General features: G+C 40.9%; 1 protein-coding gene across 1 annotated transcript; it reads left to right on the forward strand.

Annotated features, from left to right (window-relative positions):
- Positions 1–26,969: 26,969 nt before the first annotated feature.
- PID1 (phosphotyrosine interaction domain containing 1) lies at positions 26,970–241,343 on the forward strand. The gene is made up of 3 exons (XM_025890388.2): positions 26,970–27,266; positions 124,175–124,321; positions 240,681–241,343. The coding sequence occupies exons 1-3, from the start codon at positions 27,237–27,239 to the stop codon at positions 241,155–241,157; spliced, it is 654 nt and encodes a 217-aa protein (XP_025746173.1). The 5' UTR covers positions 26,970–27,236; the 3' UTR covers positions 241,158–241,343.
- Positions 241,344–288,358: the final 47,015 nt, after the last annotated feature.

The following is a 288,358-nucleotide window of genomic DNA, read 5'->3' on the forward strand; positions in this document are numbered from 1 at the left end:
TGGCAGACGGAGATGTTGCTGGGAATTTCTTGTAGTGCCTGGGTAACTTTCTGCTTCCATGGGATAGATGGGGGAGAGAATATAGAGCAGCTAGAAACAGGAGAAGATCACAGGGTGCCTCTAAAGAGACTATGAGCTTTTCTGCTGTAAGCAACACGGCTCTGTTTGATGGCATCAGCAAACCCAAACCATGGGAAGGGAGTGAAGTCCATGGATGGTAGCAGTGTATTAGGGAGGATCTGAGTGGCTAGGACAGATCAGAGCACAAAGTTCTGGGGAAGCTGGAAAAACTGGGTTCTGCTCCTGGAAACATTATCCAAAGCAAATTTCAGGGATAGAAGTCCAGGAAGGGAAACTCCCTATTGCCCAGCCCTTTCTCTGACCCCGGGAGCTTGGTTGACATTTAAGGACAGAGATTATCTGGTGAGATTTTTCAGTTCCAAGCAAATTTGGTGCTTATTAGTTTTGAGTCTGAAAGTGTGGGGGAAATCTTATTTTCTTAGAAGGGTGATATCAGACCTCCTTGCTTACAACAGATTTGCTTTTTGTAGGGTGAAAAATTTGATAAGGGAGAGAAGCCCTTCCACAACTACTCCCCACAAGAACAATAACGAAGGGGGCATGCTCCTGTAATAAAAAGGAGTCTAAGGGATCGCTAAGGGGCTGAGCCCCTAAACTGTAAAGCTGTTTTTCCTCCCTGAGTGGGAAGGGCTGGAGCTCAGAGCAATAGAGGGGATTTTGTCTGGGGTGATGGTGAAGGGGGTGGGTGAAGAAATGAAGTGGGGGCACTTAGAGAGGAAATATTCAGAGGTAGCCGGGAAGTGTCTCATGGAGATTTTATTACATCTTATTTCTAATTCTCTTCCCCATCACTCTGTGAAAATTTCAGGAGAATCTAAATGGCTTTGCCCCCCCCCCCCAAATACCATGTGGCTGGATGTGTTTGGAAGATGCGGTGGTGGGCTGTGGTGCTGTAGTGGTGTGCGTGGGGGTGGGCCTGGGGGGATGGGTGGAGAGGCCAAGGCCACCCACGAGAGACCTGCCACATCTGACTACACCATTTTAGCCAGCTGTCACTGTGCCTGGCTCCATGCTAAGCCTTTTTTTATATGTTACCTCATTTAATTTTCACAACAATCCATCAAGGCAGGCGCTAGCATGTTTTCTGTTAAATCTGTGTCCATAGCCTCCCTCCACCGGCAGGACTGTGTTTTATTATCTTTGTATGCCTATTGTCCATTACAGGGTATGAAGGTCCTCATGAGTATTTGCTCAATTAAACTGAACAGTGAGGGAGATAGGATCGAAGATAGAGATTGAAACTAGGTTATAGAGCCTTGACTGACACATCAAGTTTGGATTTCATCTAAATTGTTGGGTTAGTTGGGGAAGTGACAGGGTGACCCAACAGCATGGAAGGTTTTTGTTTTTTGTTTTTTAATTATGTTCAGTTAGCCACCATATAGTACATCATTAGTTTTTATGTAGTGTTCAAGGATTCATTAGTTGTGTATAACACCCAGTGCTTAACACAATACGTGCCCTCCTTAATACCCATCACCGGGCTAACCCATCCCCCCACCCCCCTCCCCTCTGAAACCTTCAGTTTGTTTCCCGGAGTCCATAATCTCTCATGGTTCGTCTTCCCCTCCGATTTCCCCCCCTTCATTTTTCCCTTCCTTCTCCTAATGTCCTCCATGTTATTCCTTATGTTCCACAAATAAGTGAAACCATACGATAATTGACTCTCTCTGCTTGACTTATTTCACTTAGCATAATCTCCTCCAGTCCCATCCATGTTGATGTAAAAGTTGGGTATTCATCCTTTCTGATGTCTGAGTCATATTCCATTGTATATATGGACCACATCTTCTTTATCCATTCATCTGTTGAAGGGCATCTTGGCTCCTTCCACAGTTTGGCTATTGTGGACATTGCTGCTATGAACATTGGGGTACACGTGCCCGTTCTTTTTACTACATCTGTGTCTTTGGGGTAGTGCAATGGCTGGGTCATAAGGTAGTTCTATTTTTAACTTTTTGAGGAAACTCCATACTGTTTTCCAAAGTAGCATGGAAGTTTTTGTTCAAAAAGTCCATTCCAGGGCTGCCTGGGTAGCTCAGTCTGTTAAGCATCTGACTCTTGATTTCAGCTCAGGTCATGATCTCAGGGTTGTGAGATAGAGCCCCACATCAGGCTCTGCACTGGGCCTGCTTGAGATATTCTTTTTTCCCTCTCCCTTTGCCCTGCCTGCACCCCTAAAAAAAAGTCTATTCTATTTATCTTGGTTTATAAGCCTCCAGCAGGTAAGAGTTGTATCTTAAAGCTCTAGCTGATGCAGCACTCTATCTTGTGTGAATACACTATTTTGACATGTTATTTTTGATGATTGGCTGTAATGCCAAGGGTGAGCCCAAGTGGTATCTAGAAGCTAGTTGCCCTTTGAGTTATCCTTTGGTTTATAAAAGAAAAAAAGGTACAACAAAGCCTATTAAAACAAAGCTTATTTTTAACGACAATCTTTCTACAAAACATAAATGTTTGGTTGGCAACAGATAATAAGGATTATTCTTCTGGCCATTAGAAGAAGGGCATGGTTTAACATAGTCCTTTACATCTCTTTCCACTGTGGTGTCTTCTTCAAATCTCCATTTGTTTATCTTGCTTAATTTGGCACGAATAGAAGAATCAGAGAACTACCGTAATCACCGCTGGAGCAGAAACATGATAATCAGCCGGCCCAATGTCTCCCAACTTCAGAGTCCACCTAGACAGTAATAAGAATACCTAAGCTTATTTCAGTTTTTCTAAAAACTTAATAGAAACCATATATTTTCCTATGATAAGACCATGCAGGCTAAGTGAAATTTACTTATTTACTTCTGGCAAGAATTTCATCAGCCTGATGTGCTCACCTTGCTCAACTCTTGCTGATTGGAGGCTCTGATTAGCAGTTGTATACATCTTTGAGTAAAGAAATGAGAAGAAAATGGAGTTATTATTTTATACGCAGCTCTTTGGTGGTAAAAATATTTTCATACAAATATTTCTTGAGGAACATGCAAATAAAAATGAACTTTGGAAAGGATTGCTGAAAAGCGATTTCGTCCACTCTGCTCACTTTTCTTGATGGGGGGGATTGAGATCTGAGGGTGAAGTTGGCCCCAAGGCCAGGAGGCCAGCACCTTTCTCACCCCAACACGTGTTTGATCCTCCACGCTGCCTCAGATCCTTTGTTGAGCTGGTGGAAAGTGCATCTCCCCAAATAGGTTTGTTCAATGAAAGGTGCAGGAAATGTCCAGCAATTCCTGTACCAATGGATGAAAGATGACTCCAAACTTTGCTTTGAAGGAGAGGAGAAGGCAAGGGAGTCAACGCTCAGAGACAAAGACCCTTTGTTCTTCTCTGCTCCCGCCTTTATTGGTCCTTCAGGATAATCACAAATCCTTATCACTGTTGCTCAAGCACGTGATGTGTGACAAGGGGTCTTACTGGAACTGAGAGGATCTGTTTACGAGAAAGATACGATATCCCAGTCTGCGTGTTCTATGAGTTCTGCTAAACACAGCCTAGGGAGACAATGCGTACATCTCTGAGATCGCAGGGCGGCTGTTTGGGCTAAGAAAGCTTCGGGGAAGGCAACTCCCCGGGGGCATTCCTACTGCAGAGTGGTCACGCAGGCCTCAGCATTCCAAAAGCCCACGCCCTTCTCCGAAACCTTCCCTTACCCCCAGCGGCCTCCCTGTTACATTTTAGCAAGCCAGGTATCATGGATGATTTCATGCTCTACATGAACCCCAACAGCGAGGAATCTATATTCTCCAAATTCTATCCCTGGGTCCAGCCTCTTCCAGTTTTCTGGCAAATCGAAGGCAATGCCAACTCCTGTTTTGGGTACTACAGGGCAAGTGATTAAAGACTACCCGATGACGTGGACCTTGATGATGTAGTTGAGGTGAAGACAGAAGGAAGCCCACAAGCATTTGCTTGGACACCAGGAAGGACGTCCTTTCAAGAATTGTCCTGGAGGCTTTGTTTGAACACCTCCTGCACCTGCTCCTGTCTCATTCCCTGGCATGTCTAGCACCGCCTTCTGCTGGGGCTGCCTGCGAGCCCGGGCCTGCTGCTTTCTTCCTGGTACTGGGGGCCTGAAACAGAGGAGCTCCCATCAGAGAGAGCAGAGCCTCTTTGTTAGTGCATTTGCCTGGGCAGAGTGGCATCAAACCACTTTTAAACATTCTTTTAACCAGTATTTTCTCCAGTGTAATGAAAGAAAATATTGAAAAAGAAAATATGTTTCTTACAGGAAACAAATTGCTGTGATTTGAATCAAAGGAAAGCACACAGCCAGCCTGAATTTCAGCAAGACAGATCACATGTAAATTGCTGCTAATTCTAGAAAATGGAATATAGTAGACACATGACTAGTGTCTGAAGTGGAAGAATGACACGTGTAAAATACTGACCTTTTGGAGGATGAAACAGAAGATGTGAAAAAAGCGAGAGTCTGTTCTTCAAGTTATTTGCCTCTAGTTTGATGGAAATAAATTCAAGGCCTGCCGTGTGAAACAGAGATTTAGGAAAAGCTACAGTAAGTGAAATAGGAGAGAAATGCGACAGGTCACTGTTGCATCCTTTTTCGCAAGAGAGAACACCCATAACGATGTCACCTCCCCAGCCCAGTGTCTGAAGTACAGAGAGTCCTCCTCCCCAGGTAGTTCATCATTCACATTCATGGTCACATATCCACCCAAGTATATGACATCCATCGAGGATTTGGCCAAGGAAGGGACTTATGTCTTCTTTTCTTACTTGGCTTTTTCACTTGGGAAAGGAAGTTCACTTCTCAAAATAATTGTTAAGTGCAATTTAGGAAAGTTGAGTTCAGCCAGATTCATCTGCTCATTGGGAAATAAATGGGGGGGGGAGGGGAGTTCTCCCCAGAGGCGCCGCAAAGCTACCTCACTCAACTATGATCAAAGGGGTAAGTGTCCTTCCTCGCTGGCACATGCCATTTGGAAGGTAGATCAGCAAGAATAAAAGCAGAGCACTGGTCTGCCCTTGTTCTGCCTTGTGAAGCCCCAGATAGTCATTGGCATCCACCAAATCAGAGCTTGCTGCTTTTTCCTTTATGCACAAATGCTTTATGCTTTTTCCATACCATTTTAAGTACAAATTTGAAAGCTGTGGTTAGACTCCTTTTTTTTTTTTTTTTTATGGAATGCAACCTGGAGGACTATTCAAAGGAACTCTTTCCCAATGTGATTACCAGCTCTCTAATTTGACTGTTTGAGAATTATTTTAAATTGATAAAATTAGAATAAATAGTAAAGAATTATGGCACTGAAACTCTATGCTCCAAATAATATAGCAACAAATTCATGACTTGTAAGTTTTTTATAGTATAAATATGTCCAAAGTGGGATATTTTAATTATAAAAGTCATTCTGGAAGATAAAATAAGGACACACAGAAGTTGAATAAGGGCAATGCAAGATTAAACATTGTACTCCCAAAAGCAAGAATATAATTCTTTTGAAATACATATGGAACATCTTTAAAATGGGCCTAATTATTTACACATAAATAGAACAACAATAAATAATATACAACATTATAATATTGTCTGTAACAAAATAAAAAAGAAACAAATAATATGAACTTTAAATTTCTCAACGACTTGGAGACCAAAAAAATAAATTTACATTCTTGTAGCATCATGAAGAGCATTCCTAAAAAGAATATATGGAATGTGTAAAAGAATTTGGAAAGGGAACAGCACATAATGGTTAAAGATTTAATATATACTGCATACACTAATAAATTTCAAAATGTATATAAAGCAGACAATTACATGAAAAAAATGAACAGATAACTTACAAAAGAGGAAATACAACTTCTTCAAAAACAGAGAATTGATCAACTTTACTTATAACTAAAGAAATGCAAACTAAAATCATAAAGAAAGTTTTTTTGTTTGTTTGGTTTTTTAAGTTGTTAAGAAAAAGAGTCTATTGAAAATACCCAATGTTAATGATGTGATATTCTCATACTTTGTTGCTGACTTTCACAATCCTTTTTGGAGAAAATTCGGCAACATGTACCAGGACTCGTAAAAGTACTCATATTTTCTGAATAGTTCTCAGTCGGGGAATATTTTCTAAGGTTAAAACAGGTTGGGAAACTAGGGGATGATTATTCTTACACTCTTTGCTGCATTTACGTCAAGGTTGTTTGGGGAATTTCTTAAGTGGAAAAGGGATGCTGGACAGTCACTCAGGAACTGGCTCAGAGGATAGTCTGTGGTCAATGCCAAACCACAGAAACAGGGTGAGATCAGACAATGATGAAAGGAAGGGTATTGCCAATATCTAGCCCTGGGACATGGTATGCAGAGTCACAGGAGTAGAGGGGCCTTTGGAACCACCACAATGGACCTATCTCTTTCCTGGGGACCTTCTAGGTGGTAGTCATGAGCATGTACTTTGGAGATGGACTAGGAAAGTTTGAATCCTGGACAACTAGTTGTGTATTCTGTGTAAACTCACTGTGCTCAATTTTCTCTTTTATAAAGTAGAGATAAAAATAGTGCCTGAAGTTGCTGACCGCAACTAAGGAGCGAGTACACATCAGGTGTATCCAGTACCTGGCACATTCTGATCATGAACTAAACCTCGGCTTTTACTAGTTGTGATAAAGCTGCTGGAGACTCAGGAGATCTGGTCCCAGTATATCACTCGCTGGCTGGATGAGTCTGGACACATTAGTTAATCTCTCAGAGGGTTGTGCTAGATTAGATATCTCTCAGGTCCCTCCAGCCTTAGAGATCTATTTATGAGACATTCCTGTATAGCCTTGTGTCAAAGAGCTTAAACTATTAAGTCAGATACACTGAAGTATGAACCCCAGCTATGTCCATTTCTAGCAATGTGATTTGGGGCAGAGGATTTAACCCAGTGATTCAGTTTCATCATTTGTAAAATGGGGCTAGCAAGAGTTCCTACCTCGTAAGATTGTTGCAAGGAGTCCAGGAGAGAGTGGATCCAAGGTACACAGCAGAATAGTTGGCAAAATAAGTGTTCAATAGAAAGTAGCCATTGTAAAGTAACCATCGATTCTAGCTTCCTAGCACGTTTTGATTTTGTCACAGTTTTTGGGCATCGGCGGAGACATTAGACATATACAAAGCATTCTGATTTCAAATATTCTACCCGTTGTCCATATTAAACTATAATTTCTGGAGGGAATTCAAATATTTTACAGTTAAATTTCTAGCTACCAGGTAGGTTCAGAATTCTGACTAATGCTGGTGTATTTTGATTTGGGGCTCAGAAAATGAAGTTAGTGTTCTTAGAGATCATTCACTGTACTGGAGGAGGGGTTAAGCATGTTGGCTATCAGTGAAGTTCAAGTGTAATAATGTCCTTTGGCAACTACTAGAGAATAAATGGAAATGGGTTCACTAATTAACATCAGGTGGAATCCGTTACAGTCGGATCACGTGTTTGGAATCAGCCAGTTCTACGGAGCTAGCTGGAAAGGATACCACCACCGCTGGTGATGCAGCACCAGGTTCTAGCAACTGAAGAAGCATCATTTTATGGGATGACTTTTCCTATTTCAAGACCTCATCTGCCTGACACTAACATTAGAATATAAAATAACTTCAAGCCCCACTCCTCCTATCCTCCCCACCCTGTCCCGCCCTTACCCACTACATTCAGTGTTAGGGATCCCCGAAGGGCCAATCACACAGCTATTCCCTGCTCTAAAAATAGATTTGAATGATGGTGAAAAACCTTGGAACAGGCATAGGTATTAAAGAATTCCATTAGTGTTATTGATGTGCTGCATTATATACTTTTAATGGAATCATTAGCCAAAGAAGAGAATAATAAAATTTTAAAGCTGGAACAAAACTTAGAGGTAAACTAATCCAAATAATTTATTTTACAGATGAGAGAAATGAGGAGTGAGGCGACTTTCTCAAAGTCATAAAGCGGCAGCGCTGGGATTGGTACCCAGTCCTGGGCTTGACACGCATGGGAATCCTTGGGGATCTCTCAAGACTATAAGTATTCCTACATTTCATGACGACATCCCAGTGTCTGGGTTATTGAAGGAGCAAGAGATGCTTATAAAATTTATGAACTCGTGTAAAATACATCCTAGGAGAAAAAGCAGGGGCTCTGTTGTTACTCTTTCTTACCATTATTAATGAGTCTTTTGGGGAAAAAATATCTCAAAATTGTCAAATGATGAATATCAGCCCTGAAGCTTAATATTGAAAAGCTCACTAACTCACCAGAGACTAAAACCACATAAACATTGCCACTGTATCTCTTAATTCCACACCATGTGTTCTCCCATCCGATTTTTAGCTGCATTGGAAGAGTAGATATCACGGAAGGAAAGATGAAAAAGTTGATTCACCACAGGTAGCCCGAGACAAGCAAGGGCGACCATCTGCTGACTGTGATAATCTCAGCGGGTACATAAATGGAGCGCTCAAAACTTATGCATTGTCAGTCGGAGAGAATGTGACCTTAAATAAAAATATTCAAAATTATGAAAAGTATGGATTGTTTGTATTTATTCGCATTTACTTGTGTTTATTTACAGAGGTAGTGGGAGTGTTTTTATGGTTTTAGTCACAGACGAGTTTCTGGAATCATGACTGAAGCCAGGTCTCTCTGACTCTGGTGTCTGAGTTCTCGCCTGCTAGAGAAGGTTGAGAACATTGCAGCACAACTGAAAGACAAAATTCAAAATCACCTGTAGAACCATCATCTAGAGAGAGCCATGATCAAGAATGGGGTAGATTTGCTCCTTTGGTTATTTTCCCCTTGCCTATTTTTTCTTTTCTTCTTCTATCTGAGCATCTATCTCTAGCCCCATTCTTTTTTTTTAATTTTTTATTGTTATGTTAATCACCATACATTACATCATTCGTTCTTGATGTAGTGTTCCATGATTCATTGTTTGTGCATAACACCCACTGCTCCACGCAGACTGTGCCCTCTTTAACACCCATCGCCAGGCTAACCCATCCCCCCACCCGCCTCCCCTCTAGAACCCTCAGTTTGTTTTTCAGAGTCCATCGTCTCTCATGGTTGGTCTCCCCCTCCGACTTACTCCCCTTCATTCTTCCCCTCCTGCTATCTTCTTCTTTTTCTTTTTTCTTAACATAGGTTGCATTATTTGTTTCAGAAGCACAGATCTGTGATTCAACAGCCTTGCACAATTTACAGCGCTCACCACAGCACATACCCTCCCCAATGTCTATCACCCAGCCACCCCAACCCTCCCACCCCCCACCACTCCAGCAACACTCAGTTTGTTTCCTGAGGTTAAGAATTCCTCATATCAGTGAGGTCATATGATACATGTCTTTCTCTGATTGACTTATTTCACTGAGCATGACACACTCCAGTTCCATCCACGTCGTTGCAAATGGCAAGATCTCATTCCTTTTGATGGCTGCATAATATTCCATTGTGTATATATCCCACTTCCTCTTTATCCATTCATCTGTCGATGGACATCTTGGCTCTTTCCACGGTTTGGCTATTGTGGACATTGCTGCTATAAACATTGGGGTGCACGTACCCCTTCGGATCCCTACATTTGTATCTTTATGGTAAATACCCAGTAGTGCAATTGCTCGATCGTAGGGTAGCTCTATTTTCAACTGTTTGAGGAACCTCCATACTGTTTTCCAGAATGGCTGCACCAGCTTGCATTCCCACCAACAGTGTAGGAGGGTTCCCCTTTCTCCGCATCCCCGCCAACATCTGTCGTTTCCTGACTTGGTAATTTTAGCCATTGTGACGGGTGTGAGGTGGTATCTCATTGAGGTTTTGATTTGGATTTCCCTGATGCCGAGCGATGTGGAGCACTTTTTCATGTGTCTGTTGGCCATTTGGATGTCTTCTCTGGAAAAATGTCTGTTCATGTCTCCTGCCCATTTCTTGATTGGATTATTTGTTCTTTGGGTGTTGAGTTTGATAAGTTCTTTATAGATTTTGGATACTAGCCCTTTATCTGATATGTCATTTGCAAATATTTTCTCCCATTCTGTCGGTTGTCTTTTGGTTTTGTGGACTGTTTCTTTTGCTGTGCAAAAGCTTTTTATCTTGATGAAATCCCAATAGTTCATTTTTGCCCTTGCTTCCCTTGCCTTTGGCGATGTTTCTAGGAAGAAGTTGCTGCAGCTGAGGTCGAAGAGGTTGCTACCTGTGTTCTCCTTTAGGATTCTCCTGGCTCACGTTTAGGTCTCTCAACCATTTGGAGTCTATTTTTGTGTGTGGTGTAAGGAAATGGTCCAGTTTCATTCTTCTGCATGTGGCTGTCCAATTTTCCCAACACCATTTGTTGAAGAGACTGTCTTTTTGCTATTGGACATTCTTCCCTGCTTTGTCAAAGATGAGTTGACCATAGAGTTGAGGGTCCATTTCTGGGCTCTCGATTCTGTTCCACTGGTCTATGTGTCTGTATTGGGCCAGTACCATACTGTCTTGATGATGACAGCTTTGTAATAGAGCTGGAGGTCCGGAATCGTGATGCCGCCAGCTTTGCTTTTCTTTTTCAACATTCCTCTGGCTATTCGGGGTCTCTTCTGGTTCCATACAAATTTTAGGATTATTTGTTCCATTTCCTTGAAAAAAGTGGATGGTATTTTGATGGGGAGCGCTTTGAATGTGTAGATTGCTCTAGGTAGCATTGACATCTTCCCAATGTTTGTTCTTCCAATCCATGAGCATGGAACGTTTTTCCATTTCTTTGTGTCTTCTTCAATTTCTTTCATGAGTATTTTATAGTTTTCTGAGTACAGATCCTTTGCCTCTTTGGTTAAATTTATTCCTAGGTATCTTATGGTTTTGGGTGCAATTGTAAATGGGATCGACTCCTTGATTTGTCTCTCTTCTGTCTTGTTGTTGGTGTATAGGAATGCCACTGATTTCTGTGCATTGATTTTATAGCCTGCTACTTGACTGAATTCCTGTATGAGTTCTAGCAGTTTTGGGGTGGAGTGTTTTGGGTTTTCCACATACAGTATCATATCATCCGCAAAGAGTGAGAGTTTGACTTCCTCTTTGCCGATTTGGATGGCTTTGATTTCTTTTTGTTGTCTGATTGCTGTGGCTAGGACTTCTAACACTATGTTGAACAGCAGTGGTGATAGAGGACATCCCTGCCGCATTCCTGACCTTAGGGGAAAAGCTCTGAGCTTTTCCCCATTGAGAATGATATTCGCTGTAGGTTTTTCATAGATGGCTTTTATGATATTGAGGTAGGTACCCTCTATGCCTATACTCTGAAGAGTTTTGATCAAGAAAGGATGCTGTAGTTTGTCAAATGCTTTTTCTGCATCTATTGAGAGGATCCTATGATTCTTGTTCTTTCTTTTGTTAATGTATTGTATCACATTAATTGATTGGCGGATGTTGAACCAGCCTTGCAGCCCAGGGAGAAATCCCACTTGGTCATGGTGAATAATCCTTCTAATGTACTCTTGGATCCTATTGGCTAGGATTTTGGTGAGAATTTTTGCATCCATGTTCATCAAGGATATGGGTCTGTAATTCTCCTTTTGGATGGGGTCTTTGTCTGGTTTTGGGGTCAAGGTAATGGTGGCCTCCTAAAATGAGTTTGGAAGTTTTCCTTCCATTTCTATTTTTTGGAACAGTTTCAGGAGAATAGGTATTAAGTCTTCTTTAAATGTCTGATAGAATTCCCCTGGGAAGCCATCTGGCCCTGGGCTTTTGTTTGTTGGGAGATTTTTGAGGACTGCTTCAATTTCCTTAGTGGTTATAGGTCTGTTCAGGTTTTCTATTTCTTCCTGGTTCAATTTTGGTAGTTGGTACATCTCTAGGAATGCACCCATTTCTTCCAGGTTATCTAATTTGCTGGCATAGAGTTGCTCTTAATATGTTCTTAGAATTGTTTGTATGTCTTTGGTGTTGGTTGTGATCTCTCCTCTTTCATTCATGATTTTGTTGATTTGGGTCATTTCTCTTTTCTTTTGGATAAGTCTGGCCAGGGGTTTATCAATCTTGTTAATTCTTTCAAAGAACCAGCTCCTAGTTTCGTTGATCTGTTCTACTGTTCTTTTGGTTTCTATTTCATTGATTTCTGCTCTGATCTTTATGATTTCTCTTCTCCTGCTGGGTTTAGGCTTTATTTGCTGTTCTTTCTCTAGCTCCTTTAGGTGTAGGGTTAGGTTGTGTATTTGAGACCTTTCTTGTTTCTTGAGAAAGGCTTGTATTGCTATATACTTTCCTCTCAGGACTGCCTTTGCTGTATCCCAAAGATTTTGAACAGTTGTGTTTTCATTTTCATTGGTTTCCATGAATTTTTTAAATTCTTCTTTAATTTCCTGGTTGACCCATTCATTCTTTAGTAGGATGCTCTTTAGCCTCCATGTATTTGAGTTCTTTCCGACTTTCCTCCTGTGATTGAGTTCTAGTTTCAAAGCACTGTGGTCTGAAAATATGCAGGGAATGATCCCAATCTTTTGGTACCAGTTGAGACCTGATTTGTGACCTAGGATGTGATCACTTCTGGAGAACGTTCCATGGGCACTAGAGAAGAATGTGTATTCCGTCGTTTTGGGATGGAATGTTCTGAATATGTCTGTGAAGTCCGTTTGGTCCAGTGTGTCATTTAAAGTCTTTATTTCCTTGTTGAGCTTTTGCTTAGATGATCTGTCCATTTCAGTGAGGGGGGTGTTAAAGTCCCCCACTATTATTGTATTGTTAATGTGTTTCTTCACTTTTGTTATTAATTGCCTTATATAATTGGCTGCTCCCATGTTCGGGGCGTAGATATTTACAATTGTTAGATCTTCTTGTTGGATAGACCCTTTAAGTAGGATATAGTGTCCTTCCTCATCTCTTATTACAGTCTTTGTTTTAAAATCTAATTTGTCTGATATAAGGATTGCCACCCCAGCTTTCTTTTGGTGTCCATTAGCATGGTAAATGGTTTTCCACCCCCTCACTTTCCATCTGGGGGTGTCTTTGGGTCTAAAATGAGTCTCTTGCAGACAGCATATCGATGGGTCTTGTTTTTTAGTCCAATCTGATAGCCTGTGTCTTTTGATTGGGGCATTGAGCCCATTTACATTCAGGGTAACTATTGAAAGGTATGAATTTAGTGCCACTGTATTGCCTGTAAGGTGACTGTTACTGTATATTGTCTCTGTTCCTTTCTGATCTATGCTGCTTTTAGGCTCTCTCTTTGCTTAGAGGACCCCTTTCAAGATTTCTTGGAGGGCTGGCTTCGTGTTTGCAAATTCCTTTAGTTTTTGTTTGTCCTGGAAGCTTGTTATCTCTCCTTCAATTTTCAATGACAGCCTAGCTGGATATAATATTCTTGGCTGCATGTTTTTCTCGTTTAGTGCTCTGAAGATATCATGCCAGTCCTTTCTGGCCTGCCAGGTCTCTGTGGATAGGTCTGTTGCCAATCTAATATTTCTACCATTGTAGGTTACATATCTCTTCTCCCGAGCTGCTTTCAGGATTTTTCTCTTTGTCCCTGAGACTCGTAAGTTTTACTATTAGATGTCGGGGTGTTGACCTATTTTTATTGATTTTGAGCGGGGTTCTCTGTGCCTCCTGGATTTTGATGCCTGTTTCCTTCCTCACATTAGGGAAGTTCTCTGCTATTATTTGCTCCAATATACCTTCTGCCCCTCTTTCTCTTTCTTCTTCTTCTGGGATCCCAATTATTCTAATGTTGTTTCGTCTTATCGTATCGCTTATCTCTCCAATTCTGCCCTCGTGATCCTGTAGTTCTTTCTCCGTGTTTTTCTCAGTCTCTTTATTTTCCATCACTTGGTCTTCTATATCGCTGATTCTCTCTTCTGCCTCATTAATCCTAGCAGTTAGTGTCCCCATTTTTGATTGCACCTCATTAATAGCCTTTTTGATTTTGACTTGGTTAGATTTTAGTTCTTTTATTTCTCCAGAAAGGGTTTCTCTAATAAGTTCCATGCTTTTTTCAAGCCCAGCTAGTATCTTTCAAGTCATGATTCTGAACTCTAGGTCCGACATCGTACTAATGTCCGTAATGAGTAGGTCCCTGGCTGACGGTACCATCTCTTGTTCTTTTTGCTGAGGTGATTTTTTTCGTCTTGTCATTTTTTCCAGAGGAGAATAGATGAATGAGAGAACAACATGCTAACAGGTTAACAACGTCCCCAGCAAATATACTCTATACAAATCAGAAAAGGCGTGAAACCAGGGGAAAAGAAAGGGAAAGAAAGAAAAAAGAAAGAGAAAAGAGAGAAAAAAAAAACAAAAAGAAAAAGATAAATACAAAAACAGAACAATACGAAAAAAAACGAATATGATCAAATATGATCAGGCTAGTTCATAGATCAGTGCCACACACTAGATTTTGGGCGTATTTTGGTCTGTTAGAAAAAAGTGCCTCCTAAAATTTTAAAGGAAGAGAGACTTATATGTGTACAAAATAAGGGTTAATACAATGAAGGGATGGAAGATTACTGTAAAGATGAAAATTATAAAAGATTTTATAAAAGGAATTGATACAATAAGAAGTTGTTTGAGAAAAGAAAGAAGACTTAAAAAAAAAGAAAGAAAAAGAAAAAAAAAGGGAGAGAATGTGATCAGGCAGGAGACTAGAACAAAGCCATACACTAGTGATTTAGGGTATATTTTGATCTGTTAGAGGAAACTGCATCTCAAAATTTTATAGAGAGAACAACTTACATATATGTGCCAAAAATAAGGGTAACTACTATGAAGGGATAAAATATGACTCTAAAAATGAAAAATAAAAAATGTTTTTTTAAAAAAGGGGATTGATAAGATGTTGGTTGAAAAAAGGGAAAAAGAAAAATTAAAAAAAGTTGAAACAATTAACTTTGAAAAACTAATGAATCATGGTAAAAAAAAGCCATGAATTTTATGTGCAGTATTCCCCTAGCGCTGGAGTTCTCCCGTTCTCCTTGATCGGTAAACTTGGTCTTGGTTTGCTGGCTGTTCGTGCTGATCTTCTGGGGGAGGGGCCTGTTGCCATGGTTCCCAAATGTCTTTCCCGGAGGCGGAATTGCCCCGCCCTTGTCAGTCCGGGCTAAGCAAGCTGCTCGGGTTTGCTCTCAGGAGCTTTTGTTCCCTGCAAGCTCTGGTACAGCTTTGGAGGACCAGGGTGAAAATGGTGGCCTCCCAATCTCCACCCAGAGGAGCTGAGAACTCGGGGCCCCGCTCCTCAGTGTGTCCCCAGAGAAAAGCAGTCACTCCCGTCTCCCCGGTCTCCGGCCGCACTCCGTGCTCACCCGGCCTGTGACCGAGCGTTGCTATCTCTGGCACCCGACCCTGTGTGGAGTCTCCAAACCCAGCAGATCCCTGCGATGCGCTCCCGCGCCGCTCCTCCCGGGGGAGGAAGGGGAGTCTCCCGGATCTGCCGCTTGTTGGGTCCCTGCTGGAGGAGCAGTGGCCCGACTGGGCCGCGGATCACAGTTTATGGCCACCCCGAGCTGAGAGCCCGCGCCTCGGCTCCGTCTCTGCAGCCGGCTTCCCCGCTCCGATCCCTGGGAGCTCTGCTGCACTCAGGCACCCCCGGTCTTTCTGTGACCTTGAGGGTCCTGAGACCACACTCTACCGCGAGGGTTCCACCCCCCGCTTAGCCACTGGAGCGACGTCCCTCAGCGGAGCCAACTTCTAAAAGGTCCGATTTTGTGCTCCGCGGCTCTAGCACTTGCCAGAAGTGGCCGACGGGGGCCCCCTCCCCCGCCGTCTATCCTCCCGAATATCGCCTCGGATTCACTTCTCCGCACGTCCTACCTTCCAGTAAGTGGTCGCTTCTCTGTTCAGAGAGTTGTTGCTATTCTCTTCTTCAGTCTCCTGTTGAGTTCGTAGGTGTTCAGAATGGTTTGATCCCTATTCAGCTGAGTTCCTGAGACCAGACGAAATCCAGGTCTCCTGCTCCTCCGCCATCTTGCCGAGCACCCTCTAGCCCCATTCTTATCCCTATTCCTGTGTAATTTTTGCAGACCAATGATAGGAAAAAAGCCGAGGGATACAGATAGGCCAACTGTGTGTATATCTGTGTGTGTGTGTGTTGTTTGTGAGGTGGAGTGTAGGAAGCACAGGACCTAGGAACGATGGGAATTTTTGACAGCCACTTTTTTTGGAAGTGATGTTTCCCCCCAAAAAAGATTTTATTTATTTATTTATTTGAGAGAGAGAGAGCGCATGCACACACGCACGAGGGGGGAGGGCCATAGGGACTCCCCGCTGAGTAGGGAGTCTGCTGGGCTGGATCCCAGGATCCCAGGACTCTGGGATCATGACCTGAGCTAAAGGCAGATGCTTAATGACTGAGACACCCAGGCACCCCTGGAAGTGATGCTTTTCAATGGTCATGCAGACTATGGGGGAAAGATGTTAGGGAATTCTTGGTGGCCCACAGTAGGAATACATTTTTTTAAGATTTTATTTATTCATTTGAGACACAGAGATACAGAGAGAGAGAGAGAGAGAAAGCATGAGCAGGGAGAGAGGCAGAGGGAGAGGCAGAGGGAGAGGGAGAAGCAGGCTCCCCACCAAGCCAGGAGCCCGATGTGGGGCTTGATCCCAGGACCCCGGGATCAGGACCCGAGCCGAAGGCAGACGCTCAACCCTCTGAGCCACCCAGGCGCCCCAGTAGGAATACATTTTGCATGGTGATGCTACTTGCACACACAGGCATGCATGTGCACGTGCACATTCACACACACAGAGCCGAAACGAATGTTTCAGGAAGCAACACTTGGCTTTATTATGTGTGGCACACTCCGATATTTTCTGTTCTTCTCTTTCTTATTTCATGTATTTATTTTTTTTTACAATGCTGAGCATGACTCACGAAGCTGATTTTGCAATCTATGGAAGGTGGGTTGAAAGCCCCGAGTTAGGAGTAGAAGAACTGGAGTGGTGAGGTGGAAAAAGCGTGGTGGAAGTCCATGCTGTCATTTCACGCGAGTCTTTTCTGACGAGCAAGGGCCGAGGGCAAAAAGATCCCCCCCGCACCAGAACCGCAACCAGAACCGGGCTGCAGTTCTAACCTTAATGGAGCGGCAGGGGTATGCTCGATTCTGGTGTTTACTTTTTTTTTCATGTCGAGTGTGAGTTTAGTTTCAGTTAGGAGAAATAAATACAGAAATATTTTGGAAAAGACGGGTGGAATAATATTAAGAAAATATCATTATAAGTTAAAATTCTGGCGCTGTGTTTGCCTATGGGTCAGTGTGTCCAGAAGTCAACTGTGGGGCCGAGAATGGGATTGTAATCTCACTGCTCCAGGGTGAGTTCTGTAAGCACAGAGCAGCCGTTCAATTTACCTGTGCACACTCACCCTCCGCGGTGCTTCAGCAGAAGAGGATTTATACACGCAGAGCGGAGAGCAGTCAGGGAAAAGGGCAGGGTCCAAAATTACATATGTATTAGAATCTAAAATATAAATATGCGAATCATTTTTCTATTTGTACTTTCCAACTTTTAAAAATTCCACAAGTATTACTTTGTATAATCAAAAGCAAAAAAATGAGGTTTTTGTTTCTTTTTTCCTCTAATGACTCTTTAGATGTTCATGCTTCAGTGCCCTTGCGCTTTCTAGGAAGAGGAAATCCTCACGGTTAATCTTAAAATTGTCTCTTAATTTTTCCGAAAGCCTGTATTGGTGACAGGTTGAGGGGTGGCAACTGCAGACCAGCCCTCCACATTCACAAAAGGGTCTCATGCCTTGAGGATGTTGCTGCCACGGGGCATCCACAAGGGCCCATCAGTTAGCTCTGGAAACAGCTGGATTTTGGTGATTTCTCCATGTGATTGGATAGCATTCTCACTATTTCTCTGCTTATCTTGGGAATGAGCACCAGAAAGATTCTCTTTTATTTTTATTTAAAAAAAATTTTTTTAAGTATATTTGAGAGAGAGAGAGAGCAAGAGAGTGAGAGCACAAGCAGGGGGAGGGGCAGAGGGAGAGGGAGAAGCAGACTCCCCGATGAGCAGGGAGCCAAAGTGGGGCTCCATCCCAGGACCCTGAGATCATGACCCGAGCCAGAGGCAGATGCTTAACCTACTGAGCCACCCAGGTGCCCCAAGATTCTCTTTTATAACTCGAATCTACACAATTACATGTGCATACAAATACAGTCCCATGACATAGTGACTATTCCCACAAAGCATGCACTAGCGATCGAACCCCTTGCTTTTGTTCCTTTTAGTGCTTCCATTAAAGACCTTGACCATCAATGCATTTCACTGTAATTAGATAATTCATGTTTCCTGTTGTAGGGGAAAAATGGTATAAATGTTTTTGAAAACAAAAAACACAATGTCAGAAGCACACCATTTTAAAATTTAAATTTCTGGAAGCTTCTAGAAATATCCTCTGTGAAATGTTGAATTGGGCCCTGGGTGCTGTCTGGTGTGTGGAGAATGGGCTGGGGGCAGAAATAATCGTTCTGTCTAGGAGAGGACTTGTTGATTCTACCCCAGCAGTAAGGGCTAATACTTAGTGTGCACGGAGTTAGTGTAAATTGACTTCACTAAATCCACATTTTATACCCTTTTGTAACTTCAAGGCTACCTGATCTCTCAGGTCAAGTTCTCTGCAAGACAGATGCTGAAGCAGATTTATGAGCAGGGGTTTATTGGGGAGTTCTGTAGGGAACCATACTCGGAAAGGGCAGAAGCAGGACTGGGCAGAGGAAGAAGCCAGACATTTTGAGGAGTTTTGACTCATCACCACCATAAGAAGAAGTAAAATATTTCCATCATGCTGGAAAGTTTTCTCATCCATTTGGTTCTAATTACTGACCCACTGCCCCGCCCCCAACACTAAGAAATCACTGATTTTCTTTCTGTCACCACATATCTATAGATAAGCTATGCCTTTTCGAGAATTTGATACAAATGGAATTATATAATATATGGTCTTTTGTGTCTGACTTCTGAATGTTGCTAAGACCCATCCATATTAGTGCTTGTTCTAGTAGTTTGCTCCCTGTTACTGTTGAGAAGTATCCTGCTAGAAGGATAAATCAGTGTGTTTAACTATTTACTTGTTGATTGATATTTGGGTTGTTATCAGTTTGGCTGATGATCAATAAAGCTGCTATAAACACTTGTGTACAAAACTTTGTGTGCACATATGCCCTCAGTTTTCTTGGGTATATATCTAGAAGTGCAATTGCTGGGTTGTATGATGAGTATGTTTGACTTTATAAGAAATTGCCAAACTGTCTTCTGAAATGGTTGTGCCACTTTATATCCCAAGCAGTGGGGCACCTGGGTGGCTCAGTCAGTTAAGCATCTGCCTTCGGCTCAGGTCATGATCCCAGAGTCCTGGGATCGAGCCCCGCATCTGGTTCCCTGCTCCGCGGGAAGCCTGCTTCTCCCTCTTCCACTCCCCCTGCTTGTGTTCCCTCTCTCGCTGTCTCTCTCTGTCAAAATAAATAAACAAAATCTTAAAAAAAAAAAAATATCCCAAGCAGCAAGGCTGAAGAGTCCCGGTTGCCCCAGAATTTTCCCCTAGATTCTTGAGGTAGAAACTTAGGTAGTTTTCTGAATATAAACATTTATTTTTATTTTTTCTAAAGATTATTTATTCCAGAGAGACAGAGAGCACACACACAGGAGCTGGGGGAGGCGGGGAAGGAGCAGAGAGAGAGAATCTTTAAGCAGACCCCCAGCTGAGCACAGAGTCCGACTTGGGGCTCAATCCCACAACTCAACTCATGAGATCATGACCTGAGCTGAAAGCAAGAATCAGACGCCTAACCAGCTGAGCCACTCAGGCACCCCTAAATATAAGCCTTTAAAACTATAAAGTCCTCTCTAAAGAGTGCTTTAGCAGCAGGTAACAATTTCGATAGACTGATGTTCACTGTTATTTAATTAAAATATTTTGAAATTTCCTTTGTGATTTCTTCTTTGATTCACAGGTTATTTGACAGTGTGTTGTTTACTTTCTAAATATTTGTGCATTTTTCCAGGCATTTCTCTGTTACTTCTTTCTGAGTTATTTCTGTTGAGGTCAGAGAACACACTGCCTATAATTTCAATTCTTTTAAAGTTACCAAGGCTTGGGTTATGGAGCAGCGTATAGTCTATATGGGTTAATACTCATGTGCACTTAAAAAGGATGTATATTCCGCTTTTCTTGCATGCAGTATTCTATAAAAAAATCAATTGCATTAAAATAGTTACTTTGCAAAGCAGAGCTCAATACATATCGAGCAAGGGGAGCAGCACTTCTCTTGGTTCAGAGGGGTCACGGAATCTGGGAATTCAAGATTTCCAAGGGCATCGATCTGTGTTGCCAGTCCCAAGCCTCAGGGTCTCGCTCCTTCCCAAACAGGGTGCCGACCTTGGCACCGAACTTTCTGGAGTGGAGAATTCAATCTTCTCTGGAGCTCCCCTCCCTGTGTAACCGATTCCTGGCCTGATACTCAGCTTTCTCCTCCATGTAGATGCAGGAGATGGGAGTCTCTTTCTATGCCGGGAAAGAGGCACCCTGGCTTTCACACCCTGCTGTAATCATCAGCTGCACATCTTCGTCTTTCTCTAATGGATCTACAGCACTCAGCACCAGTCATCTGATTCCATAATCCTTATAATTACTGTTTCCCCTAAACCTCTCTAATGCCCGAGACACTGCACCCATCAGCACATTCCTTTCCATTTGTATCCCATTTCAGTTCACCTCCAGCGAAAGTTGTAACAATCGCCCTGCTACAGCGCTTTAGAGATGATCAGTGTCCTATGCATTGCCATCTGGTAGGTGGTCTGTCTCCCATACCCCCATTTAGAGTCTGTAAGCAAATGAAGGGAGCAGGTTTGGACAAGAAGAGAAGGTGAACTGGGAGGCAGCTCTCACCAAGGCTTTGGCTGATCCAGTAGGAGGCTCTAGAGCTGGAATGACCCTCTGCAATCATGCAGTCATCCCCATCCTCATTTGCACCCCCGTGTCGGCCAGTCATTAGAAGTGGGCTGCCCGCACGGAGGGAGTGTGACCTTGGGCAAGGCAAGTCATCTTCCTTTGGCCGAAGGCGATGCCCAGGGAGGGACTCGCCCGTGGGCCAAAGGCTCACACTCCCAACACTGGCCAACACTCCTGGCGGCTGAGGCAGTGAGCACAGTGATCTTGAGGGGTGTATCTGGACAGCACATTACAACATCCATGATGTTGTTAGTCGTCAGTAATTCCTGAATGCTGACTGCACTTCAGAGAGGTCATTGATGATGCCCTGCTCCTTTTCTCCATCACTGAAATATGACCAGTAAAAACGGAGCACGGCACACAGGCATGGTCTCCGCGCTAATCCACTTACAACTCCAGGTAATTTGTTCAAGACGAAGATTCAGTTTTCTCCTCTTCCCTCCAATTCTCCGCCCATAAGGCCACCGACTTTATGCCTCTCCCTCATGGTTTTAGTGGAATGGTCCTGGGAATCTTTCAGGGAGGGTTGGACCGTCCAGCAGAGCAGGTCTTGCATCACACAACTTGTACCCACAGGCGCTGAGTCCAGCAGGGCCAGTGTAGATCGAGATGCTTTCTTACTATGGATGTTCTTTCCAGGACTACTTCCTTTCTACAAGTTATGTCCAACACATTTTCCATAGGTTTTAGGATAAGTAATTCTTGGCTTTGATGATGGAAGTGGGAAGAAACAGCGAAAAAAATAGAAATGAAGAAAAAACAAGAGCCTGGTGTTGTATGAAATCAGCTCAGATGGAGACGTGGTGAGGTGAGAAGAGAGCATAAGGTGTGGCTTCACACAAGCCCCGCTGGGAACGTGTTTGGGATCACGTGGCTCGTCAGTGAGTCAGGACTGTGGGAGAGGGCAACGGGGACCCTGAGAAGCCAGTCCACAAAGAACATGGTAGCACACACGTTCCCCTGTCTGCGCGAAATGTGGGAAAGGCGGATCTGAGCCCCAGCCTCCATTCTCGTCCACTCCCCCAGGTCCTGGCTGGCAGAGGAGCTGTGTTTACCTGTCCCAAAGGATGCACAGCACGTTGTCGACACGGGCGGGTATCTCAGAGAGGATGACAAGGGCTGTGGAAAAGCCAATGCATTCAAGTTTATAGCAAATTGCACTAGAAGAAACCTACCTTGGATCATCATATGCCTGGAGCACAGCCCACGTCCCATCTTCCTGTCAGAAGGACCTACTAGAAAAGCGAGCAGGCATGACTCAGCAGCATGGCCCGTGCAATCTGAGGCTAGGACGGAGGTGGGCATGAGGAAAGTGGGAGAACAAGAGTAGAACACAAAAAAGAAATAAGGCTTCATGTTGGGCAATGGGGTCTCATGTTGATGGAACTTTGATAAATCTGTTAGGAAATATTAGAAAGGAATCAAGGTTTAGTGGAAAGTTTAACACTTGTTTTCTGTATTAGTTATCTACCATTACCTAACAGGTCACCCCAAAACACAGGGCTTAAAGAAGCCCCCATGTTATTTGCTCACGATCCTGTGGGTCAGCCATCTGGGGTGGTCTCAGCTGAGTGGTTCTTCCGCTGGGCTCACCTGGGTCAGTGGAGTGGTGTGACTGAGCTAGCTGTTCTAAGCTGACCTCACTCATTTGTCGACTTGGCCCCCTTTCACATGGTCCTCATCTTAAGGAGGCTGGTTTGGGCTTCTGTTTGCCATGATCTCAGGTTCCTAGAGGGTGACAGTAGAAGCTGCAAGGTTTGTCGTGGCTCAGGCTTGGAAGGCCCACGATGTCACATCTGCAACCTTCTATCGATCAAAGCAAGTTGCTCGTCTGCTGGAGGAGGTGCACCGCGACTGCAGGCTGACCCTCGAGCTAGACGCCCCCTCCCCTGTCCTTGGAATATAGTCAGCCCACTTTGGGAGCTGTTTTCAAGGATGCAGCCTTGAGAAAGTAAGGTGTGGTTGAGACCATCTGGATGGTATATATGACTGAGCCCCGTTATTCTAGCCAGCTGGTGCGGAGCTCCATTTGTCTTGTGGCCACCCAAGACAAGCCTCGTAAGTTGCCTTGCTTATTAAAACTGCCACCTCCCAATCTGGAGTGGCCTGCCTTTCTTCGGTCTCTCTTTGCCCTCCCTATATGGGGGCCAGTCCATGAACCAGCAACACCCAGCACAGATTCAAAAGGTGCAGATAAATTCCATCTCATAATGAAAGAAACAAGGCAAGCCGTGGTGCAAAGGGCTTTAGGGGAGGGGCAGGAAGAGGGATGATTATAACCATTTTTGAAAATAATCTGCCACGTTTCTAGGCTGGGGATGACAGTATGAGGAAGTAAAGAATGACAACACACATCCTGGGTATTAACCAGTTCTGCCACTTGTCTTTTAACCAAGTTTGCAAAGATAAGCTATGAAGATTTACTTTTAAGGAAGGAAAAGGGATATCTTAACACCCCAATAAATACCTATCACTATATAGGGACAAGAGCCAGAGGCTCCATCACTGTAGGGAGGTTCAAAGGTTTAATGAATTTTCAGACTTTTCTATATTGCTCATCTACAGCTGTTTTGGTGATTTTGAAATAGTGAATGATACCATAAGAAAGACTTTCCAAGGCCTGCCCTGATAAACATACAGCCATAATAAAGTTTGCTGGCCATCTGACTGAATTAGAAATATAAATGAGCTTCAATATGGTTTATCACTTTTGAGAAACTAAATCAAATAAGCAAAATCTACAGATATTCCACATGGAAATGACTTAACCACAGGCAACATTGGATCATTTGAACACATGAACTTTGTGAGAATTTGATCCTTTCAATAATAAAAAGGGAGAGAAAAGTAACAAGATGAAAAACTGCTGTTTTCTGTACACCTATTACGTGCCAGGCATGTTGCACAAATTCATTCATTTGTGGCTCCTAATAACCTTAAATAATATTATCACCCTTTTTGCAGATGAAAAATCTGAGGTTCAGCAAGGCAAATGACCTGCCAAAAGTCATCATCTAGATAGTTTGAAGGCTGGGATTCAACCTGAATCTCCCCATTGTGATTGTTACATATTTTAAACATGTATTCAAATTATACACATTTTAGCCTACTTTTAAAAATCTGTAATTATACCATGAGTATTATTTTTCAGTTGCAACCCAGCTCCATAATTATCCTCTTTAATAGCAGCATAATATTTTAATATTTTTTTGATATTCTGGACCATAATTCAATTCACCACTCTCCTGACGTGGATATTTAGGTTGCTTACCTTAAGGCTCAGAATCATGAACTAGATTAAACATGGCTTACAAAGCCTTCTAGGGATGGTTGTAATTCTTTTTCTGGAGAAAAAGTTATGTTTATAACTCATCTGGGCCTTGTCAATCTTTTTTTTTTTCTGGTCATTTTTCTTGAAATGGTATTTATTAAGATCATTATAGAGGATTATGCATGAAATAAGGCACATGTTTATGTACCTAATATTTCTACTCATTGCACCAAAACACCTCTCGGTTATTGCAAGAATGATTCCCTGCTCAAAACAAATCTGTTTTACATGGTAAAGCAGCAAGTTCAAACACAACAGGAGGGTGAGGCCGCTGTGTCCCAGAACAGAACGGTGAGAGATCTGGATGCAGTCCCGGCTCTAGCCAGTAGATGTCTCTATTTCATTCACCCGCTGTTGGAGGTTCCTCCTGAATGGGAAGGCTTGGGAGCAAAACTGATGGGTGGGAGGTTGTCCCATCCCTTTTGCCACCTTCCACCAGCCTCCACCCTACACACCCTCCCACCCTTCGTTTAATGGTTAGTGGCATAAAGGTAACTGAAACGGGAGTGTCGGTTAAACACATTCTCTACCCAATCTGTTTGCAAAGAGAACTGGTAACTGAAAGCGATCTCTACAGAACCGAAGACTTTTCTCTTTAAACAGCACCATACGCTGAACTAAAAAGCTGTATTACTGAGTCATAACAATTAATTACACTCGGAGGTGAGAAGACAGGATTTAACGCTCTAATGCGATTTGAATTTAGGCTGGTATCTCATCCCGCTGCTATTTAAAACAAAATCACTTTTCCACGGAAGCATCTGCAACTGAGGATGGTTTCAAAGCTTGAGTCGGAAGACATCTCTGGCAACTGAATATTCCCGTTTTAGCTTCCTGAGAGGTTTAATATGCACATTTGGATTTTCTAGATTTTCGCAATGAAGTGCATCGCTTTCTGCTTTGGGACTTGACAAAAGGGAACTAACTAGGAGGCTGGGAAAGTCTGTCATTCTCATCAGGAGTTTTCTAGGTGTGGGAGGTGTGCAGGATGAGTTATGGGAAAACTAAAAATAGCATCTCAAAACAGACCACATGAGCAAGCATCAGAGATGTATATCCACAGAGGGCAAACCACCAATACCTCAGCATAGGGGATTTATTGCTAGATCCAGAGCAGGTGGCAGGGCCTAGAGAAGTGGCTCAGAAAGTGAGAACTTGTGGTTTTCAGGCAGAAGCTGGGGAGTCCTGTGTTCATCTGGGGAGACAGAGACCAGCCCCTAAGAAGCATCTCTGTGGCTCCAAGGGCACCAAGGGTCTTGGACCTGCCAGGGCAGGTTCTGCTGACCCATAACTTCGTGGTCTGGAAGAGGCTGCGTATAGAGCCCTGGTAAAGGACACCGTGGGAGGCAGGGGCCCTGGATCTGCAATCCTCACTGTGCGGCTCTCCTCTGGGTGATTCTATGAATCTTGTGTTCCCCAAGCCTTGGGAGATATGCTAGGAGGATCCGATAAGCTGAGGGCTGAATTCCAGAGTGCTCTGATATCTGGAAATCATGCTACGTATGCACGAGATAGCACAGATTCTTCTGGACATGGGGTGTTAATTTTGATAGTGCACAGGTGGCTCAGGACTCAGGCTGTGCACGTGTCCCAGTGCCGTATGTTATCAGAAGCCTTCCCCTGCCAGCCCCGCTACTCCCTGGACCCTGCCTCTCAGGAGCTTTGGGCCCCCACATATACTGTGCTCTTCTGTCCCTCAGCATTTCCCACCATGCTCTCTGCCCATACTCTATCAGCCCTCCAGGCTTAGCTTAGCTTCTCCATCCTGCCAAGTTCCCCATCGTACCCCCAGGCCCAGATGGCTGCCCCTTTTCCCAGGCGTTCCATGGTCAGAGGAGTTACATGCGCTAGTCAAGAACTCTCGCCTGGAGGTCATCTGAGTGTGCACACGCTAAGCCACTCACTGGCTGTGTCACCTGGACAGTGACGTAAACTCTGCAAGCCTCTTTTATCTAATCCATACGATGGGGATATTTTAATACTTATCTTGCCTGGTTGTCAAGAGGATGGCAAGAGCCATGTTTAGGAAAGTAGTTATATCATGGTGCGAACACTAGCTTGTGAGCCTCCAGGCCTGGGAGCCCCACAGCGGCCCCTAGCTTTGGGTTCTTCGAGCCTCCTGCAGCCCCTGGCAGATCTCGGAAGGCACGAGGGATGGGGGCCTTGTGCTTACCCTCCTTACCCAGGTACAGGCACCCTAGTCCTCTGCCCAGCATGCCATCCCTCACCACGTCCATTTTTGGACCTTAGTCCAGACATTTCCAGGGCCCCAATCTAAATTCTCTCTCCTCTCCCCTTCTTCCCTCATCAGTCCTGTTTTATTTTCTCCCTAACATTCATCACCACCTGACCCAGTACCCCTTCACGTATATTCTGGGTCAATGACCGGCGTCCCAACTCCAATGAAAGCTCAGGGGGGAGGGGGAACATTCTCCTGCCTTCTGTTCTGCGCCGCTGTATCCCTCAGCACCCGGTATAGGGCTGGAGCATAATAGCTGCTCAGTTAACTCGACCTGGAAGCATGAATGGAAAGTCTGTGGCGCAGCACAGCGCCTGGCAGGTCACAAGGAAAGCCCCCGAGCTCCAGGCCCGGCCCTCCCCAGCCAGCCTGACCCCTCTCCCGGACCCCATCCGGCCCGGGGCTCCCGCGGGGGGAGGGGTCGGCCAGGGCCGCCGCCGGGGGCTCGCGGGCCCGGGCGGAGCTGCGCAGTCCTCTCGCAGCTGCGCCAGGACAGCCGGCGCGCGGCCGTGCCCACAAGTTGCCGGCAGCCGAGCGCGGCGCCGCCTCCTCTGCTCGCGGCCCCCAGCGCCCACCCCGCGGCGGCGGCCGGTCCCGGACGCACCTCCAGCGGACACCGACCCCAGATGTAAAGCGGGACCGCAGCCCCTCGCCCTCCGGCGCGATCCAGAGTCTCGCCAGCGTCTCCTCTGCCAAACCCTGGGCTGGAAGATGTGGCAGCCGGCCACCGAGCGCCTGCAGGTAAGGGGCACCCGCACGGCCCGGGGGCCAGCCTGGAGGAGGAGGTGCCCCGGCCGGAGGAGCGGAGGGGGGGCGCCTCTGCCCACTTGGCGGCGATTTACCCAGAGCGGTCGTGTGAGACGCCTGGGTAAGAACAAGATGCTGTCAACTTACCCCAGCGCCGGGCACCCGACGGGGGCGAGAGGGGTGATAAATTGACAAATGCACCGCTTTGGGCGTTACAACTTTTGGCTTCGGGTGTTTGTGTGCGTGTTGATAGATAAAAGGTCGCACTTTCTGACCAGCAATTTTAGATTGCTTTCCACTGACACAATTTACTGGTCTGGGGTTGGGGTTTTTGCATCCAGATTTTTTTTTTTTTTCTTCTTTTTTGTCTCCAGGAAAGACAGAGCAAATGATGTGTGAAAGCATCCATTTGCCAGTATAATTTGGAAATATCAAACTTGTTTTGGCTTGGCCATGATATGCATTTTATTTTATTTCATTTTTTCCTATTTGTTGGTGCTCTCCTTTCATCTTCCCTGAACTTCAGCTCCCCCATATATTTTGGAAATCAGAAGTTAAGTTCAGCCAGGAATACTTACGCTCTTGGGTCATCCCATCAAAAGTTTTTCAGTGCGGTCTACTGAAATGACAGACTGCCTTTTTAATTTGGATTCTGAAGTTGGGGTGTTGGGAAGGGGGTCAAAATGAAAAAGAGGGCTGTTTACGGAAAGGAGTTCCTCCAGTGACAGTTGGGACCCTAGAATTGCCCAGACTGCAAGGTTTGATGACTGCCTTTTGCTCACAAATATTCTCAAGAGAGAGGGCAGCTACTCTGCCAGATAAAATCCACTGAATCCTGCAGTGAAACTTTTGGCAGACTCAGAGCCACATTGTTTCGTAGTAAACTCTGAAGAAGCGTTTAAGTGGTAAAATATAGCACCATTGGAGGCTGAGTGGGTCTGAAGTCTTAGAACAGTGGAGGCCAGGAGCCCTGGCTGGCTTGGGAGTTTTCTCAATGAAAATTCAAAGCTCCCAAATGCAGAATGCAGACTGTCCCTTAGATGTTGGGAGAGGCTAACCTTTGCCTGAGAGTTCTCATATTGAGGGTCAACTTGCAGAGGGCATTGCATTTAGCAGAAACAGATGCCCCCCACCCCATCCCTTTCTAAGCCTCCCTGGGGCCTGTGGATTTGTGGGGAGTGGGTTCATATTAACAGAACCTGAGACACTAGGCCAGTCCCCCAGGGTCTCAAACAGACTAAACAAGAAAAGGGACTTTTAGCCTTGGGAACAAGGTGGTGGGTGACCAACCTCTAACCTCCTCATCCTACTAAGAGAGTATCACATCGAGCTCTGAATGACTGACCAGAGGTCAGTGAATGTATTTTGGCAGTAACACCAGTTACCAGTTGTGCATTTGAATCCCCCCTTCGGTTCAGGGCATGGCTTCTATTCTAAAGGAAGGGGTGACTGAATGGGGTGGAAGGTCCCCCCATTCAAGTGAGGAGGGTAGCTCTTAGAAGTCCTTAGAGAGATGAGGCCAGAGTTCCTGGAAGTGGCTTTTCTGGCCTGGGGCTCTGTGCCTCTGCAAAGTTTGTGGATTTTGTCTCTTGAAGTTATTTCTACCGGCCTGTTTCATTTAAGGACTCCTGTGTGCTCCGGAGCACGTGACCCTTGGCAGGCAAGAGCTCTGGCTTGCGTTCCGCATGGCAATCGTTCCTTTACTAGAAATGTCCTCCTGGCTCTTCTGTGAAATGTACACATGTGCGTTTGGCACGAGTCTGGTTTATTACAGTTTGCGCTTGCAATGCATTTATTTCATTTTGAAGTGTCATGTTAAAAGAGCCGGGGTTTGAGCTTTTGAAAGCTCAGGTAAACATGTCTTATCACTGAGGAAGATCAAATCCCTGTTGGAAGGTTCTTCCCAACACCAGGTTCAACTTCATGCTTCCCCAATTTAAATTAGTCAACAAGCCCGGTTCTCTTTTAAAGGTCCGGCTCAAGCCTTGCGATTGTAGAAGTGAGCCAAATGGAGAAAAAAAAAATCTTCATAGTCGTGGCTTCTTTCCAAATAGCAGCTCGACTCTTTTTTCAAAACACACAATTTGTGTGCTTTTACTTTTTGTTTCTGGGGGAGGGAGTTGTTGAGGGTGAGGTGGTGAGTGAACTGCGTATAATAATATTTTATTTACATTCCTTGTGGTTATGTTTGTCACGGTCTCTGTTTGCTGTCTGGGATTTTTTCTTCTCCTAGTTGCCCTCAAGGCACCACCATATAGGAACGTTGGTTTCCGATTCCTTAGTGAATGGGATACTTTATCTTGCCCCGATTCTGTGGCCAAGGAGATGGTGATGAATAATTGTGTTCAATGGGGAGATAAATGATAAGTCCCACTCGTGAATGAAGTTACAGCCCCACCCTTCCTACACAAATTCTAACCTTCTCCTACAACCTCATTAATTTTTTTTTCTTCATTAATTTTTAATGTAAGACTTCAATTTAGATGAGCTGGAGTGCAGAAAATCCTTCAAGGAAGCATTCCCAGAGCTTCCTAAGAGGACTAAGGGCTCAGGAACCAATTTATTGTGCAAATACCTAGAAACAGAAGAGGCGAGGGAAGAATAGAATGACATCTTTTCTTAATTGATTTTATGAGCTAGATGTTGCCTCTTCAAAGGCTCTGTGGTCCTGGGAGTGTGGCAGAATCTTGCTCAGGCCAGACAGTCACTCTTTAGCTAATTTGGGGCTGGCAACCAGCCTTTTTTGCTCAGGAAATGACATCTTTGATCGGGTTTGATTATCACTATCAGTACTCACTTCTTTGCCAAACAAAATGATGCTGATGTTTCCCGATTTGAGGTGTAGCTGCTTGACCCAAATCCAGCATGGGCGAAGCGACCTGTTGCCCCAAACAGGGCTGAGCTGGATCATTTCTCATTCAGTCACACACCCCGCGGCAAGTTCATCTGCTCCCCTGAATGTTAAAACTTCTGTTGCATCCCACTCGAGCCCTGGCTGGGAGCTTCTGCCATTAAAAATATAATAGGATCAAAAGGGATGTGAAGATTTAAATTACCACCCCAACTTTTAAAAATGAATAAATATGAGTTCTTCCCTCTTCACCTTCTGTACTACACAGTGGACTTTTTTTTCTTGGAGGGACTCGGGAGAGTTATAAATTTTTAAAGAAGCAGATTTGAAACAGGTTCTTCTCAGAAAAATAAAGGGGACTTTTCAGTAGAACAAGGCTATGTATTGTTTTTTTAACATAGAGATGAGATTATTTCTGGCCTCGATATTTTAAAATTTGCATGAATTTCCCAATTGTCTTAAATCTCGGGCAGAGGAGACTCTGTTAGAATCGACAGACTCATCCATAGAGGAGTGAGGAGACGTTAGCCATAGAAACGTGTATTTCCCCAGAGCATATGTCTTCAGTGAGCTTCCAGATACATTTTTTTGCAGGCCAGGAAAGGAGGAGAGCAAAAGAAAAATGAATGGAGGCAGAGTTTGAGACAAAGGAGGCCAACAGATCCTTGCCTGAGGTGTAGTTCTTACAAGGATGGAGTGGAACGTGATAGTAGGAAGGTGTATGAGAAGCAGGTTCTAGCAAATTCTAATTATGGAGTCAGTATGTAACTGTTTTCTCACGAGGCTTCTTTTTTTTTTAAGGTTTATTTATTTGAGGGAGAGGGAGGGAGAGAGAGAGAGAGAGAGAGAGAGAATTAACAGGAGAGGCAGAGGGAGAGAATCTCAAGCAGACTCTGTGCTGAGCACAGAGCCTCAATGCTTGGCTCGAACTCACAACCCTGAGATCATGACCTGAACCCAAACCAAGAGTCAGAGATGTAACCGACTGCACCACCTAGGTGCTCCTTATGAGACATTCTTTAGAGGTTCCAATTTAATCATTTGCCTGTCTTCCCTGAGGTTGAAATTTTTCCGTGGCAGATCCAGAAAATGCAGAACTTCTATCCATAAAGCTGGCTTTTGGCTTCTCAGCCTGGATCATTCTCTGCCCTCACCACTTTCCTTTTTATTCTCATTTTGTTCAGTGACCGAGCATCAGCACCTACAAAACGGGGTGAAATGAGGGAGGGTAGGGAGAATACAAGATCCTGCTTTCTTTGGTTTCTGGTGAAACTTTGGGCTGGCAAAAAGGTCCAAGTAAATAAAACTTAAGTTTTACTGGAGATAAAACTTTGGAGATTCTAGGTAAGAGTACTTGGTCCCCCAGGATTACCTTGTCCTTTCTCTGCCCAGCCTTAGCTGGTAGATTTCACCTTCACTAGGCCTGGGGATTGTTCTAGACTTTTTTCTCTATTATTATGCCCCTTTCACTTTTCCCCTGAGAAGTGACGGAAGAACCCTTTAGAATGTGAGCTGGAGACCAGCTGGACGTTAGACCGGACCCACCGGGCAGAGAGAAGACTTTGGCAGATATGACACTCTCCAGGCTGACCAAATTGACAAAAGGAACACAGATTAAGGATGGTAATGACAGCAGTCCGTTTCTATGGAGCACATACTGTGTGTGTGGCACTGTGCTAAGGAGTTTTATTTGAGTTATCTAGTTCATTTATCTGCCATAGCCACTTTTATCACCATTTTATAGTAGAAAAAAAAAACAACCTGAAAGCCAAAGACGTGAAATGATTTGGTCAAGGTTGGACAGCTAGAAATGAGCGGAGCTGGAATCAGAACCAGGTGGTCTGGCTTCAGAACTTACTTCTTAACCACTTCTCTAGTGCAAAAGGATAAGACGATGCTATCCACATGCTGGGGCTCTTGTTACTAAGAGCTAGAATTATAGCAGTGGTGGTCCCAGTGGCTCAGAGGCGGCTTTCATCTTTCTTGTGGCAGCCATATGAGCCATATGGTTGCTTGTGCCAACAAGGGCTACCCTCTTTGGGTGGCTCACACCTTTGGGGGAAGTAAGCTGCTATGTCATACTTTAGCTGAAATTTCTGATTGCCATCACTGGACCTTTCTCTGAGTTTGTCAGCGAAATCTCCACCAAGTGACTTGCAAAATGTCAGCCTTGGAAACACCTCTGCCCCCTGGTTACCCATTGCCTAATTGGGCTGTTTAATGTTGACTGTACTGGGTTATCTTGGGGTGTTAGGCAACTTTTGCATTTTGTTTGATGTTCCAGATTGGCTCTCTCCTCCCCCCTCTGCCCCTTCGCAGTGACTCCCATCCTACTATGTAAATTAATCCTGTAAATTGGGTCCTGGAAGAGTCAGTCCCAGACAGACTGGGGAATCAGGCTCCGTTCCACAGGGCTGTTCAACTCCACAAATAGCGAATAGTGGCAATGCAGGGAGTTGTCCGTCAGTGGTCAGCAAATAAAAGTAGTCCAGAAACGCTCAGTAACACTGCAGTGTGCTTCACGCAGCCCTCCCCTCCCCCGGAGCCCAAATCTCAACGGAGGCTTTGTTTAAGTACAGCACGAAGAAATAGTTGAGGTCGTTGTCCAAAGACTTCCTTGAGTCTAGTGGAATTAGTTCCTATCATTTTATGTTAACTTAAAAAGGAGTTTTGATCCCCGTTTAGCTGCCAACCAGTGATACAACGTCAGGGTATTCCCCAGGTCCAAACCCTCAGGCCAAGAACTGGAAGACGACAGTGTCAGGAATCAGACACAGACTGGCTTCATGCCTTTGGCCTGTTTCAGTGCTTCCGAAGTCTCAGGGGAGCTCTTTCCCCTAACGCTGGTGCCACTTGGGGTACTCATCTTGCTGAGGTCTTCTCTCCCAGGCCTGAAGGCCCGGAGCTCCTTCCTCTTCCCTCAGGGGCTGCCACTGAGGTCTTGCTTTGATAAGGGAGGTTCCAATAGGAACCGCCCCCCCAAATATATGCTGAAGTCCTAACCCCGCTACCTGGGAATGTTGCCTTGTTTGAAAATAGGGTCTGTGTGGACGTAATCGAGTCGAGTCACTCTAGATTAGGGGAGCCCTAAATCCAGTGACAGGTGTCCTTCTAAGGAGAGATTTGAAGGCACAGAGGAGGTACAGGAAGGAAAGCCTTGGGAAGACCGAGGCAGAGAATGGAGTTAGGCTTCCACAAGCCAAGGAATGCCAGGCGTTGCTGGCAACCACCAGAAGCTAGAAGAAAGAATCAAGGGAGGGTTCTTCCTTTGAGCCTTTGCAGGGAGCATGACCCTGCGGCATCTTGATTTGGGACTTTCAGCCTCCAGAACTATGAGAGAACCCATTTCTATTGTTTTAAGCCACCCCGTCTGTGGTAATTGGTTACAGCAGCCCTAGTAAACTTAATGCACTCATGAAACCATATTGCTTTTGACCGCGTTCTCTGTATTTCTGGAAGCCTAAGTATGCCTGACTCTCATAAACTGGGACAAAATGAACGTGTCTCTATAGTGTGCTCATTTTATACTGAGTGTGTGAATTTATTTACAGTGGATTCAGAGAAAATGAAAACAGACATTATAAAACAACTAAATTACTGCTTCTTTCTCCCTCATCTGCTTCTGGTCAACATCCCAGGAATGGCGGCAAACGGGTTTTGTGTTGCTAAAGGGAGCGCCTCCGGAAACTACAGTAAATGTGCTTCAAGAGGCAGTTAACTTTGGTCATTAAAATTATGGGATGTGAAAGATAGTTTGCTTTAAGGAGGATCTCGACGATACTTTCTCAGGCAGGCGGAGGCCAAGGGAAGGTTAGGGTTTTATCTTCAAAACAGTCCAGGTTGTCAGAGTCTCTGCAGGGTCTCTGGGTAACAGGCCCACTGGTGACTGACTCTCCCCAGCAGGGACAAGGGGGGGTTGACTTTAGATTCTATTCAGGGCGGCCCCAGATGATGGTCTGGATGATTATTTGCATCTGGTTGGATACTCTGGGTTGTTTCCGTGTTTCACTTAACGGTGTAAATTATCTTAAAGAAGAACCTCTTTCTACTGCGGAACTCACTTTGAAGACCCAAAGTAAATGTCGCGAGGAGTCACCCTTGCTTTCCTGGGCCAGGCTGGTGTTCTCCACGCAGTGGCCTCGGTGGCTCAGATGGCAAGGAGCGCAAGGAGCCCGAGTCCACGCGGGGCTGCCCTGGGGTCGGCGGGTCTTCGGGTGAAGAGCCTCTCCGAGTTTTCACTGCCATTTCTCCTTTCATTCTCTTCCTTGGGAAGGAGTGAATGCGGCACGCGGGCCCCGGGCAGGGAGAGCAGAGCTGTTGGGAGGAAGAGGCTCCTTGACTGGCATCCTTCTGTGGGAACCGACCCGTTCTGATCCCTTTGTGCGGGTCCTGTCCTCGCAGCTTCTTCGTGATTGTGGCTCTGAGGACAAACCCACAGATGGCGTCGCCCCGTCTGCCCACCGCCTGCTTTGATGCCTTTCTGTCAGGAACCATTGGCTTTTCCCCAGGTGTGGGTGATGTCCTGGGTCCGAGCCACCCGTGGTGGGGGGTCATGGAGCCCGCGTCTCCTTTCAGAGTGTGCTGGGGGGCAGGGGGGATTGTCCCCGGGGCCGCGGGGGCCCTGCTGCTGGTGGGTAGCTGGTTTGTGTCGGGCCTAAGTTCTCTGTAGCTTAGTGCGTTCTCTCCCCAGCGCTGCCATCACAAAGCACCGCAGGCTGGGCGTCCTCGGCACCAGCAGATTCGGAGGCCGCGAGTCTGAAACCAAGCCGACGGGCTGGGTTGGTTTCTTCGGAGGCTGTGAGGGAGGGTCTGTTCCCTGCCCCCCTTCTCGCTTCTGGTGGGTTTCTGGAAATCTTAGCTATCCCCTGGCTTGTGGCCACACTGCCGGTCTGCACGCGGCCTTCTCCCTGGGTGTGTCTTTTTAGAAGGACACCAGCCATCTTGGATCAGGGGCCCACCCTCCTCTGGCCCCATCCCACCTTGGCTAATGACATCGGCAATGAGCCTGTTTCTAAGAAAGGTCACATCCTGAGGTATTGGGGTTTAGGACTTCAGCATATGAATTTTTGGAGAGACACAATTCAGTCCGTAACACTTAACTTTAGAATTTTCTTTTGCGTACTTGAACCAAGCACCAAAAAAAAAAAAAAAAAAAAAAGCAGTGGGAATTTTTTTTTCCAAATGGTTGTACGGATGTCAAATGGAATGGCTTATCTGCTTCATGTCATGGCTACGATTTTATACCTAATTTGATTGAAAAATTACAAAATAATAGCTGCTTAGGATAACAAGGTAACAGATCAGACATCTGGGAAGTATGTTCAGTTAATAAGCTTGTCCCTTTCTCTCTTCCCCATTCTACTCATGAAGGAAACTCATACGATCTGTCTGGTCGTGATTTTTCCACAACTTAGTCCAGGTTTGTGCAAACATATACAAATATATAGAGGCAAATTTAGGTCTTTCTCATATATTTCAATAATATAATCATACTATATATGTATTACTATGCATTTGTTTTTTCACTTTATAAAGTGTTTCCTAGGTAGCCTCTTTTCTTCAGTACAGTGGGCCACCCCTTCTCCATGATTCTTTCTGTGGTTTCAATTACTTGCAGTCAACTACAGTCCAGAAACACATGATCCTTCTTCTGACAGATCATTGGAAGGTCAGTAGTAGTCAAAGGTTACGTGACAATGCCTACATCCTTCACCTTATTACAAGAAGAAAGATGAGTACAGTATAATAAGATATTTTGAGGGACAGACAGAGACCACATTCACTGAACTTCTATGACAGTATAGTGTTATGATTGTTCTGTTTTATTATCAGTTATTGTTAATCTCGTACTGTGCCTAACTAAATTAAAATTTATCACAGGTATGTATGAATAGGAAAAAACAGCATACGTAGGGTGTGCTACTATTTGTGGTTTCAGACATCCACCGGGGGTCTTGGATCGTATTTCCCATGGATAAAGGGGGGGGACTACTCTAACGTAGCTCCAACTCATTCCTTTTAGTATCTGCATAGAATTTGCGGTAGAGTTGGCCCACAATTTATTCAGTCCTTCCTCTATCAAGGTGTATCTGGGGCATGTCTGTGTTCTTTTGTTGTTCTCCTGCCTGTAGATAATACTGTTATAACTCCCTAGGCAGGCCTTTATGTACTTACACTTGTATTTCTTTAGACAGGAATTGTTACATCTAGGGGTATGCATGTTTTATGTTTTAGCAGCTGTTAATGAAGGCCTTCTGTGAGAATTCCACTTTTTGATCAGAAGTGTGTACAATTCTAGCAGAGGTGTGAAGAACACAGTTTCCTGGAGAAAGGAGAGCTTTTTCAGCAAACGATGCTGGAACAATGGGATATCCCCATGCAAAACAACCAACTCCAAACTTTAATCTTTACTTCATACATCTGGCATACAAAAACAAAATTCATCACAGGCCTAAATGCAAAACCTTAAAACCATGGAACTTCCAGACAAAGACAGTAGAAAATCTTTGTAACTTTTTATACATCAGCATAAACATTCCTAACATCAAGGCAATAACCAGGTCTATTACACCCCGAAGTTTCTTTGGATCGGGCCAAGATTTCTTAGAACAATAACAAAAACATGATTGATAAAATTTGATTAAATGGGGCTTTATCAAAATGAAAACCTTCTGCTCTTTAAGCGATTTTGACAAGAGAATCAATAGGTAAGACACAGACTGGGAGAAAATACTTGCAAATCATATATCTGTAAGAAAGGACTTGCATCCAGGATATTGAAAGGACTCTCAAAGCTCAATAGTAAGAAGATAAACAACCCAGTTAAAAAAAAATAAACCAAACAATTTGAGTGAAGAAGTTATACGGACAAGAAATAAGCACACAAGGCTATTGAACATCATGAATCATGGAGAAAATGCAAATTAAAACCACAGTGAGATATCACTGCATAACTCTAGAAGAGCTCAAATTAAAGAAATTTCAACCACACCGTGCACTGGCAAGGATGTGGATGAACTAGAACTCTTACTGCTGGTGGGATGTAAGGTGGTAGAAGGCAGATCAGTGGATCTGAGGATCGGATGCGAGGAAAGAATTTGAAAAGGGCTTGAGTAAATGGGGGTGATGGATGTGTTCAACATCTTGATTATGGTGATGGCTTCACGGGCTTATATATATGTCAAAACTTTGGAAATTACGTAGCGTATTATGTGTCGGCTATATCTCTGTAAAACTGTTTAAAAAAGGGTATGTGAAGGAGTCACTGTATGCCAGGCACAGTGTTAGGTGTTGGGGGAACTAAGTAATAGCATGGTTCCTGCCCTCACTTCTGTGAATTTTCTGTAGCTTTCACGTTCTTTTAACTGGAAACTAAAATTCTAACCTAGCATATAAATAACAAACTCTGTTTTTTTCTTAGAGTTCCATTCACTCCTTTTAAAGCATTTCTTTATTTAGTCCTTGAAATGACATGTTTCATCAGTGTCAGTTTGCCTGAAGGTTCTAAGGGAAACTAGTAGTTGAGCAAAAGAAGAAATCCCACCCAAAGTGTGGACGGCTCAAGTTGGTGCTTCGTTGTTCCTTCTCTCATTTAGGATGGACCCTTTCTTGTTCTTGCTCCTGGTGGTTTGTTTCTCACCTCTTTCCAATCTGCACAGATGGTTTAGTCCGCTGAGGCCTCGTTGGCCCTTTTCCCAGCACCTGGCTCTGACCTTAGTGGCCAGTAGACTCAGGAGATTGTGCTGTTGAATGGGTGAATTTCCAGGGTTGTGGCCCCATGGCTGGCTGGACCACCATCTTGATATTCCTCCTCCTGCAATAGAAAACAGAATACATCATGCAAAACCATGAATGGGTCTTGATTCCAGTTTCTGAATGTGATGTGCCTAGCAGATGTAGGGTCTGGATTTCTTATGAAATAATTCTTCTCATGAGTATGGCAACTCAAAGCTTTAGCTAGCACATAGTGACTTTATCAATGGCCATTGAACCTTAGTGGAATGCTACTGAGAAGCATTCACAAAAATGTTAATCTAGTTTAAAAACATTTGTTTTCTCCTCAAGGAGGAAAATTTAAGGCACTTGACTCAATCCCTTTTAAAGTAAAGGACAAGGAGAGCAAGAATTTGCTCAATAAATATCTGAGGAGACCATGTGGCATATTGTCCAGCTGAGGTCCTGTTGAGGTGATGGGGACAGTATTAATAATACATTGACATAGCAGGCATAAACCAGAGTCCCCTGGCAAACCAGGCTGTGTGGTCACCCCCAAAAATGGCAGGTAACATGTGAGACTTCTGTTCCTAACTCTGTCACTCTGGGAGTGAAGGAAAGAAATGAAATACATGGAGGTGTGAGGGACAGCAGAAGGGCAGGAAAGCCAGGGAGAGGAGAGATTGGGGGGGTGGGGGTAAAGAATGTGCATAAAAAAGAGGACGAAGTGGACAGGTGAAGGAAGTCACACACGCGCTCAGCACCATCCCTGGCACGTATGCATGCTCCCCAAAATGTAGCTGTCGGTCACATGTTCCATGCAGCTGTTGGCCTATGGAAACATTATTCTTTTGAGCAAGGGCATCCGATGTTCACACCTGCTCAGTGGTGCTGAATGCTTTGGTGGATTTCTGGCTCTTTTGGAAAACTAAGGTTTTTCAGATGAAGACTAGGAAACTTTGAGGGGGAAAAACAAAGAAGATCCAAAGCCAAAGGGTGGGCGGCTTGGGGGAAATGGGAGGAGTTGAGAGAATATTTCTTTAGGCTACGAATCTGGTTACCTGTGACCTACATAGGCTGTTGAAGAGGGGAACGACTATGGGGTTTTTAATCGGGTACCCATGGATATAAATCTTGGCTGCCTCACTTATTAGAAGTTACCTCAGGGCCTCTGATTTGCATTTTTTTTTCAACTTTAAAATGGGGGTAATAACATTTAGCCCTTGACTACTCGTTGAGGTATGGACTACAAAGAGCTTAGCGTGGTAACTGACAATTACTGGGAGTCGCTAAATACTAATTCCTTCCCCGCATTTCAGTTCCAAAGGGTGAACTAGGAATAGTCGTGTAGCATCTTAGGACTAGGTGGATAATAGGATTTTGGTGTTTCTCAAAGTGTGTTCCATGGAGCATGAGTTTAGCGAGCTACTCACATGGGTCTTGCCACAGAGGGTTCAGTCTTTAGTTTTTGGGAAGCAGTGGGTGAAATGAAGTGAGTCTGTTTTACTGCAGGACTTCTTGTAGCCTTTGAGATGCCAGTGCCCCGTGAATTTCCACATGAGGGGAGAAGAGAAGCCAGCCCTTTGTGAAGAAGCATCCTGCAGTCCAGAGTGCTTTAATACAGACCTTGAACTTCTTTAAGTTGACAAACTGTGGGCCTGAGGCTTGGCTCTAGCTTACAAAAATATTTCCTTTGGCACCTTCAGTGTCTATAAAAACTTGACAAATTAGTTTCCAGGGTTGAAAAATTAGAGGAGTTTATAAGGAAATCTGGACTTTCTGATTCTCTTAGAAAATGGGAGGTTCAAGCCACAGTGGGTTCTGACATAGTGACCACCAGCCGGCGCTGTTCTGTGTGGACGGGGAAGTGGCCTCCAGCTTGTCCCAGGCCTTATAGATCAGGTGTCACTAAGTCCCATAAGCTGATGGGCCTGGGACATTTGGGTTGGGGACCCTGGTCCAGATCAGCTCCTTCATGTGGCTGGTGGGAAAACTAAATTCAAAGTTCATGTAGTCCTTGGAATCAGGATGAGGTTCTTGGTCTTCTGACTTTTAAAAACCAAGGCAATAGAAGATTGTGTGATTATGTTTATTTGCTTAACATCATTCATTGCTCTGCAGGCACAACTCCGGCAGCCCATCCGCAGGTGCCTGGTAGCCAGCTCTTCTCCCCTCTTTCTAGGGAGCTGTGTGTCAGAATTTGTGTGATTGGAGCAAGGACTCACCATTGCCCTTTCTCTTCAGGGCACACAGAAGCATGGGAACTACAAGTGGCCTTGTGCTTGCCACGTGCTGATCTTGAGCACAGGGTAAGGCTTCCAGGCACAAGTGGGAGGCTTCTCTGACTTTTCACTAAATCCACACCACCGTTTCCTGCATAGCCTATGCCAGGCAGGTGGAAATTTCTCATTGTTATAATATTGACTCATTTGGGGGCATTTTTACTGCCAAACATTGGCACAGATTGCTTCCAAAAGGGGGAAATTTAGAGGATGGAGAGTAGTTTTTAATTTAATGGCTTTCAGCATTTTCCTCGCAGATTATCAGCCTAGGAAGAAATGCTCAGATGTTATTTCAGGAAACTTAAACTGAAAGACATCTTCAATGGTGGCAATACCTTCATATTTAAGAATCCCTGATTCCACCAAACGAACAAACAAAAACAACATAAAACAAACAAACAAAAAACCAGACCAAAAAGCCAACACCAAACCACTCAAAACCATGCTGTAGATGTTTTCTGGTCCTCTTGGGAGTAGATCTGCAGCTTCACTTACCTTCCCAGATATGCTGCCAGTCTTGCCCATTCCTGCAGAATTATGGGATCTGATTATTTTTAGCGTTATAAGTACATGGAGTTAACCAGAAAGTGGCTGTACACCAATGAGTTAGATCTCTCACTCTCAACCAACCTATTTGGTTCCTGAAGGCACGAACATTGTGTACATCCTGGTTCCTCTGAGTTAGACTGTCTAGTCAGGTTGGAGACGGTTTCCTATTGCTCCTCCATTGGACCGCCTTCCAATGAAAGTTTATGACTGTATTAATAACTATTCTGAAAATTACTGCACACTATAATCAGACTCAGAGTTGGGTTATTACTTATCTGTCTTTCCTTCTTATCTAGTCTAATCTAAACTGTTTTCCTACAGCACCTTTTGTTTTTATTTATTTATTTTTTTGAGAGAGAGTGAGAGGAAGGGAGTGCGAGCAGTGGAAGGGCAGGGGGAGAGGGAGAGATAGAATCTTAAGCAGACTCCATGCTGAGGCTCATCTCAGGGGCTTGATCTTAGGACTCTGAGATCATGACTGGAGCCGAAATCAAGAGTTGAACACCTAACTGACCGAGCCACCCAGGTGCCCATCTCCAGCACCTTTTAAAACCAGAAATTCATCTGAAATAGTTTCTGCTACACAGAGTTAACTCTGCCATAACAGAAAGGGGAAGAGATAATGCTTGCTGCAGAACATAAAGCTCTTGGCCAATCTAAAAACTCAGAAAATATAGTTACGTATTAGATCCTTATATAGTTCTGGAAAGATAGGTTTTTGGTTAGTAAAGAAAGAAATTCAAATGCTTTTGAAGTACTTTTCAGTAAAAGATAGAAATACCACTGACACATTAAAACAAGACTGAAATAAAACCCTTCAAATACCAGTCATATAATGAAGGATTTAGTTGTACCAGAAAACCGAGGATAGCTACTATAACTGAGCCTGAAGCCTCCAGCTCTGAGCTTCCCAGCAGCCTAAGTTAGAAGAGAAACATGATGAATTACCTCGCTCTCATTATCTGATCGAAGACTCTCCATCAACTCATCTGGAGCCCCAGCTGTTTTCCTAAATTGAAGACCATAGAAGTTACCATATGGTTCTTTATATGGGACATCGTAGCACAGACTCTTGGGTGATAATATTAATTGTAGTTTTTGACAAAGACGTCTCTGGAAGTTGAAAAAAAATAAACAATGAAGTAGGAATGCTAAGACTGTTATCCAATGTAGCGGTTGAAGTGGACATCTGTGGGTTTTTCCTGCCCAACTTCGTTTCCCATCTTCTGGTAACAGCGCCCTGATCTCACCTTTGGGAATTATTTTCCCTCTCCCGTGTGTGGGGGACTCCATGTACTTCAAGGAGGGGGACTGTCAGTGCGCCCTCCTCTAGCTCTGGCATCCTGCTATCTACGTTAATCGGACACTTTCTCCCAAAATTGGGATCCCGAGCAGGGTGGCAAAAAGGCTGGAAATCACCAAAACTGATTATTCTGCCCACCTAGATCTGTGGTGCTGCTGCATAGACCCCAGGAGCTTCTTGATCCCCATCCTTCCTGAGCTTGGTCCTTCCGTATCTCCTTTCAATCTGGTATCACTCTGATAATTAATTTTTTTCTGCTCCAGTGAGCTGGAGTTGGTGTCTACTGCTTGCAACCCCTGCAAACTCTGATTGCAAACCCTGATTGGTATACAGGAAGAATTTTCCTTGAACCCAGTGGTGTTCAGCCTTCAAATTCTGTGTCCTGAGACGTTCTGTGTGGAGCAGAGCTGGTGTGCGGAGAAAAGCGAGACAGCCATGCTTGAAGGGTCTCCGAGATACCAGCCAGAAGGTCGTGGACACACACCTGTCCTTCCTTATGTGTACCCTTTCCTTGTCAAAAGTGTGCTTGCTCCACTGGGATATGAAGAAAGGGTGCAGACATTTCTCTGCCTGGAATTTTTCTTGCACATAGCCTTACTTTAATAAGTGCCACTGAACAAAGAGAATTCTCATTATCCGCTAGTCCTGGCCTGCAGCGTCCGTGTTCTGGCCCATCGCTGGAGAATGATTTTTGTCCTTGTTGTTTATAAGGGTGTGGCCTGGCTATTGGCATCTGCTATAAATCTTAAGGTTTTTATAACTTGGGATATCGCTCTCACCTTTCTGCCAAATCTATGTACTGAAAAAGCGGCCTATCATTTTAAGTAATGATGCTCTTATGACGTCCAAAACAAATAAAGTAATTTTGGTCCACATTATAAAATGAATCCCTGTTGTCTCTGAGTCTGGGGTAGAAATGGTGTCAGGGATGCAAACAGCTGTTTTGGCCAAAATACCCAAAAAGATCCAGTCTCAGGCTGAGTCTCAGTTCTCGAGAAACATTTGTAGTTGTTGGTGAAAAATGTGAATGGCTCCGTAAGTTCACTCTAGGACAATGTGGGCTCTTTAGCCCAGAAAGTTAAATACGTCCAACTTTGGCAGCCCTGACCTTCTGGGTAGAGAATGTAGTTCACTAGTCTTCAAGACCTGCTTTGCCACTTTGATTTAAGACAAGGCGGAAGTCTTCAAAACAAAGCTCTCAGAATCCAGGGAAGTCTATCTGGCATCAGTTAGCTTGGGCACCGCCCCCCCCCCCCCCCCCCCTCTCCACCCCACCCCCTTGTCTTTTCTCTAGGAGCTTGATGCTTTGTAGAAAATGAATGGCTTTGCAAAAGTGCAAATTTGGGAGAGTGTTGTACAACCAAAGAAAATTCAAATTAGTGTTCCCCCTGTGGGAATCCTCTTGGGGAAATTGAAATTATACTTAGATATTCACGTATAGAGTACAGCCAATATCTGTTTCAGGATGTTGACAGACTGATACAGCTCGGTGGCTTTCTGGAAGTAAGGTGGGCTAGAGAAGGAAGAATACAGAATCTAAAAAATCGTACTAATTGGTGTTTCCTTCTCTCTGTTGTGTTAATGGTAAATAGCCCAGACTCGGTGCTGATCTCTTTACTCCTTGGCCCAGAGAACTGGCGTTTTTCTTCATAATGTAATTTACCGCCCCTGTTGGACAGAGGCTAGCCCGTGAGATGTGTGTGTGCTCTGAACGGGGGGACATGTGTGCTGGCAGGGTCCCTCGGAGCAGGGCAAGCGTTCAGCAGAAACTTGGAGGAAGTCTTTTGGAAATAAAACCTAATTTGCAGGGATCTCTACCCGTAAGGTAGACTGTGCTCTGCGATTTGGGGCCATATCTGTGTTTTCTCCCTTCTGCGTGGACTCTCTCCCTTTCTTGCTCTTCTCCTTCTGCTTTCCTCACGACTAATAGGAGTGAAGCTCTTTCCACTCCTGCATTTCTCTGAGCTCCCTTGCTCACTGCTGTGTCTTTCAGACATTTTTTATAGCTCTTCCAGGGGGCGATGGCTACCTCTCCCTTCTCCTGTCTTCCTTTTCAGCGGCTACACGCTCTTTGGTGGGCTGGAAGGCACAGCTAAATTGGACAAAAACAAGTTTGATCATCGCTTCAAAGCCACTGTTTTTTGGGGGATTTTTTTTTTTTAATTCTTTCCTTCTCACTTTTCTTTTTATTTTGGCTTAGGGCTAAGAGCACATGATCTTTGCCTTAGATGGTCATCAAAACTCATTTTTTGGGTTGTAGATGAAGAGGGCAAATGGGTTCATTTTGATCCATGGCCTGGAAGAAATTGATAGACCGTTGATTGCTTGTAAAATGCACTTTAAAAAGTCTTTCTTGGAGCTTAACAGATGCCTGCTTTCGTTATGTTAAGAAACTGATGCTATTTATCTATTTTATTTCAATCATTGGCCCCTCTAAATAGGAAATTTAACTTTGATTTGAAACTATTAATGCCTGCTGGTAAATAAGAAAGTGCGTGATAGAGCAAATTATTTTTCGTCTCTTGCATTTCTTATGGGCATCTCAGACTCGGGAATTTTTATGTAGCATAACAATTTCATAAGTGTTAACATGTTTTTTTAAACTTCGTATTATAAATAGGAGCAGAAGCCTGCCTCAGAAATTTAAAACTAGATTAAAGTTGGCCAGAGCAGAAGGCAAAGTCATGGCTCTGTTACAACTCACATCTTGGGGTTTTGGGTAGTCTACTGACAATGCAGTAGATTCACATAAAATGCTCTTATTATGGATTAATACTTTTTGACCTATGGATCTTGGAACTTGAGAGGGTCATGGAATTTTTTTTAAGACATCTGGGGCGCCTGGGTGGCTCAGTCGGTTAAGTGCCTTCGGCTCAGGTCATGATCTCTGGGTCCTGGGATTGAGCCCCGTGTGGGTCTCCTTGCTCAGCGGGGAGCCTGCTTCTCCCTCCCCCTCTGCTCTCCACCCCCTCCCCCGTGCTCTCTTTCTCTCTCTCTCAGATAAATAAAATCTTAAAAAAAAAATCTATGAACCCTATGTGCATTTCCTATAGACCAAAAATGTATACCTTGCAAATATATTAAGTACTTTTCAAACCTCGTGTGCTTTATTGAAAGAAATATTTATTTAAAATAATTATTGATTCATAGTGACTTTTGGACTTTCTGCATATTTGCAAGTACTGAGTATCAAAGTTTTATATGTGGGTCAACATCATTGTGGGCTTAAAAGGGACTGTGGTGTTTGAAAGAGGTGGGGGCTGTAGATTTGATTAATGCTGATTATAGGGGTGGGGTAAAAACACACTGACTTTGGTGGATTTGTCAGGATGCTTCCCCTCATGTCCCTGTCTCACAGGCTTTACTTTCAGCAAATGTTATGGATCTTTTATTTTTAGGTGAGGAGCCAAACTGAATTATAAGGTGGGTCTCAAGAAGTGGTTCCTGTGCTCAAGAAGGTTTCAGTCAGTTAAATATAAAGTAGATTGTTGTTGTCATGGAGGAGACTTCCATCCCAAGACTGTGGAGGGCAAAAGAGGAGAGCCTTTGTCATCTGTCCCCTTTTATTGCAAACCCAAAAGCTTCCCTTCAAGTCCTACCCAGGGGAATGCTGACATCTCAGGGATGAGGACTATGTGTGACCATATATTGGTTGGGAGAGCAGATTTTTTTAAAGATTTTATTTATTTATTTGAGAGAGAACACGAGTGTGTGGGGGGGAGTGGGAGAGGGAGAAGCAGACTCCCCGCTGAGCAGGGGGCCCAACGTGGGGCTCAATCCCAGGACCCTGAGATCATGACCTGAGCCAAAGGCAGACGCTTAACGACTAAGCCATCCAGGCGCCCCGAGAGCAGATATTGTAATTGACACAGTTCTCTGACATGAGCCATCAGTTGATGTTGGTCCCACATGATCTCAGATGGTTTTCCAGCCCATCTTTTAATAAGAGCATGTTGTGCAATGGCATGTGTTGAAAATTGCCAGGATTACTAAGAAAGGGAGACTTTCTTTGTGATTAAAATAAAAATCTCATCTAAGTGTTCAGAAGTTTAGAATTTTTATGTTTGTTTGGACAGATGCTATTTGGCTAATTTCTTATTTGGGAAAATGTTATTTAGTTGATACTGCTTGTTCTTTCTTCTCCTCTTTCTGCAGTCTTTTGCACATTGGATGTGAGAAGATTGTATGGAACGAGGCCAAATGAACAAAAATGTTAGTGATTAGGCAGATTTCCTTTCCTCCCGTCTGTGGCCAGTGTTTGCAAAGATCTGTCCTATCAGATCCTGAAGAGTTGCTCTGATGCTTGGGTTCAAAGTCAGGTACCATCTTCATCTCTCTACACCTTTTAGTGCATCCTGGACCATTTCCCACATTTTGTGTGTTTTTATGTTCGATGCCTTTACTAATGTTTCCTTAGTTTGAAATATCCTTCATCACTTGTATGCTCTGCCAAGGGGATTGTTCTCCTCCCGTAGCAGATGAAACTACCCTTCTTCTGCCTTAACTCCCAAGTGCAGTGAATCATACCTTTTTTCTAAGTGTCCACAGTTCTTACAATGCAGTCATCCTGCTTAGCTCCTTCTAGTTTTTCTTTTTATTAGAATTACTTGTGGACTTCCATGTCCTAGAAGCCTCTAAGCCCTAGGGGCTGGGGACTGGGTCTTTATTCTTCCTTGTATGTCCTCTGCACCTGGCATAATATGTGGGATATAAAGCTAGGAGCACAATGCAAGCCCAATGAACATATTTATTTCTGTAGTGTTCAGTAAATTAATGATATTTTATAATGTATTTGCCATCTCTTAATTTCTTTGGAAGGAAAGGAGAGAGAGGTAGTATGGCGTACATGTCATTATAAATCAGTGAGGATGATTAGTGAAGTTTGACTTTTGCATAAGGTGGAGGGGTGGTGGGGGGTTGGAGGGAGGGGGAGAGAGAAACACTTGTATTTGTCTTTTTTTTTTTTTTTTAAAGATTTTACTTATTTATTTGAGAGAGAGAGAAACAGCATGAGAGGGGAAAGGTCAGAGGGATAAGCAGGCTCCCCGCTGAGCCGGGAGCCCGACGTGGGACTCGATCCCAGGACTCCGGGATCACGGCCCGAGCCGAAAGCAGTCGCTCAACCAACTGAGCCACCCAGGCGCCCTGTATTTGTCTTTAGAGCCAACTTTAAATGGGGAAGCACACAATTCTATGAATCTGTATTAAGTTCTTTAGAATATATCCTGGATCTCCTTGACATTTAAGTCAAAATATCATACATTGTATTTATCTTGTAGCTAAGTTATTACCTGCTTAACTGTAGGAATATTATCTGTTATATTTAATTTCAGTAATACAAGAGATGTCAACACTCAGAGCTATTCATAAAAACAATAATTAATTAAAATATAAAATGTAGAATCTGTTTTCTTTAGGGTTACATCTGTTTCTTGGTAATGGTTGAGTTTTAGAGGGGAGAAACGTTTAGGTTGCTTTTCCTTATGTAAGATGAAATGATCTCTAGTTGAGCATCTTCAAGAAACTTAGAGGCGTCCAGGATCGCTAAACACATTATTTGTTGTGCCCTAAAGCAAGGAAATTCTAAAAAAAAAAAAAAAAAAAAAAAAAAAAAAAAAGAGAGAGAGAAAGAAAGAAAGAAAAAGATTATTTCAAAAGGAAACAGAAGCCAGCTTGATTTCCATTGACCAAATGGCGTACACACTGACCCTCAAAATAAATAATAGCTGTTGTGGATTATAGCCCATTGAATAAAATAAGAATCTATGAGGCTATTCTGATACAAACTGATACAAATAAATAGGTGAGGAGGGAAAGCTCTTCATTATTACACAGTGTCAACTAATGAATAAGGCAAGAATGATGGAGCTAGAAGCTCACCATTTTGCAATGATCATACTGATTGGTTCAGGCAAGAATCACTAGAGAACACTAAAACCGGTGGGTGGATGTTTGATTTGGAACAGGATATTCACATAATCTCAAAGTATGTCTTCACAAATGATCAATTGAAGAAAGGGAAAATTGCAGCTTTTCAGTGAAGAAATCAAGTGGGCATCACCTTAAACAAATAATCAAAGTTGGCATCACCCAAGTTGGGCAAACCATTATCGGGTGTCTCCTGATATGGTGCGCTGGGCAGTACCGCTTGAATGGTATTCCTGTTTGGGGAGCATGCACTCTACCAAATAACTGGCTTGTGCTCTTAAAAAATTTCAATGCCAAGAAAGACAAAGGCCAAGACACTGTTCCAGACGGGACAACCAAGTGCAGTGCATGATCTTGAATTGGATTCTCGGCCAGGAAAAGAATTGCTCTAAAGGACTTCATTGACATGGTTGGTGACATACTTTCACGCCAGTTATGCAAGAGAGTGTTCTTGTTCTTGAGAAACATGTAACTGAACATTTTGGGTGTGAAGGTGGGGGGTGACATCTGTAGTCTGTATCCTCGTCTCAAATGCATGTGAGAGAAGGAGGGGGGAGAAAGGGGGAGGGAGAGAGGGGAGGAGGGAGAGGGTGCGGAGGCAGGGAGTGAGGGTTGGAGGGAGGAGGGAGGGAGGAGGGGGGAAGGGAGAGATGGGGGTGGGGAGGAAGGGGAAAGGAGAAGGGACATGGGAGAAAATGAAGGCATGAGAGCAAGAACATATTGTAAAGGAAACGTCCAGTGTTGATGGTTGGCCGATCTGGTAAAGGGTACAACCATTCTTGCTATGTCTGGGTAAATCTGAGATTATTTCAGAATAAAATGCTAACCAAAAACACGGTACATAGACGTGTTTGCAAAGGCCATTTCTCCTGGTTTGGGGGATAGTGGTCCCTGAACTGTCTGAAGCCTGAGGGCAGGGGCTGTTCTGTTCTGTTCTGTTCCTCCCCACACACCCAGTGCAGAGCCCAGTGCCTGGCAAGAGGCTGCAGTCTGTAAATATTTGTTTGATGGACACATGGCTGGCACAGCCCTGAAGTCTCTCGAGCTCTGGAATATTTATCTTTGCACAATTGCAAATGCCAATTGGGAGTGCCTATTTTTATGATTTTCAGGTTCCCTTGCAGCTAGTTAATAGCCACATAACAAGTTCGTGGTAGCCAGTGGGATGTCAACAGGAGTCTGAAAGGGAGGGTACCTGCTTCTCTGCCCCTTCTTGCTCTTTTCTGGTGGGAATGTGAATGTAATGGTTGAAGGTTAGACCATCTTGGGGGAGACCCTGTGCTAAGGACAGGGTACAGAGGGATAGGCAGCTGGGACCTGGATGTCTGGGAGCTGCCACACCAGCCTCTGGCTGCTTATCCCAAACTTCATTTATGTGAGAGAGAAATAAATATCTGTCTTCTTTAAACTGCTGCTATTTTGCTGTTTCATTCATTCACAACTGAAGCTAATCCTACAGGATACACTGTGTTCTCTAAGAGTCCTCACTCTTGAATTTCTGTTCCTCTGTGGAGCTTTGTATTCAGTTTGTCACGTATATACACATTGATGTAGAAATTCTCTGGCCCTTTTTTTTTTTTTTTTTTTTTTTTTCTTTTTCTTTCTGTTTTCCCAGGGTAGAAGTTTTCTTATTCTGAGCGGGATTCTGTTTCTGTCCTTGAGCTGGTGTGTTAGTGTCTGTACTTTGGGGGACTTCACATGCTGAGGGTACCCTCCTTTCTCCTCTGTCATGGCAAACCTTCTCCATTTTGCAAATTGCTAAATTGGGCTGAAAAGATGGTGAGAGCCGGCTTTCCTTAGGAGATTTCTTGTTCTGACAGACCCAGCTGGAGACCGGATGTGCAGAGGTAAGCACTTGCGATAATCAGAAAATAGGAAATTTTAATGATTTCCAGTTGCCAAAAACATTTTGCTTCAGTTAAAGGATTCGGAGCTGGTTCTAAAAGGGCTCCTTCTGCCTGGTGAGTTTTGTTCAGCAAAGCTTTGTACTTTGGAATCCACTCATGTTTTTACTTGTTCAGTGGATGGTTCTTCCTTTGGAACTATTTATTGCCACTAAGGTTTGTGGCGTGTTCTGTCCCACAGATAATAAATGGGTGTGGGTGCCTACAGCACAACATAAATAGAGGAACTGACTTCCAGCTTGTTTACTGTCAGACTGGTATGTAAGTAGCAGAGCTTAACTCCTCAATTATGTGTGCATGTTTCTGTGCAGCAGAACTCAGGAACTTGAAATTGGACCCTGTAGGCATCTTGTACGATGTTCAGTTGTTTCCTTTTAGATGTGATGCGAATGATGATTGTATTGGCTTACGTAGTTCCCCTGGTCATGTTGTTTCATGATCTGGAGGCTCTGAAGTACGAAGGGTGATTTCCTTTCGGTGGGTTGTGTTGACTACTGGTGCTCTGGCTAATGTGAATTTGAGGGATGCTTGATTAGCACTTGAATGGAAAGGGTTCTACTTGGGATTGCCACGGGTGAGGTCTTCCAGCTCTCTAAACTCCAGCTAGCCTGGGCAGGAATCAGTGATGGCTATCGTATGCAAATTTGGATTGCCTTCCTACAGAAAAGAGAACAAATCATTTATTTGTCCATGGTCACCTGATGAAGTCCCTGTCACAGTTTGGTCTGCAAAACAAACCAATCAAAACACCAAAGGAAACCAACAACCAGACACACTGGAACCAAAATGTAGAGGGATGCATGATAAGAAGGACTTAAATATTCCTTGGGCCCAAGTGAGCCTGGTATGATGAAGGAGGGATGAGCCTGGGAATCAGGATGTTTTCATGTGAGTTTCATCGAAGTTTCAGCCCCACTAGGTGGTTTCACTATGACGTTGGGCAGGTCACACAAACTTCTGAGCCTCAGTTTCCTCGTTCCGTAAAATGAGTCTAATACCAGAGTTCTACGTAGTGTAGGGGAAAAAAAAGTGTTTTGTAAACTGGAAAATAGGTTGAAGTATTATTTAGCAGTCAGCTAATTAAAGGAATGGTATTGCCCTCCCTTGACCTCCAGTGCTGATTTTCCTGGTAGGGAGCACTGCAGTTTTGTGCTCTAGGTGATTGTTAAGAATTTGTCAGGATATTTGTAGGATCCTCAAACATAGACTGTGGTTAAAATGAGTAACATTTCCATACCTTCAGGATTATTACTGTTAGTGAAAAGTTTTGAGAGAGAAATTAGGCAAAGCAAAACAAATTGCCTTTCTCCCTTGTCCATGAGCATTTATAGACACCTGTGGCATTTACCAGGAAGCTTGGGGTGTTACAAGAAACATCATTTTCATTTTGGCTCTGCTTGGGATAGAGAGGCATGTGTCCAAGGGAGAAGCTTTATGAAGTCATGTGTTCCAAACTGAATTCAGAGCAAAAGCAGTGCGAGGGACTTAGTCATGCAGAAGAGTTTCAAACCACAGGTGGGTATTGGAGAGTGTTGTCAAGGAGGAGAGGCAAAATGCCATAATTAGTTTGGACAGCTCTTTTAAGTGTAAAGAAAAACATGCCTACTGGCAGAGATGGAATTTGTTACACGACAGAGCTATATGTGGGATTTTGACTTTAGACAATTGAAAAACAAGTAACATTCTGTTTACAGTACCTGAAACTTCTGGTCATGGAGTTTTGAGGTTCTCCAGGATGGTTTCCCTACCTCTGTAAGCACGAAAGTGACTAATGCCGTGGCAGATGTTATACCTACGTTGCCAGAAGCAAAACACAGATTGGGGAGGATTTTATAGGAAGCTTCTGATGGAAAATCTGGGAAATGAGGTTCTTATGAGGAAGTTGAGAAGGAAAGAGGATGTGGAGAATTACTTTTGCTGATTAGACAATGTGTTGAGATTACAGGGATGGAAAAAGATATTCCGTATTTGCAGTAAATGCATTATTTGGGCAACTAAATACAGATCAGTGGGAGAGAAGATAATTGGTTTCTTAGGAGAGGTTGCATAATTTTGATTGAGTTAAAATGAAGAACTATTAAAGGATTTTGTAGGGTTGAATTTTTTTTTTTTTTTAAGAGGTGGTCGGCAGAGTCAGAATTTTGGGAAAGGGGGTCATGAATATTTGTTGGTGAAAACAGTCACGCTTGGTAGCTTTGAGGGGACGCCCTACAGACAGACTTGAGTCCAGTGCTAGTTTTCACAGCTGGTTGCAATTGTTTGGATGATGATAAGAATCAGGGATACTTGGTTCTGTATTTGAAAAAAAATGATACTTGAAAGTTTGGGAAGAAAAAAGTTTGAGTGGAAAAAGGCTACTGAGTAGAGGTTTTTTTGGATTGTGATGAATGCTTGACAAGGATCCCTGATTTCTCTGCCTTACACTAAGATCCCAAGTCTCACTGATATGGTGGTTAAATGAGGTTGCACTAATTTTCTGTTGAGAACTAGAAAGTAACATATTTTGTTTACACAATGCTGGTTTTTGCTTTATTCTTATGTTTGTATTATAAGTGAGTAAGTTAGTCTCAGAAAATACACGTGGGGCTTTCTGCCAAGACCCAATGCCAAACGTGAGTTTTGTGATTAAAGTATCCAATGTTAATCTTTGCTTACATTTTTTTAAACTTTATGTGATCTGAAAAGAAAGCATTATAACTAAAATGTAGGATCTAGGAAAAGTTGAGAGTTGCTAAATTGGGCTTTGACCAGTATAGATGGACCTTGATCTTGTAAAAAGAAAAGATTTTCAATTCTCTTGGTATTGGAGGAATGCAGAGAAAGATGATTATAATTATGATTAATACTGAGTCTCCTTGTTTGATTGTTGACCTTGGGGGGTGAGATTTGCACCGAGGCCAATATTTTGTTCATTCTTATTTTTAATTTCTGGGCTTTAATATCCAAATACTGCATATGTGTAGTATGTTAGCCACAGAAATGTAAGGCTGATATTCATTTATTAAACTCAATAAATGTTTATTGAGCACCTACTATGAGCCAAATACTATCTTAGACATTGTCTTTGTCTTCTGGGAGCTCATAGTCTTGAGAACATAATAGACATATGAACCTGTAATTATGGCACAGTGGAATGGTACTGTAATCCAATAGAGAGGGGCAGTTGTGAGCCCTGTCCTAGATGGGAACCCTTCACAGAGGAGGGGATGTAAGCTATTTAAGGATGAATAGGCATTGGCTAGGTAGAGAAGCTTACTGTAGACACATGTAAGAACATATGCAGAGCTGAGAACTTGGGCTTGTCCAGACAAGAGTGAGCATACCACGTGAGGCTGGAAGGTGAGGTGGGGGGAACTGGGGTGAAGGAACGTAGAAGCTAACATGTAGCTGAGGCTTGATTGGGAAGGAAGGGTCTCATATGGGCTATCTCTGAGCATGGACTCCATCTTTTAGGCATTGGGAACCCCCTGGCAACTTGTAGGAGACAAAGGATGCAGATGTATTGGTTTTAGGAATATTATTCTGGCAGTGACATAGAAAATGAATTAAAAGCAGGGAAATGAGGAGGCTGTTGGAAATGGTGCAGACAAAAGGGGATGAAGATATGCAAAACAGTGACTCTTGGGGGTGAGGAGGTGGCCAAGGTGTGAGTGACAGTTAAGCGGCAGAATGGATTGACTGCAGGTTAGGGAGGAGAGAAAATGTGAGGGATGATGTTGAGGTTTCCAGTCTGGGCAGCTGAGTGGAGCATCATGCTACACTGTAGCATGATGGGATCTGTAATAGAAGGGGCATATTTCGTCTGGGTGGCTCAGTTGGTTAAGCGACTGCCTTTGGCTCAGGTCATGATCCTGGAATCCCGGGATCGAGTCCCACATCAGGCTCCCTGCTCAACGAGGAACCTGCTTCTCCCTCTGGCCCTCCCCCTTCTCATGTGCGCTCTCTCTCTCTCTCTCATACGCTCTCAAAATAAATAAATAAATCTTTAAAAAAAAAAAAGAAGGGGCATATTTCAGACGGTAGTGGGATAGGGTGGGGGCAGAATCACAAGTCGTCCTTTCAGACCTGTAACTATTTTTGCTTGTGGGCATGCAGTTCTGGTTGTTATGTGGAGAACGTGAGTCACAGCAAATGGTGTGAGTTTTGATTTTAGCTGGCCTCTAATTAGGCAGAACAGGAAAACTATATTTTACTTGTTGGATTAAATTTTTTTCTACCTCATGATCTAAGGCAGAGATCTCTGCCTTTAAAAATAACCATTTATTGAACAGTAACTCTGTACCTGCTGTTGTGCTGAAGAGGTACCTGTTGTTACAGATATTCTACTGGCAAGGAAACAGATGCTTATAGAGGTTAAGAGTTTGCCAAAAGTGGCAAAGATGGAATCAAATCAGGTCTGTATTACGTGCAAACATATTCTTATATTTGATTTTTGAAAAATTGTAACTCTTATGGGAAAATTATTGAAAAAATAGGAAACGATTCTGTTTGAAATGTAGCAGATACATTGTAAGGTATTTTGATTTTTATTTGGACATTTAGGCCAGTTATTAAAACTTTTCTGCCCATCTGAGAAAAATAAAACTTGATTTATGCGTGCTGTGAATTTTGTAATACTTAAAAGCTCACCAGCTCCTCAGAATAAATATAGTTTGAGTATCTTTTGGAATTATACTGGAAGAACTGGACATCTTGAAAACCTGTGCTCACATAAAGAATGATTTTCCTCCTGTTTTATCTGTGCAAAATTCAGATCTTCTGTGGCTAGGTAAGCAGTATTTTGTAGGCTTTATTTCTGGGTAAAATAAATTTTTTCCTTCAACTGAGGGCAAATTTGAAATAGACCCGTCCTACCAAGGCCTCCGCGTGTTCAAGGTGATTACTCAGTAACTTACCAGCTTTTTAAAGCAAAAAATCAACATTCCTGTTACCGGAGAATGACAGCAGAATCCAGAGTCCTAAAAGGTGTCATCTAACATGTTCAGTGTAAAAAAAAAAAAAAAAAAATCTGGCGGGAAAACGTAATATATAGCCAAGGGAAGAAGGATTCAATAAAAACAGACCCCCAAGAAGACACAGTTGTTAGAATAGTAGGAAAACACTTTAAAGTAGCTACTATAAATATGTTTAAAGAATGAAAGTTTTTGTTATAAGGAGTGAACAATAGAGAATCTCAATAGGGAAATGGCAGCCACACATAGAACCAAACGGAAACTCTAGAACTGAAAAGTGAAATATCTAAAATGGAAAATTTTGCTTTATGGACTTAACCACAGATTGAAGAAGAAAGAAGAAAGGGTCAGTGAACTTGAGAAAAGATCAGCAGGTATCAGTGCATTTGAAGAACACAGAAGAAAAAAAAGAAAAGACTAAGAAAGCTTAACGGAGACTCAGCAACTTGTGGGACACATCAACAGTACAGGATACATGTGTAATTGCAGTCCCAAGAAGAGAAGAAAGAGAGTGGGGCAGGAAAATTGAACAAATCATAAAATTTCCCAAATTTAGTGAAAAATACCAATTTTTTTTTTGGAGAGAGTGTGTGAGTGGGGGGGGGATGGGTGGGGGGAGGGTCAGAGGGAGAGGGAGAGAGAGAGACAGAATCTTACGCAGGCTCCATGCCCAGCACAGAGTCCAGTGCGGGGCTCGATCTCACAACCCTGAGATCATGACCTGAACCGAAATCAAGAGTCAGACGCTTAACTGACTGAACAACCCAGTTCCCCCTGAAAATATCAAATTTACAGTTCCAAGAAACTTAGCAAATCCCAGGTAGGAGAAACCCAAAGAAATCTACACTTAGGCAAATCAGAGTCAAAATGGCTGAAAATCAAAATCATGAGCATGATCATGAAAACAACTAGAGAAAAGCAATCCATTGCATAAAGGGAACTGTACTGTGAATGATCACTGACTTCTCATCAGAAATAATGGAGCGAAGGAGTTTATGGCAATAACTTCTTTTAAGTATTGAAAGAAAAGAATAATCTGTCAACCCAGAACTTTATATCTGGGGGAGATATACCATGAACATGAAAACAGGATTTTCTGCTACTAATACTTTGTGAACTTCTGAGCCAAACAAAGTTAAACAGGCCTGTACTTTACAACTTAGTAAGTTGAGAAGTTCTATGAAAAGGAGATCACATTTGCCAACTTCCAAGCTTTTTTTTTTTTTCTTTAATACCGTATATCATTTCTTCACGGGATGTCTCAGGGGATTAGCTTTATTTATAAAACATTTCTGGAATTAGGAAACTTCAGGAATGGAATTTGATATTACTCACTATTCATTTTTATGTCCAGGATGTCTCCAGGATGAAGTGATTTGGGGAAATAATTGGCAGTTTATCTGTATCTGTAGCAGTGAAAATGTGAAGTCTTACCTACCTTGCATTTTTTTTCCTTCTAATAACATATTTTTAGGTTGAATGGATTTGGGTTGTTGCCAGGTGAAATATTGTCCAGCAGGGTTAAATTGTTCAGGGTTGCATCTTTAGTCTAGATGAAAATAGAACTCCCACCTAGAGTTCCCAGGGCATATTTTAGGAGTACCATAGTGCCAGGAATATAGGTTGAGTTGGATTGCAATGCAATTGTTACCTTTTGTGTCTCTGTCTTATGAGTGCTTACCTGTTCTCTTACGTGCAATTTAATCATGAAATGTTGTAACTTCATGCTACAAAAAATGCAATTTGTATAAAGGTAGTCAGAACTACATTATAAATGATGTAAGCCATCTAGTTCAAATGAAGTGTCAACTTCTTGAAATAATTCATTGAAGGATCAAGTGACTTAGGTTTCATCGCTACTGAGCGACATGACCTTCTCTTTGTATATATTTGCAAATGGAGCTTAAGAGATCATCACTCACAAGGTTTGTTTTGAATTTGTTGCTTGTCCTCTTCTCCTATTTCTCAGAATGGTTCTAGGAGTCTAACATACCCCCTTTCCATGGGAGGGTTCCCATACATTGCATTGGCATTGGTTAACAAATGGGTTTGTGCTTGTCTTCTTGCTCGTGGCTGTTAAGGAGATGATGCAGATTCATCTCCCGCTCCCTCTCTTGTTTTCTGCAGAAATGTGTCAGTCTCAGTCTCTTTTCCCTCTAAATCAGAGATGCCTAAGTACAGAACAAACTTCCGGAGCAGTGGTTCTCTAATTGGTGATCTCCAGATCTTCAGCATCAATCACTTGGAAACTTGGTAGGAATACAAGGTATTGGCTCTCCCATGGATGTACTGAATCTGACACCCTGAAGTGGGGCCCAGCCATCCATGTTTTTACAAGCTCTCCTAGTGATTCTGAGCCTTGCTTAAATTTGAGAACCACTACTCTACATTAAGGAAGCATTTTGGAATAGTTTTTCTGTCCTGCTGGTTATTCAACAACAAAAGTAAAGCAGAACCTAAGAGTTCTTGGTGGTGGTAGTGGTGGGCTGTTGGATGAGTTCCTTTCAAACCAAATGAAATACTTTAAATAATGACAATAACACTAATTAGTAATGATAATAAAGAAACAATAGAAACTAATATTTACAGAACATTTTTCTGTGGGCCAAGCCCTTTGCATGCCTTATCTCCACTAATTGTTACAATATTCCCGAGGTCAGTACTGGTATGATTGCTGTTTTATGGCAAAGAAACAGGTTTAGGGAAGAAGTTGGCCAAGGCTGAGATGTTCAGTAGGACAGCCAGGATTATGATGCTGGTCAGACCAGCACAACAATGTCATGACCCACTTGGTAATGCTGTCTGAGACTTTGGGCAATGCCTCTCTCCCCCTGTCCCAGCCCATATCTCCCGGTGAGGCTAGAGACCTATTTGTAAATGCAAGAAGTGGAGCCAAAGTTCATGTCATTACAGATAAGCTCATGTCTTACTTACTCATTTGTGATTTGCCCCTTCTCCCAAATTAATATCCAGAGCTACTTTGATCAAGTCAAGCGAATGTGGCCAACACATTCTTCTAGTCTGTTTTCTTTTCAAAAGTTGATCTCATTCTGGAAGTAACCAATTCACTGACCTTTTATCTTTGGGCTCTAGTTTGTGGTTTTTGAAGCTTTCCAAGATCAACTGAGCAATGATGTGGTTTGGCATTTTAAACAGTTAATACAGTATCAAGCTGGATGATTTTGAAAGCAGTTAATGCTTGAATGAAGTCTTTATCCTACTGAGTCATGTTCCCCCTTTTTAAAAAAACCTTTATTGGATGATTAGAGGCAGCCTTTTAAATTTCATTGCTGGTAATTGAGGGATTTATTTTACCTCCAAGATAGTTTTGTTTTCTTGACCAACATGGAAATAGAATGTTTTAAAGAAGTAAGACAAGTTGTATTAAATGGAGAGAAAAGGGCTCTCCAAATTAAAATTTAATATCATCATTTTTTAACATGAAAGCAAGAACTTAAATGAACCTTCAAAGTTGCTAATTAATTTGATGCTAGCTCCACCCCTCCACCATGTAGCTTCTATTTAGTAGAGGAGTCTTAAAGAAGGGCATTAATTAAAATTGGAATGATTAATTTTATTATGTGTAAGTCAGAATAAATTAATTCCAGTGTCAGTATAAATTAACTCCAGTGTTAATAATTCCATAGACCTCCTTTCCATGGTTTGTTTCAGTAATGGAGAGCTTATCAGACATTCCCAAGGGTTCAGAAAAGCCTTTGTGTTGGGGGGTGGGGGGTTAAGGTGGGGGTAAGGGACATATAAGTGTATAGATACCTAAGAAATGTCACTTATTCTTCAAATTCTTATTTGTGTTAGGGTCGCCTTCAGTTTTAAGCAAAATACCAATTCAGAATGATGAAAGTTTCTCCTTCGTTCTCCCCCACTGCACCTAGGTACATTTCTCTCTTTCACTTAGCACACACAGGTGGAAACAGCTTTGCACTTGCCTGAGATTCAAAGACTGTTCTTTTTCTTTTTTCCCTATTGCACAAAGTGGGTCCTTGCAAATTATTTCTCCATCTCCAATCAAAACCATGCACTATTTAGAGAATAATGTTTGTTAGGGCAGTTTGGTATGGTAGTATTTTTAGGGGACAACTCTTAAATGAATAAAAACGGTAAGTGGAAATGTTCATATAATATGTGTTTACTTTTTTTTTCTTTTTCACCCAAGTCATTCAGAACAGTAGGGCTCTTTTTATGGGTTGGCTACTCGCTCTGCAAAACTGACAAATGTTGGTGACTGAATATTTTGTCCTAAATCCTTTAATGTATTCACAGAATGAATAAAAGTTTGGAATTGGTTTCTATTATTGTTCTCTGGATGTAAAGGGATTCCTTAGTTCCCACACTGGATACTTTTCTTACACAGGACCTACCACCAAGTTCTATTTCTATTATTATCTTCTTATTAGGGTGAGATTTTACAGTATTTCAGAAGCACATACATCATGATCTGTATCAGGGGTCAGCAATTTGTGTGTGTGTGTGTGTATGTGTGTGTGTGTGTGTGTGTGTGTGTGTGTTTGCAAAGGACGGGGCAGTATTTTAGGTTTTGTAGAACATACTCTGTGGTAACTATTCCAGGGTAGTATGAAAACAGCCATAGATAGTACATAAAAAAATGGACATGGTTGGGTTTCGATAAAACTTTGTATGTAACAACACATCATGAATTGATTTGTTCTGGGCTGCTGATGTATCTGTGTCCTCTCTAACTGTTCTTTCTGAATTTCAGCCTATTGGCCTGTTCCTTCTACCGGAAGGGGAACATGTGCTTTCCTTCTTCCCTGTCTTTGCTCGAGATGTCCTTCTACCTCAAAGACTGTCTGATCTGTTCAGGGAGAATGCCGCCCCTAGGATGTGAAAGTGACCTGACTGTAGCCTCCACTGCCCACCGATAAACAAGGCTTATCCTTTTGGTTGACCATCTGCATTGGGCTTCTCCTTCCTCCTTTTCCTGTCCATGAAGGTCCCTCTTGAAGTGGCACAGTTGGTAGTAAAAGGTGACCTTCTCAGATAAAGGAGGCTGTTCCTTGGTAAGGGGAGAAGCAGGGGTTGTGCTCCCGGACGCAGCAGGGCTTGTGAGAGAACCATCTCTGTGAAGCTCCAACTGACCACACTCTCTGCAAGTGGTGTCTCCCTGCCCCTCTGAATCCCCTAGAAGTTTTTGGACCTACCTTCATGAGATGCTTCCTGCTTCTTCCTCCTCTTCCTTTTGTTACTTGCCTTTCTCTGGGGTGAGTTTATGTTAGGGAGACCTCTGTTTTTTTTTTAAAAAGGGCCTATTCTTAGAAGTTTATACCTGAATTGACCCCTTCAGTGACTATCTACATGTACATGGCTTTCTTAAAAGCTGACACACATTACTAATTTGTTCATAGAGTGAATTGTTTACAGCCTTGTTCAGGTCATGTGTGGGATGATAGGCTACCATCAGCTCTCATGGAGTCTTGTTGTGAGATGATATTCAGATCTTTTTCTCTAAAATACACGCTTTGGTTTTCCACTCCATTGAAGAACAGACTTTGCCACAAACTGCTTATGTGCAACCAACCATGAGACCCTTGTTCTCTCGCCTTCCGGATGCCTGGAAGCCATCACATTGCCTCTCTTTTCATGGAGACACTTGTGGTCTGGGCTTCCTTGCTTCAAACTGCAGTGGCTCTTAGCCACTTTCCCCGAATGATTTTAATCTCTCATCCCTTCGGCCCATACGTTTTAAGTACCTCATAGGATTACAGGGTCACTATCATGACCTTATCTATTTACTGAAGCACAGTGACAGTACTGGTCAGTTACTGCAACAGTAGAGGAAAACGACAATGCCAGTGTTCCAGTGTCTGTGTCATGGATGAATACCAGCATTAAAAAAAAAAAAAAAAAAGAAAGAAGTGTTTAAAAAGTCAAGAAAAAAATCAGTGATAATAAACCTTAAATTTCAAATGGAAGAAAATAATAAACATATTAGAAAATACCCATCTGGCTGCTATTGGCTCTACTGCATCCTTCCTTCCTGCCATGTCTCCCCGGAAGCTGCCGCCTTCTGATGGCCTGGTCAGTGGACCTCAGGACTTCCTGCAGTTTTGCAGCCCTGAGTGCAACTTTCAGAACCACAACCTTTGGGCAGCTCCTCTGCTCTGCCTACTGCTTCCAGGAGAGTAGTGGCAGTTCTGATTTATTTCTCCTCCTGAATTCAGTCTTAACTTTTGCTCTTCTCCAGTGGAGAGACTCACTGCTTCCGAGGGCTCCTCCTGCCACTGGTGTTAATCTATTGATGATGAAGGATTGGGGGTGGAGCCTGCATCTGTAGGAGCAGAGTGGTCAAGAGGAGCTGAGAATGCTTAGGGGGAGGGAGGTTGAAAGCCCGGGGTTGCAGGAGGAGGAGGAAGGAAGCTGTTGGTCAGAGTATGAAATAACAGCATCATAACTGGCATTTCAGTCCTTAAAATAATGCATGGTGTACTGGGTGACCAGGATGAGAAAAACTGGACTAGTGATCTCTTACGTAAGAATAACAGTTTAATATTTATTAAGGGTTGTTGTGTCAGACACTACCTAGGTACTTGAAATACCCAATCCATTGTAGTAATGGTTTTTCAAAATAGGTCTTTGTTGGACAATAACATGGTCATCAGAAATTTCCAGGCTTGCTTGCTTGGTCCTGTTAGTTTGCTGTTCAGTAAGAGGTGAGCCCGCACCTGCCGTAGGCTGTAGGCCCCCTCCCCCCACTCCCCACCGCCCTGCCAAATGTCCACACCCTGATACCCAAAACTTGAATGTGTTTTATGTACTAGTTTCCTCCTGCTGCTGTAATAAAGTAGCTCAGATTTAGTGACTTGAAACAACACAGAGTTATCTTACTGTTCTGGAGATCAGAAGTCCAAAATGGGTCTTGCTGGGCTTAGATTAAGGTCTTTGTAGGGTTGACTCCCTTCTCAGGCTCGAAGGGAGAGTCTGTTTCCTTGCCTTTTCCAGCTTCTAGAAATTCCTTGCATTCTTTGGCTCATGGCTCCTTTCTACCTTCAACACTGGTCAGGTCTTTCTTCTTTCTCATACTGCATCACTGATGCTGACTCCCCTTCCTCTTTCCTTCACGTTTAAAAGAGCCTTGCAATGACATTGAGCCTATCTGGATAATCCAGGATAATTTCTCTACTTCAAAGTCAGCTGATTAGCAACGTTAACCCCCGCCCTTGCATTATAATATAACATAGCCACAGGTTCTCAGGATTAGGATGTGGACATCTTTGGCGAGGGAGCATTATTCTGCCTACCACATTACATTGCATGGCAAAAGGAACTTCACAGATATAATTAAGGTTATGAACTTTGAAATAGGTTGATTATCCTGGATCATCCAGATGGGGCCCATTGAACCAAATGAGCCCTTAAAAGCAGAAGACTTTCTCTGGTGGGAGTCAAATGTAGCAGAAGGGAAGGTGTTACGTGACAAACATGGCTTCCGATTCACCTCGCGCAGTGCTACTGGGTGAATTGTTCTGTTTTGCCCAAGGACTCCAGCGGCTCTCCTTTGTCTCTCCTGCAAGCTTAAAGTCCAGCTTCCACATCCAGCAGTTACAGTTCATCTTTCCAACTTTGGATCCTGTATTTGATGTCTAGCCAGTCTCCCTGCTATGTTTCTTTCTGAGTCCCCCTAGGCTTTTCACTCTTGCGCTCTTCTTTCCCTTGATAACTTGTCTTTCCTCAATGTCTCAAATTCCTCATCTTTCAAAGGTAAGTTCAAGTCACTTTTTCCATAAAGCTCTGGCATCTATGTCCAATGTACCTGTTTCTCCCCATAGCATTTATCATCTTTGACATATAGTGTTCAACTTATTTATTAGGCACCATACATTATTTTCTAGATGTTTTTCACATAAGACTTAGCCCTCCAAAGTATATGCTTCTTGAGAATAAAGACGTTTTTCTGGATCTCCCAACACAATGTGCCATAGTTAATACTCAATGAATGTTTGCTGAGTGACTAACTAAAAGTGATTCTATAGAAATAAATGAGGCATATGCTTGGTGGGGGAGGTTTCCTCATTGTACAGTAATCGTCAAAAAGCTAGCATACTGGGTACTTTTGGTCACCAGGACTTTTAGACCTCCCATTTTTTTTTAAACTTATTTATTTGAGAGAGAGAGAGAGAGAGAGAGAGACTGTGTGTGTGTGCGAGCTGGGGAGGGGCAGAGGAAGAGAGAGAGGGACAAACTCCTGGCTGAACGTAGAGCCCAATGCAGGGCTGGATCTCATGACCCTGAGATTGTGACCTGAGCCGAAACAAACCAAGAGTCAGTTGCTTAACTGACAGAGCCACCCAGGCACCCCAGATCTTCCATATCTATAATCTTTTTCTCATCTTGGTTCCCATCTCTGTCACCCCCACACCCACCCTGCTCTTGTACATCTAGAATTAGTAAGGGGTTTGAGACGCCCTGTGATAGCCTGCCACCCTCCGAACATTCCCGTATTACAAAATTTATGATTCTCACCCTCTTGCTCTCCCTGCACATCTAAATTCTCTCATTCCAGCTTTGAGCAAGTAATCTGATTAGAATAATTTACATTATATAATGAAAAACCGATAGGCATTTTTGACCACTCTGGTTTTTTGTTTTGTAACAAAGATCTTATTTTAAAGATTTAACTGAGGGATTGTGGTTTGTGAAGAAATCCACTGTTTTCTCTTTTTGCCCTTCCTGTTCATACGAGATTCTTGGCATTTCCCACCTGAACACTTATAGCTCAGCTGTATTGGTAAATGAAACTCACATTTGTTTCAGGGACCATATTATGATATCAAAAAGCAGATTTAATAAACATATCCTCAGTCTCAATTCAGAGTACTTTTTTGCCGCTTTAATCGCATTTCATACTTCATGTATTTTTCCAGCAGTTTCTTACTTATAAGTGTGAGTAGATACATAACACACACATACATGTGAATTATTTATATGCACATTTATGTATTTTGGTGGAGTGTAGATGGGTGAGGTTTGAATGGGTGGGAGAGATTAGGAGGCACAACCTCTGACTTCATCCCTGTGTCCATAGGTGAGGAGGCGAAAGAGGAGTTGTGAGAAGTTATTTTATTTATATATATAAAGTTGTGTCCCACATCTGGAATGTTGAGACGCATTGGTGACAACATACATTATAAAACCACGCGTATGGGGGAGAACTGACCCAGGTTTGGAAACTCTGGTACAGCTGCAAGCATGCTGCTTTGGAGCCACACACATTTGGGTTTGTTTCTGGCTCTGTTACTTGATGAACCTTGGGCGGATTTCTGAGACTGCCTCGGCACCATTGTCTTCATCCATGAAACAGGGCTGGTAATACTTGCCTGGCAGGGTTAAAGAGCATACACGTTAAATACCTGGGACATGGTGGCATTAAGTAATTGGTAGACCGTAGTTTTGTCTCAAAGGCTGAGGTGATGTATTCACGTGATGCTACGTCCCCAGGAGGAGGGGGGGCATCCAAATGTGTGAATTACATAGAAGGCCAAATTTGAGAAGGAGAATTGGAGGAGAATTTTCCTCCAACTGGGGGAGAATTTTCCACAGACCAAAAGGGTGAGTCTGAGTTTGTTAGGTTAGGGGCTGTGCACTTCACTTGAGCTGGGTACTCTGATTTGGCCTCTTTGGCTACCAGTGGGCCGAGAGTCCACTGAGACTCCCCTGGTCCTCTAACCCACTGTCTAGCCCGATAGGTGGGCCGAGGTGTGGATGTTGTACATTGTTCTTGACCCTTGGTTGTTGCGTTTCTGCTGGCACACTTTTTGGGGCAAAAACTCAGTGCCTCACATGGCTGTGGTCCCCCAGGGCCTCAAGGTTAGAGAAGAGGAATTTAGTGATTTCCCTGATTGTCTTATGAGGAGGTATTGATGAGACCTTTTAGTTTAATAAACACTGCTAAGTGTCACAGAGAAACAAATCAAGAGAAATGATAGTATATTTAATGCATATGTATATATGCACAGGAAGGTATACATATATATATTTATGTTTCTAGAGTGTATATATTTGTGTGTATAAGATGTACCCCTTTGGAAATTATAGTGGGCTGTATTTTGAAAAGTAGACTGCCATTCGATATAAAAAGTGAAGAAATGAACTTTTTTCATCCCCTGTAACTCACACAGAGCTTCACAAGCAGATATTACAAAGCCCCAAGGGCAGCAATAAATTCCTCTTATTGATTTAAATCCAATTAGGGTCCAAGCTTGTGAAACAAATGTTGAAATTATAGGGCTGAAAACCAGATAACTTAAGGGGGCTTTATACCAAAGGGGCTTATAGAAGTTATTCACAGAGAAACTTCCAATTGTAAAAGAGATAAACAAGCTTTGGATCTGAGTGGTGTTTAATCTGAGTATGCAGTAAGGGCCAAGAAGGGTTCATATTGCAAAATGCAGGGCTTACTAAAGAATTTCAGTTCTTTAAAATCCTAGTGGTCTCTGCTTCACTGATCAAGGTTTATTATTTTAGTCTATCTTCCTTCCTTCCTTCCTTCCTTCCTTCCTTCCTTCCTTCCTTCCTTCCTTCCTTCCTTCCACCCCCCTTCCTTTTTCTTTCTGCTGGTGAAGTGCAGTATGGTATCTGCTTTTGTTATCAAATAACAATTCCAAATACCTTTCTTTCCTGCAGATAGTTGTAAAACTCCTTGACCTGTATTAGACATGATTACTCTCTTTTAGATTGACATCCCTTCCCTGCCAAGGTTAAACCTTGCAATTACTCAGAGAAGTGTATAAGCAACAAATTAAAATGTTAAAAACATAGCAAATAATTTGTGCACCGAGATAGTTGTTTCACTTCATAAATTCTTTGTAGGTCCTTCTCCCAGCATGCTTTGTGTCTTTTATAAAAGTCTTAATATGTACCATATGTGTAAATAGAAGAGCTAAATAAAACTTTATAGATCACCTGGGTGAGATTATTGAATAAGACATCTGCTTTAAGCCAAGTTCAGATGCGCTCTTTGTAGGTTCCGCATGTCATGATATAGGCTACATGAAGCAAAGAGGGTTTATTTTTAAAATTTTGAAGGTCAACTAAAGCTCCGCCCAAAAAAAGAGGAACATATGGAAGTAGTAAATAAGAGATGCCCACCTGAAAATCTGTGGATAGCCTACATTTGAGTTGACTGTCTGGTAAAATATTTGATGTGAAGAAAAATATATAACAATTTATTTATCACCACACACTGACTGAAACATTGCTTTTAAAAATTCCCTTTGAATGGGACAATGCAGGGCCATCCAATCACCCTGCAAGCTGGGGTAAAAATAAATGTGATGCATGGCTACAAAAAGCACAATGCAGTGTGAGGTCTGGGAGGCCATAGGGGCCTCAAGGTTCGCTTGTTGGCATCATTCTAAGGTGAGGTGGTACTGTTGGAGAAAGGATGTGTTTCAGAGCAAAGGTGGGTTTTATTGCTGATTATTCATTCATTCATTCAGAAATCATTTTTCAGCTTCTGCTGTGAGTCACAGTCTTTACTAAACACAGAAAATTAGTGATGGCCTTAGGCTCAACGATGACATTGAGACTAGGTTGAAAAGGGGAGTCAGCAGATCATCTCTCCGCTATTCCACTTTGATGAGACTCCAAGCCGTTAGCCTCCAGAGTGCTGGTGTTTCTCTGAGATAAGGTATATTTCTCACACCAAATAATGTAAAGGACCAACAAGGGATAAGTTGTCTCCTCAAGAATTATATTTTTAACAGGCTTCAAAATTCCTGTTTTGCATAAGCCTAAGATATTTCTCATGGTTAAATTTCAGGCACCAACAAATTGTATTCCTGTGTATAAAGGGATCTTAACCATTAATCTCTAAGATCATTTTAGGAAAACAACTATCAACATGGTTTTAACAGATACCTTTTTTTGTTTAAATATGAAAGAGTATGAAAATCTCTATCCACATGTTTCCTGGATGTTTATAAATTGCGTATATAGACCCACAAAAGGAGTATGTTCCCATTAAAGGACATTTTTAAAACAGAAAACTTATCCACATAGTTGTACTCAAAGACATTTGTTAAAACTCCTCAGTGTATTGTCATTAGATCTATAATTTACCACCATACTTTTTAAAAAAATATTTTACTTATTTAGAGAGAGAGAGACTGCACACTAGTGCACCTGTGAGCAGGGGGAGGGGTAGAGGGACAGAGAGAATCTCAAGCAGACTCCCCACAGAGTGTGGAGCCCGAGGCAGGGATCCATTTCAGGACCCTACTCTCTTGACCTGAGCCAAAATCAAGAGTTGGACGCTTAACTGACTGAGCAACGCAGGTGCCCCTATCAACATACTTTAAAAAATGTTTTTATATTTGCTATATATATGCACATATTAAATAGTAACTATAAAATTTAATCAAATCTTTTTGTGATTATGTTATCTGTTTAAATATATGAACTATAGAATGTAAGTAAACATAGATATAAATTGCTATTAGCAGTTGGATTGTTCTGGACTTAATGATTCCAATGATTTAGATGGTCTTAGATCTTGGAATACTTGACTCACAGACTCTTGCCATTACATATAAAGATGTAACATGAATATGACTGCTTCTAATGGAAATGCTTCTAATAGTGGCTTCAACAGGGGGGATATAGCTGCTCATGTGACAAGTGTAGGCATGAGTGATTGCTGGTATCGGTTTGATTAGCTCCTTAAATATACCATCAAAAATGCAGGTTCTTTCTGTCTTTCTAGTCTTATTGAACATGGTGTGTTGACTTTCATTGTCACGTGTTTGCCTTTTGGTTGAAAGATGGCTACTACAACCCTAAGTCATCATATTTATGGTCATAGATGAAGGCAAAAGGTGCACTACCTTTATGAGGAAAATAAAAGGCTTCCCCAGGATTCTCCAGCAGAATTTTGTTTATATCTCATGGCCTGGCATTGTGTCACAAGCCTACCAAAGCTATCTACCATTTCCGGCCTCTGAAGAGGAAATCTGAGGTGAAGGGGAATGCATAATCACTGCCAACAACAGGGTCTACAACATCAATAAATTGTAATTGCTGCTACTGAACTGCCATCGGTGAAAATGTAGGTGTGCATAGTGCATTGGATGTAGTTTGACCCAGTGTTGTCCCATAGAACTTTCTGTGATGATGAAAATATTCAGTCATATGTGTTGTCCAGTACTATAGTTACTGGCCACACGTGGCTGTTGAGCCCTTGAAATGTGGCTATTGTGACTGAGGAACTGATTTTTATCAAATGTGTTTACTTCTATTTTTTATTGTTATTTTAATTTTTAAAGTTTTTAAAAAAGATTTATTTATTTTAGAGACAGGGCACACGTGCACACATGTGCATGAGCAAGCAGGGGAGGGGCAGAGTGAGAGAGAGAGAGAATCTCAAGCAGACTTCCTGCCAAGCATGGAGCCCGATGCGGGGCTCAATCTCACAACCCTGAGATCATGACGTGAGTTGAAACCAAGAGTCAGACACTTAACTGACTGAGCCACCCGGTTCCCCAGATGTGTTTAATTTTGATGAATTTAAATGTAGGCGAGTGTCTACCATGCTGGGCGACACAAATTTGAGCCCTAAACCTATTTAAGTGATTTTGAGGAGCAGTGTTGACATTTGAAAGATCAAGTCCTTTTGTGGTAAGTGTAATTTTATAAAAATGGTTATTTCCTCTTGTGTAGGTCTTTATTTTGTGTTTATATGTTTGTTTTTGCTTCATAAAGTCAGCCCAAAGATCAGTTTCTCTGTCAAAGCACAGATTTCTTTGTAGGAAAATTTCTGTTCTGGAGATTGTTCTTTTATCATTAAGAAAATATGACACCACTGCAAATTAAAAAAAAATAAAATTCGAAACACCCTGTTTTTGTCTACATCAGCACTATTGCGGTAACTGTGGAAGAAAATGATCCTTGAGGAGGGTCATTCTAACAGTTTAGCTTCTGTTGTCTGCTATTGTATGAACTGAAAATGTGTCTCCTCCCAGCCCGAAATGGTCCCGACTTCTGAAATGTGTGAGTTTATTTTGGATTTAATTTTATTCCTGGCAAGTTTTGTGAGAAAGAAGTATCAGAGAAGACCAGGGAATTTTCAGTATTAGGAGTCCTCCCTGTTCTGATTTCCTTGTACATGTGGGTGTTGGTGAACGTTCTGGCAATGCTCTTTGGCCAAAGCTCCGATGGGATGAACTTGTCCAAGCTGGAAGAGTGCAGACCTCAAATGTGCTAATGGGAACCATCACTGGCTCTTGGGGTCTAGAATCTTGGGTGGGGTCACTTGGATTGGGGAAGTGTCATCAGTGCTCAGTTTTATCAGGAGATGTGACAGCAGTAAGTCTGTTTATCCTCCAAATTAGCATGTTCATGTCACTTTGAGGTTCAACAACAATGCATCCTTTGCTTTCTGTGACTTTGAGAACACAAGTAATGAAATTCTCGGATGTGAAATTCTTAAAAGCAACTGTTAAACTAATTCCAGAAACTTGGGAAGTATGAGGAGTGCTTACCTTTTGACTGGGCCACAGACCTAGGGGGGATGTGGACACTGCCACCCCAACGTCAGACCTATAGTCCTTGAAGTGCTGTGAAGAGTTTGCATCCTGGCTGAAAAAAGATGGTGCACGCAAAGGATTAGCTGAGGTCACTTGAAGAACACACTGTCTATTGAAGTGTGAATAGGTCAGATTTAGGGGGATGCACAGGAGCTAATGAAGCACCAGACGCCAGCATCAGTGGGATGCCTTTACTTCTGAAAAGGTTCCAGTGGAGGCCCTGCTTCAGAAGAGAGGTTGCCAGGTGAGCTATGTCCATGTGGAGGAGAGGATCCACTGTGAAAATCCTGGGCCTGGAGGAAGGACGAGAAAGTAGATCATACTCCAGTGGCTTCTTGTTTCCTTCCTGTGATTCCTTTTACCTGGCATTTCTCAAAAGCCCGAGGGCAAGTGGAGAACACAATCCACAGAGGGTAGAGAATAACTCTTGAGGGTCAGTGAGATTAACCAACATGTGGTGAAATTTGTCCCATGCTTCTATGTGCATACAGACCACCAAGCACTTGCATACACCTTAGCTAACTGTCCTCACGATGGTCTCCATTTCACTCAGAAGACTGAGCTCAGGGAGCTTATGCAGATTTCCCTGAATCTAACAGTTGGTCAGTGACCAAGTCATGAACACGCGCTGTTATCAGATGCTGGCCTCCTGGCTCTTAACTTCTATGCTCTGAGAGGGGTTACGGGCATGTAACAGAAGTTGAAAAAATATAGAAACCAAGCCCTATGGTAACCATCATAATCATAGTAATGGGAAGAATGTCCCTGCCTTACATTTCCAGGCATCATTACACTTGACCCTTATAATATTCTTGGGAGTTAAAAAGGTTAGGTATTATTATTCTCATTTTACTAATGAAAAATAGCAAAGGTTTAGGCCAAATGACATGCCACAAAACAGCATCTCAGAGTTGGCTTTTTAAAAAATTTCTGAATCCATTAGTGAGGCAAATATACTATATTGTTAATTAGAAAATGCTGGCAACAGGACAGTTTAATTAAATTAAGTCAGAAGACAATAAAACAAACATATACATATTCTGCTTAAATATTAGTCTCTTTTTTGCCTTATGGGTCACTATTTTATTTTGTCCATATTGAAAAGCCCACAGTAATGGTCCATGATAAAATAAATGGATAAATAACATGTGAATCTAAAACAAGAGGAAGGAAAATAATATTTAAATAAACGCCTATCAATTTCTAAAAAAAAGTTAAGTTTAAAATTCATACGGTACACCAAATACCAAAATTAATTCCAGCTAGGCTCCAGAGTTTGATATGAATGCATAATTATGGAGAGAGGAGCAGGAGATAGTGTGATCTACGGGGCTGATCTCGTTGGGTGTTATGCTTACCAGATGGCAGATCCAATGTAGGGGCTGTACAAATGTTACTCCCTACTTCACAGATGAGAAGACTGAGGCCCAGAAACCTGTCGTGGCCCAGCCCATGGCAGATGATGGTGCAGCTTAGTGGGGGGGGCTCATTGTTCTGGCTCTAAACTCAGTGCAGTTAATCATCAGAGGTCTTAGGATCAACCTCATCCTGACCGTTAGGACACTATGATGTAAGAAATTAGCAGTTTCTTTTCTGGAAAACCTGTTAGATTTCCCTAAAATGAACAATCATGTAGCAAACAGCAAACAGTAAAACAAACCAGGACCATATTTGCATGAAATATGACAGTCAAAGGGTTAAATTTGATAGCAAGCGTTTTAACTGATGCGTAAGAAACACCATGTAGATAAACAGACAAGGAGTATGCATAAACATTAGAATATGCTTTGTAAACAAATTTGAAAAATTAAGCTTATTAATAATAAAAGAAATGCAAATTAAAATAATAATGAGATGGTATTTTACATAATGAGATGGTATTTTACGTGTTTCCAGTGAATAATCATTTTCTTGTTTGTTTTTTAAGACCAAAGCTATAGGAAAATTGCGAGGTCGTTGTTGTGGTGATGGTGGAATTTGTAGAGCCTCTTTGGAAAAGCAATTTGGCAACAATTATAACGAATCATAAAATTTCCACACCCTTTGACCTAGCAATCCCACTCCTGGGACTTTATCCCGAGGCAATTATTAAAAAGACAACGAAAGCCATGTGTAAGAAAATATTCAACGCAGTAATGTTTATAAGAGTAAAAAAATTGGAAACCACCTAAAGGTCCCACCACAGGGAAATGATTCAGTCAATTATGTGTTTGTGTAACCATCAGATTAATTATGGAAGCTATACGGTAATATAAGGATACTAATGATGTCAATTGAAAAAGGAGTGAAAATTTTATTTATACCGGGCCTTTAACTGCTGAAAAGTCCACATGTGGATTCGCACTGAAAGTAAATACAGAAAAATAAAAATAAGAGAACCATCCCAAGATCAGGTTGAATAGGTACACTGAAGCCAAGTCAGGAAAAGTCTTAGATACTGTCTTAAAGAGTTTGAGCTCCATCCTTAGAGGCATTGGAAAGCCATTGCAAATGTCATAACCAAAATTATGTTTGGGGAGCTCTGACAGCACCGAGGGCTTCAGGCGGGAGCTTAGGGTGGTACCGGCCCTGGGGTAGTGAGAGTCACCATGGAGCCTGGCAGGGCAGGGATGGGGGCGGTGGAGGGAGCAACCCCATAGAAATGTAGGAGGCAGAATCGCCAGCGCAGGCCAAGTGCTCAGGTGTAGGAGTGTGGAAGCGAGAGGAGAGGAAGGGCTGCTGCTTTCTGAGCCTGGGCGGGGCGCCATCGGAGGGATCGGCAGAGAGGGCTCCATTTTGGATGTGTTGGGAGTACAGTCGTTGTGAAGCATCCCATAGTGCCTTCCACAGACAGCTGGAATACCGTCTTGTCCTTGGGAGGGAGGGAATGGTGGATGGTGGAAATTGGGTGTGTTGGCTTATGTGTGTAGCTGAAGTTGAAAGGTTGGAGGATGCCCAGGGAACATTTGTCTCAGGAGAAAAGGGGTCAGCAGAGGGTAGAACCCTGGGAAAGTCCAAGGTTAGAGATGGTCGTGAAGAGGAATTGATGAAGAAGTTGGAGGCAAATGTGGAAAAGGAATGAGGAAAGAGTCTTAAGAAGGAAGGAGTGGACAAGAGAGCTGACCAGGGCTCTGGGTCCAGAAGGTGGAAGCCCCATAGGAGGCCCTTGGTTGGGTCATTGGATCGTGGACAATACAGTCCCATTGGAGCATGGAGGGAGGTGTGGGGACAGAACCCATATAACTGTGGGGTGAGAAACTCAAGGGGGAGGGTGACGCTAAACTGCTCAAGACTTTAAGAAGCTCAGAGATGGAGCATCCAACGGTCCCGGTTTGCCTGGGACTTGGGGCATTCTCAGGATGCACACTGCTCAGTGCTCCAGTCAGGAAAGTCCTGGGCCAACCAGGACAAGTTGGCCACTCTCCTCAAAAATGTGTAAGCTAAAATACCTGCTCTTTAAGGGAGGTTAAATCTGTGTGAGGATACCAGATGTATATGCATAATGCCGTTAAGTAGCAGCACAAGGAAACAAGCCTATGCCGAGCTGCCAATTTAGTGGGATGGAGGGTTTGGGAATATTTTTGAAAATATTTTTGGGTTGAAGCAATCTGGTGAAATTTTGGGAAAAATAAGTTGTTTTTCTTTTTAATTTTTAGTTAAAAAAATCAAGTCAGAGTGGTACAGTAAAACCGTAGGAAGTAAAGCACTGGTGTAAACATTGACAGTTTTAAACTAAATGGCTTCCTTATTTGAGTTTTCCAATTACCGTTTTATTTATTTAGTTTTAATTTTACACCGAGGCAACTAAAAAGCCTGTAACAACACCTCATTAATTTGCATTAATGGGGAAGTGGTGTGCTGTTTGATACGTGAAAGCCCTGAGTTTAAAGACACAGAGTGCTAATAGACCATTGGTCCTAGAAAAGACCCAATTCATCTAGGGGAGCCAACTATACTTACAGAATCCTTGGTTGCCAGGCTGGGCCTGACTGCTGCCATCTGCTGGGGGTTGGACTTCCAGATTCCCCCTTCCCCACCCCACCCCCACCTTTGGGTACCCCAGCCTCACTACCTGTAGGTTCACTGGAGAGTGTGGGCCACTGGGGTCCTGGTGTCCAAGTCCTGTGGGCTTGGGGCCAACTTCCGGCTCTCTGTGACTTGTTTTCCTCATTGGTTGTACAATCCTTTTGTTAGAATTAAATACAGTGTTTGTGGAGCAAAGATGCCTCTCTGTCTGGGCCTCTTTCACTTGGTTACTTGCCACGTGCAAGTTTGGTACAGGTCGCCCCGTGTTTTGGGGCCTCATTTTTCCTGTTCAAGAGGTTTCAAGATGTTGTGGGGTTTAAAGTTGACGACATATATGGAGTGATCTGTGCAGTGTCTGACCCACATTTTTGTGAGTCTTTTATTAGTTGTGGCCCAATGCTTGTTAGCCACATGACCTTAGGCAAGTCTCTCCCTTCCATTTCTTTATCTACAAAAAACGCCCTGACCTAGATGATCTCTGTGGTCCCATCTGATTAGTGCATTTTCTCTAGTGCTGTTTGAAGCTTGGACTGAGATTAATAATTGTGTATTTGTGTGGTGATAGGAGAGACTGACTTTAAGAGGTTTCAGTTTAACACATCCTGACTTTTGAAAATGAGAATTCCGTTGAGGAAGACTTTAGGAACCTACTACAAAGAAAGGAGCGTGGACCATGATACGTTAATCCGACTCTATGAAGATCCATAGAGAGGTTCTGTTGAGCCAGTAACTATATTGGGCAAAATTTGGGCTTATTGTGCCATCCCTGCCACTCATCTTTCCATTTGTTCCTGTCGCTCCTTCTCCCCCACTTCTGAATCTCACCTGTGCCTTTGGACCTTAGTCACCTTTCCACTCCTCTCTTCTCCCCCGACTTCCAGGGCTCCAAACCTGGCTTCTGTATATGGAACCCACCTCCATACTGGGCCCATCTACCTTGTTTCAGATCCTGGATGTCCAGTCTGTCTGCTACCCCATCCTCTGACACCTGTCTGCCCCATCCTGCCTTTGGTCAACGTTTTGGCCCTCCATGTTACTGCTGACCCTGATCTGGCCTCTACCCTGACTTGTTCTGTCACTGCCTCAGATTCTTCTTGGCTCCATTATTGATTCCCAAAGCATGTGCAGATTGCAGCTTGTACAACTTGACAGTGTGTGGACATGGATGAATGGGCATAAGAGGAGATGAAACAGGAGAAGATTGTCATTGATTTTTCTTTTTTATATTTCTTTTGTTGTCATGACTTTCTTTTTTTTAAGAGCTTTTTTTGCTCAGGAAGCAAAATTGTGGGGCAGTTCATTTCAAGTATAATCATTTCATGAGATAATCCGTGCCAGTCGTGACATTTGTATTGGTATTTGTTTTTTGAGCACCTGCTACATCACGGGCACTGTCTCTGGTCCCCTTTTGGCCACTGAGAAGGAATTAGTATTTTAGTGGAGAATAATAATCAGGTACTGAAAATAAAAGGGTTATTACAGAGGGTACGTACAAAGGTTTTGGGTGTGCAGTGGAGGAGACAACCAGTATTCTACAGTGGGGCTTGGAGAGCATTCCCAGAGGGAGTGACGTTTGGGCTCAGTCTTGAGGACGTGCTAGGTAGAGGAAACAACACAAAGGCTTGGAGGAGTGAAGGACTTTTGGGGTGACTGGAGGGTCCATGATTGAAATTGGAAAACAAAGCTGTAAAGACAGAGCCGGGACTATGTTTAGAAGTACCTGGGAATGCCACGATAGGAGATGGGTGGTGACGGGGAATTACAGCAAAATCTGAATGAGTTATGTCTAAATTAATGTCCTGTAACTGTGAGGAGCTTGAGAAACAACTCTTGGTAGTTGGGTGCTGGGTATCTCAGTATTATTTGAAGCCGGCAATCCTGGCTCCTCTCCACAATAGCCAACCATATGTTGCCCTTCTCCCCCTGTCCTGGCACTTGGGCCGAATCTCATCTTTTCTTCGAAGGTGGAGCCACTTGTTGCCTCCTCCTCCCCATTCTCTGACTTGGAGTGAGATGAAGGAATCTTGTTTACTTCAGAGCCAGGGCCAAAGGAGAGGCTTTGAATAGATCATTTCTGACTCTATTTCTTCTCAGTGCTGTTTTCTCTCCAGAAAGGCACTATCATTAATTAAAGCAAAACAAACAAAGCAAATCCTAAACAGCTGAGCTTCATATTTTCAAGGACCCATAAACCTCATCAGCATAAAAGAAATTACATTTGGAGCTTACCTAGTGCAGACGTTCATTTTGATGGAGTGTTCCACGCTTTGCTTTATTATCTGGGATGGAGTTTTCTGGAGTAATCCCAGAGCTCTGATGGGTTTTCCTGTAGATCCTGGATAGAAATGGCTGTGTCCCCAGGAGGCTGCTCCAGCAGAGAGGCTAACAGGAAGCTGAGGGCACTTGTGGCCAGCCTGCCCCAGGAGACTGGAATATGGAGCTCTCAACTGTGGTTGTGTAGTGCTTTGGTCTATTTAAAAGTTGGATCTATACAACAAAAGTTGGATCTGTACATTTCACACTACGTAAATTACAACTCAGTAAGAATTCTAAGTAAAAAAAAAGTTATTAAAAAAATCTGAAAAAAATGACAACTTATAGGTGCCTTTTCGGGAAAGGGCTTTGCAAACCAGAGGGACGGTGACAATAATAATGTCATTTGTGGCTTTGGGTCAGTTACTTCTTTCTGCGTGTAGGTTTCCTCATTCTAAAAAGTGGCATGCTATGGTTTTGATTTTATTTCTGGGTCTTGTTTCTCGCTTATTTTCCCTCCATAGTGGAATAATATTTAATAAATACTTTGTAAGAACTGTTTTAAGGAGCAAGCGGTAGAGTTACTTACTTTTTAAGAATTTGACAGCTTGAGGATTACCTGCCTATTTTTTGAAAGATCAAAGTCTAAGGCCTTAGTCTACTGATTATTCAATTCTTAGCGTCTTCATCAGTTTACTGACCTTTTCTTTGGGTCATGTGATTATTTACATGCTGGCTGTCCTGGTGGTGGGATATTCTTCTTTCTCGAGTCCCTGTCTTGCTTTCTGACCCCATCATTTTGGGAGCTAAAGCCACAAGAACCCATGAAGCGCAAGGATGCTGGGTGCTGGGGCTGAGAAGCAGACTGGCAGTATCATGCTCTGAACTTGGAGGAGAAACCTTCAGGTGAACATTTGTCGTCTTCTCCTACTCAACCCAGCATGAGTGTGGCCCCTCTGCAAATTGAGGGGAACCATATGACAGGCAGCATATTTGCTGTTTGCCATTTTTAAGAACTATGTTTAGATTTTGTTCTGCTGCTGCCTAGTATTTTTTGATCAAGATCACAAGACCAAGTTTTAAAGACTTCACCTTTTGAGAATAGCTCTTCTTAGACAAGCCACGTGTCAAAATTGAAAAAAGACGGGTACAGTCTCTTCCATAGGAAAAGGGATGTTCTCTTGGCTTCATCCTGGTGTTCAGTGATTTCCAAGCCATGTTTGGCAGAGGTGATGCAGGTGTCCCACAAATTATTTTGATTTGAATTATATTTTAAAATATGTTTTCACTCCTTAAAGACTGTAATAACAAGACATCACAGGAGGTCGACTATGTGACTGATTCTGTTCTAACAAGTTGGAGACTGCCGGTACATTAATTGGAGACTGTGAATATAAGGTCAGCTTTTTAATTTAATTTTTTCCGATTTTATAATATAATTTCTTCTGTCATGTCTACGCACATATTTGGACTTATGGTAAACCATGTCCCTGGTTTGAAGTTAGCTCTACACAGTTAATTTTGGGGAAAGATGTAGTGCAAACATTTGACCAACAAAGGGTCTATTTTGTAAATATTCAAAGCACTTTCACAGTCAATGGTAAAACGACAGCCCAGTAGAAAAATGGGCAAAAGCTTAATATATAGGGTAATGGAAAAAAAAAAAGTATAAATTTTCAATAAACAAACAAAAAGATGTTCAGCCTTACTCAGTGGAAGGGCTGGAAGATGTAGCAGTAGTAGGCGTTTTTATCCCCCAGCTCTCAGGTAGGTCGTGCTTACACAGTGAAATGAAGCCCAGTGCTGTGGGAGCCAGGCATCATAGACACTTCCATTGTTTTTGTGGGAGTGTAGATTGCTCTGATCCGTTTTTGGAGAGTTTTGGCAATATGTGCCAAGGAAAAGTAAGGCACACTCTTTTGACAAGCCAGTTTCCCTTCTGTAAATTTATTTCACAGTTGCCCCAATACTTGTACCTTTCTATGTTGTTTGTATTAATAACAACAGTATACCCAAGCTGCTAGAAACAACCTAAATATCCATATATGACTAGTGAAATTATGGTGCCAGGATTTAATGCAACACACAGAGCTTAAACAAAAGAGAGAGGGACAGAAGAGAAAGGGAGAGGGGGAGGAGGGGAAGGGGAGGTAAGATGCGCCTTGTGCCTGCTGTTAGGGGAAAATGTTCAATATATCCTAAGAGAAAAAGGAAGCTGTAAAATAGTAATTTGGTATGATCACATTTGTATAAAAAAAGGAAATAGAAGATCCCTTTGTGCTCATGACTGCATTGAAAATTTCTGGAAAGAGATGCAAAAGAAAAACAAACACAAAAAAAACCAAACCAAACAACAAAAACCTGCTGATAGTGATTGACTCTGGGATTTGACATTGAAATTCCGAGACTGACAAGAGGTCTTCTATATTTCGCTATATGCCCTTCTGTGTTAATTCGATTTCCTCTTTTATGCCAAGCATGTGGATCTTTAGTGATAGGAAAACTATTTAATGAAAAAGCCCTCCATTTTATTTTCCCATTCTCTAATAATGCCTTCACCCTCCCCATATCTGATTCTAGAATTCTATTTATTTGTACCCTAAATACTAGATACTGAAGCAACCCATAAAATGGACTGTGTCAATCAACATGTTGTTGATTGAGCAGGTGGTTGGAGGAAAATTGTGAGCAATTCATTATTCTTGCAAGGGGGCCCTAGAGCTGAAGGTGTGGAAATTGTTCTTCCCTGAATCCATACTTTCTCTGTCTTTCCAGATTCTAAGATGTGCTTTTGTGTCTGGCTCAGATCCTCTGAGTTTAATGTTCCTCGTTGAAAAAAAACCAGATCTTGAGACAGTTGATGGTGTGGACAGGCTGTCCCTTGAGAGAAATGACACTCAGTGGCCTGAGAGCCTGAGGAGTTGAACTTGGGCTGTGATTGGGTCAAGTGTTGGGAGGAGAGCTGCCCTGTGTCCTGGGTCCCTGAATTTGTCATATTTATCTTACTTTATTCTCACAGACACCCTGGAAGTTGGGCATTTTACCTATGAAGAGTGGAGGCTTACAGGGGTTAATTTACTTGCCCAAAGTTACAAAGTTTGTAATTCACAGAGACTGGATTAGATGGAGCCCAAGTCTGACCTACTTGACCCATGTATCCTTTTCTTTCTCCCTCTACTCCTGGTTAACTTTGCCCCCCCCCCCCCCCGCCCCCCCCCCCCCCCCCGCCCGTGTCATTAATTGGTCTTGTTGGTTACAAAGGGGATTAGTTTTGAGAGTGAGTTTGGGAAAGGAACTCAGGGTCATGGGTGAGGTAACAGTGTGTTCTAAAGGGTGGGTCAGCTAAGAGGAGGAGGGAATGACTGTGATCTGGGACTTAGCCATCCTGCCTCCTGATTCCACCTCTCCCACTTGGCTTGCTGTGTTTTGGCATAAATCACTAAGCCTCAGTTTTTTTTTGTATGTAAAATGGGAATCATTGTACCTGTCTGGCAGGGTTGATGTGAAAAGTAAATGGCAAAAGCCTATAACATGCCTCTTGTAGCTTGTGCCTGAAAATCGGTGCCCCCAACTTTGCTTTATAAACCTTCAGACGGTGGCCATGACCATGAGGTCCAACACTTGCCAAAGAAACCCTCTGGTATATCTTTGTGGCCGATTCTAGTTAGTACTTCTTCAAGGATATCTTTGTGTGGAAATAGATTTAAAATAGCACACCAGAAAGACACTTCTCCAAACTTAGCCCCCTTTCCAGCTCTAGGTAGAACATCAAGAGCTGCTGAGAGCTGCTGAGAACTTGTCTTCGGTTCTTAGTGACTTTCTCATAGAAGTTTCCTCTGCCATCATGAAACCTGGGCTTGTGTTTCTTTTGACAGAGGAGGGAAAAATAAGTCACATACTAGGTGACAGCTATAGGACATCTCTCTGTGATGACTTACTGCTTAATCTCTGGGTGAACTTCAAAATGTTATCCTTTGAAAGGGAATTATATAGATTTCTCTCGAAGAAACTTTTGGACACCTGATTTAAAGGCTTCGAAGACAAATCTCTTTTAAACATGGCTGAGGAAGCACACTGTTAAAGGGACAACAAGCACACCAACAGGTAGAACTCTTAGCCAGCTCTTTCTTCTTTGTTTCTATTTATTTTTTTCCACAGAAAAGGCAAATTCTAAGAAAAAAGAGGCCAGAATAAGAGCCCAACTTTAAAACACAAACCTAGGGTGTGATTTGGGGTTGTCTGGGGTTGTTACACAGTAAGGCAGTCTGATACTTTTTATATGTGAGAAACTGTATAATTAAAATTGATTTCTGAAGAGTGGCCTTGAGACCCACTAAGTTTCTTATTTGCTGGAGAAATCTTCAGTTATTTTCAGAATTGTATTTAACTTCAAGTTGACTAAGATAGAATTTTCTTAAAATTCTGATTAACAGAAACTTGATAATAGTGCCAGCCATTTCACTGTGTGTTGCTATTGGATGACACAGATAGTGTTGCCTAATGATGCTTTCTTTCTCGAAAAGTTACTTTTCTGACAACCTCATCCATCCAGAACACAACCTGAGTCTGATCAGAAGCAGGTAAGAAAAAACCCTTGGCCCTCAAACAGCTACCATAATGCCCAAGCATCATGTTCTGTGGACGTGACAGAGCTCACAGATGCATTTTGGGAAGATATAACGTGGTACTCTGTGGCTTAGGGAAATCCACATTTGCACAGAGAATCACACATTTCTCAGTGGCCCATGAGAGCATTTCTCCAGTTAAGCCCAGTAATATAATTTATGTTCACATCGATAGTAAATGTGATCAATAAATAGTTCCATTTTGCTCATACACTCTGTTTAAGAAAATCTCAAGTATGCAAATAAAGATTTTTCATTCATCCTACTCAACTAAAGATTTGGCACTGAGTTTTAGACCACTTGTCCTCAGAACAGTACTTGCCTATAAATGTATCAAATGAGTAAGTAAAGGACCCAGGGAATATGGATGTTAGGTTACGCGGAATGCCTCATTTCTCGGTACTTGAATGAACAGTTACTGTAATTTTGAATCCAACAAATGCTCCTTTGCTCAAGTCTCTGATTTATGGAGAACTTATCCCCCCAAACCAGCCTCCTACATTTTGTTGTATAATGTCTTTTATATAATTGTTTCCCTGCACCCCCCCATCTCCTCCCATTTTTGAGGAAAGAATACAATATCATCATAATAAATGTTTTTTCATTGTAAGGCAGCTTTATTTGGAAAGGGGTTTTAGAAAATACTAGTTAATGAAATTTTCAGCAGACGCCGTCAGTAGCCACAAAAAAACGTGATTAAATTTTAATTAAAGTATACTTAATTAAATCCTATTGGCTGAAAGTAAATGGAAAAAGTTATTAACCCTCTTTAATTGTTTTCACCAAGCTTTTATGTGCCTGCCTGGAGGGGACTGTTGCTGCTGGCAGGCACAGGAGTCTGTCTGGAGGGATGGATCTTATTTTCTGATCTGCCATGGTTCACTCTTGGCTTCTAGTGTCATATTGGCACATGGCATTCAGCTCCTTTTCTTAATTTTCCAGCAAACTATCTGCACATAAAGAAATAAAATTATAAGACAACAAGCTATGCTCTTTGAATTTTTATCTTTACTCATGTAGCAAAAGGTGTTGGGAAAAGTGCCTTGAAATCCGACTTCTCCTACTCTCGGATTTTGTGGCAAAATTTGCTTTTGTGGAAGGAATCCAATCTAGAATGCCGATCTTCTCAATGTCTTTCCATATGTTAACCATTCTTTTTTTCTAAAGTTCATTTCTTTTCCTTTTCTGATATGAAACTTCCTGGGAGCTCATCATAGGTAGAAAGAAAAAGCAGTGAGCAGACATTTAAGGAAGGGGCCTCTGTAAAAAGTAAGCAACTTATTCTTGGGAGATATTTTGTGGTTTTTGTTTTTTTAAATGATTATGTGAGAGGATTTTTCAAAATGTTTGTAAATTTTCCTCTGTGGTGACATTTCCTTAATAGAAATGTGATAATCCTCGTTCTGAATCTGATCCTAAATACCTTTCTGAGTGCTCTGGGAAATCACAATTTCTGCCCTTAAGCAATTGATTAATAAATTAGCTAAACTTGTCTGAATAGGCATGGGGGACCTAGTGTAATCAGAATTAAAGATAAACATGTCTAGGAGAGAAAAATGAAAGCATTCCACTCACAGTTGAAGTAAGGGCATCTCAAGGATTGTGAAAGGTCATTATTTTTCAAAGCCAAAGCTGAGAGATCCTGGAGACTGTATTAAATGAGTCAGGCGAGGTTGCAATAACTAATAGGCCCTAAAATATAAAAAGTGTGAAACACTATACATGTGTTTTTCCAAGTTACCATCCATCACTGTGTTCCTGGACAGTTGGTGGCTCTCTTCCATGTGGTGATTCGGGGACCCAGGCTTCTTCCTTGCTGTGGTTCCACTGCTCCTGTAGGCTCATTGCTGTTTGTATAGGTGGCGAGATAGCATGAGGAGGAGCAGCTGCTTATTTCAGATCTTTCCTCATTAGGAGCACTTGTCCTTTCTGCTCACATTCTCTCGGCTAGAACTCAGCCATCAGTCCATAGCTCTTTCCAGGGAAGGTGGAGAAATGTGGTCTAGCTGAGTGCCTGAGAAGGAGGGGAAACAGATTTTGGTGAGCAGCCAGCATGCCGCAGAGACCATCAGGTGAAAGTTTGCAAGTGGTTGGCCAGCAAGGCACACTGGCCCTGCTGGTATATTTCCTTTGGCTAGCACAGTGCTAGTAGAATTTTAGAATTGTAGCAAACGCCACAAGATCGGGAGATTTCATATAAATATCTGGCCTTCTGGTTTCTGTTGAAAACTCTGACTCACTGGTGTTTATGTCATATTCTTGCTTGCCAGCTCTTGTCTAGAGTTGTGAGGCTCTACCTGTACAGAGGCCAGGGGCTCTTTTGTGTGCCATGGTTCTGGCCACTCCCTGTCATCCCTGAGAAGGCCAAGCCTCAGTTTCCACTTATCACCTTATTACCAGGCCTGCTTCTCTAACTCCTGCCTGACTCCAGGATTGGACACGAGAACACTGATTCGCGGCCCTGATGTCTCTCTCCTCTCTCCTCTCCATCCCCCCCTCCCCCTCCCTCTCTCTTTCTCTCTCATCATACCAGAGGAGACGCTCACCTGTAACTTAGATAGGTCTAAGAAATAATATTCTGGTTGGTTAGGAAAGGTTTCTGTGAGCTTACAGAATTCTAAATGCTATTAGAAGGAAGAAAAGAAGGCAGGGAAAAAACGGAGAGAGAAGGAGAAGGAAGGAGGGAGGGAAATGAAGGAAAGAGTGAAGGGAATGCATTCTGGGCTTTTGAAACAAACTTTTAGATCTCTGCGTGAACACCTAGCTACATTCTGCATACATATGTTCTTTAAGGCCTATTTTCTTCTGTCTAAGATTTGTAATTGGAAATGGGGTCTTTGTTCTCTAAAACCAGAGTGTAATAATAGGTATTTCTTTTTGTGACAGTTGTTGCGAGGACCGATTGTATACATAGATGGGTGCCATAAGAGACAAGACAGTGGTGAGCTGAGAGAAAGTATTTTCCTTCTAACCGACCAGCCTATTCATGCGGGATTTGTGAGGCCTGCCCTGGAGATGCACCAAGTGATTCGTTAGTGATGGGGCGCTCATTCTTCTCCTTTGCAGAGAAGTGTTAGAGGAAGCCCGAGTGTGGAGGTCACTGGGCAGGGGCTTGTGCACTGATCGTGCAGGTAGGAGGACTCACTGAAGCCGCGTCCATCATGACCCAGTTGTGGTGGTGATTTAAAAGAGAAAAACCTCAGAGTCTGGAGCTTGCAATTGCTGTTGATCCAGATATGGCTAGAGTTATGAAATGGACACATTAAGGGAAGTGGTACCCACGGCTAAGGGAATCACTGTGAATTCATCCTCAAGCCTATATATGAGGGCAGCAGTGACACACAGTCTTGTATCTGGGAAGAGTTTGCTGCATCCTAAGCCCTGTTGCAAGAGCCCAGGTGGCAAGTGGTTGGGCATCACCGCTACACTCAAGGTATCCGTGGCTCCAAAGATGAAGGCACTGGTTTCCAGTCCTCACTGTAGATCAGGACCACTAGGGAGGTATTTTTAATAATACAGATTCTAAAGTTCCATCTCAGACCTGTTGTATGAAACAGCTCTGCCAAGAGAAGTTCCGAACCACATGTATGGCCTCATGGTTTTGTTTAATGGAAGAGTAGAATAAGATTCAAATCCATGTCATTGGTAGGGCGACCCCATGCCAATCCCATGCAAGTATATCTCTAGACTTCTGTACTTTAAATCCCACTCGACATTATGAGTCATGTAAAACATGGCTTTAAATTTTATATCTATTGATTTAAATTAATAATTATGTTAGTAATGGGGAAAGCAAAATTAAATAGAGCTTCTATTTCATGCCTGAAGAAAACCAACTATTGAGCTACCAACCCATAATTAAAACATGGTCCTCACCCACCTAGTTTCTTGAAGTATTTGCCAAGGAGTATCAAAGTCACCTGGGAGCTTGATAGAAATGCATACTGTTTGGTCCCAACACACATCCAGATTCTGCATTTCAACAAAATCCCCAGGTGATAACTATACACACAAAGTTTGAGAAGTACTGCCCTACCCAACAGATGTTGGAAGCCAGATTTTTTTTTTTCTGGAGAAATAAACAGGCTCATGGTCTTGTCCCTGCCAATGCTAATGTGTGAAGTGATGGTTGACAGAGCACGAGCGCGGGGTTTAGTCCAGCAGATGGTTCGTAGGTAGAACTAAGTGTACCTAAAAAACACAGCGTTTGATTTGGTCACTTTTGTAGAGTTAACGTATTTGTTTAACTTATGATTTCAGGGTTAAAGAGCTAGAATTGAATCCATTTACCTTGGATTATAAAACAAAAACATATAGCAGAGCACTTTTTATGTATGAGTGTGTATCCAATGCTTTCTGAGCATGAAGATGTTTATTGTTGAAGTTCTGCGGGGAGAATTTATAAACTGAATTTAAGAGTCAGGTCATAGAGTCAACTAAACTTAAGTAAGTTTTTTATGTCCTGATTATTATTTTTCTGTTACTCATATCCCTTTCCTGATAACTCTTCGGCAGAATATGATGAACACAGCAATGCTAAAAAGCCATATTAATCATTAGTCATTGTGGTTGTTAAGATCTTTGGTATTTTTTGTAGTTATACAAGCAATAACTTACTAGCAATAATTATTTCCTTAAGCAATAATTTTTAATTTGCTTCCATGAGGCCTATCCCCAGAGTGTGGTTTGCAGATGAATCTGAGCAACAAAACCACCTTGGCAAATGATTTTATATATACTTGTATTTTTTTGTCTGAGTAAGAAAATTCTGAATTTCACCCAAAGCACACAGGATCTATTTCGGCATCAGCCTGATAATGAGACAGTAATTGGTGTGTAAGCCGTTCATTCTCCAAGTTTTCTCACGGGGCATAATTTGCCTCTTATTTGTCAGGAATGGGTTCTGGGACACAACAGTCCCATTCACGATGGGCAGAGCAAATGTACTAAAACATTATCATAGCTGGGATTAATGGTCCACTATGGATTTATGTCAAGAATGTTAATGATTTGTTTATGAATAAGTGGGCCTGTCGCATGGTGAAACAGTAGCCTGCAGAATTGCTGAATGGACAGTTTGCTTGCAGAGGATTCTTGGAGGAAATAAATACTCTTGCCAGGCCTTTTGCATCTCTTAAATCGCTACTGTGAATTGACTTTGGAATTTGAAATGGTGGCATTTACCTCACCAAGTCCTGTGCTTGCTATTGCAGACCTTGTAACTCTAAATTTTCTTGATATAATTTGGAGAAAAATATTTTTTAGGATTGAGTCTAATTTGGTGAAAATAATAATTTAATTAAATCTCTCATTGAACAAAATGTAGCCCCGCCCCTGCTCTCCCCGCCAGATTCTGGTAAAATATAATCAAACTTTTTGAAGTGCGTGTTAATGTACAGAAGATAGGGATTTACAGTAGTTTTTAATTGGTAGATAAAAGTCACTTATTGCTTGGTAGAGCCCAAGCAATGACAAGTAAATCAAGATTATATAATGATTCATATACGCACAAACAGATTGATATAAAAATGTCTGTATGTTTGCATATATAATATATACGTGAGATGCATGTGAATGTGTGTGTAGCTTGCCATGTAAGTGTTTAATGATTTAATTTAATGATGTGTATTCTAGCTACTTTTTAAACATTCACCTTTTTATGGATGATGATTTTGGCTTTCTCTTAATAAATTTAAACTTAAGTGTTATCCTATTTATGTAAAAACGATTAATTTCTTTTTTTTTTTTTTTTTTTTGCTTTGGGATAGAATTAGTATAGTCAAGTTTTTCTTGACTTACAGTCAAAGGATCTTAATAATTTAAATACCAAAGTAACCTTATATAAAGTTTTAATTATAATCTGAGAAATTTCATACCACAAATATGACCTAAGGGATATTAATATCTAGGCTCCTATATAATCAGAAAAAAAATGTATAATAGTTTCTTAATGAAAGTGACATCTGTATTTACTAGGCAGAAAGGACCCATAATGATTAATTCACTTGGTCTTTACAGTAGTCCTAGTTGTTTTGTGGCTGTAAAGTCATGGAGTCAAGCTTCAAATCAGAACCTTTTGTGTCCAGATCATATGTTCTTTCCATTGTGGAATATCACAGGATCAGAGCCCATGTGACCTCACACTTCGTGTCCCTCTTCCCTTTCTGTATTCCCATCATGCTGTTCCAGGTAGGTGGACAGACTTGCTGAATGCTGTTGAAAAAAAAAAAGGTGGGCACAGATGGCCTTCCAGGGATCAGAGAACTCCTCGACACGATGTGAAAATCTTGTGTACATCTCTTGCTCCTTGGGTTTTGTCTGATTCTTCAAGAAGTCCATGATCTTCCAAAGGATCATTTGTCCATATATCAAGTTATTAACTCAGTGCATGTCTAGTCATACTGGAGTAGCTGGACATGTTTTTTTTTTTATCATCATCACTGTTGAAGAGCAAATATGATTCTGAAGTTATGAAACTGATCTTCCTACATACTTCCAAGGTGATCTCATTTCTCTTGAGTCATACCCTATGGAGCTTATACTTCACTCTTAACTGGAAGCTCTGGTGATAAGCAACATATATAGACTTGACTTCTTCTGACCATTCTAAATTTCACCATCTTAGAAGGGACTGAGTACAGGCAAGTTTGGCTCTTCCATTTTAATTCTGGAGTGGACCCCAGTAAGGTCTGTTGTCATTAAGCAGATGGTTAGATTTGGAATAGAGTTGTTAGCAGAGACAGATTAAAATTAAATCCAGAGGATATGTGTTGAGCATCAGCCGTGAACAAGGCAATATTCTCCATACTTGGGGATGAGATGAATGAGGCCTGGGTGGATGCTCAAGGAGCTGCTATGTCCACTCACGTGGAGATTGTGATCAGTGCACAGCTCCTTCATATTCTGTCACTCACATTTGTGTCCACTGAACTTTAGCACACTAAATATTTCAAGGTAAGAGTGCTCTACTAGAAATGCTAAATTATAGTAGTATACTATATACAAAGTACAGTGGTATACTTTATGTATGCTATGTACTACAGTAACATACTATCTAGTTTTATTATTTATTTTTCTTATATTCGTGTATCTTGGCTTTAGGATTTCCTTCCCCCATCCCCTCCATAGATGTGATTGTAATAAGAGTGATTCTGCAGAGAGCTAAGAACCTATCCCATTACCCAGTAGCCCTACCTTTTGTATCAGGAGTTTTTCAACTGGCTCTATTCACCTCAAGGACTGTCATTCTCCAGAACACTTTCAAATCCTGGTGTTCATTAGAATCACCAGGGGCTTTGTTAAAAATGGAGATACCTTTCTCCTACTCAGGAATCTTCTATTGTAACCAGCCTCCCAAATGACTCTGCTGTAGAATGGGTTCTGTACATGGATTTTATAGAGGAATGACCACAAACCTCTGGAACTTTTTCTAAATTTGGATTCTGTTTCTTTTTCTAGGGACAGGATCCACAGCTTTATTTAAAATCTTAAAGGGGTCTGAAATCCAAAAAGGGTTTATGAGCCACTGTTCTTGTGGCTGGAGTGAAGGACATTAATTGTAACCATACATCTGTTACTTTTTGAGCTCAGGAGGTAAACGGATTGAATTCACAGGCAGTGTGATGAAGTCATATTGTAATTGGAATACTATTAGAATAAACCATTTTTACTTTCAAACTAAAAATGCACTACTTCTGGAACACTATTTTATGTCCTTTTTTAATAGCACTTAAAAGACAATACTAGTTGATGACCAGGTGACATTTACAGAAAGATTATGTTATAAACGTAGAAGTTTGTTACTTAATACCTTACCTGAGCCAGATGTGGTGGAATGTGCGGACATTTTTTTTTTTTTCCTTATAGTAGAACAGGGAACCTGAAACCCTTTCAGGCAATTAGCTATCCCAGCCCAATATCCCTGGAAGTTTTGAGTTTATGCCAAACTCCTCATCTGCCATTCATTTTCATAGAAATAGAATGGGAAGAAGGCGTTAATAACTCAGAGCGGGCACAGTGCTAGTATAGATGAAATAATCATGTTATCAAAATAATTGACTCGAATTCCAATAACAATTCTGCTTTGAGGTTCACAGAGAGAAGTGAACAAAAGCCAAACTGATGCCTGCCTTAGATTTGTAGTCTTGTCAGTTCTCTAAAACTTCTTGGTAATGAGGACTTTTTGCACAGTAGTGTTAAGAACATGTCATAGTCTTCAGACATGTTTTTTATGCTTCTAGACAGTCAAATTAATAGGTAGTGTTTCTTTAGGGATTAGGTATGTTTTTCTCTTTAAGAAATATTTGACAGTTGTTCCCTGGAATTGTCAGGGTCCTCTCTGTGAGTGAAGAGACAAATAATTTAAGTGCTAGCTTCATTTCCATGTCTCTTCACATAATAGCAGGAGGCAGGAAGTGCAGGCTTAAAAACACCGTGGGAGCTACCGTAATGTGGCTTTGGCTGGCTAAGGCCGGGAAGATTTTTCATCTTCAGAGTCAGAAAAAAATGCCATTGAAGCAAAAATGAATGTGATGTATTGTTAAGAAAATGCAGATCAAAACCGCAAGGAGATATCTACTACTCCACACCCATTAGGATGGTTACTATCAAAAAGAAAACCCAGAAAATAACAAGTGTTGGAGAAGATGTGGAGAAAGAGGAACCCTTGTGTGCATTGGTGGGGATGTAAAATGATACAGAAATATGGCAGTTCCTCAAGAAGTTAGAAATAGAATTGCCATATTAGGCAACAATTCCATTTCTGGGTATATACCCCAGATAATTGAAAACAGGTCTTGAAGAGATGTTTGTGTGCCCATTGTTATCACAGCATCATTCACAGTAGCTAAAATGTGGAAGCAACTCACATTCATCATTGGATGGATGGATGCACAAAATATGGTATTACATATGGAATGTAATTCAGCTTTAAAAAGGAAGGAAATTCTGACACATGCTCCAATAAGAATTGACCTTGAGGACATTATTAAGCTAAGTGAAGTCATTCAGTTACGAAAAGACAAATGCTGTAGGATCCCACTTTTCTAATGTACTCAGGATAGTCAAAATCATAACGACAAAGTAGAATGGTGGTTGTCAGAGACTGGAGGGAGGAAAGATGAGGAGTTATTGTTTAAGGGGGACAGAGTTTCAGTTTTGAGGGTGGAAAGAGTTCTGGTAATGGAGGGCAAAGGTACTTAAAACTACCGAACTGCACAGTTAAAAATGGTTAAGACAGCAGATTTTATGTTTTATGTGTATTTTATCACAATAAAAACATTGAAAGAAAAAGAAAATGATTTAAAGGTGTTTTCACAGTTTTTTTTTTTTTTTAATGTCTTCCTTAGATCTTTGTCCCTTGTGGGCCAGAGGTTTTTCAGAAATGAGAATGCAGAGTTCAGACATTTAGGTCAGGCTGGGGTCTGCCAACAAGGATGCCTCAGGGAGCATTCAACATAGGGAAATGGTTACTGCCTTTATTTAACAGACATTTGTTCAGTGTCCCTCCGTGGAGGGTGTTGGCTAACGTGTGGAGTAGAACTCAAAACCTGATCCATTTATTCCTCTTTTTGAACCTGATAGTTCTACCAGGTTCGAGATGCCTTTTTGTTCAAACAATTGAAATAGTCTTAGTTTTTTTGTTTTTGTTTTGTTTTGAAAACAGTGGTATTTTCATAGTAAGAGATTTCATGCTATAGAAAGGTATGAAAAAGAAGGCAAAACTCATTAAGACTGTACTTAATGTTTTGGTGTATATTCTACATTCTCTGTTTTTTTAAAATAGGTACACACATTTATTTACAAAACAGGAAATAGGCAATGCGCTCTGCTTTGTGACCTGCTCATTTGGGTTAATATATGTTATTTCACATAGCTCCACGATGATGTGATTAATTCTCTATTTACATTTTTAATGGCTGGGAAGAAATTTAAGAGATTGTTAGATGTTTTGGTGAACATCATGTCTTTCTAATGGTGGAGGTAAATTTAGTTATGAAAAGAAAAGCAATTGTGGTTGAAATGCAATAATATGGAGATAGACACATAGCAGAGTGGGCATTGGAGCTCATGCTGGTGGTGGAGGCAGAAGGAGTGGGACCTGATAAACATGGGAGGTTTGGGGGCAAGAGACCTAGCAGAGGTCTTGTCTTCTTCTTGGATGCTGAGCCTGGTCAGAGAGTCTGGTTCTGAATTGTTTATATTCGCTTGACAAGCCTTGAGTGCCTACTATGCGCTTAGCAGTGTCTTAATTACTGGTCGTACTGGGTTAAAAAGACCTTTTCATTTCCCCAGAGGAGCTGCTGATATAATGGGGGAGGCAGATACAATCACTCACAGTGATGGTCTGGTGAGATACACAATATATAGAGATACACAGCTTCTCAACAGTGAACTCAGCAGATATCAGGCCTTGGAAAGAGAGAGTTCTTTATAGTGTCTATATGGTATGGGGTCCATATTGATGCTAATTAAGTCATCAATTATTTTCTATGTCTCTTTTGTGTAAAGGAGAAAAATGAAAGACTTTGGGATAAATGTCTCCCAAATAGCTCTTTGTTTATAGTCACTTGATTTTTTGGTCCTGTAAATAAGGGAAGTGCAGGCAGATATGCTTACCTGGGAAGGAATATAGTCACTTCTTGGATGGCTATGGCATCCCTATCTGTTGGACCCAGGATAAGTTGGGGGAGTGAAACAACAGAGTGACCCCTTAGCTAAATAGTTCATGAATGAACTCAAATTTCCTTCTCCAGCTTCTCCCTAGTGATGGAATCTGTGCCTCCTGCCAGAACGAGGAGAAGCGAGACTGAGTTTTAAGTTGACCTCCTAAAAGTTTTGATAACAATACAATCCCCTGAAATTATGTGTGTGTGTGTGTGTGTGTGTGTGTGTGTGTGTGTGTGTGTGTAGCATATGTAGGAACATTTTATTATTTGATTTCAAAATTAAATTTCTTTGATATATAATATGTGTTTCATTACATGGGCACGTTCTGACTTGCAGCATACTGAAATATTGTTGAAATATTATTATTGATTGGCTTTGATGGAAAAATATTCTTGTTTTTCATATTTACTTATTTTTAGCTAGAAATTTCACATTTATTTTAAAGAGATATATTCTTTGGAACGTTAAACAGCTTTTTAAAAATTCAGTCATAGAGTTAGTTTATAGATTTCATAAATCCCAAACTTGCCTGCTTAAGGAAGTGTACTCTAACCTTACTTTTTACTTTATTATCTGTGTCCTTGTTATCTGAAAAATATAATATTGTTTTATTATAGTCAACCACAAAAAAATAAATGTTTATTAGAAGTCTGCTATGAGCCAGGTACTGTTTTAGGTACCAGAACAATGGCACCAATACAATCATCATGGAGAACAAGAGAATTCTTGCTCTCCAGCGTTGATGTTCCCATGTTGGAAGACATACAATAAATATAACATCAATAATTGAAAATGTAATATGATACAGTATAATATAATGTAACCTAACATCAGGTAGTGGTAGCACTGTGTAGAAGATAAAATGGGGTAACATGATACTTGATTAGCTCAGGAGGAGGAGCAAGGGCTGAGAAGGTGCTCTTTGAAACCTGAATAATGAAAAGGCAGTTGTCTCATGAATACTTAGGGAAGGTACGTTGCAGGCAGAAGGGACGGCACCTGCAAGGGCTTTAGGTCGGGAACAAGCTTGGTCACAGTGTCCAGGACATTGCCAGGGAACAGGCCAGAAGAGGAAAAAGAGGTTGGGAAAGTAGTCAGGAGTTAGACCTTGTCAGCCATGCTAGGGTGTTTGGGATTTTTATGCCATGAGTAATGGGAGCTGATGGAGAGTTTTCAGTGGAGAGATGACGATCTATTCTTTCAGAAAGAGCATAGTCTGTCTGTTGTTTTGGAGGATGGATTGTAGCAAACAAAAGTAGAAGCAGGGAGGCCAGTTATGAGGCTGCTGAACTAAATCTAGGAGGAGAGATGTTGCTCTAACAGGGGAGGTGGTGAGCAGTGGTTGGATATAGGATCTATTTTGAATATAGATCCAGTAGAATTATCAATTGATAAGGAGTAGACTCTCAGCGAAAGAGAGATCAAGAGTGTTTCCTGGGATTTTAGTTTAAGCAAATACATGAATGGTGGTACCATTTACTGAGATTGGAAGAGTTCCAGAGAGGAGATGGCATATTTCTGGAGAAAGATCTGTGTACTCTCTTTTGGCTATATTAATTTTAACGTACTGGTTCAGATTCAAAGTAAAGATGCTGAGAAGTCGAGAAGTCAACTGTACTAATCCATATCACAGATGAGAAGTCTTGTCTAGGCGTATGTGTTTGAGAGTTACTGCAATATAGCTGGGATTCAAAACCATAGAACAGAATGACATTACCCAGGAGAGAGTGTGGGTGGAGAGGTGGTCTGAGAACAGAACTCCTTTGCTAGCTACTCCTATACTAGACCTTGAAATAGTTTATTACCACATCAGCTGCTGCTCAGGACAGGTGTTGAGAACATATTATTGTTTTACACCTTGTGAATGTTTGAAAGCTATTTGCGATGCATATATTAGTCCCTAATTTTGAAAACTTCATGCAAAAATTTCATGTATTTCATTTTGTATCTTTCTAGTACAATGGGAAGGATAATAAATTTGGGGAGGATTTGTGCATATAGTTTCCAAGAAATATTTGTTTCATTAACAATGCTATCTCAGTATGCCAGTATTTATAGCTTCCTGTTACTTTAAACCTGAAAGTTATCAGGGTTTTTATTTGTAATTGGTTGACTTTTCATCAAGAACTCAGAAAAATTTCATTTCAGTTGTTCAGTGGTATCACCACTTAAATACCTTGGATTTTGAACCAGAGCACTATATTTTGAATGGATTGAGTTTTTCAGAGTTGTCTTTTTGGTTTTTAATAAAAAAATGAAATCAGGGGCACCTGGGTGTCTCAGTCAGTTAAGGGTCTGCCTTCTGCTCAGGTCATTACCACAGGGTCCTATGGTGGAGCCCCATATTAGGCTCTCTGCTCAACAGGGACCCTGCTTCTCCTTCTCTCTCTGCCTGCTGCTCCCCCTGCTTGTGCTCTCTGTCAAATAAATAAATAAAATCTTTTAAAAAAATGAAATGCATTTCAAATGCTTGTAAAATAGTCATGAAAGGAAAAACAGTGATTTAATAAATAGTAACATTCCTTTATTTGAAGAATTACAAAGAAAATGTACACTATTGGTAAGGCAGTGGTGCCCTCATCCCCCTAGTCCATGAATCTCAGAAATAAAAGCAAGATGAATTATATTAGTTGTCCTCTGTTATGGTAAGAAATTTTAATCTTGTTATGGTACCACACTGTAATTGTTTATCATCGAACACAATATGTTTAACATTAAGTGTGCATTGTATCTATAATTTTACTTTGTATTTGACATGTATAATGGTAAATCTGTGCCATAAAAAAAGAAATATATGATTTATAGTTTACAATTACATAAGGTAGGTAAAGCATAATCCCTAATTACTATTCTTAAGTGATTTCACATCTTACAATGTATCTTTTCTTTTTGAGTTTGTTAGAGTGAAATTAGTTTATTAATATCTGATGACTTTTCACTGGATAGTGGGTATAATTTCCAGTGGTTTAAAACAAGAACAACAACAACAACAATAGTGTCCAAGAAGCTTTTTCTTTTCCCTAATAGTTTTGTTATAATTTTTTTTTTACAGCTTTCCATGTACCATTGAGGGCTACCAACTTTCATTTATATCAATTAAATCAACATTATTATTTGTATAATTCACATTCTTTGTGTGCCTTTTTTAATACTAGATTCTTCAGTTTCTGAAAGTGGTTTCTTAGTGTCTCAGTATTACTTGTCTGTCATTTTTCTTTTGAAATTGAAAATTGAAATTGAAAGTGGGTTATATCTTTTGATTGTGTATTATCTGACACAAAAAGATACATGATCATCGCAGTTTAATTGAAAATTGTGCTCTTTGTCAGTATATGGTAATAAGTGTTTTTGTCTTGTATCCAACAATTGATATTGTCTTACTTTTTGTCTATTTGTCATCCTTTTATTTTTAACTCATTTGTATAGCACTTTGTCAATGTTACTTACTTAAATGTTCTAATAGTAAAAATTCAATAAAAGATTTGTGTCAGCCCTAGGCAAAGCACATAATATACATTTGTTATAATCCATACAAAAACTTTGGGAGATAGATATCCCATTATATGGTTAAAGGAAGTGAGACCCAAAGCATAAACAGAACTTGCACAGGATTAGATAATGGTGAAGCTGGGGTTTTAAGCAAGGTCTCTCTGACTTGAAGTCTGCTCCACATTGTCTGTGAAGGTAGTTTTATAAGCAGTTTGATCTGAGTTGTATGTAACCCAATCTGAGAAAGTTTAACAAGATAATTTGACCCATTTATATTTATTGTTACAACTGATGTACTGGTAACCATTTTGATCATCTTATTTTGAGCTTTGTTTTTTCCGTGCTTCTTTATACTGCACATTTTAATTATGTTTAATTTTGTTTTCTCCAGTAATTTGGAAAGGATAGTTTTTTATCATTGAAGGTATAGATTCTTCAGTTATCTTTGAAGAATGTTTTTGAAAAACCGAACCTATATTTATTTTCTTATCAAAGTTAACAATGAAACTGTGTTTTTACTTCCTCCAAGTATAAAAAGGAGTTCAGCAAACTTGTATTTTCTTCTTCTCTACTTTCCAGTCCTTGAAAATATAACCTAAGGGTTTTATACCTAGGCTATTATTGTTGACTTATTTTTGTGTTATACATCTTCACTTTCAAGAGATAGTTTTGAGTTTTATCTTCAGGGTATTATCTTTATATATTAATTATTTTTTAGATTCACCTTGCTGTTTAATTATTTTAGTGGTCAATCCTCCTATTATTATACCTTTACTGCCCTTGGATTCTTAATTTTGATACTTCTCTCAGTTCCCATCTTTCAGTACATTTGTAAGAAAAGAAGGGAATGTGGGTGAAATATATTTTAAATACTTCCATTTAATATAAATGGCTTCTTGGGTTGATTCTTCATTGTTTTTTCCAAAACTTTGTATAGTCTGGCTGAAAATATAAAAAGACATAATCCCTGGGCTATTCATTACAACACTGAATTAGCAAAAGCCTGAGAATGTCTCAAAATCCATAAGGAAGGGACAAATTTAATAAACTATGGGACACCCAAGCTCTGAGTAATATGCAGTTATGAAAAGAAATTTAGAATTATCTCTAGGACATATTGATAAGCTAAAAAAAAAAGCAAAGTGGGGAAGGTTGTGTACATTATCTTATTGTTTAAGGAAGGAAAGGAGAAATATGGTTATGTGTGTGTGTGTATATGTAATAGTATGTAGCATGATAAACTAAAGAACTAAAAATAGGGATTACTATGGAGGAAGGAGGGACAGAGTAGAGGGGCTGGGGATAGAAACTAGAATTTTATAAATATGGCAAAATTTTGCAAATAATTTACATAATTATAAAATTAAAGCAAAATGAAATGTTTAGTCTTTAAAAACTGAAGGCAATATTTAAACAATGAAGGCAACTCTGTATCAAGTTGGTGATTTAACCTCATAGAAAAGAATTCATCTGACTGTCATTTATTAGTGAGATTTAACCTAAAACCAAAGAAACAAGTCTGCAAAGATACCTTAAAATCCTTTTAGAAATAATTTGCTTTACTGATCTTTTTATAGTAATGAAATTGGCATTGTTTTCTGAGCTGAGCGTGTATGTTTCTCCCTACATATGTATAATATATACATGTATATATGCAAGGTATATTTGTATATGTATATATTCATAATACATGTATGCCTAATCATTTTTTATTCTAATACTGAACAATATTTTTCTCTCTATTACTCCTTTACATTATCCTGTGTGTTCATATGCTCACAGTCACATATACTCAGAGATATACAGTAGGATATATATAATATCCTATTATATATATTCTATATACATTATAAAATAAAGCAAATTAGTAATTATGTGACTGTGACTAAAGAACCAAAATTTTAGTAAGTATACATTCCAAGAATTAAATGTAAACCCTGTAATCCTAAATTTGATTTGGAAATATCTTTGTATTTAGTGTAATCCTGCAGTTTTTTGAAATTTCAATTCACATTCTCCTTAGTTTTTAAAATTTCTGATTCTTAGAGGTAATGTCATCTTATATGCTATTGAACTTGCAAAAAATGGCTTTCTAAAAGTTTCTTCAAATTCCTGTATAAATAATATATGAAAACTTGCTTCTTCATTTAAGTTTTTAGAATGACATTTTCTTTCTCTTGTTCTAGGATATTTTTCAAAGGCTCTGTGTTGTTACTTCTTTTTGTAAGAGAAATGCCTAAATTCGTAAAGATTGAGGTAGTAATAAATCTTATGGCTTTCAGTGCTTTAAACCAATTATTTAGTTTTTGTGTGTATGTGTCATTTTTTTCCTCTTCTGACCTCGAGATTAAATAGCCATTTTGAAATTATTTTTTTGAAAACTCAGAAGGTTCAGTATTCCCTTGGAATAGCTGTGGGTCTGCTCTAAGCCCAGAACAACAAATTAAATTTAATTCCCTCCTAGAATTTTCATTAGGTTTTCTGGATCCTAGCTCAGTGGCAAGGGACTGGAGATTATTCTTGTTATGCATGGAGGTAATAAGTCCTCTTTGACAGCGTCTTTCCATTCCGCAACTTCAATACTTCTTCACAATATTGCTTGCCCTCTTGGGAAGCCATTTTGAAAATAACATATGGCTTCTTTTTCATTTTGTGAAACCAGTGTTTAATTTGGCTGGGAGCAAATTGTACTTGACATTAATTCTACTTGTTTTTATTTCTGGAAAAGTGACTCTGAAAGGTCATTTTCCAATAAGGCTACAATATAATTTTATTAAGTGCATACTATTTATTACATGGTAATTAAATTCTTCACACACACACACACACACACACACACACACTCACACATGACATGACGAATAACAAAACGCAACCCTTTTCTGTAATTCTCCAGAGACCTGACCCACAAGAGCAGGGATAGTATCATTTGTGTTTACGTGCAGTCTGTGTGTTAGACTAACAATGACTGCACATTTGTTGCTACTTCTCCCCTTGGTAGATGGAGTCTAATTCCATTCCCCTTGAACCTGGCTTGGCTTTATGACTTGAGCAACAGGACATGGCAGAAGTAGCTTTCTGAGACTCCTGATGCTGGGTCAGGAGCAGTGCTATAGCAACAGCTTCTGCCCAGGCCTTTCAGAATATGCTTTCTGAGAGCACTGAGCCACCAGCTAAGAGAGTCTGACTACACTGAGCCTATCCTGGGGAAGCCATGTGCAAGGGTTCTAGCCAACTTGAACCCAGCCTTTCCAGGTATCCCTGCCATGTTTCCATGCATTATCTAATTTAATCCCCACACCAACCCTATACATTATAGGTGTTATTATGATGAATTCCAGTTTCCAGTTGGGGAAATAGGCTTAGATAAATCAGGAAGGTGCTTATATATGCTCTATAAGATACATCTTTTAACCTCTAGTCTTCCGTATGCTGTTTCTTGGATTCTTTAAATTGTGGCTTGTGAATTATGGTTTCGTATTTATGATAGTTCAAGAATAATTTCTTTTTTATTGAACCAAAATATATTTCATAGTTATAAAGTAGTACAATATCAGTCTTATAAAGAGACTGCATTGTGTTCAGTGCACTTAATTCTGCTGCTCTTGATATGTTGGGACACGAGAAAGAGCCAGAAACATCAAAAGGTCCTTCTTTTGGTCTTTGGGCGTGTTGTAAGGAGGTCACCCTTGAAAGTGTCAGGCATACCTTCCAAACAGAAACAGACTAAAGCAGCTGACACACGGTCCATAGAGATGGATCTTGGCAGAGAGGGTAGAAAAGGTACTCCAAGGCCAGTTAGTGAACAGTCTTGTGCATAGAAAGAACACTTCTTCATCTTAATTATTAGTAAAAAAATAAATTGTCCCTATGTTTTTGTATTTTTTAAATATGCCCTATTTTCTTTTAATCATTTTTTCTTCCTCTCTGTGGTCTTATTTATATAGTGTGTGTTCATCCTCATGGAAGGAAGGGAGGAAGGAAGGAGGGGAGGAGACCAGGAAAACCGCTAACATTCCTTGGGTGCCTCTAATTAGTCAGCCATTCTACTGGGTGCTAGCACCCCTGCTATTAGCATAGCACATATGTTATTCCAGGTTTAAATTTTAAAGCATTTAACATTTAAATTTTTGAGACCAATTGGGTTTTCTAAAGCTACGTGACTCATAGAAGGTAGAACTGGATTCTGAATCCTTCTAAATCCCTATTTCTGACAATATGCCTCACTCTCTCTCATAGCCTGCATTTTGGTTGGTGAGATTTATTTTACTTACATTTGACTTACCAATTCTTTTAAAAACACAGTTTAAGAGCGCTGATTCACATATTGCATAGCATTCCCTGGTGCTCTGAACTTATTAATTTTGGGTTAAGTATTAAGAGTGTCTAAATATAAGCTCATGAATGAATTTGCTGAGTGGATTGAAAAATACCCCTAAGCCTTTTAGGTCTTAGTTGTAGGGCACGAATTAGCTGCTGAACTCACATTTACTCGTGGTGAAGATCTCTCTGAGGCTCTGGTGGATGTCTCATTTCATGTGCTTAGTGGGACTTCCTTTACAGATGGAGCTGGGCTCTGCACTGTGCCAAATGAGCCCTGGGAGAGGAACCTGCTTATATAAGAATCCCCTTCTGTTCTCATGATCAAGTTATGTTTGTGTCCTTGGAAGCACCCTCTTCCCAGACCACTGGGCCATGTGGCTGAGCTGCTGGCTCCCTTCGCTTGATACCTGTGAACAGTTTTGTCTAGCCCAGTTGTTGTTAATGGGGACAATTTTGCCCTCCTCCCAGCAGGTATTTGACAATGTTTGGAGACAACTGGAAGATGCAACTGTTATCTAATGGCTAGGGTTGCTAAACAACCAATCACACCAGGACAACCCCACAACAAAGATTTTTGGGGCCTAAATCTTTTTTCATTATTGCTTCATTAAGAGCCTTTTAAGACTTTTTTCCCTAATAACACCCTCCCCAGTGAATTTTACTATATGATACTATATAATGGTTTATGTATTGAAGTTATATCTGTGCTTCACATATAAGAAGAGTGAGGCTTTTTTCAGCCCCCCAAACGTGTTTTTGCCCCCATGGGGGCCATACAGCCCCTATTGAGAATGCATGCTCCAGTGGTCCACCTTGGGAAGTAGAGGCTTGGAAGGAACCCAGTTCACAATTAATCCTTGAATAAGATAGAACAGAAACCAAAGCAAACCAAACAAACAACAAAACGGGAAGAGCCAATATGCCTAGGAAATTAACGAGAGTGCTTGGAAGCAAACTGTTGGAAGCAGTATCATCAACAGTCAATTTTGAGTTGCAGATGGGTGGATGGAAACAGGTTCTCACTTTCTCTTGCCCCTCAACAGGCAAAAAAGCCCCTAAGTTCTCCCTCCACACAATCCACAGATAGGAACTCAAGGATCATATACTCTCTCCACCTGCCCATCTCCCCTGGGTTGGTCAGTGAGTGGGCCTCTCTGTTTTCTTAATTCATTTTAACAGTACTTGGTGACATCTCTTCGATATTTAGCAGTGTACCTGATGCCAGGGTGGGCCCCGGGCAGACAGACATGGACCTGCCCTCCTGCGGTCTGTGGTGTAGCCCAGTGTCGCTCAGCTCTCTCTATTCACATAATACAACCAACAGCACTTTGTTGGTTGTGCCGTACTTTGGGCCGTTGTCCGCCATTTTTACATACCTGAATGCTAACTGAAGTATTTACTCCCCAGTGTCATTAAATCAACATACCTTATTAGATAATACATTTATTTAAAAAGGAGTATTTATGTCATTGCCTTCATGGGAAACCCATCTCACTGCCATGAATAGAAGGAAATGATCAAAACAAAGTAGGAAAAAATAATTGACAAGATATTATTGTTTTCTGAAGGCTCAGAGCTTGGAGCCAGTACTCTGGGCTAAAAAGGAAGATTTATATGTAAGAAAGGTGTTTAGGAAACTGGCACCAAACGAGACTGTCACTTTGATATGATTTGAAAGGGAATTGAAGTGGACATGACTTTCTCCTGAGGTTGATTGAATACTACATGATGCTCTCTCTGTGTACTAAAATCACCTCCTATACCCCAAGGGTCTCTCTTACATTTTGGGAAACACTTGTTGCACTCAGCCCAGTTAACATTATTCCCCTGCCTTTTCTGCCCCTGACTGGCCCCCACCCAATGTGGTCGCATCAACAGTGAACTGTAACTATTTGAAGTTTCTTCTTTTTCTTTGTGTGGCCAGTCCCAAGCACCATGCCTGGCATGGAGCAGCAGCTCAGGCTTTACCTGTTACTTGCAAGGTCCAATGATGTGTTCTCATTGTGTGTGGCCCCAGATAGTCCACAGGTGGACTCTGAATGAGGGCTGAGAGCAGCTCCATGGGCATGGGCTAGGCGAGCAGAGCTTGGGGGGGGGCGGCGCGGGGGGAAGAGGGGCCTCTTCACCTCCACCTGCCATTGGCTGAGGTTACCTTGTGCACGTGCAACGTACACAACCACACGCGGCTGCCCCGTGTAAGGGAAAGGAGATGCAGATTAATAGATAAGGAGGGACTCGTGCTTTTTCAGATATACCTCAGAAGGATCCTCTTTGTTCTGAGGAGCACTGTCATTGAGAGAAATCTCATACAGAAGAAAAATAGACTTTACATAAATATTTAAAAGCAGGCTTATGAAAGGCCAGGGAGCTTTAAGGAGCAATTATTTCATATAATCATCTCTTGTGGTAGGATAAGGATGTAAAAATCAACATTTCTTTAGCTGAACAGTGTTCTGAGTGGCGCTGCCTCCCTTCCCCTCCTTCCTGTGTTTCCTCCTCTCCTCTCTTTCCTCCCGATTCTTCCCTCCCTTCCCCCTTCCCTCCCTTCCTCTTTCAGGAGAGCAGTAGACGCACCCCAAGTCACGCAGCTGTCTTCCTCCTGGGTGGGGCCCTAGTCAACCTTTTCGACCACCAGGGAATGAACAGAAGCCGTTCACAGAAAGTGAAAGCCGGAAGGGCTCAGGGTCAATGCCTAACATCTCTGTTTTCAAGATGAAGAAACCCGGAGAGAATGAATGACTTCGCTCAGTAACATGCTTGTGTGGCTGCGATTGTGTGTGTTTGGTGACATGTAATGTGTGGCGTGTGTCATCACTGATGAGGTGACTATGGTTTTAAAAGCCAATAGGAATAAGGAGGCATAGGTACAGGACTGGTTTGCCATTTGGCACATATTTTCTTGAGCCACTTCAGTGGTGTGATGGGGCAAATGCCTGATGAGAGCAACAGAGTGGAATTGGGCAAGAAGGCAAACAAATTTAGGAAACTTGGTTTTGCTATGGAAGAGATGAGAGAGATGGGAAAATGGCTGTTGGGGGTGGGTTCAAGAGAGGATTTTGTTTTAGCCAAAGAAAATTATAGCATGTCTCATGCTTATGGACATGAGCCTGTATAGAGGGGAACATAAAAGCTGGGAGGGTGGAGAATTGCTGGAATGATGTCCCTCAGTGGGCAGGAGAGGATGGGATCCGTGTGCAAGTGGATCCATCAGTGACGCCTAGGGGCACAGTGTGCAGCGTCTGGAGAAACATGAGGCAAGACAGGGTCTCCCAGGACAATCCTGAGGGGTGTATGCTTAGAGGGGTTCTCTTTTGTGGGGCACCAACTTCCTCAGAGAAACTGGAAGTGTATTAGTTTCCTGGGGCTGCTGTAACAAAGTACACAAACTAGGTGGTAAGTGTATATTTATTATAAGGAATCAGCTCATGAATTAAGGGAGGCTGAGAAGTCCCAAGATACTAGTTTGCAAGCTAGAGGCCCAGGGGAGCTGATGGTGTAGTTCCAGTCTGAGTCTGAAGCTCTGAGAACCAGGAAAGCCAATGGTGTAAGTTCTAGTTGGAAAGCAGGCAGGCTCGAGACCCAAGAAGAGCTGATGTTTGGGTTAGGGTCCAAAGACAAGGAGAGATCAATGTTCTAGCTTGAGACAGTGAGGAAGAATTCTCTCTTACTTGAGGGAGGGTCCATCTTTTTGTCCTATTAAAGTCTTCAACTGACTGGACAAGGCCCACCTACCTTGGAGACGATGATCTGCTTTACTCGTCTACTTGATTTAAATGTTTAACCGCATCTGGAAACACCCTCACAGAAACACACAGAATAATGTTTGACCAAATATCTGGGCACCTCACAGCCCAGTCAAGTTGACACATAAAATTAACCACCACAAGTGGCTTAAAACAAAAATTTGTTCCCTCACCGTTTTGGAGCCTAGAAGCCTGAAATCTAAGTGTCAGCAAGGTTTGTTCTTTTTGGTGGTTCTGAGGGAGAATTTATTCCCTGCTTCTTCCTTCCCTAGCTTCTGGTGGTTGCTGGCAATCCTTGGCATTTCTTGGCTTATAGATGTATCACTCCAAGCACTGCCTCTGTTGTCACGTGTCATATTCTCATGTGTATCTGTGTCTGAATTTCCCTCTTAGAAGGACACCAGTCATTGGGTTAGGACCTACCCTAATCCAGTGTAACCTTACTTTTTCCTACTTATATCTGCAAACACCCTATTTCCAAATTAGATCGTATCCGCAGGTTCCAGAGGGGATGACTTCAAACACATCTTTTTGGGGGCAGGGGAGGACACAATTTAGCCCGTAACAGGAAGCAAGACCCGCAGCTGAGAATGAGGATGGGGAAGAGAAGGTGTAGAACAGTAAAGTGAGACTGTGTGAGAGTAAATAATTAACAAAGTACAAAAGTACAGAGAGGATGCTGAGCAGCCGCATGTGTCTGCTTGGGGTTTATGGTCCTGAACTTCATACGAGACCAGCCAGCTTGGTCTGGTGGGTTTTTCCAGCCACATGCACCTCTGTGCATGCAGCCCTGATGTGAGCAGAAGGTTGGTTTTGCCAGGGCTGGTTTTCCAAAGGAGTTTGTTGAGGTGGGCATTATAGGTGAATGAAAGGAAGTTGTTATGAGGGTTGACCTTAGGTATTGACCTGGGTGAGGAAGGCTGAGGATAGGAGAGCGCTGGGTCATGAGAAACAGGTGGTGGTTGAATGGGTTGAGGTCCCTGTCTGGTTGAAGATGGTGGGAGTCCCAGGTATTCATAGGAATGAGCTGAGAAGATAAGAGATCGTAGCCAGAGACTTGGATGTTTAAGATGGAGCTGTGGACAGTGGCCTCTGAGAAGCAAAGATTTTAAATAAATTTCCTAAAACCACTCCACTGTTGTTCTAGGGATCCTCTTGTGTTACTTTTGACTATGGCATTCAATTTCCTTGCCCTAGGCAAATTCAAACAGTTACTAATTTTCATAACAAAAAAGTAATCTCTTCACACTAGTGGTGCTTGCTCTATTTCTTGCCTTCATCACCTAAGTGAGAGACATCTCTGGTAATGTTTACAAGGAGAAAATAAAGCAGGATTTCATTTCTGAGCTGTTTGATTGTAGTTCAATGGTTCATGACTTATAAATGTAGAAGTAAGCTGCTAAGGATGTTATAATTTTGAATTGGAATCCTTTGATTATCAGTGGAGATGCTTTCCTTGTAAGAATATTTGGGGATAGAGCATCAGTGGGACTTCCTGTCATCTTTTATTATTTATAATGTGGTAGAGGATCTGATTCCCAAAGATATTTGCTGATGGATAGTTTGATCTTGTCGGTCTCTTCTGCCAACTTCTCATGGACTTCTCCTGGCCTGTGGAATACAGTGTTGTTTTTTCTGACCTGACCCATATCTGTTTTTTCCAGCATCATCTTCTGTGTTCACCTTTTTGTACCACGTATTTTGGCCAAACTAGACTACCTGCTGGTTCCCAAATACAAGGTTTGCTTCTTTCTACTGGATTATGCCTCTTCTTGTTCTTGGCCTTGTCCTATTAACATCCTGTTTTCTCACGGGACCTTCAAGCCCCGATCAGAGGCTTCCTTGTGTATTAGGCTTCCCTTTCCTCTCCCGACTCTCAAATGTTAGCACGAATCAGAATCACCTGGAGGGCCTGCAAGAAGGCAGATGACCCAGTCCCATCCCCAGAGTTTCTGATTCAACAGATCTGGGAGTGGGAGAGCCTGAGAACCTGTACTTCCAATGAGTTCCCAGGTGACGTGGATGCTGCAAGTCTGGAGGCCACACTTCGATAACTAGTGCTAAAAGTTGAATCTTTTTGCTTACATTGACATTTTGGAGACTCTCCCCCGACCTTGCCCCCCAGAACTTCATTCTGTCACATGGCAGACATAATATTAGCGCTAGTTATTAATCAATAATTATTTATCCGATGACTTTTCTATGCATACAAATTATGTACGTTGGATGGATTACTCATTTCCAATCAATGACAGTATTTGCAACGTAATTTAATCTCAGATGAGTCAAGAGGCACCTCTGTTCTATGCGTTGCCTAAGGTGTATTATTCTAAATGTCAATCACAATTTTATGGTACGCTAGATAAAATTAGGTCATTTGAACTTTTCACAAAAGATAAGGCAGAGATTTAAAAAACAAGGGGAGACTTGAGATTTGGAACACGTCTACAAAGTGCATATGGATGGAATTATTGGCATTTATTAGAACTACAGGGGATTTATCCAGTCCTTTGGACCTGGCGCTAGTGTTTGGTGCAGATTTGGGCTTGTGCTGGGTGTGTGTGTGGGGGGGTGGGGACAGGCATGTCTTATGATGGTGGTTCTGAGGGAGCAATTGTGAGGGGCTCTGTCTAGAAGAGGAGGAATAAGATGAATCCAGACAGATGGGGCTGGTTCTGAGCAGAGGTCCTTTTGGTCAAGAAGGGTCCAGCCTCTTTTGTGCCTTTGAGCAGCTCCCTCCACGGCTAAGTCCAGGACAAACAAATGACCTACACACAGCTGCCTTTGCTTAGATCAGCTCAGCAGACTGTGTTCTCATGCAGCCAGATAAAATCTGGCATTTGCTTTTTATCTAGTGACCTTTGCTTTTAGGAGAGTTTTTTTTTTTTTTTTTTAATCTGGGAATCTTGCATGATTGAGTTTTTTACTAATGTTGCATTAAAGGGAAAATACAATTTCCAATAGGTTATTAATGAGAATGGTTCGTGTTTTTTTTTTTTTTAAAGGGATGCCATCACCTGTGTATAAATGGTGTCAAAATTTAAAGGTGTTTTTTACTTAACACTTCCTTTTGTGTTGTCTCCCCCAGCTTCTCTCTCTTTGGTGTTTCCTATTCAAAACCCCATTTTAACAGTTTGGCTTCCTAGCTCTGAATGAGAAGCATTTTCTTTGTGGGGTATAAGAGTAGCAGCTTGAGGAGTGCAGACTCGTGCTAATGTCTTAGAAGAGATGGAAGTAAATTAGCTCCATTTCTGAAGGGCCAGTGGGGGCTGATAGGAGCCATGAGGGTCCCCCATCTGTAGGCTGGTTTTCATGGACCAGCCAGTCTCTGGCCAGTTGCCCTCCCTTTCGCCTGGGTTTGTGGGAAACCCAGGATTTGCAAACCTTCTCTGAGTGGATAGGGTGGGGCACCCGCCTTAGGCTAGGGAGAGGCGGCCTTGAGTTCAGGGGCAGCAAGAGTTGCTAAAGGTCCTGGGACCAAGGTGGATGAATTTTCACCCTCTCCTTCCAAACACATGCAAACCAGAGGAAAGAGTGTGCAAATGAGCCAGTAGTTAAAGGGATTATGTGCAATTTCTTTGAACAGATTTTTCACTTCTGACCTTTACGGAGGGGGCCTAGCGTTGGGGGGGGGGGTCTTAAGTCTCTATAGAGCCCCACCCTGAGCTGCCATGACTCTTTACATGGTCTGTGATGTGCCTGCCATCTCGTCCTTTCCCGACTCCAGCCCAGTGCACAGACGTGGCCTACCTCTCTTTCGCATCTTTTTTTGATGCCCTCAGAGCATCAGAAGATCCTTCCCTCTCAATGTTTAGACACGTATCGTCTCAAGCACATAGTGTGGCTCTATATATTTGAAGCGGAACTGGTAAAAATTAGTTTCAGTTTGGGCAAGTCATAATGCCTTTGTAAATAATAAAATACATTTAATTGAATATGATTAATAAATATACACAATAAATGAACAGAATGTTTTTATCCTGGCCAATTATAGATAATGAACCATGCAGCTTAGGGCTTGAGTAGCTGAGAAAATGGTTATACAATAAAAATTAAGGATAAGAATATAGAACAACAGCAATGAAAAAAATCATTACCTATATTTTTTTCTTTAAGAAAACTGATTGAAGAAAATAAACCAAAACCTTTAATAACCACTATTGAATCAAGATACCTTGAGATCATCAGCTGATGGGTTTGGGGTACCAAGGACTAATGACTGCCAGACTCAAGAGGTGGCCCATCATGCTCAGCCATGGACTGGCTTCCCCTCTGTGATGTTGTGGTTCTGCTGTGGTCACTGTCCTGAGGATGAAGAACCCCCAGGGTGTGTGGGGGGGTTGGATCACAGCGTAGATAGATTCACGATCACCTCAAGTAGGAAAAGTTCTATCTCTTTCCTTTAGCTTCTGATAATATAAAAGCATAGTAGTGGAGGGATTTGATAAAGAGAATTAGCTACATACTTAGATTCAGTGCATATGCAGTTTAAGAAAGAGGGAGAAGTAGAAGCCCAGCCCTGATCTCTGACTTTGACCTCTGCATTGATGCTGGGGCTGAGATGGGCCTGCTGGAGAGAGGAGACAGTTCCTGGGGAGGGGCCCGGGAGAAGACAAGTAGCCCAGTTTTGGGCCTTTTGACTTGGGCATTTTAGTATCTTTTCATGTGAATCCTTTCCTTATCAGAAGTCAAAAATAGCAATCTTTGGAATTCACCCATCAATGAATAGGTCACTAGGGGAAATAGGTCACTTGGTGTTTCAGAGAGTTGAAAAGAATAAATGTTAAATATAGTATAGTAAGGAAGGATTGAGAGAGTGAGGAAAACAGAAAATAAAAACACAACACAACAAAACAAAAACCGAAGGAAGGAAAGAACAATCCTAGTGTTGGATGTCATTAACTGTGGAGCAATGATCTGCTTTACACTAAGGGCTGACATCTGCAGCTCTAGCCTGTGTCAGGACCCCTGATGTGAGCCGCTCCGCCTGTTTGACCCAGGCAATCCTTACGCTGTCCTGTGAAGCACAGGCACTCTTAACTGTCTCCATCCCAGGTGAGCAAACTCCAGCTTGGGGAGGTTAAGCGAACTCCCGGATTCACGCATCTCCTCTTTTACATGATAGGGTTGAAAAAACATCAATGGCAGCGGACGGCACAAAAGATGACGTCCGTCAAGCACCGTTGAACTTAGGCATGGCTGATCTGTTACAGGAAAAGACCTTGTATTATTAAGTATCATTAGTGCTATCCATGTCGACTCGAGTTTTTGAAACTTGCTGGGATACAGGCTGTTGAGTTTCGGGGCCTAGTTACCTAATAGAAACAACATATAGCACAAGCTCTGTTGGGAATGCGTGCTGAAACCAGGAACTAAAAATCATATGCCCCCCGGGCAAAGTCTGCTGGCTGTGTGACTGTGAGTTGAGGCAAGGCAGGGAAGCTCTGAGCCAAATGGAACCAATTAACGTACACTTGGACGTGGACCTGAGGTTGTTTACCAAGCCCACTTGCTGGTGGAGAGTCAAGTTTCTTTATCCTTCTTGTTTGTAATTTAATTTGCTAATTGTCTTTAAGAAAAAAAGGGTTGTAGGAACTTTGGCTGAAACTGCAAAAATTCAGATTTTATGAGCATGTTGAACGCAACGAAGGAAATATAAAGTTGTTCTAAATTTACACGCGAAATATGCACCTGTTTTGAATTTGTAGCTTTGAAAGATGTCACTTTTTGGAATAAGCACAGGGAGCCTGTGTTGCACTTGAGGCCGATAATAGGAGGCAGCAGTCATGGGGTTAGTGAAAAACATCTTCAGCAATTGCAGAATTCCCCTCCCCGCTCCAAAAGTCCAGTTTGGCATCAGAAGAGTTTACGGGAGGAATTGCACCTAGCTCCCGAAACTTACCTCTGGGGCTGCAGATACAGCAAAGTCCATCTGGATCTGTTTCCTGAGAGAGGAAATGAATGAAATGTGTGTCACATGTATCATGCAGTTGTAATACCGTGATTATTCATGTTCATGCTGTAAAAATATCTTTTCAAGTAACTCTGAACCATAAGGTTGAGTGGTTTATGTTTAGGTCGATAATTGACTGAAGGTGGTGAGCGGAGGCGATGCTAAGAAATGGTCTTAGTAGGGCGCCTGGGTGGCTCAGTCAGTTAAGCATCTGCCTTCGGTTCAGGTCATGATCCCAGGGTCCTGGGATCGAGTCCCACATCGGGCTCCCTGCTCAGCAGGGAGCCTGCTTCTCCCTCTGCCTGCCACTCCCCCTACTTGTGTTCTCTCTCCATCTCTGTCTCTGACAAATAAATAAAATCTTAAAAAAAGAGAGAAAGAAATGGTCTTACTTGTTTTAAATCAAAAGAAAATGTGTTTAAGCCAGTGGTCCTCAGAGAGGGATGGGCGTGGCGTGGGGGTGGGATTATATTAGAATCACTTACTTACTCCCCTCCCTTGTCCTTCAGTATGTTATCCTGCAGGATGGGAGTGGGAACAGTTTGCCTGCCATGTGCATTTGAAAATACTTTTCACTTGATTCTGTCCTAAACTACTCTTTTAGGGCTGGCTATTTTTTTTTTTTTTAAGTATTTTAAAGTATTAAGTGTCTTCTTGCTCTTGGGAAATACAGTAATGTTGTTGTTCACAGAGACCTATGATAGTTTTTACTGACAACCAAATTGACTGATAAACCAGAACAGCTTAAAATAATAAAAAGTTACATTTGACAAGGAAAGTATGGCCTGGGACCATAATGAATCACTATGAATGAATCAATAATGAGTCACTCACTCAAGAGCTCTTTGTTCATCCACTGTTTGCTTGCATTTCTTATTATGCAACACAGTGAGCAGTGAGGAAAGCCTGGCTAAGACTGTGGTGGGGTTGAATTTGTAAAGACTTTGCTGTGAGATTTTCGTAGCTTTAAGTAGTGTCTATAAGCAGGGTGTTCTGGTTATTGCTGTGTAACAAATCACCCCGAACATCAGCTGTATAAAACAGTAGCAGTCACCTGTTTTGCTAACAAATCTGCAATTTGGATAGGACTCTGGGGCGGGGGGGGGGGGGGGGGGGTCAGCTGAGGTAGCTCATGGGGCTAAAGAGGCACTTCAAGATGGCTTATTTGTACGGCTGGCAAGCTGGTGCGGGGTGTCAGCTAGGAGCTGAGGAGAGTTGTCCTGGTCTCCACAGGCACCTCTCCTTGGGGCTATTCGAGCTTCCTCACAGCATAGCGGCTGGATTCTGGGGTTTAGTGCTGCAAGAACAGCAACTGGAAGCCGCCAGTCTCCTAAAAATTGACTAGTGGGGACATAGACCCCTCCTCTTGAGGTGAGGTGTGTCAAAGAATTTGCAGCCATCTTCAGTCTACCGCAGACCAAATTCAACCACTTATCTTTGCCTCTATATCTTTTGACATCTCTCAGGGTACTTCTTTACGTGTACTCTTTCCTCCCACCTCCGACGTTTTCTCATGTATTTTCAGAGGGGGTTAAAAATTGGTTTTTGAAGGGGGGAGAATCTTAGATATTACAGTGGGACTATCTATGCCACAGAACATAAACAGATATACATCTGTGGTATTTAAAATTTCATGGGGGTGAGAGAGGCAGTTAGGGGAAAAAAAAGTCTAAGAAGCCTCCTTAGGGGAGAGGTAATGTAAAAAAAACTTTGAGAAACACTGCTTTACTTCTAGCACAGATGTGTTCTCTTCTCCTTCGTAAAGCCTATCCCGGTCCAATCCCAGCAAAGTTAAGTGTTCCCTTTTTGTACACTTACAGACATTTTATTTATAAGTCTGCCGTTTGTTTAAGCTGGTTGTATGATGCCATTTTCTCTCTTACTTGACCGAGAGCTTCCTAGATACATAGTATCATGTACCTACAGTATGCCTATAATCCATATTTAGTGAGTTGAATTCAAATGGACAAAGGGGAATTAGGTTTTATCTTGGTTTGGGTTCTTCCAGAGATAGACCCTGAGGTAAGGATTTAAGTGCCAAGTAGCCTTTTGGAAAGTGAAGGAAAGACCGGTGGGGTGCCGGGAAGTGAGACAGGGAAGGAGAGGAAGCCCACGAAGGGAATGCGATCAAGCCAGCTACCGTGTGTGACCAGTGCTCAGTCCTGTGGGGGAAATTCTCAGAAATGTCAAAAGCCAAAACCAAAACTAAACCCAAACAAAAAAGCATCACAGCTCCAAGTTAGACCATTTATGGGGCTGGGGGGCTGGGGGCATTTATACTCTCACTCCCCGCCATTCATTGATTGAGGACCCCCAGGGTTGTTCATGGGCTGCAGTTGGCTTCTGGAAAAGCCCCAAGCAGAGAGAAGCAGGCACTGATGGTGGAAGTCAGAAGTGGGAAAGCCTGTGGGCTGAGGGCAGGGCACCAACAGTTATAAGCTGGAGGCTTCCTTAGCACTGAAGCACTAAACTAATCAGAGGAAAAGTGATGAAAGGTTTTTGTTTGAAATGGGGAACTCTGACTTTCTCACTGTCAGTTTCCCTGGTTGAAGTTCAGCCCCATGAAGACAGGAAACATGCCTGCCTTCTTCAGTACTATGTACTCAGCAGAATCCCTGACTCCGTAAAGAAGAGGATTAATGAATAAATGGCTGAATAAATCGGCACTAGGATTTAAGAGGTATGTTCTTTATTGTGTCCCAATTCAAAGGAGGTCAGAGCAGGTAAGACACAAGCTGGTAATGAAAGCTGACAAGTGTCAGGTGCAATTTGCCTTCAAGAACTCTTAGCAAACAGACTAGCTACAAGGTAGATCTGTTCTGGGGTGGCCCGGGCTGCTTATTGAACCACTGGCATTTTTGTGACTGAGCAGTCGAGGGTCAGATTCAGCTCCATTGAACTTGGGCAGGCTCAGGCCAGGTCCTGTCCACTTACTTGGGTGTCTTTTCCTGAGGAATTTAACATCTTGGGTTCAGGTGCAGTGAAAACAAATAATCTTGACTGGCCGGTGAAATGGCTGTGCTTGGATGAGCTTGTGATCTTGGAGAATCTACATGGTGTGTCTCTTTCCTTTCTGTCATGGGCTGAATGGTGTGCCCCTCCTCCCTGCCCTCCCCCAAAAAAGATATGTTGAAGTCCTGAACCTCAGTCCTCAGAATGTGACCTTACTTAGAAATAGGGTCTTTGCAGAGGTAACCAAGTGAAACTGAGGTCGTTAGTGTGGGACCTGATCTAATACGGTGTCCTTAGAAATTTAAGGACTTGGAAGCAGACACATGAAGAAGGAAGACGATGTGAAGACAGAGACCAGGTGTCCGTGCGCATCTACAAGGGATGTGTCTACAAGCCAAGGATGCCAGCAGGACGGGAAGCTAGAGAAGGCAAGGAAGGACTTCACCTAGAGCTGTCAAAGCGGGTGTGGCCCTGCTGAAGTCTTGATTTTGGACTTCTAGCCTCCAGAACTATTGGACAATAAATTTCTGTTGTTTTAAGCCACCAGTTTTTGGTACTTTGTTATGGCAGCCCTAGGAAAGCCGTACTCTTTCTTTTCTTCCTCTTTTCTCTTTTCTTGACAAAGACTAGTCCAAATTGTTGTCTTCTTCCTCCTTGTTGTTTGCTGCCTTATGTATACTACCCTGATTAATAGTTGACATTTGCCTGTGGGGTCCCTTGGTGTAGGAAGGACATTCCACTCCTAAGCCATTTTGAGGACAAAAGAGAGGCTCTTCAGATATTTGGACCTTTTGGCTGTAGCCCAAAAGGGGGTCATTTTCCTCATTGAAGTCTGTACCAGGATTGGATGGGAAGGAGCCTTTCCTGAGGTTGGAGTGCAGTAGGACGGGCCTAGGAGATGGCCTCTTTTCCATGTTGCTTCTTATGGGGCTGCAGGCACAGATCCCTTCCTTTCCAGGGAAACTTAATGGATTTGCCTGATTTCAGGGGACCCAAGTGGGGCCATTAGTCATGGTTCTTGTGGCTGAGAGTTGCCGGCTTCCTGCCAGGCAGGTGCCATGTTTGTCTGATTGTGGACCTGGACCAGAGCTCATTGCCAAGGTGATTTTCAGAGAGGAGTAGTCTGGCTGAGGGTAGCGGGAGGTAGTGTGGAATCAAGGAATGGAAGGGAATCAGCTAAGATGAGAACCGTGTGACTCAGGCATGTGTTTAGTTTGAAGGCATGGTTTTTTAATTCCAATAATGTTTTTCTTCACTGAATTATTTGTTTCTGCATCAAGCATTTATCTAGTAGCTCCTCTGTGTCAAGTGCTTAGCTAGGGGCAAGGGATACAAAGAGACAGTAGGGAAGCAGTACCTTCACGTGTGACAGGTGGCATGAAAATCCTGATTATTGTCCACGGCCCAGTTCAGGCAGAAAGGTTAGTTTTACCTGGACTGGCAAGTAGGGAGCTTCAGGAAAGCCTTTATAGATGTGATCATAACTGAGAGCAACGCCAGCAGAATATAAGAGCTGTCTTCCTTGATATGGACAACTTTTTGCTCTTTTTTTTTTTTTAAAAAAAAAAACCTCTTCTGACGGTATCATGTATAGTAAATGAATTCTCTGTCCTCTGTGGATGACTACAGCCTAGTGCTCTCCACTGAGCCCTGATCAAGAGCAAACTCTGGCTTGCCCAGTCTCTGGCATGGTACCTTCCTGACCATCTGAAGCCTGGGGACAAAATTATTTTTAGTTTCTTTCCAACCTGCCAAGATAATGTTCAGTCGTGTATCCACCAAAATATAGTCCTGCAGAGGAATTTTGCCTAGTGAAAATGAAGTGAAAATAAAACCAAATGAGTGTGGATGGAAATATATGTGTGTTCATAACATGTATGTGCTATGTCCTCATGAGCAGAGGATTCACTGACACCATAAAGCAAGCACTTCCGAATGGAACATAAAGGTGTCCCTGCGGCTATACTCGGGGACTGAATGAAGTCCCTCGGGGAAACAGGAGAAACATTGGAATCTTAAACTCATATAACATTTGGTTTGATTTCCAAATCTTACCTCGTTTTGTCTGACTTTAGTCTTTTAAAAGTGTGTTTATGCTGTTTTGTTTTTATACTCTGCTCTGTGCCCTCATTTATTGCTTTGGAGGAAGACAAGTACTTGGGGGTGTTTCTTGCTGTGCCCTTGCTTTGGTCTGGGTTTTAAAGGCTGCCTTGGGTTTCACTCATGCGCATGTGTGCATCAAAGAAGGACGTGGTTAGGCATCCACCTGATCTAGGCCTCAGCTACTAGATAATTGCAAATAGCTGACATTAACATTTACAGAAAATTAGTAGCAGTTGGCTTTTGGCATGATAGAAAATATAAATTAGCAAAAGGAAAGAGAGCAAAGGAAAAAATTACGTGCAATTCAACAACCTGGAAGCAGTACTGTTCCTGCTTTTGTATATGTGCTTCCAGAGGTTTTTTGTTTTTCGTTTTTTTTTAGAGAGAAAGAGAGAGCCCACGCATGCACGTGAGCAGCTGGGGGAGGGGCAGGGGGAAAGAGAGAATCTCAAGCAGACTCCAAGCTCAGTGCGGAGCCCGACATGGGGCTTGATCCCACGACCCTGAGATCATGACCTGAGCAGAAATCAAGAGTTGGACATTTAACTGGCTGAGCCACCCAGGCGCCACCATGCTTCCAGATATTTTAAAGTGGTTGTCTAAATTTAAATGGCGGAAAATAGGAAGGGAGAGAATAAAGATAATTTGTGTGTGTGTGTATATGTGTGGGTATGTGTGTGTGTGTGTGTGTGTGTGTACATGTACCAGTTACTCCTCTAGGTAGTTAATATACATCGTCGGGGGAAATACTGTAGGATATGTTAGAGACTCAGGGCCTTGACATCGGAGTGCCTTAGAGTGAATCTGCCCTGCTTTATTCAGAATGTTATTGGAAGGTAAAAGAGATAATCCTTGTCAAGTGCCTTTGGCACTTGATGAGAGCTGTGGACCCATCTCTCTCTCTCTCTCTCTCTCTCTCTCACATGCACACACATTTATATCAATTACTGGTCCTATTGTATGATGAGTCATATATTTAGACTCATACCTGAACCTAGGATTTTCTGATTCTAAAACCTTTCATTTCATTCCATGCCTTATACTATTGATTACAAAATGAAGTCTATTATGCACTTTTATTTATTTTTAAAGATTTTATTTATTTGAGAGGGAGAGAGCAAGTGAGAGAGCACGAGCAGGGGTGCAGCAGGGGCAGAGGGAGAGGGAGAAGCAGGCTCCCCACCGAGCAGGGAGCCCGATGCGGGGCTCGATCCCAGGACCCAGAGATCATGACCTGAGCCAAAGGCAGACGCACAACCAACTGAGCCATCCAGGTGCCCCTTTTATGCAGTTTTAAAAGATATGCAGCAGCAACCTTATCAGCTCTAGATGGGTGCAGAAGTGATCTGGGTTAGCATGCTGCTCTGGGACTGAACCAGTCCAATCATTACAGGGCTGGGCTTCTGGGCTTGTCTGTAGCTCAGGGGGACGTTGGACAAGTGACTTCACTTCTCTAAGCTTCAGTTTTTCATCTGTGAAATGAGGGAGTTGGTCTAGGTCATCTGGAAGGTTGCTCCTGTTCTTAATATTCTGCATTTCTGGGTCGTAATTCCTCCTACAGAGAGTTTCAGGATTCATGTGTCCACGTTTGTTTGTGAGCGAGCGTAAGGCCAGAGTAGAAAAGGAGGTGTCTGAGAAGGGAGGGAGGAAGCTGACCACAACCGGATAGTAGTCAGCATCCACGGACACATAAATATCTGAGCTGGAAAGAAACAGGGTTTGGGGGAAAGGACCTTTGGAACTTAAGGATAATGCTAATATGTATTTCATAACATTTTATGTGTATCTCTCCAAATACAAAGCATTCTTCAGTGCACTTAGTTTTGGTTGATTAAAAATATAAATTTGACTCTGGCTTCTGCCTACAATGAAGGCAGTAAGAAGCACATCACTCTCCATCCTATTAATAGGAAAAAGCCAGCTAATTTACAAAATCAAACCTTCTCTTGATCCCATCAAAGAGCTGGGGTCAGAGTACATCCAACTGGCCTGAAATATATAGAAAACAAGGCCTCCAAAGAGAAAAAGACACCACATGAATTATGGCTCACTTATAGTGGGGAATGGTGGAAGATCGCCTGCAAGACAAGAGGGTAAGAAAGATTCAGCTAACATTCGTAACTAATTTCTAAAGGTCGGTTGTTGGCTAGTACTGGCATGAAGAGCCCATGGTTCCTCTTTACCCAAGGGGAATCCACATGAACCCATAGGCCTTTCTTAACAGAGCACCACTGGGACTCAGGAGATCTCCTGACAGGCTGGAGGCCAGAGCAAGCCTCCTTTGATGGTCCAGGCCTGGGGCAGGGGGTGTGGCTGCCATGGTCAAGGCCATGCACCCCGACTCTTCTAAGGAACACAAGACTGCTCATGTGGGAGAGGGTGAAACATCCTGTGCTCTGAGGGCTTAGGTGAAGACCCATTGTAACATGTGGAGAGAAAAAGAAAAAAGTCCTCTGCATCCGGAGGAGAGGCAGGGAACCACCCTGGATCCAGACAAGTAGAGGTCTCTGAGCAGCGGGGACAAAGATGAGGTCACCGGGAAAGCCTGACTTCCAAGACCTTGGGACGCAGGACGTGCGTAAGGCTGAAGTGGAACAAGAGGGAAGAACCCTTCCTTGCCCTCCCCCCAACACACTCTCAGGCTGGAAACACCTAGTATCAAGCAACTGCAGCTAACCTCTGGGGGCAGGGGAAGCATGGGGAGGGAGACGCTGTGAGTCCCAGGTCTGCAAGATGGAGGAGGAGCCTAGAGACACACCTCCCAGCGAAGCAGACCCCACCCTAAAGACAAGGTCAATCTAGAGGAATCCACATCCGTGGTGCAGCAATAAAACAAGCCAGACCAGTTCCAGACGGGATTGACTTGGTGCACCACACTGATGCCCGAGCAGAAAGGATGTGGTCAGTTTCAGGTTTAAGTGCTATTTCCCTCAGACTCTACTGCACACGATGTCCAGAATCCAATAGGAAAATAGGAGAGGCACAAAAAGCCAGGAGGAAAACGATCCATAGGGAGGAGACAAAGCCGTGAACAGAACCAGGTCCAGAGATGACTCCGATAGGGAATTTAAAATAACTGGTAAATATTTAAAGGCTCCAGTGAAAAAAGTGGAGAATAAGCATGAACATATGGGGAATTTCAGCAAAGAAAGAATCACACAAAAGTGCTAAGGAAAACAAGAATAAGAAGGAAAACAACAACAGAGTGAACAGAGATGAAGAAGAACTTTAATGAGCTCATCGGTAGACTCAGCAGATGCAAAGGAAGAGTGAGTGAACTTGCAGATAGGCCGTTGTATTGATTATTGATTTTCCGTGTTTTACTTTATTGATTGATTTTCTCCTCCGATCTTTATTATTGGTTTCTTCTACTCACTTTGGGTTTCATTTACTTGTTTATTCTTCCCCCCCTTTTTTTAAAGTTGAAGCTGGGTTTATTGAAGAGAGAACTTTCTTCCTTTCTAATATTGGCATCTTGTGCTATAATATTCCCCTTACGTACATTTTAGTGTCATCTCAGAATTTTTGATGTGTGATGTTTTCATTTCCATTCAGTTCGGAGTACTTATCGCCTTGTCTTTTGATTTATTCTTCGATTTAGGGGTTATTTCGAACTGTGCTAGTTTCCACGTATTTGAAAATTTTACAGAGATCTTTCTGTTGATTTTCCTTTGTAGAATTTGAATCCTAAATTTACTGAAGTGTTTTTTGTTTTATTTAAAAAATTTTTTTTTATGGTCCAGAATTTGATCTGTTTTGGTGAAGGGTATTCTGTTCCCTTGAAATCTGTTGTTTTTGGGTGGAATGGTCTATGAATGTCAGTTATGTCAGGTTGGTGGTGGTGTTCACACTTGAGAGTTCCTTGCAGCTTTTCTGTCTATGTGTTCTATCCATTTTAGAGAGACCAGGATTGAAATCTCCAACCGTATTTGTAGTTTATGTCTATTTATCCCTTGTGGCCTATATTTTGAGTGAATTTCTTGTAGGCAACGTAGAATCGGGGCTCCTTCTTCAAATCTCACTAAATCTGCCTTCTTTTTTTTTTTTTACTAGGGGTATCAATTTTATAGATTTTAAATCTATCACTTTATGATTTATTTTCTCTTTGTCTCATCTGGGTTTTTATTGTTACCTTTTCCCTCCTTCTGCCTTCCTTTCTTGTGATTCTGTTCTATCTTTTCTATTAGTGCATGGAACTCTTTGTTATTTTAGTCATTGCTTTATGGTTTATAGGATACGCCTTCATTTATTTATTTATTTTAAAGATTTTATTTATTTACTTGACAGAGAGAGAGAGAGAGAGCACAAGCAGGGGGAGCAGCAGAGAGGGAGGGAGAAGTAGGTTCTCTGCTGAGCGGAGAGCCCCACACCGGGCTCCATCGCAGGACCCTGGGATCACGACCTGAGCCGAAGGCAGACGCTTAACCCACTGAGCCACCCAGGTGCCCCTAGCATTACGCCTTTAACTTACTGCCTTCAGATGATAGTACACCATGTCACGTGTACCGTCACATGCTTACAATACCATACTTGGGCTTCACCTTTTCTGACCTTTGTACTCCTGTGTATGTTTGCTGAAATCCTTCTCCTCCCCAGTGAGCTCTTCGTGAGCCTTGGGGGCTTTCTTCAGGCTCTGTGGGCATTGAATTATTTTTGTGCCTCTCCCACATAATCTCTTGAGAGAATCTGTGATGTTCAAAAGAAATGCTTCCATAATTAAAACTGCATGAATAAATACGGGCGTGTGAACATGAGTATTTTCAGTTAGTTTAATAATAGTGATCACTTTAACAGATATAGACAACCTTTTAAATTTAGGAGTGTCTGGAGGGAGGCCTTTAAAATTAAGTTGGAACTTTTTTCAATAAGGCAGTTACTAGGACACTTTGCAGCAAGAAGGGAAATGCCAGGGTGCTGTAGGTCTTTCTTTTCCTGAAATACCAGATCAACATAAACTGCATTAAAAAAAATTAATCCTTGAAGTGAAAGAGTGTGATTTTGAATATGCTTGCTGGCTTTGGGGGGAGATTTTCCAACCCTGTTTTCCTTTTAAAAAAGGACAAAAATGAAAAACAAAATCTATTGCATTAAAACTTACATGAAAATTGAATGTAAGTACAATTTTCTTTTATTCATTTATGTGATTACTCTTAATCATGTAACAAATCATTTGCCATTTCTGTAACAGGAAAGTATTTTTTCTTGCTTTTATGTTATTTTTGTTTTGCTTTGTTTTGTAAAAATGCCAGAATAAATATTTAAAAACAGAAATCTAAGAATTTACATTAAAAATGTAAAGCGAGATCTTCTGGAAAATCACAGTGGAGTTTCTTTTCTCATGATTGGGGGTTGAATCTACCTTTTTAAAAAATAAGTGGTATAAAATGTAAGGAAACCACAACAAAGTTTAATTAATTCTTACATACCCTCCAAGTAATAAAATGAAGTGTGGTTATGAACAGAATGTGAAAGCCCTACCGAGTTTTGCATGCTGGTACAAATTAACATTTGTTTGGGGTACTGAAGTTTTCCACTTATTTGGTTCACCCACTTGTTCCTTGTGATTCTCTTCAGGAGAACATTTGCAATATTTCTGAAGCTTGATTAGGGCCTTACTGAATCAGTAATTTGCAAGTTAAAACTGACCATTTTAGTCAGCCTTCACAATGCAAGGATGAACCAGGGATTAAAACCTTAATGCCTTTTATTTAATATGAGTGAGGATAGTGTTCCAGTTATCTTAGAAAAAGAGGAAGCAGGATTTGCCTTCAAAAGATGCTTTATATTTTGGATACAGAGTCAATACAAAGGTGATATACACCCGATTTGAATTGGTAAAATATGTAAATCCTTGCCTGCTAAACTGTCAGAGATTAATGTCTGAATAGGAGTAGGAAGCGCCAACTGTAAAATTACACAGGGCATGGCGATTACCCCATCCGCATAATGGGGCTCGATTTAGAGGCTCTATTTTAGGATTGCACATAAAGCACCCAATGCAGAAAGCCGAGCTTTGTTTAATTTGTCCGGGGCAGTGCCCTAATTTTCTACAACACTATTCACTTCCCTCCTTTAAGAATGAATAACACATTTTCTTTATGGAACTCTGTGCATCTTTCATTTGGGAGCAATCGCTTCTCCAAGCTCCTCCATTAGAGTCCTCTTTTGTTGCCTTTTTATAATGCTCCTGGATTATGGTAAGTTGCATTGTCTTTGTTGCACTTAGTCTGCCCACGCAAAGAACAAGCAATACCCTTTTTGACATGGCATAACATAGCACTTTACACTTGACAGAAGGGAGAGCTAAGACCTGGGAAGTACAAGGCCATGCAGTTCTGATAGACCTGGTTGACCCACCTCTGTCTTTGCTACCCAGCAAGAGAGCTTGCCACCTGAATTGGTGTCATTGTGGGTGTGCTCTTTGGCTATCTCTTGAGACTTGGAATTCATCTCATTTCGGCAGGAGCTCAGAGGACTTTATTGTAGATGTGAATAACCTGGGGACTGTAATACCTCCTTTCGATTATTACTGGTGTTTTACCATTAAGGTTCAGCCTATTCAGGTAACAAAGTGCAAGATTCACTATCTTTTTCTTTTCTTTTTTAAATATAATGTTTCTGTTGGCTTCCGCAGTTTAACATTTATGAAGTCCTTTTTAAAATTTTGTTAGTGGCTCCATTTTATTGTCTCAGACGATTTTTCTTTTCATTGAAAAGTAATTTGTGTTGGTGAGACTCTTAGTTTCAGGGATCAGACACCTAACCCAAGCTCGCTGAAGCATCACAGAGAATGTATTGGCTCATATTCTCTCTAAGTCTGTGGATGGATCTGAGTCAGATGTGGCTGGATCCAGGGCTCAGCAATGTCAAGTCTGTGACCCTCTGGATCCCGGCCCTCTTTGTCTCTGTGCCATTTCATTTTCAGACTGCCCTTGGCGGGAGAGCAGGTCAGCAGCTGCTTTGTACTCACCTCACCCTGGCCTGGCAACTCTGTAGTTGAGGCTTCTGGAAGAGTCTGTTCAGCCAATCTTGAGTTTCCTCTGAACCAGTGCCTTTAGCCAGGTGTACGCAGTACTCGGGTGGTCAGCCTGTGTCCCATGTTCTTTCCCAGGGTCGGGGGGGCAGGGACAGCTCTGCTCCACAGGGCAGCTAGATAACAGGGGAGACATTTCCTCAAAGGGGGCACAGGAGTGTTCTTATCACAAACAGTGAAAACTGTCACACTTCTACCACTCAAAGATTTACAAGAGCAGCTCAGAGCTACATAAAAATGTTAATTTTCTATAAAAAGGTGTATTATTGTAGACTCAATGACTCGTGAGATAATTCACAGTGTATTTCCCTCTTTACCTTCATCCTTTCATTGTGGGCAAAAAGGACAAAGCCATTAAAGAAAAAAACTCATTTTAAAAAAATTTTTTTAAAGATTGTATTTATTTATTTGACACAGAGAGAGCGAGCACAAGTAGACAGAGCAGCAGGCAGAGGGAGAAGCACGTTCCCCGCTGAGCAGGGAGCCTGTGGGACAAGATTCCAGGACCCTGAGATCATGACCCGAGCTGAAGGCAGATGCTTAACCGACTGAGCCACCCAGGTGCCCAAACCCCCATTTTTTTTTTTAAAGAATCATTTCTCAGTTTCACATTCAGATACTGCCTTAGCGTCTCCATTCAGCTAGTCTGATGAACTCACACGATTTGCAATTGTCATTTGATTCCCCAGTCTCCAGCTACTGTGAGAACCCCTTTCAGGCAGAGGCTCACATTTCATTTCTGTTCCAGCTGCGCCTGCCACAGTGTCTGGCTGAGCACAGGTGTTGGGGGAGGGTGCACGGTGGGGGCCGGGGAGCTAACGCAGGGCACTTGCCTGCCAGGCGGGAGATGCCAAGGCTCTGAAGAGTTAGGTAGCTCAGGTTACACAGCCCGTGTTAAAGTTGGCATTTGAACTCCATGATCTTCCCGTCCCCAATTTTGGGTTTTAAAAATGTTTTTGATTTCTTTTACTTGGCTCTCCGGCTGCGTGTGTATGCCAGTCTGCAGCTTCCCGTCTCTCTCCGTGCTCAGCGACTGGACCAATAGCCATGACATTTGGTCCCACGGTGGGGGCCGGAGGACAGTCTCCGAGCTCCTGGGCACTGTGGTGGTCCAGCCTTCAGGAGAATAGAGTCGCCTCTGGGGCCATCTTTAGGAACGTACTGCGTGGCAGAAGTCAGGCTGAGTTGAGCTGTGTACTTCTCATAGAACTCCAGCAAAATGGCAGATGGGGGACAGTGTCCCCACTTGCTTGTTACCTCCTCTTCTGAGCCAACTCTCCCCTTTACCTTATTCATCGTATGGCCTCAGTTGCTGTCCTGCAGGGGCAACCAACTTTGCCTCTCACTCTTAGGTGTCTGTGGTGCTCCTCTCAGACACCTTTGTAACTCCCAATGTTGGACGAGAACCAGTTAAGAACAAAGAAGCTTCCAGATTAATATGAAAATGTGCCTTTTTGTTTTAAAAAAATACAAATCAGTACTCCCTGGGAAATATTAGGGTAAATCGCTCCCATTTGAAGACACTCCAGGTGTGGCAACTTTGTATCCTAGAAGGTGGCAGTATTGGTCAGGGTTAGATCAGAGAGACAGAACTATTAGGAGATATGTCGCAAGATTTATTCAAGGCCCTGGTTTATGCAGGGGTCGAGGTGGGCGAGGCAAGTCTGAGACCCTTGGGTCAGGTTATCAGGGAGGGTGGGCTGGAACTCTCCGCACAGGCTGAAGCTGCCGTCCACAGGTAGAAATTCTTTCTCCTCAGGGAAGCCTCACCTTACCTGTTAAGGTCTTTCAGTGGATTGAATCGAGTCCACCCAGGTTATCTAGGATGTGTCTGCAATTCAAATGATTATGGACTTTAATCATACCTACAAAAATACCTTCACAGCAACACCTGATTAGTGTTTGGTTGAGTGACAGTGTAGTAACCTAGGCAAGTTGGAATCATTGAAATCACACGATCTGCATTTCCTAGTTCATGGGTGCATCTGAATGTTGTGCTTACCAAAACAGTGGACACATGCTACAAAACCAGCTCACCTGTTTTTCTTTCATCTCTAATACATGCACATTCTCCTGACACCTTACCTTTGGTTTGCTGATTCGCAAGGAGGGACAGACGAGAGAGAGTAGGAGGAGCTGTGTCTGCCCTGTCCCTTTCCTTCTCTGTTGTCATTTTTCAGTGTACGTGGTTGCCTACTACAGGAAAGTCATACAAATAAAAGGGATTTGCTAGAGTTCCTTGATCACTTGTGTTTGTTAGAATACAACTGACTTCTTTCTGCATTTGAAGCAAGTTCTACTTCTAAAGCATGACCCCTTGGGGCTGCCAGCCCTCTGATTACTGAGCCATAGGCTTAACATGCTTACCTTGTACTCCCTTTGCATCTCGTCGAATTCGATAGGGATGCACGTACTGTGTGTATCTCCTCTACTCACTCATGTACGCTACCGTCTCATTGGACTTAGCTTATGAAGCGCAAGCTCAAAGATAAAGTTATGAGGGATTTCAAGATTGTGACATTAACCCAAGAGCGTTAAAGCATGGAGCTCTCCTGAGCATGGGACCCTGTTGTAACGGCACAGGTTGCATGCCCGTGAAGGCATCTGTGCGTGTCTGTATGTGTGCACGCACATGCTGTTTTAGATGATGTTGATAAAGGAGGACTGTCTCATAAGGTGACACTCGATCAAGGTCCTCAAGAAGATCAGGAAGCCAGATATGCAGATACTAGAACAGGAGTAGCATGTTCAGAGGTTCCAGGGCACATGAGTCTTTGCCTTATTCTCGGAAGTATAAAGAGGCCGCGGTGGCTGGATCCAAGTGAGAGGGTGAGGGGTGAGAGATGAGGTTGGAGAAGCAGAGATCCCTGAATTGTGCATGGGCTCCAAGGCCAGGGAAAGGACTTGGAATTTTTCTATGAGAAGAAGGGAAGGCTTGGGAGAGTCTTAGCAGAGGGTGACATGCCATGATTCGATTTTAGAAGGCTCCCTCTGGCTGCGCTATGGTAATACTCTGCACTGGGGCAAGGTTGGAAGTGGTCAGACCAGCTGCTATGGTAGACCAAACAAAGATGGGGCCTGGACTGGGTGTATACATAGCAGTGATTAAATGTAGCTGGATTCTGGGCATGTTTTAAAACCGGTGTCAAATGGGAGCTGCATATAGAATAGATATTTACCTAGAGTCCAGCCGATGAAATGGTCTATTGAGAAGTAGTGAATTTCCTAAAGTTCCACAGCCAATGCATGGCAGAACTGGGGAAGGCAGAGAGCAGGAGTCTTGTGTTCTTTTTCACTGGGTCTTCTCCTTTTCCATTAGCTCTAGATTGCTCCTTCAAATAGCTCTGTTAAACATTCTCTCTTGAACATCTTCCCTTATTTGGCTGAAATGGGCATGGTTGAATCGCTAGGATTCTATTTCTATATATCACTTTGAAAGAACTTCTCAGGGCAAGAACCTAGGTGATTCTCCCACTACCCCATGTTCCCGTGGTCTCTGCATGGGGGTTGGCCGTCTCCTATGGTGTCACGTTAGTGCTGTCCTGACAGTTTTTTCCCTGCACTTTACGAAGTATCTCTTGACCTCCCTTAGTAAAACAGAGTTCATAACACAAAGATTTTGCTCCTGAATTTGATGTGCAGTTGCACCACGTACAATGCTAAAAACTTTAATTGTAGTTGGCTTGCATATTTATTTGTTTATCTTGCTTCTCAGCACTTCCAGACCATGCTGAAGTCCAAGTTGAATGTCCTCACACTGAAAAAGGAGCCCCTCCCGGCAGTCATCTTCCATGAGCCCGAGGCTATCGAGCTGTGCACCACCATGCCACTGATGAAGACAAGGACTCACAGTGGCTGCAAGGTATGTAGATGTGGCCAGCAGGGGCCCTCTTGGTGGGACAAACCAAAGGACGCATAGCCTTAGGGCACTTGTTTGCCGGTGGTGACTTTCTAAAGGAATGAAAATGTAACACGACTAATGAGCTCCATTGAGTGATGGTTGGATGAATCCATATCTTGCTGTATTTTTACTTGTTTATTTATTTATTTATCTTTTTTAAATTGACATATAATGTATTATTAGTTCCAGGGTACAGGTTTGTGGTTCATTAGTCTTACACAATACACAGTGCTCACCACAACAAACACCCTCCCCAGTGTCCATCACCCAGGCACCCCAGCCCCACCCGCCTCCAGCAACCCTCAGTTTGTTTCCTGAGATTAAGAGTCTCTTATGGTTTGTCTCCCTCTCTGACTCCGTCTTGTTTTATTTTTTCTTCTCTTCCCCTATAATCCTCTGCCTTGTTTCTCAAATTCCGCATATCAGTGAGATCACATGATACTTGTCTTTCTCTGATTGACTTATTTCGATTAGCATAATACCCTCTGGTTCCATCATCTTTGCAAATGGCAAGATTTCATTTTTTTGATGGCTGCGTAATATATATATATATATCTACACATATATATACACCACATCTTCTTTATCCATTCATCTGTTGATGGACATCTGGGTTCTTTCCATAGTTTGGCTATTGTGGACATTGCTGCTATAAACACTGGGGTGCACATACCCCTTTGGATCACTACATTTGTATCTTTGGGGTAAATACCTAGTAATGCAATTGCTGGGTTGTAGGGTAGCTCCATTTTCAACTTTTTGAGGAACCTCCATACTGTTTTCCAGAGTGGTTGCACCAGCTTGCATTCCCACCAACACTGTAGGAGGGTTCCCCTTTCTCTGCATCCTCGCCAACATCTGTCGTTTCCTGACTTGTTAATTTTAGCCATTCTGACGGGTGTGAGGTGGTATCTCATTGAGGTTTTGATTTGGATTTCCCTGATGCCGAGTGATGCGGAGCATTTTTTCATGTGTCTGTTGGCCATTTGGATGTCTTCTTTGGAAAAATATTTGTTCATGTCTTCTGCCCATTTCTTGACTGGATTATTTGTCCTTTGGGTGTTGGGTAGGAGATCTTGCTGTATTTTTAGCAATCGGGACCACTCTCTATCATTTCTAGGTATACATTAAAGACGTAAGTTCTAGTATGTATGAATAAAATAGTCTTCTCACTGTATTTGCTGTAGCCCTATGGAACTTTGGGGCTTCCCAAGGAAAATTCTGTCTTTAGTGATATTTCCTCCCTTTGTATTTGCACTCTGAATAAAACACATCTTAAAGAATAAAAAACAAGTTTCTCAACAGTGTATTCTCCTTTAGGGGTTATTTTGCATTTTTGTTTGGCTTCAGCTCTCAGAATTGATACAATATTCATGCCTCAGAATCCATTAAAAAACACTTTTTTTCATTTATGTAAACTGTAATGCTGACATTAAAAAACCCTAGAAGTGAAATGTATAATTTGGGTAAGCTTTTGGGTTCTTTCTCCCATGATATTCTTTTTTGCATGAATTGATGAATATAGCGATCAGTTCAGAGTTAACAAAGAAAATATGTTTATGCATATTTTGTCATCAGCAATTTGTTTTGAGGAGTAAAAAATTAAATGGGCAGAAATTTGAGTAGTGAAAATAAAGCAAAAATGTATGTTTGCTTGTGGGTTTCTATTATAACCCTGTAGACACACTCCTTTCCTTATTGCTTTACTAGGTTAGGGAAGTCAAGGTCCATTGATCTTTCTTGCCGGAATCGTCCATCCCCTCCCCAGTTCTTGCATCGCTGTGGTCAGATTGGAGCCTACAGAAATCTTGAGTGATGGCTGTGTACACAAACCTCCACACATCCCGCAAATATCTCACTGTCTGCCCAGCACTGGGGACAGTGGGAACAACACCCACCAGCATCTTTGTAGGGTTTAACTTCTAGTTGGGAAGGAGGGAGGAGAAAGTACAGGTAAACAAGCATTGGCTGTTGAGAAAGCCAGTCGGAAGGAACTTGTGGAAGAATCTTTCAGGCAGAAGGGACAGGGAGTGCTAATTCTCAGAGGTGCAGATGGTCTAGGTGTGCTTTGTAATGGAGAGGAATGGGCAGGAAGTTGAGAAAGTTGTGTTCCGTGATGCAGTCAGTCAAGGGTCCAGGGTAGAGAATGGAAGCCTTGTCATCGCGGCAACAAGGAATTTAGGCTTTGTTCTAATTACTGTGGGGAACCGTCAGATTTAGGCAAGGGAGTTAGGTGACTCCATTAAAAAAAAAAAAGTGATTTTAAATGGCAACTATGCTAAGGTGAACTTTCAGCTTCCAAAGAGCCAGAAGCTCTGCTTCAACTGGAGACAGTTGGTCCACAGAACTGGCCTTAGGTCCCCATGTATGCAATGCTTTTGGTGAATTGATGATACAAAGGAATTATAAAAATACTCATTAAATTTGAAAGTGCTATGAGATCAAATTGTGTTATACATACTTTAGAGATTTCCTAGAGTCATTTTGAATTCTGTTCCTGTCGGGGAAAATGGTCCCCAAAAGCAAGATGAAGTCAGTAGGGGCAAGTGAAAGGAGGAGAGTTTCATTTGATAAAGGCTTCAGGGTATGTTTAAATGGGAGGGGAAAAAATGCAGTTACGGAATAAAAGACCTAGCAATCCAATCAGGAAATGAAAGGTGTGTGTGTGTGTGTGTGAGAGAGAGAGACAGAGAGAGACAGAGAGAGACAGAGAGGGAGAGACAGAGAAATATTTGCTAGGAGAATACAAACTATCATTTTCATGAAAAGGAGCATAGGGTCTGAGATTCATAGAGTAATTTATTTTTCTGTGTATTGCCTTAGGTTGTGTTTGCTAATTTTACTTCTAAAAGAATGTTGGAAAAAATAGAAGGAATTCAGAAGAGCACACGGAAGAGAGTGAGGTTGCCTTGGCATCAGTCAGTGGGACTAGCTAGACAAAGGGAGATCATCAGTGATTTCACCTGGACACAGGGAAGAACTTCAGCATTCAAGGTGAAGAACACATTCCACTGGGCTGTAGAAAGTTTATGAACTCGCCATCCCTAGAAATCTTGGAGATTCCAGGTGTAGATAATCAGGATCTGGAATCAGGGATCTGGGCCAACTCTAGCTTTATGATTCAATTTGAAGGAAGAAAACCCCCAAGGTATCATTCTTCAAATGGTATACTATCATGCGCTTTATACAGTTACATTTTGACCTGAACGCACTGGAGTTACATTCTTTAATTCTCAATGACAATCTCATGTTTGTGTTCAGAGTCACATTCTTTCAATAACAAAACAACAAAAAAGTGACATGTTTGAGCCTTGGAATTTCTGTTTAGAATGCCCTGACCTCCCCATTCCGCCCCCACCCCCATCATCCACAGGAACAAAATGCAATGCTTCCTCTCTGATTCTTACGAGTAACTTAGCTCACAAAATGCCAGCTGCCGAAGGAGGAGCTCTCTCTCGGGCTCACGCCTGCCAGGAATAATGAGCACAATGTAGCCCAGGCCCAGCTGTGGGGCCAGCGGACAGGACCCTCCGTCTGCACACACTGCTAGTTCTTTTTGCCTCATCAGCTCTCCAGGCGTGCTTGTATGTGTAACTGTGGGTTTGGGGAAGGAGAGAGGCAGGGGGAAGCAAAGGAAAAGGGAGTTGAAAATGGATTATGGTTAGCACCATCGAGGCTCTGGCTCATCTCAGATTTCCCCTTTCCCTCTGATCTGTATTCCCGGTGGGTCCTGATGGCATTGCCCTGCCGGGCTATTCATGTTGTGGGCAGCTGGGTCTTTGTGTGTTTTCCTCTATTGCTGCCACTTTTTTTTTTTTTCCCCCTGGAGTGGAGTTATTGAACTGCAAAACCCACTGCATACCATTAGGATGCGCCTGCCCGTACTCTCGTCGGAGCTTTTCAGGGTATCCGATGCTGTGTCTGATTTTGCCATAGCAGCAACAGTGGTTGGTCATACCTGGCTTCTCCTGCCTACCACAGAATCCGAGGTGGCTTTGACTTGTTAGCAAACATTTATTTAATTAATAGTCATTGAAAACCTCCTGTGTACATGGAGTTGTGGAGGAAGGCATCAAAGCAGATGGTGCGGGTGAGGCAGTTTGTAGTCAAGTGGAAGGAATAGACGAGTGCCTGAACCAAGAAACCTCCAGAGCTGCTGAAACTCGTGTTGTGTGTCAGAAAGTCCTGGAGGGCAGGTTTCTGGACCTTCTTTCCAAAGATTTTGACGCAGGCGCGTAGCTTCGCAGGCAGAAAAGAACCTGTACTTAAAAATAGATTGTGCCATTTACGTGACTGTGGGACCCGGGCACTGCCTGGAGCTTGAGGCCCTGAGCTGCAGAGTGGTGTGTGAGAAGAGCCACATAAGTGATGTAAGTGGATTCACACCTGCGGAGGTGGGAGATGGGCCGGGACATGGAGGATGGAGCTAGCTGACCATTGTGTGGTTAGGACAGGTTTGTCACAGCTGACCAGGAGGCTGACATCCGAGAAAGAACTGGCCTGGGTAATTTGTGCATCGGATGCGTGTGCGCTGCCGACAGCACCTGTGGATGCCGCCTTATCCAACAGGGGGCGCTGGGTTCTTTGTTGGAGTCACTCACTTCTGGACCTACTTGCCAAAGTTCTCAAAGCCTTCATGAAATGGTGATAATGATGATGATAATTAGTAATAAACTACTAACACAGAAACAATAATAATTAAGAGCTGATGTTTATTGATACATTAAGCACTCTCCTGTGCACTTTTCATGGTATAGAACCATTGGATCCTCATGATGACCCAATGGTTCAAGTGCCGTTTGTGGCCTCATTTCACAGGTGAGTTAACAGAGGCAGAGAGAGGTTCTTTCCTGTACCAGAGTATCCAGTGAGTAACTGGCAAAGCCTGCATTTGAACTTCATCCGTCTGTCTCCAGAGCCTCTGCTCCTCCCCACTAGATTCCACCCCCTCTTAATGACCTCGGAGTGGCTCCTATGTGTGTCCAAAGATAGCTCTTAAAACTGGCTGTGTCATGTGATTTTAGCAAGTCATTTTGCTTCTGCAAGCCTCAGTTTCTTCATCTTCGATAGGCGAGAACCAAGGTCACTGTATCTCAGGCCGTCTCTTATCTAAAGGTCCAGGGCTCAAATTTACCTTGTTTAATTGGATTAGAATTTTGTCTTTGTTCACAAAACCCAGAAAGCATGGGGAGAATGTACTAAAAGTCTCATATAATTTTACCCCTAATATACCTCTCAGCCTCTCAAATTTGGTTTTTGGAAGAGAGAGAGAGAGAGAGTTTATAATGATGAAAACCACATTCCTTGTAAAACATATATAGGAAATAAAACGCGAAGTATCAGTTGAGTTCCTGTCTGCCCACATGAACACTGTATAAAACCTATTCCACAGAGATAGTCCCCAGCTTTATGGCATTTATAGTTTTAAAGCAAAATAGTAGCAGCGCTGAAACAAAGATGCTGACACATAATTGGGGGCCTAGCACAAGTTACAACATTTATCTTTCGTTTAAAACCTTTTATAAAGTTTGTGAATGGTGCAGTTTGAGTGTAAGGATGTCGATGAGTTGAAGAAGGATGACGACATGGAGGACACATACCTGGAGAGGACGGGTGGGGGAAGAAGCAAGAAGGAGAAGTAGGAAAGTTGGCGGTTCCTCACATCGGCCTCCTGTTTGGATCCGAACCTGCTTGCCTTTGTTCTGGTTCACCTGGCTCTCTTTCCGCTGCACCTGCTTACTGTAGCTGGGTGGAGCCAACACACTGAGATTGGTCTCCAGGAGGGATGTTCCTCTTGGCCGCCAGGCAGGCTTTGGGAGTTGGTGGTGAATGGGGCTAACTGGGCCTATGCTATTTCTTTCTGCTCCCCACCCCCCATCCCGGGTTCTCTCATCGCTCATGGTGAGAGTGCTCTTGTCTTCCTTCTGCAGCTTGGTAGGCATCCGGCTGCCTCTGTCCCCTCACGCGTCATCGTGGGCCCCACCAGGGCCTCCCCTGGGCCTGCTCTCCCACAGAATGCTCTGGATCCCAAATCTCTCCCCCCCCCCCCCCCCGAGTGAGGCACCTGGCTTATCATCACGTGAAGTCCCATCCAAGACCCTCCCTGTCCCATTCCCTTTTGTGAGGGCAGAAGCCATCGGAAACTTAATTCCCAAGAAGGGACTTGTAGTTCATACAGCACGACGGAGGTTCGTGCATTCAAGAGTAACTGCAGCAGTAGTCACTAGCTCTCCGGAAGGATGTGGTTGATTCCCAGTTGCATGGGACGGAGAAGTTCCCGAGCTGAAGGCTTTGCAGGCAGTCCTCAAATCCTACCATTCTGCACCCATGTAAGATGGCCAGTCTTAGAAGTGAATTCCAGCAACCCTACTTTGGATGAGGGCTCCTGATTTGAATTTAAATATATTTAAAATTAGCATCATATGTATCTATTTCACACAGATTTTTGTGTTTATTTGATCAGTTTTGTATTTAATTAGAAATGTCGTCATGTTTTCTCTCTCTCTCTCTCTCTCTCTCTCTCTTTTTATTTTAGCCAAAGGCCCCTAATTTTACCCATTCACACAAGGGAGAAACATTGATTATACCGTGTCATCCTCATTGAATGCATTTTGCACCCTTTTCTTGGTGTAGGTAATTTGGGCATGAGTCCAGTTCTGCCGATTACACAGACTTTCTCCTCGCAAAATACGTTTCTGATTTTGATATAAAGACAGAATACAAATAAAATAAAGAATAATAACATATGAAGTAAGATTCAGGCATGTAGTCTTTATTGGCTCTTTAAACCTCTTGGTTTAAACCAAAAGGTAAACCTCTAGATTCAGAGTAAATGGTGTCTGATTCCAATCCATTTTCTCTTTAGTCTTTCTCACACTTTCCTGTAAACAAATCAAAGCACATTTACTCGAGCTTGTCTCCCCAAATGTAGAAAGGTAAAAGTTGATGTGAGGTAAAATCTGTTGTTTAGGAGACAAGCTTTTATTTTTCTGCAATTTTTACTCTTTGTTGATTTGTAAATTTTCTGATCTCTTCCCCTCCTTCCTGTCTCCCTTCCCTCCCTTCCTCCCTAATTTTCTTCTTGAATTCATTTCTTTCTTCAGCTACAAGATTATATTGCACACTCTCAGGATTTTCCAGATGTTAATAGGGACACAAAGGTAAACAATGGTTTTGGGTCCTTTGGGTTGAAATAACAGAAAACCTAACTGGAATTGACTTAAGTCATTGAAATTTATTTGCTTTAGAATCTGCAAATTCCAACAGGAGGGAAGAGGGAAGGAGATGCTAGAGAGGCAACAAAAGTGTCCACTACACCAAAAAAGATAGGCTTAATGACCTGAGGGCGGACAAATACATTCTGTAGGAAGAACAATGGCAGTAGAAGCAAATGCAAATCCTCAGGTTGCAGAGCTTTGGGGGGGTGAGGGGGTGGGGAGGGACTTTCCTTCTGTGTTACAGCCCAGCCCATCCCCTTGAATATACATGGGAGATATTCTGGCACAGATGAGATGAGCCTCTCTGGGGATCTTTGACACCTTCAAACTGTTTATTTCCTGGTGCCCCACACTGTGAGGGCTGTGGCTGAAAAATGGGCATTTTACTCTAGAGAACCAGATGTGGCTTCACCTTTGGACTCATGTCGAAGACTCTATCTTCCTGTATCTCCAAATATCACTGCCTACTTTACTTCTTGTCTTCAAAAACTCTTGGGAGATCAGCAAAGATTCATTAGTGAAAAATGGGGAAACAATCTAAGTACCTGAAAGAGATTATTATAATATTTTTGCTCCACAACACTATGGAAAACACACAGTCATTAAAAATTCTGTTGTGGAAATTATACTGGTGTGGAAAATGTTCTCATCATGTATTAAATGAAATAAAAACCTGGTTGCAAAATGCTAGTAGGATTTTATCTTTGTAAAATACTGAAGTATGAACAGAAGTGATCTCTGGATAGCAGGATTCTGGGTAAAACTTGTGATTTTTCTTTTGTTTTTGTGCTTTTTTTGCATTTTCTAAATTGTGAACGATGAATAAATATTACATTGGTAATTCATTTTTAATATAATACATTTAAAAAAAGAAGTGTTTCTTTGGATGAAAGTTTGGATGGACAGCTATGTGGAAGAAACTCCATTCTAAATGGAGCGTTTGGAAAACAGCTTCTTCGAAGTCACCCTGATTTAGACATTTGCTTCTTCTCTTCACCCAAATCAGAATTTCTGTAGCTTCAGGAGAAGTGACATTTTCCCGTCTAACTTGTGACTTGTCTGGTGTCAGACGTGTCTGGTGTGTTCAGCATAATTGTCAACCTACTCAAATGGCATTTGCAGGGATGATGTGGCAGGCTGCTTGGTGGCAACCTCAGTGGTTAAAACAGAAATTTATTCTCTCACAGATGTGGGGGCCGGAAGTCCAACATAGGGATCACTGGGCAGAAGTCAAGGCAGAAGTCAAGCTTCCTCTGGAGGTGGTAGAAGAAACTCGGCTCCTTGCCTCTTGCAGTTTATGTGGTGGCCAACACTACCTCCTCCTGTCTGGCCTGTTTCAAACCTCCCTTTGCCTTTCTCTTGTAAGGGCACTTGTGGTTGGATTTAATGCCCACATGATAATCCAGGATAATCTCTCTAGTTCAAGATTTTTAGCTTCACCAAATCAGCAAAGACCCTTTTTCCTTATAAGGTATCATGTCAGGTTCCAGGAAAGAAGACCTAATATTTTTGGGTGGTCTTCCTCAGCCCATTATAGATAGTTTCTTCATAAAGAAGGAATTCTAGAAATGCCAAAATTCCTAAGCACAAAGAAATATTATGCTCCTAGTTAATCAGTTGTTTAGGTTATGTTATTTCTTGAGCCCAAGAAAATGCTTTCATTGGAATTCAGAAAACTACTTTAAAATACAGAATAATGAGGAGCATTGGTCCGTGGAAGTATCTTGATCCTAGGTTGAGCCAAAGTTTTTTGTTTTATTTACTTTATCAAAGTTTCTGAAAAGGAAGCACGGTCTTAAAATTTTGAACGGAACACGGGTTTAAGTCCTGACCCTTTGTAGTCTACATATTAGATGAATATGTTTGTAAAACATTCCACAGTTCTACCACAGGGAAGGGAAATGATGTTTTGCCTCCCCCCCCTTCTCAGTAAAGCTATAAGGATAATTTTGAAAATGATACAGAAAATATTATGAGTATAACATGTGTGTCTGAGAGAAGTATCTCATAATGAAGCTATTTTCCCCTCATGACTTCCTGTTTAGCTCGTTTGTCTTTGAAACAATTTGTCGGTTTAGTTCTGAAAATTTGGTTTAATCATTATCTGAATTTAGGGTTCATTTATTTGGGAAATACGTTAATTATTTTACAAATTTTCCTGGATTAATTCTGTGGATTAAATAGAGTTCCTCTGTGGTAGATTTCATTTGTGGGGAAACCTGCAGAAACACCACACAGAAAACCAATTAAGTTGGTAAAAACTCATTAATAATATACTTTATGGTTTCCAGCAGAGACCGTACAACTTGCTAGAGATGGTTACAAGGTGGAGATAACTTCAAGCTAAAATCTGGTTTATGCAAATAGGGTGCTTAAATGTAAGAAGGTAACGTTTAAAAGACATTTTTAAGTATATATATATTTTCTACTTATTTTTGGTCATGTCATTTTTTTTTTCCAGTGTTCTATTTACTTTTTACACTAAAGGAACTTGCATGTTACCATACCAGTGCATCTGCTACTAGAAGGGCTAGTTTAATTTATTGTCTGTTAAATGGAAAATGTACGTTAAATAAGGAAGCATCAGAAGGTGTAGACTAAGTGTAACCTCATATAGGCCTAGACTCTCTTTGCAAGTGATTTTTTTTTCTGACTTAAGTTTTAAAACTGTATCAAAGCAATACCTGCAGAGACTTACCAAAAAGCGTCCCCCAGAACAAAAAACGAAACAAAAAATAAAAACAACCCCATCAAATAGTAGTGAAAAATGACGCATAAACTGTTTATGTGTTCCCTTCCACCCTCTCACACCCCAGTCCTGCTCCAACTGCAGTTATTTTAGCCGTTCCTTCTTATGCTTATCTTTGTACTTCAAGTACTATCCTTTTACCATCTTAGGTACTATCTTTTGTCTTGGTTGGTAGATAAAGATTTAGATCTCTAATACTCTACCCGCTTGCCTTCCTTCATATTCCTAACATAGTTACTTCTGAAATTTTAGTTATTATCTGTGTGAATAACTGAAGAGTGGGTTGAGGCACCATGACTTTATTTCCTTTCTTGCTCAATATTTTTTTGAATTAATAGTCTATTATTTTTAGATTTGACATCATTTTCATCATTTTATACGTACTTCTACTGAATTTTCCTCAAATGCGCTTTCTGATTTGGCATATACCCATCAATATGTACCTCAACCGCTCGCTTGTGGAGATAGCGTGTGCTGTTTCACGTTCTCCCGAGCTTCCCTCCTCCAGAGTCCTTTGTCCTCCTGCACCTGACTAGAGGACTGGCCTCTAGGCCATCCTCACTGCTGTGACTCTGGGACTTCTCTCCCCCGGGGTGGATACTCCTCTGTTTGCTTCCTCTTCTTTTGATGTCCTTCTTTGTTTAGCTGGAGCATGCATGCATTCAAGAAGTAAAAATTGTGTGCCTTGTATGTCTGAAAATTTCTTTATTCTGCCCTCACCTTTTTGAAAGTTTGGGTATAGAAATGAAGATTGGAAATCAGTTCTACTTAAAACTGTGAAGGTTGTGTCCATTGACTTCTACTCTGCCTGTTCCTCTTGAGAGATCTGATCCCATTTGATCCAGATGGTGATGTGCCTTTGTATGTGACTTTCTTCCGCCTCTACTCTCTGGAAAGTTTTGGGATTTCCTTTATGTTCTTTGTGCTCTGAAATCTCATGATTAGGTAACTTGGTGTGAATTCCACACACCCCCCGCATTCATATAGTTGGAAAATTGTGTATCTTTTCAATTTGGACGTGCTTATTTCTTTGTATTTTGGGGAGCCTTAAGTAAAATTCCTATTTGTCCTCCCAGCTGTGGAACATTTGAGAAATAGGAAACATGATGCATGATACGTTAGATAAAAGTAGCGGTTTTATAATACTTTGGAGGATATGGCTGTGTAGACTCACTGGATTTTCTAAAGTTTCCAAATCTTTTTTGGAAGCTCTAATAAGGTATTGTCTCTTCTCTCGTTCGTTTTGTCCTTTTGTGCTTATGACTCAAAAATGTCCGTTCTTGGGGCGCCTGGGTGGCTCAGTCGTTAAGCGTCTGCCTTCGGCTCAGGTCATGATCCCAGGGTTCTGGGATCGAGCCCTGCATTGAGCTCCTTGCTCGGCAGAGAATTTGTTTCTCCCTCTGCCTCTCCCCCTGCTTGTGTTCCCCCTCTTGCTGTCTCTCTGTCAAATAATTAAATAAGATATTTAAAAAAAAAATGTCCATTCTGATCAGTTTAGTGGGGTTTGGAGAAGACATGGATGTCTGAGGTCAGCTTGCCATCTTTATCCTCTCAATTGTTCAGCCCTCTCTAAATTGCTAATCTTAGCTGTTTGAACTTCTCTTGTTTTATATCTTTATCTAAGATGGAAACAGCCATCCTTAACTTACTTTCAAGTTTAAGGAAGTATTTATAAAGTACTTCCAGCTTTTCATAGAGTAGAGCTGTATAAATAAAATACCATTGTTATTCAAATATAGCTCCCCTTGATTTGAATGGAAAGGTCAATAAACTATAGACAACATGGCAGCAAAGGAGATACAGATGTGAAAGTGGTAATAAATAAGCCAGATCATAAAAAGGTCATAAACTACGCTCTTAATTTGTACAGATATTTCTTATTATATTTCTGAGTATTTCAACCTCTGACTACCAGCGAGTAAATGATAAAAACCACTGTGACAACAGGTGCAGATGTGTTCCTTGGTGTGCTGGCTGTTCATTTCTTTGTTTTTACTGAAAATATGATACCTTCATTTCTTGGCAAGAGAAATGATGTCAGGGCTTCTGTGCATACTGAGATCTCTAAATGAGACATTAGTCACAGTGGTGTTCATGAGTCACCAGGCATCTTCATAAACCAAATCCAGGAATTGAAAAATAATTTGCCCAAGAGGTAATGGGGATAAATGAAGTTTATCATTTTGGGACACAGGAAAGCTACTTTGTGAGCTAAGGATCCAACCAAAATTAGTTTCTCCCCCACGTTGATGGATTAAAGCATTATCTTTAAAACATGTTTGTTTTTGCCCCTTATGAGCAGTGCTGGAATTCTCACATGTCACCATCTGGCTATCCCATAATATCCGTTAGGGCAGGAAAGATGTCTATTATCACAAAGATATTACGGATAGTCTCTTCATGGGATGGTACAAAACACGTGTTTGCTTTTCTCTTCAGTTAGATCACCAGCTCATTCGGAGCCCATCTTGCTTGTGTATAAAACCTTTCTCCTCTGTCCTCTCCTCCTTGTTTTTATTCCAGAAGTTTCCTAAAGCCCTTTTATTCCTTGTCCCTGCCTTGAGCCCTGCCACCCCCCCGAGGGTCCAGGCCCTTCAGGAGCATTTGGCTTGGGGGGCAGGGAGCTCCAGGAGGCTTCAGGGCCCTGCACGGAAGTCTTCTGTAAGACAAACTTCATGACAAAGATGGACTCTTTTCTATAGCAAAAACCTGCTGCATTTGTCGTTCTTATGCCAACAGAATCTTGATTTCATTTCTCCTTCGTGAGAGTCACGTCTCAGGAAAGAGAGAGCAGGGAGGAAGATAACTCATTCTGCCATATGTATGCTGGAGTCATTGAGAAAAAGAGTCAAAGGAAGGGAATTTGGAGACCATTGCAACAAAGAAAAAATTAGTTTATTCATTCACAGTCACTACAATCCACTGCTACCGACTTTACACAGTTTTTCTTTTTAAAATCACACGTCCATTTAAACAAAATAAACATTCACTAATGATCACTATATATTTATGAATGTATAGGTTAAATCTGTGTACTTGTTACTCACACATGATGTATATTTTTAAAAGATACAGAATAGAAATCTTAGGAGAATGAGCTAAATCTGAAATACATGATATTGTAGGTCTATCTTCATTGCAGTGATTAATTTAGGCAAGGCTCTTCTTTAGTAATAGTGGATGTAAAACCAAATTTCAGATGGCTTTGATGATGTCAGAGTTTTCAGCTGATCTTGTCAGACCCAATGAGGTCATCGGTTTCACCCCAGAATGAGATGGAAAAGATGACATACCAAGAGATGGGGGGAGGGGAGGGATTGTATCAGCTCTGTCATTTTCTTGTTGTCTGCTTATGGGTGCATTCTTTTGATTATCTAAAATCTGCCATTTATTTGCAGGAATCTCAGCTGGGTTTTGTTAAAACCAGATAATATGACCCAGAAATCCACTGAGATGGGCAAATGTGAGCCATAATGACCTGAGTGATCATGTGAGTGAGGTGCCAACATCAACATCTTTTCTTTTTTATTCTCTCTCTCTCTCTTTTTAAAAGATTTTATTTATTTATTTGAGAGGGAGAGAGAGAGACAGAGAGTGTGAGACAGAGAGAGCATGAGCAGGGGGGAGGGGCAGAGGGAGAGGAAGAAGCAGACCCCCCACTGAGCAGGGAGCCTGACATGGGACTCGATCCCAGGACCCTGGGATCATGACCTGAGCCGAAGGCAGATGCTTAACTGACTGAGCCACCCAGGTGCCCCTCCTTTTCACCATAGAATTCTCACCTGTGGGAGACTTCTAGCTCCACATCTGACATGTGGACTGGCTGGTGCTGGTGTCAGTCTGTATATTCATGCTGAATTTATTTCATATTTTTGAAGATAAAAATAACTGTAACTAGAAATTCTAATGTATTGTATCCCCAACTGAGGGAATTCTATTGTGTACCTCCTGGGGTGTAGATAGCTTACTTTGGAAGCAAAGGACCTTGTCCACTCTGCTGCAGACATCGAGGCTGCTCCCTGGCTTTGTGGAAGAGCATGCCAAGATCGTTCGTTGACGTCTGCCATTGTTCTGGGCAGAGAAAGTGATGGGCTGGTGTCAGATCCTAACCAGATTCCTCTCTTGGACCCCAGTGGTAGGTAAGAAAGCCTAGGCCTGTCAGACTGGGTGATGCTACTAACAAATGGATGGAAAAGCAGAATTCCCGTTTAGCTTTCTTCATTTGTGGACCAATCCTCTGGTGACAATGCTCCTCCTTCCTGTATCATGGGGGAGATAAGAAAAGAATTCATAATCACTTGTGTGGATGCTAAAGACATTAAAATGAAGTGCAACTCATCTAGCTTTGGCCAAACTCTTGAGATTTATTGACAACTAGCAGCCAGCTATTATAGCTGAGATGGTTCATTAGCTGGGGCAAACTCCACATTTATAGATCAAGATTTCTTTCTGGCAAGTAGAAAAGATTTTCCCAATGTTGGGAGTATTTAGACTCAGGAGTTTCATTTTCTTCTTTTATATCTTGTTTAATAAGTCATAGCACAGGTTTCTGGAAGAGAAAAATACTAAGATCAGCACTATGTAAAATATGGAAAGTTCCAGATAGTATGAAAAGAGTAAAATTTATTTCATTGTATTTGCAGGATAAATAGACTCTACCTAGCTCATTAATCTGTAGTCATTTGTCTTCAGGCTCCAGCATTTGACTCGTTAACTGATGATTATGCCATCACCATGGAGAAGGTGGCATTTGGGACACTGTGTCATTGTCTTTCCTCTTTCTTGCTCTTTTTTAAAAAGATTTATTTATTTATTTTGAGAGAGAAAGAGGGGGGCGGAGGGAGAGAATCTCAAGCAGCCTCCCTGATGAGCATGGTTCCTGACTTGGGGCTTGACCTGACAACCCTGAGATCATGACCTGAGCCAAAATCAAGAGTCAGGTGCTCAATCGACTGAGCCACCCAGGCGCCTCCTTTTTTCTTCGTTTTGGGCAGGACTAAAGATAGGCTAAGTGCCCTGACGATGATGTTGAAGCAAGATTAAGAATACATGTACTCCTGGGTGTTATGCACAAACAATGAATCGTGGAACACTGCATCCAAAACTAATGATGTAATGTATGGTGATTAACATAACAATAAAAAATAAAAAGTAAAAAAATATAAGTCAATAATTTATAATTTACAAAGTTCCTCAAATTAGAATAAAATAGGTAAGTTGTAAATCAAAATATGCCATTTTCTATAGTTTACTTTAGCAACTTTGAGATAAATGTGCCTGAAATGTGTTTTAAGGATTTTGATTTTTTAAAAATTTCATTAGCAAAGTTTGTGACCCATATTATTCTTGCCCCAACCTCCTTTTGGACTATCAAAATACCTTTCCTATCTGATCACACAATCTACTGAGGTCATATAGAGACAATGGCATTTGTGTAAACTGACAGAGAAAGGAAGGTGCTTGCTTGCTTTATTTTGTTTTAATATGAAAAGGGAGACTTTTAACACAAGTCCCTCCAACCTAGTGAAAACAATTTACATTATTTACTTTTATTGCCCTTATCAATAGATCCAATTGTATTTCTGTTTAGCTCTTTATTTTTCTTATTCACTTTCACCTACCCGATCCTGCTTTTACTTATTTCATTAAGCTTTTAAAAATTACCTTATTTCTCTATGCTTACAAGACTTCTAAGGACATCCAACTGACAACTCTATAGTGTCAAATCCAGTTGTTCCTAGGAAATACAATGAACACGTCTGTCTCTATTCAAACAATTTAAAGTTATATACAATTACGGCTCTTATCTGTAGAAATCATGGAATTCATCACTTGAAGGTGCTCTGAAAAATGCAAATGTGTTAATTGTCAAAAAAAAGAAAAGAATACATGTACTCCACGGCAGGGTAGAATACATGTACTCCACGGCAGGGTTGGGCGCAGGGAAGCTGTATTTTTCCTTCCCCCTTCTGTTTTTGGTTCTTGTCTTTCTCTTTTCTCTCCGTGCTTTCTTCTCATCCTTTTTCTTCCTGACCCCTTTCCCATTGTCATTGTCCCTGCTCACTGCTTTTCTCCCCACTTCCTGCTTCCATCGCTCCCCCTTCACAGGTCCTCTGCTTAGACAGGCTCAGGTCACCTGCATGGGCCCAACAGATCTCTGTGGCCCAGAGAGTACTATACTAGCCTGGACGTGTCTCCTGTGAGGAGCTGCTCAGACCCGCCTGGGCTCCCAAAGGAAAATCGGATATGTTGTGACTGTGGGAGGGAGAAATGGACACTGTGTAACACTAAAAAATAATGTCTGCTGTAAATAGTCCCCTTGTTTTTCTGAGACGGAAATCAATGTATACAGTTAGACACAGTGAGATATAGTGATGGAGAACCCTGTGAGCCGTAGGGTGTCACGTTTCCTCTTTTGTTCTGGTTCAGTGATCGCGCACCAGTCAAATGGGTATTTTAGAGAAGGCTGAGAGGGTGTGCCGAGGTCTCTGAAGGAGGCTCTTGGAACCTGTCTTGAAGAGTGGGGATTTCATTTGAGTTTTAGGGATGGACGGATAGAAGAGAAAGACTGCATGAGAAATCCTGAGAAACTCGTGACAACACGGATGGACCCAGAGGACGTTATGCTGAGTGAAACAAGCCAGTCACAAAAAGACAGATACTGCGTGAGCTCGCTTACCTATGGAATCTAAAATAGACACACTCATTGAAACAGCAGAATGGTGACTGCCAGGGGCTGGGGGTAGGTCGCGAAAATGGGGAGATGTTGGTCAAAGGGTACAGAGTTTCAGTTATGTAGAACGAGTAAGTCCTGGAGATCTAATGCTTAGCGTGGTGACTGTGGTTAACAATATTGTATACTTGAAATTTGCTTAGAGGGCAAATCTTCAGTGTCCTCACCACACACACAAAAGATAACCCATGTGAGGTGATGCCTGTGTTAATTAGCATCATCGTGGTGAGAATTTTATAATGTACACATACAGCAAAGCATCACATTTTACACCCTAAATATATACAATTTTCATTTGTCAATTATACCTGAGTAAAGCTAAAAAATAGCTTATGAGCATGATGGTCTTTTAGAAGAGAGCTTGCACCCCAGTTGTGTGAGTCTTTTCACGCTTGCTGATGTGAACATCGCTCTTTCCTCCCACCTTCCAAGGGCCCCGGAAAAGAGGGCAGAGGCTGCTTTCAGCTCCAATTTGATAATGGAGGCAACAGGCCATTTGCTGTCGGTTATCCTCTAGGGCCCTGAGGATTTGTTTGTCTTGCTCCAGGCACATGGTTTCTCAATTCTAGCCGAGGTCCAGTGCTTTCTGCAGAGAATCATGTTAGGGAGAACCGTGCCTCTTTGTTTGCATTTGGCCCTCCAGACATCTACACAAAGGAAAAGCTTTGTCTGCTTTACCTATAGAATAGCTGATGCATTTCCTTGTGTTCCAGCAAAATCTCTCCCTTGCTTTATTCCAGTTTCTCAAACAGAAAAATGGGGAGCCCATCCAGTGCAGCTTATAATGCCTTGATGTATCTATATTTATAAGTTAGCTTAGCAAAGTGCTTTCTTTGTAGAAGGCATAAACTCAGTGCTGGATGTGGAGCTTCAGTTACCTGCATAATTGAAGCAGATGCATTTGACAGAAGTGAACCTATTCCATTCATTCCTACAGAGAAGTGTCTGCTTGTCTTCATTGTTACTTTGTTTATTTTTGCCTTTCAGCACTTGCGGATTGATAGAACTTACAGTGTGTTGAGTTCAAGCCTTTGTTCAGTCCCGTGCCTTCATTCAGGAACTATTGCCTTTAAACCATTAACATCTAATTGGAAACCTCAGACTGAAGTTAGTGTCCTTGATTTAATTTAGTCCTCTGGTAAGAGATAAATGTTATCTTTAGTGTTAGAAATTAACTTAAATGTACCTTATGGGAAAGAATGATACCAGAATAAATGGTGATGCTTTATTTTCTGCACTCTAGGCCCCCAGTTCTTTTCATTAAAACACATATGTCACAAGCTACTTCCCCATACGAATATGAATAACGTAATTGACAGAAATCTTTCTATTCTCTCTGCTCTTTTGTCCCTGGGACTTCCGCAAATGTATTAAATAGAGCAGCTGCTTATGAGGAATCAGAAAAGGGCATTGTCTTGTGTAGTTTATTTTACTTGAAATTGATGACATATGCAAAAGTTTGTGATTAAAGAAAAAAGATCATGAACTTAATTTATTAAAGTTCTTAAATGTAAAAAAAAAAAAATCCTTCATCTTCCCTTTGCATTTTCTCCTCACTGTTTTGAGCAAAGTAAAGCTTAGTAGTAGGAAATACCTTGCCTTAAGGGAGTTGATTTTTTTCTGCTACATGGACTTTAGTATGGCTCATTTCTACAAGAGAAACATAAAGATATGTGGTAAGTTCTGGACTAAGATCTATGAGCCTGCTATTTAATGTTCTCCATCACTGCTGTTCTCCATGACTGCAAGGGGATAGTTAGGGATAAGGCAGGGCTGAGAATTTTGAGGGAATATTTGTTTGAATTTTCTCAGGGGGTCAAAAAGTGCTCAGAGTTTCTTTAGTTAATTTATGTCCCTGAAGTTCAGGATAGCCAGCCAATAGATTTAAATCGAAGAGCAAAAGTGCCAATCCTTTATTGATTTTTTAATGGAAGGTAAATAACCCATTAGCCTTTACTCACAAAAAGAGACAGAAAAAGCTATTTTCATATAGGAAATTTCTTTGGGGGCATTTATATATGGCTAAGTCCAAGAGGAGGAATATTAAATTTCTGAAACAATTCTCTTTATTAACCAGTGAAATATCAGAAAACTCTTTTGTACTACTTATTTATTGCTGCATAAAAATTACCCCCAAATTAGTGGCTTACAGCAGCAGACATTTATTATCTTATAGTTTCTGTGGTTTGGCAGTCTGAGTGTAGCTTAGTCGACTGCCTCGGCATCAGGGTCTCTCCTGTGGTTGCCATCAGGCTGTTGGCTGGGGACGCAGCCTCATCCAAAAGCTCAACTGAGAGGGGTTCCCTGTGCAAGCTCACTCAGGTGGCAGTTGGCAGGATTCAGTTCTCTGCAGGTGGTTGGACTGAGAGTGGTGGTTCCTAGCTGGCTGGCTCCCAAAGGTCTCCTCAGTTCTTTGCCACAAGAGCCTCTTCATAGATCAGCTGACCCCCATCAGGACCAGCAAGTGGGAGAGCAAGACAGGATAAGCGAGATAGAAGACAGAGTCTTTTTGTAACTTAACCATGGAAGTGGCATTTTAGAAGCCAGTCACAGGGGCCAGCACACACTTAAGGGGAGAGGATTATACAAGGGCCTGAACACTAGGAGGTGAGGTTTGCTGGGGGCCATCTGAGAAACTGCCTACCACATCTGCTGACTGCTTTTTCAGACCTCTTTTCATTAATTAATCGACAAGCACACATTGAACTTGTTGCTCACAGTCTAATAATCTGAGTTTTATATTTCACATGATTGTGCTTCTCCCTCTTTAAACCATGCCCGTCCTCAGCTTCAGGTCTTCTTTGCCACTCTGAGGTTCCTTCTTGACATGGGATGCTTTAACATTATCAACCATTCCTGTCTGTTTACTGCCTGGCCATGAACATCATGAGAAAATTCTTTCTTTACTGTTGTGATGCAATATCTGCACCGCCCCCCCCCCCCCGTGTTTGTTGCAGCATTATTCACAATAGCTAAGACATGGAAACAACCTAAGTGTTCACTGACAGATGAATGAATGAAGACAATGTGATATATATATTCAGTGGAATATTATTCGGCCACAAAGAGGGGGAGGCAGTCCTGCCATTTGTGATGGCACAGATGGACCTTGAAGACATGCTAAGGGCAATGAGTGAGGCAGAGAAAGACAAATACTGTATGATCCCATTTATATGTGGAATCTAAAAACAAAAATGAACTCATGGAAACAGAAAGCAGATTAATTGTTCCCTGGGTCTGGGGTGGGGGGTTGGATGAAATGGGGAGGTGTTCACTAAAGGGTACAAACTTTTAGTTGTGAGGTGAATAAGTTTCAGGGACCTAATGTATAGCGTGGTGACTATAGTTTTCAATACCATATTGTATTCTTGAAAGTTGTTATGATAGTAGATCTTAAATGTTCACACCGTGACAAAAACACAAATGTTAATTATGTGAGGTGAAGGATGTGCTGATTAACCTTATTGTGGTAAACATTTTGCAGTTTACACGTGTATTAAGCCATCACATTGTATACCTTAAATTTATACAACATTATATGTCGATTAAATAAAGCTGGAATAAAAAAGAAAAAGGTGATTTCCGAAGTTGATCATATATGCATAAAACTTCCTGTTTTTTTTTTTCATGATGTTCACTCCCAGCCCCAATGACCTAGCTAGTTAATTTGGTTGATTATGTCTCTGTTTGGCAAAAGTGGGAGATTAAGTCTTTACTAAGCTCATGAGATGGTTGCGGATGAAGGATTTAGAGTCGTGTGCTATGTTTTTGTTCTGTTTCCTTTCCTGCTGAGCAATAGTGCCTCCTTTGAGCTGGAAAATGTCACATCAGGCAGCTGGTGTGGGGACTTTTCTTCTTTCCTAAATAACTGTGTGGATGATCTGTGTCTAGTTAACTCACCAGGCTACTGTGCATGTGAGGCCACAGTGAAGGATTTTATCCACCTAGTTAGCCTGGTTTTATCCCTTGAGCACAGGTTTTGGATTAGAAGTCTGTTCTAATTCTGCCTTTCAGTACTTGCCTCCCCTTGAGCAACTTAACTTTCGGTATCTCTTTTACATTTGTAAAATGGGAATAATATTCATTTGTCAGCGCTGTCACAAAGACGAGATAAAACAGGGATAGGTAGTGGTGCTCAGGAGGATAGCTATGACTTTTCTCACTTTTATTTTTATTTATTTATTTTTAAATCCCTTATACTCACCTCAAATGCATTTTATAAAGAGATTCCTTTATAATTTGTTTCAAATTTGACTTTTTTAAAAGGACGTCATAAAATTGGCCATTTGAACCATTTTAAATTGTATCATTCAGCACATTCACAATGTTGTGCAACCATCACTGCGCTCTGCTTCTAGAATATTTTCATTACTCCAAAAGGAAATCTCATACCAATTAAGCAGTCACTCACCATTTCCTACCCGCTCCCCAAGCCCCTGGCAACTGCTAATCTACTTACTGTCTCAGTGAATTTGCTTTTTATGGCTATCTCATATAAATGGAATCATACCATATGTGACCTTTTGTGTCTGGCTTCTTTTACTTAGCATAATATTTTCAGGGTTTCTCACTTTTATTTCATGTAGCCACTTTACTGATGTCTGCTAATTACAGGAAGAATTGAATGAGGAAAAATAATTCAAAGTGTATGCTCTCCGAATGGAGGGCGAGGAGAGTATCATTTTTGTAGGAGGGCGAACCACACCAGTCCCTAAAGACTGAGAATAAAAGTGGGAGGGATGCCAGCCAAGTTCATTTCTAAATCAACTTCTACAGCAACTGCTTCCCGTCTCTTAGACCTCCTCCTCTCCTTCCCTCTGTGGTTCCCTCCCTTGTCCCTCCTCACCGCTCTCAACTCATCTCTTCTCATTTGCTACCTTTTCCCCCCCTTCCCTTCCTCTCTCTGCACTTCTTCCTTCTTTGTTTCATCATTCCCTCTTTCTTCTCTCTGTGCAAAGGCAGAACTAAAATAGGTTAGTACTCAAAATTTCGATTTGTGGGGATTTATCCCAAGTGAACATAGTCAAAGTAATTGACATCAACCTTTGGGATAATATAAAAAGCCCAACATGAGAGCTTGGTTTAAAAAATGATATATCTCTTGGAAAGAATACTCTGTAGCCATAAAAAATCACACTTAATTGAATATTTAATGACAGAGTATATATTTAGAGATAAAAGACCTTTTTACAAAATAGTATTGCAATAGCGTCTTCAGATTTTAATGAGTCAAATAATATTACATGTACTCTATGTGCATTTTTATGCAGCGAAAAATCAGATGATGCAGTTAAAATTGTAACAGTCATTATCATAGTATGGGACGATTACCAGTGGCTTTTAGTTTTCCTGTTTGGGCTTAATATAGCTTCAAAATTTTCAACACTGCACATGCATCAACCTTTGGAATCAGATAAAAAGGATAGTAAACATCGTTATTGAAAGTATGCTAGTAGAATAGCTCAGTCCTTGGCCATGAAGCCAGGGATCAGTGTTCAGTGTAAAGGACTGACTGATGTATCTTGAATGAGATGATTTTGTCTCCAGGGACATTTGACAATGTCTGGAGACTTTTTTGGCTGTCACAACTGGGAGGTGCTAGTGGCATTTGGGGGTAGAGGCCAGGGATGCTGCTGAACATCCTACGTTACACAGGAGGCCCTCGCCACCACATCACTTCACCAACAAATTGTCCAGCCCCAAAGTCGAGAGTGCCGAGGATGGGAAACCTGCTCATTGCTAGTTTAAATATTTTAAGTCAGCTCATTGGAGAATATCAGTGGAAGAGGTCAAGTCACTTGGGTTGTTTTTAATGGGTACAAAGAATTAATTTACTTTCAAATAACACTACTCTTGACCCTATTATCTAAGGACGTCGAGTGAAATCAAACTGTTTTTCTACTCCTTCACCTGTTATCGGCAGATTTTTTTTTTTTTTTAATCTGGGCCGTGTATCTCAAAGAGAAGAAGCCAGGCGATATGTTTGAGGCTAGTATGTTGATACTGATTTAGGACACAAAATTCCATGGAAAGTGAATAGAGGTAACTGCCAGAGAGAGAGTACTCGAGGCGAGCGGAAGGAAGAGAAGTCTGGCTGAGAGAAGAGTGCCACCTACTGAATTGTGTTTGGGTTTTCCCCAGGTTCTAATTTATGCAGGTTTATGCCTGAAAGTGTTACTTTCCGTTATGGATCTCACACATTTTCTTAAGTAGTTACTGCCACAGTGTTAAACAATATTTAGTTTTTATTGGATCAAGGTGTAATTAGAAACAGCGGTGAACAATTGCATGCCATCCAGCTCCTGAAGTGGCAAATTAAGTTGTACTCAAAGACCTCGGATTGATTAACAGAGATTGTATCTGGCAGTTAAAACAAATCCATCTCCCGTTCGAGTGCTGGCCAGCCAGGTGCATTTTACCAAGATAACCAGAAAGATTAAAAATGAACCATTTCTAAATGTCACTAAGTTAAAAAAAAAAGAAAGAAATTAAAGCACCTAGTTGTTTGCCATGACAAAACTGTCCATATTTTATTCTTTCCTCAGAATTCCATCCCTGATCTTTTCTCTCTGTATATTTCTATTTCCTTCCTTCCTTCCTTCCTTCCTTCCTTCCTTCTTTCCTTCCTTCTTCCTCCCTCCCTCCCTCTCCATCCCTCTCTCTCTCTCTTTCCCTCCCTCCCTCCCTCCCTCCCTCCCTTCCTCCCTTCCTTCCTTCCTTCCTTCCTTCCTTCCTTCCTTCCTTCCTTCCTTCCTTCCTTCCAAGTTGGCTCCATATCCGGCACGGAGCACGAGGCAGGTCTTGAACTCATGACCCTGAGATCAGGACCTGAGCTGAGATCAAGAGTTGGAGCTCAACCGACTGAGCCGCCCAGGTGCCTCTCTCTTTATATTTTTAAATTGCCCATTTAAAATGCCCTCATCTTTTGCCCAAGCATTTCTTAAAAAACTCTACAGTGCAGTGCATACATTTTGATACATCTATTTAATAACTACATTTTTAGATAACTTGAAAAACCATTTTGAATTACATATTCAATATGTAATTTGTATTCAATATGTAATTAATTATCTGGATGGATCAGGTAATTACCATGGTGAATCTCTTTACTGGGATTAAATAGTTTGTCTCATAAAATTATATGCCTCTGTGTAATATGTTAATTCTTGCTCCTGATCAAACACTTAATTATATAATGAGCTTGGATAAGTTTGTAACCTGAATCTAAAACCCATTCATACAAAATTCAAAATGGTGTGTATCACAGACAAACAGTGTCTAGCATTTTGGTTCAAAATTTTAGCAATATCTGCCAATAATAAACATGAGGATTTGTGACAGTTTTCAAGTCCAGGAAAACTTACAATGGCTGTGAAAGCTGGATTTCATGTGTTTATTTATTTGTACTGACTTGTGGGTTCGAAAGCACTTTTATAACGTTGACTGTTTACTTGATTTCTCTGGACTGGTCACTGTCTCTCAGAGGAACACAGAAGAGCCAGAACCTGAAGAGATCTTTTTCCGAGTCTTGTTGCCTCTTTCAGAAAAAGTTGAGCCTCTTTTAGAACTGAGTTTTGCTCAATTGGCCTGTGTGATTTATTCAGAACTCTGTTGACTTATGAGACCCTGACTTTTAATTGCTAAATAGGATTAATTAGTGAAATTTATGTCTGGCATGAGGATTCTGTGGTACCTTTTGGTAGAATGGACGTTCTGCTTGAGCTGTTATTCTGTGGGAAATAAATCACTCCTAAAGCCTGACTATCATGGTAATTTTTCTGTGTGAATGGGGTTTCTTTACTCTTCCCGGTGTGTGTGTCTAGAGCTGTCTAGTATTTGGTTAAAGTTTACTTATGCTCACGTGTTATGGGTTGAATTGTATCCCCACCCAAATTAGTATGTTGAAGTCCTGTCCCCCAGTACCTCAGAATGTGGCCTTATTTGGATATAGGGTTGTCGTAAGTATAATTAGTTTACGATGAGGTTGTCTTAGAGTAGGGAGAGCCTTTAATCAAATATAACTGGTGTCCATATAAATGGGACATTTGGGCATAGACATGACATGGTGAAAATGCCTTGTGACCATGGGGGAGTTATGCTGCCTCAAGCCAAGGAAATTCCAAAAGCTAGGAGAAAGCCCTGGAACAGATCCTTCCCTCGCATGGCCCTGTGGACACCTCAACCTCAGACTTCTGGCCTCCTTAACTGTGGGACAATACCCTTCTGTTGTTCAAGCCACTTGGTTTGTGGTTCTTTGTTACGGATCCAGGAAACCAGTATATCAGACATCCCGGACGTTGCTGTTTCCAGTTGAGTTCCACTAACATTTATGAGCACTTACTTCGTGCCGGAAATGGAGCTAGATGCCAGTGACACAAACTGAATTAAGTGTTCCAGGAACTCAGCCTTGTGGGAGAGGTGGACAGAAGGGATCGGGGAAATTTGATGTCCCTCTACGTGCAGAATCTCCAACTTCAGACAGACCCATGAAGTCACCTAAGAAACCTACTAGCTTCCTACTTATCTTGCTCAAAATCATTCCACGGTGACTATGAAAATCTCCACTGTCCTCATTTCCGTCCAACCAATGACTTTCTACTCCAGCTCATGGGCTATTTCTTAAAGACGGTATTTTTTAAAGACCTTTGTTTTCTTCTTTAAAGAAAGAAAACAGGAACTTTCCAAAAGGGCAGTTTCCTTTTCTTGCCATCAACCTCACACAGGTCACCTCCTCCCTTTGCATGTGGCTCCACGCTTCTCATCCCTCGGGGGCTTTGCTGGGACTCACACCCTCAGTGGGGAAAGTGCTGCCTGTCGCAGAAATGGGAGGGCACGTGTGCATCTGCAGGGTTCCGGATGGCCTGAGGGCTACGAAGCCATTGAAATGACCCCTATCCTGCCCTTCCTGATGCAGTTATTCAGAGCTTTGATTCACAGTTCCGTGATGATGACAGTTAAAGGGTATTATGTTTAACAACTTTTAACACCAGTTGGTAAAAGTGAACTGACATTTATTTTGGTGATAAAGCTGAACAGATGCGAGGTTGCCAATGGCTACTTAAGAGCAAAGTGTCCTTGAGAAATATTTCCTTCTTTGTGTGACCGCTTCAGTTTCTGGGTGGAACCCTTCATGGCTTCTTTGCTGTAATTTGTGTGAGCGATGTAGCTGGTAGGTTGCCATGGTTACTTGAGCCCACTGGGCAGAGGACAGATTTTCGTTGTAATTAGTGTGAACTCCACAGCCCAGCCGTGGGTGCTGCTCTTCAGAGGAGCCACCTCCCCTATTAAGCTGGTGCAGTCACCACACAGGGTGAAATGAGAAAGAGAAACATGGCCTTTTCTTCTGTTCCTTCTGCTCAGACTCTTGGGGCAGAGACCATGACCCACTTGGGGGATAATGACAAATCAGATTGTTGTTAGAAATGTGCTTCTTCATAGTACTGTTTGCATAAGCTACTATTCCAAAGTAGGAATGAATAAATACTTTCTGAATGGCTGGGTTCAACTTAATATACTTATGTAGGACCCAATACATTATCCAGTGGAGGAGAATTGCCAGGCACTGAAATGAAAATTAAAATACCTCCTACCAGAGTGACATTTACATTTTGGTATGTAGAAGTGCCTGAAATTGCCAATATGGGATTTTCAATAAATTAAGTTCCTTTGGAGCCATCATGGCTTGGTGGAAATAACCCAAACATGGAGGGCTTTGGAGTCAGGGGCATTTGGGATCAAGTCCCGTCTCTATACTTACCCCATTTGCATTCCCAGGTAAATCAGACATATTCTCTAAGCCTCAGTTTTTCATCTTTTAAAAATATGATGTAAATATTTAGAGAGTGTTTGTGAGCATTAGAGATAATGAATGTAAATGACCTGGGAAACAGTAGATACTCAAAGCATGGTGGTAATTATTATTATTATTATTATTATTATTATTATTATTATTTAGTTTTCAGTTTAGAAATAATTTGAAATGAAGAGAATCTCAGAGTTCTGAATGCAGTGTTGGTGTACTATTCATTAAATAGCTTGGGTTATCCAAGTATTGTCATCATGAAATCAGTCCACTATATTCAAAGAAAAGGATTCTTTGCCTTTGAACAGTTTTTTTTCCCCCTTATCAAAGATTCTCCTTTCAGCAATAGAAGTAATAAATAAGTCTCTTTGCACATTTCAACTTGAAATACTTGGAACTTTGTACAGTTACACCAACATCAGAGAGCCTTTCCGTAATTGCTGAAATGCAACAACTAGTTAACGGGAGAAAATGCAGTGCTGCTATTTGGACCAAGATTTTAAAATATTTTTCTATTTGAATTTTTAGAGGAAATCTAAAGGGAATGAATTTTCCTAAGCTGGATTATGTTTTTAATCGGTGCCCTGTGATGAGCTCACAAATGTTAAGTGTCTTTACTGCCTCCTTGGAAACACCTTTAGTTATCGAGAATATGTGAAGTTTGGGGAACTCTGGTGTTAATGTTTTAATCCATTTACCTATGGTGTGAAACTTGCTTAGTAATTTTTCCCCTAACAAAATGTGTGACATTGATGCCTAGGGAATGGGAGACACAGACAGAGCCCCTGACAGCTCTCACTGTATAGGAAGGACGTGTAGCCTCATCAACAACACCAGTACATATGAAGGAAGCCTAAGTCCTCAGAGGAAGATGAGCCCCATGGAGGCTAGACAAAGAGGAGCCAAAGAGCAGGGACATGGCGGTGGTTTCCCAGGCTGTCCCAGAGACAGAGATAGATACAGAGAAACAGAAAGACAGACAGAGAGACAGGCACTGTCTCTGGCCTGTAAGAGTTTTCCGGTCACATAGTGGATTGTCTTAGTTCACTGTACTTTTTAAAGATATAGAATAGTGGTTCTCAAAGGTGAGGGGTGAAATTTAGTCCTCTGGGGGACATTTTGCAATGTCTGGACACATTTTTGATTTTCACAGCTGGGGAGGTATTAATGGCATCTAATGGGTAGAGGCAAGAGATGTTGACATCCTGCAGTCCCAAACGTCAGTTTGCTCAAATGTCAATAGTGCCGAGGTTGAGAAACCCTGGTCACCTGGTCTAGAAAAAGACACACCTTCAGACTGGCCCATGTCCTTTTCTCTTTTCCCTTGTTCAGAATGTCACCTTCTGATGGCTTATTTTACATTTTAGACACCTTGACTTAAGAAAGGGGTTGTCTTAGTTAGCTTGGACTGCTATGACAAAATACCATTAACTGGGTGGCTTATCCATAACAGAAATTTATTTCTTATAGTTCTGGAGGCTGAGAAATCCAAGATCAAGGTGCTGGCCAATTTGGTATTTGATGAGAGCTCTCTTTCTGGTGCAGATGCCTGTCTTCTTGCTATGTCCTCACTTGAGGGAAAGAGCAAACTAGCTCTCTGGCCTCTTCTTACAAGGGCATGAATCCCATTCATTAGGGCTCCAACTTCATGATCTAATAACTCTTCAACAGTCTCAGCTCCACATACCATTATTGAGGGAGTTTCAACACATGAATTTTGGGGGCCACATAACAGGGTTGTCATAGTTGGTAAATAGTAAGTTCTAGCCTCCAACAGAGATAAACTGGAAATCTTGCTCATTCATAAGTCTCTTAAAATTCAAGTCAATTCTGAGTCTGATTAGTTTGAATCCATGGAAAAAAATGGAGCAGGTACAATTTCTGTGCCCATTATATAAAAGAGAAAACAGAGAGGTTGTGTCTCACCAAGCAAGGAAGCAGAGAAGTCACCAGATCTTTTCTCTTTCTCTTCTGGACCCATGGCTAGATTACATCTCCCGGTCCCCCTGGCAGGTAGGTGTCCCCTATAACTGAGTTTTGGCCACTGAAGTGTGGGCAGACATAATGTATTCCTTGTCCAAGCCTGGCCCATTAAATGTTCAAATGGTCTTTGATTCTCCTTCTCCTCTTGTTCACATGGAGAAGGTTCCAAGTTTCAAGAGGAGGGTGGAGCCACAAGCCTGGAACCTTGGTTCTTGACCAGTTGCACTGAAGAAGCTTAGCCTTAGAGTGTTGCATAAGCAAAAATAAACCTTTATTTTGTTAAGTCACTAAAATATTGGTTATTAAAGAAGTTTTTAGCCCACTCTAATAAAAAAAATGAAACAGACAAGTGCAAACATAAGGGGGTGCTTGACCTCTGGCCATCTGTCTGGGACTATGTGGAAAATTCACCTCCACCAAATATGCAAAGGTACAAAATGAATGATGCTTCTGAATATGCTGGTGTTTACATTTACACATGCTCTCTTCTGAATCATGTTTTAAAATCAAAGTATTCATTAAACTTCCTTTATCAGTATTTTGCATGATAGGCGAAAGCTTACTTATGTCTCAGGCAGTCATTTTAGTAATTTCAGGTTCTTAACCCTGCATGAAGATTCATAAATTCACATATTATCCCCTCAATGCTCAGTGTTGCATGTAAGTCTGGAATTTAGCTGAGAAATGTGGAATATGAAGGTTTTTTTTTGCCAGACCATTCCCAATTGGTTGCTCATCTCAGGAGCCAAAGCTTATTACTTTCCAAGTTGTAATTTAAACTTGTTAAATTGCCTCCAGACCCATCTTTTTCATGTAGCACAATGGGAAAAACTCAGTGCTTTGGCTCCAAATGTGTTTCTCTTTTATTTTTCTCACTCCAAAATCCTACCTCCTTTGGGGCTGCATCATCATTATTTCATAGAAACTTTGGGCAGGAACATCTTTTTATGAAAACTTTTTGTTTTTCTGTTTTTTTTTTTTTTTCAAAAACATTTGCCATCGCATCTGGCAGGTGGTGTGGCTCTTTTTGAGAGTCTTTCAAACCTGTGATGTAGTCACATTTTAAGATCTTTGTGGGATGGCTGTAAGGAGAAATTAAGCTTTGTAACTATGTAAAAAATTGACCTGGTAAACACATTAGAGGTGGATTATCCTCTATTGCTCCCTTAATAGCACCCAAAGAATGTGCAGTCCATAACCATTTCAGAACCTTGCAGGGGCTTTGTTGCTGAGAAATGCAAGTTTCAAATTTTGTTCAGTATGCTCAGTATACTTCAGTGGGAGAAAGCCTTCAGTGGTATACCAAGTACTTGGGTGAAGACCAGCCTCCCACAGACTACAATGCAGGTGGGGAAATGTGCATGGAGTATACATACCAAGTATAGTCAACACTTGATGTCCCACATTTAAATATTTAAGGAATGGGTTGATTTTCAGCAAAATTATCTTATTAAAAATTATTTTATTTTCATAGATTAGAGTCTCCAGTGCATGTTTGCAGGGCTTGGGAGGGGAAGGAAAGGGAGGCCCACTTATCCATTTCAGTATAGTAGAACCTATATTTGAAGCAGTTTTTTCCTGTTTTTTGGTTTGTTTGTTGTTTTTTGTTTTGTTTTGTTTTTGTTTTTTTTCCTTCATGTTCCTAGAGGCAGATTCTGCAGCATGGTCAGATCAAGTGTGATGTGGGTTGTCAGTTGCCAGAGTAATTAATAGAGAATTTTCAAATGTGTTGAGGAAGAATTGGACCGAAAATGAAAGCAGCTATTTTTTTTTTTTTTTTGCTCCCTTTATTAGTCAGGGTAGAATGTTATGCTGCAGTAACAAACATTCCCTAAATGTCAGTAAGTAAGCAAAAACAGCACAGCAAGGTAGGTGTATTTCTTACTTACACTGCATACCTGCTGGTGAGGGGCTCTGATTTGTGTCATCTTTACTCTGAGATCCAGGCTGATGGAGGTGCCTCCATATGGATTTCACAGGTCACAGGAACAGGGAACAGAGTATGGAGAACCACAGATGGACTCTACAGTGCTTCAGCAGAAAAGGGACACATATCCCTCTTGCTTAATTTTATTGGCAAGAGCAAGTCTTAGAGCCAAAGCTAACTTTGGAAACACAGGGAAGTGTGATTGTTCTGCATACCAGAAATAGAAACCGGGTATCAGTAAATAGTAGTAATATTTACTTCACTGTCCTACCCCAACAGACATACACACTCACACACGGACATAGACATTTAACCCTAAGCCCAATCATAAAATTGGCCCCCAAGGGAAAATGAAGACTCATTATGTAGAAATTTTAGAAACGTAGCTCAGAATAGAAGATACCCAAAGAGTTAGATCTTCTCCTAGGTGCAGGAATGTTTAGCCAATAGGTACTGCAAAGGCATTTTGTTTCAGGGGCCACTCCTCCACCTTAGGCTCAGTTAGGAACTAGCGCCACATAATCTCTGAATTGAGAGTATTTAGTTTTGCCATCTCATTAAAAAATAAATAAATAGAGCTCGGACTAAATTTTGATTTTTCTTTTAACTTTGTTTTTAAACAGCAGGTCAAGTATCAGTGAGAATTATGGCCACAGATGTGAGACATACTCACTGAATAACATTTTCAAGGTCTGTTGAATAGATGAAAGGTAAATATGAAGCATGAGAAAAATATTTTGATTTTTTTAAGTTTTTTTTTTTTTTAACTTTTAAATAATCTCTACACTCAATGTGGGGCTTGAACCCATGACTGCAAGGTCAAGAGTCACATGCTCCACTGACTGAGCCAGCCAGGCACCCTGAGAAAAATACTTTAAACATTTAATTATAGAGAATTAAGGGTGGTGCTCTCAGAATTTACCGCCATAGATATAAGCTCGGTTCTTTCTTGTTTGTAGCTGTTTACAGCATTAAGATCATCTCATATCATTTTTTTCTTTTCCTCCTTTTGTTACAATTATTTTTTAAAAATTTCCTTTGCTCAAAATAAGTAAAATGCCAGCTGCCTGGGAGAAGTCAAAAAGAAGACCACAGCAATAAAATGGAGCCATCCTCAGTTGTAGGAAGCCAGGACAGATGGATTCATTATGATAAGGCTAATATCCATCTAATGTAGCCACCAACAAAACCAAAACTCCAGACTTTTGAAACTCCTCATTCGCTCAAGAAGAAAATAATAAAATTAACTCAGCATGATTACTGAAGAGCAAACATTTCATTTTACTTTGTCTTTGCCCCAGGTTTTAATTTATCAAACCACATACAAAGAAAATCTCTCATGCTACCATCAAGTCTTGCTGTGTTTTATTTAACATGTAACAGAGCCTGACAGAAATCTGACCTACCGAGTCAGCGTCCCCTAAGGGAAGTTCATTACCTGGCATTGGTCTACTTTGTCCACTTATCTTGAAGAAAATATTTGCAAATCATATAGCTGATAAAAGATTTGCATCCAGAATGTATAAAGAAACCTAACAACTCAGTAATAGAACAGACAAATACCCAATTTTAAAAATGGGCAAATAATTTAAGGAGACATTTCTCTCAAGAAAATATGCAAATGGTCAATGTGTACATGAAAAGATGGTCAAAGTCTTTCAGCGCAAAGGAGATGCAAATCAAAACTACCGTAAGATACTGCTTCACAGCCACTAGGATGGCTAGAGTAAGATAATAACAGGTATTGGTAAGGATTGGGGAAGGTGAAACCTCAGATGCTGCTGGTGGGAATGTCAAATGGGACAGCCCCTTTGGAAAACACTCTGCGGTTCCTTAAAAAGTTGAGCTAGAGTTATCATATAACCCAGAAATTCTGCCTCTAGGAGTATATACCCAAGAGAAAGTATCCCCAAATAAGTGAAGACATATGTCCCTGCAAAAACTTGTGCACAAATATTGAGTAGCATTATTCATGACAGCAAAAAATTCAAACAACCCAAATATCCAACTGATGAATGGATAAATAAAATGTAATACATCCATAAAATGGAAAATTATTTGGCAATACAAAGAAATGAAACAATGACACATGCTAGCTACAACATGGATGAACCTTGAAAACATGATGCTAAGTGAAAGAAGCCAGTTACAAAAGACCATGTCTGCCATGATTCTATTTATATGAAATGTCCTGAATGGTCAAATCTATAGAGACAGTAGATTAGTGTTTGCCTGGGACTGGGCAGGGTGGGTGGGTAGTGGGGAGTGACTGCTAATGGGTACAGGCTTTCTTTATGGAGTGATGAAGATGTTCTAAAATTAGATTGTGGTGATGATTGCACAATTCTGTGAATGTACAAAAAACTACCAAATTGTATACTTTAAATAAGTGAATTGTATGTTAATGTGAATTATATCTTAATAAGACCCTTCTTCTTTTTCTTTTTCTTCTTCTTCCTCTTCCCGCTCCTCCCCCTACTACTCCACCCCCGCTTCTTCTTTCCTTTTTTTTTTTTTTTTTTTTTTTCTTCTTCCTTTTCTCCCTCCCCCCCCTACTACTCCCCCCCCTTTTTTTCTTTTTTTTTTTTTTTTTTTTTTAAGTAAGGTGCATTTTATCCAGCTCCAATACTGAAATGTAACCCTGCTTGGTAAGTTTTCTGGGTCAGTAGTTTATAATGCTGTTCAGTGGGTTCCAATTTCTGGTTCCAGGCCACCTAAGGAACTAGTAATAGCTCTTTACTGTTTCAACGATCCCCTTCTCAGCCCCTCTCCCCAGTTCCATTCCTCACCATCTACACTGAGATGTCTCATTTCCTACTTCAGAACAGAACTTCAGAACTGCTAACCATTTGTTTTTATGGTAGACTTGCTTTCCTTCAGTGTGCTCTATAAATGCTGGCTGCCAACTTGACCAGTGAATGTGCTGGCTGTGTGATGGTGGAGCTATCTAGAGCTTTATCTAATCTCAGTGCCCTTGGTCTGAGTCTTGGTTTACTGTAAGGTCACACACACTCCAGTAATCAATCAGAATGCCCAGGTATGGTGGCCTTGGGGAAAGGAGTTGCAAAACCTAGCATAGAGCAAGTGAGTAAGCTCATTTCTCTGTTGTAACTACTCATTACCCAGCTTCCAGACACCTAGAATCACACAGACAAAAGGAGAGAGAATGTCGAAGTTTAGGAGGGTCTTCTCATTCAATTCCCTTTCCTGATGAGATTGACTGTCCAGGTGGCAAAGGGACTTTCCCTTGGTCACCACAAAAGTGAGTGGCAGAATGAAGACTATATCTCAGATGATGCCATTCCTAGGTACGTGGTTCTCAAAGTTAGAACATGGAGAAAAACACTGAAGTTACATTGGAATGTTTAGCCCTTCTATATTTACTAACCACAAAGGTTAAACGGTATTATAGTTACAACCCAAATGTCAGCAGGGGAACCTTGCTCCTTGGAGATCTGAAAATAACCGGCTGTGACCCCATCTCCCACATGGTACTCTCTTCAGGGATTTGTGGGTGAAGGGAGAGGTTTTTTAAAATACAGATTAGGAAACTATACTACTTGAAAGACTCACGTATTTCCTCTCTTTAAATTCTGCTTTGAAATGTGCAGTTTATAGTAAATTTTTTGAACATGCTCAAACTTTTGCTTGGGTTTATAAAACCTCCTTTAATTCTTCAGTAGTACACAGCTGAATAAAGAATGTAGCTGCTCTTTTTGGTTGATTGGTTGAGTTTTTCACATAAAAGAACAGCATAAAATAAGAAACTGGATTCTCAGTTGGTTATGAATTCCAGATAGTCTATTTATCTTTCAAACAATTCAGATGGTTGCAAATCTAAACTCGTATCTTTTTATCTGTCAATAATAATATGTGAAAAATAATACAGAAGGGCATAAAAAATTTTTACCTTTCAAGTTAAATTACGTCTATCATTGGCTAAGAGTCAGGATACTTGGTTTTTATGGATCCATCAAAAATTTTCTAGAAAATCCATTGTGCCAGTTCCTAGCGATTTGTGAGATACTGATTTGCCTGATTTGAGATGAGAGTATATAAATAATTATAAATTTCTATTACAAGAGGTGTTTTAGGAAGTCAGAGGAAGAACATGAAATGATATAGGGAAGTATTCAGAGGATGTAATTATGTGGACTGAGTCACACTGAGTCGTCAAGGTAAAGAGTAAGGACCTGGAGGAAGGGGTCATTTGGCATGAGTAACACGAAGTTGCCTCTAGTGGAATGGAGGAAGATATCAAGGTAAGGAGGGCCCAGACTCTGAAGGACATGCAAACCAAGTTAAGGGCTATTGAAGAATTTCAAGCAGTTGCTTGGTAGGTAATTTATTCATAATAGGAAGTCATCTGTGAAGCAGTTGCTTGGTAGGTAATTTATTCATAATAGGAAGTCATCTGTGGCCAGGTTAGAGCAGGTTTGGAGAGGAGGAATTGAAAAAGATACTATTATGGTGGTCTGGGTGCTGGACAGAGGCAACATACAAGAAAATGAGCAGTGAAAGGATGGCTGCACCCCTCAGAAGCATCCCTAAAGAGTGACAAAATAAGATCTGGGTTCTAATTTCAATGTCAGAAATGTATTAGCGTTCTCCAGAGAAGAGAGAGAAATTTATTTAAATGAATTGGCTGACATGATTGTGGATGTTGGCAAGTCCAAAATCTGCAGGGTGGGCTGGTAGACTGGAGACTCAGGGAAGAGGTAATGTTGCAGTTTGAGTTCAAAGGCAGTCTGCCAGCAAAATTCCTTCTTGCTCAGGAGAGGTCAGCCTTTTCCCATTAAGGTCTTCAACTGATTGAACAAGGCCCACCCACATTATGGAAGGTAATTTGCTTTATTCAGAGTCTACTGATTTAAATGTTGACCTCATCTTAAAAATACCTTCACAGAGACATCAGAATAATGTTTGGATAAACATCTGGCTGCCATGGCCCAGCCAAGTTGGCAGGTAGAATTGACCATTGCAGTAACTAAAGGTCTTAGGCAAATTACTTCCAATTTCTGGTCCTCTCCCAGCTTCCTCATGTATAGAATTATGACATTGGACTGGATGCCATCTAAGATCCATTCTAGCCTTGAACAAAATGCATTTATTCTTTCTTTGCCATGGAATTAAGAATGGGTGTTGCCTAATTTATTTTGAAATTCTAGAATTTTACATCCACAAGGTACTTTGGCATCTACACCAACGTATCATCTATGTTATGATAAAGAGGTGGGCTGACCTGCTTAATTCATATAAATAGTGACTCCATTGCTGTCATTTTAGTATGCCATGCTCCATAGCAGATTTTTTTCCACCAAAGTGCAGTAAATCTGATTTCTATAGCATAAATCATGTTTGAAACTTGCTAGGAAGCTTTCCTATTTAAAAGACCCTTTACTTAGGTTCTGTTGGGAATTCAGGTATTAGCATACACTATTGGATTTTTGGGGGGTAGAGATCCTTGTTAAGGAGACAGAATCTTCCAGGACTACAGAAAAAGTGAAATATGGTTCATGTTAATAGGTGGACTCAACCGATTCCAGGGAAGAGGGTTATCTTGCACAGCAATGGCATTTGCAAGCTAATATTGGGGTTCCATTGCTCCCCTGCAGGTATGAGACTTTCAGAGATAGACTGTCTCAGTTTTCTGAAAAACATGTTAGAAACACTTCACCCCTTCCATTTCAGAGGAGCATTTCTAGATGGCAAGTGCATTGATGCAGCTGAATATATTGATAGGGAGGCTTAGCGGTTTTAGTTGTGAACGCTGACGTTAATGGAAAAACTAATCATCAGAAACATTTTCTTGTTAGCAGAGAAACTAGGAAAAAATTTTTTAATTTGTTTATTTTTTTATGTAATGTTTCATGATTCATTGTTTGCCTATAACAACACCCAGTGCTCCATTCAGTACGTGCCCTCTTTAATACCCATCACCAGGCTAACCCATCCCCCCACCCCCCTCCCCTCTAGAACCCTCAGTTTGTTTCTCAGAGTCCACAGTCTGTCATGGTTCATCTCCCCCCTCTAATCCCCCCCCCTCATTTTTCCTTCCTACTATCTTCTTCTTCTTCTTTTTTTTAAACATAATATATATTATTTGTTTCAGAGGTATAGGTCTGTGATTCATCAGTCTTACACAATTCACAGCACTCACCATAGCACATACCCTCCCCAATGTCTATCACCCAGCCACCCCGTCCCTCCCACCCCCCCACCACTCCAGCAACCCTCAGTTTGTTTCCTGAGATTAAGAATTCCTCATATCAGTGAGATCATATGACACATGTCTTTCTCTGATTGACTTATTTCGCTTAGCATAATACCCTCTAGTTCCATGTTGTTGCAAATGGCAAAATTTCATTTTTTGATGGCTGCATAATATTCCAGTGTGTGTGTGTGTATTCATATATATGTGTGTGTGGGTATATATACATATATATGTGTGTGTGGGTATATATACATATATATACCCACACACACATATATATACACCACACACATATATATACACCACATCTTCTTTATCCATTCATCTGTTGATGGACATCTTGGCTCTTTCCATAGTTTGGCTGTTGTGGACATTGCTGCTATAAACACTGGGGTGCACATACCCCTTTGGATCACTACATTTGTGTCTTTGTGGTAAATAGCCAGTAGTGCAATTGCTGGGTCATACGGTAGCTCTATTTTCAACTTTTTGAGGAGCCTCCATACCGTTTTCCAGAGTGGTTGTGCCAGCTTGCATTCCCACCAACAGTGTAGGAGGGTTCCCCTTTCTCCGCATCCTCACCAACATTTGTCGTTTCCTGACTTGTTAATTTTAGCCATTCTGACTGGTGTGAGGTGGTATCTCATTGAGGTTTTGATTTGGATTTCCCTGATGCCGAACGATGTGGAGCACTTTTTCATGTGTCTGTTGGCCGTTTGGATGTCTTCTTTGGAAAAATGTCTGTTCATGTCATCTGCCCATTTCTTGATTAGATTATTTGTTCTTTGGGTGTTGAGTTTGATAAGTTGTTTATAGATTTTGGATACTAGCCCCTTTATCTGATATGTCATTTGCAAATATCTTCTCCCATTCTGTCAGTTGTCTTTTGGTTTTGTTGACTGTTTCCTTTGCTGTGCAAAAGTTTTTTTATCTTGATGTAGTCCCAATAGTTCATTTTTGCCCTTGCTTCCCTTGACTTTGGCGATGTTTCTAGGAAGAAGTCGCTGCGGCTGAGGTCAAAGAGGTTGCTGCCTGTGTTCTTCTTTAGGATTTTGATGGGCTCCTGGCTCACATTTAGGTCTTTCAACCATTTTGAGCCTATTTTTGTGTGTGGTGGGTAAGGAAATGGTCCAGTTTCATTCTTCTGCATGTGGCTGTCCAGTTTTCCCAACACCATTTGTTGAAGAGACTGTCTTTTTTCCATTGGACATCCTTTCCTGCTTTGTCGAAGATTAGTTGACCATAGAGTTAAGGGTGCATTTCTGGGCTCTCTGTTCTGTTTCATTGATTGATGTGTCAGTTTTTATGCCAGTACCATACTGTCTTGATGATTACAGCTTTGTAATAAAGCTTGAAGTCTAGACTTGTGATGCCACCAGTTTTGCTTTTCTTTTCCAACATCCCTCTGGCTATTCGGGGTCTTTTCTGGTTCCATACAAATTCTAGGATTATTTGTTCCATTTCTTTGAAAAAAGTGGATGGTATTTTGATAAGGATTGCATTAAATACGTAGATTGCCCTAGGTAGCATTGACATCTTCACAATATTTGTTCTTCCAATCCATGAGCATGGAACGTTTTTCCATTTCTTTGTGTCTTCCTCAATTTCTTTCATGAGTATTTTATAGTTTTCTGAGTACAGATTCTTTGCCTCTTTGGTTAAATTTATTCCTAGGTATCTTATGGTTTTGGGTGCAATTGTAAATGGGATCAACTCCTTGATTTCTCTTTCTTCGGTCTTGTTGTTGGTGTACAGAAAGGCAACCAATTTCTGTGCATTGATTTTATATCCTGCCACTTTATTGAATTCCTGTATGAATTCTGGCAGTTTTGGGGTGGAGTCTTTTGGGTTTTCCACATACAGTATCTTATCATCTGCAAAGAGTGAGAGTTTGACTTCTTCTTTGCCAATTTGGATGCCTTTGATTTCTTTTTGTTGTCTGATTGCTGTGGCTAGGACTTCTAGTACTATGTTGAATAGCAGTGGTGATAGTGGACATCCCTGCCATGTTCCTGACCTTAAGGGGAAAATTCTCAGTCTGTCCCCATTGAGAATGATATTTGCTGTGGGTTTTTCATAGATGGCTTTTATGATATTGAGGTATGTACCCTCTGTCCCTACACTCTGAAGAGTTTTGATCAAGAAAGGATGCTGTACTTTGTCAAATGGCTTTTTGTGCATCTATTGAGAGGATCATATGGTTCTTGTTCTTTCTTTTATTAATGTATTGTATCACATTGATTGATTTGCGGATGTTGAACCAGCCATGCAGCCCAGGAATAAATCCCGCTTGGCTGTGGCGAATAATCCTTTTAATGTACTGTTGGATCCTGTTGGCTAGTATTTTGGTGAGAATTTTTACATCCATGTTCATCAGGGATATTGGTCTGTAATTCTCCTTTTTGATGGGGTCTTTGATTTTGGGATCAAGGTAATGGTGGCCTCATAAAATGAGTTTGGAAGTTTTCCTTCCATTTCTATTTTTTTGGAACAGTTTCAGAAGAATAGGTATTACTTCTTCTTTAAATGTCTGATAGAATTCCCCTGGGAAGCCATCTGGCCCTGGGCTCTTGTTTGTTGGGAGATTCTTGATTCCTGCTTCAGTTTCCTAAGTGGTTATGGGTGTGTTCAGGTTTTCTATTTCTTCTTGGTTCAGTTTTGGTAGTTTATACATCTCTAGGAATGCATCCATTTCTTCCAGATTTTCTAATTTGCTGGCATATTGTTGTTCATAATATGTTCTTAGAATTGTTTGTATTTCTTTGGTGTTGGTTGTGATCTCTCCTCTTTCATTTATGATTTTATTTATTTGGGTCATTTCTCTTTTCTTTTTGATAAGTCTGGCCAGGGGTTTATCAATCTTATTAATTCTTTCAAAGAACCAGCTCCTAGTTTCGTTGATCTGTTCTACTGTTCTTTTGGTTTCTATTTCCTTGATTTCTGCTCTGATCTTTATTATTTCTCTTCTCCTGCTAGGTTTAGGCTTTATTTGCTGTTCTTTCTCCAGCTCCTTTAGGTGTAGGGTTAGGATGTGTATTTGAGACCTTTCTTGTTTCTTGAGAAAGCCTTGTATTTATATATACTTTCCTCTTAGGACCGCATTTGCTGCATCCCAAAGATGTTGAACAGTTGTGTTTTCACTTTTATTTGTTTCCATGAATTTTTTTAATTCTCTTTAATTTCCTGGTTGACCTATTCATTCTTTAGTAGGATGCTCTTTAGCCTCCATGTATTTGAGTTCTTTCTGACTTTGAAACTAGGAAGATTTCTAATAGGTTCAAACCTTTTTGTTGTTGTTGCTTCCCACCTGTCTATGGTGAGATTTTGTTTGGCTTCACTTTGCCAAAAGTGTATGTGGACCTTTGTAGGCTGAGAGCTTTGTATGGATGAAATCGTCTGAGCAGTGAAATCATAGATGAAGAGCTCTGAACATTTTCAAGTTAGTTATTGCACGCCCTCCAACAGTTGAAGTTATGTGCCATTTACTGTCATCCAGCTCTAAAGATTTTAGGACCTTTAGACTCTAATCTCTTCGCTCAGTCACAGAAACTGGAACATGATATTCATCTTTGAAGCCTTTGGCCAGCTTTTCTCTTTTCTTGCTAAGCTTGCTAGAATTTTGTCTCTGACATTTCGAGAGAATTTCCTAAAGATCATTTCCAAGTTATTTCAAATTACTTTCATTCTTATTTTAATGTCATTTAATTTATCATATAATCAGGACTTGAGGCTCACTGCTGCCCTTGGACAGGCTGTTTTAAATCTACTTTGTTTCTTAGTCAATATATTCTTTCTTAAAAGGCTTAAAAAGATTTAAAAAGTCAATTAAAATGTTTAAGCCTCTGTCTCATTTTGGAACAGTTTTCTGTTGTTTTGTCCATGTGGAGTATTCAGTCTGTGCAGGAAAAAAAAAATAAGAAAAATAATTCATTTTCTTTTGCTTAAATTGGGATGTGGGAGGTCAAAAGTGACCCTGGTTGAGTTCCTTTGCCTTAATCCCCATATCTTTCATCCACCCTTTTTTGTTTTTTAAAAGGCAGATTTCAAGTAAATATACAACTTTGAAGATTTCTGGGTCAGAAAGTACTACTCTATTATTATAGCCTCTTATGTTTTAATTTTTGAGACAGTAAAATTACAGTGGTGTCTGCTGCTCCCCCATCTTCTCTTGCTGTCTTGGGCTCCCTCTTGAGTGTCCAGGTGAGTTGCCAGGGAGCAGGGTGGGAGGAGGACAGAGGGGCTGCAGAGAGGGGGAGGGGGCCGTGGCATTGCCTACCCATCCTCACTGCCCTACATACTACTTCTCTCACCCCAGTAGGGACTAGACCTAAAGTGTGATAGGCTAGAGCGTATTTAAGTGTTTTCTTTTCTTTTCTTTTAATTCCCAGGGAAAATAAACAAGATATAATAATTAGGACAGTTTTTGGAAAGTTTAACCCTTTTGGAAATGATCAATCTCAGTATTAGACCTTATGTTTAATGTTTTGTTTATGTAGTATATCATCATGTATTATTTATAATAATTATAATATTACATAATCATTTTCTTTAGGTTTCCTTATTTATCCCATGCAGTTAATGTTTTTTTGTTTTTTCTCAGTTGTCATCTCTGATAAAAAAAATACAGGTTTTGCCACATTTTGATTTCAGGTCTTAGGGGCTTTGTCCAGTGAACAGAACTGTTCCTTTGTGGCTGCACCCTGTGATAATACCCCTGCTGTTCTACCCCAGGAACTGCTTCTTGGCTTGCCTTCCGTGGTGTCAGGGAACCTCTCCTGCCTCCTCTCTCATTTAATCTTGCCTTCCCTCAGTGCAGACCCTTCCTGTTAGATGGGGATCTCATCCTTGTCCTAAACTCTCCAGGGTTTGGTTCCTGGTAGCTCATCTTTCCCAGCAACGGGTGGGCTATGGCCACCAGCTCTGGCTCCAGGATCTCCAGCCCAGCTGAGTTCACATCCACCCCCAGGGCCAGGAAGGTGCTGGGACGAAAGGTACTCAGATCTGAGGTTGTCTTACAGGGTAAGAATCTAGGCATCTGCCCCACCGATGAGTGGTAGACATTCTACCACATGAGTCTACCGATGAGGTAGACATTCCCACAGATCCTTCCAGGAAGCACAAGCAGGTGGAGTGACTCCTCTAGTTACAGGGCAACCAACTGGAGTCATCATTAATATGTCCCATGTGATGAGGTGGGGCACCTTAAGCAGCTTGGGTGTTAAAAGGAAAAAAAGTTGATTTATGACATAAGACAGCCACAGTGATGGAATCCGTGTCCCAGATGCACTGCCGCCCTGGCTAGCCAGCGTATGCACCTGCTGTTTGTTCACCAGACACCGATCCATCGGGTTTGCTTTTCCCCTCCCTTAACCCACCCAGGGCGCCAAGCCTTGCCATGCTGTAGTAGATTTCAGGTATTGCATCTGTGTCCTTTGGACACATGTGTACTAATTAAAGATATAAAATATGCTTATGCCAGATAATTATAACAAAAACAGATCACCTTCAGTTTTCTGTTCATAACGATTATTCCACCAGCCCGTCCTCAGTACTTAACCCACAGTGGTGATTTTGGGGAGCGATATTGATAGAGGTCCTAAATCATCCGTCATCTCTTGCCCGATGCCTTGTGTGGTGGGGAACGTGCATTTGCAAGGCAGCTGGTGGGAGGTAATGATGCAATTTGTGTCTGTGGACCGGCCCACACGAGATTCAGTGCCACAGCCCTCCATACATTACCATGCCAACTAGTGTGTGGCTGACACACAGGCTTTTCTACTTCCCTAATTGCCTGGAAAATTCCATGTTGTTTTTCTGACTCTTTGCCACGAACACACAAATACAGACTGTGTTAGAACTCTGGGTTTTCTACAGCCTGAAGAAACTGAGTTTGCACAGGCTCCAAAGACCTCCATTGCCTTCTCTTAAAGAAGGTTCAAAGAATCTCCTCAGACAGGTGACTCGGATGCAAATTACCAAGATGATTTTCATGATGATTTTTTTCAGCAGAAAATGTTTTTAAAGACTGAAATCCACTGTCTATTTTATCCCTATAAAATCCCTACAAGTCTTGGTATTAGTGAGCTTGTAACGTTTTATAACACTGAATTATTATTATTGCACTGAATTAACCGTGTGATATCACCTAAACATTTCCTATGTTTTATGCTTTGTCATTATAAAATCTAATTGATGGAAGTGCCCTTTTTAGAAGTGTCCCAATTTTTGCTGATGTTATATTAAGAATTCTTACAGTTTCATTACTCTGTTATTGAGCCTGATTTGCGAGATGCTCCAGAAAGGGAGACTTTAGGCTCTTTATTTCCGATCACCAGCAGCAGGAAAATGAAGTGCCCATCACTCAAGACAACAATGTCTGGGCTCCTTGGTTTTCCCCATGAACTGGCCTCTACCTTGCCCCTCTGGCTTCATTTCTGTCACTCTCTGACTCCTACTTTGTGCTCCACAATTGCCAGAATCCCATTTTTTTTTCATACCTCTGTGCCTTTGCTTACGCTGTTCCCTCCCACTAGACTGCCTTTCTCTACCTTCTTTTCCAAGACTCTTCCAACTTATTCTTTAAGACTTTGCATAGACACCATTTCCTCTAGGGAGTGTTCCCTGCTCCCCCCAGCCCCCCTACCCATTTCAGCAGGCTTCCCTCTATTAGGGTACTTGCCTCCCCATGAGGAAAGAGATCATGTTCCTGTCTCCTTTCCTTGGGCAGGATGGAGTCACTGTATGCTCACCATTGTATCTGTGTCACCTGTCACCCAGTGCAGTGTGCTCACCATGGTGCTGCAGAGGGTGATCACCAAAGCTGAGCTATCATGGGGGCAGTCTTGGACTCTTCTAATAAACTGAGTTAATGGCAGATCAAAGCCACAGCTATGATTTAAAAATGTAAAAATATACTGCTTCAGATCCCTTAGATTTCTGGGTCTCTTTCCTAGGAGTCTATTAACCCAGTTAGAAAATACTGCATTCAATAAATACAGTGAAACACATAAAATATGCCTTTTCATTTTTTCCTTTTTTAAAAAAAAAGTTTCAAGACTATATACGGTTCTTTCCAGAATCAAAAGAGCTGAGAAGGGGTTTAAAGCACTTGTGTGTGCGTGTGCATGTTTCATGAGTTTCTGGTCATTCATTCTTGGTTTAAGATGACATGATTTCATAGCCATTGAAAAAGTTGTTGAGTAAATACTGGAGGAGAACGTCTCAGATTTTTATGTGCCAGCCAGACACCTGGGGCTCTCAGGAATGCAGATTCTGATGCAGTACAGCTGGAGAGAGGCCCGGGATCGTGATCATATGTTTCTAAGAAGCTGCAGGGGATATCTGTGTGGACCAGTCCACAGACCACATCTAGAGCAGGGAGGCAGGAGGATTCAGATGGTGGGTCTGTATTTTTATCCAGTGAGACTTTTAAAGCAAAATTGTTTCCTTCTGTTTCAAAATGCTGAAATGAAAAAGCACCGCAGAAGACTTGATTATCAGAAACTTGAGCAAAACTCCTATTATTGACTGTCTTATGCAGGACATTTGGAAGTCTAGCTCGTGTCATATAAACAAGATGTGTGGCATCCTGACTACTTTCAGCTCTTGTTCTTGGTGGTCAGATTTAGAGCAAAAGGAGGCACACTTCACCATTCTTTTAGTAAAATTTTTACTAAGAGTAGCTGGTCATTTCATGGCATTCTTCAAAATGATACATTGTCTCCCATTCCCATTGAGTAGAAGATCCTTGTATCCAGAGATGAGGCAGCCTTTCTCACTGGTTCCAGAAAACCCGTGTGCGTTAGATCCCAAGGGCTGCATAACAGCTCCTGCAAACTGGGAGGCTTTCAATGATAGATTTAAATTTTTCCTTTTATCTTTGCAACTATGACATATCTGTTATTGAATGATATTATTGATTCTTCACTTACAAAAAATTTTCGTACAGGTAATAGGTCTTCATTTCTTCCTTCTCCCTCTTTCTCTCTTTTTGTCTATTTCTCTACCTTTGTACCAGCCTCTTTCTTTGTCTCCTCTCTTTCTGACCACTGGCTGAACGACCCATCTAGTTGTCCATCCAGCTGTCTACTGATCTGTTCAGCTGTTTTCACTCCAGCTCATTTCAGAAAATACTAAGGCATTTTTCCAGAACATGAATTGTTACTGTCTGTAAGTCTTGAACAACAGTTCCTTAATTACTCAGATAAGAAGAATTTAGAAGCTAATGCCGATTACTGCGAAGGTAAGGTATTTCTAAGGCAGTTAGAAAAGCTCAATCAATGGATCAAAAACTCAGGGTATAGACAGCTTTTCAGTTTCCAGCTGGTTGCACAAAGCTTGATGCGTCCCCTTGTATAGTGTGAGTTTTGTATTCGACTACCTATCTGCTTAGCTAGTTTTACAGTGGGGCAGGATAGTGGATATAAACTTAATTCTTAATTGTATCATTTCTGTAAAATCTCCAGAAAAATGTAAAGAAATCCTGTGGCTGTTTGCCATTAGATAGGTAGGGAATTTGGTCTTATCTTTCAAAGAGATGGCTAGTTAACAAATGAGTTAACAAGCAGCTACTGGAAGATTCATGGAGGGTGAAGTGCTTCGTGCCTTCTAGGATGGTTCACTGTATCTTCATATATTGAGCCCTAGTTGGGCATGGCCATCCCACAGAATTTAGCTGTTTTATTTTAGGCTTCATCTGAGGATCTGGAATCAGTTGAAACCAAATTTTCCAGAAATCAATATCACTGCATAGATAGGTTTCAAAGACTCTAATTGTGTCCACGAAAAGGAATATACAATTTATTCATTGGTAGGGAATGAGGGCTAAACCAGAATAAAATGATTTTAAATGTTTGCCTTTAAAGATGAGAATATGTATCTTATGCCAGACTTACTGCTATGGGGATATCCTATCCGCGAAGAAAATGTGCTATTTTGGGTTTTCAAATTATTTGCTCTTAACCTATGAACTTGAATTTATGTGTAGGTAGTAGATCCTTTAGCGAAATACTGGACAGCCCTTCATTTCTTTAGGTACTTCCCTATGTGTCCAACCCACACAAATTCCACTGCACAGGAAAAGAGTTAATGCCTTATACAGACTGGTGTTTTAAGAGGAGACTGGGCTCTGTCTGCCTAGGGAAAATCTAGGCTCGGCTTCTCACCAGCTCTGTGGCTTTGGGCAAAGTACGACCCACTGTGCTCAGTTATCTCGTCTGTCAAATGGGACTATTGGAGTCTCCATGTTATAGGCTGGACAGGATGGTTACATAAGAAAATGCATGTGAAATGATAAGCACAGACTTGCCCTCAGGCAGCTCCATTCAATAGAAATATAATATGAACCACATTGGCAATTTTAGATTCTTGCGTAGCCCCGTTAAAAAGTGAAAAGAAACAGGTGTGAATAATTTTAGTAATATGTTTTATTGAACCCGATATATTCCAAATATTTTCATTTCAACATGTGATCAAAATTACTAATGTGGTATATTACTTTATCGATCTCTGGCCACCACCCATGGTGATTCGGTTGGTTTCAGTTGGTCTGGGGTCCAGCCCGGTCTGGGCGTGCTTGCAGAGCTCCCAGCTGGCTCCCATGGATAGACCAAGAATGATACCAGTGTCCTAAGTGAATCACCTTACCACACCTTACCATGAAATGGATGATACTACCATGAAATGGCTAAAACAACTGCACAATGTTACTGATAAGAACAAAATATGATACTTATAATGAAATGTATTGTAAGATACAAATGCCACCGGAAGGGAAGAGCTTTCAGCTATCAATAATTATGTCAAAATATGGCGGGAAGGCAATCCTCAAGTGGACTCTCTCCTCTCAGAAGGTATGCTAAGGACATGTGTAGTCTTGGCTTTGATTCTAATTACTCCTGTCTTTTTCTCGAGAGGAGGTGCATTTTCCCCCCCTGAAACTGATGTTTACTGAGCACTACCTTTGGGCCAGGCTGGATGGATAATGGACAGAGCGTGTTTTTGGAAGTAATCCTCCCTAGAAGCAAGTGCCAGCCCCATCTGCTTATTAGCATTTACTGGGGCTCCATTTCCTTGTCTGTGACTGGCTGCCATGTACGTGGCTGGACTTTTGTAAGGCCTGATGTAAATGATGCACACATGCACGTAGCTCGGGTCTGGTCTCTCTCCAGGACCCGGGCATTCTGCTGGGCCCTGTACCTGCGTGTGGCTGCTGGTGACTCGGGCAACCGGCCACGCTTGTGGCAGTTTAAGTCACTAGTGCCACTTGAACGATTACAATAGCTGGTGAGCACACATGTCCCCAAAGCCCACACTCCTTGGCCCTTCGCTCCCTCACGTGGATAGAGGAACTCTGTTTCTCCTTTCTACATAAGAGATCTCAAGAGATTTGGCCTAATCCATGTTCAAATGGAGTATTTCCTCTGTCCTGAGGGGAGAGGCTGGGGGTAGCGTGGCTGAATTGGTTATTCAGCTTTTACTGGCCTGCAGCTGGAAGGAACCCTCCCTTGCTGGTTGACTCTGCCCTGGAGGGGGCGGGAGGTTGCCCCTCCACCGGGGCCCCCGATCAGATGATCAGATAGGAGTTTAGGCTAGAGGAAGTGGTTTATGGAAATTCTTTCCTGTGATTCTCAAACAGAGATAAATTAAGCAGTAACACATTGCATCGTTGTGGGCTTTCATGCACAAAGATGTTTCAAAAGTCTATTGGCCAAAAAACAAAAAACAAGCAAAAAAACCCTTTATTTTACAAATGCACTCAGGATATAACTATCTTCAGGGGCTGTGCGTGGTGGTCAACTGTTTGGCTTGGCACAAATTCTGTTTACTGTTCGGGTACTTTGTCAGAGCAGTGCCCTTGGTTCTGTGATGTCAGGCATTTGTGTCTGTGCCTCTGTTTTTCTAGGTGAAGCAGTTCAGGCCCAGAGAGGTGGGTATCTGCCCCAAACCATGTAACTGTAATATGGACAGTCAGCATTTGTGGATGACCTCCCTGGCTTCATGTGGGCAATCCCATCCCTATGAGTGACAGCACTAATATTATGCCCATTTGATGGGTCAACTCGGAGAGTAAGTCACTTCTCGAAGGTTCCACATCCAGGAAGCGATAGAACAAGAGGAGACCCTGAGAATCTCAGCAGGGCATTTCCAAGTGAGCACCTCCTGTACTGGGTTTATTTAAGTTGGAAGCTCACTGTTATAATTAACAGTTTACTGGGGGTTCAGATTAACAGGGGAGATGCTATAAGATAGTGTATAATTAATTCCTAATGAGTGACAAGTCAATAATTGTCATATATATTCAGACTAATTTGAGTCTAATGCATTTTTAAAAATAAGGTAAAACATATAGCTGGCTAATCACAGCTTCGCAACCCCCTACATTTTCTACCAGGAAGTCAATTATTAGTCTATTTTTAGTTGTATTGTTGCACAGGCTGCTCACATTAAACATTTCTTGAAAACATTTACATTTACAGTTTTGCTTTGTCAGGCTAATTAGTAGCTGTGCGGGGACGATTCAGAGGCTGTTCGGTTGAACCAATGTCTGTAAGAAGGCTGAACCAAGTCACCAAGTGACTGGCAGGAGGTGCAGATTCATTAATTCACTCATGATTCATTGAGTCCCGCTCATTTGCTAGTGTTGCTTCACAGATGGAAGGCAGGGCAAAGCAGAGAACTGCCTCTGGGAACTCAAGAGTCTGTACAAAAGATCAGTAAACCAGTTAAGGTAGAGTTTCCTTACCAATAAGAAGTATCAGTCTGACACAGGAGAGCATCCTGCTTCTTTCATGATCCAAGGCAGGCTTCCACAACTGCTGAATCATCAAACTTGGACAAGTTCTTGATTTGTAAAATCCAGCATATTCACCCAGGCCATTTCTGTAACTGGTGGTCTTGAAATCTCAGTAGCTAAACACAGTGAGTCTTTATTTCTTGCACCTAGCAAAGTCCGATTTGTTCTTCTCCAGGGTCCAGGGTCTCAGCTCTGACCATCTGGTCACTCCAGACCTGGGGACCCAGATCCTCTGCATCTAGCTGACGAAGAGAGAGAGAGTATGGACCCTATGCCTCTTCCTAAAGGCGACCTACCTTAGCTCTGCCCTCAGCCCATCAGAAGTGCCAGTCCCACGACCCCACCTTGCTGCAGGGGGCTGGCAACTGCCATCTAGCAGAGTACATAGGTCCAAGAGGGGACCCTGATGTTGGTAGGCACAGAAAGTCTCTCCCACACCTAGCATGGTTTTAAAAATAGAAATCTGTCATCTCTGGAACATGCACCACTGCACCATTTTCTGGTTAAAGTGAGAAATCTTAGCCCTAAAGAGGTTATGCTCTGTTGACATTTGATGTCTGATGAACAGACTTTATTCTACCTGCCTGTCAACTCTGAAATGTGAACACTAGGGTACCCCCTCTTCTTCTGGGTCCTTGGTTCTGAGAGATTGGATAAAATCTTGACTAAAACTATGAGGAACTCTGAGGCTCCAATTCCTGAGAGATGGCATTTTCTGCGGTCCTTTATGGAAGGCAGTGTGGAAACTGTCCTGTGTTACATGCAGCATGGCAAGTTGAAGTCAGTTTTGCTGGCCTGAATCCTTCCAGAATGCTCTGGGCCTGGCTTTGCCCGCTCTGCACCACAGTTTTGACTCTAACTGTCAGGTGGAGGCCTCCCAGGACGGATGCTGTATATAACAATACCTAGAGGGTTCTTTTCCTGTGGATTCTGTTGAGACGGCAGAGATACTTGGTGAGCATGACTGAGCCCGCAGTCCGTGAGGGAACACAGACATCTCCCTGCCTAATTATAGTCGGCACCAGAAACAACGCAGAGTCGCTCCTCACATCCGTCTTTGGTTTCTCTTCCCTGAGGAACAGGAACAAACTTTGAACTAGTTTGGGGAGAATCGTCTCTGCTCCGTCTTAACTCCTCCTTACCTATAGGCCTGTGTCATTCTCCTGTCTTCTTGCTTCAGGACCCTAATTACCGAGTCTCTGGCTTGGCGCTAGTTTTCCCATTGCTGTTATAACAAATTGCCACAAAATTGATGACAGAAAACGACCCATTTATTATAGTTCAGCCCTGTAGGTCAGAGGTCTGGAATGGTCCTCACTGACCTAAAATCAAGGTGTCAGCATGGCTGTGTTCCTTCTGGAGGACGCAGGGAGAACCCATTTCTTTGTCTCTTCTGGCTTCTTGAGGTGGCCTGTATCCCTCCGTGTGTGTCCCCTTCCTCTGTCTTCAGAGCCAGCCATGGCCGACCAAGTCTCACTGGGCGTCACTCTGACCCTCACTCCGTCTTCTGCCCTCCTTGTCTACCTGCAAGGGCCCTGATGATCACCTTGGTCCCCCATGAATAATGCAGGGTAATCTTCCTATTTTTTTAAATTTTTTATTGTTATGTTAATCACCATACGTTACATCATTAGTTCTTGACGTAGTGTTCCATGATTCATTGTTTGTGCATAACACCCAGTGCTCCACGCAGAACGTGCCCTCTTTAATACCCATCACCAGGCTAACTCATCCCCCTACCCCCCTCCCCTCTAGAACCCTCAGTTTGTTTCTCAGAGTCCATCGTCTCTCATGGTTCGTCTCCCCCTCTGACTTACTCCCCTTCATTCTTCTTCTCCTGCTATCTTCTTCTTTTTCTTTTTTCTTAAAATATGTTGCTTTATGATCTTCCTATTTTAAGGTTGATTGATTAGCAGCCTATGAATCCAGAACCTGCGAATCTGTTACTTTACATGATAGAAAGGAGTTAACCAATGGAAGTAAAGTTTCCGGAGGGTGAGGTGTGGACATCTTTGGGAGATGGTTATTCTGCCTCCCACAGGCCCTGCAACCCTCCCTGCTCACAGTCTTAGAGCACCAGTTTGAGCTGAGACTAAGAGGGAGCATTTGAAGCAGGTGATGGAGAACACAGTCTCTCACATTAGAGGGTCTGGGATTTCTCGCCTTCATAAATTACTATCTTTGTGACTTTGGGCAAACTCTAGCTTCTCTGTGCCTCTGTTCCTTGAACGATGAAATGGACACGATAATAGGATTGCCTCCATAGAGTCATGGTAGTTTTAAATAAAATAATGCCTACAAACACTGTGCCCAGCATTTGGGCCATAGTTAGAGCTAATATACTAGCTGCTAGTACTTACTGAATTATTGTCTTTGATCACCCAGGGCATGGCTCTGTCCTTTGTAGCTCAGTTTCTGCATACACCTGAGCTGGTGCAGTGGGTCTGTTTGTCTGTATAGCTCCAGATCTTGTTCTGTGATGTCAGATTTCACTGAGCATCTGGCTTGCGAAGGAGTCGGTAGGTGCAGGGAAGAGCTCTTGACTTAGAACCTTTTGCTGCTGATCATCCCTCATCAAGGGGCCCCAACTCTGCATCTGATTTTAATAGTTGTCCATCACCACAGCAGGCTTGGGGTAGACTTTATCTGAGCACCAGGGCTTTTAGAGGACTAAACCATCTCAGAGAGTCAAAGGATCATAGATTTACCTCTTTATGAGTAGGCATAGATAGTGATTTCTCTAAATTCTATAGTTGTTAGTGGAAAAGGGGGAAATCTGGTGTGTGTCTGTATGTCTGTAAATACTATAAAATTGTTGCCTGTGCCAGAAGCAAGAAGGAAGCTATATATGTGTGTGTGTGTGTGTGTGTGTGTGTGTGTGTGTGTGTGTATTTTTTTTTTTTTCACTTGAGTGGCACTGTTGTATGTAAGTGAGAAGCCCGGTTTTTATCTTCTGAAAAAAAATGTACTGGATCATTAAGGAGTCATCATTTCCTTTGTGGTCTTCTAATTCCCTTTACTCAAAATGTTGTTTGATGTGATTAAAAGAACCTATTTCAAATTGTAAAGTAGCACACGTGAGCATTTCATGAAACTGTTAGCATGTAAGACCTTATTGTAGACTATCACAATTCTGCTGAAATGGAGTTTGGAGACTAAAATAAATATCAGGGTGTGATGTTCTAGTTTTACAATATAGGAAGATAAACTTCTGTGAAGAACAGAGGGGATGATTATACACTTTCAAATGTGAAGGAGACCAATGAAGTCTTTCCCCCAATCATTTTATACTTTCAATTTCATCCTTTTAGGCAATGAGAGGATTTCTTGACTAAGAGACAGGTCTTCTAGAAAGGAACCCCAAATTTTAAGCTCTAGTGGAATGGTGTGCCCCTCAGTGTCATCTCCTCTTGGGATGATTTTTTTTTTAAAGATTTTATTTATTTATTTGAGAGAGAGAGAGAGAGAGAGGGCATGAGCAGGGGAGGGGCAGAGGGAGAGAGAGAAGCAGGCTCTCTGCCGAGCAGGGAGCCCGATGCGGGACTCGATCCCAGGACCCTGAGATCATGACCTGAGCCAAAGGCAGATGCTTAACTGACTGAGCCACCCAGGGACCTCTCTCAGGATGAGTTTTAACTCACAGTTGGATAGTCATGTTTAATCAGAATGTCGTTCTAAAATGGGATTTAAAATTTACCTTAATGTGCTTACTCCAAATTTCTAACTAAGTGCAGTCTCCCATTTCTCTGAATTTCTTTTTTTTTTTTAAGATTTATTTATTTATGTACGTGAGAGAGAGAGTGAGAGAGCACACATGCACACACACAAACAGAGGGAGGAGCAGAGAGAGAGGGAGAAGGAGAGAGAGAGTCTCAAGCAGACCCCTGGCTGAGTGGGGAGCCCGACACGGGGCTCAGTCTCATGACCCTGAGACCATGACCTGAACTGAAATCAAGAGTTGGATGCTTAACAAACGGGGCCACCCAGGCGCCCCTCACTTCTCTGAATTTCTTATGTATCTTTTTTTATACACGTTTAGTTCAACATTCATGGAATCCTGCCATAAGTTAAGCTATTGGTGCCTGCGTTCTGATACCGAATTTCCTGCCTCAAAATGGTCTGTGTCAAAGCCAGTGGGTGCAGATCTGCCCATGTGAAGTGATTAATAAAACCCACATCTGCTGCTTCGTATGTGGAAAGTAGAGAGTAAAGTAGGAGTCAGTTCTGTGTTTCTGCCCCCCTACCCAACCTAGTCCTTGACTTCTCTTTGAGTTAAAATTAGTTTTTTTCCTCTCTTGTAGACCCGTATTCTAAAAATTTTTCAACTGGTTTCTGACTTACTGATTCTATAGTGCAAGATTTGGGGAGTGGGTGGGGTGGGAAGGAGATTGATCTTTTAAACTATGTCCATGGTTGAATGATGCAAACATTGTTGAGAAATAGTTCTGGTTCCTGAAAGTTCCCAGGCATCGGCCAACTTCGCCAGTGTGGCCACAGTGCACCAGGCAGGACCTGGTCCTCTGGCTGTTTGCTCTGGCAGAGGGAAAGAAAGTCCTCAGCATCGCTTTAGCGTCAGAGAAATGCAGTGGAGCAGAAAGCCAAAAAATGATGATGGAGAATGAGCCAGAAAAAGGAATAAAGAAAACTGGAAAAAAGCATGAACACGGTGAGAGCAAATTGCCCCAGGCTGCCAAAGAAAATAGTCTATTAACTCCTAACTCGCTTTGAATAGGAAAACCTGTGGCACACATCACTGGAAAGACTGAATGAGAGGTAGAGCTTTGGAAAGGTCGAGTGAACCTGATCTCAGAAAGGGGAAGAATTCTGAGATCAAGGTGGGCTGTAGACTGGAGATAGGAACTTCATCCTTGCATATTAAATGTTATATGGGATATATTATTATCCTGATTTCTTCTCCACCAACTTCAGGAAGGAACATTCTCTATATGTTTTAACCAGAAGGAAGACATTTCTTCTGAGAGAAATAGAAAATCGGGCGCACATAGTGGGGTACTTACAACTTTAACAAGTGGAAACTACTTAAGAATGTTTTAATGTGGTTTAGGTATGAGTACATTGGACAAATAAACTTTGTTTAAAGGCCCTGAAAGTCCTGTCATAAAAAAATGGTCCCCCTTTACAACATTTTCCAAATTTGCTTAAACATGATATTCCTTTCTTTTATCTTTTGCTTTTTACAGAGACAGTGGGTGGTGAAACAAATTTAGAAGGAATACTTGTCTATCTCTCTCAAATGAGGAAATGGGCCAGAATTCTCATGTTTTGCACAGAACACAGCCATTGCTACCTGTTGGCCTCTGAGATTGATACAAGTCTTGGCCCCCAACAGGAGCCCTCTTTGGATATCATACAACACAGGCTTATGCTTCAGTGGGCCCCCGAAGATGGTTTTGCCCTGAGCAAGACTTGTTGGACCCAAAGCTCATGCCTGTGGTAAGAAACCCAAGAAATCCTGGCAATAGAACAAAAGCTTAACCTCACAGAATTCCTGGCTTTCATTTCAGAATGATCCAGATAAATCTTATGTTCCACGTATCTTGCAGCAGCGTTTTTGCTTATTGAAAGTAGTTCTTCTGAGGACTTCCCATTGTTTCCATTTTCAGTAGAATCAGACCGTTATGGTTTCAGTGCAAGACCCATTCGTTAACTCTTCAGTAAGGATAAAGAGGAAAGCCTTAGACTTGTTAGGTTAATAAAAGAAAGAAGCATTTATAAATGTTACTTCTGGGGAAAAATGGTGATTAGAACACTCCTCTACAGAATGACTTGATATTATCTAAGTATTTACAACGATTAGTTGGAAACCACTTCTTATGGTGCTTCCCTCTTTAAGATGCCATTCTGTTTTTCCAAAGAATGGTATTTGATATTGTCAACTAAATGAATTCTTTTCAGCAGAATAGCTGCAGGGTTCCAATAATATCGGATTCTCATGCTTTAGTTGGAGGTAATTGGGAAAAGAAAGAAACTTAGTGACTTGAGACAGCTATGTTAGCAATGATGTCCCAAGTTAATACGTTCAGGTTTCAGTCAGAATGTTCTAGAACCTGATTTCTATCTAGTCTGACTTTCTTCAGTGAATTCAAAGCTTAGTATTCCCATTGTGATGGAGAACATGGGGCAAAGTATAAGATGGGGAGGGGGGGTCGTTTGTTCCTTCCATGGTGTTCTCCCACCAAATTAAACTTCCTCAACTCGAAGTTTTCAGTAAGGCACTTGTATACCCATGTAAAGTGAGATTTCACACACAAGGTCAACAGAACTTTGTTTTCACAAACACTTCATGTATTTCTATCTCGAAAGTTCCTTAAAGGCTTCATTTTATCTTGTAGCAGTGGTGGACTTCAAACGTGGCTGTTTTTGTAGAAATGTTTTATTTTTTAATCAAACATAGGGTGATTTTAACAAGCTATTTTCACAGCTGAGTTCCCAGTGCTGGAGATTTATGGTGTGTTTCATATGTTCTTACTTTGCTCTCCACTCTTGACTTGTTTATTTTTCATGACACATCTGAATGCCTTCTTGTAAGTAAGACCCTCTTCTTGAGATTCAATTGTGGGGTTATTAGTCTAAGGGCACATTACAGGGATCCTTAGTGAGGGGTTAAGAGACACGGTTCGGAAATTATTTTCTTTTCTGACCAAACATATGCATGGTGTTTTCCTCCCGTGGAGATATAACCCAGACTTCAATTTCTGAAAGCTTTGAGCACTTAAGACTCTGGCGCTTTTGATATTACCCATCTGATCCTCTTTAGACAGCCTCACATCGTTATCTTCCAGCTTAACCACTAGGTGGGAAAGATAAGAATTCTAAAGCTGAAGTCAAGAACTATAATGCCATCATGAGTCAGATGTGTTATCGTAGTGCTGTCTTCTTTATGTCATGTGGTCGACTTTTAGTAAAATTACCTCATGGCAGGGACCTTAAGTGGGTGAAATGGGGTGTCTTTATTGATGATATGTTAAGGGAAAATTGCTGAGTAAAGAGTCTTTTGAGTGAAGATTACAAATTATCTTCACTCCATTTAGCAGGGGTATTGCCTCCAAAACAAATTATTTAGACTATTGCTGACACTGTCCAAAAAGTGCCACGCTCCTTACTCCATAAAATGAGAATATAAAGGAATATGTTAGCAATTGCTGGCTTTGTGATTTCCTTTCTTAATTCAAATTCATCATAGTTTTTCTAAAGTAAAGGAAAAGCATGATATTTTCCTAGATCCGGCCTCTAAATGAATGTCTTAAAACTGTAAGAGTAATTCTAATACAAACATGGCTTATAGACGAACAGTTTTGCTTATTGACAAAATGATAGACTTTGCTTTTGGACATTTCTGTGTAACTTATATGAATATTCTCCAACACCATTTGACATGCTTATAGATTTCCCAGGTATTAAAAGTCATATATGAGATGAAGCTGTTTTAATTTGCTTTCTCTCACACTGAACTGATGCAAAGATGTCTTATTCTTTTCCAACCTCAAAACTGGGAAATCAAACAAAGTAGAACCAAACAGATAAAAAAAAAAATCCCATAATAATCACACATATACGGGTGAGTGGTAACTTTCAGGCTGTAAATCAAAAACTTTTTATGAGTCTGCCTATATCCAGAAGAAATATTTTTCATTCTGTAGCCTTCAGTAAAGGACTGATGAGTCTTTGGAGTTGGGCAAGTGTTGGGTGTGGCATGGGTATGCGGTATGTGATGTACTGACAGATTCTGATGTCTATAATGAGCATCTTTGTATGAACAGTTTCTGATATGAAAAGAAATTTGCTTATCAATGCAAAGAAATCCATTGGTATGTTAATTTTATGCAAGCCTCTCTTCGCTTTCTAATTCACTCCCCCCAATAATGGAATCGTAATTGGATTTCTGAAGGAACATGCAGAGAAAGCAGTTTAAAAGTAATTCATTAATTAGAAATGACTTCATTCTAATTCATTAATTAGAAATGACTCCAAATTCGTGGGATAAGAAAATGGAGACAGGTAGCCTTTGTCCCAAAATACAAAAAATTTCCCCTAAATATTGTAAGTTGAGGGAGGCTTATCTACCACAACATGTGACTCTTAGTGATGCTTCACATTCTACCATCACAGAATTGAAAGCTCTCTCTCTCTCTCTCTCTCTCAAGCATTTTTCTCTCCCCCAGCCTTGAGATGCAAAAACTAAAGGTAGAGGTAATATACCAAATCTTAGTACCTTAATCTTTATGTTTTCTATTGTTGTGTCTCTAAGAGAAGAAACCAGGGTCTCCCTGTGTTTGTATGGTTCAGGGGTTAGGGAAGGACACAGGAAACATAGCTTCCCTGTCCTTTGAACTGGGAAAGGGAAGAGAATAACTCTGTGACTCACTAGCTTGTGGCTTTGGCTTGTTACTTAATCACTTAATCATTATTGACTTCACCTATAGGATGCTATCATCAGATTGTCCTGGGGATTTGATCACATAATACGTGTAACATCATGTGTGTAACGTAGCACCTGATCTGTTTAAAATGGTGACCTGACTAAAATCATCTTCTGCTCTTATCAGTTTAAAGTCATCCTCAAAAGATAGTAGCACTTGAAAAAGGTTGAGCAAGAAGTAAATTTAGGGGCACCTGGCTGGCTCAGTTGGTAGAGCATGTGACTCTTGATCTTGGGGTCATGAGTTTAAGGCCCACAATGGGCAGAGAGCCTCCAAACAAAACAAAACAAGCAAAAGAAGTATCTTTATAGGTGATTCTTCTTCCCTAATGCCAACAAATAAGAATAATGTAAATAAAACATAACAGCAGTTCACATTTATTCAGTATTCGCTCTATACGCGGAATATGGGCTCTTTGCTCTTCTACCATTTTATTTTATACTCACAACAGTCTTATGAAGCAGGTACAATTAAACCTACATGATTAGCAAAACAAGTGGTTCTTGCAAGAGGTGGTGAATGCCCAGAATGGGTGTGTGTGTGTGTGTGTGTGTGTGTAAAGATAAGACTTGAAGAATGAGAGCTCCTGATTTTTTTCCAGCTTGGTAATTAACTCAACCAAGGATATGCCCAAGGTTTGATCTCTGGGAAGGAACTAATATTTACTGAATTTCACACATTTCAATTAATTCAATGTTTTTGCCCACCTTGTGAAAGGTAATGTCACAGGTGAGGTCTCTGGGGCTGCGAGAGGCTGAGTGCTGGGCTAATAGACATACAGTTGATACCTGACAGAAACTGGGCTGCATCTAGGACCCACTGACTCCAAACCCATGTGCTTTTCTTATGTCATGCTGAGGTGACTGGGACAGACATGGTGCACTCAGAGGAGCAGGAAGACCAGGATCCCAGAAAGGTTTGGACATAAATTTGCCTGAAGTCAGTTTTCCTGATAGACTTGAGGAAGTCATTATATGGGCTCAGACAGAGGGCAGCTGGATCAGCTCTGAGAGATGTGGATGTAGGGACCATTCCCAGACCAGTGATCATAATGGCTGAAGCAGTAGCTTCACTGCAAGACTTGGGACAGTCTCTCTTCCTCTCTGTCTTTCTTTGTGTATATACACATTTCAGGGTTTCTCAACCGCGGCACTAGGGACATGCTGGCCCGGAACATTCTTTATTGGGAAGGCTGTCCTGTGATTGTAGGATATTTAGTAGCATCCTAAATAGTCTCCTAATGGGGAAATAAAACATGTTGGGTTCTAGTAGTACCTCTTACCACCACCACTGATGTCATGTCATGACAACTAAAAGGGTTGAGATCTGGGTTGAGATCTACTGCTGTGTGTGTGTGTGTGTGTTGTGTGTGTGTGTGTGTGTGTGTGTGTGTGTGTGTGTGTTTGGGCAGGTGTGTGTATGCATATGTATATGTATCCATGGGTGTGTTTGTGTATGTGGGCATGTACATACACATATACATAAATACACACACACACACATATAAATTATTGGGGAGAAAAGTGGATAGATTGCATTAATAGCCTTGATCTCAGATTCTTCTTCCCTTCCTATATCCCTGCCCTCTACCACGTCACTTTACAGTTTCTCTCACTAAAGAGACAGTCTACTATCCCGCCCTCTGACCCCAGCTCCTCTGTGTGAGTTGCTTAGGCCAACCTGTGAGGTGGGGTTTATGGTTGCCATTTCAGCTGCTCAGCCTATGAGGATGTGCATGTTTCCCCTTGCCCACACACACTGCTGCAATCTCCAAGAGAAGGACAGGATTGAACTAGCTCCCTGGTCTCATGAGCAGGAAGAGAAACAAGACAAAATCTGCCCCGCTTTTAGGTGCCCGAGTCAAGCCCAGCCTAGAGCACAGACCCCAGCCAATGCACCAGATACGTGAACAGGCTCCACTGAGATTCACAGATCTCCAGCTGAACCTCAATGAGCAGGTGCACGAGAATTAAGTATTTCCTGTTGCAGCTCATTGGAGCTTCTGACATGTTCGTCACACGGCAAAATGGACTGATACGTGAGGGAAGGAGAAAAAAAAAAAAAAAAGGCCAAAAGAGCAGAGGAAGAAACAGTATTTCGGAAGGAGAGCCAGGGGAGAGAGAATATCACAAATCGAGAGAAGGGGTGTGATAATGGGAGGAGGACCTGCAGGGTGTTACTTGGACATCGCTTTACCCTCCTGATAGAAAACATTTCAATGGAGTTGAGCACTGGAATTGGAGCAAAAGCCAGGTTATAAAAGAGGGAAAAAACGGTGAGGCGATTTAAATGGGATTTGTAGACCGTTCTTACCCAGAGTTTGGTTAAGGAAGAAGAGGTTTCAGCAAGCTATGTAGACAAAGAGCTGTTACTAAGAAATGAAATGGGGACACCTGGGTGGCTCAGTTGTTAAGCGTCTGCCTTTGGCTCAGGTCATGGTCCCAGAGTCCTGGGATTGAGCCCCATATCAGGCTCCCTCTAGGCAGGAAGCCTGCTTCTCCCTCTCCCACTCCCCCTGCTTGTGTTCCCTCTCTCCCTGTGTCTCTCTCTGTCAAATAAATAAAATCTTAAAAAAAATAAAAATAAATTTAAAAAAAGAAATGAAATGGTGTCATGAGCAGTGTATGTGATTTTTATGTACCCAAGGACATGTTTAGGCATGAGCCTAAGTGATTTGGTTTTCCAGGCATCCCCAAAAGCACTGTGGGGACCCATAATAGCTCCAAATACAGGGGCTAAAGGTGCATGTGACTTCAGGAGCTCCCAGTCAGCCCTGGCAGGAGAGAGAAAAGGTTGAACTGTTACTTAACTGACAGCACGCATCAGTCTTACCCATTGCAAGTGGCTCCTGATAGTTTAGTTGAGTGAGAACTTGGATGCACTGCCTTTCAGCTTGGCCCATGGTGAGGCTGCACCTGTCCCTCAGCAACTGGAGAGAGAGGGCACGTGGGACTCCTCAAGGAAGGTCATCTGAACCAGGGGTGCTCTCTTTTTCCTTTAACTCGTTTCACCCTATTGCTGATTTCCCTTTGTTTTCTCTTTTGCCGGATGAACCCATGAGGGTTGGGGACTTTGTTGAATAGCCTAAGCCTCTCTCATTCTTGTTTTTCATTTGTTTTGTGCAACTTCTCTCTGTGCTGGGCTGTCTGACTCCCTTTACTAGACGGTACACTTCTTAAGTCGTGGTACTTACACTTCTTAAGTCTTTTCATCCTTGTACCATCGGCTTATAGTGGAGACCCTTAGGTGACTAGGCAGTAAATAAAAGGTTAAATATTAAAACATGAACTGTAAACCCATCCTTTATGCAAGTAGAAAATAACTTGTCAGTAAACTCGTTGCATCTATCTAGGAATGCAGTAAGCATTGATAATGACAAGAGATTGGTGTTGCCCTGGACAGTTGGCCGGGGCTCCAAGAAGAGGTTGGATGTGCATGGGGCTTTCAAGGCTAGCTACTGTTTAGCCACATGTGCAGTGAGGCATTATGCATCTTCAGTATTTGTTTGTATCGGGAGTAACAGGTTCACGAAGGACGGAACAAGTCAGCAGGATAAGTTTAATCTGGGCAGCAGACACTTGTTACTCACAGGTTCCTGTGGAAAACCCAAATGGATTCCAGCCAAAGTGTTACCATTGCCACTCACTGTGAATATCAAGGCTCATGTTTAAGGCTGATTAATGTTTACTGTCTGATAAATTTCAGAGAGTTTGTTGATATTTCCTGAAAATTCAGTAACTCATCAGCTTTTTTACCAGAGGGAGTTTTTATGATTCTTACTTTGAATAGATTCTCTTTTAAGTAAAGTCAAGTCAGCCTAAACACATTGCTGTTTTTAAAGGGAATTGCATGCCCCTTATGCTCGTAATCATTTATGTGGATTTTAGTGCACGTTTTCAGAGAATGACTTAACTCTCATTTTCTAGAATAAACGAATAGATCTTAACCCTAATGGGAAATAATATCATGTTAATTGTGTCTAAATGGGAGTAGGCTTGTTTTTGTATTTTAAGATATGTAGTATATACATAATTATTTATAGATACTCATTGTAGAAGACAAATATCTCTTTGCAAAGTCCTACACGGGGCTTTAAGTGAACACAAGAGAAACTGTAGTAGATAACAGTGAGAAGAATAAAAGATCCAGAGATGGAGGCACACCAGCTAGTTATCAGGGCTTTCAAACCATGCATACAACAGAGGGTTTACTATCCATTCTGTGAATGCTCCCTCCCCTTTCTCTTTTTTGACCATCATCACCCTGGTTCCTCAAAAGGTCAAAGCTGTTGAGCAGTGACGCAGTGCCAGGCACGTAGTTCAGACTCAGCAGGTGTCTGCATGGATGAATCATGGAAGGAACGCCTGCATGAGTGAATGAATCATGACAGCTCATCACCAACTCCTCTCGTTTCTTGCCTGGCTTCCCTCTCAACCCTAGTTCACTGCAGTAGGACCCTTGTGCATCAGTTGGGATTCATTGTAGAAAAAGCACCAAGTATTTCAAGCAGAAAGGGATTTAATACCAGCCACAAACTGCTGAAAGGGCTGGAGGGATAGGACTCAGTGGGCGACTTGTACTACTGAGTTCAGGAACTCTCCGAGATGCTGAAAGCTACAAGCCCCGGGCACTGTCACGGCTGCCCCTTGACAAGCACCTGCTTCTCGTGACCTGGCAACGAGACCTAGCCAAAGCAGCAGGACAAGGATCTCCACCTTCCTTCCATGTGTCATGAGAGGGTAGTGAGCAGTAGGACATCATTCTCATCAGCGCCTGCCTCTGTGCCTCGTATGCATGCAAATATTCAATAAAAGTCAATGAAAATGAATTCGTCTGATACTCTACAGATTCCAGCTCGTCTTACTTGAATGTTTATTATAGATCTCGTCATTTCATTTCTAAGTTGATTCACTTATTTGATTAGACCTAAAATAACAACAAGGAATTCAGTACTCGGAGGGTAACATTCAGGTGTTCTGACTTAGGACCACGTGAGAAAATTGTTTGGGGTCATTGTCTTTATTTTAGGGAGGTTTCAACTGAAGGGTCTGGATTGAGTTTAGCTTTGCACGGTAATTACAGTTGAGATCAGATTTAACTGGGATAAATTAAATAATAACATTTGACCAGGAAATAGCAGTGGGAACTGCTCACGTATGTTACATATTTGGGCCACAAAACCATTTTGACCCAATGGGTCTTTTAGTTACTTAGAGAACCACAGGCCACAATCAGTCTCAATTTCAGTCTCCCTCTCTCTCATTTATTTCTCTTTTTTCAACCCTCTGCCCCCATTTATCCCCGGTGGAGTGCTTTCCTGCAATCCACAGAGAAATATACCTGTTAGTTACTGATAACTGGCATTTTCCAGCCAGCAAAACTGAATTCACCACTGCAGTCTCAAATCTATATTGCCTTTCTTTAGAAATAAAAGCTCTTTTCCTAGACAAATTACTGAAAGTTGGCTCTTTAGTATTTTCAAGTATTAAGGGTATCATGTTTGGTAATTAATTATGTATTCCATGTATGTTTAGCTATTAATTAATATGCCTCCTAGCATTTTACAGATTTCATAAAATAAAATCTGTGAGAAGTGTTCCCTTGTGAAAAGCATGGGGAACGCCTTATGTTTTTACTTAATTAGTGTGACAATGAGAATTGCTCACTCGAGGGAAAACGCCAGAGTCTAAGGATGAAGGTTATTCCAATGGCTTGATTATTACCTTTTCTTTCTAAAGGAGTCCAGTCTATTCAAGGTTGACACAGCTCAAATCTTAGTAGAGACTAAACCCACAGGGCTTGCATGATTGAGGACTAAACACAATTCTGCGGAACAGGAGATACCAAAATGCATTTTAACCAGTGCCTTTCGAAGTTTATAAATAGGCCAGTGCTTTCAGCCATTATTAAATTTGTAAAGCTGTACTGGTATCAGTCAAATTATAGCTGAAGGCAAGCGGCAAGAGGGAGTCATGGATGGCCAGCAATGGCTACTGATGGAATTAAAAAAAACGAACAGCTGTGAAATCTCTTCTCACTCCTCTTCCTTTGTTTTACTTCTGAATATCTTATAGTATGAAAATCAAAGCTCCTTTTACTATGATATGCCAATTTGAAGTTAGAATTGAGCTACCAAACAGACTTTTGAGAGAGTCAAGATGCAGAATCTCCTGAGAAAAGCCTGCAAGTCACCATCGCCAACAATACTTTGATTGTAAAGGCAAAAGGATGTATTCTGGTGCCTCTAATATTATAAGCTAGGCATAGTTTGTAAAGAGAAACAGGGGAGGACGCAGGCAAAGATGAATTCCTACAAAGACAAGGAAATGATCTCAGGCATTGTTTGCAGGAAATAGTGACCCAGCGTTTGGCAATTACTCAAGAGGGTGGTCGCATGGGGCTCGAGCATATTTGTTGCCCTCGATTTTTTACTTTTGTAGTTTGTGACAATAGGATGCAACTGGAGTGAAGGGTTTGGTGTGATTTTGAAAAACTACAATAAAATTCTTATGTATTTGGGCACTGACACTATGTATTTAGGTTCATTTCTGTGGTACCAACTTCCTCTCTCTATTGATGAGAAGTTGAGAACATGAGACTATTTCTTTTTTTTAATTTAATTTTGTTATGTTATGTTAGTCACCATACATTACATCATTAGTTTTTGATGCAGTGTTCCATGATTCATTGTTTGCATATACCACCAAGTGCTCCGTGCAGTACGTGCCCTCCTTAATACCCATCACCGGGCTAACCCATCCCCCCACCCCCTTCCCCTCTAAAACCCTCAGTTTGTTTCTCAGGGTCCATAGAAGAGACTACTTCTTATTGTTCAGGGGCTCCTGTGTCTACTAGGAGGATGTATTCTGTCCACACCTTTGTTTCATCACAAGGACCCCATTGTCTTATTTCTTTCTCTTCCTCTCCCCCCATTGCTGGGAGATACCCTGGTGCTTAGTGTGTTGCCTCCTTCATCACGGTGCCCTCAGGGCCTGGCATATGAGAGTTGCTCAAGAAACATTTTCAAAATGAAGACATGAACAAGAGAAAAAAAGGAAATCCTTGCCAGCCTGCTCCAGGTCCCTTTGCTGTCAGAGACACCCACCCATTCCATTAAGAATCTTTGTAACCTGCAGAAAAGATAGGCTGTTTAGAAGCTCCCAGATTTGTCTGCAAGGAGCTGTTAGTGAGAGGAGCTCAGCTCTGCTCTGGGGGGTTAGTTTTTATACTTGGCCATGGTCAGAGCCCTCACGGATGGAGAGGCCCGCTCTGCAGCTTCTTCTCCGGGATTTGTGCCCAGGGCGGGACGCTGGTACAGGCGTTGGCTGTGGCTCTCTGCTGCCAGTGGGCTGTCAAGAAAAATACTATAAAGCAGACAGCTTTGAGTCAGAAACATCTGAGATCCAAATCCTCATTGTTTTCTTGGCTGTGAGGCCGTGGCAATTTTTCTAGCTTCCCAGAGTCTGTCTTCTGTGGCCACACAGCTATTGTTAATGAGGTTTTAAAAATTTAAGTAAGGAGTGAAAACTTGGCTTTTGACTGTATCTCCGTTGTAAATGTTTCAGGTCGTGACAAATTGAGAATCAGGGTGTAAAGGACAAAGCCCTTTTGCATTCACTTTCTTTACTTTTTGCTCAGAGAATATACAGATGGTTTGTGTGTGTGTTTTTGTGTGTGTGTGTGTGTGTGTGTGTGTGTATTGTGTGTTTTAAGGAGAAAGAGAAGCTTGAGAGACAGCAGACTTGATTACTCAATGGTGAATGTTTTTGAGCGAAGTTTTATTGATGGGTGACATCCATACTGAAAAGCACTAGCAGTCACAAGTGTCCAGCCTGATGGATTTCCACAAAACCAACACATTCATGCAACCGGCACTGGCATCAAGAAATAGAACTTTACAACCGTTGCAGGAGTCCTTCCGTGCCCCTTCCTGTCACTATCAGTTACTCCCTCCCGATAGCGTAGGCACTGTCTTGATTTTTAATGGTGTAGATTGGTTATGCTGGTTTAGAACTACATGGAAATGGAACCTCACAGCAAATACTCTTTTATGCCTTGTTTCTTTTATAGCATCATGTCCTTAACAGTGACTTCAAATTATGCAGGGTTCCACTGCACCTGATATGAAGAATGCATCCATTCTCTAGATCATGGTTGATTTTGTTTTTGTTTTTGTTTTGTTTCATTTTTGGTAACAGATATCTGATGTGATAATCATATCATGATCTTAGACTGTTCTCACAGAGGGGAAAACACCTAATGTAATCTGATAGGCAGTCATCTAGTGGATTTGATCAACGTTGAGTGCGATGTGTGTATCTCAGAGTGTGAAACCTCACATACTTCATCTCTCTTCTTGACTTCACCTGCTAATCCTTCTAGTTATTTGAAAAGCTAAAATGTAGTATTCATTCTGACAGCATGAACTGAGGGTTTTACAGTGGAGGGGGATGGGAAGAGGAGGGCACGTACTGCACGGAGCACTGAGTGGTACACTAAAACAATGAATCATGGATCATTACATCAAAAACTAATGATGTACTGTATGGTGACTAACGTAACATAATAAAATTAAATTTTAAAAAAATGGCATGGTCGTCATTGGCTTCCTTCTCGGTGTACGTGTGCGTGTGTGCATGTGTCTGTGTATGAGTCTACTCGTACATGCATGTGTCATGGTGCAAGTCATGGGATGAAAAGAATGTTATGTGCATGCAGATGCTCTGCAGATATGAAGCATATGAAAATGGTACTTCTGTTTAGAAGAGTAATCCTTTCAAACGTTATGTGTAAATCACTATCTCTGTCTCGCTTCCCACACCAGGAGTCTTTAATTGGCCTCTTTAGATAGTATATCATTTTTACTTATTACCTACACTTTTGTCTCACTCAGTAAGGCCTCAGTTAAGTTTTTTGCAGAGGTGAAGTGTATGTTTCTATTGCATTAGCAAATTTTTCATTTAAATTCTCTCTGTTGTACTTTTATGAAACCTTTATTTTTTAATTTTTTTAAAAAGATTTTATTTATTTAATTGAGAGAGAATGAGAGATAGAGAGCACAAGAGGGAAGAGGGTCAGAGGGAGAAGCAGACACCCCGTTGAGCAGGGAGCCCGATGTGGGACTCGATCCTGGGACTCCAGGATCATGACCTGAGCCAAAGGCAGTTGCTTAACTGAGCCACCCAGGTGCGCGAAACCTTTAAAAATAGTACAAACTGAAGCTTATAGAAAGTGCAAAGAAGAACTCATCCAAAACGAATTATCTTCTAAAAATAAAATATATTGTTTTTTCCTGGTCTGCTGTATTTTTGAATAGGTTCGAATTTAAATGTAAATAAGCAGCTCAAAAAGCATGTGGATTATAGTCTATAAAATATTGGCTCCTACTTTTAATGTTGTTGATCTGAATGTAATTGTCTATTTTTGAAACAAAAGACAATTTTCCCCTAAATTGATTTTTCAGAAGCTATAATCAGGTCTCTTTTGAAGGCCCCCTCATGCTCTCACTAATTTCAAGTTTGCCTGATTTACACTATCATAAGGATTAATACACTTTTGTATAAGACAGATCCACTGGAATTGAAATGAATCGTGTGGTGTGATGAGCCATGTATCTAATTGACTAACTGAAGGACAAAGGAGCATGCCTGACTGGTGAAATTTGCTTTTCCATGTATGTCACAGGTTATGGGTGTTATCGAGATGTTACAAATATGCGTTTTTAAGCAAAGTTTCTTCATGGGTATCTTCTAACTACTGTTGGGCTGACATTTTTACCAGAGCCAGTCAAATGACCCCTAAAGCTTCTAAAATGTTTCAGAATCTGAGTGCCATGATTGGTTGGCCAGCCAGCACTCTGGTCAACCCAATCTTGCACACCTTAGTGAACACCTCTCAAAAGTACAAGGCATGGAATGCAAGAGAGAACGCAATCACTTTCCTGGCTTTAAAGATTCATGCTCTCAGGGCACCTGGGTGGCTCAGTCGGTTAAGCGTCTGCCTTTGGCCCAGGTCATGATCCTGTGGTCCTGGGATGGAGCCTCATGTCGGGCTCCCTGCTCAGTGGGGAGTCTGCTTCTCCCTCTCCCTGTCTCCCACCCCCTGACTTGTTTTCTTTCTCTCTCTCTCTCTCTCTCAAATAAGTAAAAATCTTTAAAAAAAAATAAAGACTCATGCTCTCATGGAGGTCAGAGAAATCTAGGATCAATCCATAACACCTTTGCATGAACTTCCTGAAGGACTGAGGAAGTCACATCAAAATCGGGTGATCGTTTCCCTGTTTTGCATGAAGACAATACTTGCTCTTAGTTTTTCATGAGGATATATAATGTGACGATGGGAGAGATGTGTATGCAGTAGGCTTATTATGTTTTTTTTTTAAGCTATCTGTATCAGGAAAATAATCACATTAAAATAGATGCAATTATCATGATTTATTTGCAGAAAAACATGGTACATTTTTTAATTTAATTTTACTTGTTAGGGAGCTTTGTCTGAAGTTGTTTAAAGAGAGAGAGATTCAGAGCCCAGAAACAAGTGGAAGAAGAAAACATCTTTTTAAAAAGAAGTGACTTGATTTCCTACTGGCATAAGCCATCTCCTTTGAACTACTAAGGAAAATAAAGCAATATTTTTCTTGGGCCATATTCGAAGAGAGAAATGAGCTGCTTGCTAGCTGTGAATTATGCAGCTTTAATGCACTAGAGAATGTGAATGTGTGCTTGTCTGAAGTGAAGCGAGAGTTAATGTTCTGCATGTCATCTAACATGCCATGTCATGTCAGAGTCGGCTACCGGGTCCCCATCTTGCTCTTCTCGAAAGGTTTACCATCTCTGCTCTGAGTTCGGTGAATCCTTTTTTTTTTTTTTTTTTTTAACAGATATGAAACAAATGTGCTGGTGGTTGAGAATGGGTTGCCTGAGCTTTGCTTCAGGGGCTGAGTCTCCTCCACATTTGTTATTAATCAGGAACATAATTATATTTGGAGCAAGGAAAAGAAATCATTTATCATGGCAGGCCGGGATGAGACAGTCCCGATTCATAGGGCTGTAAACCTACCAGCTGAATCAAATCATTATTGCCAGCTCAATCATTTTAGGTTAACCTAGAGGCAAAATGGAGAATTGTCAACACGTTACCAGTTAGAAAGGAAAGATCCCCCTCCCCCATTGGCATGATGAAAAGTGAAAATGCCCCCAGATGGAGATGCTGAGAGAGTAGATGGCCATGTGGGCATGGAATAAAGAAAAACGAGAGCAAATAATGCAGGAAGTTGTCAGTAGCAGGAAGACAAATATTCAGGTCTGACCTTGTCCCCTCTGATCCCCGAGATAGCCAGTGGCATGACCAGGGAAGCCAGACACCTTCGTCATACGGCGATCTAGTTTGGCGCTTGCGTGGGTCTGTGTCAGTCAGCAGAATGTAAATATTTAAAGGGTCTGATTGGCAGTGAGCTGTTTCAAGAGCCTTCTGTTTATAATCAGTCACTGAAGTAAATGTTTCCTATTATATAGGCAGCATGTGGTAGGTTACTGAACTTCACCGCCTGGGCTAAAGTAACACAAAGAATGTAAAAATCTGGCAGCCATGGAATGCCTTGGCTACTTTTTCAATATTCAGCCAAGCTTTCACATCTTGCTGTCATGATGGTTGCCCCCCACCGCCCCCCTGGCAGGTCCCATGTGGTGCTGGCATTTTCTGAGTTCACGCACATTGATGGAGGATCGTAACAACCTGAATTACCTTAGACTGCTTGCTTGGCTTCATAGGCAGAGATCGTACTTGAAATAAACACATTAGCTCTGAACAGATAGCCTTTCAGTCCCGATAGCTTCCCTGGGTCAAGTTCACTTTCATTGGACCAGAGATCTTCTCGTAGCAGAATCATTTCAGACAATCACCAAGGGATAATAAAATACCCACATATTTTGACTGCTTCACCAAAGAGATGGTTCTGAATCAAGTACTGGTATCATGCTTTTCACTTATATTTTATTTTATTAGAAGATTTTATTTGAGAGACAGAAAGAGAGAACACAAGCAAGGGGAGGGGCAGAGGGACAGGGAGCAGCAGACTCCCTGCTGAGCAGGGAGCCTGATGCGGGACTTGATCCCGGGACTCAGGGATCATGACCTGAGCTGAAGGCAGACACTCAGACTACTGAGCCACCCAGGTGCCTCCTCACTTATATTTTTAATAATAACCCTTTTGTCCTTCATTTAAATTTTGATTGCATTAAGTTGTCTGCCTTCATGTTTGTGTTTATGCCAACCTTGATTCAGCTTTTGGGCAGAGACTCCAAGACTCCTTTTTATTTGCTGGTAACCTCAGATCTCATTTTTCTTTACCCAGTCCGGGAGGTAATGGATTGTCATGTAGCCGAGGAGTATTCCCTCTGCACTCCCGTGTGCGTGTGGTGGTCACTCCACCACTTGGTATGAAGTAGCCACTCAGATGCGTATCGGATGAGTGAATGATTAACTGGCTGGGGCCCATGTTATCGGAGAATAAGATATTCAGTTGGACCACGGAAAGGAATGGGTTTTCTGAACAGCAGGGCAGAGATTGTGCCTATAGGGCCCCATTTCCTCCAGCGAGGCTGTCCCAAATGTGCTATCCTCAGTGCTCTTTCTTTACCTTACTTCATGGTTTTTATTGCCTGTACCATTTACCTGCTTTATGAAATTGCATTTGCAGTATTCAGTTTCAAGACCTTCATTTCTATCAATGTATAGGTGTCAATTTCATAAGAATTTTTGGAGGGCCCGCTCGTTTTCTATTGCTGCTTTAATAAATTACTGCAAACTCCGTGGCTTAAAACACCACCCATTAATTACTGCACAGTTTTAGAGGTCAGAAGCTCTGGTGGGCATGGCTGGGCCCTCTGCTTAGGGTTTATAAGCTTGAAATCAAGGTGTTGGCTGAGCTGCATTCTCATGTGGAAAACTTGGAAAAGAATCCACTTCGGGGTCATTCAAGTTGTTGGCAAAGTTCGGTCCCTTGCAGTTGGAGGACTGAGGTCCTGTTCCTCTCTGGCTGTCAGCCGGGGGTCCCTCTCTGCCCCTAGAGGCCACCTACATGCCTTCTCACAGAGCCTTGTCCATCTTCAGACCAGAGGTGGTGCTGAAATCCTTTTCATGCTGCAAATTTCTCTGACTTTCCCCTTTGCTGCCATGGGAGAACTTTCTCTGTCAAAGGGCTCATGAGATTAAGCCCACCGGGATAATTTCCCTTTCTTCAGGTCACCTACTAAGTAACTTTAATGACACTGGCAAGATCCCTTTAGCCCTGCAAAGTAACACAATCACTGGAGCAGCACCGGGGAGCGAAGTCAGGGGTCCATCTGAGAATTAGCGTTCCGCTTACCACAGGGGGCGAGGGGAAATTCATACCAGATTAACCGCAAGGAAGGTTGTTCCGTTTGAACATTTAACGCTGTACTTTCCTCTGCACCGTGCCATTCCTCCTTTTCAGCATCCCAGTGCACATTTCAGCCACGGCCTCCACTTCCAGAGTCTAAAAGAGGCTCTGAATCACTTGCCTACTCGAGCAGTTATGCCTTGTCATGGTGACATTTCAGGCACCCCTGGTCTTGACTCTGCAGCAGCTCTAGACTTGGAAATACAATTGCGGGATCTCTTAAAGAATACCAAGGCTGCATGCCCCCATTTTCATGTAGGTTACACTGACAATTTTGTGTTTTCCTCATTTGGTTAAGTATGGTGGAGATTACTGCTATATGAGTCCTAGCTGCAAAGTGTGTCTGGATGTGCCGTGGTCTCCCTGAACTCTCCTGGCTTTGAGAATTCCATGGTATTTTTCCCCAGCTTGTTGCAAGCCCTTCTGCATTTAGCTGCATTGCCCCGTCCGTCCCACATGCATCATTTCTGCATACGCCACCTACCACCTGTTGTCTGTCCAGCATTTAACTTCAGGCAGCATGCACTCTTTGCCTTCCCTTGATGAGGTAAACACCTTTCATGGCAGGAACTGAAGTAGCGTTATGTCTTATTTTGTAATTCAGGGCCAGGAAGCTTAGCGGACCTCGTATGGCACCTTCTCCCTGCTCCAGTGATTTCATCCTGCTGCTGCCAAGTGGTCCTTCCTAAAATACCATTTGCTTCAAGAAGCCGTTGCTATCCCAAGCTCATCAGTGGCTCTCTGTTGGCTGCTAAATCATCTCCAAGCCTCCTGGCCAGCTCTAGTTCTCACTCCTTCCTAGATTAAAACCTTGACCATAGCCAGCTTATCTCTCAGTATTTTCTCTCATGTACTACTCCTGAATCTATTATCCATCTTAGCAGCGTACATCTTATTTTGCTTTGTAATTGTTTGCTCTTCCCCATGAGACACACCGTTTCTGAAACACAGTCACTGTGTCTTACCTCCTTTTATCACTTGGGGGTTTGTATCAGTCTGCCATGTGTAAGTACCCAGAAAGTGTTGGCTAAATTGATTTGAACATGCCAATCAAGAGATTAGTTAAGAAATATGTATCGAGTCCCTACTGTGGTCCCACACATTGCCAATGGATGGAAGATGAGAGGTGAACAGGATGCGACGTCTGGCCTTGAGAAGATCTTGAGTTCCCAGAGAAAGACGTGGACTCGATCATTCTGTGATGAGAGCTCTAAGCGAGGTGCGCGTGAGGTATGAGCACAGAGGTCAAAGCACCCTACTCCACCTGGTGGGCTAGGGGAAGACTAGGCAGGCAACTTGGAGGAGGTGATATTTGCACCGTGACTTAGGATGAGGGGGCATTCACAGAGCGAGTCATCGTGACAGAATTGGGGATGGGAGAGCCATTCTGGGTCAAGAACACCGAGGTGTGCAAGCATAGACGTGTGCAAGGGGGTGATGGCATCAAGGCAGTGTGCTTGATTTGTTAGAACCTGCGAGCGAGTTGTAAAAGGCTGCAGGAGTAGACTGAAGCCAGATTACAAGAAGCCTCAAATGCCTTGAGTTTTGCCCAGTAGGCACTGGGTGGCCAGGAAAGGCTTTTCAGGAAGTAACGTGTGATGAGATTAGTAGTTTGTCTTTCTTTCTTGATTCTTTCATGTAAGCCATGGAAAGATGACAATTTGCCAGAATGTGCTATTGGTCAGGCAGCTGGCTGCCTGCATCTGTGCTCTTTGGTGGCCCTGCAGCATGTCCCTGGAGGATGGGCCAGAGGGGTTGGAGGCAAGAGTGAGCATGGCCCGTGGAAACTGGTCCTGCCTCGCCCCCCGCCACCGCTCCCCGCCGCCCTTGTTTCTGGCTGCACAGCTGCCCAGGGCTCAGCTCCCTCACTCCCTCTGGAGAGGGAGAATCCTGCTGGACCCGACCTCAGAGCTTCCATGCCCACCGCACCTTATCTATCTCCCTCCTCTGCCTCCTGTGGCTTCAGCCACATTGCCCTGCTCTGGAATATCTGATACTGTGTCTGCTTAAAAATCCCCTTTTCTTCCCCCACAGTCCCCTGGGGGAAAAATAAATACTTGATAGATTTCAGTCACTTGGTCTAGGGCTCTGTTCTTGCAACTTCCAGATTTACGAATTCTTGAAAGAACACAGAGAAGAAAGTTTGTCTTACCTTATTTCTTTCCATGCCACTGTTTATCTCTTCAGTGGAACAAACTTAGATGCTGAAAATCTCTTGAACTTAAGGGAAGGACAGGAACCCTCTGGTACCCCACTTTCTGTCACATGCCTTGAGTGTCATGGGTACTTGCATGAAGGAAGTTGGAGAACCAATTATAAAAACTAAGATGGAACCAGAGTGGATAAAACGACTGATACTGTAGTAGCAGGAGGAAGGGGCTTCAAAGGAGGTACTGTTATGAAACCTTTTTAGAGCTCTTGTATCTTTTGCGCCTCAGAGGATATATCTTGGCAAGTTGAAAAACCATTATATATATAGTAAAATACATATAGTAAAACACACGCTCCCATCCTTGGAAAATTTTGTGAAATGGGGAAAATAGAGATAATGAATAACTATTTTGAGTAAAACAAACCTTATAGCAGTCATGACAAACAAGAAATGTCCCAAAGAGACTTTTCTGGAGCTAAAGTAGAATTCCAGAGCCAATCCTCCATGGCCCCTCACTTAGGCTCATGCTCATCCTGGACTTTGACTTAGAAATGTGCTTTGGCTTCTGATTTACAATAACTTGGGGGAAAAAAACCCAAAACAACCAGAAGTAGGTCCTTTACATAAACTCCTTTTTGTAATTTTCAATTTACTTTGTCCCTTTATATTTTAAACTGCTGCTCCCACAAGCACTTGATATGGTAAACAGTTCTGCCTTGGACTGTTAACATGACTTGTTTTGTTTAGTTGATGCTATAAAAGCATTTTTATTTAAGCTACTCTTATTCACCTCAGCATTTCCCCATATTTTCAGCCAAGTGATATTTTTCTCTTTGTAAAAAAAAAAAAAATGGGGAACAAGAATAAAAAATCATTATGACATGATATTAATGTGCATTTAACTTGGTAATTAGCCAATAAGATGGATTTTTCCAGTTTTACCTCCCTAGAAAAACTTAGACTCCATATTAGCACATTTCATATTATGTCACATAAATAAGGACTGTTTGATTGGGTCCATATCTATCCTGCCTCTGCAACTACTAGCATGGTGTCTCCACTGGTCCTAGAGTCTGCACCACTTTCTCCATGTTACATCCTTATCTCCTACTCTAACCTTAGACCCTCAAGGGCAAGGTCTAAGGCTCTTTGGGTAACTGGTGGCACTCAGCATGGAAGTCTGCGTCGAGCAGGCATTCAGGAATACCTCCTTGAGGAATACATGAGTGTATTTTCCTAGAGTTACATATGTACATTTCTCAACACATGGTTATCTTGATTACAGATGTGATTCAAGTCACTTCTTAGGGTTTCATTATGGTTATACTTCGAAGTTCATTTTAAAATTATGAGTATCTTTTCCCTTAAAAGCAATCCATTGATGTTCATGGACACATGGTAGGTGTGAAAGACGGGCTAATAAGCCTTTGTGAAGAACAGGAAAAAGACTACCATGTTATGCAGTCTGTTTTACTAGAATACTGAAGATAAAATCTCCCAGTGTATATATGTTATGTAATTATAAATTCTGCGCTTTTAGGACATGGACAGAAAAAATTAAAAAATAACACATAGTCATTGAACAAAGTTTTTTGTGCCTGTTTTTTTTCTTAGATTTCCTCCACAGCAAGCTCAAGTCACCTTGAAATCTCTGTGTCTATGTTGCCCTCTATTTACAGACTGTTGATCATTTATAGGAAACAAAGTTGTTCATTGTTTTTGGCTTCATAATTCATTTACATAATTTATCATCACAATTGTATTTCTAAAAGCTAGTTGATATCCTTGACATGTTTTAGACTGGGCTAATCAAGTCACTTCTACCCTAATTAATTAAAAATAGGTAAATGCCTTCTGATCCTTGGGTTCTGTCGAGGTACTCTTCATTGAAGAATGATGAAGAATGATGAGATTGTAGTTATTTTTATTTTTTAAAAATTTTATTTAAATATTTTTTAAATTAATTTTTTGAGAGATTGAGCAAGGGGGCGGGCAGAGGGACAGGGATGAGAGAATCTTAAGCAGATTCCGTGCTGAGCGCAGAGCCCAGTGCAGGGATCCATCTCAGGCCCCTGAAGTCATGACCTGAGCTGAAATCAGGAGTGGGACGCTTAACTCACTGAGCCACCCGGGTGCCCTATGAGATTGTATTTAATGCAGGAAATTATTATCTCCTAAAGTCACTAGTTCTTTGTACAAGTGTGCACCAGTTTTACCACTAAACAATACTGTGTTGAAAAGATACTGTAAAAAGCCCCCATGCTTGTTCATGTGGTGTTGCTTGCTTCTTACCCTCTCTCCCTTCCCTCCTTCCTCTCTTTTCCACATTTTCCACTTGTCTCCAATTTAAGTTCACTCTGTTGCTGCTCTCCCGCCCTTCTTTTGTTATTATTTTTCTTCCAAATTATCCTTTGAGCTGCACTTTGCTCTGGATTTTCAGGGATGGGTCCATGTCCCAGAAAACCTAGAAGAGTGAGTAGCAGTTGATAGAAATCAAATATCTTCAACATCATTAACTGAACAGGCTGTGGCATTGATGAAACTTCTTGTACTGTTTCCATAAACATGTTTTACTATCAGATTTACCATTTACAGGCCCCATAAGACCTAAACATAAATCTTTGTTTATCTGTCTCTAGCAATTGATTTATGCTTTAATGATTTCTATTTTGGAGACATCTTAACAACAGCACATTTGATTTGGATGCTTCAGGGAGATAATAGAGCCCCATGAAAGAGAATGTGTACTTTCTTAATCGTGTGCAGGTGATACTGTTTATATGGACTTACAGGCACTGATTTCCCTGGATCATTTTTCTAGCCCGTAAAATAAGAAATTAAGGTTTGACATAAACTTATTATCCTTCAGCTTTATTTCTAATAGCCAAAGTGTTTGAAGAACCCAAATGTTCTGGTTTCCTCCAAAATTGCCTTAAATGATAAAAATGTATTCACAGACTTGGGGCAAGTAACGTTAACTTCAATTTTGCTGAAATCCAGGAGAGGTTTGTTTGGGTCTGCAGTAGTGTTTGTTGATTTCCTTAGAAGGTGATTTCAGTTCTCTTGCACTCCGTGAGGTCTAGACTTCCTACTGCATATTTATAAGGTGGGACAGGACTAAGTTCTCTGCTTACTGTAAGGGGATGGCCCTGGCTCCATGAAAGACAGGAGAGTATTGATCTTGTCAGAAGGCATGTTTACTCCAACCTCCAGCAATAGGAAGCAGGGCAAAACATGAAACCACAACGTAACCCTCCCATTTTCGGATCAAGCTTAGTTTTTGCAATCAATTGTCTTTTAAGCTGCCTATAGTTATTTGGTCAAATGCCAGCTTAAAGATGGCAGCAATTACCCAATTTGTGAAGATAACCCCATTTTAGGCCCTGCAATTCGGTGCAAGCCCCTTCCTGAGTAATGCTGTCTGTATTACAGCACTGGGGTGATAGGGAGGTCTTTGAAGCTTGGATTCCCATTTTGCAAGCACTCTGATACCTTTTAGAAGCTCCTTATTTTCCCCAAAGATCTTCTTGCTCCCCGTTAGGATCCTTCCCACCTGAATGAAGTCCTGTCTCCGTGTTCACGGTAGATGCAGAACCAACATCAAGTTTGGGGAGTCCATTGGCTTGAAAATAGCAGAAACCAAACTGCCAAATCCATAAAAGTTTTTAATGTGGCAACTTTAAAAGAAAGCCACAGCTAAAAATGCCCATGAGCTTGAAAATCTATTACTAGATTTGAGCAAACATTTATAGTTTCATAAAAAGTTAGTAGACATCTGGACATTAAAATTACAATAAACTTGTAAGATTTTTTAGAGACTCCATTTCCAATTATATATTATCTTCTCTTAGCCTTTTACTGTTTGTGAACTTTTAAAAAAGTATCGAAAAATGCCTGGTTCATAATGAAATAGTGAGTTGCTGTATTTGATTTTTCTACATGCTTAGTGCTAGATGGATGCACTTAGTCGTATTATGCCTTAGAAAATGCAAATTCAGCTGAAAAGAGAGCATAATTATTATTTGTGTCAATTTGTATGTGATCCCATGGGTGTTCAAAATTGGTAAAGAATGATCCAAGATTGAGAATATCAAATGAAAAATTTCAATATTATGGCTGTTGTAGAAATTAAATTACTTTTTATGGGACAGTGTGGAAAATCTTTTCATCCATTGAAAAATGGTGTTTAGAAATGAAACAGGGACTTCTTATCATGGGGCCATAATTTATTCACCATAAACATCTTTCAGCCCATGATGGCAATGGTTTCAAAAAGTTGTCTATGGTTATAAACTAAGAGATGCTGAAGAGTTTTCTCTTACTGTGGCTCTTCCTCAATAGCCTCTTCTTTCCTAGCTAAATTATTTCCAAGTCAGAATTATAATTTCCTCCTGGGGGGTTTAATCACATCAAATAGAATTTGGCATGTCTATGGTTCCACGTATGGCAGAAAGATGTTTGGAAAAAAACAAGACAAAACATCACTGGTTTTATATATATGTATATATATAAGCTGTGAAGGAATGGCCAGCTGGACTCCATCTGTTCTCCATTTTTCCCATCTGTAAAATGGCATAATAATAGTATCTACCTCATAGGGTTGTTATTAAATGACATAGTGATGTGAAATCCTCACCAGAGGGTCTGGTGCTTATCTAGAACTCAGAAAATATTCAACAGTAACTGCAAAAAAGCAATGGCAACAAGGACACCAGAACCTCAATGAGAATGAGCCTCACTTGTGGCCAGTGTGGTATACTCACTTACATGTTACGTAGGTTTGAGGATCCTAAAGTGATAGAACGGACTGTTGCAAGTAGGAATTGTAACTTCTCTTCTGGGGTCCCTTTAGAGATAGTCCGTCTGGCAGCCCATGGATGAAACTCTTCAACTCAGAGGTGCCTCTTGCTCCAAGGTTTTTTTGTTTTTTGTGTTTGTTTTGTTTTGTTGCTTTTTAAAAAAAATTACAGTGAAGATGCATTTAAGGAACATAATTTTCTACTCTTCCTTAGTTTTGGTAATATTTATTTGTTTTTTTAAAAGTGAACCAAAGGAAATTAAACATGAATACATGCATTTACTTTCCTTCATGGAATGGATATCTAAATGTAGATATAGATTTCTGAACATTGCAACGTATGAAACATGTACCAACCTGCCAAAATCCTCTCCCTGAGCCATGTATAAATTGTCTGGGAGGTTTGTACACACTTGTAATGAAGAGTCTGACTCCAATTTTTGACGTTTGACTGCTGACAGCATTTGAGTCATCCGCCTGCATCTGGGGAAGCTGATAAGAAAACCCGGATGCTCCCTCCTTTGGTGCCTGTGGGCGCCCACACTCGGGAGCCTCACCCCGTCCCATCCCCTAAGCATTACAAAAACCTCAAGCCAGTTGCCTTTCCCTCCTCTCTCAAGGTGTTTTTAGACCACCTTTTGAAGCCTGCCCTCCCCTCCCTACAAACCTTTTTATACCTTCTGGGTTTACGTTGAGGGGAGGGGGTGTCACCAGTCTCAGTATTCAAACCAAATTTTGGGTGGAGGTCTATCCTCTTCCCGTGGAGTGGGCACAGTAATACTGGATATAAAGTGTACTCTCAGAGCTTCTTATCTGCATTTTAGTTGTTATTTGCATGTTGTAAATATTGTCAGAAGGAAGTAACAGTGATAACAATAAAGTCCCTACTTTCTGCTAAGTGTCATATTAAGCCTTTACGTGTATTAATTGTTTCCTTTAATTCCACAACCGCCATTTGATCCAGAGTATATCCTATTTTCAGGGACAAAACTGAGGCACAGAAAGATTAAATTACAGTTTCAGTGTCATAGAAGTAGTAACTGGCCAAGGGAGGATTTGAATCCAGGCGATGTGGGTTCAGTACCTCTCTGCTCTGTTGCTTTCCCTTTCGTATAAGCCTACAATACAATCTTTGTAAAGCATTTTATTGAGGAAATCATCCTTGCATTTCCTCTTTTCAGCCATCACATATTAAAAAGAGAAAAAAAAAAAAAGAGGTTATAGCACATATCCGAAGCTGTATACATATTGTAGTCTCGAGCAAATCCTCATGCACTGAGAACAGGGCTCCTTCCTCCCAAGCAAACACTGGTCTTGTGCCTAGCAGGCAACTGACGAATGTTTCTTGAAGTGAAATGATATGCAGATATTTAGATATGAGTGCTTTCTGTCTTCTGGTTTTTTTCCTCTTGACTTCTCTTGTCAAATTATTAATTTGTGCCTGTGGGTCAAATGCTCTCAGAAAAATCAGGTGGAATAATGGAGCAGAATTTTTAAAAAATTACATACTTAAAGGAATATGTCATTTGCCTGATAAAGCAGTAATGATATTTTAGTGCTTGGCACTTCCATGATCGTTTGTATTATAGGCTGCTGGAATTATACCTAATTATATGTATATATGATTTACCATCTGGATGGTGAGCCCTGAGAATACAAAACCAACATCTTATTGAATTCTGCATCACCCACTGCACTAACGGACCTTCACACATGGGCCTTTCTCAGTAAATGTTGATTAAGTTGTTAAATAACTATGAAACTATGTCTAAAATGCATAGATTGTACCTCAGAGAAATAGCCGCTACCAGGTACCATGCTGTTCCATCTGCTTTATGCTTATCAACTCTGGTCCCTACAGTAAGGCAGCGCTACTTTCTCCACTGCCCAGAGCTTCATAGAGAGTAAATTCTGGAACTGTGACTCATTCCCGGCCATCAGCATCACATCAACCATGCCTGCTGCCACTCTGCCTTTTTATCTGGAGTTGAGGTCTTGAAACCCTAAGCTTACTGTCCCTGGAGAGAAAGATCTTTGAAATGTATTCAGCTGCATTTTTATATATATATATTTATAAACCTATCTGAAAATCCTTTGTTTTCAAAAAGATGGAATATGGGAGAAGATTATGTAGTTTCCCTACCTGACCCTACTTCCCACCTCATCTCATCTAAATTCTTCTAATTAAAGAAAGGAGAAACATTTTGATTATGGTTATTTAGGGACTGAAATTTATAAAAGACATTTTAAGATGGGAGCTGGGGATGGTTAGTGTGAGAAAGATGTTCTGCCTTGAGGAGGAAAAGGACAGAAGGCAGGAGGGGGTTCCAGGCAGAGTTTCTAGACATTCTAAGAGGGAGGTGCTGGTGTGGGCTGCTTAGACTTTAGAGCCAGACGGTCCGTCCTCAGTTGAAATCCTAGCCTTTACTTTAATGAAAGCAGCAGGCCCTTCTGTGGGCAAGTTACTTAACTGCTTTTGGCAGGGGGGGTCTCTTTCTCTTCATCTACAGAATGGAGACACTGATTCTCACCAGCAGGGTTGTTGTAAGGAAGAAATGGACAGTGCCACCAAAGCCCCGATGGTCACAGCTGGCCTTCTGCCAACAATCCTTGCATTAGAGCAGGTCCCCTTGTCCATGAAACACAACTGCTCTCACCCCTCCAGCGCCAGATGTTAGGCGGGCTAGCCCACGTTCAGACCCAGACACGCTTTTGACCTCAACGAAGTCAGAAAGCTCAGTGACTCAGTTTCTCCATGAAGGAAAGAGAAGCAATAAATTTGATCTAAATACCTATACAACAAAATAACATAGGAGAAAGGAAGCTTGATGCCCTGATTTAATTACTTACCAATTTTTGTAAAGGAGGCTTGCCTTCCAGAGGATGTCATCTTGAGTCAAAGGCGAGTGGCTATATTCAGGACAGCTGGACAGTGTAATTTCATGGAATATGTTGGGTTTTGCTGCATGCCATGCTGATGAATAAAGGGGGGGGTGGAGACAAACCTCACACGCCAAGCATTAGAGAGAAGCTCTACAACCATCTAGCTCCTGACATCACGGAGATGGTTTCCTGATGCACTGTGCCTCCCTAGGTCACACTCATGTCTTTGCTGGGAGCCCTCCCCAGAGCTGCTACCCTTCTCAAGGCCAGGGCAGCCCTTGGCTTGGCTCTACAAATACACGTGACATGGTGGTCATCACAGTGAGAGCCTTCACAGTTGACGCCCAGATCTTGACATCCAAATGATCCCAGTCAAATGTGAGAGAGAGACATCTAGACAGAGACTGTCTGTGGGCTTCATGCAGTGGGAGTATTTAGCCAGGAAGTTACATGGGCACAGAGAACTGAGTCACATGGGGGACTTCACGGTAAGTTTTGGAATTGACCTTTACTTCAAAAAGATGAATAGAGAGAGCCTGTTGCAGAAAGCGGGGAAGGACATTCCAGCAGATGAAACTGCATGATCAAAGGCCCAGAGGACAAGGCGCAGTGCAGTGCACGCATGGGGTTGGAGGTGAGAGGTGAGGAGCATCACAGAGCTTCCAGTGTGAGGCCACAGCTCGGAGAGGAATGGGTGAAGGTTATGGATGGGTCAGGAAAGGTCATATCTGCCAGGCCAGGGAGATTAGACTTTATCTTGTAGGTAGGAGGCATTTCAGATCTCTCTCACGGGTGACTTCATGGAATTGATTTGGGAAGGGGGATGGTTTGGAAGGAAGCAGGGTGACCCACGAGGGCTAAGAATCTACTGCTATCCTCCACATGAGGGACATTGAGGACCTGGAGCAGGGCAATGGGAGCAGAGAGGATTGTGCGTGCTCCCATGGCAGGAAGTCAGTAGCCTGCCTCAGTGTCACAAATGAAGAACACCCAAGTCTCAAGTTGACTTTCCTCTCCTCCTCACCACACATCTTTTAAAGCTCTTAAAGGTCTTGTATAAGCCCATCATTCCTATAATGACTTTAAGCTAAAGAAAGAGAAAAAAGAAAGAGTTATTTAAAGGTAACTATGGTATATATTTAAAAATTCAGTTATAATCAGTTTCTATGGAGTTAGCAGAAAACTTGTAGACAGGTGGGGTGTGGGTGTTGATGGGCGGAATGTGGGTGGGTCAGGCAAGGCATACAAGGATGAGCACAGTGATTTTCCCACTGGCTTGCCGTGAGGAAGCTTGAGCCATTGGATGACTTTGTGGGGAAGGGACTAGAGTTTAATACTCAAAAAAGAGCCTTCGGTTCACATTTTACGTAGCCCCAAAATAGAAACCCGCTTTTTTTCAAATGCCTGTCTCTAAAGGGCCAGAGGATCAGGGGCAGAGCATTGTGAACATGTTCAAATCCAGCCCAAGTGGCATCACGCTTTGTGGAAAGGACTCGGCCTCACGAAGCAGCCATGGTGCCTTGCACTTCGGCCAGGGTACTAAGGCCGCTGTTGTTTTGCCGGTGGTTTAGATCTCTGTTTTTATACATAAAAACAAGAATGGCTTTCAAGACATGACTGTTCTAAGTCCTTGGCTAGGTCCTGTCCACTTTTCAGGTTTCAGCCCAGGTGTTACCCTCTTTGAGGGAGATTCTTTGACCTCTAGTCCCACTGAAACACTTCTGTCACATAACACTCGGCAAATCAAATTGGAATTGACCTGCCTTCCCAATGGACCATGAGGCCTTTGAAGGTAGGGACTGTTTGATTTGTGGGTTTTCAACACCTAGACAGTGCCTGGCAGAGGTTAAGCATTTGGTAAATGAAGGAATTTACCTTCATTTACAATCTTGGATTGTACTCTATACCAGCTCCTGTTGTGCTCATTTTGATGATCTAGTTCTGGTTTTCTTTTTTTTTCCCGTGTGTGTGTGTGTGTGTGTGTGTGTGTGTGTGTGTGTGTGTGTGTGTGTGTGTGGCTTAAAACATAGTTCTGTCCGCCTGGTTTCTTTCAGCCTCAGTGGAGTTCCAGTTAGTAAGCCTGTTTGTAAATCTTTAGCTTACATGAAAAAGTACAAATTACATTGTTTGTGTGTTCATAAAATATTTCAGTCGGAGCCTGTGCTTACATGAACAGTTTACTGTCAAGCATACAGATTACTTTCATCAGCCATTGGTGAATACACATGACCCCTGGAGCAGAGCCCTCAGGAATGGGTTGGAAGAAAGAATGAGGTGGTCAACATGGTAGCTACAGTCTGCTGAATTTATCAGCCAGGTAAATGTCTTACACAGTGCTCTCTGATTTTTCTCACTTTTGCTGTCTCTTTTTTTAAAATCCCAAAAGACCCATTTGTAACTTTATAAAAAGACATACAATGAAAAAAAAATCTTTTCTCAAGAGGAAACTGTGACCTCAGTAAACCTTGGGAAAGACTCCGTATGGTTTTAATTCTTTTGATTTAAAAATTGCTGTGCATGCGTGTGTCTGTGTGCGCATTACGTGTGTGTGTTTGTGCTTTACTTGGATGTGGGTGTAAAGTGGGGAGGAGTTTAAGAAATTGTACACAAAGGGCATTAATATTCCTTCTGACAGCAGAGACTTCCAAAACACAACAAAGCCAAGTATTTCTACTTTCTCCAGAATCTTTTTGCGAGGTCTAATTGAACGAAAACGGGAAAAACAGTCACCTAACATTGCTTATCATGTATGTTTTAGCGCCTCGTGTTTTGGAGAAAGGATTTTTTTCTTTTCCTAAAGACTAGACTAGAACTTACTTTTTTGTCAAAGGGGAAGGCAACTCTAGAATCCTGGAATCTTGCTAGCAGTCAAAAGAAGTGTTCCCTTCACAGTACCAGATGAGTAGATTATTATATTTATTTATTTTTTTAAAGATTTTATTTATTTATTTGGCAGACAGCAGAAGAGAAAGCACAAGCAGTGGGAGCAGCAGACAGAGAGGGAGAAGCAGGCTCCCCGCTGAGCAGGGAGCCTGATGCGGGGCTAGATCCCAGGACGCCGGGATCTTGACCTGAGCCGAAGGTGGACGCTTAACGCTTAACACATTGAGCCACCCAGGTGCCCCTTGGATGAGTAGTTTAAATTGAAATCAAAGTTTCTGAAAGTCCAGATACTTATTGCTCAGCCAAGGTCCTTCTTTGCAAGCACCTTGAGAATGTACTGTTCATCTGTGCAAGCTGTTAAGGTAAAAAGCAAACTATCAGTTTGGGGCCAGTGATTGGCATCTGGTTATGCTCTCTGGAGCCTGGCTCATTTAACAGACTACTTCCAGACTCATTACATTTCACGGTTTTCATGGCCACCATCTGTTCACTGCATGGAATTGCTACACCTTTCCACGACTCCTGCACGTTTTCCATTAGGCTGGCTTTATAAAGTCTTCGTTATTATACGGGCTCTCTTTGGAATAGCATCCAAGTAAAGTACATTTTGTTGCTCTTCAATTATGTTTTTACTCCAAGAAGTAAAAGGTTAGTGTAGAAGATTTTAGTATGATTACGTTGTCCCGTAACTTTTCAAAAGGTCTCTTCAGAGAATGAATGACCACAGTTTAAATAATTTTAAGCCATTCATGGTCATAGGCAGTTACTCTGTGGCTTTTCAAAAACACCAAACAAGCAAGCCTTTTCCCCCCTCCTCTGATGTTACAACTTTTCTTTGTCAAAAATTGGAGAATTTACAGATTTAAAGAATTAATCCCAAGACAGTTGCACATGTTTTGAGGAAGTTGAAAGAAAGCTCAGTGCTTACTGCCATTCAAAAAGGTTTCTTGAAAAGCATAATTGATATGCAGCCCAGAGCATCCCCCTATCCTTCAGACTACTTGGTGGATACACAAAGTCAGCTTATCCAAAGTTTAATTCATCATTTCCTTTTCCAAATTGTTCTTTTTTCTCTAAGTGACACTAGCCCCCCACCCAACTCAATAAGTGTCCTAAGAGGACACCTGGTCCAGTGTCCACCCGTGACCACCAACATCCAGTGCAGTCATGAATCATCCTGATTTTCCTTCCCACTACCTTCTCATCCCCTGCCTTGGGCATTCATACCACTTCTCTCTTCTACTCCAGCTGCTGTGGTTGCTTCTTCACTTGCCTGCCTGCTGCAAATCCTCAACCCATTCACCCCCATGGCAGTCAGAGGGATCCTTCTCAAATAAAAAGATTGATAAATACTGTTTGCCTGCTTGAAACTCATGAACGGCCACCCCACTGAGTTCAGGATAGAATGCAAACTTCTTTCCCAGACTCAGCATGACCCCTCGCGCCTTTCATTTCCTCATGTCTCCGCTTTGAATCTCTTTCTGGGAGATGCCTCCCTGTTTCCCTGAGTTTGGGTTTGGAGCTCTCCTCTGAGCCCCCAACACAGCACATAACACACGATTATAAGGGTATGTTTGTATCTCTGTATCATCCTCTGGACTGGAAGCTCCCTGAAACCAGGGACTCTGCTTCCTGTTACCTCCCTAGCGCCTAGGAAGATGCTTGGCATGTGATGTGGTATACACTCAGTAAAAGTCTGTTGAATGAAGGGAATTTCACTCTGGGGGGATGTTACAAGGTGAGACAAAATGCCATTCAACAGATTTTGCAGTTGGTTAATTCAATTATAGTTGCTAGACTCCCCAAGTGAAGTGAAGGCATCATGGCACTTATGTAGTCAATTTGTTAGCTGGGACCATTTAATTTGATTTATTGTTCGGTTCTTCAGTGCTTTAGCATAGCTGGCAAGCACACTGCAGTTGGATTCAGAAACTGCTTGGGCTCAAGCCTTGGCAATATCCCTTAATCTGTGGGACTGGACATATCAACTGATTTTTCTGAGACTCCGTTTCCTCCTCTGTTAAATAATGATCCTGAAATGTACATGTGTGATCACACATGCAAATGCCTGACCTGGTGCCTAGCACATAGTAGGTATTCAATAAATGATTGTTTCATGTATTGTCATGTGTGAGAGCTAAGAAATACTGCTATTTCATGTTGGTCAAGATGTTTTGGTATTTATTACTTGAAATCAAGCCACTGCATGTGACATAATTTACCAATCCTGTCTTAGTGTCTTCATTTTACTTTAAAAACTAGTAATACAACTTTAACCAGCCTAACCCCAAACACACACACACACACAAACACACACACACACACACACACAGCATTTTCATCAATTCTATTTTGTTTGCGATCTATTTTCTCATTTCTCTCTTTGTATCTTATCCTATAGAAAATGCACGGTTTAGCTTCAAGGAGAGGAATGACCCTGTTTCTAAGTTAGCTTTGCTTTGTTGGTTTTGAGCTAAAGGTTCCTGAAATAATGTCAAATTTATATTTAAAAAATTATATCGACGCCAAAGACAGACATTAGTGTCATTACACTTATAGGTAATTTCACACGTGTCTCCTTCTGAAGCATTATCACACTTCTTGCTTTTTTAGCTATAACACTTTTCATGGATTTTTGAAGCAGTGGTAATGGAGCTTTTTTCTCTGTAGGCATTGTTCATGGTTGACAAATGTGTCTTACGGACATGATACAATCGATGGTAGAAAAAACAAATTCAGTCTCTGCTTTCAAGGAACTCTTTTTGTTTTTTCTTTTTTTTTAACTTACTCTCAATTTAATTAATTTAATGAACGTGATTAAAAGCACATCTATTGACTTGCATTCTTATTAAGTCTTTGAAAGTGCGTGACACTAAGGTTGAATGAAGATGAGTAGCTGGCAGAGTTCTAAACTATGCACTCAAGAGAACCACCAAAAGAGTTCCAGAGTATGTGTCAGGAGGAGCATCTGTCCTACTGGCATCTTAACAGTATAACCAGGTCATAAATTTGAAATTCATTTAACCAGAAGAGAACCCTCTTTCTCCACACTAGCACTCACTGAGTTATAATCAGTGGCGATCCACTGGGTACCTTCTCTGCTCCAAACACAAATAGCTACCACCAGAAACCAAAACAAACAAAGAAACAAAAGAAGAGCATTGGGGAGTTTCTGCTGTGAACCCATCTCTTTTCTCTTTTTCAGAATGTGGTATTTTTCATTAAAGAAATAGAACACTCTAAAGGTGTTGGGTAAAAATGCTGAATGTGTTTTTATTGATTTCCTAAGGAGACTTTTAACAATATTCTATTGTGCATTCATCCCGTGATGATATAATGAGTAGGATTGGGAAATAGTTTTCTAGTGTTCAGGTGTTCATGCAGAGAAACGGCCCTTACAAGCCTATGGGACTTGCATTTACTCTGGCTACTCTTTAACAAGGGGACACATAGCCATTCACAGAGGCGTAATTGACCTTGCTAATTGTATCCTGCCTGGAGGAAGAAAGGCTTTGCATATCTAATTGCCTTTTAATTCTTTCATAAACATTTAGGTCAGCAAAATATCATTGTCCCATTTCTGATGCATACTGAATACTGATTTTAAGTATCTTCTACTCCTGTCCAGCTCTTAATGAATGTGGGTAGAAAAGGCTGTGCCCATTCTCTATGCAATGATAATTTTGAGAAGAGCATTACTCTATGTGTGAATTCCCAGATGTCTTCTCAACCTCTCTCTGGAAAATTGAAACAAAGGCCCAAACATAGTTCTTAAAGCTGACCAATTCTACCAACTAACAGAATCTGCAGTATCATTTTAACCAGGTTCATTCATTGGTGATATTTCTAATATAATATTTAGGTATTTTACTTACTAAATTCTGATTTTTTCATAGATAATCTTAGCTATCTTGGTGTAGAGCATTATCTTACTCAGATTTTATTCTGTTTTTAGTATTTACCTTTATTTATATAAAGCAGGGGAAAAAATGGCTTGTTTTGCAGGAGGAAGGAGCACTAAACAGAACCGAAGATGAAAAATGAGTGTTTTTATTAACTTTTTTGTCTTTCTGGTTTGGTTTTGTTTGTCTGTTTCTGTGTTGCCACAGTGGCATTCCACACATCTTGAGGTCGGCAAAAATAGCAATTTCTGTCTGTTACGTTAAAGTTGTGTATATTACTTTCCATGTGAAAAAAAAAATCTTGGAAAAATACCGTGTGGAGTGAAGCCAGCAATCCTTTGACTGAATAGACAACTTCGTATTTTCTTCCTACAAAGGAAGGAAAAGCTCCTCTTCTGATATAGGGAGCAGGCAATTCTACCTCTCTTTTCTTCACTTCAGGTCATGAACATTCAGGAAATATGGGTCTCTAATATTAGAGTATATTTGGGGATGGACCGCTAGGGACACTGATGTGAATTTACTTTAATCATGCTGGCAGTGCATTTTATTACTTTGGAAATTGATTTTAACAAGAAGTGTGTGAACATCTTTTGACTATCAGACTGCTTGTTGGTTGTATAGGGAAGGAAAAAAAAAGCAAATCAGGTGAAAAGAATTAATTTGATTCTGGGCTGCCATTAAATTTTTATTTTTTAGGGATTTATTTATATTGTGCTGAGGCCTTATTAATGTGCTCCATTTAGCATATCAGAGTCCAGTTTCCTAAAGAGAGACCAAGTGATCATCCAAATTACTCCTTCTTCCCAGAGGGATATGTTCAGAGGTCAAAGACAGGTGGGTAGTTGCCCAACAAAAGGGAGCGTGTATCCGATTTCTGTGGCCACCATATTGCTGCCTAACAAATCACCCTGAAACTCAGTGGCTGATTATGTGGCAATACTATGGACATATGTGGCAGAGGGTTTGGCTGTTGATTGGGGCCATGAATCAGTCAGCCTCCCACAGGGAGTCTTTCCCTGTGGCTTTCCTACCTCCCTAACGTTCTGTAGCTAATCTGGATCCAGGAGCTTTGAAAAGAATTTCTAACAGCAGCTGTGGAAATTTCATTTGAGAATAAGGAATGGTGTGAGCTTTGCCCCTCAAAATAACCAGACTGTGTACCGTACAAAAATAACCTGCCCTGTCTGCTGAATGAAGAGTTCACTGGAATTTGAAATTCTTCAGGATTTGAATCCAGTTCTCCTTCTTCTTCTTTTTTTTTCCTTCAGTTTTTTAGATTTTATTTATTTGTCAGAGAGAGAGAGAGAGAGAGAGATCGAGCACACAAGCTAGGGGGAGCGGCAGACAGAAGCAGGGAGAGGGAGAAGCAGGCTCCCACTGAGCAAGGAGCCTGATGCGTGACCTGGGCTTGAAGGCAGATGCTTAACCGACTGAGCCACCCAGGCGTCCCTTGAATCCAGTTCTTAAGAACTACTGTCCACTTGGGCAAGCTATCCAACCTCTCAGCCTCAACTTGCTTGTGTGTGAAATGGGAGCCTTGACTCACAAGATTAGAGTTGAGTACAATGCCCTATGTGGAAATGTTTTGCAAACGTAAAGTGCTACAAATGACTTGTCATTATTGGAAAATAAGCTGTGTGCCTGTGAAGGTTCAAATCCAGCAGCTGTGGCTATATTCTCAGGCCCTATCCTGTTTTTTAGAACAAAATTGGTAGATATATTGGTAAGTTTGTTTAAATATGAGCATAATGTTGTCTTCAGCTTTTCACATGATATATTTTTGTATTGAACCACAAATGCCTTATGTACACAGGTAACTTAAAAGACACCAATATTTGGATTTCCTTTAGTTTGATTCTGTGATTAGGAGAAACCATTGTTATTGTCAATTTTTTTTTTTTAAAGATTTTACCTATTTATTTGACAGAGACAGACACAGCAAGGGAGAGAACACAAGCAGGGGGAGTTAGGAGAGGGAGAAGCAGGCTTCCCGAGGAGCAGGGAGCCAGACATGGGGTTCTATCCCAGGACCCTGGGATCATGACCTGAGCTGAAGGCAGATGCCTAATGACTGAGCCACCCAGGCACCCCTCATTTTTTTTTTTTTAAGATTTATTTATTTTAGAGAAAGAGCACGAGCAAGGGGAGGGGCAGAGGGAGAGAGGGGGAGATGGGAAGCTGACTACCCACTGAGCATGGAGCTAAGGAGGGGGCTCGATCTCATGACCCTGAGATCATGACCTGAGCTGAAACCAAGAGTCGGATGTTTAACTGACTGAGCCCCAGTTACTGTCAATTTCTAATTATCTGCATTTGGATTAATCCAATGGGGATATACCTGAGGCAACTCTACCTTTTTATCTTTTTCCTGACAAGATTTTCTCCTCTGTTTTGTTTTTGTTGTTTTTAAGAGAGAGTGTGGGAGGGGAGGGGAAAGGGCAGAGGGACAGAGAAAGAGAATCTTAAGCAGGCTCCATGCTGAGCAGTGAGCCTGACTTGGGGCTCGATCTCACTACCCTGAGATCATGACCCTGAGAGTTGGACACTCAACAGACTGAGCCATCCAGGCACCCTTCTCCTCTGCTTATTTTTAAATACCCTCTGTTAAGTTGTGGCGAGTGGGACACAAGGAAAACCTTTTAAAGAGGTTAAGTTACTCTTGTTTTTCTTACCCTCTTCCTTCTTAAGGAAGGTTGAAGCCAAGAGATGTCACAGGTGGAGACTGGTTTTTGGCATTGCTCTTAGGAGGTCAGCTGTGCATGAGGATCAGGAAAGCGTTTCAAAAAGAACACATGTCAGGAAGCTAGGTTGCTTGAACTGCTCTGCCTCTCTCCTCCAATCAGGCACCTTTCTCAGAGTTGATTGAAGATTTGTAAATTTTGTGAATTTGAGCACCAATCAAGAATGATAAGCAAAAAATACCATGATGACGAGTTGGGAATTATTCAGCGGACTCATTCAGTCACCATGTTTTGCCCAACATTTTCTTTGTAAAGACTCCGGTTTCTTCCCTTCTTCCCATCTGTACCGGCACGGACCTCTCTCCCGAGGCACCCAGGCCGGCATTATTACTTTATCTTTCAGAGGAAGTTTCTGCATAAGGCAAAATCCTGACTTTCAGGCAGCCATAAAATGAACATGTGTTTGGGTTTTATTTTACTCACCAATCCGTGAGGGAAGCAGGCAGATGTAATAGCCAGTTCAAAAGAGAATTTGAAGGATAGGCTCGTTGATAAGATCAGGAATATTGAAATGACTATATACATGGAAGCAAAATTATTATCCCCTGTTTGGGGGTGGGGGAGGTTTGGAGGGATGGGAACTCACTCAAACTGCTTCTGGACAGCACAGATTTGCACATCTATACACAATAATTATTTTGCATTGCTATCACTTACTTGTAACTTATAGAGTTGAACAGCACTCCCATAGAGCTAGAATCTGATAATTCAGAGGGCTGCTCCCTAGAGTCCAGACAATGAACGCATAGTTTTCCATCGAGGTACATTTTCCTTTGTGAGTGGCAAGTCACACTGTGGTTGACTTTGGCCACCTGTACCAGATTAAGCTTCTATAAATACTGTTTTTATTGGGCACTTGGCTGGCTCAGTTGGTAGAGGATATGACTCTTGATCTTGGGTCCACTCTTGATTTCAGAGTGGACTCTTAATCTCAGGGTCATGAATTCGAGTCGCATGTTGAGAATCGGGATTACTTAAAAGAAATACTGCTTTTATCATCTGATTCACCCTACCAAATCATCCTTCCTGTTACTGATTCTGTCTAGTCGGAACCCTTATAAGTCATCAGGTTCTTTCATAATCTCTTACATCTCCAGCATCACATGCTATCTCTCTCCAAACACGAACCCTACTGCAGTCAGATGATCTTCTTCCTTCCACATGTGCATGTGATTAATTCCTCAGCCAAGCCTTATGAGCAGTCTGTCCTTTTTAACCTATTCACCCCCTTGTTCAAGGCAAGTTCATCTCAATCTTGTCAAACCTTGCCTCTTAGGACATCATGTCGGGTATATGGATTATACCAAACTACCCGTCACTTAGTTATCTGCTATTTCGTATTGTTGGGGGATCACTTTATGCTGGAATCACAGATTCCAGCCTGATTGCAGACTCTTCTTTTTTTGAAGAAGGGCCTAGCATCCTTATGTGCATATAAAACCCCCCATTCTATAGTTATTAATCTGTAATTTTCCTGTCCTTGGTTACTGTCCATTCATATGATTAAAACAAGAATTGAATGAATGGGGAGGAATGGAGAAAATTTTCATTTCTTGAAATTGTTCCAGGATTCAACAGACTTCTTCTGAATCTTAATCCTAAAACCTTTCCCAAGACATTCCAAAACTTGGATCATGGGTCTGCCTCGACTGATTGCTTGGGTTTCCACTACTGGTTTAACTTTAGAAAGAACGTATTTCTTGGGAGCCGACAGTCACTCGATATTTCATTGTTAAGCCCCCTCAGAGTAATTGTTCAAGGTAATGATAAACCACAAAATTCCATTTTGTATTATGTCCAAAAGCCGTCATCCAATTTGGAAGGTTAAAGTTAGCCTTGGTCGGTATAAAATGAAGTGAATTTGAACTCTGTGCATGATGAGAGGGTGTACCTGAGGCTTTACTGTCCAGGTCGCTGTGGGAGAACTGCCTTTCAGGCTGATGGAGCCTTGAGAATGGTGGGTACCACCAGCTCTAGTTTGGACGACAGCGGATAGGAAGATACGATTTTCTCTTCCTTCATGAAGGCAGAGATTTTTGTCTGTTTTATTCACTTCTGTCTCCACATGCCCACAGCAGTGTCTGGCATATTTTAGATGCGCAGAAAATATTTGTTTTGAATGAACAAATGCTTATTTTTCATTCTCTAATCAGTGTAATGTATTTATAGTTTCTGAGTTTACAGTTTTTGAAAATCCTATTTTGGTGGTGTTCAATTAAACTGTTTCCCCTAATAGGTTTAAAAACTCAGACAAGAATCCTAGTTTTATGAGGAATGTCCAGTCAGGAAAAAGAGAAGTTAATACAATTCGAACCAAAATATGGCACATGTGTATTACATATTGATATACATTTATATGCCTCATGGATGTTTTAATTGACAGAAATGTGTCTTCTACCTAGAAGTGGTTATATTACGTTAATGTTTACTAATGTTCTATTAGATTTGTGTGGTAGAGGCTTTTGTTGCTCTTCATTGTAGCTGACTAAAATATCACTTAAAATTATTTACTTACTGAAATATAGTTTTCACAAAAATTACATTTGGCACACGTTAAAGAATAAAAATTGTTCGGGACAAAGATGTGTTTTAATGTTGGAGCCCTTTATTAAATATAGTTTCTGCTTACAAAGAAAACTCATAATTACCATAAAGTAAAATTCTGCTGATTTTTTTTCTTCGTCTGCCATCAATATTCACATGGAACTGCCCGGAATTACTGTCAAATGCTTTGTCTCTCATCCCAGTGAGCTGCCAGTTAGCCTTCAGGTAGTTTTGAGTTCAGTTTTTTTCCTTGTTTGAAAGGAACATTCCCACAGGCCAAATTAGACAATGGATAACCAGGGAAATTTATTTCATGTGTAAAGTCTTCTGGAGGAGAGAATGGCCCAACCGGTAAATCTGTCTTCAAAGCAGCAAGTGCTATTATCAATCCCCAGTTGTTGAAAAAAGGCGGTCTCTGAGCCAAATCCCAGCAGTTAGTAAGAAGGTCCTTGGTAGCAGGTAGAAATGGTCAATCAGCCCTGCAGAGGAGTAGAAACTTATTATGGAAACTTACTACGAAACATAATAGTGAAAATAGAACTATCTTTAGAAGAGAAAATGTAGCAGGACAGTTACTCCTCACAGCAAGCATTATAAAGAAGTCTAAAGCTTCTTTGACAGGAGCGCTCAAACACGAGCCCCCTCACACATATACACATATTTCTGTGTGATTTTTTTCCAATAACCTCGAGAAGATGACTTTCTGTTTGTTTGTTCTTCTGGGCCGTTGTAACCTTTGGATGCACAGGTGCTAACATATATAAATTACATGTATCCCAAATTCTGAAGAGTTTGGCATTATAATATTATTAAACTGCTTTAGTAAAATTATTCTTTGCTCATGGAAGTGGGGGCAGGAACTAACCAGTGTCCTCCAATGAGAGCCTGAGCTGGGAAGACTCCAGGCCTCTGTGGGACTCTGAGCACTCACATTTCCCTGTCCTTCTGGTGAGCTGGAGACTAGAGGGTACACCTGACTTCTCGCTAAGGGGCTGGAGCTTTTCTGAAGAGAGCTATTTGGTCTAGGTCTGTAGACAAAAGGGGAAGGATTTAGTCCAGTGCTACAGCAGGGAAGTGTTACCCACCAGATAACAGGAGTCAGGAAGAAAGGATTCCGGAACTGGAGGAGAAGAATCCAAGCTGGAGCAGCGAGCTGAGCCACATCAGCTTGTAACCATCATGAAGGCAACACCTCCAGCCCTGCTGTGTTGCGTTGGGAGACTTTACAGAGTGTGGACTTAATTCATATCCCTTCATTTAATTTCCTCCCCGTAACATAACACATGTGAATGTGTATATATAAATACGTATATGTATATATCTTGGTGTGTAAATTTTTTCCCAAGATTGTGATAAACTAAGTTGATAGAGAATTAGGTGCTTTGGGGAAAAGTCTGTTCGATGTGTCTAGGTAATGTAGCCAATTGTTCTTAGTTATGTGTGTTCTTTGTAGATGACTTTTTTTCTGTAGATGTTGTTTACTTGTATTACATAATACACTGTTAGCTTCAGTGGTCTTGTTTCCCCCACTGCTGTGTTCTCAGAGTCTGGCAGAGCAGAGACACTCAAACATTTGTTGAATGAATCCTCATTGTGTGGATGAGGAAACCAAGATTCAGTCATTTGTCCAAGACCAGGCAGCAGCTAATTAGCCCAACTACTTGGGATAAAATCCGCCATTCAAAAAAAAAAAAAAAATCCTCCATTCAGTTAATGATAAGGATTTGGATTATCTTGGGCTTCCAAAGCTGTTGTTTTTTGCATATTCATCTCTTTAAATGGATTAAAATTTTCTTTTTGTTTTCATTTTTGTTCCATTCCTTTTTATAAAACTCTGGACAGACAGTTTGAGTTTGTTTCATCCATGCAGTAGGAGAAAGGAAAAGAATAGGGGTTTGCACATGAAATGAAATGCTCAAGCAGAAGTAGAGTGTGCAGAGCTCAGGATTTGTGTCCATAGTTGGGAGTGTGTAGAGAACCCTACAAGGAAATTAGATGCTCAGGGACACTGGAGGCAGACCACTTTATTGATTGACCCTCCTGCCAAATTTCTGTACAAACTTTTCTCTTATGTTGTTGCATTGCAGGCCTGCTGGGTTGCTAATGTATGGGTAGCAAATGGTTATTTTCTTCATAGAAAATGGTAGGAGATGCTCAAAAAAAATTATCTTTTAAAGAGCACTGATTGACATTAAAGCATGTGATTTTTTTTTTTTTTTGGCCTTAAATTACTTAAATAAACCCTGAGGCCACTCCCAAGGTGGGAGTGGTGTCATGGCTTATTCATAAGAGAGCCTGCAGTGATTTATACCCAGGTTCCCTGCTTGTTTGAGATGGGACACTGAGTGGCTAGCTGGCTGATGGCAGGACTGGTGTGTCTCTGTAAGAGTCCCATACAAGTATTCTGTATGCACACACCAATATCCACACAGCATGATGTAGAGTGGCCTCGGTTTCGTGGGACATTTCCAAACCCGCCATTCCTTGGCAGTTAACATGCTGTGAACTGAGAGTGTACTTATCGTAAATATTTGGAAAGATGGACTTTTTATTATTTATTTATTTGTGAAAGATGGACTTTTTAGAAAGGAAATCTTAAGGACCAATGAGCCTATTCCACATAGCCTAAAAAACCTCTCCTGATGTAGAGAGCCTGTCTCACCTCAGAATCATGGATTTGCTGCCTGGGCCCTTGATTTCCCAGCTTAGAATTGATGCAATTTTAGAACTCTGCTGGAGAGGCCATACATTTTGACAGCCAGAGAAATCTCCAAAGTTTTGATCAGTCATGGCCCTCATTTTGCATTGTAATACATGAGGGAGATGTGAAACGAAGAGTTGCATGCTCGAATGGGGGAATTCACCTCTATGGCTGCAGTGCCTTTTGTATGGCTGTATGTTTTCAGTCTCTCGTCTTGCTTCAGGGAAGGCACTTCTTTTGAGATTCACAAAAAGATAACCCAAAGAAACAGGAGCTGTCATCTGGGAAAGTTCTATAGGCAAATGATTTATTATTTTGGCAATTTTCCACAGTTTTCCTCTTCCATGATCAATATTTGTAGAATTTTGCCTGTGTAAGGTTAATTACACATGAATGCATACATGTAGATGTGAATGTGTATATATAAATACGTATATGTATATATCTTGGTGTGTAAATTTTTTCCCAAGACTGTGATAAACTAAGTTGATAGAGAATTAGGTGCTTTGGGGAAAAGTCTGTTCGATGTGTCTAGGTAATGTAGCCAATTGTTCTTAGTTATGTGTGTTCTTTGTAGATGACTTTTTTTCTGATTTCCCCCCTCTGAATTTTAAAACAGCATGAATACAGTCAGCAAGTCTCTTATGATCTTCTGAGTGCCAGAAAAGTAATGTCAGGATTTCTGAGCTGCTAAACTCGGGAAAGAAATTGGAACATGCCTCTTGTATTGTCTTTTGAGCTCTTGGTTATCAGTTATCTGAGCTACTGATAATCACTAGGTAACAGAGAAGTTGTTGAAATGCATTTGTCTATTTATATTTGCTCCTGGGTGCATTTCTGATGTTTTGGAATTGTCCTGCCTCTCAAATAAATTCAGGCTACAGATGAGGATTGCCATTATCACCAGTATTGTCTATTATTGTTGTGGACATATTGGCCAACGGAGTGGGATGTAAAATGAAGTGAGATACAAATACTGGAAAGAAGATAAACAACCCTCTGTAGAAACAAAAAGGGGCAAAGAAATTGAATAGGTCGTTCACCAGGGGAGAAGTAAAATTCACCAACAAACATATGAAAAAATTTAATCTTATCAGCAATCAAGAAATAGCAGGGTAACTTTTTTCATCTGTCAAATCGCAAAGTTGCTAAAGGTAATGATCACCATTGTTGAAAAGTATGTGTGGAAAGAGTCTCATACATAGCTATTGGGGATAAAAATTGGCAAAATGTTTCTGAAAGGCACTTTTAAAATATACATCAAGATTTTTAAAAAGTATTCATATTCATTGCTGCCATAGTTCTACTTCTAGGAATTTAGTATAGGCAATATGTCTTTTCTTCTTTTGCAATGCTAATCCTTTACTGATTAATGCAATGACTCCTTTCTTGGAAAAATGCTAGTGTACAATCAAGTTTGCATTTAATTTCTTGGGTCATGTGGTGATTGCCAAACTCCAGCAAAATGACAGTACCCTATACTGCAGTATAAATTTTGCACAACACCTCAGATACTGTTACTTTAAAAATTGTGAAGAATTCATAAAATAAAATCTGTGAAAGTCCATATTTAACATATTTCTTGTTTAAAATTCTAAAAATAAAGCATAAAGTACAATCTTGCATTTATAAAAAACTTAGCGTAGCATACATTATCATTTTAATATACACCATTAGCCACCGCTTCTGATTTTCTCTTTGACTTCTGCCCCATCATAGCCCCTTCCTGCCCTGGTTAGCGCCCTGGAGTGAAGCCTTTAGGACAAATCTTTGGACCACCCCTGCTACTCTGGCCAGCACCTTGAAGTTGCACATTTTGCCCTGTTCCCTCTTTCCTATGGAGGAGAAGAAGTATTGTTAAAGAATAAACAAAGGTCAGCCCAGGAAGGATTAACTCTCCTTTGCAACAGAGAAACTGTCTCCTTTGGGGGACCCTCCCACCAGGCAGTGTGCAGCCTTTCTTAAATTTTTTTTAGAGAGTTGGGACTGCAGTGAGGATTGGCCAGAGGATGTGAGTAGAACAAATCTTGGTAATAAAGAAGGCTGAGTTCTGTTGATGGTGCTATTCCAAAAGGAACTCTTAAGTTAGGGGAGTCTCCATTAAGTTAGGTCAGTTAGGAGGGTTTTTTGAATGACAGAAAATTGCTAGATGCTATAGCATGTGGCTTCAACCATTTATCCACACTCAGGAAGACACTCTTTGAGTCATAAAATGGTAACTCCTGCTACCACATACAGAATGTATCGAGAAGTAATCTGCCACTTAAGGGCTCGCCCGAAAAAGCAAAATATTTTTAAGGGGATATTTATATATCATAAGGGGAGACTTTGATTTCATTACTTAGTATGAAGGCACTTGAGCAAAGAGGGAGTGGCTGAATACAGATGCCATCTTGATTCAAAGAAGTGATCTGAGAGGTACTTAAGAACTGGGCTCTGAAATCAAACTTCTCGTGTGACCTCTGCCAAGTGCCTTAACCTCTCTGTGCCTTAGTCTTTCCTATATAAATTGAGAATGATAACAGTACTTTTCTCCGAAGGCTATGTGAGAATTAGTGAATTCATATATTGGGTACATAAAACAGTGCCTGAGAGTTATCACTCCATAATATTAGGTACCATTATTATTTTTGTGTTTGGGATGAGACCATAAATAAAATAATTAGAAATATTAAGTATTTTTTAAAAACTTAATTTCCTGGTGACATAAAACTGAATATTGTCATTTTTAAAAATCTCATTTTGTTTTTATTCCTTTTTTTTTTTCCTAATCAGATCATCACTTAGTGCAGTATTGGCTTTAAATGAAGAGGATTATGCTTTGTTTTGCTTTTATCTTATTATGGGGTCAATAAGTCATCCATACCTGGCTGAGCTGGGGCTCAGAATTGATTAGTACAAAAATCACTTCTCTGCCTGCCCTCCCCTGGTGTCTGAGGGCTTCCGGTTTGGAACTGGAGCTCTGTGGAGAAGTTTGCTTTGGGCATGTTGGCCAGGAATGAAGTGGAGGAGGCTGGTGTGGTGTCTACTTGCAGTGCAGACCTTTGGCCTGGATTTCAGTTCCTTTTGCTTCTTAGAAGAGTGAGGGATTAATTCAAGAAAAATGGGACCATACTGAGTGCAAAATGTAGCTGTGTAGCTCCAAGTGAGCAAGAGTGGCCCAGAGCTGCGACAGAAGCCCTTTTCCCAGGTTGAGTCAAACTCTCCATGGTTCTGGAAGCCCATGGTGATGATAAGCTTTGTGGGGTTATAGGGGGATTTTCCTGGGCACCCCAAAATAACTAACTGTTCTTTTATTGGGAGCTCTTTTGCAGCAATCAAGATGATAGGAGATCTTGCCACATTAATTTGGGCAATAGAAGCTGTTTGTTTTTTTATTGGGTGATTTAAGTCTCATATAAGGGCAATAGTGAATAGACATTGAACTGTATGTCAGAAGGTTTAAATTGATGAATTTCCTATATATTTTGAAAGCAAAATGGAATCATCAAGTTAAAATTTTTTTGTCCAAACCAAAATCTAACAAAGGATCAAATATTTTAGGGAGGTGACTCTGTTCGGAGCCATTCTTTGAATCTAAGCTTCTAGTTAGAAGAGTAAACATCTCACTTGTCTTTTGCTTTTGGAGGATTATTGTGGGTAGTGGCAAGTTTAATTAAGTTAGAGGTTTTCATTACCTCAGGTTAAATTATGTTTTATTTTGCATTTTTCCTAAAAATTAAGGAGAAAAAATTAGAATTTATTTTCCATAAGATTTCACCAGGTCTATTAATTTTCCCACTATATGCCTCTACAAGAAGAAGAGCTGGGGCATGTTTCCTTGGCCCACAAAGTGCATTTTCATCTCTTTCTCTTTCACTCGCACGTGCACACATCACACATTTCTAATTTGGTGATGTTAACTTTTCTGTTAGCATTCACACACAACAAGCTTTGCAGGGAAGGAATTTCAGGAAGTTGGGGGAGTGTGTAGGTCTGTGTATTAAGACTAAGGTTTGACTGGTGAAAAATTGTGGCCTCCCTCCCAGCTTGTTTATTTTTTTTAACTGAATCTATTTGTTCGGTGGAAGGAATATATTGCCCTGCTGCAGTGTGGCTCCTGGTAGGGTGAGTGGGTTCTTTGATGGAATCAGTAAGAAGCTCCAAAGGCCATTTTCTCCTTTAACCCCTGGATTGAATTGCCACCAGGCAGAACAGAATGACTGTGGACAGAGACAGGCAATGTCAGGTTTGATTTGGGCCATCGGCACTTCAGGCAGGCAATGGAGGCCTTGCTGTCACAGAGGGAGCCTCACCTGCCAATTCTGTGATTGCACAAATTCAAGGAACAAGGAACGTTCAACGGCAGTACAAAGATTTGCTCCCCTTGACCTGAGGCGGAGTCTGTGACTGACAGAAGGCTATGAGAGATGGCCAAGAAGGGCCAGTCCAAGAGGGAGAGTGCAGGGCAGGCAGGGAAGGCATCCCACCTTGGGCCCGAGACATTTGCTGTTTAAACGGAAGTGTCCTTCCAGGTTCCAGAAACTCCTCATCATAGCTGGGGCCAGGAAAGGAAGGTTTTCGTATCATCTCACTTCTATCCCAAACTCTGGCCCCTACCTGTTTGTTTCTTGCACAGCCTATCCGTGAATACTGGTGCCCACTCCTTACCTTCTGAGCGTGTTCACAGTTTTGTGAAAAGCACTGATCCAACAAAATAAGACATCACTGCCAACTGAGGTAACAGAGGCCTAACAGTAGAGAAGCCATGAACAAAGCAGGAGAACCCTAAACAAACTAAAGCTACCACCAGCCTGTTCCTGTTCCTTTTAACCAATCAGTGAGGAAAATTAATTTTAAAACACCTTTAAATATCAGGTTGGCTATATTTCAGGTTTCCTTGATATCTTTATTTTCTCAGGATACCAGTCATTCATTTTATTAATTGAGATGATTATTGTTATTAATTACTATTATTACATTTTATCCCCATTACAAATAGACCAACATCCAAAAGGAAATAAACTCCTCACATGAAACTAGCCTGAATTTTAAGAGTTTGAAAATAGTAATGCTGAGTATGTTATCATGCCATTAAAAAGCTGAAAGTTAAGGAGAGTTAACTGATTTTTTTTATTCCTTTTCTATGGGCTCAGGCAGTGTGTCATATGCTGTTAATATGGTACCCATACTAGGATTCTGGGAGTCTACACTCTAACATGGGCTGTTACTGTGAATTCCCAGATACGGGCTGGTGATGGAGAGAGAGTAAGAACATGGAAACACACAGAAACTCATCAGAAGCATGTCGAGAGAGCTCAAAAAAGTCAATATACAAAGACCCACATGGGACACCCAGTACATTTATGGGGGAACGTATGCACCTTTTATAAAGAGACATTTCCTAAAACAATGAAAATAAAATTCTTCTAAAAAAGAGATCTGCTTTCCAGGCTTGGCTCTGGAAGTCATTCTGTCTGTATCTTTGCTTTATGTGTCTGAGGTTTCTGGAGCCTAGAAAATCAGACCCATTTCAAAGGATGTAGAGTAGATGTTTTCCTTATTCTTCCCTTGCTGGCCACATAGACTTTCCTTCTGATGCCGTTCACAGGTCTCCTCCTCCAGTTGCCTTGTTGAGTTTTCTGCTTACTTGGGCTGATGGTCTCCATGGCTCTTTGTTCTTCTGCTGAGCCAACCAGGGGGAAGCAATTTGGAGTCTGTCTACTGGGCAGTGATCATGACTTTGCCCTGCTGGATTACTCTACTGTGACAGCAAATAAGACTCTTCTGGCTCCTGAGCAGGTGCTTCTTGAAAAATAACAGAAGAGCTTCTTGCTTTTCCTTAATCCATCAAGATTTGAAATGTTTGCTCCAGTGCAAGTACGCTCTTACTAAAAATAATTGTACTTGTTGAAGTGGTCGTTCATCTCAAAAGATTCCTGTGAGTCAGCTTCGTTCCTTATTCCTATTTTCCCAACACTGAAAGAGAAACTTCTTTATTTTTTCTCCTCTTAAGAATACACTCATTAGCAATGACTTTAACTAGACACTCTTCAAAGCTACAGCATAAGCCTCTGTCCTTGCTCCTGTATTTCTAAATATTTGATATCACTCTCTTTTCTTACAAAGAAATCTAGTAGGAGAATTCTTAGGACTCTTTTCAGTGTGATAACTCTACAATGGAGGAGAATAGTAGCAATATTATCAGTCACAGTATTTCCATGAGCGGAGCAGAATAGTTGAATAGCAAGGAAGTTACGGTTCCAAGGTGACTTTTAACTAATAATATAAACACATGATGGGGCTAGTCATTAAAAATTACTTTCACATCATGCATTGGGTTCCTATTTGGAAACAGAAGGTAAATACAGTAAAGCTCTTGAGTGATTACAGATTTTGATTGTCAAAGGTGTTATTTCAGACACACACACACACACACACACACACACACACACACACACACACGTGCACCAGGACGATTAGAATAGTATTTTGTCACTTATCACCGAAATAGGTTGATCCAGTCAGCATAATGGGGTGATTTTGATCAAAAACAGGGTCTTGGCTGCATGTATCTAAAAACTAAATTTAACCTTCAAGATTGTTTACTCAACTATGTATGCTTATAAGAATATTTTTATTTTCCATTTAAATTAGCACCAAGCTGGGTATTCATTGATCTTGTTTAGTTTTGTTCTACATTACCAATTCCCTTCTAAAAAGGTTATATCAGTTTGTACCCCAATCTACATGACAGTGTCTGTTTCTCCATAGCCTTGTGAACACAATGTGTGCCATACTTTTTATTTTTACCAGTCTGGTAAGTGAGAAAGGCATCTCGGTATAGTTTTAGTTAGCATTTCTCTAATTATGAGTAGATATTTTAAGTAACAATCAGTCAGGTAAGACATATTCTAGGGGTTTCATTCAGTTTTCTACAAAATAAATCAGTATTATAGTTGACTATGCATTTTTAAGTTACACAGTGAATATTTCCATTGTACATTTAAACAGTTGCAAAGGATATAATTTCCTTCATATTTAAAATACTGTAATTTTATTTTTTAATTCTTAAAAGATTTTATTTATTTATTTGAGAGAGAGAGAGAGAGAACATGAACGGGGGGGAGGGGAAGAGGGAGAGGGATGCTGAGCAGAGAGCTGGACATGGGGCTAGATCCTATGACTCTGGGATCACGATCTGAGCTGAAGGCAGATGCTTCACAGACTGAGCCACCCAAGCGCCCCAAACTAGCATCTCTTTAAAAAAATATCATGAACATACTCTTCTTTTTTTTTTTTTTTCAACTTATGCTAGTACACTTGTATGTCAGGCACTATTTTTTTCCAGTTTTATTGAGAAATAATTGACGTACATCATTGTATAAGTTAACGGCATATGGCCTGCTGGTTTGATTGTGATATGAGTACCACGATAAGTATAGCTGGCACTCATTTTCTCACAGGGATACAATAAAAAGAAAAAGAAAAAACGAATTTTCTCCTTGTGATGAGAACTTATAGGATTTACTATCTTACAACCATCCTACTGTATATCACATAGCAATGCTAGCTATAGTCATCATGTTGTATATTACATGCCTTATTTATCTTATAACCGGAAGTTCGTACTTTCTGACCACCATCCTTCAAATTACCCTCCGTCTCACCCCTGACTCTGGTAACCTCAAGTCTGATCTTTTTGTCTGTGAGTTGGCATTTTTTGTTTGTTTTTTGGGGGATTTTTGTTTGTTTTGTGTTTTTTTAGATTGCACATATAAGTGCGATCATACCGTATTTGTATTTCTCTGACATTTCACTTAGCATTAATGCCTTCAAGGACCATCCATGTTGTTGTAAATGGTAAGATTTCCCCAATTTTTTATGGCTGAATAATATATATGTATATATCACAACTTCTTTATCCATTAATCAATAGACATTTAGGTTGTTTCCATGTCTTGGCTGTTGGGTCTTGGTAATGATATTTTGGATATGACACCTAAAAGATAAGCAACAAAAGAAAAAATAAGCAAGTGGGACCTCATCAAACTAAAAAGCTTCTGCACAGCAAAAGAAACCATCAAAAGGCAATCTATGAAATGGGGAAAAAAAATGTCAAACCACATGTCATTTGCATAACCACGTAAGGGGTTGATATCCAAAATATTTAGAATTCCTATAACTCAATAGCAAAAACAAACAAACAGAAACAACAACAAATAACCAGTTAAAAAATGGGCAAAGGTCTTGAACAGACATTTCCCCAGAGAAGATCTACGAAAGGCCAACAGGTATATGAAAAGATGCCCAATATCACTAGTCATTAAGGACATGTAAATTAAAACACAATGAGATACCACCTCATGCCAGTTAAAATGGCCATGATCAAGAAGATAAGAGGTAACAAGTGGCATGGATGTGAAGAAAAGGAAACCCTTGTGCACTGTTGGTGGGATTGTAAGTTGGTACAGCCGCAGTATAGAAAACAGAATGGGGGATCCCAAAAAATTAAAAAATAGGACCACCCATGGGGCACCTGGGTGGCTCAGTCGGTTAAATGTCTGACTCTTGATTTCAGCTCAGGTCTTGATCTCAGGGTAGTAAGTTCAAGCTCCAAGTCTTAAAAAAAAAAAAAAAAAATGGAACTACCATGTAATCCAGCAATTCCACCTCTGCAAATATATCTAAAAAAAAATGAAAGCACTAACTGGAAAAGATATCCATACGCCCATGTCCACAGCAGCATTACTTATAATAGCTCTTCTTTAACCATCATAAATTCTACAGCATTTCTTTTCCTTCCTGGTCTCTTATAATCCTTCTGTCCCCTGCAGCCCTTGCAACCCCACCAAAGGTCATCCTAAAATAATATCAGGGTCTGCATCAAAGGCTGTTGATCACCCTATGAGATTACACAGAGGATTGGATGTGCAGATCAGAAATTTCATCCAGTACCAACTTTACTAATAATTTCAAGGAAACAGCACAAGCAAAACAAGGTGAGATCTGGGACTGTCAGTGAGTCTCTTCCAGTCCCTTCTTGCTGCACCAAAGATGGTCTAGCCCAGATAACACAGAAGATACCTAATACTGTATGTGGTTATAGTACTTATATGGAGGAGAGCCCTTTAAACCTTGAGAGATTTCCATTTTATACTTAGTTATGTAGCTTAAGAGACATTTTCCTGGAAGCCCTGTGCTGTAACTCTACAGATATCAGGTTTGTTTACCACAAACGATTCTAGGCAAACAGGTACACCCTGCAAAAAGCATTCCATAGATAAGGACTTGCCTGCTAGCAAATGACACAAGGTCTGTCATTAACAAGCTGACAAGGAGATTAAACCAGACCATTTCTTTCTCTTCTCGGGTCACTCTCCCTTCCCTCCCCCCCCCCCCCCCCCCCCCGCCGTAAAGGGAGAGAATGGATTTCAGAATGTTGTTTAATCATTTATTTCCCATCCTGTCATATTTCTTCTGCAAGGAAAATATGTAAATAATGGAAATTTTCAAAAAATTATTTTTTGACCATATGTATTTAAATTTAAATATCTTCTGGTTTGAGTTATCCATACAATTAATATGCATATGCATTGATCAGAACAGCATAAATGTATTACAAATTTTGATAAGTAATTATAAATAAAAGATAGCTTTATTAGAAAAACAACTCTTAATAAGATGGATGAGATGACTTTTGTAATTGATATTTTTATTGGGATAATTGATTCACATGCAGTTGTTAAGAAATAATCCAGGAGCACCTGAGTGGTTCACTCAGTTAATCGTCTGCCTTCAGGATTGTGGGATCGAGCCCCGTATCGGGCTCCCTGCTCAGCAGGGAGCCTGCTTCTCCCTCTCCCTCTGCGGCTCCCCCTGCTTGTACTCTCTCTCTGTCAAATAAATAAATAAAATGTTTATTTATTTGTCAGACAGGGAGAGAGCACAAGCAGGGCAAGCAGCAGGCAGAGGGAGGAGTAGGCTCCCTGCTGAGTAAGGAGCCCAATGTGGGCCTCAATCCCAGGACCCTGGGATAATGAGCTGAAGGCAGACGCTTAACCGACTGAGCCACCCAGGCATCCCCAAATAAAATGTTTTTTTTTTTTTTTAAAGAAAGAATCCAGAGAGTTTCCCAACATTTTACCCACTTTTCTGCAATGGTAACACTTTGCAAAACTGTCATGTAATACCTCAGTCATACTCCACCCATCTTTTTCAGCTGTTCCAAGTTTTACTCATGATGAGGGTGTATTTAGTTCTATGCAACTTTTGCATGAGTGTAGGCAGGTTTCCAGCCCCGCAGTGGAGATTCTAAACACATCCCTCACAACAGTGAGTCCTCATGTTGCTCTCCTTTAACCACACCCTCACGCCACCCCTGACCCGGGCAACCACCAGTCTGTTCCCCATCTCTAAAGTGATATACAAATGGAATCCTACAGTATGTCACTTTTCGGGATTGTTTATTTTCAGCCAGCAGAACTCCCCTGGAGATCCATCTGGGTTGTTGCAGGTGTATTTCAATGGTTCATTTCACGGTAGAGCTGTGCCACAGTTTACTTAACCATTTGCCCGTAGAAAGACATCTGGACTGATTCCATTTCTTGGCTATTGCCAATAAAGCTTCTATGAACATTCATGTAGAGGTTTTTGTCTGAACATAAGTGTTCATTTCTCTGGAAAACATAGTAATTCCATGTTTTGTTCGCCTCAGTGTACCTCTCTTGTTGCAAACCTTCACTGGCCTTTGATTAAGAGCTCAAGACTTACAGCCCAGAGATTGGTGTGTTTATTTTATTACCTTCAACCAAATGTTGTCTGGATATGATTCTTTCTAAATGTTTAATGCCTTCTCTGGTCCATTTCTAATGAATTGTGCATGAAGCAAAATGAATTGATAAAGTGCTACAAGGAGTAAACTTGGTGACATTTTTCACCTGCCGCCGTGCTTGTCCCTTGAATCCATTTGTCAGGATACCTCTCAAGCAGTGTGCTCCATATTGATTTATTATTTCGAGAATCTTCTCATTGTGAACATTTTGGGGCCTTGCAGAACTCTGCTGAATGTCTATCCCTCTCCAGGATACTCCCCTGAATTGAAAGCAGAAGGGGAGATATCAGACTTGTCATGAAATTAATTGCTCTTGTCCTCCTGAGGGACGGATTTGACCATCCTTGAGCCAGCTCACCAGAAGGGGCCTGATGAGGGGATGTATGTTTCAATGTGGTGTCACTTTTATTAAGTGACTTTGTCTTCAGGGGCACACTTCAGTGCCTTCCAGATAAATCGCTTCTGTCTTTGACAGTGACAATGACAATATTTCCAACTTCACACATCCAAGAGCCAATTGACAGGACAAATTACGCATTGGTACTGTTTGATAAGCTCAAGATGGGGCACAGCGTCTCAAATCACTCTGCGTCATTGGAACGAAGTTATAGTAGTATGAATCGTAGAAACAAATCTATCATTTAAACACCTAATTGTGAGACAGAAGCTGTATTTAACAGCCGAAGCAATGTTTGTCTCTTTTATTAGAGTGCAAAAATAGTACTTAATTATTTTTTGATGTTGGGTCTTAGTAAATTTACTCCCCCCCCATGATGTACATTTACATAATAAAAGGAAACCATCTCCCAGTAAAATTTCTATTAATATTTTTATAGATTCTGTCAACATAACACATGCAAATATTTGGAAGACTTGCTAAACAATAAGAAAAGTATTCTTAATATTTATGACCTTAGGAAAGTTACTGAAATAAATAAATATTACTGAACAAAGGAATACGCATAAATGTGCACCAGAGGATATGCGCTTAAGGAAAACCTAATTTGTACTGCCAGCACGGATGCTAAGAAGAAAATTAAGAGTAAGTCTGTGAGCCTTTCCAGGTCATCACCATCCCCTTGGGGATAACAAAAATGTGCTGTTTGAGACAGGCTTACCTTAGGTCACCAGTCTCATCCTCTGCCTCTGGGTCAGCCGACTAAACCTGGCCAAACAGATGTAAGACAAAGACTTCAAAGCATAGCCTTAAGGGAAATGGCAACAATTGCTCCTCATCCCTGTCTAACCAAAGGAGAGCTGGGTCTACTCCTGAAGAGGTCTGCCAAAAAAACAGGCCCCAGAGTGGTACCTAAGATTCACTTTGGAGAAGAAAATCCTCATTTTGATCCAGAATCATCTGGGCTTCTTAGGGATGCCCCACAGAAGTCTGAAGGGCTGAGAAGTAGGACCCTGGGGGGTAACCAGAAGGGATTCCCAGGTCTGCTGAGAGCTGAGCCCTGGCCTCTCAGGCTGGCCTTTTGAGGCTCTCCTGCCTTTGTTGAGGGATCTGTAAAGCCCAACTCACCATGCGTGTGGCTCCCAGAGCAATTCCGCATCACATGCTGTCTGGCTTGTTGGTATATATACCACCCACAAGGGCAAGGTTGGAGCCAACACAGCACATGCTTAGTATTTGCTCTTTGGAATTGTTCTTTGAAATAGGGATTGTTTGCTTTGTAAAACACCATTTCAAAATTCCTTAGGAATAGGATATCTGAATATTAAGTATGCATTCTTTTCTCCTTCCTTCAATTATCGATGCTAGCTAGCATCATTGTTTAAATCCCTGAGTTATGCAAACACATCTCAGGTTAAGGACAGTTTAACTGATTCCAAATTCCTTTTTGAATGTTAAACAAGCCCTGGCAGAGTGTCTGTCACCTTTCTATGTTCCCGATGGGTCTCAGTGTGGACAGTTGAAGAAGTGGCCAGAGAGAAGATTGATGACGTAAGAATGAAAAGAAAAAAAAAATTAAAAGAAGGGTCTAGAGCCTCTTCAGGGAAGATTGGGGTAGAGGGAAGAATCTGGTCCTTGGGGTAGAAGTACTGTGTCCCACATCTTTTTTTTTTTTTCAGGGACCAGCTGTGTGATGTGCAACAAAGGGATGGTGTTAGGCAGGTATGAATGGCCCCATTGAGCACTGAAGACCGAGAATGTTGATGATACACCTTTGAATCATCAGGAATTTATTGCAATATAATTATCAATACTTGGGGTTTAAACACTGGGAACGCTTGTTATTTGGATCTCCAAAATGAAGAAAGGAGAAATCTAAGAAAAGTGGAATAGATACTGAGTAGCCTAAAACAATGCATTGTTTTACTCCAATAATTCATTAAAGGCCAATCAGTTTATGTGCCTGGAACGTACTGAGAGTGAAGACATAGATGTCAAGGGAGGCCAAGAACCCCTTCTGTCCAGGGCAAGTGTCAAGTCACCAATGGCGTTCTAGTTGCCAGGCCATTTTGTTTGGGAGGCAAAGTCCGCCTTGGGCTTCTACCTCTCTATCTTCCTAGCTCCTACTCACCTTCCCTTCTCCCTTGATGCTCTTCCAAAGCCCCTCTCCTGCCGGCCCTTCCACCACAGCAACATCTCAGGAACCAAAACCACAGTGAATGTAAAAATAATGAGTCTTCATGGAACACAGCTTGATCCAAGGAATGGACTCTAAATGGGGATTTTTTTTTTTTTTTGTCCCCATTGTGCTTTTGAAAGACCTTTTTGAACCCAAGAGAAGTTTTCTGTATTCACTGAAAATGCTTACAGAAGCATGTGTGTGTTCTTCTCGCTAAAGCTAGCCTTGCCCATGGCAGGTTTAGTCCTGTAACCTTTGTCTGTGTACTGAGAACATAAGCCTCACAAGAGGGCAGAGAGTTATATTGATTCTAGTTCCTAGTAGGTGCTCAATACATACTTATCAAATGAATGTCCTTTAAGAGATTTAATTTTCAAAAACAATTTAATTTTCAAGCCCAAAGCTTATTACTTTATTTTCTTTTCACAATGACTTCATAGGTTTCCCTGTGGACAGCATTTATTCTTTAATACTTCCTTCATGGCTTACAACTTGTAATACAGTTTCAAGGTCATAATTAGCATTATGTCTGTCTTTGCATTGGGGATTGTTAGGAACTTGCCATGTGGCTCCATCCCCACTCTTCAGAGTGTCTAGTGGTTGCTTGCTTCTCTGCAGCCAGCAAGGAAGGAAATGATTCAAGCTGGGATTGTGACTCTCAATGTTCTGTCCCGTTTTTCCACAAAATGCAGTAGGAATTAATATCAGAGGAGAAGAGTTTGACTCTGCTGTTGACTCAGGATTGGCTCTTCTTTTTCTTATCTTCTGCCTTATAACCCAAAGGGTATTAGGATTCCCAGTCAAGTATTCTCCTTCTTGAGTTCGTATCATATTATTTTATGTCAGCAGAGGTCAGGAAGCCTCCTACAGACAATGAAAGAGCACCAAGGATTTTTATATCCCAAGAAAGGCCTCTGGAGAAGCTTTGATCTGGATGTGCCATCCTGTAGAAACTTCACAGTAAACTGAACCGAAGCTGGGCTCGTGTGGTTGTGAAGTTGGGTATGTCCAGCTTGGAAGGTCTAAGATCTCCAGGAAGCCAGGGGCTTGGATTCTTAAGTGATCATCTGTTCTCTCCCACCTCTTTATTTTGGGGCCCCTGTCATTAGCCTCACCATCCCACTGTCTGGTCTAGGATAAGATGGGTCAGGGTCCTAAACAAGGGGTTTTCAGGCCAGAATGAAATATTGACTGGCACCAAGAGGAAGGGATGGTGCTAGCTTGGTTGGCCAGAAGGCTCCATGTCAGGCAACCAGAGTCTGTTTTGCCACAGATGAAGAAAGAATGGTGATTCATGAATGGAGAGCTGGCTGAGCTGTTGGAATAGTCCTGGGTGGGAAGGAGAGCTTCTGAGGACACTAGTCTCTCCTGACTGACACTGGGATTGTGGCGCAGACACTCTGGCGGGCCGCTCAGCTCCATGGCCTCTATGGATTTTCACACGTTGTGAATATTCTCCAATAATATTTTCAGTCGGGGTTGGGTAAAGCCCATTCACACACATTGCAACCGTCTGTGTCTGAGGCAGCAGTGTATGCCATTGAATGACACATGGGGAAAAACTTTTTTTTTTTTTTTTTGCTCTGCTTGTTTATTTCTCTCTGAATGATTCATTCTTAATAAGTTTCTTGCCCAATGCCTGTTCCTGCAACCATAGAAAAGATGTTAATATTTACTGCATATTTCCAACTGGTTGTTACTCCCCCTGAAGACTTCCCGCCATCTTCCGAGTCCTTTTGTTCCTACACCCTGGGAGGCGACAACTTAAAAAAAAAAAAAAAAAAAAAATCTGTCTACCATTTTGGGCATTTAGTGACCAGTTTAGTGACTCAAGGTTTCTCGTCTATTCTGTGGCTCTGGAAGATTGTAGCCCATAAGGATGAGGCTCAGAAGGGACTTATTCATCTAGAAAACATTCACCTCTTTCATAGATGGGCAGGAATAACAAGATTCTGCTTCACCAGACCTGAAACGGTGTACAGCTATGTTGGCAGCAGATCCTCCTGAAGCCGCCTTGCACATTGAGTCCTGTGTTTTTACTCCTAGGGAGGAAGTGCCCACAGAGGGGTGTGAAAGAAAGTCTCCCGCACAAGGAAGATTGTGGCAAGAAGTGATCTCTCTTTCTCTATGGAGAGAGTAAATCCCTGCCACAGCGTTGATTTGGAAGGCCACAGAGATAACACGCTATATTTGGGGGTTTCTGTTTATTGACACACATAGATCCTGTGGCCTCGTGTTGGTAGAGGACATGGCTGAATGGCACAGCATAAAGAAGCTTTGGTATTTTGAGAGAGTTGATTTTGTTTTTTGAGTTTTTACTTTAAGTTTTCCCTTGAAAAACAGAGCCATAGGTATTTTTCTATTACACTATATATCAAAAATTAAAGAGAGAAATGAACATTTTTTTAATAAAGCCTGAATAGTTGTTGTTTTTTTTCCAGTGATTTAGAGTCAACAGTAAGGGTTAATGGCAGACTCTGGAGAACTTAGGGGAAGGTTAGTGAATGCACAGGCAGGTAGTAAATAGTTGACTTATGAGGGGAAAGTGCACAAAGTGAGAATTCCAGAACATGGGCCATTATGGATGATAACAGGGCTGATTTAAAGGGGTCATTCTGAGGGGAAGCTGTCTTGGTACATCATGTCATCATTTTACATTCCATTTTTAGGGAAACTCCATGCGGATAATTCTTTTTCCATGTCTCTTTAAGAAATGCCAACTTAGCATTGTTTCTTTGTATTTATGTTATCTCCTGGGATTTCTGACATCATCAACTCCACAAAGGCAACAAAACAGAGATTTCACTGACTTCCCAAGGTTCACCCAGTGACATCAGTTTAGACCCTCTAGCTCATGTTTTTTTGGTTTTTTTTTAAGATTTTATTTATTTGACAGAGTCAGAGATAGAGCAGGAACACAAGCAGCAGCGGGAGTGGGAGAGGGAGAAGCAGGCTTCCCGCCGAGGAGGGAGCCCGACGTGGGGCTCGATCCCAGGACCTGAGCCAAAGGCAGACGCTTAACCACCGAGCCACCCAGGCACCCAAGACCCTCTAGCTCATGTTTTATGTTGACTAGATCCTGTAGGAACCAGAGAACAGTTCATGACTGGGACTGCCTAGAAGGGTTTGGACAGAGATAACTCATTTAACTGAAGAGGAGACTCAGCCAAGAGCCTTACCAAGGCCTGAGGTGAGCAGACCCTAGTCCTATCAAGCAGCAGGACTGGAGCTGCTTATCTATACAATCAGCCATTTTCTGGCATGTCCTGAGAATGTTTGTTGATTCTGTGCTTGTACAAAGGGCTTATCTGTCCACTGTAGCTTCTGTAGTCTCCATGGAAAATCCCAGTCAAGGGCTGACATGAATTGTGGTGGAAGCCCCAGTGAACACTGGTGTGCTTGGAAGCCCCTGTCAGTATCACAGGGGAGAGGGGTCATCCCCTAATCCACTTTTAGCTCTCCTCCTTCTGCAGGCTGAGTAATTCTTTGCAAGATGAAGCTAATGGAATATTCAGGATTAGTACTGGTAGAACACGTTTATGCTTCTCTTTTCACAGAAAGCTTTTGGAAAGATGCCAAAAGTTTGCAGCTCTTGAGATTAAACAGTTTGTTTTCATTGATTTCATTTTAAATAGACTATATTTTCTTGAGTTTTAGAAATCATATATTATAAATGGATATTAAATATATTAAATATGTGTGTGTGTGTGTGTGTAATTTTGTTATTTGTGCTCCATTTTACCTGGGAATTTTAGAAGCTTTCTGAGTCTTTCTGCAATTATACAACAAGGAATAAAATTGTAAAGAAAGGCCTAGGCCCCTAATGGCATGGAAAGGAGTGTCACTGACGAAAGCACCCCATGAAAGAATGCTGTCCACTCTTTGAGAGAACCCACTGCATTTAGGGTGCTCACAGAAATCCAAAATCTCTCTTATAGTCAAAAGATGGGGAAAATGAACAAGTGGCTCATAAGTGGACTCCAATGGCAACAGCTCTCATCTAATAGGAAAGTGGCTTAGGAATTCAACAGGTATGTTTTTAGGATGTCTTTTCCATGCACTCTTCCTCACAAATCCTCAAAATGTACCTGAAAGCCCAGCACCTTGCAGGACAGAGTACGTGTCCTAGTGCCACCACCTGACCTAGGGTTCTTCTCTTAGAAAATGGGCTGGCGGTAATCACATTCCTTCCTGATCCACGGATCCACAGGGTTGTCAACGAGGCTGGTAGACACAAAGGGCCTTTTGTCTAAAGTGTGACGCAAACATTAGGTACTACTTATTCAGCATCTGTGTGGCTTGATTTGGCCGTGATATATATATATATATAAATGATGGTTTAGGACCTCGTGCTTGATGTGCAGTGTGCTATCCAGGTGACCTTGGTGAAACTGGGCCACTGAAAGGAGATTACTTTCATAATAAGTTTAATATCAAGAGGTTACAGCTATGTCCTATGGTCCGACCTCAGAGCTTTAAAATTGTTTTTATATATGTCTACATATTAAAAGTAGCTTTTGTTATTATTTTAGTAAGCTCTTCAGGCTACTCATCTCTGCCCCCTCCTTCTCTCAAGCACACTTCCAAAATAAAGCTTCATTTCCTTAAAATCTTCAATTTTCAAGTCATAAATATTTATAAGAGAGGAATACATTTTTCCGAGTTACACATATTTACTACTATGAAATCACTTTCAATTGGAGTGAATTATCTACAACTTCTAATAAAGTTCTTTAAGCTCATCCCTTAATTATATCATGTCAGAAGGCATTGGCTGGATAACTTTTTTAAAAAGTGTGTGTGTGTGTGTGTGTGTGTGTGTGTGTGTGTGTGTGTATGTGAGATTAGAGCAAATTGAAGGAGATTTCCTCTCTCTGAAGGCTGTTTCTATCAAATATAAGTATGATTATTTCTAGTTTCAGTGGCTAATAAGAAAGAATGCACTTTTACTTCAAGCACTGAAGCTAGTTTCCCCATTTTCTTTTGAATTTCTAAAAGTAAAGATGTCCTAGAAAGGAATGAGGTATTGCAACATGGTACCACTTGGATGAACCTTGAAAACATTATGCTTAGTGAAAGAAGCCAGATGCAAAGGGTCGCATATTATGTGAAAATCTAAATAGTAAACCCATACAGACAGAAAACAGACTGGAGTTTGCCGGGGGCTGGGGGGGGGGGGGGGAGATAGAAAGTGACCGCTTCATGGGTATGATGTCACCCTTGGAGGTGGTGAAAACATTTTGGAACTGGACAGATCTGATAGTCGTACAACATTTTGACTACTAAATGCCAGTGAATCACACATTGTAAGATGGGAATTTTATGTGATGTGAATTTCACCTCAATAAAAAAGTAATAAAGCTGTTAAAAAAGAATAAAGGTATCACAAAGTACCCTATACAGAAAGCACATTTGCAGCAAGTGTGTAAATCACGACCTTTGTATTGTACATTTACTCGTACCCAGAGTGACAGGAGCCATCCAACCTGTGGCTCTCCCTGTGGGGGTGTCTGTCTGTGTCATTTCCCCCTTCCATCTCCTGCCACGTGTTGTCAGTCCCATCTCTGTAATGTCGTCCCCGTCAGGCTCCGTCTGTCCTTTCCTGTCCCCGGCACGAACTCCACTCCCGATCCGGGCCCTCTCGCCTCCTGGATGTGCTGTCTCAGCATTCTGCTACTGCCCAGCCCTTCCCATCTCTTCTTCCTGGCATCAGGCAAGTCTTCCAAGTTCACAACCGTGCTCGGACCCAGACGCTTCTGGGACGGTAGACCTTCCATGGCATTCCCTCCAGAGCAGGGATGTCCCTGCTCCTTGGACTGCATGCGGGGCTGTCTTCCGAAGTTTAGCCTGCTTTCATCCCGTGGCAGCTTACCTCCTGTGTCTTCTCCAGGGCTGCCCTCTGTGGAGGAGGGCTTTCCCCACTGCAACCGCTTTCCTTTCTGCTCCCTCCTTCTCTGACTACCTTCATGCGCTTCTCCTACCTGGCGTTTGAGACCCCATGTCTTGAAATCCAGTGACTCTCTCCCCCGAGGCCTTCCATCAGCAGGACACCATCACTCCCTCCTCTGAATCCTCAGGGTACTTTGCCTGTATCCCTCGCCTGCCCTTTTCACGGTCTGCCTTATTAATTATGGTAGAGGGTTAGCGCTTGGCCCAGAACCACCCACCTTGTGAACTGTGGAACTAGGATGTAAATCTCGACTTCGCTTGCTTCACAGACTGTGCTGTGAGCACATACCAGTGACCTCCAGCCTATTGATTTTGGACCTCTCCATCTCCCCCTCCCTCTCCGTCCCCTATGGCACTTCGCCATTGTGCATGAGAGGTTCCTGATAAGTATTCCTAGAATGTGCAGCACTGTGTCTCTGTACAAAGAAGTTATTTATTTATTTTTTTTTTAATATTTTATTTATTTATTTGACATAGAGAGAAAGAGAGACACAGAGTGAGCACAAGCTGGGGGAGTGGCAGGCAGAGGCAGAGGGAGAAGCAGGCTCCCCACAGAGAAGGGGGAGTCCGATGCGGGACTCGATCCCAGTACTCTGGGATCATGACCTGAGCCGAAGGCAGTGGCTTAACCAACTGAGCCACCCAGGCACCCCAAAGAAGTTATTTTTTAAAGGGGCTGTCCAATTAACTCTTGTTTAAGGGATAAACCATGAAAAAAATGCAATCGTACTTAACTTCTGTGTTTTTGTATGTGGCCTTTATAGCCCCACTAAACGCAGACATTGATTGGAATCATTGTGCCCGAATCTCCTTTCTCATCATTTCCATGGACCTTTTTCTGATCTTGTCTTCCTCAAATTGACAGTATTTACATCTGTGTCACCAATTTTGAACCTAATTATATACTATTTCATGTTATTTCTTAAATGATTTCTTCAGTTTTATGCATTTCCATAATGCCAGTTGTCCAACGGTGTCAGCTCCATGCATTTTGATGACTGAAAAAAAAAAAAACGAGAGAGAAAGAATGAAAATCCCTTCTTAGTATGATGATAAACAAGTGTTTAAAAAGACACTATTTGAGGGGCGCCTGGGAGGCTCAGTGGGTTAAGCCTCTGCCTTCAGCTCAGGTCATGATCCCAGCGTCCTGGGATCGAGCCCCACATCGGGCTCCCTGCTCCGTGGGAAGCCCGCTTCTCCCCCTCCCACTCCCCCTTCCCCCTGCTCACGGGCATGTGCGTGCATTCTGTCTCTCAAATAAATAAATAAAATCCTTAAAAAAAAAAGACACTATTTGAATCACTTGGAATTATTTGTCTTTGTTTTCATACTGCCCATCTAGCTATTTGATAAGCCAGCATTCTAGTCTTAACCCATCTGTGGATCTTTCCTTTATTATCACTATAACCAGATGCCCATCAGTTTAAAACTTGTTTAGGCTGAAAAACAACGGAGCGTTGCTATATTTAAAAATTTATCTTGCTGGTGGTGGGGGAGTTGGGGAAAACAATTATGTTTTAAGCCATAATGTAAATAGAACAGTTTTTGTGTCCTTGGCATTTGCTAGAAGCAAAAGCTTAAGTGAAAGCAAACACTCAGAGAATTGTAAAGAGATTAAGGAGACAAGTTTAATAAAGATTGTTTTTTTCAGAGGCGGCATCCTTTTGACTTCCTCCTGTCATTAAATTCTGCATGTGTTTGGTTGAAAGTAAAATTTAAACGGCTTTATGATTTTAAAGAAATGCCAAATTATGTAAAAAGTTGATATTCTTACTCTAATTTGAATTTTTAAAAAAAAAGGGGTAGGGAGAGGAGAGGGAGAGTGGGTCTCTAGAAATTAGGTTTTTTAAAAATCCAACGCTACTTAAGGCATTTCAATACCTTTACCAAGTGTTCAACTTGTGAGGGAGAAAAGGTAGAAATTCTGATGACAGTTTTTTTGTTTGTTTGTTTGTTTGTTTTTTAAGGAGCTGGAAAGATGTCTCTCCACGTGCCCAGAGTGACAGTGTGACTGTCTGAGAACATCTAAGTGAACAACTAGAATGAAGAGCCTAACATTGACCTTTCCCTTTTTCTTCCTCTCTTCCCTCTGCAGGTTACCTATCTGGGTAAAGTCCCTACCACAGGCATGCAGTTTCTGTCAGGCTGCACAGAGAAACCAGTCATCGAGCTCTGGAAGAAGCACACGCTAGCCCGAGAAGATGTCTTTCCAGCCAATGCCCTTCTGGAAATCCGACCATTCCAAGTCTGGCTCCATCACCTTGACCACAAAGGTGAAGCCACGGTCCACATGGATACCTTCCAGGTGGCGCGCATTGCCTACTGCACTGCCGACCACAACGTGAGCCCCAACATCTTCGCCTGGGTTTACAGGGAGATCAATGACGACCTGTCCTACCAGATGGACTGCCACGCTGTAGAGTGTGAGAGCAAGCTCGAGGCCAAGAAGCTGGCCCACGCCATGATGGAGGCCTTCAAGAAGACTTTCCACAGTATGAAGAGCGATGGTCGGATCCATAGGAACAGCTCATCGGAAGAAGTTTCCCAGGAATTGGAATCCGATGATGGCTGAATGAACTTAGGATGCTTCAGCAAGGCAGCATTGGTCAAGGAATTCAAGATGATAGATAAATAAGCAATGGTTCAAATTCGGGAAGAAAAGACTGCCAAACTATTGGCTGACCAAGCTTTTTAAATTTAGAAGAGCAATTCTAAATCTAAAGAAATGTATTATTAAAGTAATTACATTACATTGAAATCTGCTGCTGCTGTGACTGTGAGGAGGGTGGGCGTGCGGATGGGGAGGAAAGTTCTAGACTGTCTTCTCCCCGCCCCCCCCATTTTCCCATGCCTCCCTGTAGGAGACCTCCATGCCAGTTATCACCATGCTCAGGCAAATACACTGCATCTGTTATTTGATGGACCATTCCAATTTGCCTTATGAAATCCAACAAGAATGTTAGATGCACTTATAGGATCCCTAGTCATGGGGAAGGGATATGGGGGGGGTGCAGGTGCGGAGGCCACAGAGCTAAAGGAACACCTCAGGCTCATCCTGAGAGCCCCTCTCCCTGGCATGTTTCAGATTCTCTCCTCAGTAAGCAAATCAGCACAGCCTTTATTGAGCTTTACAACTAACAACCTGATAGTTGGCAGTTAATTCACAGTTAAAGATAATGCTTTTATTTACGTAAATATATCAAGCAGTACCCTCTTATTGTATTCACTTCATCTCTTTTCTTAGAATACTTGCAACTACTAATAGCTGCTTTCCTCATCCTTCCTCATCCACCCTCTTTCCCCTTCCAACCCAGCCAACATCCCTAAGGGATGGATTCTCAGCATACACTGCGGGACACAAAAAGGGAAGAAAATAACCAAGCAGATGAAATAAACAATCAAAGTAGGAGTTTCAAACAACCACCACAACCACAGAAACCTTGGAAAAAGGGAATGAGTTATCAGCAAGTGAGCAAACTCCATGTAGGCTGTCCTTTGATCAATTCTGATTTATGGTAACTTAGTTGATGGTCCTGTCTGATGAATCCTTCACAGCAAGCTTCAGATCTGATTGGGCATCACCAAGAAAGCCTTGCCCCCATCACTCAATATTGTACTCTAATAGGGAATGTGCTTTATACACCTGGCTTGTCTAGAGAAACTGCATCCTAAAGGGAAATCTGACCCTGTTATCTTAAAATTGGTGATATCTTAGGGGCAGAATTGCCGGTTTGTTCACTGTTTCTAATGAGAAATTCTCAGTAAGAGAGCCTGAGATGTCTCAGCTTAATGGATCTTTAGATATCATCAACACAGAGTCAACACTGAATGAAATTGAAAGTGTTGGTTCAAATACATATATTTAAGGCCAGGAGCAGATGGCTAGTTTTCCAGGTAACGTTGCTCCTCGACTGAAGTCTGTTTTTAATCCCCATAACGTTAGGGACACTGGGGCACCTTATAGAAGCCTTAAATGAGAGCTCATCGAATCCAGAGAGTAATGGTGTCAGCGTTTTGGTCTGTGTATCTGCGTGTCCGTGTATGCGTTTGTGTGTGTGTACGTGTGCCCCCGTGTGTGGGTCCAGTTTTAAGGCATGTAGAGTGAGCATGGAGTCGTATTGAGAAGAACTCGCCTCTTGGAGATATTGCTTGCTGTTCTACAACACATGTAAACTATTCTATAGCATAAATGCATTCATTCTTTAATAAAAAATATGTTTGCATTAATAAAGCTGAGGACTTTCATACTTTATATGTCTTTCCTTTTTTAAGTAATGAAAACCTGAAGGACAGAATAGATCAAATTGAGGAAAGAGGGAATTCTTCCTAAAAAACATTCCTACTAGGTCATAAATAACCCATTCTTCCTTGATAGTGTTTAAATAAATCTTGTTTTTTTTCCAATGCCCAATTTATATTTAATTCAATGAGATGGTATCGTGTCAACCATTGAAATAGTTATTCAGTGTGGTGGACTTATTTCAGAGGAGAGTCTTCCAGAACGTTTTGCCAGTGATCTCCATTTATAAAATCTTGCATTTTATCTTGAGAGAACCTGTGCTGAGATCCTGGAATGTAAACCCGGAGTGATTCCTTCTGACAGCACTAGTTAAAAATGTTTCCTGCAGGCCATGATTTCTCAGAACGACCCCATTAATCTAGCAAGGCAGGTGGCCCTGGAGCCCGTGCATCTTGAGCAGTGCCCTTCATGGACTCAGTAACCAACATAAAGCCTCCTGAAGTGAAAATATGAGAGCCTACTGAAGAGGGACACTCAGTTAAGAATTATCACCCATCTCCTCCCATTCAAATGGCATTTTCCCTCATTGACCTTTCCTCAATTTCAATTTCACTACGTTGCCCTTGAATAGGCTTCTAAGAAGGAGGGAAAAAAAAGAAAGAGAGAGAGAGAGAGAAAGAAAAGAAAGAAAGAAAAGAAAGAAAGAAAGAAAGAAAGAAAGAAAGAAAGAAAGAAAGAAAAGAAAGAAAGAAAGAGAAAGAAAGAAAGAAAGAAAGAAAGAAGGAAAGAAAGAAGGAAAAGAAAGAAAAGAGAAAAAGAAAGAGAAACAAAAGAAAAGAAAGAAAAAGAAAGAAAGAAAGGACCCAGCCAGCACATATTTCAAAGCAATGCCATTTTCCTCTCACAATAAAAGTTAAATCCCAAGTTTACATATGATTATTTATCGCAGAAAGCGTTTGCTGGTATTTTTTTCGGGGTACTGAGTGTGACATGCTAAGTAATTGGCTCTGATAATATTGCCATGAGCTTTTGCTTGAGATGATTAGTAGGAAATTTAAAGATAAATACACAACGACATCTTTCAAATGGCTAATGAATTCTTTGGGGGCAGCCAGTATTAATTCCCCCTCAGAGGGGTGATTCAGACTTGCATTTTTTTTTTTTTTTTAATGCTTTCTTTTCTCCCTTTCTGCACTGTATGTTCCATACTGGTGGTCACAAAGCACTTCCATGTATGTTAACTCATATGTCTTCCCCGGAAGATTTGGCAGTTACTTTAGAGATAAACTCAGATTCAGAGAGGTCACGTTATATAACTTGGCTAAGGCAGAACAGCTAGGATGTGTTTGATGGAGACTTTGAACCCTCTGACTTCTGGTCCAGGGCTATTGTTCTGTTTAGGCAAGATCCAGCCCTTTGGGATTTTTTATTTCCATTCTCCTTAAATCCTCTAGCTTATTTTATTTTATTTTATACTAAGATTTTATTTATTTATTTGAGAGAGAGGGCGAGGGGAGGGGCAGAGGGAGAGGGAGAGAATCTCAAGCAGACTCCATGCTGAGCATGGAGCCCGATGCGGGGCTCCATCTCATGGCCCTGAGATCACGACTTGAGCCAAAATCAAGAGTCTGACCCATAACTGACTGAGCCACCCAGCCGCCCCTCCTCTAGCTTATTTCAAATTAGCATGCTACACCACTATAAATAAACATCCTTTGCTATTCGTTTTCAAGTACTTTTGATAGCAATAGAAAACATTTTAAAAACAAACAGAGGCCCAGGAAGTTTTATTTGAGCACAAATAACATAATATGAGATTTTACTTAAGTATTTTATTGGCTGTGGTCAACGGACAGAATACTCTTTTCACCCCTACAGAACCAAGATACATGGTTTATTTTGTTTTTCTCGGGACATGTTAAAATTCTGAGTCACATCCTTCTGCTGCAGGATTCTAGAGCACACTGTAATTTTCTCTTCAGTCATTCCCTGCATTTTTGATTCTGTATTTGTATGATTGTGTGTGTGTGTGTGTGTGTGTGTGTGTGTGTGTGTGTGTGTGTGTATTATATAAGTATCTGTTTAAGCCTCTGGGGTGTAAGCGTCATTAAGATGGGGATTTTGTCCCTTTTGGTCACATTTCATCTCTAGTCATAGATTACAGAATTCTTGTTTTACACTTGTTTCTGTTTATTTCTGTTGCTGAAAACAAAGAGGATGGGTATTAGGGGAAAAGCATTTTTATTTTTCTGACAATGAGAAGCATATGACTATAACTGATTTCCCCCCAAATTTGTACTTCAGAAGACATTTTTCCTTTGTCCTCTCTTTTGCCTTTTCCCACTTTTTTCCCCTCTTCCCCTCTATCCTTTTCGACTTTAATGTTTAATTATTTACACGACACCACTCCAGACTTTTCTCTGATTTGAGCAGGAAGAGCATGTGTGCTCTGAATCTGTGATCATGTTTTAGTTCATGATCCATTGATGCAAAATTTGACAGTATTGTCAAACAGTTCAGATTATCCTAGATTGCTCTTAGTTGTTATTTTTCAGTCAGATAGGACATGATGACAATTTAATTCGTCATAGCTTACTATTAAGCATTCCAAAAATGTGCAATATATTGCCTCATCTCCTTGTCTTACCCTAAACTGAACTGGGGTGAAGGTGAAGGTTCCCTTAATTGCCAAATTCTGATTGATCTTCAAGAAACTTTCCTTTTAGACACCAAGATTTGGCCTTTCGAGTAATTTTATGGGACACATTTGTTCAACTTAAGAACTCTGGCTGCTTCTTTTGAAGAGGTACCAGCTGATAATAGTTACCAGAAGAGAACTATGTATGGTACATAAACCCCAAGCTTAGAAAGAAAAACAACTGCATGCGTAAGAGCAAATTGCTAAAAGGAAGAAAAATCTAATCCATCTTATATTGGACATTTACAAATAAACTACGATATATTTTTTTAAATGAACCTAAGACATAGTCTTGCACACTTGACCAAAGTTGACATTCACAAAGAGATTTGGGGAGAATGTTTCTTTTGGAATGTCCTAGTAAGATTATTTTGGGTTTTGCTTCGGCACACAAAATTGGTTATTTAAAAATAATCTGAATAGTTTGTGCTCAGGAGACCTATGACTTTCATTTAAAAGCATTTTTAAGTTCCTACTAAGTTTTCAATAGCTTAGCTTAGAGGCTACTCTAAGAAGGTACTGAGGTGATCTGAAAATGGAATTACTGAAGCATTACACATTTTTAAGCCCTTCGTAATAAATTACCAATAATTATCAATACTTGTATGTCTATAGAGTCATTTAACAATTATTTTCTATTTTTTGAAGATTTTATTTATTTGAGAGAGAGAATGAGAGAGAGAGAGAGCACATGAGAGGGGGGAGGGTCAGAGGGGGAAGCAGACTCCCTGCCGAGCAGGGAGCCCGATGCGGGACTCGATCCCGGGACTCCAGGATCATGACCTGAGCCAAAGGCAGTTGCTTAACCAACTGAGCTACCCAGGCGCCCAACAATTATTTTCTTAATAAAAAAATGTTCCAGCCCTTTATCTAAACATAGATATTAGACCAAGGTTGAGCCATTTGAAAATATTATGAGATTTGTAAAAATATGATGCTGGGTAGGAGCTACTTGATTTCAAACCTGTCATTACGTGGGGCTGGATGCCATTCCTGAACATTTTTTGTTCTTTGGGGGCAAAGCTTAAGAGAAACATTTAAGGAAACACCCACTTGCAAGAAAGAGCCAAGAAATGACTCCATTTCAGGGTCACTTTTTAATGTAAATTTGGGATTGACCAGGACCAAGATATGAACTAGAGCTTCTGATTCCGATTTTACACAGGAAACAAAATCTCATGATAAATGCTATGTCCATACCTGGATTATTTCCATGCTGTTGCTATTATGGGTATAAGAAGATTTTAGTTGGGGGGCTTAGGATGGAATTAGACCTTCAATTTTAGTCTTTTGCCAAATTCTTACTGCCTTTCTCCATTTTAATTGCAATAATTGCTTTTCCTAGAATTTAGTACTACACTTTTAGAAACTAGTACAGTAAAACCTCATTAATTTAGATAAAACTAATTAGGAGTTGGTGGTTTGGGGCTTGAAAAGCTCAAATTTTATGCTTGTTTTTAATAAGCAAAATAAATAGGATGAATAACGTTGTTATTGGAAGTGTTTGCCTGCTTGGGAAAAACTGCTTCTACATATTACAATAACAATTTATTAGACATGGTGTAATTTCAGCATAAGTAGAAGCTGGTACAGCTGAAATTGAAGCTTTGATGTGCTGGTTTCAAGCCATTATTCTTTATTTATTAAAGTGTGTTCTCCACTAAGCGACAGATGGTTAATGCAATTCTAGGACTCAGATTCCTTGGAAGTAATAAAATTCCTCTTCTACTCATCATTTATATACGTCTTTACCTTCAGTTAGTATAACTCTTTAATCTTATTAGCATAAATCCCTCCAAAAACCAAACTCTTCCTGTTTCTCATAGAAACATTGCTATTAAAATAATTGAAATTATTTTCTGATCACCAAGCTTTAATAGTTTTCTCTTTGCTACTTGTTTTTTTTTTCTTACATTACTAAGACACTAAATTATTGTGGATAACCTTACAAAGCTCAGTAACTCATCAAGATTATATAACGTCAGTTATGACCAATTATGTTTAGTGGCCTGGTTTGTACTTAAAATTTAACATTTTACTTTTCAGATCTGTGAAAGCAACAAACGATGCCTAAGCCATGCATCAGAAGAGAAATAATTAAGATTAGAGCAGAGATCAGTGAATTAGAAATCAGAAACACAGTAGATCAGATCAACGATACTAGAAGCTGGTTCTTTGAAAGAATTAATAAGATCAATAAACCACTGGCCAGACTTATCCAAAAGAAAAAAGAAAGGACCCAAATTAATAAAATTATGAATGAAAAGGGAGATATCACGACTAACACCAAGGAAATAGAAACAATTGATTAGAAATTATTATCAACAACTATATGCCAATAAATTGAGCAACCTGGATGAAATGGATGCCTTCCTGAAAACCTAGAAACTCCCAAGACTGAAACAGGAAGAAATTGACAACCTGAATAGGCCAATAACCAGTAATGAAATTGAAGCAGAATCAAAAACCTCCCAAAAAACAAGAGTCCAGGGCTTGATGGATTCCCTGGGGAATCCTACCAAACATTCAAAGAAGAAATAATACCTATTCTCCTGAAGCTGTTTCAAAAAATAGAAACAGAAGGAAAGCTTCCAGACTCATTCTATGAGGCTAGCATTACCTTAATCCCCAAACCAGGCAAAGACCCTATCAAAAAGGAGAATTTCAGACCGATATCCCTGATGAATATGTGACTGTGTTTATGATTTGCAGTGTTCCACTACTAATGTGATCACCATATTAGCTCCGCATGGATGGGGTATGAAGTTTGGAGGGTCTCTGCACACAGAATGGAGTTTGTGCCCTGCCCAAGAGGATGTGATAGACCAAGTGGGCAGCATTGGATCCAGCCCATGCTCTTTCAAAGGAAGAGGCACCTTTTTGCAATCCATCAGCCAAGAGGAATTTGCCTTTGCATAATGATTGTCCCGGAAGGTAGATAATTTTTCTATCAGGGTAGAAATTTCTTTCACAAATAAATAGCATCTTAAAATAGCAGTCCTGAGTTATACCCACATCCTTATTCTCAACGTATTTTTTTCAGATACGTGAAATAGCAAACACTGGACACTTTTCACTTGACCACATGTTTCATAAGCCAAAAGAGGGCATGTGAGGCCCACCAGTGACCTTTTAGAAATAGCTCTTGAGATCATATTTTGGAGAAGAGCCCTCTTATCTAAAGTTGCCTAACATTTAGGCTCAGAATTGCAACAGGTGTGAGCTTTGAGTCATCACATTTCAAGTGCTATTCCATGAGAAATTGTATTTTAAAGAATCAAAATCATTGTTTCTTTAGAGTCATTTCTTCTCTATGACTCTTGAAGGAAAAGAGTGAGGTATCCCACACATTACAGCCTAAGAACGGAAGAAAGATTCATTCTGGGCGACTGTAGGGACGCCAGAAAGCCTCAGAATCTGAAGGTAAAACTTGCCCCCTTGCTCATTCCCAGGAACAAACCTCTGAGGCAGAAGTCTTATTTATTTTTTCTGCTATTTCAATTCAGCCACTGGCCCAAGCCTTTCCCATGGCCGGAAGTGTCAAAGAGAATGGCTTCTTAGCTGAACGCAGAACCTCCAACCCCACCATTCTTCACACCCCAAGCTCTTATGTTCTAAAACTCAAATTTGATTATGCCAGAGTTTTACTTACAATCTTTCCATGGCCTCTTCATTGTCTGCAAGAAAACTAGTCACTGTCCCTCCTCCCTCCCTCCACTCCTTCCTTAATTTTATATGTTGCTGTGATAAGCTCCTTCTCAACCTGGCTCTCACCTGCTACTCCAGGCTTAGGTTTGACCCCTGCTCTGTGTTGTCCTGGGCAAAGAACTTAACATCTTGGGCAAAGAATTTAACATCTCAGTTTCTTCATCTATAAAGTGAGAATAATAGGTGTCTGACTGATAGAACTGCAGTGAAAAGTAATGAGTGAATATAAATGAAGTACTCAGTCCAAATCTGGCCTCTCACCAGTGTTCAGCTTATGCTGCTCTTTGGGGGTTTTCATTTTTGCTTTTCACTCCTTCACAGGGACCTGTTAGACAGTCTACAGTGTTCTTTGTAATTCCACAAAAGGGCTGGACTCTGGGCTTTGGAATGCCCTGATCCTATGTCAACTCCTCCCTTCTGTGCGGATGTAGCTCCTTCTTCCAAGCTCCTACAGACTTGTGAAAAACCACTACGGCCTTGCCAAAAGGCCACTAATTGCTTCTATGTCTTCCTCAGCCCTGATCTGAGAGCTTCTGGAGCAATGCTGTCCCATAGATCTATACTGCTGGCTACATGTGTAATTTAAAATTTTCTAGCGGCCAAATTAAAAAAATTAAAAGAAAGAGGAGAAATTAATTTTAATAATATACTTTAACAGAAATATTTAAACTATTACCATTGCAACACATAACTACCATAAAATGCATGAATGAGGTATTTCACATTCTTGCAATACAGTCTTCGATATCTGGTATATATTTTATAGACGACAGCACGTCAAGTGCTCAAAAGCCACATCTGACTGGTGCTGCTGTATGTCACTGCACAGTCCCAGAGGGTGGGCACTGTGGCCTGATCCTCTGTGCACCCACAGAGTCTGTCTCAGTGACGGACACATTCAGAAATGCTTATTTAATGAATACAATGGTGAACCTGATTCCAACTCCATCAGGTGTGTGGGTATATGAGTTTTCTAGGGCTGCTATAACAAACTGGGTAGGTTAAACAACTGTGACCTCACAGCTTGGAAGCTAGGAGGCCAGGATCAAGGTGTTGGCAGGGTTGGTTCCTCCTGAGGCTATGAGCCGAGATCTGTTCTGTGCCCTCTGGTGGTTTCCTGACCATCTTTGGCATTCCTTGGCTTCTGCGCCACCACCTCACTCTGTCTTTATGTTCACATGACCTTCTCCTGTGTGTGTGTGTTTGTGTGTGTGTGTGTCTGTCTGTCTCAAAATTTCCCCCTTTTATGAGGACATCTGTCATATTGCTTTAGGATTTCATTTTGACTAATTTTACCCGCAGTCACTCAATTTCCAAATAAGGTCACATTCTGAGATCCGGAGAGTAAGGCTTCAACATACGAATTTGGGTAGAGGACACAGTTCAACCCAAAACCATAAGGCACCAGAAAGCAGGTGGTAACACTGAGTCGGGCTTCAGAGCTCATGGTTTGGAGGCTTCACTGCTGATGGTTCAACTCCAAATTCAGCCCTTTTTCTGCTCTTGCCCCTGTGGGGAAGCCCTCCTTGTCTGGGTTTGGTTTCTCTTGGCCAGCCAGGATTGTGGTTGGGTTATCAAGGACATAGCAGGCAGTCCTTTGAAGTATATTTTCATTTAAATTTTTTGAATTTCCCTGTGAAATAAAGTTAGCATGGTTCTCAAATACATAAGCATTTCAAGGAGATTCAAATTCCCTGAACTCAGCCCTTTCCCATCCCCCGTTATTATGTCCTGTCTGGTAATCACTGGCTTCGGTTTTGTGCCGAGGGAAATGAGGTTGTGAGGGAAAGGCAGCTTGAGAACTAAAAAAATAAATAAATAAATAAGGAAGTCTGAAGCAGGCAGGATGGCTCTTCCTGTATGTGACAACATTAGGCAACTCTTAGGCCAAGTTTTCCAGGCTGGGACAACCTTGTTCTAAGCCAATGCCCACAATTCCCCCATGGAGCCCTTTGTGCCTTTCATTGGGAATTGGTGTCTTCCAGGCATCTCAATATGATCCAACCCAAATCCCCACATCACAAAAAGAAGAAGCCTTTGAAGGCCAGGATTTCGAATTTGCCAGTAACACAAGGATTGTGGTGCTTTTCCTCATCTGCAGTTCCAGGTCCTGTGGTTGTGTCTCGTGTTGTCTTGTAAGCATGTGCTCTGCACCACACTGAAGAATCAGATCCGTCTGCCTCACTGTGGAAGAACAGCATTCCCCAGCATTTAAAAAGCAGCTTCAGTGTTGCTCTGTTAAGATAAGCCCATACCAGAACTTGACTGGCCAGCAGATCAAAGAGAATTTATTACTAAAAATTATTTTCCAGACTGATTATTCAGTTCTTTCTTTTAAAGGTCAGACGTTTTTCTATTATGATTAAAGTTGCCTTTTTATAAATTGTCTTTTTCTCCGCAGTGGACTACCATCAGAGAACTCAGGACACGTTTTCTTTCTCCTTTTCTCTGAAAAACTAATGAACTTTGCAATTCTTTTCAACTTTATTGTTTGGTATTGTAAAAGTTTCTCTTTGTTTTTAGGCAAATTCAAATGACACTATAATATAGTCTTTATTGGTAGCTGTTGGAGAAGATACTTAAGCATTAGGATATGGGATTTGAAGTAATAGGTTCTAGCCTTTCCTTCAGAGTATCCTAGAAAAGGAACTCAGGAAAGCATGTTTGTGGGCTCTTCCTGACTTTATTTCTGGAGAGATGGTTAGGTGCAAGATTAACAAGTTATTTCATTCATGCTCAACACTATCCATTGGCTATTGCATGGACTCCACCAAAGACATGGGCTAAGGATGGTAAAGAGAGAAGAAAGCTCTGAAGGAACCAAAATAATAGGAACTAATACTTTTGAGCATATATGAGGTACAAGACACTTTAAATACATCAACTTATTTCGGATTTAATCTTCACAGAACCCTATGTAGTCAGAATTATTATCACCTCATTATGGATGAAGAGTTGGTTTTGGAAAAGCTTAAAGAAGTTGGCTGAATCCCATAATCACGTAAGAAGCAAAGCTAGGATTTGACCTCAGGACCGGCTAATCCCAAAGCCTACGATTTACCTACATGCTCCAAGGACATTCCCGAGTCACTCCGTCTCTGCAACAGCCCAACCAACTGACTTTTGGGACTCCCAAGTTGGGTCCCCGAATTTTCCAATGGATCAGATTACCTCATTCTCAGGTCCAGCTCAGTCTTGAGAACCTAGTGCCTCTGTCTGGGAGCTATGGATCGGCCAGCCTTTAGTGACTTTTCAGAGCCTTGCTTTCAATGTTTATGCTCTCAGTGAGCCCTGGGGATGGTTCTTCTCCAGAGGGGCTCATTTTCATGAAACTAAAATGCTTAACTTCCCCTGGATGATTTCGGTGGCTCTTTTTGATCCCTGCTCTGGTATCTAAATGTATTTCCCTGGTCCAGCGGAAAATAAATTTCAGTCCTCCTTTCCTTCCATGCACATCAGGAAGCCGAATCTTGAGCCTGAATCATGTGAGATTTAAATGAGATAAAAATAGAATTGAACATTTATTGTTTACCATGTATCTGGATTTAAGATTTTTACTGTCATTTTCTAATTGTATGTTTCACAAAATGCAGAGGGAACTATTATTCTGCCTATTTTACAGTTGAAGGAAGTTAAGTTTAGAGAAGTATTTGCTAAATGTCACCATCCTGGAGAGGCAGTCTGACTCCTGAGTCTGCATGTCTTATCCAGCCTTTCAGGTGGGTAGAGGCTCTTGACCCAGTGCCTGGCACAGGGCCTGCTCACTCCAGATAAGCCACAGAGATGGTCCTGCAGCCTGGCTGTCTCTTAAACCACTCCTATCAGGCCAGCACCTGTCTTCTCGGTAAAATAAATATACCTTGGAGCCCGCTTCAAAGCTTTTATTCTTCGGGGACAGAAGATTGAGAAGAAAGATCTACCAGTGTCTTAGGCATCATTTGCTTATTTTAATACCACATTTGAATTTTTTTCAGATGAAAATATTGAGACTTAGATTAAATGGTTTCTCCCACTTTCCACAAAGCTAGACTGAGACTCAAGATGCTCTTCTTATTCCTAGTATGAAGGGTATCTTCTATAACATGGCAGAGATGATCTCTTAAGTTATTGACCTTATATGTATCTAATGTACACCATCATTTTTATTCTTCCTTAAAATGTTTCATTTCTCATCTGGGAAGTTCGATAGTAGAAATGCAGAATCCATTGTGAACCAAGGACTCTAGTGTCTAGTGTGACTATCCAAATAAGTAGAATATACAAAAAGAAAAAAAAAAGTACTGAAATTGTACTGAGCACAGTTGGATCTTAACACTTGGGTCTTTGTTTCCCAGAATCTTTTATGATTATAAATGTGTAATTTCATGCACTCCCATTTAATCAAACATACTATTTACTCCAATGAACCTTGAATGGTATAACACTAATTTTCATGACTTTACTAAAAATGGAGGCCATTGTATCATAATTATTGTTCAGTTTTTAACACCCTATAATTTTCACGAACTATTATGTCTATCTGCTATCAGCATTTTTGTACCAATAAGCCTGAGAACACACTGCTGTTCTTTAGTATTATCTCTTCATTACTTTATCTTTGATTTCCCAATTTCAAAAGGGGATCTTGATATTCACAACCAGATTGTTATTTCCAGGGGAGATATTACAGCTTGGGCTTTATTTAGTGGCATTCCCCCTATAACTTTAGTTCATAATCTAAGAAGACATGTTTATAATAGAGAAGAAAGGAAGTAGTCATCTCGATATATCATCGTGTCAAGAGCAACTTTCTCATGTTGATGTAATTAGGGAGTGATTTTTCCTTCCAAGATTTTCTTCATGTTTGCTAATGAACATGTAATGTCTTCCATATATATTTATATATGAGTATATATGTATATATGACTCACTTAAGAATTACTTCTGTAGCTCTTTAATTCTTTAATTTTTGGAAAGAGAAAAATAAACACAATGTTTGTTTCCCTGGTGAAAATTCTTCCCAGAAGACACAATATGGTCTGAGATATTCATGAACAGCAGGTAATACACAAAGTCATTTCTACTGGAAAATATGCCATCTGGAAGAAAAAATAATCTGTGGAAATGCATGTTAGTTTGAGTGTGTAATTCTAGGTTAATGATGATGGTAACTGCATTATCAAAGTAGTTTTGTAGTATGAAATGCAAGAGCATTTGGAAAGAACCATCATGGATAGCCTTTGGTGAAAGTTTCTGGCAACTGCTTCATGCATTTCAAAGTAAGAGATTGAACCAAGACCCACTGTAGCTATTTCCATGTGCTGGATAAAGTGCAGGAAGAGGGGCAGAGGGAGGCTTGAGCATCAAGATAACTGAGAAAACGGTTTCTTAGAGTTATCTTTAAATAAACCCACGATGAGCTGACTCAGAGTCCGGTTGTGCTCTATACCTCAGTGTGCTGGTCACCTTCTAGTTCCTCATATACTCACACCAGTGGCCTTTGCATATGCTGTTCCCTCTGCCTAGAGCAGTGCCAACTCCCCATCCTCAGTCCTCCAGTCCTAAACCCATCCCCTGTGACGCAGATAGTACTTCTTTCCCTTTCAGGGAGTGACTGGAAGTCCTGCACTGCGCGCTACTCGCATAGCACTGTGTGTATTTTCTTCCAAGTGCTTACCCTGCCTGTTCTTGTTCTTTCCTTGGCGTGACTCTGTGAGTAATGGCTGTCTATTCCCCCCAAATCATAAGTTCCCTAAGTGTTTACCACAATGCCTGCCACTTAAATGGGACCCATAAATAATTTCTGAATGAATCAATGACTTGGCCTCCGAGTAGTGAGGACTGTGGCCTTGGACCACCTTCTTGAGGTTCACCACTCATTTCACTAGGCAGCAGTGGTTTGGCTGGGGGGCAACATCCTTGCTGGCTGCTTTTGAGCCTGGTCAGCGATTGGGGAGCAGTGGTTTCATCTGTTGAAACTATCTGGGTTGTGTGGGGATCAAAGTCTGGTGGATTAGAAGAGCTGATTCCTTAATCAACAGAGTCAGAATGACTTCAAAGGGATTTCTTCATGGGAAGGACTGGGCAGGAGTACAGAGGAGGGTCAAAGCCCTAGATGTAGGAAACGTTAAATCTTCTGTTCTGACTTTTGAAGCTCTGTTTCTACCACATTGCAAATGTTTCCAGTTTAGTTACAGGCATGAGCCCAAAGAGATTTGTAATGACTAGAATCACAAGTTGCTAGAAATGTAAGAAGCCTTGGAAGACGATTTGACACTATTTTTCCCCCCAGATGGAGACTTAGAGAAGTCCAGGGACTTGCCCATGACCCCCCGGGGCGAGTGACAGGGTTAGGTCTGGGAATCCAGTGTTCTTTCCATAAGCTAGACTCCTGTTTCTTATAATGGTAAGTCTGCTGCTTCAATGCCTCTGGACCCTCACTGATGTGTCCTGTCACCTAGAAGAAGGGTGATCAGGGCAAGCCGTTTAATCCTGTGGGATCTCAGGCTTTGATTTTCCACATGTAAAACAATGGGCCATGCTCCAGAATGTCTAAAGTACCATGAATTGCAGAACATTTTTTATCCTACACCAACCCTCTGCTCTTCCCAAACTGTGGGACTCCTTGGACATCATTTCTAAACCTAAGCCATATACTTCACTGTGCGGCATGGAAGCTCAACATTAATACTAAGTTGCATTTGTATAGCACTAACAATATGCTAGATACAGTTCTGTGTCTGTATAGTAACTAATTTACTCTTCACTGTGACCTTAGGGGGAACACTATTACTTATTTACTTCTGTTTAAAGATGAGGAGAGTGACACCCAGGGAAGTTACATGTCAGATCCAAAGTATCACAGATCCTAAGTGGCAGGGCTAGGATTGGAACCCAGGTAGTCTGGCTCCAGGGTTCGTGCTGACTTGGTGTAGAGACAACTGTCTATACAAAGTGAAATTCATTTTTTGTATTTATTTATATATTACTCTTTTTCCAAAAAGTTTTAAAGTGTCTTACAGTGTTTATATCACATATAAAATATGTGAATAAATAAGGGAAAGGAGAACTGATGGGTAAGTCAATATGAAAAAAATCTTTTGAACACTTTACTAAATGTGGGCTTAATATTTGGATCGAGTGTGCTAGTGGTAAATGTAAAAAAAAAAAAAAAAAAGGAATCACTTGGAAACCTCCATCCATCTGAGATAGGATTTAGAGAAACTATTTTTAAGAACCTCCATTGAGTTGTAGGAGTTTCTCTTGTATTTTGGAGACTAACCCCTTTTTAGATATATGGTTTACACATTTTTTTCCCATCCTGTAGGTTGCCTTTTCACACTGCTGATTGCTCGTTTGCTGTACGCGCACTTGTTTATTTTTGTTTTTGTTGCCTGTGCTTTGAGTTTCGTATCCATGAAATCATTGCCAAGACCAATATTATGAAGCTTTTCCTCTATGTTTTCTTCTAGGAGTTTTACATTTTTGGTTCTCCATTTAAGTCTTTAATCTGCTTGGAGTTGTTTGTTGTGTAGGGTGTAGGAGAAGGGTTTAATTTCATCCTTTTGTATGTTGATACAGAGTTTAACCAACACCATTCGTTGAAGAGACTACCCTTTCCTCATTTTGTATTCTGGGCACATTTGTTGAAGACTATTTCCTCTCCTGACCCACTCTCCAGCCACTGAAGTATTGTATCCTTCTGGCTCCTTTGCCCTCTGGCACCATCTGGTTTCAGCTAATGGGCAACACTGGCCAGAGATTAGAGGGCTGGGGTGGGGGGGTGCGGTGTCAGTGTTAATACCTCCCAATTTTTCTGTGCTGGGTCAGCCTGAGCCAAAATAATAAGAAAAAAATTTCCCATGCTCTTTGCTTTTAGTACTATTATTTTTTATACATAAACCTTCCTTGTATTACATGTCATTTTAGGGGTAGTTTACAAGGTTGGAATCTATTTTAATTTTTTTCTGTATGACTACTGTTTGACCAGCCACTCTAAATCCAGTTCTTTCCTACTGACTTAAAATGTTATCAGGTGGGGGCACCTGGGTGGTATAGTTGGTTAAGCATCTGCCTTCGACTCAGGTCATGATCCTGGGGACCCTGGGATCGGGTCCTGGGATAGAACCCTGAGTAGGGCTCCCTGCTCAGTGGGTAGTCTGCTTCTCTTTCTCACTCTGCCCCTCCTCCAGCTTTTGCTCTCTCTCTCTCTCAAATAAATAAATAAAATCTTTCAAAAAAAAAGTAAATAAAATGCTATCAGTTATACAGTATATCAGCTTGTTTGATTTCTTTCGTTTTTGTATTTTTGTATATTTTTTGTGATGAGGTTTTTTGCAATGAGGGTTTTTTTTGTCGGCTGCCTTATTAACTGTAATATTATCTAGTATGCTTAATACTCTATTCTGTTACACATAATTTATTTATTCCTTATTTTGAATAATAATGAAATCTGTCAATATTTAGTTCTTCCTCCTCTCTCCCCTCCTCTTGACCACCAATTTTAATTGAATATTATTTTTCCCTGTGTTTGCCTTCCTATCTTTAAATCTATACTTTTATTTCTATTACTTGACTTATTGGTTTTAAATACTCTTTTGTGACCACAAGCTGTAAAACAATTGGAAAGCAGTGTCTTCATATAATCTTCACCCCCTTCTCTCCAACTTCCTTTCTTGGCTTTTTTGTAATTATTTCAATTCTGTATTGTTGAGGCTTGTTATCCATAAAGATTGTTCTAGACCCATAAATTGTCTTTGGCAAAGTCCTCTTGTTCAGTCTATGTTAAGCTCACCTTGAATCCTTTTCCCTTCAAATCCTTTTTTGCCTTTTATTTTTTCAATCAAGGGAAAAGTTAAAGAACTAATGCGAATTTTACTCTCTGAGTTCTTACATGTGCAGAATTTGTGTTACCTTAACTTTTGAAGGGCAGAATGTCTTGTTATAAAACTTGTGTTTAATGCTTTCTTGCCTTGAGTGTTTTGCAGAGTACTCAACTGCCTTCTTGTACTGATTATCTTCTAGACAGGATGTGGAATAAGATGCAACAAGGCTAACCAGACTTCCTCTCTTATGGCGATTTTATATTTTCTTGGCTGCCTAAATGTTTATTTATTGCAAAGATAAGTAATTTGTCCTCAATACCCTTAGATTCAATGTTGGCTTTCTATTTCAGTGTTTACTTGGGCAGAGTGTATGCCTTCAATCTGTAGAGATGTATTTGATTTGAGGAAAATTTTCTTTAAATATATCTTAAAATTGTTTTTCTCTTTTATCATGATTTTCCTTGGGGGTATCATTTAAACTTTTTAAACTTTGTATCCATTTTAATTTTATTTGTTTGTTTTTTCTCAGTTCTCCATTCTCCATGTTTTATTTTACTTTCCTTAATGTTGCTCTAGAAAGGACTTCTTTCTAGGATTAGTCTTGTTCTTTTGCCTCTTTTTCTTGAGGTTTGAATCATCATTTTTTGGTCTTCATATATTTTTCCTAAACTTTTTAATCTCGGCTTTGAGATCTTGTTTTATAGAGGCCATTGCTTAAGTTGTTTTTTGTTTTTTTTTTTAAGTTTATGACAATGTGTTTACTTATAGTTTTGATCTGCTGCTTGGCAACATAATTCTGGTGAATCTACATTCATCTGCCATTTTTTTCTGTTCCGTTTTGTTTTAGTGAGCTCAAGCTGCCATAACAAAATTTGATAGACTGGGAAGGCTTAAACAACAGAAATTGATTTTCTCATAGTTCTGGAGGCTGGAAGTCTAAGGTCAGGGTGCTGGGATAGTGAGGTTCTGATGAGAGCTATCTTCATGGTTTCTAGATAACCATATTCTCACTGTGTCCTCACATTGGAGAGAATGAGAGAGAGAGAGAGAGAGAGAGAGAGAGAGAGAGAGAGAGAGTGCTCTGGTATCTCTTCTTTTTTTTTTTTAAAGATTTTATTTATTTATTCATGAGATTTTATTTATTTATTCATGAGAGACAGAGAGAGAGACTAGCAGAGGAAGAAGCAGGCTCCCAAGGAGCAGGGAGCCTGATGGGGGACTCGAACCCAGGACCCTGGGATCATGACCTGAGCCGAAGGCAGACGCTTAACCATCTGAGCCACCCAGGCGCCCTCTGGTATCTCTTCTTATAAGAGTACTAATCCCACCATGAGGGCTCCACCATCATGACCTCATCTAAACCTAATTACGTCCCAAAGGTCCCATCTTCAGATACCATCACACTGGGGACAAGGCCTCAACATACGAATTTAGGGTTGGGGGCACACATTCAGTCCATAACACTTTCTTTTCTTCTGTAATATCTTCATAAATATACTGTGTCTGTTCATTTTTTAACTTTATGGAGAGTCTAATGTGTCTCAGTGTTTCTCATAGTGTGGTTTGTAAAATCTCGGTCATCTCTGAAAACGTTTTTAGGGGGTCTGCAAGGTCAAAACTATTTTGATCACAACACTAAAGTCTTATTTGCTTTTTTATTATTTTGACATTTTTACCAACTGTGCAAAAGCAGTGGTGGCTGAAACTACTCATGCCTGAGCCTAAATCAAGGCAGTAACACTGAAATGTACTGGCGATCATTATAGTTTTCACAGCCATAAAATCACAGTTTAAGAAAATTTCCAGTGTCAGTTTTCTGTAAGAAAGTTGTTAATAAAGCAGAAATCATTGTTAATTTTATGAAACCTTGTCTCTTGAGTACATGTCTTTATAATATTCTGCACAATGAAATGGGAATTACACATAGAGCACTTCCACTAAATACAAAAGTATGATGAGCTCCTTGTTCCTGGAACACCATCTTCATATGAAAGAATAAATGACAGAAAACCCAAGCTTATTCAGAATTGAGTGTTTGGCAGATATTTTCTCAAAAATGAATCAAGTGAGTCTGTCACATCAAGGAAGATGAGTGGCAACATTTATTGCCAATGAAAAATATCAAACTTTTGAGCAAAAATTAGAATTTTGGAAAAACTTCATTTGCCATTCTGAGCTTGACAACTTTCCAACACTTATGACTTTTCTGATGAGTTCAGTAGTGATGTTAACAGTATGATTTCTCAATATTGCACAATAAAATGTGTCAACATTTAAAAGATCTGCATTACTTAGTGAATCAAATGACTAATGTATGTGATGTTACAAAATTATGCACGGGTAAAAGACTCCTTCAAAGTGTGAGTTAGATCAATGGCTTTTAATGTAATAGAGTAAGAAAAGTTCATTGTTATGGTTTCATATTCCACACTGTAAGTGTCCTTTAAGAAACTACAACATTTCAAAATTTTTAATATCAAAGAAGAATATCCACAATTATTTGAAAAGGTTTATAATAAAATTCTGCTCCTTTTCCAACTACATATTGTGTAAGGTCAGATTGTCTTCCTATATATCAACTAAAACAACATATCTCAACAGATAAAATGCAAAAGCAGATATTAGAATACAGGTTTTTTCTTATTAAGTCAGACATTAAAAGATTTTAAAAATGTAAAACAGTGACACTCTTGTCACTAATTATTATCCTTATTTTTTGGTTTGGAAAATATATTTCATTAAAAACTTCTCATTCATGTTAAAATTTAATGGGTTTATTATTGTTAATTTTAAATGAATTCTAATGTTAGAAAATCTCTTGGTTTTTATTTCTAAAATGGTAAATATTAACAGATAATAGCCCACAAAAACAAAGCTTTTGGGGATCCTCAATAAATTTCAAAATGTGATGAGGTCCTGAGACCAAAAATTTGGAGATCTGCTGGTATAGTGGTTAAGAGCATGGAATCTGGGACCAGATGGTCTGGGTCTAAATTCTGACTACCACTGTGTAGTTCCATGACCTTGGGCAATTTATTAACTCCACTAGAATATTTAACCTCCCTGTGCTTCAATTTTCTCATCTGTCAAATGGGGATAATAGGAGAAGTTAACTTACAGGTTTGTTGTGAGGATTAAACATATGTATATTTATGTTGTCTGGCACATAATATGAGTTATATGTGTTACTATGAGATTCATAATACTAAAGATATCATCATTACTCAGATTTGATTGACACTGTTATCTTTTTTGGGGGGGAGTTTACAGAGGTAGAATTATGTAATTCATCACTTAGATATAACACACAGCGCTCATCACAACAAGTCTACTCTTTAGTACCCATCATCCATTTACCCAATCCCCCCACCCACCTCCTCTCTAGCAACCCTCAGTTTGTTCTCTTCTTCATACAGTCTCTTTATGGTTTGCCCCCTCTCTTTCTTTATCTTATTTTTCCTTCCCTTCCCCTATATTCATCTGTTTTGTTTCTTAAATTACACATATGAGTGAAATCATATATTTGTCTTCCTCTGACTAGCTTATTTCGCTTGGCATAATACACTCCAGTTCCATCCATGTTGTTGCAAATGGCAAATTTCATTCTTTTTGATGGCTGAGTAATATTCCATATATAAGTACCACTTCTGTATCCATTCATCACTCAATGGACATTTGGGTTCTTTCCATAATTTGGCTATTGTTGATAATGCTGCTATGACCATTGGGGTGCATATGCCCCTTTGAATCATTACTTTGGTATCCTTTGGATAAATACCCAGTAGTGCAATTGCTGGGTTCTAGAGTAGTTTTATTTTTAACTTTTTAAGGAACCTCCATACTATTTCCCAGAGTGGCTGCACCAGTTTGCATCCCCACCAACGGTGTAAGAGTGTTCCCCTTTCTCCACATCCTTGCCGATATCTGTTGTTTCCTGAGTTGTTAATTTTAGCCTTCTGACAGGTGTGAGATGGCATCTCATTGTAGTTTTGATGTGTATTTTCCTGATGGTGAGTGATGTTGAGCACTTTTTCATGTGTCTGTTGGCATTTGTATGTCTTCTTTGGAGAAATGTCTGTTCCTGTCTTCTGCCCACTTCTTAACTGGATTTTTTGTTTTTGGGGTGTTGATTTTGATAAGTTCTTTATAGATTCTGGATACTAGACCTTTATTCAATGTCATTTGCAAATATCTTTTCCCATTCCAAAGGTTGCCTTTTAGTTTTGTTGACTGTTTCCTTCACTGTGCAGAAGCTTTTTATTTTGATGAGGTCCTAATAGTTCATTTTTGCCTTTGTTTCCCTTGCTTCTTGAGACATCTAGTAAGAAGCTGCTGTGGCCAAGGTCAAAGTGGTTGCTGCCTGTGTTCTTCTCTAGGATTTTGATGGTTTCCTATCCTACATTTATGTCTTTCATCCCTTTTGAGTTTATTTTTGTGTATGATATAAGAAAGTTGTCTAGTTTCATTCTTCTGCATGTCGCTGTCCAATTTTCCCAACACCATATGTTGAAGAGACTGTCTTTTTTCCCTTGGATATTCTTTCCTGCTTTGTCGAAGATTAGTTGACCATATAGTTGTGGGTCAATTTCTGGGTTCTCTACTCTGTTCCATTGATTTATGTGTCTGTTTTTGTGCCAGTCCCATACTGTCTTGATGATTACAGTTTTGTAATACAGCTTGAAGTCTGGGATTGTGATGCTTCCAACTTTGCTTTTCTTTTTCAACATTCCTTTGCCTATTCAGGTGTTTTCTGATTCCATACAAATTTTAGGATTGTTTGTTCTAGCACTGTGAAAAATGCTGGTGTTATTTTGATTGGGGTTGCATTGAATTTGTAGAGTGCTTTGGATAGTATAGAAATTTTAACAATATTTGTACTTTTAATCCATGTGCATGGAATGTTTTTACATTTCTTTCTGTCTTCTTCAATTTCTTTCATAAGTGTTCTATAGGTTACAGCATACAGATCTTTTAACTCTTTGGTTAGATTTATTCCCAGGTATGGTTTTAGGTGCAATTGTAAATGAGATTACTTGATTTCTCTTTCTGTTGCTTCATTATTGGTGTATAGAAATGCAACAGATTTCTTTACATTGATTTTATATTCTGCAACTTTGCTGAATTCATGAATCAGTTCTAACAATTTTTGGGTGGAGTCTTTTGGGTTTCCTACATAGAGTATCATGTCGTTTGTGAAGAGTAAAAGTTTGACTTCTTCCTTGACAATTTGAATGCCTTTTATTTCTTTTTGTTGTCTGATTGCTGAGGCTAGGACTAACTTCCTGTACTATGTTGAAGAACACTGGTGAGAACGGACATTTCTGTCATTTTCTTGACCTTAGGGGAAAAGCTCTGTTTTTCCCGGTTGAGAATGATATTCACTGTGGGTCTTTTGAATATGGCCTTTATGATGTTCAGATATGTTCTTTCTATCCCTACTTTCTTGAGAGTTTTTATCAAGAAAGAATGCAGTATTTTGTCAAATGCTTTTTCTCTATTAAGAGGATCATATGGTTTGTATCCTTTCTTTTATTAATGTGATGTATCACATTGATTGTTATACAGATATTGAACCACCCCTGAAGCCCACGAATAAATCCCACTTGATCATAGTGAATAATCCTTTTAATGCACTGTTGGACTCGATTAGTTAGTATCTTGTTGAGAATTTTTGCATCCATGTTCATTAGGGATATTGGTCTGTAATTCTCCTTTTTGGAGGGGTCTTTGCCTGGTTTTTGAATCAAGGTAATGCTGATTGGAAGAGTTTGGAAGTAGAATGAGTTCGGAAGTTTTCCTTCCATTTCTATTTTTTGAACGGCTTTAGAATAGGTATTAATTCTTCTCTAAGTGTTTGGCAGAATTCTCCTGGGAAGCCATCTGGCCCTGGACTCCTGTTTGTTGGGAGATTATTGATTACTGGTTCAATTTCTTTGCCGGTTATGGGTCTGTTCATATTTTCTATTTCTTCCTGTTTTAGTTTTTGTAGTTTATCTGTTTCTGGGAATTTATCCATTTCTTCCAGATTGCCCGATCTGTTGGCATATAATTGCTCATAATAGTTTCTTATAATTGTTTATATTTCTGTAGTGTTGGTTGTGATCTCTCCTCTTTCATTCATGATTTTATTTATTTGGGTCCTTTCTCTTTTCTTTTTGATAAGTCTGGCTAGGAGTTTGTCAATTTTTTAAATTCTTTCAAAGAACTAGCTCCTAGTTTTGTTGATCTGTTTTACTGCTTTTTGATTTCTATATCATTGATTTCTGCTCTGATCTTAATTATTTACCTTCTTCTGCTGGTTTTAGGCTTTATTTGTTGTTCTTGTCCTAGCTCCTTCAGGTGTAAGGCCTGTATTGCTATGTACTTCCCTCTTATGACCACCTTTGCTGTGTCCCAAAGGTTTTGGAATGTCATGTTTTCATTTTCCCTTACTTCCATGTATTTTTTAATTTCTTATTTAATTTCTGGTTAACCCATTCATTCTTTAGTAGGATGTTAACCTCCATGTATTTCCAGTCTTTCCAAGTTTTTTCTTGTTGTTGACCTTAAGTTTTATAGTGTTGGGATCTGAAAATATGCATGGTATGATCACAGTCTTTTTGTATTGGTTGAGGCCTGATTTGTGAACCAGTATGTAATCTATTCTGGAGTATGTTCCATGCACACTCGAAAAGAATACGTACTCTGCTGCTTTAGTAAGAAATGCTTTGAATATATCTGTTAAGTACATCTGGTCCAGTGTGTCATTCAAAGCCATTGTTTCCTTGTTGATCTTCTGCTTAGATGATCTGTCCATTGCTGTGAGTGAGGTGTTAAAATTCCCTACTACTATTGTATTATTATTATCAATGAGTTCCTTTAAATTTTTTATTAATTGATTTATATATCTGGCTGCTTCCAAGTTGGGGGGCATAAATATTTACAATTGTTAGGTCTTCTTGTTGTATAGAACCCTTTATTATGATAGAGAGCCCTTCTTCAATGCTTATTACAGTCTTTGGCTTAAAATCTAATTTGTCTGATACAAGTATGGCTACTCCAGCTTTCTTTTGATGTCCATTAACGTGATAGATGGTTATCCATCCCCTCACTTTCAATATGGATGTGTCTTTAGGTCTAAAATGAGTCTCTTGAAGCAGCCTATTGATGGGTCTTGTTTTTTTTAACCACTCTGATCCCCTATGTCTTTTGATTGGAACATTTATTCTATTTACATTCAGAGTAGTTATTAAAAGACATGAATTTAGTGTCATTGTATTACCTGTAAACGTGCGGTTCTTATAGGTTGTCTCTGTTCCTTTCTAGTCTTTTTTGCTTTTGGTCTCTCTTTCCCACTCAAATAGTCCCCTTTAATATTTCTTGCAGAGCTGGTTTAGTGCTCATGAACTCCTTTAGTTTTTGCTTGTCTTGGAAATTCTTTATCTCTTCTATTCTGAATGACAACCTTGCTGGATATAGTATTCTTGGCTGCATATTTTCCCCATTCAGCATACTGCATATATCATGCCACTCTCTTCTGGACTACCATGTTTCTGTGGACAGATCTGCTGCTAACCTTATGTGTCAACCCTTGTAGGCTAAGGACTTTTGATCCTAGCTGCTCTCAGAATTCTCTCTTTATCTTTGTATTTTGCAAATTTCTCTATAATATGTCGTGGTGTTGACCTGTTTTTGCTGATTTTGAGGGGGGTTCTCTGTTCCTCTTGGACTTGAATGCCTGTTTCCTTCCCCAGATTAGGGAAGTTCTCAGCTATGATTTGTTCAAATAGATCTTCTGCCCCTTTTTTTCCCACTCTTTTTCTTCTGGGACTCCTATGATATGGATATTAGTGCACTTTTTGGAATCACTGAGTTCCCTAAGTCTATTCATGATCTAATAGTTTTCTTTCCCTCTTCTTTTCAGCTTCATTATTTTCCATAATTTTCTCTTCTGTATCATCTGTTCATTCCTCTGCTTCTTCTATTAAGAAGGGGTCAGACACTGTCTCTTTCCTCCACTTGCTGTATGAGCTAGAGGCCTTGGGATTATTTGCCTTCCCAGTTGATTCTTCATTCTTATCTACTCTCCCTGTTTCTCAAGACTTTATGCCATGAGGATTCAAGGAAGCTCCCAGCACCACCCTGTGCCTCAAGCTTTGCTGAGTTTTGGATTTGCCACTTGCTTTGAAGAACTGTGCTTGTTGCTGCTCTTCTGCCATGAGGGTCTTCACCCAGCCATGTCTCTTACTCCTCCTTGATCTTCACTGAGTCTGGCAGCACTTCTACTCATAGTATGTTTTAGAATTGCCAATTTTATCAAGTTTCTTCAGTGATGGATCTTGAATTTCACCTTGACAGTCTCATTTTTTCTTGCCACTTTTGGAACATTTTCAAGAAGAAAATTTGAGACAAACAAATGAACAAATTTTTACTAGGCATGTCTCTCAATATTAGCAAACTTTATGTTAACACAACTCATGGAATACATTATTTTGAGTTTTGAATATGTGTTTGAGTTTTTGAAAGGACAGAAATCTTTGGAGAAGAGTAATAGAAGGATTTTCTCTTATTATTAAATGATGTCAGTGACTTTATACTGTTCTCTCACTGAACTAAGAATAATGTATGACCTATGGTGGTTTCAACTCTTGTCATTGTCCTGTAGTTCTAGCCACATGTATCCTATAGAAACAGCAAAACAAAGCAAACATTTTCTTCCAGAGAACTCATTTTCAAAAACTTCTCTTGGTCCTCACTCCAAGGTTACCAACTGTGAGTTCCACATTGTATGTCCCCTTTTCTTTCCCAGAAATCACATCATTCATCTGACTTCAGCCATGTATCTCCCATGTATCTCCCAGTATGAAGGATGGAAAAGAAATGATTTGGAAACATTTAAAAGGGAAAAATTTGGATGATTTTGAGAATGGTGTTTAATTGAAATAGCTTTGCTTGATTATAGACCTTTGCTTTTTCCTGGTATGTCAGACTTAGCAAACATGGTTTTAATTTTGAATACTACCTGTTATTAAACGATTTTCCACCAAATCAAAAAGAAATATGTAACGGATTCCAGACTCAGTGTAGCTTCAAGAAACAGGAGCCCTGGTGGATAATGAAATCCTAGAAAAACTTCAAAGCAAACCCACAAGAAAAAATGCTTAACTTCACATCTTGAGCTCTCTCGGCTATTTTTCTAACCATGAAAGAGGTTAGGCTTACTCAACCACAGAAACAGGTGAGAAATGAATAGTTAACATAGCAGAACACTTTCCACTGCTTTACTTGTTTTTGTTTGTTTGTTTGTTTGTTTTTTGTTTTTATCTTCCCTTCAACAAATCTAGAACTAAAATATAGTTAATGTCCATTTTCTATACTGGATGCAGAATGGATGGCAAGCTGAGTCTTGTCATATTGTTTAATCACTGTTCTGTTCATGTGGCAGTGACAGTGTGGTGAGGGTGGGGGGTCCTGCAAGTGTGAGATGGGTGGGGGCCACTATGGACAGCTTTGTTCATGTTTCTCACTCCTTTATTTTTGGTCCTGTTTCTCACTCTCGATCATTGATGGGAGCTCAGGAGAGGTTGAGTCTGGATTTGAGTCTGGATTTGATTTGAGTTGAGTTGAGTTGGTGAGTCTGGGTTTGATTTTTTAATTGAAAAAATTTTAATTTTTAATTGATGTCAATTAGGTAGAAACATTAGACTGATGACCAATACTATTGCTATAGGTAGTAAAATAAATGATAGTGTCAACACTTTGGAGAGCTGAAAAAGGAGAATTTTCTGCCAGAGAAAACCAGTATGACTGGGAGAATTAGATGTTGGCAGGAACCTGCTGGATCATTTCTCTGTAAGGGTTTACCCAGAGCTTGAACATTCTCTGTTCCTGCTATGAAGTGACTTGCCACATTTCTTCTCTGAGGAGATACTGGAGATTTCTGAATTTCCAAAAAGTAGAATTAGGGAATTGAACCCCTACCTTTAGATTCAATGTCTGTTAATCCCATTTTTAGAGACTTGACCACTGCATATTTTTAGAATCCAATGCTGTCATGAGGTGACATTGGAAAAAACAAAAAAAACAAAAAAACCCTCCAAAGGCAGGAATGAAAGAAGAGAGAGTGGTATTAGGCGGAGGAGGAAACTGAGTTATAGGAATCTCAATGAGAACTAGACAGTCTACAATACCCAAAGCCTCTGGCCAGGAAAAACAATGATGGTTCCATCAACTTGACTGTGAGTCTTGGGACCCCATATACTTGGGTTCAAGTGCCAATTTGTCAGATCTTGGGTATATGAGACTTATCTGTACCACCTTCACAGTTTTCTTCAAAAAACAAAACAAAACAAAACAAAAAACAAAAAAAACCAAACATAAAATAAAACATTTATTTTAAAATGTGGCACCCCTTGTTCAAAAATCAGGGCAGTGTTGGCAGGATGGTTGGAAAAGAACCTGTCTAAGGGAGGCAGAAACACAAAGGGATGATAGAAAATAGACCCAGCACAAGCTAAGACATCATGCCCTTGGTGCGTGCTCCATTCTCTTAGTGGACTTTATTTACAAAAGTTCAAAGATAAAATTATTAACGATTTCAAGATGGTGCTTGCAGCATATGAATCCCAAGCACAAGATCCCCCTTTGAGCATGGGTCCTGTGTGACTGCACTGGTCACATGCCCATGATACTGGCCCTGCTCCAGGTATGTCCTTGGCCTCCCTAGCATTTTCATTATCTTCCCAAAGAAAACATAGGACAAATCACTGTGATTTAGAGTAGGAATTCTTGTTTTTTTTTTTTTTTCCACGGACTCCTTTGGAAGCATGGTGAATCCTACTGACCTGGGCTCAGAATAATTTTAGTACATTTAGTACATTTTGTGCAGTATCTTCAAAATATGCCCCTCCATAACCCATGATCCCAGTTTGTGCTATAGATTCTTGTACAGTGTAACTGTCCAACTATCAGGCAATTATGTTCTCAAGAGTTCTTTTCAACCAAATAGTTCAGCCACATGTTATGATATTGGTGATGCAAACATCTACAATGCATTCCAGTAAATCCTATATATAATCCTGTGCTGATCAATATTTGGATAGAGTTTAGTCGAAGACCATTCCACAGTATAATGTTCTTATTCTAGTTAATCAACAAGAGACTTTACACTGAAAGTCCTTTAAAATGAATATGACTCTGAAACTTTGGAATTTCAATTGTCTTGGAGGATGCAAGCGAGAACTGAATTCATAATTGGCTGGGTTCCCTCAGTTTGACCGAAATTATACGATTTAAAAATGAAGAGAAAAGAAGAGAGATTATAGAAGAAAATAAAAAATAAAATGGGATAGAAGACCATAATTCATTTTCTGAAATTTCTACTACAATATTTTAAAGGTAAAAGTAAAATTGAAGAATTGCTATATTTCAAATAGAAATTAGCTATATATATATATATATATATTCACCATCAGAATTAATGTAATTCCATCCATGGACAACTGAGAGTTCAGAACCCACCATTAGTGAGTGTGCAAGAGATAGTCCAATGATGGGTGGGCATGGACAGTTCCACCCCAGCCTCCTCTTGCTCCATGTGTAATGGAACACTTGAGTGATATATTTGGTCAGAGGAGAATGGGCTGTTAGGTCACTGAAAGCTGAAGCTGTAATTCCAGGTGGTAATGGAAGTATTGAAATTGCCTTCTGAAAAGGTAAAACCCAAGAACTGGGAGTAAAATGCTGTGAGGTGAGCATTAAGGACATACTTTTGAGGTATCTGGTAAAGTGTGGTTGATCAATTGCAGAAGCACGAGCCCAGCTCATTTATGTGGGGATTCTGCTGTTGAATTCTGAGCCCATTTTGCTGGCCTTCAACAAGGACAGGAAAATGCATCTAAGAAAGAAGATAAAAACTCATTTTCAATGTTTTCATTCCTTGGAGGAACACCATCATTTCTCATTCATATCAATTCTTTCATCTGTGGATCGTGAAGTGTGGCCTCAAATGTTGTCCAGATGTCTAATGGAATGTGTGTTAGAGGAAAATAACTTTATTTTGTTTGGTGCACAAATTCTGGTCTGTTACTTATATTACAGAGGAAAACAAACAAATGGGATTAAAGCATCTTTTCTACTATATAACACTTTATATAAAAAATAAAACTAGAAGATATACAGTAATTGGCTGGGTAGAAGTGAAAATGGTATCCAGGATAAAAGAACGTATTTTATTTACAATTCTTTCTAGTTATTTTTGGTCCTAAGCATGAACCACTGAGACCCTTTTGGAAGTTCTTTAGCTAATTAGCTCTTTTCTGATTCAATAATAAAATTAGCTTTTTGTAGTCCTACCCAAACACTTTAGTATTACTTAGTGACTTATTGCTTAGCTGTGGTACCTAATACAACTTGTTTCTTATACTATGAAAGATCTATATACTACTTACTTCTGAAAGGGCTCAAGGCATATCTAGTACCTTTATTACTGTAACAAGGATGTGGTAATTCTTCCCCCTGCCTATGACATAGAATCCTGTCTGTCTCCATAAATACAAATTATCTCACTTCTTGCTTATGCAGCTGATGAGGGGGTGATGAAATCCAGAGGAAAATCATTCCCCAGTTCTTCAAACTGACAGCACTAATTCCCTGCCTTTTTGAGACTTGGCAGTCAAAGTGTAAGGTGATACCTTAAAGAGAGAAATCCCAACCTTACATAAAGTGGACTTTCTATACTGCCATGATATGACACGATGTTCCCTCAAATATAAAACACTTTGAGTCATCTGGCTCCGTATTTACTCAGTAATTCCATTATTTAATGTGATGGGTTGTCTGAAAGATAATTTATAGAATTGTTAGAAACACATTGGCTTCAAGTCCTGAAGCCACCCAACATTTTTATGCTTCAGGTGCTAAAGAAAATGAAAATAATACACATGAAAATGGTTCTAGTCATTTTCTCGCTGATTTCCCCTCACGTATTCTAGTCCAAGTGTTATGATTTCGTTTCTACCTCATCTGGGCTGTAGTTCAGTGGTTACATTACAAGGAATCTTTCAAAATAGGAAACATTAGGGAGGCAAGGCATGTAGGGAGAACATGAGGAGAAATGCTTTAATCCTGGACCTGGCTGTCACTAATAGCAGTTGGGTTACTAGTGGTGATAACCAACTTCAGTTAGCTGGTGGTAACACGAGAATTTTAGCATGGATAACTCAAATAATGTTCGCATGAATATCTCTCCAGATATTGTCTAAAAGTGTGTTTGAGAATGATTTCATAACATAATACATTTAAAAATTCAGGAATAAATACTACTGCTATTCTTCAGTAAAATCTTAACTACTTGAAAAGAGTGGTAATAATTTTAATTATTCATATTACTATTGCTGGTTGTTCAGGGAAAAGAAAGTCTAAGAAGTGGACTCCAGTGAATATGACTGGAAGAGTCACAGCTTTTTTTTTTTTCACTATCATTATAAGATCATCAACGACAATAACGCTGGAACAACAGCAGTACTGATGATGATTGCTACCATTGAGTGCATCCACTTTGCATTAAGCTTTGAGCTGTATGCAGTATTATTTCTGTTTTATCTTATTTTTTTTTTGAGAGAGATAGAGAGAGAGAGAGAGCATGTATGTGAGCAGGAGGAGAGGCAGAGGGAAAGGGAGAGAGAGAATCTTAAGCAGGCTCCATGCCCAACACGGATCCCTACAAAGGGCTCGATCTCACAACCCTGAGCCAAAATCAAGAGTTGGTCACTCAACCAGCTGAGACAACCCAACACCCCTCTTTTTTATCTTGTGTAAATAATAGAGTAACTGTTCAGATAATTGGAGTGCATTGCAAATGACACACAGCTAGTTAACATCCAAACAATCATTTCAACAACAGGGATCTGGTCCACTGCGCTGTTTCCTCCACCCTTGTTTCTATATGACACGCTTTTTTGTAGGTTGTCAAGGCATGAGTAGAGAAAACATTTTAAACTACTGTTCAGTCCTCTCAGAAATTCTATTAACAACAGTGATAGTAACAATAGGATATGCCACAGACATGCATATGCGGGCATACACACAAACACACACAGCACAAAGCTCAAGAAACTTCCATGAGGAGTCAGGGCTTACAGAAAATGGAAAAATATTTCTCTGTCTAGAAAAGCTTTGGAAACCTAATCCCTCAAAATTGATTAAAGCAAATAAAAGGAAAAACAGTATACCCCATTTAAAGATGGAGAAAAGTTATATGGATGGGAGAAGCACGTAGAAAATTTAATAATAGGTTTCTGAATACTTAGGAGAGACTAGTTATTTCCCATTTCCTCTGTAAGGAGAGAAAAAGGAACTTGGCTTGAAATGTAACATGAAGGAAATTAAAAACTAGTATTAGCTGTGGACTTAAGATTAGGGTGGGATATTGATGATGCTCATGAAGTCACCACTTCTTATTAGTTAAAAAAAATGAAAAGAGAGACCTCATTATTTCCTGGAAATGACTCTTTAATACTTGAGAAATAGTGCACCCCAGTGTTTAAGAGTAAGGACTCTATAATCTCACCACCCTGCTTTATCTCTTGCATTTATCACAATTATGAGTTGTGTGAATTTGAGAAAGTTACTTCTTAAACCTCATTTTTTCACATTTCTATACAGGGGATTTTTGATCTATAATGAAAGTTTAGATCATGCTTTTAGCATAGTGTTTGGCACCTAGTTAACACCTTAGTTATTGTTGCAGTTGTGTTTAGATATAGTCTGGCTTGAAAGTAGGACTGTGGGTTCCATGGCATTTCCACTCCTCTTCAGGCAAAAAGCCATGTAGTGGACATTTTTTCCCCTTTTATTGGCTACCCAGGACTTCAAAATCTTTTACACTTGGCAGGAATCACAGATTGGTACAAGCCACAAGGAGGCAGATATCCCTTCTCCCAATTTTTGTTCTTAGAGTGGAGATGTGTGACCTTGGCTGGCTGATGAAATGTTCCCGACTGAGGGGGCGCCTGGGTGGCTCAGTCAGTTAAGCATCCGATTCTTGGTTTCGGTGCAGGTCATGATCTCAGGATTGTGACATTAAGCCCCGCGCCGCGTCAGGCTCCGTTCAGCAGGGGATCTCCTTGAGATTCTTTCTCTCTCTCCCTCTGCCTGTCCCCCCATTCCCCAAATAAAAAATAAATAAATCATTAAAAAAAAATGCTCCAGACTGGGATTTGGTTATGAAGTAGTGGTAAATGAGAACAGAGGTCAGTAGAGATTATTTCTGGGGCTGTGATAGAGATGAAGGTATATGGGATTCTCAGTGTGTGCCTGGGGAACGTGGAATATGATGGGACAGTAGCCAGTCTCCAGTGGTAGTGGCATCTATAGTAGCATCTTAAATAAACTGTATCTGTGGTGGAGTCTTGGCCGTTTCTAACTTCCTCTGAGTCTTGGTTCACTAGTCATTTGAATGATTCTATGACATATCTATTAGCTATATACACAATAATTTTGCAGGACAATTCCTCATCCAAGAAAAGCTCAGTGCCATTCAAATGTGAATATTTGTTTCAATTTGTTTCAAACTACTATGAATGCAGGTTGATGGGAGATTGGCCATTCTAGGCTGGATTTAGTGGCTCCAAGCTACGATTAAGTCCGGGTCTGTTCAATATTTTCCTCATTTTCCATGGATCAACAGCTATTGGAAACATATCCTTCTGCTGCTAAAAGGCAAGAATGTGCAACAGGCCCAACTAAGCAAGCACATTGCAAGTATCTGCTAACATCTTATTGGACAAAGCAAGTCACAGGGTTAAGCCCAACAGCAATGGAGAGGAAAAATGTATAACATCTCTTATGGAAGACACTGCAAAGTCACAAGCAGTGGACACTGCAAAGGCCAAGGCTGTGCCTACAGGAAAGGGTGAAGGACTGAGGACATTAAAGAATTGAACACATAGGTGTTCCTCAACTTCCTTCCAACAAAAGTCTTAAATTGGTACTTATTTCTATTTTTTTTTGTAACAAAGAACTTTGATACACAGTACAGAGATTATTAAGGGACTGAATTGTATTTCTCCACACAGTTTGGGAGAATGTCAGATTGTTATCCAACCTGCATAGAGCTAAAGGCAGTTAGTGTCTTCCAGTATGTTAAAGGATAGGAATCTTGCAGCCTATGGTATATAGCTGCAACAGGATTTGTGATATTATTGCCTGTTGTGACCTGTAATGAAGTACCCATCGAAGGCCACTTAGTGACTACTACTATAAAATAGAATAAAGGACAATGCATTATTCAAAGAATGCAGGGTGGGGTATTCACATCTAATAATACTTAATAATCACATCTGAATAATTTAAAAAAGAATAATAAACTCATATAATTCTATTCTTATCTCAAGGCACAAAATGAAAACCAAGAACTTTCTATGACAGCTAAAATAAACTATTTTAAACATTTTATACCTTCAGTGCTGAGGTGGCGAACTGAAAAGCAAATCCATAAGGATTCTGTGCTTTGTCCAATTACAACATTGGTTAAATATGCAATGTTTCCAAATATCTTAAGACATTGACTGAGAAAGAATAGGCGTCTGAGAATTGCAGTGGCTACTCATATGGTAGCGTTTGGAAGAACTAGATAGAGCTCCCAAGGCTTCTTAAGGCTGTCAAGGCTGCCTGCCTTGACACCTGAAACAAGCTCAATTTTTTTAAATCTAAAGAGACTGTTCCAGCTTGGCTTAAAGACACCTGTCTCCCTTGCCTATTTTGCAAAGGACCTCAATTTTCCCCATTCCCTTTTCTCTCACCTCTCCTTTTGTCAAGACCTAGGGGTAGAGTCAAATTGCAGCACACTGAAGAGGTCTGAAGTTTCACACACAGTTCTTTGTTAATTTGTATCAGAAAAAAAAAAATCAGAGCAGTATGTGTGGGAATGGATTCCAAGGATGCTAGAACAAATAGGGAAGAATATAAAAATAGATCAGACTAATTTATTTTAAAATCTGGAAGGCACACGAGATTCTGGATTCAATATGCTAGAACAGTGGAAGTCCTTTAGAGTGTGATTTGAGATGCCATAAATTGTTCTGTATAACAAAGAAGGAGATGTGCTGGGGTGGATTTATTTTGTGTAATCCATTTGCCACTCACCTTCTGTCTACAGTCCATAGGAAAGCAGAGAAGACATGTCTTTCCTAAGGCCTTAAAAAAAGTCATTTGTGAGGGAAGCACTAACATTTCTGAAAAATATTTTGGCAGTACTGTGTAAACTGATAATGCTGGTGGAAGGTAATGTAGTTGAAATGGGTTTTCTGATGTCAATGCTATGAAAGTATGTAGACCGTAAGACTCCAATATACAGCATCAGATGACTAGAAACACAGTGGAAAGGCACGAGCACATTAGAAACATGGCTGTTAACTAAATGTCTTGATTCAGAGTGAGTTTGATTATGGACCTTCTGATCATGGAGTACCAGGGACTAAAATTAGGGGTGACACACTAAGCAGCTATTTGATTAGTATAACTTAAGCAAAATACAAAGAAAAAATCAGATCTCCATGAGTCACAGCTCCTTATTAAATTCTCAGATATGAGTCAGGTCACATATCCAAAGCCTCCGTAAAATAGATGCCTAGAGACCTGTATATAAGAATTTCACAATAACATCTTGTGCCTGTAAAATGAATCTTCACTCAGTCTTTCTTAAAGGGACTTGCAGCCATTTAACAGAATAATACTCAGAGGTTTGGGGGGTTATTTATTACAGTCTCAGAAAGAAACAGAAAGGAACTTTAGTCATATTTGGAGTTTAAGGGGACAAGTCATAAATGGAAATTTGACTTGAGTCTGCCTCACAGTAGGTCCACCTCTGAGCTTATCCTAAAGTTATTTCCCTAACTGCTAAATGTAGATATATAAATATTCAGCAACAAGGAGAATTCTCACACTAATTTGCTGATCCACAGAGTAAGTACTATATTTGTGACAAAGGCTCTCATTTCTTACCAATATAGTAAATTAAAAAATCCTCAGTGGTGGAAGCAGTGTAGGGCACACAGATCCATAATTCTTAACTTCGGAAACAAATAAACAAACAACAAACTACAAAGAACCATATCCACAGCATAACTAGAAAACAGAACATCTAAATTTCAAATTACATGTAAGTAGAAAAATACACACCAAATCCTAGCAAGCTATCTCTTGCTTTTCCTACTACACAATTTGGGTGATATAGACAATTCTGGAAAATAGCATTGAAGAGAGTATAGGGGAGTTTGTAGCAAGCCTAAAACTGATTGAAAAACAATACCAAAAAGAAAGTCCACACAGATGCAAAAGAACACGGAGCACTGTCTACAGGGAAAAAGTTAAAGTGCATTCAGAACCTGTGGAGTCCGTCTTGAGAAAGTGATGTTTCAAGGGTTAAAGGGGGATAGAGGTAATGGAGGAGTGCCTTTTGGAAGCTGAGCAGAAGAGGGAAAAATAAGCAAGAGGAGAAAATATGGTCTCTTTCAAAATTAAAAAATAAAAATAAAAAGAGACACAAAATTTCTCATATCTTTTCTCTTACCTTTCCCTCCTCCAAATCAGTAAAGAAATAATTTTTTGTTACAATGACTGAAGATATGCTTTTGAATCTGGAATTTCATAAACCACCCAAACACCAGCCCAGCCAGAGAATTTACAGAGGCACAAACTATCTACCTACCTACCTACCTATAAGCACTAAAATAAAAAAAAATAAAAAACTAAAAAGTCAAACTCCAAACAATTCAACTAATGAACATTCTGCTAATGAAACAAGAGTTTATTGGACTCAAGAAGGAATTTTAATAAACACAAAATATATCAGCAATGAAGATTAAATTATAAGTTTCCTAAGAAAGAATAAATAAAATGGAAAACAAATAAGGGGCATTTAAGAAAAATAAAACAGAGAAGATAATAAGAATTAGATAAAGAAAACAGTAAAAGGGTCAGAAAATTGGTTGAAATAAAGACAAGCGAAGAAGAAGTAACATGTAATTGGGGTTTTGAAGAAGGTTTTAAAACAATAACAGTGGAACAGAAATAGTATTTTAAAGATTTTATTTATTTACTGATTGATTGATTGATTGATTTAGAGAGAGTGAGCAGGGGGAGGGGCAGAGGGAGAGGGAGGGAGAGAATCTCAAGCAGACTCCTCCCTGAGTGCAGAGTCCAATGTGGGGCTTGATTTCACAATCCTGAGATCATGAGTTGAGCTGAAATCAAGAGTCACTCAGCGCCCCAGAAATAGCACTTTAAAATATAATTTGTTATTTTCACTTTCAGTAATGACTAAGGAGCTCCAACAAAACAAACTCTTTTGCAGACAACTATAAGCTCTAAAAAAATACAAGAGTTAGTTACTGAAGAGAGAATAGAAGCAGGCAGATTCTATGGGTCCAGGCTTGGAAGCAAGAGTTATATAACATGAGGTCTGTATGTTTGTTTTTTTAGCCTGGGGCAGGTGCGTTTGTTAGGGGCACTGGTGGAAAAACTACAGTCTTTTTGGCCAGGATTTAGACTGGCACAAACAGTCCCTGGAAAGGCAGAGATATTTTACAGTGAGAAAGAGCCAGAGAAAAAGTATTTAACTTATGTCTGTCCCCATATCTGGATAATTTAAGAACTTTGATGGTTGGAGCAGTCTCAAGACACCTAAGCTAAAAAACAAAAGCTATTATTTGAGATTGGAGTTAACTCCCAGGAATGCATTTGCAGTTCAAGTCCAACCAAGTTAAATACCTGTTAAAAAGAGACAAGCAAAAACCTCAAAACTTAAAAACCAAGGCTCATCAGCAAAAAATAACTGAATCCAGGATCTTCTCAACAATAATGTTTAGGATTTAATCCAGAATTATCTGACATATGAAGAACTAGGAAAATGGAACCCATTCTCAAGAGAAAAAAACAATCAATAGAGACTAAAGTTGAGATAGTGCAGATTTTAGAATTAGCAGACAAGTGTTTTAAAGAAACTAATATAAGTATCCTCAGTGATGGAAAAGGAAAAAAAAATGCTTGCAATGGATTAAAAGAGACACACAAGGCTGAAGGCGAAGGGATGGGAAATGATATTCCATGCAAATGGAAACCAAAAGAAAGTGGGGATAGCTGTAATTGTATCAGACAAAATAGACTTCCAGCCAATGACTATAAGAGACTAAGAAGATCATAACATGATAAAGAGGTCAATCCAACAAGAGGATAAAACATTTGTAAATATCTATGTACCCTACATAAGAGCACCTAAATATATAGAGCAAATATTAACAGACCTGAAGGGAGAAATAGGTAGCAATACAATAATAGTAGAGCTCTTCAATATTCCCTTTCAACCGTTGGATAGATTATCCAGACAGAAAGTAAATAAGGAAAAGAAATTGGGCTTAAACCACACATTAGACCAGATGAACTAACAGACATTTGCAGAGCATTCTATCCAACAGCAACAGAATATACATTCTTCTCAAGCACATGTGGAACATTCTCCAGGATAGATCGTAGGCTAGGCTTTAAACAGGTCTCAATAAATTTAAGATTTAAGGCATGTTGAGCATCTTTCTGGCCACAGTGATATGAAACTAGAAATCAATTACAAGAACAAAACCAGAAATTTTTCAAATATATGGAGATTAAATAACATGCTACTGAATAACCAATGGGTCAAAAAAGAAGCCAAAAAAGAAATAAAATAATATCTTTAGTCAACTAAAAATGGAAATACAATATACCAACACTTACAGGATGCAGCAAAAACACATAGAAGTTCATTAGTGATAAATGCTTCTATTAAGACAAAAGAGCACAAATGAGAAACCTAACTTTACACCTCAAGGGACTAGCAAAAGGAGAACCAGTGAAGCCCAAAGTTGGTAGAAGGAAGAAAATAACAAAGATCAGAGCAGAAATAGATGAAATAGCGCTAGAAAGACAATAGAAAAGACCAATGAAACTAAGAGCTGTTTCTTGAAAAGATAAATAAAATAGACAAGTTTTAGCTAGACTTACCAAGAAAAAAAAAGAGGATTCAAATACATAAAATTAGAAATGAAAGAGAAGACATGACAACTGCATTGAAAAAGGGAGGTAATTTTGAAAACTTCAGCCAAATGGTAGATTTTGAGTAAATGATTGTTGAAATTAAACTAGCACAAAGATAAGAAAAAAGGGAGAACAACACTATGTTATATGATATATGTTATATGTTCCATGTTGTATGTTCTAATAAAACTGAATTAGGGCAGTTCAGAGATGGGAGGCAAGGCTAAGGGAAAGAGGAAATTTGAATGAAATCATCAATTTTTTTATTAGCAGTAGGTGGGAATTTAGGATACCATTTAAACTGACAGAGTAATAAGTATTAGAAAATACAGAATGAGGACATTAAAACAGTGTAAGTATAGAAATTACTATTTGCACAAAACACAAAGACTCTTAAATATGAAAAAAATTAAATAGACAAATGATGGAGAAGGGAAAGCTCTTCTCTACAGTAGAAACCAACCTTAACCAAACCAGTGGATACCACCTAACTTGTATGTTAGACAAGATGGACTTAACAGGCATTTATAAAACATTCCATCCAACTGCAGCAGAATATACATTTTCCCCAAATGCACATAGAACATTCTCCAGGATAGATCGTATGTGATGACCAAGTGGTCAAAATTAGCTTTGCCAGTTATTGGATCAATCAACAGCATGTGCCTCCTGATATTATGCACTAAGAAAGCAGTGTCATATCTCTTGCATTCTTGAACCTGACAAGGCATAACTTGAAGCTCACCATCAGGAACCATCGAACAAACACAAATTGAGGGACAGTCTTTGAAATAGTTATTTCAGTAGAAATAGATCTACTTCTACAATAGAATAGATCTATTCTACTGATCTGTTTTCATTTTCACTATGATGGGCATTACTGTAGAATTGTCAACATCTGAATGAGGTCCATGGAATCAGATAATATATCATCCATTTTAATTTCTTGACTTTGATAATCATCCTATGGATATTTATGGGAATTCTATGTTTTAAGAAAATGTACGCTCTAGTATTTGGGGGTAAAGAGGCATCACATGAGTAAATTGCTATTAGATGATTAAGAAAAAAATGAGGGAGATAATAAGGAGAAGGCGAAAGAAGAAGGGAGAGGGATAATGGAGAAGAAACTGAAAGATAAGAAAGGCTCTGCCGGAAGGGCATCAGAGGATTTTTATGCTATTTTTACATAAGTTTAAAATTATTTCAAAAATAGAATAAAAATTAAACATATTCAATGAAAAAAGTATTATGAGATAGATGCTTAGGGAAGCTCCACGGTGTAAGACTTGAAAGCTTCATGGGTGGTAATTATAATGATGTGTCCATTTAACTTTCCAGCTTGACAAGTGGGGAGGATGGGTTGGGTATACAGAGCCCATTAGTAATTGTAAGTTTAATCAGGGGATGCCACCAATTAAAGCTGCTGCTCCATATGTGGTCTTCTTATTAGAGCGAATCACTAGAGCCCTTGGGACCTGGCACATAGCTATTGATTTCATTTTTTGTGTGTGTGTGCTGATAAAGAGCAGGTTCCAGGGATAGCAATACGAATCACTACCTTTTCTTGGGGTTGTGTAACCATCTGGCTTTGTCCCAGGTAAGCATCTTGGCCAGTGGAAGTGTGTTTCAAGGCAAAGGGAGGATGAAATGCGTTCTGGAGGATGGAAATTTTTATAGCCAACTGTGGTCTTATGATAGTTGTGGATATGAAAACTAAAACATCAACTTGTATTTCCTTCCTTACTGTGTCAAGTATATATTTATGCATTTAACTAATTTCCCTTTTATTTTGACTCCTTGTTCCTTGCAATTAACACTGGATTTACTCGTGAATAACGTTACTGTTTTGTTCATGGTGCATGATATCATGGAATTGCCTCTTCAGGAGAAAGGAATGAACATCACCTCAGAAGAAGGGGATGCTGGACTTTAAGAAGGACACAAGGCTCATGAAGCTACATCATCATCTCCTTGGGAGGAAGGCGAGTAAATTTTCAGCTACATGGATGATAGCTGAGTTTTGGTGAGAGATTTTCTTTTTCTTTTTCTTTTATTTTTTATAAGCATAAGAATGAGGAAAAGAATGTGTAGGACTATTCCATGTCCAAAGGTAGACCGTGGCAGATATTTGCCATTCATGTCTGCCCAGCCTCTAAACTTTGAACCATAAAAGAATGATTTAAAAACTGAGGATATGAGGGAGGATTTGTGGTTGGTTGTTGCAGACTTAAGCATTCAGAGGAGAGGAATAACATCAGCAGCCTGTGGTAGGATTTTGGCTGTGTCCTGTATTCCTTGGTCACTGACTGTTTTCCAAGCTTGGTTTCGAACATTACTAATCATTTTGTGAGTTACCCAATATAATTCCAATAAATCCAGTCACAGTACAAACTAAGCTATTGTAGCAAAGACTCTCACAAATATATTATTTTTCTGTCATGTAAAAGTTGAGATGAATGTAATTCAGAACTATCAGACAACTTTTCTTCCCAGCTCCTTGCAGGGAATCAGATTCCTTCTATCATGATGCTTACATCTTCTGGTCTTATCTGAAGCTGGATCACCAGCACCATGCCTCCATTCCAACCTGTGGAAGGCGGAAGAGAGAAATGGTGGGCAAGCAATTTCTTTTTAAGTTGCAGGGATCATTTTTTCTTGCAGTTGATTTTTGAGAATTTAGTCACATGACCACTCCTAGCTCTAAGGGAGGGCACAAGAAAATAGAGTCATTAGGTGGGCTGCTTTGTGCCTTAATACAATTCAGGAGAGTGAAAGCTTCTATTGTTAAAGCTGAAGGGGAAAATGGATCCTAGGGAACCCGGTGCTGTGCCACATTTGGATGGGATCAATTGCTGTTGTTTATCACTGAAAACTCCTGAGTAGTGTAGTCACATTGTAGCTGTGTTAACTTCCAGTTAACCCTCTATGCAAATATTTGAAACTATGAATCTGTTTTTGTAAGGCGTTATGATCAATATTTAAATATTCTCTAGCTCCTCCCTTAACCTTGTTAAGTCTGTCCCTAATGCACTTAAAAGGTGATTCCGCTTGGACATATTTGATTTTCTCACAGTACAACCATGTAAGAAAGAATTTCTAGCTCATGGGGGGTTACTAAATATCAGAAGAAATTATGAAAGAAGAGAACAGACCTGCCTGCATGAGGGATTATTTAAAACAAGATATATTCTTTGTTCTTTCCCATTTGCAGCAGTTTACTTAGACACCCAGGTACATAAATATTCCCTTTATTTAAAAGATTTTATTTATTTATTTGAGAGAGAGCATGAACAGGGGGCAGGGGCAGAAGGACAAGCAGACTCCCCCTAAGCTGGGAGTCCCATGAGGGGCTCGATCCCAGGACCCTGAGATCATGACCTGAACTGAAGTCAGACGCTTAACTGACTAAGCCACCCAGGTGCCCCTAAGGACAGTGTTTTATAACCAACTTCACCGGTGTAAGTTTTAAAGAAAAGGGAGTTAAAAGATTTCATGTGACCTCAATGAACCTTTATTTGACATTTTATCATCTGTTATTTAGTCAAGTTCTCTAAATTATAAAGTTATTTTTTTTAAGGCAAGGATTCTCTTCCCACATCCTCCCTAAAAAGGGTTGTTATATGGTGGCCATATATTTTCAAATAGAAATTAAATAAATGGTCAGACTGTGGTAGAGTATTTGAAATCTGAGGTATTTGAATCTGAAATCTGAATCCAGAATATTGTAAGATCACCTTTTTAAATGAATTTATGCCATATGAGTAAATGAAATCATGTTGATTCCTAAAGCTGAAATGGATCAATTCTTATGAGTAAGGACATTCGTTTTTGGACTGAATAACTTTGCAAAGAAGTTGGTTGTACAATGGTTGCACAGTGATTTTTCCCTCCCTTCTTGCCTTCCAGATTCTAGGCTTCCCCTTCTTGTCACACTCCACGGGATCTTTCCTCTTCCCTCCCTTATGTTTCCCCCCCATCTCTTTCCTCCTCCTTTTACCTCCTGATCCCTTTTCTTTCTCTTCCTTCCCCCACCTCTCTTCATGGTTAATGGAGAGAAAATTTAAGTGAAACTCACTCAGAAAAAAAAAAAAAAAAGAAGCTCACTCAGTAAGTTGGGGAACTGATGGTTCATATCCTGACAGACTCCTGTAACTCACATCCTCTAATTGTGTGAAAACAAGATTTTATTTTAGCTTAATGAATCAATATGTTGGAGAGGCAGATTCTTCTTTCAATAGGAAAATAACATTGCACATCTAAAGTTGCTTTTGTAAAATAACAAATGAGATGACTATCTTTTGAGTGACTTAGAATAGGTGGTGACAAGAGGCCAAATTGATCGTGTTTATGAGCATATCTTTCACAACTTTGGCTAGTAGAGAAACTCAGATTAGACGTCTACACCCTGTAGGCTCACTAGCAAGCAACAGGAAGTAAGATATTAATAGTCAATAGTGGAAGCTTGTCTTAGAAACTCTTATGAGAATGACCTCTATGGTTCCTTAAAAAGAATTTGTTATCTCCAGGAAAATGAATAGAAAGAATATCAAAAGCTATTCTTTTCCATGAGATTTGGTCATAGATTATGAAGGCTTTCGAGTTAGGTTTAAACTAAGTCATGTAAATCTTTAAGCAACCTAAAATAACAGTGAATTATCCTACTATGAGGCTGTCTTCCAGGAACGACAGCATTACCCTTCTCTTCTACCATTGCTCAGCTAAGCATAAAATGATATTCTTGAAACAAAAATAGTCCTCTAAATGAATATAGTAAAGCTCCCACCTGGAAATTCTAGTATTAGTATTCAGCTAGGATTTCTAACTGTTCCCATGGCTTCTTTTTGACTTTTAACAATCTGAATTCTCTACTTACTCTGTTCTTTCTGGAAAAATCTATTTGGAAATGTCATAATTTAAATCAATTCCATGAGTATTCATTCGGTGGGGTTTTTGTTGTGGTGACTTTATTCACACACCTGACAAATCATTGACATAAATTTCTAGTAGTGTTGGGGTTGGGGAATGGAAGGGTGGGACTCACTGACAGAGCTGGCTGGCTTCACAGCAGTGCCTGAAAGCCAGTGTGGGGTTGGTAAGCACAGTAATGGAATTGCCATCTAGACTCTGCTTTGAAGGATTTTAGAAAATTATGTATATAGAGGACAAAATGTTTATATACTTATTAAAAATGCTTTATCTTATAAAAATTAATATTACTTGGTGAATAATGATTTGATATTTAGGAAGAGATTTGGAGGGAAGGTAATGCTATTGACAAATCAAAAGCCTTGTTGATTTTGCAGAAAGTACTGCTAGAAACTAATAGGATGTCTTTGTTTTGTAGATGATCCAAAATTTTTTACATTTCCTTTATCCAAAATATTTAGGCAGATGACATTTAAAAAAAATAAACTTTAGTTTTTAGAACAACGTTAGCATTGCAGAAAAATTGAGAATATACCATACACCCTGCACCCAGTTTCCCCCATTACTAACATCTTAAATTAGTCTGGTATATTTGTCACAAGTAATGAACCAATATTGATGCATTATTATTAACTAATCCATACCTTATTTAGATTTTCTTAGTTTTTACCTGATGTCCTTTTGTGGGCCTGGGATCCCATTCAGGACCCTGCATGACATTTAGTCATTATATCTCCTTCGGCTTCTCTTGGCTGTGACAGTTTCCCAGACTTTCCTTGATTTTGATGACTTACAGTTTTGAGGAGTACTGGTCAAGTATTTTGACTCCACCGGGACTTATCTGATGTTTTTATCTTATTTTATCTTATTTTATGTTTTATCTCATGACTGCCCTGAGGTCTTGGGTTTGGTTATGGGTTTTGGGGGGCTCAGCTTGCTCCAATGTAAGGTCACTCTTTTATTTTCCCTCTTTTCACTCTACCTTCTTTGGAAGGAAAGCACTCTGCAGAGCCCACACTTGAGTGAGTGGTTATGCTCCTCTCCTTAATGGGAGAGTATCTAGATAAATTATTTGAAATTTTTCTTCATGGGAGATTTATCTCTTCTCCCTCATTTATTTTTTTATGCAATTTATTTATATTTGTATGAACTTCTGGATATTTATTTTATGCTTTGAGTTACTGCCCAACACAGGGCAGATGGTATTTTCAAAAAAATTTTTTCAATTATATACTGTGATTTTTATTTGTAGTAATATAATGATATTTCAAAGGTACTTTTGGGGCTTAAAACTAGGATTTCTAATTCAATATGTGCATATTTCTTTTGTGATATTTCATATAATAAGGCTGTTGATGCAAAGTTTTGTTTATATACTAATTTTTTCATATCTGAATAATATAGTTTACACATTTTATGGTATTGAGATTACACAAAATCTACGGTGCCAAACATGCATTTAATGTTTCCTTTAAAAACACATTTGTGACTATTAAAATTAGACGGGGCATCACATTTTAGTTTGTAAGGATTTTTTTTTTACCTCTACTATGTTACTAAGAATGCTTTGTATAATGCCAAAGCATCGTAGCTAAAGATCTAGATTACTAAATATCAAAGAAATGTTCTGCATTAAACTTAAGAAGAGAAAAAATAATAAACCATTATCCTCTGGGAAATTGCACTAAATCCAGACTATTGACGTTTTAAACAAAAGAACTCTCTCGCTTTTTAAAAATAAGCATACTCTCTTCTATGAGTATCAATCAGTCTAATAATTAACTGCAAACCTCAGAAGAAAATGAGCCATGTGAAGGAAGGACTGATTATAAATCGTCGTCTTACCAAACCATCCATCATTCTAAATAAATCTCCTTGTATTCTGCTACTAGATTGCATCAGCAATCTCCCAGAATTCCCCCACGAAGCGTGGATCAAAGGAATTGATATACCACCATTATGAATCATCTTTAGCCATGCATTATAAACATAAGACTGGCAAGGCAGTCTTAATCCTTTTAATATCATGGGTTATTTTGCGACTCCAAAGAAATCTGTGGAGAGGTTATCTCCCAAGAAGAATACTCAAAACACTAACTGGCTACACGGAACCTCCTAAGATCCTTAAGTGGTCCATGGATTTCTTTCAAAAAGTGATTTGGTCTAAGTCATTTTGCTGTTCCCAAACAGGGAGCCACAGCGAGGAAAGGGATGGGATTTCCTTCTTTGGACACATGAGGGATAGACCCTAATTTCTTCTTGATCTCAGGCCAGGTGTTTATTCTGTTGTCCTCCCTCAAAGGAACCACCAGCACTGAGACAGAACTTCCATAAATTCAGGAATGGAGGATATCCCTAAGCTGAGCACATTGTCTAGAGTGAGCTACAATAAACTTGTTTGAAAAGTGAATGGACTAATGGATGTATGGATGCATTTTAGCTTTTATAAATAGCTCATATTCAGCTTCTCTGAAAACATACTACCCATACTAGTTCCTGGAAAGGATTTTTGAAAGAGGTAAACTTGTTTACCAAATTACTAGAAACTTAGGGAAGGAGAAGTTGTAGCAAGAAGGGACTGGTAGTGATTATTAAAGTTGGTTTCATATGTGTTTATATAACTGTAGAAGCATAATAGTTTAAAATGTTGATAAATGATTATTTTTAATCTATTATAATAGAAAATTTCAAATATTTACAAAAGAAGAAAAAATGGCATAAAGGACTCCCATATACCCATCACTCATCTTCAATAATTATCAAACCATGTCCACTTCTGTTTCCTCTATGTTCCAGCCAACTTTTCCCAATACTCATTCTCCAACACCAGATTATGTAGATGCCAACCCAAGACCATATACTTTTATTAATAATTATTTTGATATGCATATCTACAAAGATAAGGACTTTTAAGGCAAACATAACTGAAATGGCATAATCATACCTCCCATCCCCCACAAAAAATAATTCTTTAAAGTTATCTAATACTCAAACAATTATTTATTTTCTATTTTAAAGATGATAGGATCACATAGACTCAAGTCAGAAGCACCAAATGTACTAAAGTTATTTTATTTGGGAATGGACATTAAAATTTATTGTTTTGATATATATATGTTATATAACTTTATATAACATTTGTTATATGTTTTATATATATATATATAAATATATATAGTAGTAGGAATTCACTTTTTGTTTTACAGAAGGTAAATGTAAGCAAAACATAACTTTGTTACGGTAGGTAGAATAACAGGTAGAATAACAAGGAAATGTAAAACAAAACAAAACAAAACAAAAAAACCCAAAAAGAATCTGTAGTTTCTGGAAATAGCGGGCATTCCTGTGTGCTGATTTCTCCTTTCTCTGTGAGATAAGAGACGAGTTTATATGCTGAGAATGAGTGGGATGTGATAAAAGAGGAAGTTTGAGGAGCATAGATGAGGTCTGAAGTAGTCTTAAGTAGAGATCTAGTTTGAAATGGGACATGCACTCACACTAGCAGTGTGAAAATCTCCAATGCAGATTTTCTTAATTTCTCTTAGAATATCCCTGATGACATGGGAAAAATAAAGGAGCAACTCTGAAAAAACAGGGACTGAAAGTTAGATTATAGGAGGACGTGATATTCATTAGAAGGAACAAAAATGTAGGTTAAGAAAAACTTTTTAAAACTTTATCTCATGGCACAGTCTGGTTCCATGTCATGAAACAAATAGAATATTCTTGATCTAAAACTTCAAATAGATTAATAGATGAAGGAGAGTAAAAGTGTATTAAACTATTCATCTCATATGAAGAGGACCAAAAGTGAACATTTCATTTTGGTCTTTGATATTTAGATAAATGTAAGTTAAGGAGTGCTTCTGAAAAACTTAAAGGGAACTATTCGAATTGTTACTATCATATAGATCTTCAAAAGCATTGATTAATTTAAGCAAAAACCTAACAACAAAAACCTCACAGAGTAAAACCTAGAGAAAAAAAAAGAGAGATCAATGAGCAGTTAAAGGAAAAGAAGAAAGCTTAGAACCAAATGATTACAATAACAAAAACAAATTGATTACATCCCCCAATTAAAAGTCAAAGGCTTTCAGATCAAAATGTAGCAATTAAATTCTGCCTATAAAAAACAAATTTATAGCAGACTGAGAGGTTAGATGTGAAAAGTGAAGAAAGCTGTATTAGAAAAATGTAGAACAAAAGAAAGTAGAGCACTACAGTATTAATATTAGAAACTCAATAAATATAATAATGATCAATGGGAAAATTTCTCTAAACTAATTTTTAAAAGATCCTCTTATAATATTAAATAATTTAATGTACAACGAACATATGACTATAAG

This window comes from Callorhinus ursinus, unplaced genomic scaffold, assembly GCF_003265705.2.
Source record: "Callorhinus ursinus isolate GAN/ISIS: 27379988/994484 unplaced genomic scaffold, GSC_fseal_2.0 scaffold2, whole genome shotgun sequence".
Lineage (NCBI taxonomy): Eukaryota > Metazoa > Chordata > Mammalia > Carnivora > Otariidae > Callorhinus > Callorhinus ursinus.

Coding starts and splice junctions, on each gene's coding strand:
- PID1 (XM_025890388.2), top strand. CDS start 27,237: ATGTGGCAGCCGGCCACCGAGCGCCTGCAG. Junction 27,267..124,174: donor CGGCCACCGAGCGCCTGCAG/GTAAGGGGCACC, acceptor CTTGCTTCTCAG/CACTTCCAGACCATGCTGAA. Junction 124,322..240,680: donor GGACTCACAGTGGCTGCAAG/GTATGTAGATGT, acceptor TTCCCTCTGCAG/GTTACCTATCTGGGTAAAGT.